Consider the following 239,982-nt stretch of genomic DNA (forward strand, 5'->3'; position numbering starts at 1 on the left):
CCTCTCGTTGTTAATTTAGTGGTGATGTGGTTAGGGGCGTCGTTGCTGCTGGTACGAATGCAACCCCTACTTTCCGCAGAATTTAAACGCTTTTCGGGGCATTAAACGCTTTGGCCAATAGGCCTTGCTCGGATTGTCGTTGTTGCCAATATGTCAAGTGGCCCCTCGCATACGAACTCCGCGTGCCAATCAGGACAAGAAAGTATTAAAAGCACATAAATCGTCCGCGTGCCAACCAGGACCAGAAAGAATTAAAAACACTCAAATCACTAAACGCCACTATAAATTGGTAATCCTCGTTCCGCGTGCCAACCAGCAAAAGGAAGCATTAAAAGCACACAAATCGCTAAGCCAACCAGTAAAAGGAAGCATTAAAAGCACACAAATTGCTAAGCCACTATAGATCTGTAATCCTCAGTTGATCCGCGTGCCAACCAGGAAGAAAAAAAACGATCAAAACACACCAATCGCTAAGCCACTATAAATTCGTTAATTCTTGTCTGACTTACTCCGTCCGCTGCCAACCAGGAAAAGGAAGAAGAAAAGATTTTTCGATCTGCGGAAACTCGTGGTTTTTTTCTTTTTGCTAGTGATCCCCGAATTTTTCTTTCATTTTTTCGATACTTTTGTATCGCAACTTTCGCCCCATCACCAGTCACTAGGTGTGTTCGCACGAAAACGCTCCCAAGTGGACCGTAACCGTAGACCATAACAGCAGACCGTAACAGGGAATATAGCCGGTACGTTTGCTCAGTACCTTTTGACAAAACATATACGTTTGTCAATTGCTTGCTCAAAGGAGGACCTTATAAACTGACACCGCAATTTCTTGATAAATTGGCTACATATAATTCAAGCTCTGCGTTTTAGGAGGGAATTGTTAAACCATTTTTAGGGATAATATTACCCTGTACCTCTGCAGGTTAGCCACTAGTTATGAGAGTGTTTTTGCCTGTTGGACCAGGGGTCACCTTGGGGCAGCGCCGCCTATACACATTCTGTGCCCTTTTAGCATTGACATAGTTGTGCAAACTTTGGAGGGGTCAAGCTACCATAAAGATATGAGTCATTAACCAATGTATGAGTTATTATCCACTATTTTTCAATAAAAGTACATGTTTTACTGTATTCTCAATCGATATGTATGCACATAAATCGTGCTAAAGAATATTATTATTGTCTCGAATGACCATTGCGTTTTCATCCTAAAGGAAATTTCCTTCCCGAAAAAACCACAATTGCGCCTTAAACAGTAATGGTCTGGCAACGCTTCTGGCAAAACCACAAACATTATGAAACTTCAAAAATCCCCAAATACGTCAAAAAATTTTGAGTGGAACTACCTTCTTTTTTGTATCATGGTTTCAAACAATCTTTTCTAGTTATTTGGTAACATTTTAATACATTTTTGATAAATATAATGATGATTATAAATTTTATTTATTCAATATAGAAGGTTTGGATATCAAAGAGTGGCCTTTCTTGCTTTTTTTGCTGCATAATAATACAAAATTTAACTGTCTTGCCAAAACGGATTCAACACAAGGCGTGACAAGTCCTGAAACTCGCTCTTGAGATGAACACGATCTATGAAAGTTTTTGATTCTTGAAAAGATGCTGAAGGAACGTTCTGCACTAGCTACAGTGACGGGTTTAGTGCAAAAGATACGTAAAGCAAACCAAATGTTGGGGAAAGTTGTATACAGATTTTGAACATGTGTAGATGACATTTAGCAATTCCAATGGTGACAGACCTTTATCAAAATTTGCTTCGTAAATGTGTTTCAAGTGAATTATTTCGCGTTCTAAGCTTTGAGAAATGTCCGAATTTTGCTGCGCTTGCCCGAACCATAGTTTCATCCATGCCTTCAAATTGCCACAAAAAAGAAAACGTCTCGCTCAAATTTCTAATAGCTGCAAATCGTTCATAATGCCGGTGATTACCGATTCAGCGATCACCAGGAATGTATTGTTTCTAAAATCATACTCTGAATCATCCGTAATCATCTTAATTAAATTATGTTTATAACGTCTTTTGGGTTTTCTCTTTCGAATGTCTCGAAACTTTGGCGAGATATTGAATAGCAACTGTTTTGCATTCGTTTAAAATTGTTTCCCATTGGTTCCTGATCAACTTCAAATCAGGTAATAAGGCATCTAGATGTCGGACCTCAACATCTATGGTCGCGTCTCTAGCTTGGAGGACCACTTTTTTTTCATTAATGGTAGTCAGTATTTTGAACCAAATTGAGGACAGCAAGATACATTCGAACTTGTTGATGTACTTGAGAATGCCGGTAACATCGCCGTATGCTTGCGCAGTCAAATTTAGCTTTTGGCTGAAAGACTATGAAGAGAGCTCGGTACATTTTTTTTTGAGGATGTACCATCGTTGTGGAGTGCTGCTGAAAATAGTAAAACATTTTTGTACAACTCCGAAGAAAGTAATTGCAGCCCAAGGCGAGTAATCAGCATTCGAGTTTTTGTCGAGAATGTGACGTAGTGCTCCGTTGTAAGCTCCTTTCATATTGGCGCCGTTATCGTACCCTTCGGCACGAAAATCTTCAATCAAGTATGGCAAATTAGATCAGCGATTTTCTGACCCGTTTTTTGGTTATAATTCACGAAAGCCAAAAACCGTTCTTGAATTGTAATAAAATTAAAGAAAAAAAAACTTTTTTAAAAATAAGCTTTTATTATTTTGGTTAATAAAATTAACTAAAAAGTAAACAATAAATTGACTCTAAAGAAATATAACACTTTATAAGTTCATTGTAAGCTTAAACGATAATTAGGCTTTTTCGTCTGCGACAAAAAAATTCTATATTGTACATAATTATATATTTTTAACATTAAAACTTTACACCTAAATTATTAAATCTTACAATTTATATCACAGTCCTAATTGTTCTAATAAAAAACGTGTTAAATTTTGATGGTATAATTAAGAACATTTAGGATCTCCTTTTCTTGCTATCGCAATGTAACACGCTTTTATTAGAACAATTAGGACTGTGATATAAACTGTAAGATTTAATAATTTAGGTGTAAAGTTTTAATGTTAAAAATATATAATTATGTACAATATAGAATTTTTTTGTCGCAGACGAAAAAGCCTAATTATCGTTTAAGCTTACAATGAACTTATAAAGTGTTATATTTCTTTAGAGTCAATTTATTGTTTACTTTTTAGTTAATTTTATTAACCAAAATAATAAAAGCTTATTTTTAAAAAAGTTTTTTTTTCTTTAATTTTATTTTTTACTTTTTAGTTCGTTTTATTAACAAGTAATAGAAGCTTGTTCTTATAAAAGCTTTAAATATAAGTATAGGGGGTGAAACAAAAACACATATATCAGTTACATCTGCGTATAATGCGTATTGGAATTTATTAGTACACATTTTATGCGCAGCAACTTCAGAGGTGTATTTAAAGTTTAAAGCATTGTAAATATAAGTATTGAAGTCATGAGCCTGGGCATTCGCGCAATTTTAGTGATGTAAATTGCATGGCGCCAGCGCCAATGCGGTGCCAGCTCAATGGCAGCTCATTGACGAAATTACTCCAAGCGAATTTTTGACGCTTCTTAGTAGTGAGTGCGTAGTACATTTTACTTGCGCTATTGAGTGAAACGACTTTTGTGTGTCAGGCACGAGTTTGGTGTTATTGGCGCTACTGGCAGTGATGACACTGAGCTGTTGACGGTAGCGCTGGTAGTTCAGATTTTGAATCAGACAAAGAATTGATGACCCTTGTGAATTATTATGGCTTTGGCCGTGTAAATTATTATGGTGTATTTGTATATTTTAGATTTAATGCACAATTAATATTTGTGTGTTTGAGCGGCCAAATAATAACAGTAGTATTGCTAAAGTGCTGCTTAGTTGATGGAATGTCGCTAATTTCTTAGCGATGATCAGCAGATTGTCAATATTTCGTTCAACGGACGCGCGAAATTGCCACATCTGCTCAAATTTTCCAAAGATTTTCCATTCTTGATTTAACTTTAGCTGTTATGCCAATATTTTTCAGCCAGCTTTTTTCAAATAGGTAATTTTTCCAAAAGCAAAATAAATTACAGAAAAGATTACAGGGTTAAACAGCCTTAAAAATTCAGCTATGTTGGTTATACACAGAAATACAACAGAGAGTTGTGTCTCCGCTTTTCGCAAGCGATGAGATTCACCACGCGTGACACGTGATTCACCACGTCCAAATATCACAATCCACGGATAGGTACCGGCGTGTTTGTATGGGACTTAGGCTGTTATGCCAAAGTAAATACAAATCTTTACCGATAACTGTGTTATCGATTAATTTATCGAATTCTAACAAAGTAATATTGCATTGTCATCGGAGTTATACATGTGTGCAAAATTTCAGCTCAATCGGACACCGGGAAGTGTATCAAATTTAACTTGCAAGATTCCATTACAGACAACAAAAGTGAAAGTAAATAAAAGCTTATAAAATAAAAGCTTATAAAAATTTGTTGCTTTCGAATTGAAATGGAGTTAGCGCAAAATGAACGTAGTCAACGTGACTAGCATCAGGCATAGTATCAGCGATAATAGCTAAATACTTGGCTTTCTTGTCTTGATCTAATATAGTTTCCCTCACGTGCTTTGCACAAATTTCTATAAACTCGTTCTGAATGTCTGGGGAAAGATAGTGAACTTGTAAACGTTTGTGCTGCTGTTGTGAAATCCTAACTTTCTCCAAATGATCTCTAAGTATCGGATCATAATGGCTTATGAGATCTTAGATGCCCAAAAAATTTCCATTGTTTCGTTCACAAAGATATATACTTTCGCCTTTGAAAGCTAGGCCTCTTTCACCCAAAAATAAAATAGTGTCCAAAATTCTATATAAAATTTCTTTCCACCTTTGAGTTTCAATGATTAGCTGGTCATTGATAACACTGGTCGACGGCCAAAATTTAGCAGAGACGCCGTTATGAACTTCGTATGTAAAACGACCCCCTGATTTCGAAAATCGAGTTCATTTTTGATTCTATGGTACGGTTTTTGAGATATTTGCAATTTACCGTTATTCGAAAAAACCAAAAAGATGGCTCCCTTTAATTACGTATATCTCACGAACGTTTACAGAATCGGAAAGACGATAAAATTTTCTATAAATGCATCATACATTGTTTTTTGCTCAACCAGATAGTTTTCGAGATATTAGCTTATCATTTCAGATTTTTGTTTTTTTTTATGAAAAAATATGAAAAAAATTACTTTTGCGAGGGCAGCATTCCAAAACCACAACTTTTTTTCCAGATATTTTTTTCTTTGCGTAAAGCTCTGTTTAACTAGAAAAAAGGTAAGCTATCATCGAAGAAAATCGATGCAAAACTACGTAAGTTATAAGCGATCAAATAAAAATACCCAGGTTGCGCAATTTCAACGTATACCTCAAAACGTATGTATGGTATAAAGAAGAGTGAAATATCTAGCTATGCTCTGTTTCTATTTAGTTAAAATTTCAATTTATGAATGAAATTACCCATATTTTTAACTTTTTTTTTAAATTTATTTATGTTATACTATATTCTAACAATCTTTATCTTAATTTGATTTTACTATGTAGTCGAAATAATTATGTGTTCTACTTTGACGCTTATTCAGTTTAGGATCGGTTTCTCTTATGAGAAACCAGCAGTAATCACCCATCATTGCGGTGTCCCAGAATCCTTGATATCGATTCTCAATTAATTTCATTTGCTCAAATGTGAGTGCAGAAAGTGAATTTTTAAGGACATATTTACGCCTCGAAAAAAATATTAGTTAGGTAAACAAGTTATAGAATTTTGGGAAATTAATTTTAATAAACCTTTAATATTTACCCATTTTCGCATAATTATTGATTAAGTCGTTCACTATCTGCTCGTAGTTAGGGCTTTTGTGTCTACCGAGAAAAGAAGCAACAACCTTTTCAAAGGATTCCCACGCTGCTGCCTCAACTGATTAGACTAGTCCTTTGAATTGATTATTGTTGATCAACTTTTTTATTTGTGGTCCAACAAAAATACCTTCCTTTATCTTGGCTTGAGCAATATCTGGAAAAATGGTTTTCAAATAGTCGAATGCTTCGCCTTCTTTGTCCAAAGCCTTAACAAAGTTTTTAATGAGACCGAGCTTGATGTGTAAGGGTGGAAATATGATTTTCTTTTTCTTGACAAGAGGAGTGTATTTGATGTTATCCACACTAACGGTAAACTCGAATCTTTCCGGCCAATCCTTTCTGAAGTAGTCTTACGAGCTCGGCTATCCCACTTGCAGAGGAAGCAGCAGTGCTTGGTGTAGCCACTTTGTAGACCGCATAGCATTGCAACGACTTTGAGATCAGAACATATTTTCCAATCATGCTCTCCATATTTCATAAATTTGAGTAGTTTTTGCATTTCCTCAAAGGTTTCCTTTGTATTATTTCCTCAAAGGTTTCCTTTGTATTTACTGCATGTGCGATCGGGATAGAAGGCTTTTTGTTACCAATGTGCAATAATACAGCCTTCAAACTCAGTTTATTGTTGTCTATGAACAATCGCCACTCTTTTGAATCATATGTTTGACCAAACTCTTTGAATAAACCAGGAATGTCGTTGCAGTAGCATATACTGTCTTTCTTGGTATAGTGTTTGGAAAATGGTTCGTGACGAGTTCTACAATATATCACCTTAACATCGGATGACACAAATTTAAATCGTTGCATACGAGAAGTGTGGATCTCGGCCTTTTCCTTGGATAGTTCCAAATCTCTTATCCAATCATTAAGTTGTGCTTGTGACAGAACGTTTCCCTCGTTTCCCATGCGAAATTCAGTACAACTTGATTCCCCGTATTCAGATATTGCTGTTGACAATGGAACTGGATCCGCAACTGCCGCTGAATGTAGTACTGGTAATGTCACTGTAGGTACGCTGGCATAGGTTACTCTTCTTGATCTTCCAACGCCAAGTACTTTTGTTTGACAAATATAACACTCTATTGAATGGCAAGTAGGTTCTCTCCATATCATTGGTGTATCAAATTTTATTTGTTGTCCTGATTCCGACTGAATCAATTCTACTCGACACGATGTACACAAAGTGTTCGGTGTCCATGGTTTTTCAGCATTTTTAGGCTCAATGCCAAAATACTTGGAGTATAAAGTTTTGATATGATCTGAGAACACTCGTCGTCGCCTTATGATAGTATATTGGCCACACATGAAACAGAACATATCTGGATCGTTATTACACTCAAATTCTCGCGTCCTTTTACTCATTTTATTTTTTTTAATAAATCACGGTTTTGAAATTTGACTTATGAACTGAACTATCTCCGGCGAGCCTTGCAGATGTTATGAAGTTTCAAGGCGCATTAACTCATATTTATACTCGGAACAAGAATAAAATTGAAAAAATCAAATCTTACCTAGACAGAAAGGTTCCTTTTTATACGAAGCCGGGAAAAGAAAATACTACCTTCTTTAAATGTAGGCTTTAAAAATTTTCTGTGTCTTATAATTTGGAAAATCTACCTATATACTTACCCATAAGTGACGGAAATACATGTTTATAGCTACATGCCTACAGCAGGTTTCAAACCCAACCACTCTACCTACTATAAAACAATTCGAGTATTAAAAGTACTATTTGATTTATTTAAAGAAAAAGTATTATCATTGTTATGGTGTTATTCGTTTATCCGGATAATATCCCATTTGCACTGTATACCTTTAATATATGTATGTATACATAGATTGAAGTTGCGCAACCTGGGTATTTTTATTTGATCGCTTATAACTTACGTAGTTTTGCATCGATTTTCTTCGATGATAGCTTATCTTTTTTCTAATTAAACAGAGCTTTACGTAAAGAAAAAATATCTGGAAAAAAGGTTGTGGTTTTGGAATGCTGCCCTCACAAAAATCTGAAATGATAAGCTAATATCTCGAAAACTATCTGGTTGAGCAAAAAATAATTCGTGAGATATACGTAATTAAAGGGAGCCATCTTTTTGGTTTTTTCGAATAACGGTAAATTGCAAATATTTCAAAAACCGTACCATAGAATCAAAAATGAACTCAATTTTCGAAATCAGGGGGTGGTTTTACATACGAATCTCATAACGGCGTTTCTGGTAAAGACAAAAAGTTGAAATTCGTGGTCCAGTGTAAGTGTATCAATTGTAACCTCCTTTTGAATTAGATTTTGTAAAGATCGCAATTGAATATAACATTTTATGTGATCTTGAGTATTTTCGTGTGATGGCAGTTTAGCGTAAGGCTTCTTCCATACCTGGAATTTCGAATATCCGCAGAACAAATTTTAGGTCGATTTAAAGTATTGGTGCTAAATAGACGACATGGTAGGCAATAAAAAGCATTGCTACTAGCACTCCACTCTAACCAGTCACGCTCTTCTTTCTCTCCACTTGGCAAGATTCTGTTTAACAACGAGGTAGGAAATGCCTCGTCATGACAATCACGTGGAAAAATAACAGGACAATTTTGATGACCCCGACGAATTATTTCGTTGACTTTGGCTTAAAATTTGCACATGGAACACCTAAAGGCTCTCCTGAATTAAAAAAAAATGTCTTAGTACTTCTAAATCGCGGGCTTCCTGAGAAACACATTTTTGTTTGATGTTTTTATTGTCTCGTCCGGCCCAAGCAAAAAATCATTATCAATATTTGTTGCTTTTGAAATTCGGCTTAAAATTTGCACATGGAACAACTAAAGACTCTCCTGAATTAAAAAAAAATGTCTTAGTACCTCTCAATCGCGGGCCCCCTGAGAAACCCCGGGCCTGGGGAATCCCCCTATCCCCTCCCCCCCTCTCGTCGGGCCTGGGCGTCTGTATCGGCATGAAATCGCTGCTCCCCTTCTCTTCAATCTTTACGGCGGAAGCAGAAGCAATACATGAAGCCGGACTCTACCCTCTTAACAAAAAAAGACAAAATACGTGATATGCTCCGGCAATCTGTTAGTGCTTCAAGCAGTCAAAAATCGAATCTGCAACAATTGGGAAACAGTTAATCAAATAAGAGACTTAATAATAAAAAAAGGACGTGTGGCACTCGGGGACTGCCGCGGTAAAGCTATTGCATATTATCAACTTATGCAATTATAATATTTATGCAACATTTTGTTTTCTTTGATATTAATTCAAGTTTTGTCTTTGATATTAATTCAAGTTAACCTTTTTAAGCGTGGTGACCGATAAGAAAATAAATTTTTTACTTTTATTGAATAAATGAGAAGTTAATATTTAACTTTCACTTTAACTTTAACTTTCACTTTAACTTTAACATTCACTTCATGAGAGCAGAGAATCGGGCCGAAAAAGCAAGAGGGCACGAACGAGTTCAGATTCCTACTCAGAGGACTTGGAAGCCAAAAAGAAACGAGATGAAAGAACAAATACGCTTTCACAAGGTGAGTCTTGGTCCAATGTAGCGCGCCGGAGGCTGAAACAGCGGGCCCAGCCAGCTAAGCAGGCCACCCCCGTCCAAGCTCCTAAAGCTGAAAAACGGGCGAGAAAGAGGAGACAAGCAGCAACTTTTGTGGTAAAACCTGTGGAAGACAAAAGCTATGCCCAGATACTAGGGGCCATACGCGGCCAGCTCCGCCCTAATGACACAGGTACGGTGGTACGGTCAGTACGAAAAACCAAATCTGGTAACGTACTGATTGAAACGGCGCGCTGCAGTGACCAGACGGCCTTCAGAGCAGCTATAGGTAGTGCAGTAGGAGAGGTCGGTGAAGCACAACAGCTTTCCAAGCGGATGAAGTTGGAAGTATTTGGCATGGACTGTCTCACAACTGAAACAGAAATCCAAGACGCAATAAGGAGGGAGGTCGGAAAAGAAGAAATCACTAGACCTCTCCGTGTCTCTGTGTTCGCAACAAACCAAAGAGAACAGAAAATGGCGGTCGTCGAAGTGGACGAGAATATTGGCAACGCCCTACTCAAAAAAGGTAAAATTCCTATCGGATGGATACAGTGCCGAATCAGACAGCGAGCAGAAGAACAACGCTGCTTTAGGTGTCTCAGCTACGGACACCGGAAGGCTGAATGCAAGGGTCCAGACAGGAGTAACGCCTGCTGGAAGTGTGGGCAAAGCGACCACAAAGCTTCGGCCTGTACCGCAGCTCCAAAATGTTACCTGTGTAATACACAGAAGCTCGATTGTGTCCCTGGATCTGGAGCATGCAGCAAAGGCCAAAGTCTCAATTCAATAGTGATTAGTTTTATCCAAGGCAACCTAAACTGGAGCAGACTTGCTGATGAGCTACTACAACAGTTGGTCTTAGACCATAAAGCTAACTGCGTTATCATCAGCGAACCCTATAGAGCCCGAAATGATTGGCATATAGACAACACCGGCACCGCCGCAATCTGAATGACAGATGCAAACGCCAATATTGTGAACCGTGTTGCCGGACAAGGCTACGTCCGCCTAACTACGAATAATACCACAATAGTAAGCTGCTACTTGTCCCCAAATGATCCCATTCAAACGTTCAGGGACAAGCTTGAACTTATTGAAGACGACCTGAGGGACTTAACTAGTAACCTGGTTGTGGCGGGAGACTTTAACGCAAGAGCCGTCGAATGGGGAATGCCGCAGACTAACACCCGTGGAAGGTTAGTCCTTGAGATAGCAGCCAGGCTCGGTTTGAACGTGCTTAACACTGGTACGACCCCTACATACCGACGGCCAGGCTTTCGATACTCGATCCCCGATGTAACACTAGTGTCAGAAAGCCTGCTGCTGACCGCTGCTGGATGGAGAGTCATAGAGGATCTAACTGGCAGCGATCACAACTACATCACTTTCCACCTAAACGATCCCGGTCAGAGGCAGATTCCGAACGGGCCACGTAGAACAAAAGCATGTGACGCATCCAAGGTCGACTCTGCCACGTTCTCCGCATCAGTACTGGGGGATGCCCGACGGGTAATCAACAACTCCAGTCCGACGGAAGAGACGGTTGAAAAGACAATGAGCTGTCTTCGCCACGCTTGCAACCTCTCTATGCCACGGAGGGGAGTGTGGAGGGGTAAAAAGCCGGTATACTGGTGGAATAGCGAATTCGTGGAGCTGCGGAAAATATACCACAGGATGCGAAGGCTAGCAACTCGCGCGCGCAGCAGGCCTGAGGCTCTAGAAAAGTCGGAAGCGTACAAAGGAGCGAAGAAAGCTCTTAGTGCTGCCATTAAGCAACGCAAGCTTAAGTGCTGGAAAGCGCTTTGCGAGGAAGTGGATCGAGACCCCTGGAGGCAGGGATATAAGATAGTAATGAAGAAGTTCCGTCCGCCAAACCAGCTGATGGACGAGAACCAAATAAGGAACATTGTGGATGGCCTGTTTCCTACCCAACTGACTAGGGAGGGCGGGTACGTTACCCATGAAGATCGCGACGTGGAACCATTCAAAGAAGAATAGCTTAAAACTGCCGTGCGAACTATGAAACCTAGGAAAGCATCTGGACGGAATACCCGCGGAGGCAATTAGACTAGCTGCAAATAACTGCCCAGAACTTATGTTGCACATGTACAACAAATGTCTCGAAGAAAGAACTTTCCCCACCATATGGAAGACAGCACGACTGGTTCTCATTCCAAAAGGGAAAGGAGATCCCAACTCTCCATCATCCTACCGTCCCCTATGTATGTTGGACACAGCAGGGAAATTGATGGAGAGTCTCCTGAAGCAACGCCTCACCAGAGCGTTACAGGACGCCGGAGGACTGTCGCCCAGACAGCATGGTTTTCGGAGGGGGCACTCCACAATCGATGCCATAGCAGAAGTTATAGACGCAGTCAAGAAAGCCGAGACAGCGTGCCACAGAGCAAGACCTATAGTGTTGCTGGTCACGCTGGACGTCAAAAACGCTTTTAACTCAGCTAGGTGGGAGGACATGCTTGAGGCACTAGAAAGCACTTTCAAAGTACCGCAATATTTGTTAGAAATTTTAAGGGACTACTTAAGAGAGAGGTTTCTAATATATGAAAGTACTCACGGTCAAAAAAAAGGTAAAAATAACAGGTGGAGCAGCCCAGGGTTCGGTATTAGGTCCCGATCTCTGGAATATAACTTACGACAGTCTTCTTCGATTAGACATGCCAGAAAGCACCTTCCTCGTTGCCTTTGCAGACGACGTGGCAGCTGTGATAACAGCACCAAGCTGCGAGCTGGCACAGCTAAAATTAAACCAGGTCATGCGTAATGTAAATAGGTGGATGGCTGAGCACGGTCTCCAGTTAGCAACAGCGAAAACGGAGATCGTCATCCTCACAAAGAGACGTATTCCCACTACCAGGAACATGATGGTTGGGGACCAGCCAATAGAAACACTCGCTTCAACGAAATATCTGGGAGTGAGGTTAGACAGCAAACTCAACTTCTCGGATCACATACGAGGGGCCTGCGAAAGAGCTGCGCGCATAATAGCGCAGTTGAGTAGATTAATGGCAAACACAGGTGGCCCAAAGCCATGCACAAGGAAGTTGCTTGCATTAGCCTCGGATTCTATACTCTTTCATGGTGCAGAAATCTGGGCGAACGCAATGAAATACCGGAAGAACCGAGTCGCCCTCACCTCGGTCCAACGCAGAGGGGCGCTGCGAATATCTTCGGCTTACCGCACGGTCTCAGCTGAAGCTGTCCTGGTCGTTGCGGGAACCATACCGATATATTTTCTCGTTGAGGAAAGAAAAACAATATATGACAACGGATCGCAAGCAAGTAGAGCTGCTGTTGCCATGCAGGCGCGAGAAGAATCGATCCGACGTTGGCAAGATCAGTGGAGCAACAGCATCGTAGGAAAGTGGACTAGGGAACTAATCCCTGAACTTGATCCATGGTTGAAGCGACCGCACGGAGAGGTAGACTTTTACCTGACCCAGTTTCTAACGGGACATGGTTACTTCCGCAAATACCTACACAGAATGGGTAAGGTTGATAGCCCGAGCTGTCTGTACTGTGGGGAAATAGACGATGTACGCCACACCTTCTTCGAATGCAGGCACTTCTCCCATCAGCGAAGGAGGATAGAAGAGGTACTTGGCGACCTATCCCCGGGCAGTGTCATTAATAACATGACCTGTCGAAGAGACAGATGGGATACGGTCAGCACATATGTGAGGCATATACTTACCAGTAAACGAGAAGACGGATGCCTAGCCCATTAGCGTGAGAGTAGCCATAGAGCTCACGTAGCGCGCACCCGTACCCGAAGTAATGCTAAACGCGGTCCCAGGTACGGGGATTTGCGCGGGCCGTGGGAGGTTAGGTTTTAGTGGGTAGGCCTTCATGGCAGAAGGGAGTCCTACACTCGGAGAGTCTCGCAGTGAGGCTTAAATATCCCGGTCAGTGCATAAAGCATTTCCTCCTTCCACGAAACACAAAAAAAAAAAAAAAAAAAAAAAAAAAAAAAAAACATTCACTTTAACTTTAACTTTAACTTTAACTTTGACTTTAACTTTAACCTTAACCTTAACTTTAACTTTTACTTCAACTTTATTTTTAATTTAACTTTCGCTTTAACTTTAACATTCACTTTAACTTTAACTTTATGATCCTGGGTGGGCGTGAGCTTAGCACCTGCTAAAAAGCCAACCTATAAACGCACGCAAGTCATTTTCTGTTAAAAATGTCTCATGCACATACAACTTGTACGAGAGCAATTCAAATTGAATTTGCTGCGTGAAAACCTAACTCGATTTCCAATTTTTGTTCTGCGTGACATTTAGATTTGACGTTTGCACACATGCTTTACATTGTCGCAACGCATGCTTATTTGGGTTAAGCGGCAATTACCCACCGACGTGTGCCGTACGTACGCACGTTTGTCGAACGAAACACGTTTGACCGAACCCTCAAGCCCGTAGGAATCAATGTGTGCGTCTGTGTACATGTACATAACTTATTTGGCTGTGTTTTGTTTACAGATAAGCACTGTTGCCATTGACCATTTTGCATGCATGCTTATGGAAACATCAGCTTTTTCCAATTTCATTTTTGATGTTGTAAAAGGCTGGAATTAATATTAAATAAATATAAATAGATTACATATTTATAATCTACACTTTTACGAAATTATTTCGAATTATTTTCTCAATTTTTCAAACTTTAATTAGGTGTTTTTGCATGAAACTGCAAACGGTCAAAAATTAGCGCACAAAAGATTACTAGGTAACTCTGTCTAGTGAGAGAGCGATCAGCTGACACGTTCTTACGGAAAAAATCAAAATTGTTTTGATTTCTACGTTCCGGGCTACGTACGTACGGGCGTTGCACGTCGGTGAGTTTTCGTTTACATTGCACACTCATAAGATAGGTCGCGTCAGCTGACACGTTTTTGGTACGTACGTTCGTGAGTAATGCGGCAGTTACCCACCGACGTGTGCCGTACGTAAGGACGTTTGTCGTACGAAGCACGTTTGACCGAACTTTCAAGCCCGTAGGAATCAATGTATGCGTCTGTGTACATGTACATAAGATATTTGTGTGTGTATTGTTTACAGATAAGCACTGTTGCCATTGACCATTTTGCATGTATGCTTATGGAAACATCAACTTTTTCCAATTTAATTTTTGATATTGTAAAAGGCCGGAATACTATTAAATAAGTATAAATAGATTAAATATTTATAATCAACACTTTTATATAATTATTTCGAATTATTTTCACAATTTTTCAAAATTTAATTAGGCGTTTTTGCATAAAATTGCAAACGGTCAAAAATTAGCGCACAAAAGTTTACTAGGCAACTCTGTCTAGTGAGAGAGCGATCAGCTGACACGTTCCTACGGAAAAAATCAAAATTGTTTGGATTTCTACGTTCCGGGCTACGTACGTACGGGCGTTGCACGTCGGTGAGTTTTCGTTTACATTGCACACTCATAAGATAGGTCGTGTCAGCTGACACGTTTTTGGTACGTACGTTCGTGAGTAACTGCCGCATAACTACCGTTTTAAGGCAAAAAACGCCGGTTGCTTGCGTGCGCTAAAAAAATGCAGTGCGGTTTTATTAGGTTGGCTTGTAAGCGACCATATATGTATACGATAAGCGATAGCACAATGGCTACTTCGTGAAAATCAACGACAGCTCTTTTAGTTTGCATAGTGTACCTATACCAAGTGTGTTGACTTCTTTCTGACAGACACTCGCTTAAGTGGGCATAACGGGAAAATCTTGGTTGCCATTGTTGTTTCGGTTGAAAAAGGTCAATTAGGGTTCTGTGCAGAGACGTAAAAGATTGAAACAGGGTTTATGTAGTCACAAAAGTGTTGCTCCTGTTCCACAGCATTTTAATTTTATATCATGGCGAAAAGTATTCAGTTCAGAGTTATTGATTTTCATTAAAAGTTTAATTGTAAAAAGCAGAGAAAACGTAGAGTTTTTCAAATTATTGTGAAGTTCACTATGAAAAACTGAAAAATGTACACTTATTGAAAACTCGTTTGCACACACAATTTACACTTTGAATTTAATTGTGTTTTTATGCACAAAATTTTGAAACTAAAAACAAAATTTTCATTTGTCAGAAAAAATAAAGAAAAAACTGCCTAATGTCAAAAAACCCTATCGAAATACAAACTGGCTTGTTTGTTTTTAATGAACTACGTTGAATTTTTCTTGTATTTCGTTAGTTTTTTCAAATATAGTTCACATACTTTCACCAGTATTGAAACCTTATTGGCTCCCTCGACAAAAAATATAAGAAAAAATACAAGAAAAATACATAGAAAATAAAGTAGCATCATATAGGAGTTTGATTTGTTTGCAATTACAGCACCATTATATTTGCAGGAGGCTTTCACAGCTACAAAAATTAAGGCGGATTTAAACAGACGCTTTGGTTGTGTTGCATTCATTAATTCATCTGTCGGGCGAAGTATCGAAAAATTTACATAAATGCTTTGGTTGCGTGCCTACGCTAAACTATATTTCAAAAAACTAACGAAATACAAGAAAAATACAACCTTTCATTAAAAACAAACGAGCCACTTTGTTTTAAAGTTATTTTGACATTCGGCCGTTTTTTCTTTATTTTTTTTCAGACAAATGAAAGTTTTTTTTTAGTTTGAAAATTTGGTGCATAAAAACACAATTAGAATCAAGTTTCTTGTGAAAAAAAAGAACCATTAGAGAAAGAAATAATTTGCGCGTGTTATTTGCATTGTTTTATTGTTAAAAATGTTAATGTAAAGATAAAATGTAAAACATAAACAAAAACATGACAAACTCGCTAATTATGGGGGAATAGTGGCCTCGCTTTTTCATGATAGAAATTTTTTTTGTGTTTTGAAGTTACGATAAAGTTTCGTTAGTTTTTTTAGCTTGAAATCCAAGCAAAAATAAAGTAGTGTCATATATGCTTTTGAAGTGACCAAAGCGTTTTATATAATTTTGCCCTTATGCATTTGTGTAAACAGCCTTAGAAGTGAAATTTTTCCATGTTACACGTGTGGCGCTTCATATTTTGATTCTAATTTAAATACATTTTGATTTCCGTATGTTTCCGCATTGTTGCAGGCTACAAATCTAGTATTCTTATTTCCGCGGAATTATATGCAACTATTACATCTGTAAATACTACAAAGTTTTATTTAACTATTAAATGCAACTCAGCTTGAAGTACTCTTACGTACCAAAAATGCAACTCTAGACCTTAGATTTGCATCAGGCATGGTTCAACTATATACAGCCTAGGTTGGCTCATCTGTAAAGCAACAAAATATATCTGTTCAACTTGTCAAAATCTGTGTATTGGTGTTGGTGCGAATGGTATGGAATGGAAACATAAAACTTGGCAGTTTTTGTATGTGTAAGTAAAATGTTGCCAATTTGTTGGTTTCATTTTGAGTTTGCTATCTCCTTTTGACAATCCCTTCGACCATGCAATGACATAAATAAAATCAGCTGATGAGATGAGCCAACCTGTACATAATTGAACCATGGCATCAGGTGAGCGAGGCTGTTTGTAGTTTTGACGTTTATCGCTTAGTTGACACACTTGGTATAGGTACACTATGTTAGTTTGATTTCGATGGTCGTAGTGTAAGGAAGTGTCGTACGCGCGCTTAAAACAGAGTACCAAAGAGTGAGCGTGACACGTGTTAACCGTTCAAGCATTGAAATCAAACCATGGCGGAACGATACAAGGTGGCAGCATGGTGACATAGCTACATACATAAATAAGAATTCCAAGTACTTTATTTTTGTAAATTCGATGGACAAATGTCAAAATCGTACTGCGCCGGAAGTTGATGTATCAAATCAAATAAAAAAAGGTTATAATCAGCTGTTCGATGCCGCACCTTGTATCGTTCCGCCATGAATCAAACTAAATAAATAATTGATTTTGCTTTCGTGCTCGCTACGCGTTCGTGTTTACTAACACATTCCCAATTTGGTAACCGTGTAAATGTAGTGGTGCCCACCGCTGTTTATGATAGAGATCCAATTTTATGTATTTGGCCTGTTGCTAACACCGAACCTTTAAGAGCCTTTTCGAACCTTTTTTGACAAATATCCGTCACGGTTTTTTTTGATTTAGTCGCCAAGCCCGCGATAAAATCTATGCAATAGCTTAAAAATAAGAAAAAACTAAAACTACTATGGATACCGGGACACGCAGAAATCAGTGGCAACAAATACGCCGACGAAGCAGCAAAATTTGCTTACAATCACCAATAATACGCACAGCAAAAACCGAAAAGGTAGATGTAAAACGACACATCAGATGCATCATAATGGACGAACTACGCCAATCACGAGCAAACCACAGACATGATCATTACTCCATAGTCAACAAAGATGGGGGGACGGCACCACAATACCCAACAAATATCCACGGCTTCAAAACTAGAATCTTCTCACGACTCCAACTGGGACACACTACAAACACTCACCAACATATCTTAAAAAGAGAAAACCAACCAATGTGTACAAGCTGCAATACCTACCAAACCTTGGATCACATCCTCAACCAATGTGCAAAACATCGCAACTTAAAAATAACGCTTTTCAACACAGACAACTTAAACAGCATCCTAAATACACCTAGCCAGGAAAATATTGAAAAAATTGCAAAATTCATCAAAATCATAGATATGATTATTTAAAGAACTAAAATCTTAAAAAAACAAATTAATCATCAAAATTGAGCTGATGGCCTGAGTAGCCAATGGTCTTTTAGTTAGTTCTGATATTTATACCAGTACCTAACCAATAATAATAGTCTGCTAGTACAATTATATTTCAATATCGCGTACTTCACAAAAGCGTGGTTAAATCAAACTGATTACTGATTCCTCAGCTTGCGTTGCTTTTATGCTCTCGGTTTTCTCGTTCATCCATCTCTCCTAAGGTCTAGTATTTTCGCGAACAGTTGTAAGTCATGGTTGGTTACCAGCTATATACATGTATTTTTGTAGTTTATGCGTGTGTATGTGTGAGTAACTACTTCGGCTGGTATGCGTGAGATATCTCTGCACTTCGAGCTGCTGGTTATATTTGTGGAATGTTCTTCGTTGACTTGTACATAAGTGTATATATAAATTGTAGGTTATACAGAAATCGTAAAACGTAATCGTAGAAAAAAACAACCTAATGACGGAAATGCCCAGAAGTAGACTTTTCGCCTCGCGATGATTTACGGACAAAAGGTTTCCTCGAAATTATCGCCAATCTTCACAGTAAAATCAAACAACATGCGAAAGTGTATATGGAAGTTTCAGAGAGATTTGCATTTCTCATTAATTTTTTTCTAAGTGATGGAGACCTCCACGAAGCTAAAAATAAAATGGTTCGTTTTTATTCTAGAGATTTGGAAGAATTTTTCATTGAAATGAAACAATTCCAAAGTTTGGTGAACTCCAGTATACGATTCTAATGGAAGATCATTTAGCCGATGTATTTCCTAACACAGAAATAGCTCTTCGGATTTTTTTAACATTAATGATCACAAATTGTTCTGCCGAACGATCCTTCTCGCAATTAAAAAGAATCAAAGCTGCTGAAAGAGCTACAACGCGGCAAGAGCGACTCGATATGTTGGTATACTTTGCATTGAGTCAGATTTATTGAAAAAAAAATCGATATTGATGATATAATTGACGAATTTACCGAAAACAAATATGAAGACGACATGTTAAAATGTAGATAGTAGTTTTATTGATATTATCACATTGTGACACAAAAATTTTTATGAATGATATAAGTTTGTATTTTTTAATCGAAAAAAGAAGGCAACGGACTTAAAAAAAGGGCCCCAAATTGATGGCTGCCTTGGGCCCAGTTGCGGATTAATCCGGCCTGCGTATCACGATGGATGGAGTAAAAAAATATTAAAGGGCGCAACCCAAATGTGACCGCTTGCCATATAAAAAGTTCGATACATATAAAAATAAAATTTCGGCAACCTGGTCTATGTTTATGGCCCCTATTATGAGCATTATTCGATCTTCGATCTTCGCTGGCTATCGAACATCGAAAATCGAATTTGAAATTGGTATTATGACAACTCATCTCTGTCGAAATTTTCGTTGTGTATCTAAAGCCCCCATTACTGATACTTAACATAGACTTGACTTGACTTGGCGTAAACTTGGCAACTTAGCCACGATTATACTCCACTTGGCGCATAAAATCTGGCATCATAATCAGTGTTGAAATTTATTTTTAAATAAATGTCAATTTGTATGACAAAATGTCAAAATGAAATGGAAACAAACAAATGGCATCTCAAAATGTAAACGTCACTTAGAACTTACATAGAAAATAAAAATTCAACAGACTTCTAAGTCAAGTTAAGTTTTGAGTAATCAGTAACATGCAATGTTCATTTAACAGAACTGTAAGTGACAGTTCGCAAGCCAAGTCAAGTCTATGCTGTGTCAGTAATGGAGCCTTAAGGCCCCTATTATGAGCATTATTCGATCTTCGCTGGCTATCGAACATCGAAAATCGAATTTGAAATTGGTATTATGACAACTCATCTCTGTCGAAATTTTCGTTGTGTATCTAATTTTCAAGCGAATAGAAATTTGTTGTCGATGCTGTATCGAATAGAAAACGAATTGTTTAAAATGTGAATTTTTTGTATTTATGTTCTACTTTTTTACTACCTACTAGTAATTTTAAACTATTTGAATTAATTTTATATAGGTCCAAGGTCGTGAGTACAAAACAACAGCTTGAAAGACTGGTTTCAATTATGGAACAAAATTCCGATATAGCAAAGGAACTTGCACATTATAGAAATGCAACTTTGCTTGATGCAGCTCAGCCTCCTCGTAATTCAATTTTATCCATCTTTCACAAATAAAATTTTCCAAGACATTCAACACCTCTGATAGTACCACAGACACAGTCGGCTGGGCAAGTCCGTAGGGCAGTTGGCAGAATCCCTGAGCACAAAATCGGAGAACTGTTGCCAAAACTAAAAAATATTAGGAATGGACTTGGCTCTTGTGCATTGCTGCAGCAGTTCATCTGTACTGGACAACAAGTCCATGAACGCTTCTTTGGACAGTCTGATATTTTGAATAAATCTATAAACAAAACTTATAATTTCAACAATTTAACAACTTATTTAGAAAGCTACACTTACGTGGTGGAATTCATTTCCAAAGGATTTGAATCATCTCACCTGTCTTCTACTTCTGGCTAGCTCCAGTAAGCTTTCCTCTTCATCTGACGAATCATCAAACCACAATTCCGTTGTAGTCATACTTTTATTTTTAATATTTGCATTTAATAACTAGTTCTGCTTTTGTTTATTTATTTTATTTTATTTGACAGAGTATTGGAAATGTGCTATTGTGAACTTTTGAATTTATCGAAATTCACAATAACGCTTGCCTTCAACGAACGTGCGTCGTAATACCGAATGATAATTCGTTCGATCAGCTCTTTCGACCACAGTCGAAGATCGAATTTGTCTCATAATAGGGGCCATAGTTTAAATGTTCGCCAAAATTAAAGTTATCGTCAATCAAAACCGCTAAATACGCATATTTACGCAGATAATGTAAGACTTCATGTCTATTTTTTTTTTAAAGACAGTCTATAATATTTTTGAGACTGTAGCAAAATAAGCGTGATAAGAAAAAAAGGTAAAAGTCCAGTTGAGGGGTCGACTGCTAATACGCTACCAAAAATATCGACAACAATAATCCGAAGGCGGAAAAGAAAAATTGTATCTCTGTCTAGAGATATTTGCAGTTGAAGTTGGTTATTTTCATGTGGTTGTTGTAATGCTGTTGTCCCCACAAAAAATTGTGGGTAAAAGAGTTTTGCGCGGATATTGTTTTGGTCTCCAAACCGGTGTTGGACCCACCCAGGGTAATTTTTTATAAGCGCGGCCGAAGGCCGCCAATGCAGAAAGGTATTCTGCGCAAAAATACTATGGATTCAGCCTCGGTTTCGGATGGACCCGCGGGTAATTTTTCGGTTTTTTGATAATATCTTTTGAACGATTTAAAATTTTTAATTTCCGCCTTCGGATTATTAATACTGATATCAAGATGCGTCGTTTCACGCCTCTCTCGATATTTTTGGTACCGTATTAGCAGTCGACCCCTCAACTAGACTTTTACCGAAAAAAATTAATTTAAGTACATTCCTATATCGAAAACAAAATAAAAATATTTTAACAGCAATACCTTGGCATTGTCATGTTTGCGAGTGTATCCTGCCCAAATTAGCGATAAAAAAGAATGGCGTATATGGTTAAAACTAATTTCGCGGTTTTTTCAGGGTGCTGAGAAAAAGTTTTTCAATTTTTGATATCTCCACCAAGTGTTTTTAAACTTTTTTTTATTGATATTACAGCGTATTAAACTTCGTTAACCCTAACGCCATAGTCGTAATCATACGCATATCCATAACCATCTCCGATGTGATCAATTAATGGTGCCTTAACCTAAAAATCGTGAAAATTTCATAAAAATGAAGAAAACGCAAAAAAATACATACATATTTCACAAAAAATAAGTCTCGTAGTCATTATGTATCCAAAACAATAAATGAAATATACAAAAAGTTAATAAATTCACCAACTCAAATATTTTTAGGTTATGGATATGGCGAGAAACCAAAAACCAATTGGTTGGCTATGATTTGGTTATGGCTTTAGCGTTATGGCATGGCTCCATTAATTAATTTATTTATTTATTATCTACCGGACATAGTCCTCACAGATCTGTAACAACTTAAATAAAAATTATCGAGATAGAAAAATATATGGTAACAATTTATAAATACAACGACATTATAACAAAAATGTTTCTAAAAAATTCGCTACGGCTTAAATAAAAATACATGTAAAAACATTTATATATTAATAGGAATACTGAAACATATTAATTGAAAAGAAAGTAATCAATAACATCAGTTTTAAAATGTTCTTTACATGAGTTAAAATCGGCATGATTGCAAACAGAGTTACATAAGGAGATCATTCTGTGAATAGGTTCATTAATTCCAAAATTCGTTCTACGCGTTTGAACGTAGAAAATGTATTTGTCCCTTAGACACCTTTCAGGTGCATAGAAGGGGAGAAGAAAAAGTAGTTCCGGAGAATCGATTTTGTTGTCGTAAATGTCTTTGATAAAGAAAATACCACAAATTTTCCTTCGAATATTAAGGCACTGAATATTTAAAATTCTACATCTTAGTGCATAAGATGGCATCGATTCAAAAGTGAACATACGTCGAAGGGCGAATTTAGTGAATCTCCTTTGAACTCTTTCTAACCGGCTGGAATGGGTTACAAAGTCTGAGTCCCAAATGATGCAGGCATATTCCAAAGTGGATCTTACAAGGCTAATGTAAAGACTTTTCAGCGTTAGCGGATCAAAAAAGTCTTTGGAATTACGTTTGAGAAAGCCGAGTTTTGAATTGGCAGCACTGATTATGTACTCCCAATGAAAGTCGAATCTAAGCTTCGAGTCTAAGTATACTCCTAAATCCTTAACAGTAGTTGTACGATTAAATGAGTCGCTATCGTTAAAGTAATAGCTGTTCATTATGCATGCGTTTCTCCGAGTGAATGTGATAATGTTACACTTGGAGAAGTTCAAGAAAAGACCGTTACTATTACACCATTTTATCAATTCCAAGATGTCTTGCTGTAGCTCTATGCAGTCGCTAATGTATATAACTCTGTAATAAAGTTTTAGATCATCAGCGTACATCAAGCAACTACAAAATTTAAAACATTGGCAGATATCATTTATAAATAAAGAAAAAAGTAAAGGGCCAGATGACTACCTTGTGGTATTCCTGATGTAACGATTATAGGTTTGGAGAGATTGCTGCCGATCTTTACTATTAATTTCCTGTTTTGGAGATACGACTCAAGCCAACTTAGAGCGTTGGAGTGGATTCCGAGTTTCTCGAGTTTATTAAGTAAAAGATTATGATTGAGACTGTCGAAAGCTTTTACGAAATCAGTGTACAGAGTGTCCACTTGTTCGCCGTCCTCAATCGCATTAACCACAAAATTAACAAATATTGTGGGATTTGTGCTGATGGATCTCCCTGAATAAAAACCATGCTGTTGAGGGACAATATAGTTTTTAAAAACTGCAAATAGCTGGTTATTTACAATTTTGTCCAGCAGCTTTGGGATGATGGATAGCTTAGCAATGGGTCGATAGTTGTCTACCTTGTTTCGAGGGCCAGACTTATAAATTGGCGATAAGAATGCCACTTTCCAATCGTCAAGGAAATTACCAAATTCAAGGGACTTGTTAAAGATTTTAGTAAGAGGCGGATAGAGTGAAACCGCACAATTCTTTAAGAACAAGGGTGGCAGAAGATCGTATCCAGCACCCTTAGATACATCAAGGTTCATAAGGGACTCCAGGACTACTTCCTCTGTAACCGTGAACTGACCAATATTAACAGACTCCACTATGGCAGATGTATCACATGACGTACTAACTGTCCGGAACCTGTTAAATACCGACCCGAAGAAGTCGGCAAAGAGCTCACATGCTTCCTGAGTTGAGGAAGCAACTTCGCCTCCAAACTCCATTGATTTCGGCATACCGTTATATTTTCGTTTTGAGTTAACAAAAACCCAAAAAGACTTAGGGTTGGCTTTTATGTTAGTCTCAAGCGAATTAATATATTTATCATGAAGGAACTTGGATAGGCATTCAAATTTCTTCCTGCACTCAGCAAATTTTGCTTCGTCGTCAGCAGAGCCAGTTTTCTTAAATTTTTTATGCGCTTTGTTTCGTTAGTTTTTTAACCTCAAAAGTTCTTTTGTGTACCATGGGAGATTGAAAGATCTCTTTTTTCTGTGGGCTGGGACGTATAAGTTAAGGCTTTCTTCTACTACGCTCTTGAACTTCATATACATATTTGATAAGTCTAATTGCTCAAAGATTAAATTCCAATCAATGGAGTCGAAAAACGCATTCAGAGCCGTAAAATTCGCCTTATAAAAATTGAAGTAGTACTCGGGTTCAATGGAGTTATTATCGTATTTATAGAATGAGAACTGGATAGAGATTGCTTTGTGATGAACCGATTCACAGGTGAGTGGCATATCACACTTATAAATATCACAGGATATATCATTGTTTATAAAAATTAGATCTAACACTCTGTTTAAATCATTTCCAATGTCGTTAATTTGAGATAGGTTAAAGGAGTACAATGTATCACAAAGTAAGTCCTCGACATCCTTTTTAGATGTAAAGGGGGTTAAAAAGCCGTCATCAGGATCTCTCACCCATTGAATAGAACCCAGATTAAAGTCACCCAAAATATAGGGCGTTTGGTGAGGTAATAGAGAATCAATAATAAAGCTGATATTATCAATATGTGACTCGTAAATTCCATAATTGTTATTTGGTGGGATGTAACTAGCAATAAAGAAAATTTCATTTATACTATCAAGGAACGTTTCTCCTATATTTACAGAAATACAAATTTGCACAATGTTGGCATCATTAACGTGTAGTTGCACTTCACGACTTGCCAGAGAAGATGCTACAGCCACCAAAATACCGCCCCTCTTGTTACCCCCGGTTGCAGTACCCTGTCCCTTCGATAGACATTATAAAAACGATCAAAAAGCTCTGATGATAAAAAATCTGCAGTTAGCCAAGTTTCCACGAGTATGATGACATCAAAGTCGTGGGTCGCTGCCGATTGAAATAGCTCATTTGTTTTTGTACGCAGACCACCGGCATTGTGATAATATATTAGGAGCTTTGGACTTGTGATAGGCGCATCACTCACTGTCCTCCCTCTGTCGAGACAAACTTTTGAAAAAACTCAAACGGTCGGATTTTGACATTTGACGGCCACAGCCCCGAGTCCATAATTTTTGCTCTATCTGAGGACGGAACTCCAATTTTGAAGTTTACTTTACTTACTGTCTCTACCGCTACATCTTTTTTTATTAATTTATAGCATGATATAGAGTTTTCTTTGATGCAAGTATGTTTTGCTATATACGTAGTGATGTCAGTAGTTTCTACGGACGGTTTGAACGATCCTACATGAAACCATCCCAAGCAGTGACATCAAGCTCACAACTTAGCCCTTAAATGGCGTATTTCAATCATAAAACTTCGCTATATGTTTTCTAGTCACCTTAATAGTCTATAAATTTCAATATGGCAGCCTTGCTAAAACATTCCAATTGGCATCGCTTTTTATTGACATTTAATAAATGCAAACATGGCGTCACGTAATTGCTAGTTTTTCTGTTTCGTGGTCTTTTAACAAATTTTTAAGCTTTTAAAGTGTTCTAAAATGATTTTGAATGTAACTCAAGTGCTTCCATACATTTAAATGTTTCATGTTTATTGAAAAATGCTGAAATTTCAGTTTATTTTTATATGAAAAACTGCAAAATAGGTTTGCACAATTCATTGCATATAGAAAGTTTGACAAAAGTAATTACTGCACGTGTGTGTGTGTAGAGGTGTGCAAGGTGAAAAAGCGCAAGAGCGTGGAGCTTCATTCTGACAGACAAAGCGACGACAACAAACACATCGATTGTGACGTCGACGTCGGGGCTTATATGCATGTGTCGCAGGGAGCATTTTAATTTTTTCCCATCGTAAACAAATTCAATAGTGCAGTGAATAAATGCAAAGCTGTTGATTTTAATTAACCTATTTTTTGCATAACTACAATTAAATTAATTGCAACGGGAATCGTATGAATTGATATAATTTGAGGGAAGGCGTAGAAATAAAAAATATAATTACTTCCAGCTTAAATCCATATGTCTACGGCAACGAGCTCAATTTTGGCAGCTGCAAACGCGTCAGCTGTGTCTTCATCCGCCACCACTTTGAGTGGTAGCAGCGGTGCCATTGGTGGTAATGCTCCTCTGATTAGTACAACTGTGGCACAATTTCGAGAAATCCATAAGAATACTTGGCTCAAAAGACTAACCGCTGAAGGGAAAAAGTTTACTGTAGGCCCCAAAGTAAGTATACTTGGCATAAAAACATATAGGTAGGAAGTAGATGATAATTATTTCGTTGGGCACAAAATATAATAATAATATAATTGGCATATTTCACGGAACTTTAGAAGTAAAGTTCAAGGAACCAGTAAGGTACTAGCCCGGTCATCTCGGGAACGGTTAATATGACCACATTAAACCTTTTTGGGGTCGCCAGAGCCTCGCCTAAATATGTGTATGATGAACTCATATTCGCATAGGTGATCCTGACAATTGGGTTGCGGAAGCTATAAAGCTTTGTATTGCGCTTATCACCCCTGTAATCCGTTGGACCTTATGTATCCGCTGTTAACGGGTGAGCGTTGACTAGGTTATGAAAAACTCTTCTGCGAAAGCTCTTCTGTCCAGGGCTACCACGTAGGTAAGACTCGTTTTCAATATCTTTGCAAAACCACATCTATGCTATACCACAGAGCTTTCGAATGCACAATGTTCCGAAGATGTATCGCCAAGGTCTGTGTATTCCGTCTTACAAACTGCAAGGGTAGTTCGAAAACTTGCGAAAACCCCGTTCACAATAGTTTAATGAAAAATAAAGAGGATGATCACTCCAAATTACAGAAACCTTTTTCTCTTTTTCTCTCTTTAGTTCCATCAAAACTAGAATACGCCTCTGTTGTCTGGATTCCTATCTATAGTGGCCACTCCGCCAGAATAGAAAGGGTTCAAAGAAAATACATTATATTTTGCTTATTTGCTATTAACTTTGACGACCCAACCCCATCCTATTACTCGCGCTCCAAGCTTATCAATCTCCAATCTCTTGAAACCCGGAGAGCTCTGCATCTACTAAGGTTTGTTTATGATCTCCTGGCTGGCTCTTTGGATTGTTCAGCTCTCCCAGCAAAAGTTACCTTTAATGTACCTAATAGGTGTCTTTGAACTTTCTTGCTCTTTTACTTGCGTGTCGGTAGAGCTAATTATTGCATTTTCGACCAATTTTTCGCGCACTTACCGAGTTTAATAGACGTTCAGGGAGTTTCCTTTGTGTTTTCGCTTTGTCGAGAAGTACGTTCAAGTCTTCTCTGGAATTGTGCCTTTAATTTATTTTTATATATTTATTTAACTCACTGTTTAATCTTTTTTTATTTCCATGTTACTTACGTTTATAACGTTATTATGTAGTTTTAATATCTCTTAATTCATTGGTATCTAGTCTGTAAGATTCTTTTTGATCATAGACTTAATAAACTAAACTTAAACCTAAAAAACCTAAACCTAAATTTGCACTCAAAGGACAAACCGAGGAGATAAACTCAAAGATATTGTGTGGCTGATGTTAGAACTTGTATTTGACCTTATGGTGCTGCACGCGCCGCTCACATTAAAATCCAAATTTGGTTCCAGGACCTGTGATGCTCTTCAACTAGATAGGATGAACAAATCCCTGACTCGATCGCATGTATGGTTCGCTGTATCGGATTTCAAACAACTGGATAGCTCTTGGCATTTCTAGGGTGACGCTTTCGAACGGGCTTATGCTGCCCTTTCAACCCAACATATCTCTCGTCGCAGCGAAAACAAATTTTTTATACTCAGCTGGGCAGAGCTCAGAGTATATTAATTTTGTTCGTATAACGGTAGCCCGTAACGGCATAAACTAATCGATATATATATAGACTTCTATATATCAAATTGGTCTCGGCGAATAAAGAAATTAATTTAGCCATGTCCGTCGGTCCGTCCGTCTGACCGTTAACACGATAACTTGAGTAAATTTTGAGGTATCTTGATGAAATTTGGTATGTAAGTTCCTGGGCACTCATCATCCCAGATCGATATTTAAAATGAATGAATCGGAATTTCGAAAAACCGAAAAAATGCGATAATTCATTACCAAAGACGGATAAAGCGATGAAACTTGGTAGGTGGGTTGACCATATGGCGCAAAATAGAAAATTGGTAAAATTTTACCCACATTTAAAAGAAGGTAATTTAAAAGTTTGGCAAGCAGTAATTTGAAGATATCATTATGAAATTTGGCAGGAACGTTACTCCTATTACTATATATGTTCTAGATAAATATTAGCAAAATCGGATGACGAACACTCCCACTTAAAAAAAAATTTTTTTAAGTAAAATTTTTACAAAAAATTTAATATCTTTACAGTATATAAGTAAATTATATCAACATTCATTCAACTCCAGTAATGATATGGTGCAACAAAATACAAAAATAAAATTTCAAAATGGGCGTGGCTCCGCCCAGTTTTTATACACAGTCGACCGTCTGTCCTTCCGCTCGGGCGTTAACGCGATAACTTGAGCAAACTCGATATATCTTTACTAAACTTAGTTCACGTGCTTATCTGAACCCACTTTATCTTTTTGTTAAAAATGGGCGAAATCCGACTATGACCACGCCGACAATTTCGATATCGAAAATTTCGAAAAATGAAAAAAAATTCCATAATTCTGTACCAAATACGAAAAAAGGGAAGAAACATGGTAACTGGATTGGTTTTTGACGCAAACTATACATACATTTAGAAAAACCTTTGTAAAATGGGTGTGACACCTACCATATTAAGTAGAAGAAAATGAAAAAGTTCTGCAGGGCGAAATCAAAAGCCCTTGGAATCATGGCAGTAATACTGTTCGTGGTATTACATATATAAATAAATTAGTGGTACCCGACAGATGATGTTCTGGGTCACCCTAGTCCACATTTTGGTCGATATCTCTAAAACGCCTTCACATATACGACTAGGGGCCACTCCCTTTTAAAACCCTCATTAATACCTTTAATTTGATACCCATATCGTACACACACATTCTAGAGTCACCCCTACACCTTGATGGCGATATCTCGAAAAGACCTCCCCCTATAGAACTAACGCCCACTCCCTTTTAAAATACTCTTTAACACCTTTCATTTGATACCCATATCGTACAAACGAACTTAGCCTTCCTTACTTGTTTTTGTGCCACCTTGTATCATTTACGCTTTAAAATGTAATGACATTTAAATATTGAAGCTTTTGTGTATGTATAATTTCAATTTTTAGAAATCCGATCGCAGCTGGGTTGTTTTCTGTGTACACGATGATACCGATGCTCTTTTGGAAGGTTATGCCGAACCTCGCCTAGCGCCTTCTCATATTCCAGAATGGACCGTTTCGATGCAGGACACTTTGCACATTTCACATGCACTTATACCGAATTCACATGAATTCGAATTTGTCGTCACGCTTGCTAATGAAGTGATACGCTTTCACGCAATGTCATGGTAGGTTGCACATCGAATTATTACTCAACAAGAAGCGCGCTTGCGCGTAATTTATGGAATAGATTTTGGCTTTAATTTTAAGTTGCATGTTTTCTTGCTGCTGTATTTCTTTGTATTATCATTACATTACCCAACGCGCGTAGTTAAAGCAGTTTTGTTTGGATTTTTTTGTAGGTATTTTAAAATAAATCACTTTATATGTTCTCTTTTTGCAGGGAAATTATGCAAGAATGGGTAGAGACATTGCGTTCCAAATTGCGTGAGATGAAAATTTTATCACCTCGTGAAAATCTCTACACAAAGTTACCTGAAATTCGTGCACCCCTCTTACCCACACGTGATCCAACATCACCGCTACCAGCACCACCACCCGTACCAGCTGCCATAGTACCAGGTGTGGAACGTGTGGTGCCATCTAGTTTGGTAGCGCAAGACAATGCGACACAAGACATGCGCCAAGAAAGAAGCAATTCAATCAACAGTGTAACTACCACAGCATTAACTACATTAACGCAATCAGCGCAAACAACAACAACAATTACAGCATCAAGCCTTTGTAATAATGGCATTGATAGACCAAATGTTTCCAATTTGGTGCCAAACGCTATCACGAACAATGGTAATACACCAATGCCTACTGTCACAGTATCGAATACTCAATTGGGGGCACTGCCAGCCCTCACTTCAATGTCAAATACCCTGACGCAAAATTTGCTAAATATGTTATCGGATCCTATTAGCGCTTATAGCGAGCAAATAAATGATGTATCTCATATGGACGATAGTGCTAGCTCGATTGGTGATGCAAATGATTTAGATTTTGATGATGCATTTTTATCTCCAATCTTGCGAAAATCTCAACGTAAGCAGGCAAATCTAACATCAGCAACAAACGCAGATAAGAGTGTACGTGTAGATATCGGCCAACGTGCATCAGCCGGTAAGAGGGTTCATTAATTGCTGCTTAAGATATTTATGCTTAAGGATAATCATTTTGTTTGTCGATTTTGCAGATCAAATAAAAAATTGGGAACATTTTGTGGAAGAGGATGGTGTCACACCAACCAGGTATGTTAATGAAAAGAAAAAATATAAGATTGAGTGAGATAACCCTACACCGCCGAACCATTCAGGAAGTGTAGTATTAAGAGGCAAAGCACGAACTAACGGAAGAATCTTGGGAGGGGAAAGAGCAAGATGGAGACACTAGGCTTCTAACCTACACAAAAAATATTAAAAGAAGATTTTAAGTACTTTCAATTATTTTTATATTAGACTGATATAAGATCTTGAAAGATCGGCTTTTAATGCAAGATGCTTTTCAGTTCATATCTAAAAGGATTCCGAAACTATTGATCTAAATCGTAAGGGTGAGGATAGGCAGATCAGAGGAAGAGATCAGTGTGTGATAACACTTGCCTGAAGAAGTTATATTGTAACGAGTTTAGTGAAACTCCGCTTCTTTTACACCTTCTACAAACGTTCGTATCGCTAAACTGTTGAATAAATAACTCTAATATTCAATAATGCGAAATGGCCTTTATTAAAGTACTTCAGAATAACACTGATACTTGACAACCAATAGCTTGCTTAAATCAAACTGATTACTGGTTGCTCAGCTTGCGCTCTTTTTTACTCTTCGATTTCCTCGTCCGCATACTTCTAGGCGCTTCTAGAATTTACTACTTAGTTACCAGCTATAAAATTACCAGCTATAACTATAGATGCACGTTTATAGCTTCTCATATGCGCGTGTATATGTGAGTGAGACTTGCACAAATGATTGCCTACTTTTCTGAGCATCTCAGACAAGATATATGCATGTGTTTGTGCGTTTCTCTCCGCTGCGTGTACGTACATATGTGTAGACATAATGATTGATTTGTTTATGTAGATACAAGTGACTGCTTAGTATCGGCTTAGAGATGATAGTATCCCTTAGTGTTGCTAATATTCGTCACAATATCTTGGAAAAAGAGGCGTACTTTACACCTCCAATTTTTAACAACCCCTCACCTTTGGCTTACAAATCGCATAATTGCAAATTTTAGTGTAGTGATATTATCCCAGCTTTTTAACGAGTAGATATGTCTGTCGTAAGAGGCGACTTAAATACAGACAAGAATGTTTCAGGCGTAAAAAATAGTTTCTGAAGCAGACGGGCTATTACTCTGCTCTCATCCCTAACACTGCCCTAAGCCTTCGGGGAGTGTTTTGCGCTTACAACAACATCGACATGAAAAGAGAGGTGAAATGTGAGGTATTCCGGATCATCAAGGACGGTCCTCCTACGGCTCTATTACGGTATAACTTCGAAATCCTTTCGGAATATATCGGCCCTAACTCAATAGTTGTGGAATTGTTTTCAAAATCATATTGGAACTACAATCTCGTTGATCATTCGGGATTATCACCGTATCAATTGGGAATTGATTTCGAAATAAAATAAAAATATATACTTTTCACGATATATCTCCTGAGAAGCACCATAGGTCTAAATAAAGGTCGCAGTGTATAGAGGCCTAATAATAATCTCTGGGATATTTAGGTTATCACGAGGTTGTTTTCGGGATTACGTCGACACTATTTCGGGATCAGTTTCGTTAATTAAAACCGTTTCGGGATTAATTTCGGAATAATTTCAGAGCATTTTAGGAACAGTTTTAAAATCATTTCGTGATTGTTTTCAGGATTACTCCAGAAATATTTTTGAACTGAACAAAATAATGGGTTCGCATCATTTCGAAATTGTTGGGATAATTCTCGACCATTTCAAGGTAAATCGGACTATTCAGGGATGGTTCCAAAGGTGCGTTAGACCACGTTTACACAGGAACTCATCTACAATTAATCGTCAACATATAATCTGCGTAGAAGAGTCTTAACCTAAAAGTCTTAGCAAAGGCGTTAATAAAGTCGTATTTCAGGATACCGGTTAAAAAGGTTGTAACTAACATAATGATTTTTTCTTGTCAAAAAGCTTCGAATTTAATTTGCAAAAACATAAATTGCTAAACCAGAATATAGCTTCATATTTCTTCTAATGTTATACTGCATTTGAAGACGTTAACGAATTGTGAAAAAATTAAGCTTAATAGTTTATATCTCTTGTCAATAAATTTTAATTACAACCATTTTAACCGGTCTTCTGAGATACGACTTTATTGACGACTTCGTTGAGATACGGCCTTATTAACAGATTGTCTGAGATACGTCCTCCTTTTTTCCGTTTTGGGAATTGAATCTTCCAATTCCATTTGTTGGCAAGAGGACTTTTAATTTGCCTCTTAAAGCGCCAGGTTAATAAACGTATAAGCATAATATGCTTGCAACATTTAATCGTGCCTAAGCAGCTAGCACATGTCGCAAAGTAAAAACCCGTAGCACAAAGATTTATTCCTTTTAATTATGTCCCACTCAGCATTTAGATGATTAAATTTTGAATTGCCCTACATATAAATACAATTTGATTACACTTTCTGACTAAATAATGAGTTATCATACAATTGAACAAATCAAATATGAATACTTTTGATGATCAAAAACTGAAAAGCATTTTTCGATCACTTTTTGGAATCATTTTTGAAGTCCTTTGATGATTAAATTTTAATATTTCATAAAAACCAACAAAAAGAATAATCAAATATGCTTACCTTTGATGATCAAAAACTGAATATAGTCTTAATCACATTTTGGAATCATATTTGAATCCATATATGTAATACTCCTATATTGCCATATATGTAATACTCCTATATTGCTACAAAAGGCTAAGTACATTCCCAAACATCAGAGTGCCGATATATTGCTGTTTAAACGTTTTTGTTTTTGTATTCAATAATACAAAAATTTAAATTTTTTCTTGTCACACTTGTGCTGCTACAATCACAAAAATTTTATAGGCTGTCTTGTTTTGATTTCGAATGCAAAACACATTGCGAGCATTTTCTATTAGCAATATAGGAGTATTACATGATTCAATCACAAGAGGTTTGCTCGACAGATACATTTTTTGACAATTGCAGCCATTTTGCTCCCAAATCGAATTGACATCCGTTAACTGTGTTGTTTCTTTGGGAATTTTTGAAAAATAATAGTAGTAGAAATAGGAAGCAATTAGTTTACAAATACCCGATAAGTACTTAACTGCATAATTCCTTACAACATTTATTTTAATTTTATGATGAATTTATTAACTATGCCATGATCTATTAGTGTGGCTGAACATAGGTTTTATGAAAAGTACGGACACCAAGGAATCGTGCACTTTCGTATACCTATGAACATACAAACCTAAACTAATTCAAAATTCATCGTTCAACGTCAAAACCTCGACTATTAAATCGATTCACGTAAAAATGTCATTAGTAAACAATGGAGATGCCATAACGAAATGTACTCATTGTGCATGTTAACTTATTGAGGTAAAAGTCTAGAACAGAAATCTACTGCTAATACGCGTCCAAAAATATCGAGAGAGGTGACCTCGACAACAATAATCCTAAGGCGAAAGAGAAAAATTGTATCTCTGTCCGGAGATATTTGCAGTTGAAGTTGGCAATTTTCATGTGGTTGTTGTAATGTTTTTGTGCACTGAAAGAGATTTTGTGTACAAAGGCATATTGCACGCATTTATTTTGATCCCACCTCATTAGTGGACCGGCCAGGGTAATTTTTTATAAGCTCGGCTGAAGGCCGCAACCCGGGGTCATTTTTCGGTTTTTCGTCAATATCTTTTGAGCTAAAATTTTAATTTCCGCCTTCGAATTATTGTTATTGAGGTCAATACGCGTCTTTTGACACTTCCCTCGATATTTTTTGGCGTTTATTAAATGTCGACCTTCTGTTCTATTAATTCCTTATGTTCGGAACATTCGTCTTCATTTTAGAATTTGGATAATCGGATTATATTTGGAATATTATGCATATTCGGACCTCGTGAGGTAGTATCAAATGAACGTATTCCGAATATTCTAAATTAACGGTTTATCCGGAACGCTTCCATGAATACTTAACGGAAAAGAGCTTTCCGAAATTTCAGAATAAAAAGGTGAATACTCCTTGTGTAGCAGGACCGAACAAAAGCTTAACTCTTCTGTCAAAGTCAAGGTAGGTATAAAGTTCTAAGACAATAAGCCATTTGCTTTTATTTTTGTTTTTGTCAGTTCATTGCGGCTACTGAGTAGCATATCACCCAATGTCGGCTGCCTGTTCAAAATCATGCTATCTCAAAATATTTTTCAAAATTTTCCCAATTCAGGATTTGACTCAAAATCGCCCTATATTAGAGTTGGATTGAAGAACGATTCATCTCAGAATACTTTTCATTAACTACCTGTTATGACAAAATGCATTGAACTTATGCTCATGTAGCGAGTTCTGGAAACAAATTTTGAGATAGTGCATTTTTGAATAAAATTCTAACGTACGGCATTCTTCAAACAATTTCTGAAAGAAGGACCAAACCAACATAACACGAAATATTTAGAGCAAAATGAATTATTTCCCCAAAATCTTTTGGCATTTATAAATTTATTATCACTACTAATATACTACCAAAGATACTTGTCTACTACAATTTCACTGAAGGGGATTGAATTATTCCCCGTTTTCCGAACTTCGTAAAAGCAACCCGTCCAGATTTTTCAATTTGGGAGTGTCAAAGATCTGTCATCATTGAAGAACAAACCTCTAGTAATTGAATCATGGGAGTATTACATATATATTTGAATCAAATGTGTTTACTTTAGGTGATCAAAAATTTATAATCATTTTTGATTCAGGTTTCTGAATCTTTTATGACTATATGTGTTGACCGAACAATGAATTTTATACTTGTTAAAATTTTACTTTTCATTGAAAATCTTATTTTTTTCACATATACACATTTTTTCAATCACCAAGTTCAGAAAAAAAATATGTACACACATACATATGTATGTATATAAATATTTTCATATTAAGATATTCTTCAAGACAATATAATGCAAATGATGCTCGTGACCGAAGATTTCCCCAACCATTTCTCCACCTTCGGCTTCCCAGAAAATACATAATTGTTGGACAATACAAAGGTTGTGAGCTATTGAACCCCAGGTATGTAAAACTCTTGACATTTGTACCTGGATATGTCTTCAACATCCCGTACCGTATCGTATTTTAAGATATTGACGCTCATAGCTGATATTGGATGTTGTAGTCGCAGGTGTATATCGGTCAAGTGTGTTTGCGAGTGACCTGTGGTTCAAATAGCTGACTTTCGCGAAATAAGATTATTATGTGGTATCTTATTTTGAATGAGATATGAAGAATAAATGCATCATAATGGGGCCGATCACACGCGCTCTAATTGCCATCAACTCATTAAACAATGATCATTGTATTGATTTTTCCGTATCACGCTTTTGTTTTAAAAATGTGTTATTCTCTATATTATGTTAATTTTTTAACACTTTCTACTTATATCTAAGACATTTTTGTTAACCTAGTCTGTAAGATTATTGTAAATCATAGACTGAATAAATAAATATGAAATATGAAATAATCGCATTCAAAAATCTCAACCATAACGATTGAAATATATTCACGAATATGATCAGAAAATGACTGTGAAAAGCAGTCAAATATTACTCTAAAACAATTAAAGCTCAATTTTACAATGATATCAAATATAAAATTAAAGAAAAAAAAACTTTTTTAAAAATAAGCTTTTATTATTTTGGTTAATAAAATTAACTAAAAAGTAAACAATAAATTGACTCTAAAGAAATATAACACTTTATAAGTTCATTGTAAGCTTAAACGATAATTAGGCTTTTTCGTCTGCGACAAAAAAATTCTATATTGTACATAATTATATATTTTTAACATTAAAACTTTACACCTAAATTATTAAATCTTACAATTTATATCACAGTCCTAATTGTTCTAATAAAAAACGTGTTAAATTTTGATGGTATAATTAAGAACATTTAGGATCTCCTTTTCTTGCTATCGCAATGTAACACGCTTTTATTAGAACAATTAGGACTGTGATATAAACTGTAAGATTTAATAATTTAGGTGTAAAGTTTTAATGTTAAAAATATATAATTATGTACAATATAGAATTTTTTTGTCGCAGACGAAAAAGCCTAATTATCGTTTAAGCTTACAATGAACTTATAAAGTGTTATATTTCTTTAGAGTCAATTTATTGTTTACTTTTTAGTTAATTTTATTAACCAAAATAATAAAAGCTTATTTTTAAAAAAGTTTTTTTTTCTTTAATTTTATTTTTTACTTTTTAGTTCGTTTTATTAACAAGTAATAGAAGCTTGTTCTTATAAAAGCTTTAAATATAAGTATAGGGGGTGAAACAAAAACACATATATCAGTTACATCTGCGTATAATGCGTATTGGAATTTATTAGTACACATTTTATGCGCAGCAACTTCAGAGGTGTATTTAAAGTTTAAAGCATTGTAAATATAAGTATTGAAGTCATGAGCCTGGGCATTCGCGCAATTTTAGTGATGTAAATTGCATGGCGCCAGCGCCAATGCGGTGCCAGCTCAATGGTAGCTCATTGACGAAATTACTCCAAGCGAATTTTTGACGCTTCTTAGTAGTGAGTGCGTAGTACATTTTACTTGCGCTATTGAGTGAAACGACTTTTGTGTGTCAGGCACGAGTTTGGTGTTATTGGCGCTACTGGCAGTGATGACACTGAGCTGTTGACGGTAGCGCTGGTAGTTCAGATTTTGAATCAGACAAAGAATTGATGACCCGTGTGAATTATTATGGCTTTGGCCGTGTAAATTATTATGGTGTATTTGTATATTTTAGATTTAATGCACAATTAATATTTGTGTGTTTGAGCGGCCGAATAATAACAGTAGTATTGCTAAGTGCTGCTTAGTTGATGGAATGTCGCTAATTTCTTAGCGATGATCAGCAGATTGTCAATATTTCGTTCAACGGACGCGCGAAATTGCCACATCTGCTCAAATTTTCCAAAGATTTTCCATTCTTGATTTAACTTAAGCTGTTATGCCAATATTTTTCAGCCAGCTTTTTTCAAATAGGTAATTTTTCCAAAAGCAAAATAAATTACAGAAAAGATTACAGGGTTAAACAGCCTTAAAAATTCAGCTATGTTGGTTATACACAGAAATACAACAGAGGGTTGTGTCTCCGCTTTTCGCAAGCGATGAGATTCACCACGCGTGACACGTGATTCACCACGTCCAAATATCACAATCCACGGATAGGTACCGGCGTGTTTGTATGGGACTTAGGCTGTTATGCCAAAGTAAATACAAATCTTTACCGATAACTGTGTTATCGATTAATTTATCGAATTCTAACAAAGTAATATTGCATTGTCATCGGAGTTATACATGTGTGCAAAATTTCAGCTCAATCGGACACCGAGAAGTGTATCAAATTTAACTTGCAAGATTCCATTACAGACAACAAAAGTGAAAGTAAAATAAAAGCTTATAATAAATAGAAAGCGTTTCGAAATAGGAATCATAAATGATTATTCAAGAATAATCACATTTAAGGTACATTTTTCTCCCGACGATACATCATTTTTCGAACAGAAAATGCTTTTAAATTTGAACGTGTTTAATCATCTTGGGGTATGATATTTAAATATTTTTAAATGAAAATTTTCAAAAAATGCTGGCTGGGAGTGTAGTAGCTAGCCCATCCATTTCACCAGATTATCGACGACTGGACGTAAATAACCTTGGAGACAACTCCAGCATAAATTGGTCTGCTTGTTGGAGTTTGAGTTCGGTGCATGAAAAGCTGAGATTTTTAAATGATTTTTTAGTTGGTTATAAATTTCTCAGCTACAACCACAGATGTATAATTTTTATAGCTTCTCTCATACCCCATGCGCTTGTATGTGTGAGCGACACTTCCACAATCACAATTGCATACCTTTAGGAGCATTTCGGATAAGATATCTGCATGTGCTTGTGCGTTGCTTCTCGCCGCGTGCACGCGTATGTGTAGACATAATGATTGAATTATTGATGTGAATTCACGTCACTGCTTAGCATCGGCCTAGAGATGGCAGTACCCCTTAGAGCCGCCAACATTCGTAACACTGTCCTCCACTTAAGTCTGATCATCCCGATCAGACAAATCTCTCGATCTAAACGTTGCCAGCCTTTCCAAATGGACCACTTTCATTTTGGTTCGTGGTTTACCGATGGTTTGTATACGGTACACTACATCGTTGATCCGTTTTACATCTTTGTACGGGCCTTCCCAAGTACACTACAATTTCGGGGACAAACCTTTTTTACGTTGTGGGTTGTATTACAACACCAAATCTCCGTCATGAAAACCTTCCGAATTAATTGCTTTATCGTATCTGGCTTTCATCTTGTCACTCATAATCTTTGTTCGTTGCCTTATCAGATCATGTATTTCTCTTAGCTCTTCTTCCAAATCACCAGTGGATTTCTTGACATTTCTCTCCGCATTGGCATCTATCCCAAACTTCAAATCAGCTGGCAGTCTAAGGTCATTGCCAAAAATTACTTTTGCAGGGGTTTGGCCCGTTGTCTCATGCACTGCTGATCGGTAAGCCATCAAGAATAATGGTATGCGGGTATCCCACTCTTTATGGTACTTGTCTACTACTTTCCTTAAGTGCTCCTCCAATGTTCTATTGAATCGTTCTACCATACCATCGGATTGAGGATGCAATGCAGTTGTCCGTGTTTTTCGAATGCCCAATGATTTACACATTACCTGGAACACAGCTGATTCGAAATTCCTGCCTTGGTCAGAATGTAACTCCATTGGTACACCATACCTTGCAACCCAATCTATATATATAAAAAGAAGTGTACATTTTGATTGTCACTCCATAACTCGAGAATGGATAGAAAGATTGCCATGAAATTTTTAGGAAAGATACAGGAAGGAGAGATGATGGTTAGTTGAGGCTAAAAATAATTTGGATATATAAAAGGGGTGTGGCACCTCCCATACAAATGAAATCTTTGGTACTGCATAACTCTGAAGGTATAAATCCCAGAACGTTGAAATTTAGTAAGGAATTATATGAGGTCAATGCCTAACACCACCAAGAAAATGTGGAATTGGGAAAATGGGGGCGTGGTACCTCCCAAACAAATCTATATATATAAAGAAAATCGTGTTAGTTACATAACATAGTTACGCATAACTCAAGAACGGGTGAAGCGATTTGGCTGAAAATTGGTGGAGAGGTAGCTTAGAACCAGGGAACGGACATAGGATACTTTTTATCCCATTCTGGCTGGGGTCTTGAGATCAAACCGTGGACCTGGGTACTCCTGGAATGTCTTTGTACAATATGGGTACCAAATGGAAGCTGTTTATGAGTACTTTGATACTGGGTATTTTTCATACATATTGGTGACTAGGGTCTCGAGATATAGGTCAAAACGTGGACCCGAGCACCCCTAGGATATGTTTATACAATATGGATATCAAATGAAAGCTGTTGATGAGTGCTTTAGTACAGGGTAGTTTTCATACCTATTGGTGACTAGGGTCTCGAGATATAGGCCAAAACGTGAACCCGGGCACCCCTAAAATGTGTTTATACAATATGGATATCAAATGAAAGCTGTTGATGAGTGCTTTAGTACAGGGTAGTTTTCGTACCTATTGGTGACTAGGGTCTCGAGATATAGGCCAAAACGTGAACCCGGGCACCCCTAGAATGTGTTTATACAATATGGTTATCAAATGAAAGCTGTTGATGAGTGCTTTAGTACAGGGTAGTTTTCGTACCTATTGGTGACTAGGGTCTCGAGATATAGGCCAAAACGTGAACCCGGGCACCCCTAGAATGTGTTTATACAATATGGATATCAAATGAAAGCTTTTGATGAGTGCTTTAGTACAGGGTAGTTTTCGTACCTATTGGTGACTAGGGTCTCGAGATATAGGCCAAAACGTGGACCCGGATACCCCTAGAAGGTATGTGTAATATGGATAGCAAATGAAAGCTGTTGATGTGTGCTTTAGTACAGAGTAATTTTTATATCGCTAAGTGACTAGGGTCTTGAGACCCGGATACCCCTACAATGTGTGTGTAATGTGGATATCAAATGAAAGCTGCTGATGTGTGCTTTAGTACAGAGTAATTTTTATATCGCTGGGTGACTAGGGTCTTGATATATAGGCCAAAACGTGGACCCGGATACCCCTACAATGTGTGTGTAATATGGATATCAAATGAAAGCTGTTGCTGAGAGCTGTAAAGTAATTTCCATTGTCATATTCGCTTTAGTCGCATCAACCGAGCAAAACTGATAAATAAGCATGCGAAGCCGAAATAAAGACATGAATTAATAATACCCACATACCTATATACATATGTACTTCCTATTCGATTTGCCTGAAATTTGGTGTATTAATTTGCCTGTATTAGTATTTACGATCCTTTTTTCCGGGAACTAGACCAGAGGCGGACTGGAACTGCGATTAGGACTAGGACTAGGGCTGAGACTCGGAGTGGCACTGGGACTCGGAATAGGACTGGAACAAAATACATACCACCCTCTGGGACTGGCAATAAGGGATGAAGAATCATGAGAAGAACTTGAGAGAAGAGAAAAGAGGGAAGGAGAAGGAGACTGAGAAAGAGATAGAGTGAGACGAAATAGAAATATGTGAATCGAAAAAAAGGAGGGAGGAGTGAATAAAAGGATTAAGAAAAATATAAGAGGGGGGAGGCAGAGTTAGACGGAAAACTCTTATTAAGATGTATGCAAATAGACCAAATTTACGGCAGAACAACGTCTGCCGGGTCTGCTAGTTGTTTATAAACACTTCTGCCACTGTTTCCGCTTCTTGATTTGGGATTGGGTATACCTCTGGTCATTTGCTGAAATAATCCATAACTACCAGTACGTTGCTAGTAGGAAAAGGGCCGGCGACATCCATAGCGATCCTTTCAAATGGCGCACCTGAGTTATATTGCTTCATCTGGCCATGACTTCGGGTTCTGGGCCCTTTCGCTCTGCTGCAAACCTCGTAGTTCGCAATCCACTCTGTGACCGACTGGCGGCAACCAACCCAATAGAATCTTTGTTTAATCTTCTCGAGCGTCTTCGTGATTCCAAGATGACCTCCGCTTGGACCATTATGCAGCTCGCTGAGCACGTCAGGAATCCTCTTTCTGGGAACAACTATCAGTTTCTTTTTTCTTTGACCATCCTCACTCTCCCATACTCGATGCAAGCAACCAGATATCAATTCTAAACTGTTCCACTGTGCCCAATATGACTTCGCAATGGGACTCTCTGCTGACATCTCCTTGCATAACATGTGACAGATCTGTATCTTCTAGCTGACACTTTCTTAGTTGTTCCTTGTCCTATTCATCCGTACACGTTATAGTCATTAGCCGGACATCTATAATGTCTTCTTTAGCCTCGGCCTTTGAACAGTGCTTGTATTCCAAACTACATGGTCTTCGTGACATTGCATCGGCATTTCCATGGGTACTACATTTTCGATGCTCAATAGAAAAGTCATAGCTTTGTAGTCGCTCGATCCACCGTGCCAATTGTCCTTCCGGATTACGGAACTGCAGAAGCCATTTTAACGCTGCGTGATCTGTCCTGACACGGAATCGCTGGCCGTAGAGGTATTTGTGAAAATGTTTAATGCACTCTACCAATGCCAACAGCTCTCTCCGCGTAACGCAGTAGTTCCTCTCTGGTTTTCCAATCGAACGGCTGTAATATGCAACTACCTTCTCCTGTCCATCGACCAGTTGTGATAAAACGCCTCCTATAGCATATCCCTCGCATCTGTGTCTAGAAAAATGTTGCTCCTGGAATCGGATATGCTAACATTGGGGCAGTGCACAACCGCTCCTTCAATGTTTGGAAAGCCACTTCTTGCTCCTTCTTCCATTCAAAAGCTTTATTTTTTCTTGTAAGCTCATGGAGGCTATGGGCTACGCTGGAAAAATTTGGTATAAATCTGGGGTAATATGTGCACAGCCCAAGGAAACTACTCAATTCATGTAGGTTCTGTGGTCTTGGCCAATCCTTTACAGCCTCTATCTTTTCGTTTGCAGTGCAGATGCCCTCTGTCTTTACCTTGTGACCCAAATAATTTACTTCCTTTTTAAACAGCGCACACTTTTTGGGACTTAACTTCAGACCAGCGCCAGCTATTCTCTGGAAAACTTCCTCCAAGTTCTTAAGATGTTCATCAAAGTTCTTGCCCAATACGCTGATGTCGTCCAGGTACACCAAACATGTTTTCCAATGTAGACCTTTCAGCACCTGGTCCATGAGTCTCTCAAAAGTAGCTGGTGCATTACAAAGTCCAAAAGGCATCACTGTAAATTTCCAAAGACCATCACCGACACTGAAGGCTGCTTTCTCTTTATCTTCCTCCTTCACCTCAACTTGCCAGTAGCCGCTTTTCAAGTCCAGTGTGGAAAACCATTTCGTACCAGATAGCGAGTCCAGAGTGTCGTCAATTCTTAGCAATGGGTAGCTATCCTTTTTCGTAACGTCATTCAACTTCCGGTAGTCCACGCAAAACCTCATTTTTCCATCCTTCTTCTTTACACGTACTACCGGTGAGCTCCATGGACTAGCTGATGGTTCGATGACACCGCTGTCGCTCATTTCTTGTACGATTTTACTCACAACTTCCCGTTTCGCCAGTGGAACACTACGAGGAGCTTGGCGTATCGGCCTCGCGTCTCCAGTGTCAATTTGATGTTTCACAACATTGGTGCGGCCTGGTTTGGAACCATCCTGGTCAAATATGTTCGCATACTTTAGGAGCAGTTGTTTTGCCTTACTCTGATAGTCTTCCTCTAGCCCCTGCGTCCATGCCGTGATGTCATTTGAAAGATCAGTATTACTAGATGAAACGTGTTCCTGGAGCTGTTCACAGTTAATAACTACTTCAGCCTCTTGACATCTTCCCAAAATAGCTCCTTTGGTCAAATTGAATGGTGACTTGAACTCATTGAGTACTCTTACCGGAATACGTCCATCTTGCTTTGTCATAGCCAGGGATTTTCCTACAAGTATGTTCAGTGCTGATTTGTTTGCTGCTTCGACAACCCACAATTTGTTTGTCCCACAATCTCCATCAACCTTTGCCCAGATTACTGCTTCGGATTTTGGTGGTATTTGCTGACTCTCTTCCACCAGCACTCGTTTACTGCTGTAGCCTCTCTCGTAGCCGAAATTAAGTGACACATCCATGTTCTTATATCGCATCGTCTTGCTTTGCATATCGATCTTGATGCCTTGGTTGATTAAGAAGTCCACTCCAATTATGATTTCATCAACAATATCTGCCTCTATAAAATTGTGTAGTACCGTGACGTTCCCAATTGCTAATTCACATTCTACTTCTCCAATTACCAGGGTGTCCTCTCCCGTGGCTGTACGTAATGTTGCTCCAAGCAATGGTCTTACCTTTTTGTTGACTAAATCCGCTCGAATGATGGAATGAGATGCACCCGTATCTACAGTCAGTAAACGTTCCTTTCCATCCACATGTCTTCCAACAGTAGGATTGCTCGATCATCTTCCAATCTGTGAGATAGAGATTATGGGGCATTCAATTGCGGGAGCCAGCTGTCGCCCTTTGCGGCTGACTCGATTTAGTTTAACGATTGAGTGGTCTTGGAGATTTGCTCATCTCCTTCTGCTCTGCGTTTACGACCACCCACATTGTTGGAACTGTTAGGGTTGGTGTTGCAATAACCCGCAATATACCCTGGCTTTCCACACTTAAATCATTTGACTGCATCATTATTCTTCTGCTGCGTACCCTTCAATGCTTCCAAAATTGCGTCTACCCAGTCTGGCCTTTCCACTTCCACCCGATGAGCTTTGTACGCTGCCTTACTCAAAAGTGAGGCTGTTTACTGAGTCAGTGCATGCGATACCGTTTCAGCAAATGTTAGTTTTGGATTCGCATATGTAGCCCGCTTCGTTTCCACATCTCGTATGTCATTTATGAAGCTCTGGATTTTTACCCTTTCACTGTATTCCACGGGTGCGTCCGCATTCGCAAGATGAGCCAATCTTTCAATATCTGAAGCAAACTCCTGCAATGTCTCATTTGCTTTTTGGTAGCGGTTTTGCAACTCTATTTGATGTATCTGCTTCCTGTGTTCGCTTCCGTATCACCTCTCTAGAGCGCTAATCAATGTTTCGTAGTTGTTCCGCTCTCCCTCAGGAATAGTCTGTAGGATTTCAGCAGCTGATCCTTTCAATGACACGAATAGTGCAGCAACTTTATCTTCAGCACTCCAGTTGTTCACTGCTGCGGTCTTCTCAAACTGAATCTTAAACACCTGGAAAGGAACAGAACCGTCAAAGGATGGTGTTTTTTACCTTTGGATTACTCGCTGAAACAACTGCTCCATACGACCCTTCAAATCATCGACTTCTGCCTGAAATTGAGCGGTTTTTGCATCCTGCGCTTCCAGCTTTGATGTTACCCTTGCTTCCTGTGCTTCTAACTGCGAAGACATTTGTGCCACCTGCAATGATAAGCGCTCCTCTTGTTCTTCCATCTTGGATGTTATGCGTGTCTCCTGCGATTCCAGTTGGGATGCCATATATGTCTTCTGTTCTTCCAGTTGAGTTTCCATCTTGGATGTAATCTGTGTCGACATTTCTGACATACGCGTTTATTGTGCTTCAATCTTCGATGTTATTTCTGACGACATTTCTGCCATTTGCGACGACATTGATGTTACTGTCGATGTTTGTGCATATATTGCAGCCAAAATCATGTTCAAGTCTGTGCTGGTAACTGTCCGCGATGTTTTGTTTTTCTCTTAAATTTTTGTTGTCTCCTCGCCATCAAGATGAAGGACATACTCTTCCACGTTAGTTCCCTCTAATTCCATTGCCTCTCGTAGTCGTGCCTGAAGTTCGAGTTTATTTCCGGTTATATTCAATCCACGGCTGTCCAACTCCTTCTTCAGTTGCTGGATCTTCAATTCACTGAACTTTGCCATGTCCTTGTTGTCCTCTGGAATTTATTCAACAATTCGCCTTTTGACACCAATTGTAACGAATTTACTCGCAATTCCCCTTATTTGGAATCTTCTGCCAACGTTCGTATCGCTAAACTGTTGAATAAATAACTCCAATACTGAATAATGGAAAAATGGCCTTTATTAAAGTACTTCACAATAACACTTATACTGTGCAACGAATAGCTTGCTTAATAACCAAACTGATTGATAGCTCAAATGAAACTGACTTCTCGCCTCCACTGTTGGCGCCCTTTTATACTGTCCGACCTCCTCGTTGCATATTTCTAGGCTTTTCTAATTCCAGAACTTACTAGTTGGTTATAAATTTCTCAGCAACAACTACAGATGTATAGTTTTTATAGCTTCTCTCATACCCCATGTGCTTGTATGTGTGAGCGACACTTCCACAATCACAATTGCATACCTTTAGGAGCATTTCAGATAAGATATCTGCATGTGCTTGTGCGTTGCTTCTCCGCCGCGTGCACGCGTATGTGTAGACATAATGATTGAATTATTGATGTGAATTCACGTCACTGCTTAGCATCGGCCTAGAGATGGCAGTACCCCTTATTGCCACCAACATTCGTAACAATATTATAGTGAAGTGTGAAAAATAAAAGCTATATATATAAAGAAAGGCTAAAATGTGTGTTAGTTGGTCGCCGGTGTTTGAAGAGATGCGTCGGTCAATTTTGTTCAAACTTTCACACAAGTTGCCAGTGAATGCCTAGACAGTGTTTATACAATATGGATATCAAATGAAAGCTGTTGATGAGTGCTTTAGTACAGAGTAATATATTATCGCGGCCACCGTGGTGTGATGGTAGCGTGCTCCGCCTGTCACATCGTATGCCCTGGGTTCGCACCACGGGCAAAGCAACATCAAAATTTTAAAAATAAGGTTTTTCAATTAGAAGGAAATTTTTCTAAGCGGGGTCGCCCCTCGGCAGTGTTTGGAAAGTGCTCCGAGTGTATTTCTGCCATGAAAAGCTCTCAGTGAAAACTCATCTGCCTTGCAGATGCCGTTCGGAGTCGGCATAAAACATGTAGGTCCCGTCCGGCCAATTTGTAGGGAAAATCAAGAGGAGCACGACGCAAATTGGAAGAGAAGCTCGGCCTTAGATCTCTTCGGAGGCTATCGCGCCTTACATTTATTTTAATTTTATTTAATATATTATCCAGAGACGGACTTGGACTGGGATTAGGACTAGGACTGGGACTGAGACTCGGAGTGGGACTGCGACTGGGACTGGAATAAAATATATACCACCCTCTGGGACAGGCAATAAGGGATGCAGAAGAATGAGAAGAAATTGAGAGAAGAGAAAAGAAAGAAGGAGATTGAGAAAGAGATAGAATGAGACGAAGATGGAGATAGATGAAGCGAAAAAGACGGAGAGAGAGAGGTAATAAAAGGATTAGGAAAAAGTGAAGAGGGGGGAGGGCAGAGTCAGACGGAAAAAGCTTATTAAAATGTATGCAGATAGGCCAAATTTAGGGCAGAACAACGTCTGCCGGGTCTTCTAGTACCTCTATACAACTCACGTTCCATCTCGGGTATATAGCAGCAGATCTTCCTCTTGCTCTTGGATTAATAGATCCGTCCGTGCTATGATTATCAAACGCAATAAGCTTTATTCCCTCTGGAAGAAAAACCGAAGCGACGCAAATTGGCGTGCATACAAACTTACACGAAATGAGACCACAGCCTATATTACGAGAGAAAAATGCAAATACTACAGTAAAATGTTGGATATATCGTTACCTAATCATGTTTTGTGGCGTAATTTGAAAAGCCTTCGTGTACATGTGAGTGAGAGTTCTGATTGTTCCCTTAATCCTGAAGATCTTAATGCAGCTTTTGTGAATCAAGTTAACCCGTCTTGTGTTAATGCCTGTTTCCCAAGTTTACAGCTGTTTCGGAACTTGATGTGGTGAGATGCATAAATAAAATAAGGTCGAACGCAATCAGTCAGGACAATATACCGCTGAAATTTGTTAAAATATTGCCCCGTACATTCTTCCTACATTGACGCATATTATCAACCACAGTATTACTACCTCCTGCTTCCCTGATATGTGGAATGTTGCCACGGTTATAGGCATTGCAAAAACTAAGTTTGCAGATTGTCCTAGTGACTTTCGGCCTATCAGCATTTTGCTAGCACTCTCGAAAGTCTTTGAGATATTGATTCCGGAACAAATTCAAGACCATGTTAGCAAACATAGTCTGCTATCACCATTCCAGTCAGGCTTCCGATCAAAGCACAGTTGCTCCACGGCTATCATAAAAATTTTAGACGACATCAGGGCACCCTTTGACAAAAACCAGTTGACTTAATTATGCCTACTTGACTTCTCAAAAGCCTTTGACTCTGTAAACCATGAACTGCTGTGCTTAAAATTAAAAAAATTATTTTGGTTTTGATGACTTCGCAGTACAGCTGTTGTTGTTGTTGTTGTAGCAATGCTCGCCCCACCTAATAGCCGCGACCGATCACAAATTGTCATCAATATCCTCTAACGGGAGTCCAAGGAAACTTGCCTTTTCAACAGGGGTGGACCATAAGGAAAGGGGTGTTAGAGGCGTTGGTTCCACATTACAATTAAAGAGATGGTTGGTGTCATGTGGGGACACATTGCAAGCAGGGCATACATTTTGTATGTCGGGGTTGATTCTGGATAGGTAAGAGTTTAACCTGTTACAGTATCCAGAACGAAGTTGAGCAAGAGTGACACGCGTTTCCCTGGGGAGTATGCGTTCCTCTTCTGCGAGTTCTGGATATTTTTCTTCAAGTACTGGATTCGCCGGGCAATTCCCGACATAAAGGTCCGACGCCTGTCTATGGAGTTCACCAAGGACCTGCTTGTGTTTTTCCGCTTCATACGGCTGGGTTCTCAGGTGCCGTATTTCCTCAAAATGCTTACGGAGATGACTCCTTAGGCCCCTAGGCGGTGCTGGTTCGTCAATCAGATGTCTGTTGGGATGCCCAGGTTTCTGGGTATTCAACAGAAACTGTTTGGTCAGCATCTCATTTCTCTCCCTGATGGGGAGTATTCTCGCCTCATTATGCAGATGGTGTTCTGGGGACATAAGAAGACAGCCCGTGGCGATTCTGAGAGCAGTATTTTGGCAGGCCTGTAGTTTCTTCCAGTGGGTGGTTTTTAGGCTTGGCGACCATATGGGTGACGCGTAGCACGTAATCGGCTGGCTAATTGCTTTGTATGTGGTCAAGAGCGTTTCTTTATCTTTTCCCCAGGTACTGCCAGCAAGGGATTTGAGGATTTTATTACGGCTCTGAAATCTTGGAACAATTGCGGTTGCGTGCGCACCAAAATGTAGATCCTGATCAAACGTCACACCCAAGATTTTGGGGTGTAGGACAGTCGGTAGCGTAGTGCCATCGACGTGGATGTTCAATATGGTCGACATTTGGGGCGTCCATGTTGTAAATAAGGTCGCGGAAGATTTAGTCGGTGACAATGCCAGGTTTCGCGAGGCGAAAAAACTGGAGAGATCAGGGAGATAGCCGTTTATTTTATTGCATAGATCATCGATCTTTGGGCCTGGGCCTGTGGCCATTATTGTGCAGTCATCGGCGTAGGAAACGATTGTGACTCCTTCCGGTGGTGAAGGTAGCTTAGATATGTAGAAATTAAACAAAAGCGGGGATAGGACACCACCCTGTGGCACCCCTTGTTTAATTCTCCTTTGTTTTGATGTTTCGTTTCTGAATTGCACCGATGCCTGCCGACCACCCAGATAATTTGCGGTCCACCTTTTAAGACATGGGGGAAGGGTAGACCCTTCCAGGTCTTGCAGTAACGAGCCATGGTTGACCGTATCAAAAGCTTTTGATAGGTCTAACGCTACGAGTACTGTTCTATGGTGGGGATATTGATTCAAACCGCAATTTTTCTTTTTAATGACATTTAGCGCGGAGGTAGTGCTATGAAGTTTTCTGAAGCCATGCTGATGAGGGGCTAGCTGCAAATGTGCTTGGAAATAAGGGAGCAAAATGGCTTCAAGCGTCTTTGCCACTGGCGATAGGAGAGATATCGGACGATATGACTCACCTACGTTAGCTGGTTTCCCAGGCTTTAGTAGCGGGACCACTTTGGCCATTTTCCATTTCTCGGGTATGACAAAGGTGGAAAGAGACAGGTTGAAGACATGCGCTAAATATTTGAAACCCTCTTTCCCTAGGTTTTTAAGCATCGGCATGGCTATGCCGTCTGGGCCCACTGCTTTGGATGGTTTAGCGCGACCAATGGCGTCCTCAACCTCTCTAGCGGTGATGGTAATTGGTGACGCGCTGAGTTTGTGTTTATGTGCGTGTCTATTGGCTCTCCGTCTATCTTTGTCGACCGTAGGATGCATTATATATTGTCGGCAGAAAGCGCTCGCGCATTTTTTCGCATCCGACAGCACCTTATCGCCAAAGGCGATGGAAACTTTGTCTTTGTGCTTAGTCGGATTCGATAGGGACTTTACGGTGGACCAAAGTTTACCTACACCGGTAGAGAGGTTACAACCTCTTAGGTGCTCTTCCCATTTCGCCCGCTTGTGTTCGTCCACAAGCAATCTGATGCGTTGGTTTATATCCCTTATTTGGGGGTCGCCTGGATCAAGCTGTCTTATAAGGTCGCGTTCCCTCGCTAAGCTCGCGGCCTCCGCCGGGAAGTGGGGCCGGATTTCGGGAATTCTCCCGGCGGGAATGAAATGTGCCGAGGCGGATTCAATGACCTTACGGAAGGCACGCTCCCCTTGGCGGGCATCAGTCGGGATAGGAAGGGCAGCAAAGCTGCTGTCTGTTGCAGATTTATATTCTTCCCACTTTCCTTTTTTGAAGTTTATGAAAGTGCGTTTTTCGGTGACGATGAAGTCGGCGGTACGCTCGAACGAAATAAGTATGGGCAGGTGGTCGGATGCCAATGTTACCATCGGCTGCCAGTTGGCGCAGTTTACGAGTTCTGCGCTCACGATTGAGATATCTGGCGAGCTATGACAGCTTCCTACCATACGAGTGGGGGCGTCTCCGTTTATTGTGCAGAACGTCGTTTCGTCTATTTGATCCGCCAACATCTCACCCCTACTGTCCGCCCGCAAGTTTGAATGCCATAGGTCGTGATGGGCATTGAAATCGCCTAAGATAATGCAATTGTTGCCAGTGAGTAAGGCCTCGATATTAGGGCGGTATCCACTGGGGCAACAGGTGACAGGAGGGATGTAGATGTTGATGATTTCTAGATTTGCATCGCCTGACCGGACAGATAGGCCTTGACGTTCTAAGACATTGTCACTGCGGTCGATGCCAGGATCAAATATATGATATTGCACAGAGTGGTGTATAATAAACGCGAGGCCGCCTCCATTTCCGCTCTCGCGGTCTTTCCTGTGGACATTATAACCAGAGCAGGTCTGCAATGCAGATCTTGCTGTGAGTTTAGTCTCTTGAATCGCAGCAATGCGGATGTTGTGCCGCTTCATGAAATCGACTATCTCCGTAATCTTCCCAGTTAGTCCATTACAGTTGAACTGCAGAATTCTGAAGTGCATGAGGGGTGACGCCGCCACTCTAGGGGTAAGTGAGGGGTGACTACGCCTAGGTTGTGGAAGGCCAGGACGCAATTGCTGTTGTGGCCTTGGGACTGGGCGCCCTTGGGCAAGCATTGGGGTACCCGGATGATTTGGGTTTGCGACCTGGCAACATGGCGCGATGAAGCCCGTCGAGGGGTTGCCGTCGCGGAGACCAGAACATCTAGGAAAGTGGCACCGCCCAAGGCAGGAGCTGCATTGAGCGGATGTCGCAAACCTATATATTCTGTGCTGGCAGACGGTGCAAACGGAGGCAGGGACTAAGAGTCTGTTTCCCTGACCTGCACGATTGCTGCCAGAAAAGAGGGGGGGAAAAGAAGACGAGGCAGGGGCTGATGCTCAGCATTGCTACCAGCTCTACTACGAAGGTTGTAGTTATGAGTGGTATCAGCTGTTTGAGTTGTTGGCGCCGTGGGGCGCGAGCAGCCGCGGGTACTTGTTGTGGCTTGCTGAGCAGCGAAGCTGCTGGAAGGTAGTGGGGATACGCTTAGGCGTAGACTACGGGACGCCCTTGGGCGTGAGCAGCAAGGAGCCACAAAAGATTTATAAAAGTTACGTGGACGTCGGGTTTTGGGATCAAGCCCAGAACAACCTGTCCGATGCAACCATCCCTTGCACGAGACACACTGAACAGAGTATGACCGTCCTAAAAAGATTCTTTTCTGGCAAATGCAGCAAAACCATTTCTCAGGACCGGGGCCAGGAGACGGACCCGGATTGGGTTCGATACCTTCCCGGAGTAAGAGAATATGTAGCAGTCCTGCTGCAAGGAGCTGCTGGGAGGATGACAATTTGTGGGAGGGACGAAACAAATTAAATAGGGTCACACTGAAATGACAGTCCTTGGTCGGGAAAAATCCCGAGTCGCTCCGGTACATAGAACCGACTGCCTTGGGAAGCGTCGCAGTACAGCTCATGCGAAGTTATCTGACGGGCAGATCCCAGCTTGTCAAAGTTGGCTCCGAAACTTCAGGTCTAAAACCACTATTGGCAGGGGTACCCCAAGATATTGGGTCCACTACTATTTAGTATTTTTATTAATGACATATTTAATGCATGTCAGCCTGCTGATATGCATGCATATGCTGATGATGTCCAACTATATTTGTCGGGAAATCATGAGGGGACAAATGATTTATGCTCAAGATTGAATAATGACTTAACATCCATATTTGAATGGACTAGGAAAAATTACTTATGCCTGAACAGTGAGAAATCGTACGTGTTGCCTATATCTAAAAAACGAATAAGTTTCCCAAGTATTCCATCCTCACGCGTTGCCAGTAAATGTCTCAAACTCGTTTCAAAAGTGACTAATCTTGGTTTTGTTATTAACACGACGCTGACTTGTGATGATAATGTAAATTCGGTGGTTAAGAAAGTATACAATATCTTAAGAAACTTACGAATGTCTGCTATTTATACTCCTGTCAATGTTAGAAGAAAACTTGCAATTCAATTAATTATGCCGATCATTTGCTACTCTGAGCTAGTGTACAGTAAACTGAGCTCCCAGTCTGCTCATAAAATTGACGTAGCATTTAATCATGTTACACGTTATGTATTCGGCTTAGCTAGATTTGATCATATATCCATCTGGAGAGCGCGTCTACTGGGCTGTGAAATCTCCGAATATCTGAAAGCTAGAAACAGCATTTTCCTTTGTCAACTTATCATGTATAAGGAGCCTAGTTACCTATATGATAAGCTAATTTTCCCCAGGTCTGCTCGAATCAACGAGCTAATAGTACCAACTTATAACTATCTAACATCTGGACGGCTATTCTTTGTCAATGCTATTCGCCTATGGAACTCTATTCCATTATCCATTCGTAGTAGTCTAAATAAAAGCAACTTTAAAAATGATCTTTATGCTCATTTTAGTTGAAACTATACTTCTTGAGTTTTCGCCATCAATATATATGAGTGTAAACAATGTTCTGTTATTGAATTTAATTATTTGTTTATTTTAGATACTTTCTTAATTTACTTCTCCATGTTTAATATGATAATTTAACCTACATAACCCTCTGTTATTACCAGTGGCGTAGCCAGAAAATTGCCTTGGGGGGTTCAAAAAAATTTTTTTTTTGTTTCAGTTAAATAAATAAAAAAAAATGTTGTCTTTAGCTTTAACATTAAAGTACGTGTATTTATAATATGATATGAAAAAGGTTACATTAAAAACTCAAGCGCATGCGTCGGCTTTTCTTTACTATTTCATCTAAAACTTCATCAACGGTAACAATTTGATCACGGTCGATGCTTAGTGATGCACAGCCATTCACGCATCGTGTTTCTCAAATAGTTTTTAATCAGCCTAAGAGCTGAAAAAGATCTCTCGTTCGTTGCCGTTGTTACTGGGAGCGTACAGAAGTTTTTCAACAACATGTGAACATTAGGAAAAGCCACAGAATCACATTCCTGTAATATTAATCATAGATAATTTGATAAAAAAAAAACCGAAGTACCTCCTTCAGGAATAAGTAGGATTCATGCTTTTTGAGCCTATGCATGAGATCTAACGTATAAGTATATAAAATTCAAAAGAAAGAAACTGATCGAATAGAAAAAAATTTTATTTAAAAAAGTCATATCTACACGGAAAAAACACTATTGTGTTTTTTACATTTTAAATTGTGAAAAACATATTCAGCCCAATTCTAAACGAAAATTACGTGCGAGTTTTTTCCCTTCTCCCATTCCTCGTATTCTAAATAAAAATTCCTTGTGAGTTTTTTCACTTCTCCCTTTCCTCCTATTCTGAACAATGTTCGAAAAAGAGGAAACCGGTTATGGGAGAAAAGTAGGTATTATGAATGTGAGGGAGAGGGAGATTTCTTTGCCATTTCATAGGAGTTTTTCACTAGTTAAATTAAAGGGAATGCATTAAAATAGTTAAAGGAAATTCGTTCTTTTAAGAAAGAACACTTATTTGTATAAATTTGTGCTAAAATATGTATTTACATTCTACCACAATATTCTCACTGTTAATACAACAACAACAACAATCACACTATTCTTTATTTTAAGTCGAAAAGTATATCATAAGCAACGGAAGAGCTCTTTGTATATTTGATGCAGCCATCCAGAAATTGCGCAAGGATTTTTTAAGAAGGCTTAAGGCCAGATATTGGCATATGGCGAAAGGCGAACTCAACTCGACGTGGCCGCCAGAAAATTGCTTTGCAGAATGAAAGCAGGCAACTCCGGCGGATTTGTGTTATCCCGCCGTCTTCTTCTTATGCTCCTCTGTTGATGTTGCTGTGGCACCAATTCATTACTCATTTCAGTGAATACCACATGAAATGCAATAATGTGCATTGTTTATACCTTATTTCTTAATTTCAAACAAATTCGCAACAATAATTAAAATTTTAAATTTTTTAAACAAAATAAGAAATGCTCAAGGAAATTTCAATTGACAAAACAGCTGACTTCGAAAATTCGAAATTCCTATTCCCCAATTTTTCTTCTCCCTAGGAGAAAAGAATTGGAGGAATTTTTCCGCGGGAATAGAAAAATCTGCGAGAACAAAATTCCGCGAGAATATTTAGAATTGGTCTGATTATTTTTTCATTTATCAAATAATTTGAATTTTACATTTTTGAAATGTGTTTTTGAAATGAAAAAAATGTAGATAAAAAATAAATAAATAAATGTAAGGCGCGATAACCTCCGAAGAGATCTAAGGCCGAGCTTCTCTTCCAATTTGCGTCGTGCTCCTCTTGATTTTTCCCTACAAATTGGCCGGACGGGACCTACATGTTTTATGCCGACTCCGAACGGCATCTGCAAGGCAGATGAGTTTTCACTGAGAGCTTTTCATGGCAGAAATACAATCGGAGCGCTTGCCAGACACTGCCGAGGGGCGACCCCGCTTAGAAAAATTTTCTTCTAATTGAAAAATCTTATTTCTAAAATTTTGATGTTGCTTTGCCCGGGAGTTGAACCCAGGGCATACGGTGTGATAGGCGGAGCACGCTACCATCACACCACGGTGGCCGCCAAATGTAGATATTACATTATAATAATGTATTTTCCACATGGAAAATAATGTCCAATTTGCATTATATTTCAAAATAGGAAATGTGTGCTTCGAAAAAATGCTGTAAATTTAACATTATTTAAATTTGGAGAATAAAATCAAAGCACGAGAATTAGTATCGTTTAGTTCGGCAAACAAAAAGAATCGTAAGCAATGTTTATATGTATGTTTATATGTAGCTTGTCGCCGGGACGTAAGGGCAGAAGAATCATGCAAATATTCAGACGCATGGAGTTTTCATATTTGCCTTTTCATTCCGATGAATGTAATCGCGGTTGAGGCAAACGAGCAAACGCCTGAATTGATTATATTCACGCATGCAATAAGTTGATTGATTTTAAATCAATGTCGATTATGTTCGTTTAAGCAAGTTGGATCATTGAACACGATCATGTTGCGGAATGTAATCGAACGTTGTTGTGTTCGATTTTTGCTGTTCTCTGATATGTATGTAGATGGTCGTTAGGCAAATTTACAAGGAAACTTCTTTATGAAATTATAGTAAAAGTTAACATGTACATTTGTATATTTAATAAATTGCAGACTTATTATGAAACTGAATATGATTAAAATATAAGTGTTCACTTCGTACATACATATACTTGCATATTAAAAATATAATATCACCAACAAAGTAAATACGTAGCAGAATTATAAAGAAATTTACTAACATAGACATAAAAACATCAAATATTTGAATTGTGACGACCTAACAAATCAAAGGATCCTGAGATAAGGTGGGGTTTAAACCCCAAAACCCCCCGTCGCTACACCCCTGGTTATTACTTTTGTTTTTTATCATTGCCATTTATCTTTTTGTTGTACTATAAAATATCCTAAATCTTATTGTACTAATACTCTTTTTGCAATAAATGAAAATGAAATGAAAGAGCTATTATTAAAGTTTTTTAGTCAAAATTCAACAAGACTATGTCTGTATTAAAGGAAAAATTGCCTTCTATTTCTTGGTACATTTATATAAAGGTAGCCCTTAAAATTTTTTATCATCTTTTTTTATGGTAACTATGTTATTCAGAAATACCAAAAGAAGGTAAAAATTCTTTGTCGTTTACGTAACCGGTGATAGAAATTTCCCTCAAATTTGACAAAAAAGCGATGCAATTTTATAGGTTTCGAAACGCGTTTAATTTCGAATTGCTACGCAGGAGTGAGACCCCAAGCTGGAATAGAAGCGTTCATTGAAATCCCTTAAGGCCCATTAAATAAATAAATGTAAGGCGCCATAACCTCCGAAGAGATTTTAGGCCGAGCCTCTTCCAATTTGCGTCGTGCCCCTTTTTAATTTTTCCTACAAATTGGCGGGCGGGGATCTACTTGTTTTATGCCGACTCCGAACGGCATCTGCAAGGCAGATGAGTTTTCACTGAGAGCTTTTCATAGCAGAAATACACTCGGAGTACTTGCCAAACACTACCGAGGGGAGACTCCGCTTAGAAAAATTTCTTTTAACTGAAAAACCTTATTTCTAAAATTTTGATGTTGCTTTGCCCGGGGCGTGAACCCAGGATCCTCGGTGTGGTAGGTGGAGCACGCTACCATCACACCATGGTGGCCGCCAAGGCCCATTAGCGCGTACCAAAACAGGGCACTTCATTTTATATAATAAATAAAGATTTATTGTTCCCTTTATTAAATTAGTATTAAATCAGTACTAAAAGTTATATAGATTAAACTACTTCATTTACAATCGTCTGATATTTCTCTTCCAGCACACGCAACATTTCCCACATTTTCTCATTAACATCCGTCTTACCATCGGACGTTAGTTGTGCATTTATGAATGATTGTCTCAAAGCTGAAAAACATTTCAATTTTACCAACTTCAATTGCAAACGTTGAGCCCAATTTTGAATACGTAAACGTTGTTCGTATTTCTCATGTACACGCTTTTTACCTTTCACAAATTTACGACTTATATGATGTACCATTTTCATTTTACGCTTATTCAGTTCATCTTGGAAGCGTTTTGCAATTATTTGCTCAAGTTGAATATCGTAGGCTTTTATGGTTTTTGAAAATTCCAAACTTCCTTCAAAACCTTTAAATACCATTTCGAATAGTTTTTTTGTGGTGTTAGATGGTGGCTTTTGTTGCTGGGGCTGACTCTGCTGCTGCTCTTTGCCTCCCACTTCTACAACAACATTCCATTGTTGCAAGGCCTTTTCAATAGCTTCTAATAATTGTTTGCGTATTCCTTCTAATACATTTTCATATTTTGCATTCTCTATTTGATATTTCTCAGCAATCTCCTTTAAATGTATATTCTCAATTTCCTTTGCTGTCAACTGCAGACGCAATCCTTCCAATTCACGTCGCAACAATACATTCTCTGTTAGCTTTTCATTTTCTTCACATTCGGTGGATAGTTCATCGAGTCGGCTATCATCGCCACCTGCACGATTATCGTTGATGATTTGCTCATCATAAGCAATAGCATCATCATCGTTGTTAGCAGTATTTGGATTAATTGTTATCAAATCATGTTCACACTGACAATTAGCATGCGCATCAATAAATATATTATCATCAACATCCACACCACCACCACCACCGCCGCCTTCATTATCATTTTCTTCATTATCATATTCCTCCTCGTCGTAAATACACTTTCCACTGTGCTGGCCTCGTTGTTCTCGTCCTTGTAATTGTTGTCCATGCAATTGTTGATTTATCTGTCGCCGTTTTTGGTTATATATTTTTTGTTGTGGTGTTTGGTAATGCTGTCGTGCACTTTGTCCGCCATGTAAAGTGCAATATGTGCGCATACTTTGTGTTTGTTGTAAATAATTTGCGCTTATTGAATAACTCTCAGCATCGAGCTCTTGTAAAACACGCTCCAAATCACGATTGCAATTTTGCAAATTTGTGAATGGTTCGCTCAGTGTTCCATCTTCCTGCAATTGTTGTTGCATCAATGAGCACAAACAATTTCTGGCCATTTTTTCTCCTTTACTTGTTTTACTGAAAATTTTCAACCATTTGCGACATAGCTCAATATCATGTGTACGACTTTGTTTAAAGACAAGTTCACGTAACATTTGTAACTGTTCTTTATATAATTGATCCAATGTGTCAGAGTTGAGCTCATACTCGCTGCTCTCGTTGCTACGAAAAGAAGAAGCTTCATACATCCTTGTCTCTTGGTCGGTTCCGTGGAACATTGCGGCTTTTCATTAAATATATTTTTGTTTTTATTGGCTTTTATTTTCTATTAATAAAAATATATGAATGTCAATAATCTTGGGGAAAATATTAAATTGGTTTTCTTTTTAAGTTATCAATAGAATGAAAATCGAAAATCTGTTCGAAATCTCGATGCAGTGTTGCTAACAGAAATTAGAAATAAACAAGTAAGGATGGGATAGTCTTTGGGTTTGCCGAGGACCTCATACCTTTCACGAATAGAAATTTAAACAAGTAAGGAATGCTAAGTTCGGGTGTAACCGAACATTACATACTCAGCTGAGAGCTTTGGAGACAAAATAAGGGAAAATCACCATTTAGGAAAATGAACCTAGGGTAACCCTAGAATGTGTGTGTGTGACATGGGTATCAAATGGAAGGTATTAAAGAGTATTTTAAAAAGGAGTGGGCCATAGTTCTATAGGTAGACGCCATATCGGGATATCGCCATAAAGGTGGACAAGGGGTGAATTTAGAATGTGCTTGTACGATATGGGTATCAAATTAAGATAGAAGATGACAAGCCTCCTTTAAGTATCGCAATTATTTTTAGCCTATGACCTGACCATTCATGAAAAGTTTATAGTACTGTGTTTCAAATTTGGTTGTGATCGGTCGATCCGTTTGAACGCAACCCTATCTGTACCTTCATGCATATATAATTTGAATTTTAGAAGCTCGGCCTTAAATCTCTTCGAAGGTTATCGCGCTAAGGCGATATTTATTTTTATAGATTTACGACCTATTTCAACAATTCTTTAAGCAATGTACATATGTGGTATACATATGTAAGCCTAATCTGAACAATCGGAAATATCAAAGCAGCTAAAAAAGGCCGATTAAATAGTTTCTTCTTCCACCACCTTTAGGTTTTGCCATGATAAAAGTGTTTAGCTAGTTGGAGCGTTTTCTTCAAGCTCGCTAGCAAAAAATACTATTAGCTGTCAAATTTTCACTTTTCTCTTTAATTTCGTGCTTCCATCTAGATGTCACAACCTAGAATTGGTTCTAGGTCTTGGGAAATAAAAAATCGGCACATTCTGTTAACTGGTTACGAAAACGTCCAACAACTTTTCGTATTCCGATTGCGAATAACGTTACCAGTAAAATATATCGTAACGTTTTATGCCACGCAATATTGCAAGTGTTTGCTAAATATTTGTTTCAACAAAAAAAAAAAAAAAAAAAAAAATCCATGTTATTAGCCATCATCCGGTGGCCAAGATCCTGAGCCAGATAAATAAGTTTGCATGTAAATGCAACAACAACGATTTGAGCCAACTAAATCCAGATAGAAGTCTGGTTCAATCTGTGAGCAGCTTTGTTTAGTAGGTTTTTCGATGTTCATTTGGCAGCACTAGCTGTTTTGACAGGTAGAACTGTCAGTTTGATGTATACATAAACAATTTGTTAGCCATATTGAAGCACAAACCTAGGTGTATAAGTAAGTATAACTTACGACGGTGTGCTAATAACATTTGTATCGATTAGGTTTTGTAGAACAATATTACGCCTACTTCCACAAGCGGCTTCGTTCCCTTGCAGATGCATATTGCTTACAGGTTCTTCATCTTCTATCAAATTCTCGTGTTCTATGCTGTCGTGTTCCAAACAGCAAATGTTATGAAGAATGCATCCACATATAATAATCCGAACGATCGATTGCAGGTCTGTATTTTCAGTTAAATGAAGCAGTCGTCTGAATCTCATTTTCAATAATCCAAAAGCATTTTCAACGACAATTCTTTAAATAATTGAATTGCCTCTGGGCTGATGTCAAAAATCCATTATCTCGAAATGGACTTATCAACCATTCAGTATTTGGGTAAGCTGAGTCTCCAAGCAAACATAGGTTGAAAGGAAAAGTGTATGTCATATCATCTAACGCTCATTGGTATAAACTTGATCGTCTCAAAACTCGACTGTCATGTAACGAGCCCGGTTCACCAGCGAACACGTCTATAAACATTTTATCTGGGTCTACAACAGCTTGCAATTACAGGCTATAAAAATGCTTCCGATTGAAATACGCTTCCTTGTTTGATACTGGGGCTTTAATTTTTATATGCGAGCAGTCGATGCAACCAATCACATTTGGAATGCTCTTCATTGCATGAAACTTGCGTATATTGTCCCTTGCTTCGGACAGAGAAGGCCACTGAACATATTCATGGTCAATTGACAATAGCCATTCCATCACTCGCCTTATTACTCTCCATGCAGTTGACTTAGCCATGTTAAAACGATTCGCTATTTCGCCAAACGTACTGGTATTTGCCATGTACCACAAAAGCATATATATATCTCTTTTGCAGCTCCAACTTTGCAAAATCCTCCATGGTCCTTGTTAGAATAAAATGGCGCTTGTATTATACCGTTCTACAAAATGGTAAAATAAATATTTTTATAAGTGACTAAGAAGGGTTAATTGATGTGAAATTATTACCAATTAAAATGTGCGCAGTGGACCGATTCATTCGGAAATGTTTTCTAAAGTCGTGATCTGTATAACCATCAATAATGTCCAAAAAATTTTCATTTGGAACATGTTCCTCTTAATTTCCCGAAGTACTTCCAGATGAATTCATGAAGTCTTCAGTTAAGCCGCTTGGATTTGTCGATTCCGATGACGATTCATATATAAACTGCAATATATTTAAATGTTAGACATGAAGGAAAAAACTTACTAAAAAACAGCGAGTTTAAAAAATGTGTAAACTTACTTCAAACAAATGTTCATCCACGTTTTTCGTTTAATTTTTCACAACGCTTTAATTATATCGGTGTGTTTACTTTTCTTCTTCTTACAAGGAAAATGACGTTTTTGGTAGGGCTGCCAACTCTCACAACAATGATCCGGACCATTCCCTTGAGAATTGAGCGTGATCCGGAGCAGTAAAACTCACTGAATGACGGCTATTGTGAAAGAATTTCTTAACAATATTATTACTTTTTAACACAAAATTTAGTTCACATTTTCATTTTATTCTCAATTGCGCATCTTATGTTCCGAACTTTTAATCCTGGATCCTATTTTAATCTAAACTTTATGTGATCCTGGCAAATGTTTGGACTACTTTTGTTTTTGCTGCCTGTGTAAATGAATTAAATAGGCATCGGATTTCCACGATGATTCTTTTGTGCTAATTTATAAGCGGAATGCAATATTTTTAAATTTGAACATTTTTCTAGACTCAAAATTTGGCGAGAATTGTCAGAGAAACAGTTACAAAAAACAGGAGGCTTTACACAGAATTCACGTATATGTACATATGACAAAGGCAATAAATTTTGGTTGCCACAGTTTTCGGACAAATTTCTGAAAGAAATTATAAATTATTAGGAATTAAGAATTATTAAGGAAATACAGTCACCTTAATCTTGTAATCTAAAAAATCGTAGTAGGCTGTTATGTGTGAGAGACACCGGAAAATTCATTTCATCATAGTAATCGATACATATCCCACGGAAGTACTTGTACGAAATAATCGACTACAAAAAATACTCGGTGATTTGGCAAAGTTCTCGATTATGTACTTGTAGCTACTTTCATCGGAACAAAACTAGGCATACCTGCCTTAAAAGGCAACTAAAATTCATAAGTTCCGAGGCGCCAAAAAATTGCTTCTGCACCAGTCCAACTTTTGTTGCAAGCAAAGCATAAGAAAAAGAATTCGACATTTGCTTTGGCTAAGGGTGCTTTCAAACTTTGCAAGTGAAATTATTTTTGCCACTCGTTGTACTTTTCTAATGTTTTTCACCATGGGCTGAACCTGTTATTCCTTTTATAATATGATTCCTTGCAAACTATTAATTTTGGACTTAATATTTTTGGATCAAGATACAAATTATTATGAGATTTTTATTACCTGAGTCCGATAGAACTAGTTAAACTCGGACTTTTAAAAATAAAAGTCCGGAAATAAAAGTTAAATCCGGACTTTTATTTTTTAAGGCCAAAATAAAAGTCCGGCTTGATAAGAAAGAAACGGCTTATCCGAATTAAAAAAAAATCGATTCTCCAGGATTCCTAAAATTCAAAACCTAATGGACTTTTGAAAATTTATGTTAATAATACTTGAAATTTATCATAAACAAACTAGATCGAAAATCTCGTAGTATAAATGGTGAACTTGCTGTGGGTTTTTGCAGTAAATTTCGTTCGAATACAACTATTAGAGTGAAAATTGGTAAACCGCATTCGGCTATGATGGGAAAGCTTTCCAAAAAGATGGGCGTAATCGGTCAGTAGCCACGTCTCTTCTGTATATGGAAATTTCCACAGAGAACATGCGATATTTGAGTATCTAAAGAAGCCACGTTATTTAAATTTGGCATATAAATTACTGACATTGCATGTAGTTGATCCACATATTTGTTTTGGACAATAGGCGTGGAACCCCCTACTTTCCAAATAAGATTTTGTGGACTTTCAATTGCGATAACACGTACATCCTTTGAGTTATGTTTTTGCAAATTGGTAAGCGAACTTCATATTTGTATTTGTGCATGCCGACAGAAAAATTTTAAAATCGAATTAAAGTCACACCCACTTGTATATAAAAATATCGAAAATACACATTTTTGATACATACATAGCATAAACAAATCAGCAAAGATCCCGCATTCCGGAATTGTTGTATTTGTAATTGAATTTGAAAAAAAAGTTTGATGACGTAGCGCTTTTCAAGTTTTTCGATTTATTACATTTCTCTCATATTTCGCTACCAGTGTTCGGAGTATTAAAACTGTTACCTGAGTAAACGACTACAGCAGAGTAAAAATAAAATTTTCGGAGTATATTTTTTTCCTTTTTGAAAGCGGGCGAACAAATAATATCAAATTGATTTGGTGGCTTGCCAATCCCTTCGATTGTGTTTTCGTCATCAAAAGTTTCTCAGCAAAAAAGTTATCTGCCTTATCAGATGCACATGGAGTCGGCCTAAAACGTGTAGGATTACCAAATAATGCTCCCATTAACACACAACATTCTGGGCTCCATCTTCCCGTATATATATCGCGAAAAATATTATTATTATTTTTGGTTTATCATACATTTTTCATACTCTTTTGATGACAGAAGGTTTCAAGATCGGGCAGATTTCTGTAAGAATGATAATGGCGACCTGGTAACTGATGTACAGAGTATGGGGGAAGACGGACCCGATACCCCGATTGCCGATGATGAAAAACACACTCCGGCATCCAACTTTGGCGTAGTGAGAATGGCAATATAACGGCTAAAAAATCACAAGGTGCCAAGTAATGATGGAATACCCGTCGGGCTGTTCAAACATGGAGGCGGAGAGCTGGTATAAGATAAAGGCAAAAAAGTGGGTCTTGCAGTAAATGTGGACAAGACGAAGTACTTGCTGTCCCCGTGGCCACGTCACTGTTGACGGATTCAAAATTGGAGACTGTGAAGGATTTCGTCTATTTGGGCAGCAGCATTAAAAGCAAAAACAATGTCGGCCTGGAAATCAAACGGAGAATAACTCCTGCCAACAAGTGCTTTTTAAGCAATTGAAAAGTAAAGTCCTGTCTCGACGAACAAAATTCTCGCTCTACAAGTCACTCATCATAACTGTCCTGATGTATGGCTCGGAATGATGGAAGGTGTCGAGAGAAGATGAGATGGCTCTTGGAGTATTCGAGAGAAAAGTGCTCCGGAGGATTTATAGTCCTATCCGTGATGTCGAAGGCGAATATCGAAGGAGGTGTAATGAAGAGCTTTTCGGAGATATGACTATAGTGCAGCCAATAAAAACAGAAAGCTTCGATAGCTAGGTCATGCTATGCGGATGAACGAATACGCTCCGGCAGTTTGTAAACATAGGAAAGAGAAGACCTTCACTGAGTTTGGAAAGACAGTTGGAGGAAGCTTTGACCTCGCTTGGTGCTCCCAATAGCTGACCTCACTGACTCAACGTACTTCATTTTGTATATAAAACTTCAAGAAGAGCAGTAAGTTGAATTTAGGCAGGATTTACAGATCGCGTCCGGACACATTTTTTCCTTGCATTTTACTCCTATTCTGATTCCATACGATAAATGTGAACAAACATATCTTAAGACACGAACAATCATTTCGTCCAATCGTCACTTGTAAACAATCAGCTTTTCATACGCACATATGCATTGAAAACTTCAACCAAAAGATATTAGGTAGTAATACTATTTAGTTTTCAACTCGACCCAAATAAACCTTTAAGATAAAAAATGTAGTAGGAGGTAAGAGCGGAGCAAAATACTCCCATTGGAATAAAGTCTGAACACTTCGTCAGCAATAAAACATGTTGTCAAAAGCGTGACGTCACGCCGAGAAATTTATTTGCAAGCCAACTATGGTTTTTTTGCTCTCATTTTTTAATGCGGGATCTGTTTATTGGTTCATGCATACATAGCTTGTAATATCACTGCAGCTATTGAGAATAGGAATCGCAAATTGAGCAATAAATATTAACTCTCGATGCCCCCAAATAAAACATAAAAAAATTTGGATAACGGTGTGTCATTACTGCAATTTAATTCTAATTCTTGTTTTATTAAAATTGTTAACGACATATTGGCACGAATGTGTTACTTACTCTTTACATGTCTGGTAGATACACAATTCAATGAATGTGCATTATATAAATTTGTAATACGAATCATATTCGTATTCATACATAATATTATTATTTTACTTATATATATATACCAATAGATCAAATAGTTAGTTTGCGAACAAATATAACTTAATAAGTACGGTATGTGTGCTTTTCCGTATTTAATCTGGTTGTATGGCAGTATACAACAGATCACATAATTAGATTGCGAACAAATATAACTTAACTAGCGTACCCTCCGCCCGCTTCGCTAGGCGATAAATTCAATGATTTGCTGAAAGAGAATAAAATTAATACGAAACAAAGCGAATTCTTTGATACAATTTCATTCGAACTTTATAGTAACACTTTTTGGTAAAAAACGTTTTTGGGTTTTCCGTCTTTCGCGTAAATGAATAATGACGATGGTTTGCCTACAATTGTCCATGAGAAAAATTGGTTATTCTAAATTAATACCGCACATTTGTAGAGACTGTCCTTGCGCCTTATTAATTGTCATAGTGAAGGCAAAGCGAATAGGGACCTGCAAACGTTTGAAATCGAATGGTAAATCCGTCGGAATCAGTGGAATTCTGGGTATCAAAACGTCTTCTGCTTTGTACTTCCCTTTCAAAATTGTTGCTTCGATAACATTACCCATTACCTTCTTCACAGCGAGTCTGGTACCGTTGCAAAGTCGTGGCACATTAATGTTGCGCAGCATAATAATCGGCGCTCCAATTTTTAATCGTAAATTATGAGGTGGTAGGGCTGGCAAATCGAGTGAGTTTAAGAATTTAGTTGGATAATTTACGACATCATTGTGATCAGTAATATTGTCCATTGACTTATATTCAACTATGTCACCAGGTATTTGATCCAGAATAGTTGCATTTATCTTATTGACGTCCTTATTTTTTCCAGCTAAAATTGCTCTTTCGCTGAGCCAATCATAGTTTTTGTAATATTGAACTATGTTTGGAAATACACTCTTATCAATGCCTCTTTAGACTGTGCAAAAGTGCAGAAATTGTTAGGCAATGTAATCATTCCTGTTGGATCGACAAACATTTGGCCATTTCCGATTTTCAGTAATGGCTGTGAAAATTCAGCTGCTGACGGATCGTTTTGTAGTTGAACACGTACGTTTGTAGTAAGTGTAAGCGTGTTTACATGTCTCCATAAATACGATGATTTTAAACATGTATTAATTTCATCTGCAGCCGTGGATTTTGAGATCACAGCATGGCTCAATTATATGGTTGGCTCATCTCATCAGCTGATTTTATTTATTTAATTGCATGGTCGATGGGTTTGTCAAAAGGTGATGTCAATCTCAAAATGACATTGGCAACATTTTCTTTCACATACAAAAACTGCCAAGTTTTATGTTTCCATTTCATACCATTCGCACCAACATCAATATACAGGGCCCGAATCGTAACATACGATCACGGATCGGCAACCATACGAAAGAAAATTACGTGATACGTCAAACGTATAAACAAAATGGGATTATAACATACGATAGCAAACGGAACGTAATTTCAATTCACAATAAATTCCACGATCCACATTAGGTTGGATTGTATTTTTAGCTCACAATAGATTTTGAACTGTCAAATTGGTTGCCAAAATATAAAAAATAAAGTAAATAACTACGATGGATCAAATTTTATTGTTTTGTTTGAGCTCCAGTAATAGCGAAGGCGATGAAAAGATAGTCCAAAGGCGGTTAAGAGAGTACAGTAACCCTTTGGACTTATCGAACAAAGAGTAAGCATATCATTTATGTATTATTTCTGTGTAAAAAAAGTTATTGCAGTTTCTTGAAGAGATTTCGCTTAACTTAAGAAGCTTTTAGTTACTTTCTGGAGAAGTTAAATTTGATACCAAACCGGGTGTCTTGCCATGAATTCCGCCAATATTTCCTTTTGGCTTGGATTAAGCTTATGTAATTTCGACCTTTGTTAATAATAAGAGTTTGAAATTTGTTATTATATTTTTCTTGGTCATCTATTTTAACAATTTTCTAACATTTTCATTGAAATTTGTGTGTATACGATCGCCAGTTTGTGTTCGAATGAAAGTGGAAAGGAACGTGAACGTTCAGCCATTCGTCACGTATGTTGCGATCCAAAATTACGATCGAAGTAGTACGTTCACGTATGTCATAATCCGAAAATCATATTTTTACGTGACGAGTTATACGATCACGTATGTTACGATTTGGCCCCAGATTTTGACTATTTGAACGGACATGTTGTTGTTGTTGTTGTAGCGATTAGGTTACTCCCCGAAGGCTTTGGGGAGTGTTATCGATGTGATGGTCCTTTGTCGGATACAGATCCGATACGCTCCGGTAACAGCACCATTAAGGTGCTGGCCCGACCATCTCGGGAACGATTTATATGGCCACATTAAACCTTCAGGCCATCCCTCCCTCCCCACCCCCAAGTTCCCTGAGGAGCTTGGGGTCGCCAGAGCCTCGTCTGTTAGTGAAACGGGATTCGCCGCTCGAAGGTGAGGTTGACAATTGGGTTGGAGAAGCTATATATTGCGCTACACAACCCCTTGAATCCCTTGAACGGACATATTTTGTTATTGTACAGATGAGCCAACCATATAGTTGAACCATGGATCACAGGTAATGTTTGCCTGAAATCTCCAGCCAATAAAATCATGGCACCTCCAAAGACTGGCTTCAAAGTTCTATCAAAAGCTTGCAATGATTTCTTGTGTGCCATAGTACACTCATCCCATACGATGAGCTTACATACTTTAAGAACTTTTGCCATTCCAGATGTTTTCGAAATCGGTATCGTTATCAGTGTTCGGACTTGAAAATTTTGATTAGTGGTAGATTTTCCAAAAAATAGTGGTTGATTTGAGAAAAAAGTTCTAGATTTCGGTTATATTATAAATATCTTGATTTAATGAATAATAACCACTTTTTTTCATATACACATATAGATAGGTGTACGTTGCAGTTTTGTACTAAAAAACTAAAAGAAAAGAGGTAATATGGTGATCGGAGCTAAGCAAGAGGTTATTTTGAGTTTTATAAAACCGTTCAACTGAAAAAGAAAGAAAGTGTTTCTATCGGAACCCGCCTATGGAAGCAGAGGTAGAGGGCGGCCCCCACTCCGTTGGAAAGACCTGGTGGAAAACGATTTAAACTCCCTTGGTGTGACCAATTGGCGCCGGTTGGCAGAAAGAAGGAGCGACTGACGCGCTTTGTTGGACGGCCATAACCGTTTAGACGGTTAAGCGCCAATTAAGTAAGTAAGTAAGTAAGTAAAACCGTTCAACTGCATTGATTTTCTTCCCGAATAATTGTGGAAAAAATAAGGTTTTTTCAGAAAACTTCTGTAAAAATCTACCACCTATGTTTAAGCTTGCGTGGTAGAAGTGGTAGAACTTATATTTCAGTAAAAAAGGTGTAATATCTACCATTTTAGTGATAGAAGTCCGAACACTGCTCACAGTTGAACTGCATTAACGGAACATAAGCGTCGTTTGGATAACAAATCCAAAGCAGTATGAATGTTCAGCCAGCAATGAAATGTGACATACGTTTGTGTATGTGTGCTGAAGCATCTCTCATAAACAGTGTACAAACCTCGTTGTTTATGTTTAAGGCCGCGGCACATGACATTTTTCATATAGATGCGTCTAACACAAGCGTATGCATTCAAATAACATCGCCACAATCAACCAAGATATTGCGTTTGTAAATATTAAGGAACTTCAGACTTGGCAATTGAAGTTTATTACGCCTTCCCCATTCACATACAAAATTTCGCGAAGCACTGTTGTAAACATTCTCCCTATACAACAAAAGTACTTGCTAACATATTTGGTGTCGTATTCGATTGTTATATTGCAGTTTTTAATTGCGAAAAATGTTAGAAAATTTACCAACCAGAGGGAAAAATAATTTCACTTGCAAAGTGTGCCAACACCCTTAGCCAAAGCAAATGTCAAATTCTTCTTATGATTTACTTGAAACAAAATTGGGTAGTTGGCTACTTTTCAATATCAGATGGCGCCAGTGTCGCTCATTCTACCGTTCTCCATAAAAATACATGCAATCTACTCATAATGCATAAGCTTGTGTTAAACTCATCTATATGAAAAACTGCTTATGTGTCGGACCTATTACTCTCCTTCGAAAAAAATGTGCAACTTAGCAGCATGACACAAATCGAAGAATTCGTATATTTATTAAAAAAATGTTGTACACATGAAATGATTTCAAGACGCTCGTCACCCATGGAAAAATTACCACTCATCAGCAGAGCTTCCTTTTGATACCCATATTGAAGTACTCATTAATAGCTTCCATTTGATACCCATAATGTAAAAACATATCCTAAGGTTATTCTGATCCACGTTTTGGGCAATATCTCGAGACCCTAGTCACCCAGATGTATGAAAATTACCCTCTGCTAAAGAACTCATCAACAGCTTTCATTTGATATCCATATTGTATAAACACATTCTAGGGGTATCTCGGTCCACGTTTTGGCCTATATCTCGAGACCCTAGTCACCCAGGGGTACGAAAAATTATCATGTACTAAAGCACTCATCAACACCTTTCATTTGATATCCATATTGTATAACACACTCTTGGGGTACCCGGGTCCACACTTTGGCCTATATCTCGAGACCCTAGTCACCTAGGAGTACGAAAAGTACCCATTTTAAAGTACTCATCCAAAGCTTCCATTTGATACCCATATTAAACAAACACATCGTAGGGTTATCCGGGTCCACGTCTTGACCTATATCTCAAGACCCTAGACAGTTTAAACACATTTTTTTTGCTAAAAACCTTCTCCTATTTGATCCCTATAATATGAGAAAAGAACGAATAAAATTGGCCTCGTATCGGCCCCAATACAATAGATCGCATAATTAGTTTGCGAACAAATATAACTTAATAAGTGCGGCATGTGTGCTTTTCCGTATTTAATCTGGTTTTATGGCAGTATATAATAGATCACATAATTAGTATGCGAACAAGTATAACTTAATAAGTGGCGTATGTGTGCTTTTCCGTATTTAATCTGGTTTTATGGCAGTATACAATAGATCACTTAATTAGTTTGCGAACAAATATAACTTAATGAATTCGGTATGTGTGCTTTTCCGTATTTAATCTGGTTTTATGGCAGTATATAATAGATCACATAATTAGATTGCGAACAAATATAACTTAACTAGCAGACCAGGCAGACGTTGTTCTGCCCTAAATTTGGTCTACCTGCATACATTTTAATAAGCTTTTTCTCTCTAACTCTGCCCTCCCCTCTTCACTTCTTAATCATTTCATTCACTCCTCCCTCGTCTTTTTCGCTTCATCTCCATCTTCGCCTCATTCTATCTCTTTCTCAGTCTCCTTCTCTCTTTCTCTTTTCTCAAGTTGTTCTCCTTCTTCTTTATCTCTTATTGCCAGTCCCAGAGGGTGGTATGTATTTTGTTCCAGTCCCATTCCGAGTCTCAGTCCCAGTCCCACTCCGAGTCTCAATCTCAGTCCCAGTCCTAGTCCTAATTCCAGTCCCAGTCCGTCTCTGGTATACTTCCCGGAAAAAAGCATCGTAAATAATAATATAGGCAAATTTATATACGAAATTTCAGGCAAATTGAATAGGACGTATGTAAATAGGTATGTGGGTATTATTAATTCTTGTCTTTATTTCGGCTTCGCATGCATATTTATCAGTTTTGCCAGGTTGATGCGACTAAATCGACTATCACAATGAACTTTAGAGCTCTCAGCAAAAGCTTTCATTTGATATCCATAATACGCACATATTCTAGGGGTATCCGGGTCCATGTTTTGGCTTATATCCCGAGACCCTAGTCACTCAGCGGTGTAAAACTTACTCTGTATTATAACACACATCAACATCTTCAGTATGATACCCATAATATAAAAACACATTCGAGGGGTATCCGGGTCCATGTTTTGGCCTATATCTCGAGAGCCTAGTCTCTCAGCGGTGTAAAACTTGCTCTGTATTATAGCACACATCAACAGCTTCAATTTGATACCCATAATGTAAAAACACATTCTAGGTGTATCCGGGTCCACGTTTTGGGCTATATCTCGAGACCCTAGCCTCCCAGTTGTATGAAAATTATCCTCTACTATAGCACTAATCAACAGCTTCCATTTGATATCCATATTGTATAAACACATTCTAGGGGTACCCGGGTCCACGTTTTGGGCTATATCTCGAGACCCTAGCCTCCCAGTTGTATGAAAAGTATCCTGTACTATAGCACTCATCAGCAGCTTTCATTTGGTATCCATATTGTATAAACACATTCTAGGGGTACCCTTTTCCACGTTTTGGGCTATATCTCGCGACCCTAGCCTCCCAGTTGTATGAAAATTATCCTATACTATAGCACTCATCAACAGCTTTCATTTGATATCCATATTGTATAAACACATTCTAGGGGTACCCGGGTCCACGTTTTGGGCTATATCTCGAGACCCTAGCCTCCCAGTTGTATGAAAATTGTCCTGTACTATAGCACTCATCAACAGTTTTCATTTGATATCCATATTGTATAAACAGATTCTAGGGGTACCCGGGTCCTCGTTTTGGGCTATATCTCGAGACCCTAGCCTCCCAGTTGTATGAAAATTATCCTGTACTATAGCACTCATCAACAGCTTTCATTTGATATCCATATTGTATAAACACATTCTAGGGGTACCCGGGTCCACGTTTTGGGCTATATCTCGAGACCCTAGCCTCCCAGTTGTATGCAAATTATGCTGTACTATAGCGCTTATCAACAGCTGTCATTTGATATCCATATTGTATAAACACATTCTAGGGGTACCCGGGTCCACGTTTTGGGCTATATCTCGAGACCCTAGCCTCCCAGTTGTATGAAAATTATCCTGTACTATAGCACTCATCAACAGCTTTGATTTGATATCCATATTGTATAAACACATTCTAGGGGTACCAGGGTCCACGTTTTGGCCTACATCTCGAGACCCTAGTCACGCAGGGGTATGAAGGTTATCCTGTACTATAGCACTCATCAACAGCTTTCATTTGAAATCCATATTGTATAAACACATTCCAGGGGTACCCGGGTACACGTTTTGATCTCAAGACCCTAAGCACGTAGTGAAAAAAAAGGTAGACGTTGGCCGATTCTCAGACCTACCAAATATGCTTACAAAATTTCGTGAGAATCGGTTCAGCCGTTTCCTAGGAGTTAAGCCTCTAAAACCGTGACAGAAGAATTTTATATATTAGAATAAGTGAGGTATGTGTGCTTTTCCGTATTTAATCTGGTTTTATGGCAGTATACAATAGATCACTTAATTAGTTTGCGAACAAATATAACTTAAAAAGTGCGGTATGTGTGCTTTTCCGTATTTAATCTGGTTTTATGGCAGTATACAATAGATCACTTAATTAGTTTGCGAACAAACATAACTTAATGAGTGCGGTATGTGTGCTTTTCCGTATTTAATCTGGTTTTATGGCAGTATACAATAGATCACTTAATTAGTTTGCGAACAAATATAACTTAATAAGTGCGGTATGTGTCCTTTTCCGTATTTAATCTGGTTTTATGGCAGTATACAATAGATCACTTAATTAGTTTGCGAACAAATATAACTTAATGAGTGCGGTATGTGTGCTTTTCCGTATTTAATCTCGTTTTATGGCAGTATACAATAGATCACTTAATTAGTTTGCGAACAAATATAACTTAATGAGTTCGGTATGTGTGCTTTTCCGTATTTAATCTGGTTTTATGGCAGTATACAATAGATCACTTAATTAGTTTGCGAACAAATATAACTTAATGAGTGCGGTATGTGTGCTTTTCCGTATTTAATCTGGTTTTATGGCAGTATACAATAGATCACTTAATTAGTTTCCGAACAAATATAACTTAATGAGTGCGGTATGTGTGCTTTTCCGTATTTAATCTGGTTTTATAGCAGTATACAATAGATCACTTAATTAGTTTGCGAACAAATGTAACTTAAAAACAAAATATATTTTTTTAATTCGAAAAAACGGTATTTTACTATTCACGTAGGCGTGCCTTTCAGGTTTTCAACTCATTTAGTTAATTTTTTAACTTGATAAGCAGGATAACGTAAATTGCCCATGTATTTATTCCCTCCTTGCGGACGGGCCGCGTGCAAAGGCTAGTATACTCGTATAAATAAATCACAAGGAAATTTTATTTTGAAAACAGCCAAATATTTTCTTTGTGCCCGTTTCCTGATATCTAGAAGTTTCTACTTATTTTTCATTCACATAATCCAGCAATGTATAAACAACGCCCATAAAACCGTCTAGATTTTTGACTCAATTAGGCACTCAATAATGCAATAATGAGATAATTAAAAATTTGTATTTTATATGGAACATTGGGTTTATTAAGGGCTTTAATGTAGAAAACTTGGTTGATTATTTGATTAACCTTCTGAGTGAAATTACTATAGAAATCGCCAAATTTTACGAATATGGGAAGGATGAACAGACGCTTAAGTCCACAACCAATTAACGTCTCTTTAACACCTAACACACAATCTTGATTATGTCAGCCCTTTTAACTTTGAGCAATGGTGCTGCTCAAAACTTGGTGTACTGCTCCCAACTCTGGTTTTGTGGCGGTATAAAATAAACAAATTAGCAGTTTGGAAACAGATAAAACTAATTAGTCTACCTTTTGTACTTTTCTGTGTTTATTCATTAAAAATACAAACACATAAAACTAACACTGATTTACAGCCAAAATGCACCAGGGACGCCATTATAAAATTCCTATGCAAAATCACCCCCTGATTCCGAAAATCAAGGTTATTTTTAATTCTATGGTAACGTTTTTGAGATATTTACGAATAACCGTTAAAAAAAAAAAAAAAAATGGGTCCACTTCATCATATTTATCTCAAGAACGAATTGAGCAATTCCAAAACGATTTGAAGCTTTTAAAACGTAATAAAATTTGCTTTAAACTGTGCATACAACTGTGCTGCAGGCCCTGCAGATTCAAAGATAACGAACAATCATTGCGGATTTTTTTAAATTTTTTTGTAAACATATAAAAAAATTTGTACTTTGCGAGGAAGGATCTCGAAAACTTTTTATTTTTTTGCAGATTTTTTTTCTCTCTAAGCTCTGTTTTATTACAAAATAATAAGCTTTCATTCAACCAAATCGATGAACTAATACAAAAGTTATAAACATTCAAATAAATATATCCATATAGTAAAACTTAAGTACCCTGCAAATAATAGCATATGTACATATGATACTGTCTTAACTCTATGATGTTATTTTATAATTCAAAAAGTTATGTGTCTTGTTTTGACGCTTATTTAGATTAGGATCGGTTTCTCTTATGAGAATCCTTGATACCGACTTTAAATCATTTTCATTTGCTGGTGAAACCTTTCGCCTTTAAATGGGAGTGTAGAAAATGAATTTTGAAAGACATAGTTACTCCTGAAAGAAAATAAAAAAGTATATTAGATAAATACATAAGTCACATTAGTATATAATTTTCTTAGGCTGGATTTATCTTTCAATTGAGAACAAATTTTTTGTTTATATTTTTCTCGTTCTTGTTTGTTCGGAACTGGACGATGAATTCAGATTTAGGGCTATATATTCTCATGTAAATTTAAACATTTTCATACAAATTTTTTGTTTATCGGGCAAATAGGTTTTAAAGTTTACTGAGAAAACGGTCTGAAATATGTTTTTTATTTATTTTTATTTGATTAAGTCGTTCACTTCATCTCGTAGTTAGGACTTTTGTGCTTGCTAAAAAAGAAGTAACAACCTTTTCAAAAGAATCCCACGCTGCTGACTCCACTGGTGACAATAGTTCTTTGAAATGGTTATTGGTCATCGTTTTCTTATTTGCGGTCCCACAAAAATCCCTTCCTTTATTTTTGCTTCTGAAATCTCTGGAAAGATTGTCTTCAAATGATGAAAAGCTTCGCCTTCTTTGTCCAAAGCCTTGACAAAGTTTTTGATAAGGCCGAGCTTGATGCGGGGCGGAGGTAGAATTATTTTTTCCTTCTTTATAGTATAGTAGAGTATTTTATGTTATCCACCCCAACTTGAAACTCGATTCGTTCTGGCCAATCCTTTATGATGTTGTGGGCTTGACGAGCTCGGCTATCCCATTTGCATAGAAAGCAACAGTATTTTGTGTATCCACTTTGTAGACTACATAGCATTCCAACGGCTTTAAGATCGGTACATATCATGTTCTTCTTAATGCAATTTTTGCATTATCTCATACGTTTCCTTCGTATTTACTTCATGCGCGATCGGGATAGATGGCTTTTGGTTGCCAATATGCAATAATACGACCTTTAAACTTAATTTATTGCCGTCTATGAACAATCGCCACTCTTTTGAATCATATGGTTCACCAAACTGTTTGAATAGACCAGCAATGTCTTTGCAGTAACAAACACTGCCCTCCTTCGTATAGTTCAGGGATGGGCCTATTTTCGGCTCCTAAATCAGTTTCAGTGCCAGCGAGTGCTAGGTGAGACGTTTGTGTGTTTTGGGGTGTTAGGGGAGTAAAAAATACATTGGAAATATCGTACGCTTCGTCTCAAACGATATTCTTCGCAAGAAGCATAGATGAATGGATTTCCAACTCTTTGTTTCGAGAGAGCGCTGTCAAAATGCACATTTTTTATAACATTTGTCAATGATGCTACTCCAAACAAAAATGAATAGATCCGAATATGGGGATTTTTGACATACATTTCGGCGGTAATAGTTTCAATCATTTAATAAAATGATAGTCGTAAAATAGTAATTTCTTTGAACTTATTTTACAATAATACGACTAGTTAGAGTCAAATATAAACAAATCTAAGTAAAATTTACATTTTTATTAAATTAATTAGTCAAATAATGTAACGCATTTAACTCACAGTGAAAACCACATATTCTTTTGAAATTTCATTAAATCGGACCTATGATATAATAGTTTACATCATTTAATGGATAGGGCTTATCCTACATGTCTGACGTTCCAGGTTCTGTGATCAAAATGGACTGGTTGCATCGGGACTTCATATTTACAAAACCAGTTTTTAGTGATAACTTTTGAATGGGCAATAATATTCACCCTCCGCCTTCGAACTAATAATATTTACACTAAAACAAGTATTTTTATCCTTTTCCCCATAATTTTTGAAGCTATCTGCAGTTGTAGGTCAAACTAAAGTTTACCGAAATTTTTGGCCCGTTTTTTCATTTTAGCTGGCACATTTTTTGTTCTGGCAGCCGCTTCAGCTGGCGCGAGGGATATATCTGTGATTGTTGCCAGCTCAAATTTGAGATAAATCCCTCGTGAGAGCGCACAAAATGGGAGAGTTGCGTATCAAGTCATCTTTGGCAAGAAGGTTGCGGAAACAGTAAAAAACTAAAACTGTGTTGCAATAGTACGAAAACAAGATATACGAAAAACGGAATAACCATAGACTGAAGAGGTCTTTATGTTAAGCAGCGCATTATTGACATTCACTTCGCCTTCACATTTTGCAATATATACACAAAAGTATTTAAAAAAGTATTCTTAAAGTAGTAGCATTAGAGGAAGTAGTAGTAGAAAAACGTCCTAATGCACGTTTCGTGTACAATCGTGGGAAAACGACACCCTTTTCAGACTTGTTGGCAGTGTTGCCGTGAGCCTAGAAATAAATGTATCAGTTTACAAATAAAAAAAAGGTACCAATCGCATAAACAACGACTAATTTTACCAGTTTTATTATAAACATAACTGCTTTCATTTATAAATTTCAAATTATGGAGGATTTTTCAAATTTCTTCAGCTCACATACATATATCGTTAAAACCACACTGCAAAAATTGTTGGAGCATGTGTTGCATGTGTGTTTAATTTACGGCGACCATTTTTCTAATTTTAAAACTTGCTTTGTTTATGATTTCAATCATAAAGGAACTTTTAAAATTACAACTGAAAATTCACTTCGAGTTGTGAATCACAAAGGCGACATTACATATTTGTGGCCCTTAGTGCGAGTGAAGCCGCCGGTAAAGGCTAGTTTATCATAAAACGCTTAATAATTTCAATATAATAAGAGCGGTGCCAGCTCTATTTTCCCCATATGTATAAGGCTAAATACTCTCTCTTTATCAATCTTATGTGTGTTTGTATATTATTCTCTTCCTGTGTTCTTCGCCCCACATACCTGCACTTGACCGTCCCTCACCTAGCACTTAAATGTGCAAAGCGTGCCGTATGAGCAAAAGGCTCATAAGAGCCGTTTTGCCCATCGCTGTTATAGTACTTGGAAGATTGTTCGTGACGAGTTCTATAATATGTTACCTTAACATCGGATGAAACAAATTTAAATTGTTGCATACGAGAGGCGTGTAGTTCGGCCTTTTCCTTTGACAATTCCAAATCCCTTATCCAATCATTGAGGTGTGCTTGTGACAAAGAGTTTCTTTCGTTTTCCGTTTGAAATCCAGTACAACATGCGGCCGCGTAATCAGATACTGCTGTTGACAATGATACTGGAGCCGGAACTAAAGTTAAATTTGGCAATGTAGCTTCCGTTGAATTTAGTTCTGGTAATGACACTGTAGATACGCTCGCATAGGTTACTTTTCTTGAATTTCCAATCTCAAGTACTTTTGTAGTACAAATATAGCAGTCCGTTGAATGGCAAGTTGGTTCCCTCCACTTCATTGGTGTAATAAATTACATATGTCGCCTATATAGATAGTTTCAGAAATTAGTCAGCTATGCATTAAAAGGGAGCAAATTCCTAATTTTTACAACGCCCCTTTTTGTTCCGGTTTCCGGAAAAATCAATTTGACTCGACATGTGGTGCACACAGTATTCGGTGTCCATGGTTTTTCATTATACTCAGCGTGCTTTGCACACAGAGTATATTAACTTTGATTGGATAACGGTTGGTTGTACAGGTATAAAGGAATCGAGATAGATATAGAGTTCCATATATCGAAATCATCAGTGTCGAAAAAAAATTTGATTGAGTCATGTGCGTCCTTCCGTCCGTCTGTCCGTTAACACGATAACTTGAGTAAATATTGAGATATCTTCACCACGAGCTTATCTGGACCCAGGATAGAATGGTATTGAAAATGCGCGAAATCGGATGATAACCACGCTAGAGGTTTACGCCGATCACTTTATCGGCGGCGGCGGCGTGGGCGGCGCGCCGGCGTACGCCGACGTTCTTACTTTAAAAAGCTTGATTTTTGTATTTAAAAAAATAATATTTAGGAAAGGTTTTGTTTGTATGTATTTAAGGAAATTAACGTTTTGGCCATTTCGGAAAGATCCGAAATCCACGCCTCCTGACCCTAACGCCATATGCCAGCACAAAAACTATAGGCCTGCGACTTCGAGATCAAATGTAACTTCGTCGACGTCACTTTTCTAGAAGCTCTAGGTGTAGCTCCGAAGACTTTCTAACGGATGTTTTTGTCGCGATATGCTGCCGAGCTACACCATAGAAACACCTTGAAACGTTAGGGAGTGACTATTGGGCCAAGGATGCCGCCCTCGAAATCATAAGTAGTAGTAGTAGTAGTAGTGATTTATTTATTTTCTTTCAACTAGTAATTACAAAAGTAAAGCCAAATAAATCAAAACTATAAATATATAAATATAAATAAAGATTCCAGACAATAACAATAAATGTTGTATGCCTTAATATCACTTATAGCTAAACATCTCATTTAGGAAAATTCGTTGACAATAAGTTCTCTATACTTAACGCAATTTCTTATATAAACAAAGAGTGAATTATAGTTATTACCCTTAAGGATATTTACCACCTTCTGCAGATCTAAAACTTTCTCATTAAAACAATTAAACCGTATATCTTTATATATAGGACAAATCCCAATGATGTGATATGTGTCTTCAGCTACACATAAAGTGCACATAAAACAGTTTTTGGAAAAAAACATTTTTAAAACATCGAGCATTAAGATTTAGCAAGCCGCTCCTTGCTCGGAAAATCTGACCTATGGCGTACGTAGAATACTCATCGTTAAAATAGGTAGAGTACATAGGGAGCAAGTCGGAGTAAAGATCATGTGACGACTGAAAAGAACTACGGGCATAGTCTGCAAACACTTTTTGAATCAATTTCTCCAGTAAAATTGGTATGCTCATATTAAGCGATGCGAAAGAAAAGTCAGACAGAGGCACCATGTCGACACTTTCATAAACGTTTCTCCACTTTTTGACCCAGTACGACCCTTGTCTCACTGTCTCCTCTGCTACAACTCGCAATATAAAGCATGTGAATGCGTAAGGTGTGACTGAATAGCGACGATAAACCTGATTCAAGGCGTAACATATAGTTTGGTGTATTAGCTGGTAAAAAAAAATTAACTTTTTTAAAAAGAAGCGAAGAAGTTTCTGTACGCATTCAAACTTATCAACACCCCAGACTTGCGCACCATAAAACATAATGGACCTACATGCTGCCTCGAAAAATCATAAGCAGTCTAAGTGGATGTCATTGCGAAACTAATGGGTGAAAATCATATAATCCTCGGCGCATCTACATAATTAAAATTTTACAAGGACCTTGGATAAAATTTTTTAAATGTAGACCAAATTTTGCAGACGTTTGTGTTCCCAACATTGATTTCAATATCTAGTCTTCGTTAAATCAAAACGATATTTTAGAATGAAAGTCGACCGATTTTAAGTTGAAAGATGTTAACTGCTGTTTTCCGGCCTTATGATATAAAAGCTCATTATGGATAACCGCGTAGCTTCAGTTTTCATACTAGTTGGAATGTCCACTACGTTAGGGTAGTAGCAAACACGGTCATTCTTGGGAAAGCTTTTGTTTCACCATTTTGAGTGTGCGAAGGACAAAGCACACCTGGTAAATATATGTGCCTACGTGTAGGTGATATTTAGACTTGGTTGATAGGCTATAATTAATTTGATTCACTCCAAGGGACTAGTTTTGGATAGGGCCGCCAACTTTAGGAAATGTCAAACCGGGAGACTCGGGTGTTGAAGGGTGAAGTGTGAAAATCAAAATTAACATTTCAGACGCTATTTTATAGTTTCGCAAGTAAACAACAGATGTTTGGATGTAAGACTTGGTGATTTTTCAAACCCTTCTCATACGTACATATATCCTCAACTTAAGTATGAGGTGAGAATCATTTGAAAGGAGTGTTTAAACTACTGGAACCTAGCAAAGGATTTGCATCACTGATTTCGCTTCTTTCATCCAATCGCAATATAAATTTTTTTTAAAAATCGCCACCTTTTTTGGGTAATTTGCTTTTTTTCTATACAACTTGAGGACAATTTTACAGCATGTTCGCCTTGGGTCATTTTATTTGAATTCATTGTTCATTATTAGTTTTTTGAAAAAATATGCAAAATGAGCATATAAATTTATTATATAACTTTTCTTTTAGTGTTTTGTTTTAATAACTTGGTGAATTGGGTGATGCAAAGTCCGTGTTAAGCTGACATCGAAAGCGCCTGTTTTTATACTCAGTTGAGCAGAGCTCACAGAGTATATTAAGTTTGATTGGATAACGGTTGGTTGTACATATATAAAGGAATCGAGATAGATATAGACTTCCATATATCAAAATAATCAGGATCGAAAAAAAATTTGATTGAGCCATGTCCGTCCGTCCGTCCGTCCGTTAACACGATAACTTGAGTAAATTTTGAGGTATCTTGATGAAATTTGGTATGTAGGTTCCTAAGCACTCATCTCAGATCGCTATTTAAAATGAACGATATCGGACTATAACCACGCCCACTTTTTCGATATCGAAAATTTCGAAAAACCGAAAAAGTGCGATAATTCATTACAAAAGACCGATAAAGCGACGAAGCTTGGTAGATGAGTTGAACTTATGACGCAAAATAGAAAATTAGTAAAATTTTGGACAATGGGCGTGGCACCGCCCCCTTTTAAAAGAAGGTAATTTAAAACTTTTACAAGCTGTAATTTGGCAGTCGTTGAAGATATCATGATGAAATTTGGCAGGAACGTTACTCTTATTACTATATGTACGCTTAATAAAAATTAGCAAAATCGGAGAAGGACCACGCCCACTTTTAAAAAAAAAATTTTTTTTTAAAGTAAAATTTTAACAAAAAATTTAATATCTTTACAGTATATAAGTAAATTATGTCAAGATTCAACTCCAGTAATGATATGGTGCAACAAAATACAAAAATAAAAGAAAATTTAAAAATGGGCGTGGCTCCGCCCTTTTTCATTTAATTTGTCTAGGATACTTTTAACGCCATAAGTCGAACAAAAATTAACCAATCCTTTTGAAATTTGGTAGGGGCATAGATTTTATGTCGTTAACTGTTTTCTGTGAAAATGGGCGAAATCGGTTGATGCCACGCCCAGTTTTTATACACAGTCGTCCGTCTGTCCTTCCGCATGGCCGTTAACACGATAACTTGAGCAAAAATCGATATATCTTTACTAAACTCAGTTCACGTACTTATCTGAACTCACTTTATCTTGGTATGAAAAATGAACGAAATCTGACTATGACCACGCCCACTTTTTCCATATCGAAAATTACGAAAAATGAAAAAAATGCCATAATTCTATACCAAATACGAAAAAAGGGATGAAATATGGTAAGGTAATTGGATTGTTTTATTGACGCGAAATATAACTTTAGAAAAAACTTTATAAAATGGTTGTGACACCTACCATATTAAGTAGAAGAAAATGAAAAAGTTCTGCAGGGCGAAATAAAATACCCTTAAAATCTTGGCAGGTATTACATATATAAATAAATTAGCGGTATCCAACAGGCGATGTTCTGGGTCACCCTGGTCCACATTTTGGTCGATATCTGGAAAACGCCTTCACATATACAACTACCACCACTCCCTTTTAAAACTCTCATTAATACCTTTAATTTGATACCCATATCGTACAAACTCATTCTAGAGTCACCCCTGGTCCACCTTTATGGCGATATTTCGAAAAGGCGAACACCTATAGAACGAAGGCCCACTCCCTTTTAAAAATACTCATTAACACCTTTCATTTGATACCCATATCGTACAAACAAAGTCTAGAGTCACCCCTGGTCCAGAAAGGCCCACTCCCTTTTAAAATACTCATTAACTCCTTTCGTTTGATACCCATATTGCACAAACGAATTCTAGGGTCACCCCTGGTCCACCTTTATGGCGATATCTCGAAACGGCGTCCACCTATGGAACTAAGGATTACTCCCTTTTAAAATACTCATTAACACCTTTCATTTGATACCCATATCGTACAAACGCATTCTAGAGTCACACCTGGTCCATCTTTATGGCGATATCTCGAAAAGGCGTCCACCTATAGAACTAAGGCCCACTCCCTCTTAAAATACTCATTAACTCCTTTCGTTTGATACCCATATTGCACAAACGAATTCTAGAGTCACCCCTGGCCCACCTTTATGGCGATATCTCGAAACGGCGTCCACCTATAGAACTAAGGCCCACTCCCTTTTAAAATACTCATTAACACCTTTCGTTTGATGCCCATATTGTGCAAACAAATTCTAGGGTCACCCCTGGTCGACCTTTATGGCGATATCTCGAAACGGCGTCCACCTATGGAACTAAGCATTACTCCCTTTTAAAATGCTCATTAACACCTTTCATTTGATACCCATATCGTACAAACGCATTCTAGAGTCACCCCTGGTCCATCTTTACGGCGATATCTCGAAAAGGCGTCCATCTATAGAACTTAGGTCCACGCCCTTTTAAAATACTCATTAATACCTTTCATTTGATACCCATATCGTACAAACGCATTCTAGAGTCAACCCTGATCCACCTTTATGGCTATATCCCTAAATGGCGTCCACCTATAGAACTATGGCCCACTCCCTCATAAAATACTCTTTAATGCCCTTCATTTGATACACATGTCATACAAACACATTCCAGGGTTTCCCTCGGTTCATTTTCCTACATGGTTATTTTCCCTTATGTTGTCACCATAGCTCTCAACTGAGTATGTAATGTTCGATTACACCCGAACTTAACCTTCCTTACTTGTTTTAAATAACTTTTGAACAGTTAGAAAGAGTTAAATTTCGCATTTAGTTTCTTATAACTGGCAGTGATGCGCATCCGTTGATAGCACTTCCGACCAATCTGCGACATGAACAATAAATGGCCTAATCAGTCTTAAATATAGTAACGCGGGGCGGCGTCCGCGTCGATAATTTTGACCTTCGGCGACGGCGTACGAAAAAGGACCAAAATCGGCGGCGGCGTCTATCGGCGGCGTATATCTCTAAACCACGCCTACTTTTTATATATATGTATAACATTTTGGAAAACACAAAAACTGATTATTTAGTAAATAATACACCTAGAATGTTGAAATTTGACGTGTAGACTGATATTTAGACACTTGATAAAAATTAGAAAAATTTTTTTAAAATGGGCTGGCACCGCCTATTTGTGATAAAATCAATTTTACAAATATTATTAATCATAAATCAAAAATCGTTAAACCCATCGTAACAAAATTCGGCAGATGTTGCCTTTACTATAAGGAATGCTTTGAAGAAAAATTAACGAAATCGGTTAAGGACCACGCCCACTTTTATATAAAAGATTTTTAAAAGGGTCGTGGACGAATAAAATAAGCTATATCTTTGCCAAAAAGAGCTTTATATCAATGGTATTTCATTTCCCAATTGGATTTATAGCAATAAATAGGAAAAACTTCAAATTTAAAAAATGAGCGTGGCACCGCCCCTTTTATGACCTAGCAATTTTCTATGTTTCGGGCAGGGATGCACCTAAACGTTAAGCTAATCTTTTATCAAAAAATTTCCACCGTTTCCGTTGAAACACTTCGAAATATTATCGATAAAGAAATTATCAAGATAAATTGTATCTCGTTTTTAACCGAAACGAAAAGTTAAGGTTAAATACGTTAACAAAAACGTGATACTTTATGTTTCAATTGTGCTGGCAATGCTATAGCCATGGTGAAGCCGTAAGGTGGTAACAGCGAGCGGACATACACACAAACTCCATGTAATTTGTTTGTGTAATTCGTTAGTGGTAATGCCAAAAATACTCTGAGAAATGTTCGTACTGTCAAAATTCATGAGAAAAGTTTCAATCAGCTTGGCTAATGCTTTCACCTTTAATGACTCCGCCATCAATCAGCTTTGCCAGCATAGTTTGAAATTAATAATCAACATAAACGATTTGATTTCGTTTTGATATGGCAGAAAACGAAACAAAATCATTTCGTTAATTTGACTTTGTTTCGTTTATTAACGTTAATTATCATGTGCGTAAAGCTGGCAGACCCAAGTGCTCAAAAATAAGTTTAAGTTGTGTGTGAATTAAGTGCATTTTAGGTGCTATTTAGGGCCACAAAAGATAATTTAGGTGCTCATTTGGTTTTCGAGATATTCGCATAAAAGTGTGGGTCTGCTAGGTTAACGTCAAGCTAGCAGACCCACAACTTAAATTTCATTTTATTTTAAATAAAAAATATGTCAAAATTAGGAGCTATTTAGGTGCTTTTTAGGGCCACAAAAGATAATTTAGGTTTTCATTTCGTTTTCGAGATATTCGCAAAAAGGTGTGGGTCTGCTAGGTTAACGTCAAGCTAGCAGACCCAAAATTTAAATTTCATTTTTTTTTAAATAAAAAGTATATCAAAATTAGGAGCTATTTAGGTGCTTTTTAGGGCCACAAAAGATAATTTAGGTTTTCATTTTGTTTTCGAGATATTCGCAAAAAGGTGTGGGTCTGCTAGGTTAACGTCAAGCTAGCAGACCCAAAATTTAAATTTCATTTTTTTTAAATAAAAAGTATATCAAAATTAGGAGCTATTTAGGTGCTTTTTAGGGCACAAAAGATAATTTAGGTTTTCATTTCGTTTTCGAGATATTCGCAAAAAGGTGTGGGTCTGCTAGGTTAACGTCAAGCTAGCAGACCCAAAATTTAAATTTCATTTTTTTTAAATAAAAAGTATATCCAAATTAGGAGCTATTTAGGTGCTTTTTAGGGCCACAAAAGATAATTAAGGTTTTCATTTCGTTTTCGAGATGTTCGCAAAAAGGTGTGGGTCTGCTAGGTTAACGTCAAGCTAGCAGACCCACAACTTAAATTTCATTTTATTTTAAATAAAAAATATCTCAAAATTAGGAGCAATTTAGGTGCTTTTTAGGGCCACAAAAGATAATTTGGGTTTTCATTTCGTTTTCGAGATATTCGCAAAAAGGTGTGGGTCTGCTAGGTTAACGTCAAGCTAGCAGACCCAAAATTTAAATTTAATTTTTTTTAAATAAAAAGTATATCAAAATTAGGAGCTATTTAGGTGCTTTTTAGGGCCACAAAAGATAATTTAGGTTTTCATTTCGTTTTCGAGATATTCGCAAAAAGGTGTGGGTCTGCTAGGTTAACGTCAAGCTAGCAGACCCAAAATTTAAATTTCATTTTTTTTAAATAAAAAGTATATCAAAATTAGGAGCTATTTAGATGCTTTTTAGGGCCACAAAAGATAATTTAGGTTTTCATTTCGTTTTCGAGATATTCGCAAAAAGGTGTGGGTCTGCTAGGTTAACGTCAAGCTAGCAGACCCACAACTTAAATTTCATTTTATTTTAAATAAAAAATATATCAAAATTAGGAGCTATTTAGGCACAAAAGATAATTTAGGTTTTCATTTCGTTTTCGAGATATTCGCAAAAAGGTGTGGGTCTGCTAGGTTAACGTCAAGCTAGCAGACCCAAAATTTAAATTTCATTTTTTTTAAATAAAAAGTATATCAAAATTAGGAGCTATTTAGGTGCTTTTTAGGGCCACAAAAGATAATTTAGGTTTTCATTTCGTTTTCGGGATATTCGCAAAAAGGTGTGGGTCTGCTAGGTTAACGTCAAGCTAGCAGACCCAAAATTTAAATTTCATTTTTTTTAAATAAAAAGTATATCAAAGTTAGGAGCTATTTAGGTGCTTTTTAGGGCCACAAAAGATAATTTAGGTTTTCATTTCGTTTTCGAGATATTCGCAAAAAGGTGTGGGTCTGCTAGCTTGACGTTAACCTAACGAAAACGAAATGAAAACCTAAATTATCTTTTGTGGCCCTAAAAAGCACCTAAATAGCTCCTAATTTTGATATATTTTTTATTTAAAATAAAATGAAATTTAAGTTGTGGGTCTGCTAGCTTGACGTTAACCTAGCAGACCCACACCTTTTTGCGAATATCTCGAAAACGAAATGAAAACCTAAATTATCTTTTGTGGCCCTAAAAAGCACCTAAATATCTCCTAATTTTGATATACTTTTTATTTAAAAAAATGAAATTTAAATTTTGGGTCTGCTAGCTTGACGTTAACCTAGCAGACCCACACCTTTTTGCGAATATCTCGAAAACGAAATGGAAACCTAAATTATCTTTTGTGGCCCTAAAAAGCACCTAAATAGCTCCTAATTTTGATATACTTTTTATTTAAAAAAAATGAAATTTAAATTTTGGGTCTGCTAGCTTGACGTTAACCTAGCAGACCCACACCTTTTTGCGAATATCTCGAAAACGAAATGAAAACCTAAATTATCTTTTGCGGCCCTAAAAAGCACCTAAATAGCTCCTAGTTTTGATATACTTTTTATTTAAAAAAAATGAAATTTAAATTTTGGGTCTGCTAGCTTGACGTTAACCTAGCAGACCCACACCTTTTTGCGAATATCTCGAAAACGAAATGAAAACCTAAATTATCCTTTGTGGCCCTAGAAAGCACCTAAATGGCTCCTAATTTTGGTATATTTTTTATTTAAAATAAAATGAAAATTAAGTTGTGGGTCTGCTAGCTTGACGTTAACCTAGCAGACCCACACCTTTTTGCGAATATCTCGAAAATGAAATGAAAACCTAAATTATCTTTTGTGGCCCTAAAAACCACCTAAATAGCTCCTAATTTTGATATACTTTTTATTTAAAAAAAATGAAATTTAAATTTTGGGTCAGCTAGCTTGACGTTAACCTAGCAGACCCACACCTTTCTGCGAATATCTCGAAAACGAAATGAAAACCTAAATTATCTTTTGTGGCCCTAAAAAGCACCTAAATAGCTCCTAATTTTGATATACTTTTTATTTAAAAAAAATGAAATTTAAATTTTGGGTCTGCTAGCTTGACGTTAACCTAGCAGACCCACACCTTTTTGCGAATATCTCGAAAACGAAATGAAAACCTAAATTATCTTTTGTGGCCCTAAAAAGCACCTAAATAGCTCCTAATTTTGATATACTTTTCATTTAAAAAAAATGAAATTTAAATTTTGGGTCTGCTAGCTTGACGTTAACCTAGCAGACCCACACCTTTTTGCGAATATCTCGAAAACGAAATGAAAACCTAAATTATCTTTTGTGGCCCTAAAAAACACCTAAATAGCTCCTAATTTTGATATATTTTTTATTTAAAATAAAATGAAATTTAAGTTGTGGGTCTGCTAGCTTGACGTTAACCTAGCAGACCCACACCTTTTTGCGAATATCTCGAAAACGAAATGAAAACCTAAATTATCTTTTGTGGCCCTAAAAAGCACCTAAATAGCTCCTAATTTTGATATACTTTTTATTTAAAAAAAATGAAATTTAAATTTTGGGTCTGCTAGCTTGACGTTAACCTAGCAGACCCACACCTTTCTGCGAATATCTCGAAAACGAAATGAAAACCTAAATTATCTTTTGTGGCCCTAAAAAGCACCTAAATAGCTCCTAATTTTGATATACTTTTTATGTAAAAAAATGTAATTTAAATTTTGGGTCTGCTAGCTTGACGTTAACCTAGCAGACCCACACCTTTTTGCGAATATCTCGAAAACGAAATGAAAACCTAAATTATCTTTTGTGGCCCTAAAAAGCACCTAAATAGCTCCTAATTTTGATATACTTTTTATTTAAAAAAAATGAAATTTTAATTGTGGGTCTGCTAGCTTGACGTTAACCTAGCAGACCCACACCTTTTTGCGAATATCTCGAAAACCAAATGAGCACCTAAATTATCTTTTGTGGCCCTAAATAGCACCTAAAATGCACTTAATTCTCAAACAACTTAAACTTATTTTTGAGCACTTGGGTCTGCCAGCTTTAAGCACGTTTAATTATCGTAACGAAATGATATCGGTCCGTTGGTTAAGCATGCCTGGTTTCGGGAGCCATGACTCGAAGAAAAATTAACGGATCGTAATAAAATTGGGTACACAAATTTTCCCTATAGTAGAAAATATTTCTAGTAAAAATGGACGGGATCGGTTAAAGACCACGGCAACTTATATATAAAACAAGTTTAAAAGGGTCGTAGACTAGAATAATAAGCTATAACTTAGAAAAAAATAGTTTTGATTCAATGATATTTCACTTATCAAGTTTTGTTGTAAGAGGAAATGGGGAAACAATTTTTTTAAACGGGGGGTGCCACGTCTTATGTAGAAAAGTAATTTTTTCTGAAATGAAATGTGCAATTGAAGCTCATGCTGAGTATATAATGTTCCGTACTTAGACACCTTTATTTGTTGTTTTTAGGCTCAATTCCAAAATACTTATAGTATGTAACTTTCAAAGGATTTGACACACGTCGCATCCTTTTAACGATAAATTGACCGCAGATGAAACAGAACATATCTGGATCATCTGTACACTCAAACTCTTGCGCCCTATTATTCATATTATATTTTTAAGTAAATGACGGGTTATAAACTGCAATTATAAACTGAACAGTATCCGGCGGGCCTTGCAGATATTATGAAGGAACAAGGCGCATGTACTATTATTTATACTTAGATCAAGTAAAAATTCAAGCCTACCTAGACAAAACGGTTGCCTAGTTCATAGTGTACAAGTACAAGTGTGTTGACTTCTTTCTGACAGGCACTCGCTTAAGTGAGCATAACGGGAAAATCTGGGTTGCCATTGTTGTTTCGGTTGAAAACGGTCAATTATGGTTCTGTGCAGAGACGTAAAAGATTGAAACAGGGTTTATGTAGTCACAAAAGTGTTGCTCCTGTTCCACAGCATTTTAATTTTATATCATGGCGAAAAGTATTCAGTTCAGAGTTATTGATTTTCATTAAATGTTTAATTTATTACGGAGGATTACTCCTTTAAGTGTAAAAAGCAGAGAAAACGTAGAGGTTTTCAAATTATTGTGAAAAACTTTTTAATTTGAATTTCTGTACCCAAGTTCAATACATTTGTGTAACACAAGAATCTGGAGGTCAATTCCTTAACTATGAAAAACTGAAAAATGTACACTTATTGAAAACTCATTTGCACACACAATTTACACTTTCAATTTAGTTGTGTTTTTATGCACAAACATTTGAAACTAAAAACAAAATTTTCATTTGTCAGAAAAAATAAAGAAAAAACGGCCTAATGTCAAAAAACCCTATCGAAATACAAACTGGCGTGTTTGTTTTTAATGAACTACGTTGTATTTTTCTTGTTTTTCGTTAGTTTTTCAAATATAGTTCACACACTTGCACCAGTACTGAAACCTTATTTGCTCCCTCGACAAAAAATATAACAGAAAATACAAGAAAAATACATAGAAAATAAAGTAGTGTCATATAGGAGTTTGATTTGTTTACACTTGCAGCACCATTTTGTGTAAACAGCCTTAGAGGTGAAATTTTTCCATGTTACACGTGTGGCGCTTTATACATATTTTGACTCTAATTTAAATAAATTTTGCTTTCCGTATGTTTCCGCATTGTTGCAGGCTACAAATCTTCTAGTATTCTTATTTCCGCGGAAATATATGCAACTATTTCATCTGTAAATACAACAAAGTTTTATTAAACTATCAAATGCAACTCAGCGTGAAGTACTCTTACGTACCAAAAATTCAACTCTAGACCTGAGATTTACATCAGGTGAGCGAAGCTGTTTGTAGTTTTGACATTTATAGCTTAGTTGACACACTTGTATTGGTACACTATAGCCTAGTTCTACAAAGAAAACACTACTTGCCTTAAAAATATGCTCTTGCTTCGGTTTGAGAAAACGACACTAACAGTTTTTTGTATCTAATAACCCTTCGAAAATCTACCTGCTAACTAACTGATATACGAATACTAACACATATGTATGTACCAGTGGGTACTTAATTATTAAATGGATATATTTACTTGAATGCTTATAACTTTTGTATTACTTACTTACTTAATTGGCGCTTAACCGTCTAAACGGTTATGGCCGTCCAACAAGGCGCGCCAGTCGCTCCTTCGCTCCGCTAACCGGCGCCAATTGGTCACACCAAGGGAGTTTAAATCGTTTTCCACCTGGTCCTTCCAACGGAGTGGGGGCAGGCCTCTACCTCTGCCTCCATAGGCGGGTTCCGATAGAAACACTTTCTTGGCCGGAACATCATCTTTCATTCGCATAACATGGCCTAGCCAGCGCAGCCGCTGCGTTTTAATTCGCTGGACTATGTTGATGTCTGCGTATAGCTCGTACAGCTCATCATTAAATCTTCTTCGGTACTCGCCATCCCCAACGCGTAGAGGTCCATAAATCTTTCGAAGAACTTTTCTCTCGAACACTCCCAAAGCCGCTTCATCTGCTGATGCCATGGTCCATGCTTCTGCCCCATATAGCAGGACGGGTACGATAAGTGACTTGTAGAGTATGATTTTCGTTCGCCGAGAGAGGACTTTACTTTTCAATTGCCTTCTTAGTCCAAAGTAGCATTTATTGGCAAGATTGATTCTTCGCTGGATTTCAGTGCTGATGTTGTTGCTAGTGTTGATGCTGGTTCCCAAATAAGCGAAGTCTTTTACTATTTCTAAATTATGGCTGCCAACAGTAGCGTGGTTGCCAAGGCGCATATGCGCTGACTCTTTGCTCGATGACAGCAGATACTTCGCTTTGTCCTCATTCACCATCAAACCCATCTTTACCGCTTCTTTTTCCAGATTGGAGTAAACAGAACTAACAGCGCGGGTGTTGAGGCCGATGATATCAATGTCATCAGCATATGCCAGTAATTGCACGCTTTTATAGAATATTCTTCCAGTGCGGTTAAGTTCTGCAGCTAGTATAATTTTCTCCAGCATCAAATTAAAGAAATCGCACGATAGGGGGTCACCCTGTCTGAAACCTCGTTTAGTTTCGAACGGCTCGGAGAGGTCCTTCCCAATTCTGACTGAGCTGATGGTGTTGCTCAACGTCATTTTGCACAGCCGTATAAGTTTTGCGGGGAAACCAAATTCAGACATAGCGGCATATAGGCAGCTCCTTTTTGTGCTACCGAAGGCGGCTTTAAAGTCGACGAAAAGGTGATGTATGTCGATTCTCTTTTCACGGGGTTTTTCTAAGATTTGGCGCATTGTGAAAATCTGGTCGATGGTAGATTTACCAGGTCTGAAGCCGCACTGATAAGGTCCAATCAGCCGGTTAACGATGGGCTTCAATCTTTCGCACAATACACTTGAAAGGACCTTATATGCGATATTAAGAAGGCTGATTCCACGATAGTTGGTGCATTTTGCAGTATCCCCCTTCTTGTGGACTGGGCAAAGAACACTTAGATTCCAACCGTCGGGCATGCACTCGTCCGCCCATATTTTGCTAAGAAGCTGCTGCATGCGCCTTACCAACTCCTCGCCGCCGTACTTGAATAGCTCCGCAGGCAATCCATCAGCGCCCACGGCCTTATTGTTTTTCATTCTGGTTATTGCTATTCTAACTTCGTCATAATCGGGCGAGGAGACATATATTCCATCATCATCGATTGCGGGATCGGGTTCTTCATCTCTGCACGGTGGATTGCTGCCTCCATTTAAGAGAGCAGAGAAGTTTTCCCTCCATAATCTAAGCACTCTCTGGACATCAGTTACAAGGTCGCCGTTTTCGTTCCTACAGGAGCTTGCCCCGGTCTTAAAACCTTCCGTCTGTGGTCGTATTTTTTGGTAAAATTTTCGGGCGTTATTCCTGGTGGCTAGCAGCTCAAGCTCCTCGCACTCACGCCTTTCTGCTTCTGCTTTTTTCTTCCTGAAAAGGCGTCTCGCTTCCCTTTTCAACTCACGATAGCGTTCACACACTCCTCTTGTTGCCCTCGCTTTTAACGTAGCCCTGTAGGCAGCGTCTTTTCTTTCGGTTGCAACGCGGCATTCTTCATCGTACCAGTTGTTTTTCCGTGGCCGCCGGTAACCAATTTCTTCCTCGGCGGCAGTACGAAGTGCTGTGGAGATATGCTCCCACTGCTCCTCTATTCCTTCAGGATGAGTTGTGCTCTCAGAGAGCAGGTGTGAGAGTCGAGTTGCGAAATCATTGGGAGTCTGTTGTGATTGAAGCTTTTCGACGTCTAGCTTTCCTTATGTTTTTTGTTCCTTGGTTTTAGCCGCGCTGAGGCGGGTCCGTATTTTGGCTGCAACGAGATAATGGTCCGAGTCAATGTTAGGTCCTCGGATCGTGCGCACATCTAAAACACTGGATGCATGCCGTCCGTCTATCACAACGTGATCGATCTGATTGCGAGTATTTCGATCAGGAGACAGCCATGTAGCTTGATGTATCTTTTTATGCATGAACCTCGTGCTGGATATGACCATGTTTCGAGCAGCGGCAAAGTCAATCAGCCTCAGTCCGTTAGGAGAAGTTTCATTGTGTAGGCTGAACTTTCCGACTGTAGGGCCAAAAACTCCTTCTTTGCCCACCCTGGCGTTAAAGTCGCCAAGCACGACTTTTACATCATGACGGGGGCAGCGCTCGTATGTGCGTTCTGATTGTTCATAAAAAGTGTCTTTCACCTCATCGTCTTTTTCCTCTGTCGGCGCATGGGCGCAGATGAATGATATATTACAAAATTTTGCTTTTATTCGGATAGCGGCGAGACGCTCGTCCACAGGCGCGAACGCCAGAACTTGGCGACAAACTCTCTCTCCCACCACGAATCCGACGCCGAAACTGCGCTTATTCGTATGGCCACTCCAATAGATGTCACAATTTTTGATCTTCTTTCTTCCTTGCTTCGTCCAACGCATTTCTTGGATGGCGGTGATGTCAGATTTTGCTTTGACGAGGACATCAACCAGCCGGGCATCTGCACCAATCCCATTCAGGGAGCGGACGTTCCAGGTGCATGCCCTGAATTCATTGTCCTTCAAACGTTTGCCATGGTCGTCAACAATAGAGAGTGTATTTATCCGAGGCTTGTTGTTATATTTCATTGGAGTATAGTTTTACGTGGCGGGTCCCAAGCCCAGCGCACAACCCGCTCAGCGGGGGTGAAAATATTACTTGCACGAGGTCTCCCCCGGCTAGCCCTTAAACCGATTATGTCAGAGTGGCCTATCCAGGTTGTCGCCTTCTACCCAGAGGATACTTGGCCGCAAGCGACCGGCAGTAGTGAGCTGCTTGAACGACATGCAAAAGAATCGCTCTGGCCATTCCCAGGTGAATGGCGGTCAGAAGCTTTCCCCACTTTCGTGGACTTCTACACACGGCTCCATCCTCCCAAATTTTGTATTAGTCCATCGATTTTGTTGAATGAAAGCTTATTTTTGTAATAAAACAGAGCTTAGAGAGAAAAAAATCGGCAAAAAAATAAAAAGTTTTCGAGATCCTTCCTCGCAAAGCAAAAATTATTTTATATTTTTACAAAAAAAATTGAAAAAATCCGTAATGATTGTTCGTTATCCTTGATTCTGCAGGGCCTAGCAAAAAGTGTTGTATGCACAGTTTATAGCAAATTTTATTACCTTTTAAAAGCTTTAAATCGTTTTGGAATTGCTCAATTCGTTCTTGAGATAAATATCATGAAGTGGACCCAACTTTTTTCTTTTTTTTTGAAAAAACGGTAATTCGTAAATATCTCAAAAACTTTACCATAGAATTAAAAATAACCTTGATTTTCGCAATCAGGGGGTGATTTTACATAGGAATTTAATAATGGCGTCTCTGGTGCAGAAAAAAATTGGAATTTGTGATCCAGTGTAATTAGTGTACCTCTTGTACTTTTCTGTGTTTATTCATTAAAAATGCAAACATTATATCACATAACAATTAAGCTGTGCAAATATATAAACAAATCACAAATAAATACTATTTTGAAAACAGCCAAATATTTTCTTTGTGCCTATTTCCTGATATCTAGAAGTTTCTACTTGTTTTTATTCACACACTCCACTAATGTATAAATAACGCCCACAAAACTTATCTTGATTTATTTAATATTTAACAAACGTCTGAAATAGTAATAATTTAAAATGAATTTGGGAAATAATTTCGGGCTCCTGTTGGCCGCGCTTAGCTTCACCTACACGAATGCGGAATTTCGCGGTGGAGGTAGCACTTCCAGCAGTTCTGTGAATACAGAGGATAAATCAGAGGATACATCATATGTTGTGGCTATATATAAAGACAAGAGATATGTTTGCGCTGGATCATTGATCACTTCTGAACTCGTGGTTACAGCTTTAGAATGCCTGGAGAAGGAAGGGAAAATTACCACTGTTAAAGCTGGTGTGAACAGTATATCTCAAAAGGAGCAAGAGCGCAGGGGTGCTTTGTATTTTCTTGGAACAGGCACGGAAAACAAGGATGTATTTATAGGTATAATTAAAGTGTTCACCCCCTTTGATTCTACAGTAGGAACCATACAACTTTGCAGAAATAAATTAAAACCGGGCGAGGAATTGCGATGGTATTCACGACGTAGTAATGTAATCCAGTATACTGTCCAGACTATACCAGAAAGGCGCTTGCTTCTTGGTTATTTCCATAAAGACAGAAGAACACGAATTTGTGGATTTGTTTTAACAAGTAAAGTAGATTCTGGAGCACCGGGCGTTTTCAAAGGAGATCTTTGTGCTGTGGCAGGATTTTATATCGATTCTTCGTCTCCGTTTTATATAGATTTATCTTTAGGAAGTCCTGCTTTTATTTATATAAAAGGAGTTCTGGAATTTTTTAAAGTGTTGGTATAAATAAAATCAAATCTATATGTAAACATGCTTGATATCCGAAAGTATTCAGCTCTTCAAACTATTGTGGTCACATATAAGACAAAAAACAACTTAATAAAACACAATATACAATTAACAGTTGTAGAAAGCACCGATTATAACCTAAGAAATTCTCAGAACATCAGGACTCACTTTTTTCGAACTGAAAGATGCGCTAGATCTATTAGAAGCTACGGTATAGGATTATTCAATAAATTACCGTTAGAGATAAAAAATATAAATAATATCCTACTATTTAAAAGATATGTAACAAACTTACTACTATCTAACTACAATTTTAGAATATAAACATATATATCACCATATACTTAAAATATTCATGGAACAATCCAAATTATTTGGAAATGAGAAAAATGTATTCGTTATCTTCTCGCACAAAGTTTTATATTTTTGGAGAAAATTTATGTATGTATGTACATAAATATATATATATATATATCACAGTTGTTAATAAAGGAAAAAAAATGTTAAAAAGTGTAATTTGTTTACCTTTTCTTGTTGTTGTTGTAGCAGTGCTTCGCCTCATCCAATAGGTGCCACCGATCACAAATTGTCATCAATATCCTCCAACGGTAGTCCAAGGAAACTTGCAGTTTCAACAGGGGTGGACCATAATGAGAGGGGTGTTAGAGGCGTTGGTTCCACATTACAATTAAAGAGATGGTTGGTGTCATGTGGGGACACATTGCAAGCGGGGCATACACTTTGTATGTCGGGGTTGATTCTGGATAGGTAAGAGTTTAAACCTGTACAGTATCCAGATCGAAGTTGAGCTACAGTGACTCGCGTTTCCCTGGGGAGTATGCGTTCCTATTCCGCAAGTTTTGGGTACTGTTCTTTGAGTACCGGATTCACCGGGCAATTCCTGACATAAAGGTCCGACGCCTGTTTGTGGAGTTCGTTGAGCACCTGCTTGTGTTTTTTGGCTTCATAAGCCTGAGTTCCCAGGTGCCGTATTTCCTCATAATGCTTACGGAGATGACTCCTTAAGCCCCTGGGCGGTGTTTGCTCATCAATCAGATGTCTGTTGGGATACCCAGGTTTCTGAGTATTCAACAGGAACTGTTTGGTTAGCATCTCATTTCTCTCCCTGATGGGGAGTATTCTCGCTCATTATGCAGGTGGTGTTCTGGGAACATAAGAAGGCAGCACATGGCGGTTCTGAGAGCAGTATTTTGGCAGGCCTGTAACTTCTTCCAGTGAGTAGTTTTTAGGCTAGGCGACCATATAGGGGACGCGTAGCATGCAAACGGCTGGTCGATTGCTTTGTAAGTGGTAATGAGCGTTTCTTTGTCTTTTCCCCAAGTACTGCCAGCAAGAGATTTGAGAATTTTATTACGGCTCTGGATTTTCGGTACAATTACGACTGCATGCTCACCAAAATGTAGATCCTGATCAAACGTCAAATCCAAGATTTTGGGGTTTAGGATAGTCGGTAGCGTAGTGCCATCAAGTGGATGTTCAAAATGGTCGAAAATCTGGACATCCAGGTTGTAAATAAGGTCGCGGAGGATTTAGTCGGTGATAATGCCAGGTTTCGCGAGGCTTTTCTTCTGTTTTGTCTTTGTTCATCTGTTCGAACATCTGATCATTCGATCAAGTACATTCCTTTGTGTAAGCTGTATTTGTTTATGAAATATGCCAATATGTAAAATATCCACCTGCTATTCTTATGTTTGCCTAATGTTTGAGATTCGTAATTTTGTGTTTTTCTAGTCCTTAGGATGGTTTAGGATTGAAATCGAAAGGTCGACCAAATATATAAATTATAGTACCACAAATTATTTGGTGTTTTATTTATCTTTACGGTCTTGGGCTCAAAGCTAAAATACACTTATAAGGCTATTAACAAAAGTCAAACATTTTATATTTATGCAGAGGTGGGGCGTTTTGGAAATGGTGACTGAGAGACGGTGAAATTCCATTCAGCAGTCGAAATGACGATATTTTTATGGTATTATCTACAAAGAAATGTTGATGATTGCGATTTAATAAGAATATTTGGTTATATTCATTGAATGTGTGATAAATTAAGTTGTTTCTTTCTTTACTGACTTCAATCAAACTCTATTTCACCAATTATGAATTGACAAAAAATGAGAACTATTCTCCTAAAACTCATTGAAATACATATTTATCGATTTTTATAAGATTAAATAAAGTAAAATTGACATCTCTCCAACTTACTAATCGAGTGATGGCCTTATCACAGCAAGGGGCGCTGTTGTAGCGGACGGGTTTTATGCCCACCTTTAACATTAGACCGCTGAGTCCGCCTTGTTGGACAGGTGGTCGTACGACGAAGATGAACTCAACAACTTTTAAAGTAAGTAAGGATGAGAAGAAGAAAACGATGGCATCGCAAGCCCGGGAGAAAGAAATCTCTATCAGTGATAATTCGGGCGCGGATAGCGATGATAGTATGCAGTCAGTGCGCTCGGTAGAGGAGGAGTCTACCGGCCCGAACAAAGTACTATCGTTAACCCAACCAACGACGAGAGCGACCGCTTGGCATGGGCCAGAGCGGCAGTGCCCCGAGAGGCAAGAGGCAGGGATCGGCTGAACCTGACAAGCCTTAGAAACCCAAGACACAACAACTCTTAAAAGATTCAAAGGGAAAGTCAAGCGACCATAGTGTAGTAAGGAGCTGGTTCTTCTTAGAGGGAAGGTAAAAGAGATTCTTTAGTTGGCAGAAGTTGCGGAAAACGAGGAGTGCTGGGACAAATATATTGTGGATCTTTAAACGTGAAATCAACAGGTCGAAGAGAGTTTCCTGGAAAAATGTCTGTGCGGACATAGAATGCTCCAGCGAAACGGAGAGACTGAGGAGAGTCGTATCAAAGATCGGCGGGGAATGGTCACACAGTAGTGAAGAGTCCCTTGAGGCACTACTTAACACACACTTTCCATCAGGAGATGATGTAACAACATATACACTTATAATACGGAGCGAGAGGTGCCAGGATTGATGACAAATATCAAAATTGAATAGACAATGAAATCTTTCCAAGTTCAAATATCTGGGTCCAGATGGGATATTCTTCGAGCAGTCCTCATACTGAAAGCGAGAAAAATCAGTCATCTGCATATGAAAGAATGGCAGGCCCATTAGTTGGACATCTGTTTTGTTCAAAACCCTGGAAAGGTTAAAAGATGTATGTATAAAATCAAATATGAATGGGGAGTTAATCTTTTCAGCACAACATACTTACACCAAAGGTAAGTCAATCGATATTGCATTGCATGCGGTGGTCATAAATATAGATAAAGCCCTGGAACACCAGGAATATGCTCTAGGTGTTTTTATGGAGCTTTCAACAATATCTCTAAACGAGTAAACATGGACAGTCTCAACTTAATTAAAGTTCATCCGGCCTTTATAAAATGGTTCGGCTCGAAGTTAAACTGCAAACAGAGGAGCGCCGCAAGGTGGGGTTTTAGGGGCGTCCACAGCATTGGTGACGCTGGTTATCAACCAATTACTTAGGCGGTTCGAAGGAAGACCAGTCAAACTGCATATCAGATGACGTTTCAGTCATAATAAGGGGCAGATGCCCAACAACAATAAGCTCTCTGATGGATCAGGCACTTCGGGAAGCACAGGCCTAGACATCTGGAGTCGAGTTAAGCAACAACGCAGAAAATGCTGGGTTCCACGTGGGGTCCATCCCCCAAACTCTCTTACGGCAATTTTCAAATCCATACTTTACTATGGGATATTTGTTTGGTGGACAGCCACACAAAAAAAAGGTTGAATACCAAAACACTTGGGGGGGCATGCAGATTATCGATGATTAGCATAACGGGAGCCCTAAAGGCTACTCCGACAGTAGTATTGCTTGCCATTCTACACATCACGCCTGCAATGGCCAAAAATATCGCGTTAGCCACTGCAACAAGACTCCAGGCCTCGGGGCAGCTTGAGTGCAGGCCGTATGTCCATAGCAGTATAGCCTCGTCTAATATCGGGAAAACGGAATATATGGTCCCGTGCCTGAGCTTTTGAAGTTGCGTATCAGATTTACATACAGCGACTCTGTCTAAGCAACAATTTGACATTTCTAAACCTTTTTTTTATTCATTGAAAGTATGAAAAATTATTGTGAAATATAAGACTTGGTAAGTAAACTTATAAAAATGTCTATTCAAAAACAACCAAATGTTCCTCAATCAAACAAAAAACAAAAAATTCACAAAAACCAGAATTTGAAAACAGAAGAAATACAGCTCAAAGAAAGTCGCTATTCAACTGTGTAAATAAAAAATCTGAAAAAAATCAAATTTTACAATTTTTGGCTTTACCAGCAATGATTTTTTTGACAGAAACTTATTTTAGTAGGAGAGCTGGTAAGCATTTTTGAGCAGGTATTTGAGGCACAATGAAAATTATGTACAATGCTTTTTTAATGGTATCTAAGTATAGAAATGCAGAACTGGCTAAGGGGTGGCGGGGCTGAGACTGCCCTTGAATTTAACAAAAAAATGTATTTTTGTATGCTAAAAATGTTTTTGAGGCACTTTGAAAATTATACTATGTTCAAACAGAAAAATAAATTGAGGCAATTTCGATTTAAATTAAGTGGTGTTCATACAACGAAATTTAGCTTAGACAATAGTAATTTGATAGCTGATTGGCTAATCTCTACAGCAACAACACACCTTTGTTCAGACTGTCAAAATGTGCGTGTTGGTATTAGGCGAATGGAATGGAATGAAAACATAAAACTTTGAAGTTTTTGTGTGTTGTAAGAAAATGTGTTCAATGTTTTGGTTTCATTTTGAGTTTGCCTTCTTCTTTTGACAAACCCTAATCCAGTGAAATGAAAAATATAAAATCAGCTGATGAGATGAGCCAACCATATAGTTGAGCCATGCGTAAGCGACGTTTAATGTACTCAATAAACACACTTTACAAGGTTGCATTTGCATTTTGAAACAATTTATTACGCAATTTGTTTTAAATCGGCAATTTATTATTACAATTTATTATATGATAAATTGCGTAATAAATTGCCCAAATGGTGTAAATTACCAATTTGTTGTGTGTTTGTAAATAGCATTAGATATGCTAAAATTTAATATTTGAAAAATATAAAAAGAAATAAGCCAGATTATTAGGCTGGGTCTAAAACTTTGCCAGGTCATTGCAAAATATTTTTTTTTTTTTAATTGGAAAAAATATTCTTGAGGCACTTTGGAAATTAAAAATGTTAAAATTTAATATTTGAAAAATAAAAAAGAAATAAGCCACATTATTAGGCTGGGTCTAAAACTTTGACAGGTCATTGCAAAATAATTTTTTTTTAATTGAAAAAATGTTTTTGCGGTACTTTGGAAATTAGATATGTTAAAATTTAATATTTGAAAAATATAAAAAGAAATAAACCAGATTATTAGGTTGGGTCTAAAACTTTGCCAGGTAATTGCAAAATATTTTTTTATTTTTAAATTGGAAAAAATATTCTTGAGGCACTTTGAAAGTCAAATATGTTAAAATTTAATATTTGAAAAATATAAAAAGAAATAAGCCAGATTATTAAGTTGGGTCTAAAACTTTGCCAGGTCATTGCAAAATATTTTTTTTTTAATTGGAAAAATGTTTTTGAGGTACTTTGAAAATTAGATATGTTAAAATTTAATATTTGAAAATATAAAAAGAAATAAGCCAGATTATTAGGCTGGGTCTAAAACTTTGCCAGGTCATTGCAAAATAATTTTTTTTTTAATTGCAAAATAGAAAACTAGTGAAATTTTGGACAATGAGCGTGGCACCGCTCACTTTTAAAAGAAGGTAATTTAAAAGTTTTGCAAGCTGTAATTTGGCAGTCTTTGAAGATATCATGATGAAATTTGGCAGACACGTTACTCCTATTACTATATGTGTGCTAAATAAAAATTAGCAAAGTCGGATGACGAACACGCCCTCTTTAAACAAAAATTTTTTTAAGTCAAATTTTAACAGAAAATTGAATGTCTTTACAGTATATAAGTAAATTATGTCAACATTCAACTCCAGTAATGATATGGTGCAACAAAATACAAAAATAAAAGAAAATTTCAAAATGGGCGTGGCTCCGCCCTTTTTATTTAATTCGTCTGGAATACTTATAATGCCATAAGTCGAACAAAAATTTACCGATCGTTGTGAAATTTAGTAGGGGCATAGATTCTATGGCGATAACTGTTTTGTGTGAAAATGGGCGAAATCGGTTAAATCCACGCCCAGTTTTTATACACAATCGACCGTCTGTCCTTCCGCTCGGCCGTTAACACGATTACTTGAGCAAAAATCGATATATCTTTACTAAACTGAGTTCACGTACTTATCTGAACTCACTTTATTTTGGTAAAAAAAATTGCCGAAATCCCACTATGACCACGCCTACTTTTTCGACATCGAAAATTACGAAAAATAAAAAAAATGCCATAATTCTATACCAAATATGAAAAAAGAGATGAAACATGGTAATTGGATTAGTTTATTGACGCAAAATATAACTTTAGAAAAAACTTTGTAAAATGGGTGTGACACCTAAATTAGCGGTACCCGACAGGTGATGTTCTGGGTCACCCTGGTCCACATTTTGGTCGATATCTCGAAAACGCCTTCACATATATAACTAAGGGTCGCTTTCTTTTAAAACCCTTATTAATACCTTTAATATGATACCCATATCGTACAAACGCATTCTAGTCACCCCTGGTCCGCCTTTATGGCGATATCTCGAAAAGGCATCCACCTATAGAACTAAGGCCCATTGCGTTCTAAATAATCATTAACACCTTTCATTTGATACCCATATCATACAAACGCATTCTAGTCACCCCTGGTCCACCTTTATGGCGATATCTCGAAAAGGCGTCCACCTATAGAACTAAGGCCCACTCCCTTTTAAAATACTCATTAACACCTTTCATTTGATACCCATATCGTACAAACACATTCTAGAGTCACCCCTGGTCCACCTTTATGGCGATATATCGTAAAGGCGTCCACCTATAGAACTAAGGCCCACTCCCTTTTAAAATACTCAACACCTTTCATTTGATACCTATATCGTACAAACACATTCTAGAGTCACCCCTGGCCCACCTTTATTGCGATATCTCGAAAAGGCGTCCACCTATAGAACTAGGGATCACTCCCTTTTAAAATACTCATTACCACCTTTCTTTTGACACCCATATCGTACAAACACATTCTAGAGTCACTCCTGTCCACCTTTATGGCGATATCTCGAAGAGGCGTCCATCTATAGAACTATGGCCCACTCCCTTTTAAAATACTCTTTAATACCTTCCATTTGATACCCATGTCATACAAACACACTCCAGGGTTACCCTAGGTTCATTTTCCTACATGGTAATTTTCCCTTATTTTGTCTCCAAAGCTCTCAGCTGACTATGTAATGTTGGGTTACACCCGAACTTAGCCTTCCTTACTTGTTTTTGCAAACTTCTTTTCCATCTCTATACACTATTTTTATACTCAGCTGAGCAGAGCTCACAGAGTACATTAATTTTGTTCGCATAACGGCAATCCGTAACGGCATAAACTAATTGAGATAGATATAGACTTCTATATATCAAAATGATCTGGGCGAAAAAAGAAATTTATTTAGCCATGTTCGTGCGTCCGTAAACACGATGACTTGAGTAAATTTTAAGGTATCTTGATGAAATTTGGTATGTAGGTTCCTGAGCACTCATCTCAGATCGCTATTTAAAATGAACGAAATCTGACTATAACCACGCCCACTTTTTCGATATCGAAAATTTCGAAAAACCCAAAAGGTGCGATAATTCATTACCAAAGACGGATAAAGCGATGAAACATGGTAATTGGATTGGTTTATTGACGCAAAATATAACTTTAGAAAAAATTTTGTAAAATGGGTGTGACACCTAAATTAGCGGTACCCGACAAGTAATGTTCTGGGTCACCCTGGTTCACATTTTGGTCGATATCTCAAAAACGCCTTCACATATATAACTAAGGGCCACTCCCTTTTAAAACCCTTATTAATACCTTTAATATGATACTCATATCGTATAAACGCATTCTAGTCACCCCTGGTCCACCTTAATGCGATATCTCGAAAAGGCATACACCTATAGAACTAAGGTCCACCACGTTTTAAATAATCATTAACACCTTTCATTCGATACCCATATCGTACAAACACATTCTAGTGTCACCCTGGTCCACCTTTATGACGATATCCCGAAATGGCGCCCACCTATAGAACTATGGCCCGCTCTCTTTTAAAATACTCTTTAATACCTTCCATTTGATACCCATGTCATACAAACACATTCCAGGGTTACCCTAGGTTCATTTTCCTACATGGTGATTTTCCCTTATTTGTCTCCAAAGCTCTCAGCTGAGTATATAATGTTCGGTTACACCCGAACGTAGCCTTCCTTACTTGTTGCAATAAATTTCGTTCGAATACAACTATTAAGCCTCGTTTTCATTATGGCATATATGTCGTCAAATGTTGCCAAAATAATGAAAACGGGCTGCCAAATAGTGTCAGTTGCGTTTGCAGTCAGGTTTGACAGCTCACTGTCAGACAAAATGGCATCCAAGTGAAAACGACTAAATTTCAGTTTGCCAGCGCTGTTGGAAACGTTTGACACACAAAAAAGATTTGCCAACATGCTGGCAAATCTCTCATTAAACGAGCAATTCTTGTTTGTTTGTATAGCCGAACGATCTCGGGAACGGCTCAACCGATTTAAATGAAATTGGCACAGAGATAATGTATCACCTTCTAAGACTTTCTACTTAGGTGTTGCCACTCAGAATGTCTCACAAGGTTGCCACCTATTCGAAATTAAAAAAAAAATTGCATGACATATACCGATATGGGTATCAAATGAAAGGTATTTCACCCCGCATTACAATAGGGACATTTTTGAGTAGGGTTGCCTTTTAGAGTTGCCACCTATTCGAAATTTAAAAAAATTGCATGAGATATGCCGACATGGGTATCAAACGAAAGGTATTTCACTCCGCATTACAATAGGGACATTTTTGAGTAGGGTTGCCGTTTGGGGTTGGAGTAGTTGGAGGACGTAATGGATAAGTCAGCTTCAAATTCTGAAATGTTCGTTCATCCGGTCGGTAGTACCACTGAAAAAAGGAAGCGGGTGAGAAAACTGACTGAAAAATGGACAGCCGAGCAAACGTAGAGGCTATTGCAGGAAGTAGAGGTCAGGGAGGGGACCTTGAATTTTCTTTCGCCTCAATACAGGGACCGGAATTTGAGGGAGGCTCAATGGCAAGATGTGGCGGATATTTTAAAGATGTCGCGATTTGAGGTATCTGCCAAGTGGAACAGCCTGCGCTGCTCTTTCCGCGTGAGTTCCTTTTCTCTTTATAAATATACTAGCATTTACCCGCGGCCCCGTCCGCAAGGAGAAAATGAAATGTATGGGCTATTCACGTTAGCCTGCTTATCAAATTATCTGTTTAAACCTTTTTTTCTGTCTAATGCACTTTATTTTTGTAATTGAGTAAAAAAAGATCTATATGAGCTGATAACCTGATAGGACCCAACAAATGATCCCGAATTTATCCACAAAAAGCCACGAATTGACCCCGACGATATCGCGGACAGATCCCGAAAACCATCCAGAAATGCCCCGGAAGGGTCTCTAAACGTTCCCGAAATAGTCCCAAAAAACCCGAAATGACAACGACACGATTCTAGACTTATCCAGAGAACCACACAGAAATGATCCCTGAAGGGTACCAAAATGATCCCGAAATAGTCCCGGAAAAGTTCCGAAATGACCCTGACGGGCTCAGGGACGGATCTCAAAAAACATCTAGAAAATATCCCTAAAACCCTCCAGAAATGATGCCGAAAGGTTCCCCAAATGATCCCGTATGAGTCCCTAAAAAGTCCCGAAATTACCCCCACGGGATCCCGGACGGATACCCAAAACCAACTAGAAATGATGCCGGAAGGTACCCCAAATGATCCCGAAATTACCCTGATGAGATTCCGGACGGATCCCTAAAACCCTCCAGAAATGATGCCGAAAGGGTCACGAAATGATCCCGAAAAAGTTCCGAAATGACCCTGATGGGATCCCGGACGGATCCCTGAAACCCTCCAGAAATGATGCCGAAAGGGTCCCCAAATGATCCCGTATTAATCGCGAAAAAGTCCCGAAATGACCCCGACGGGATCCCGGACGGATACCCAAAACCATCTAGAAATGATGCCGGAAGGTACCCCAAATGATCCCGTATTAGTCGAGAAAAGGTCCCAAAATGACCCCGTCGGGATCCCGGACGGATACCCAAAACCCTCCAGAAATGATGCCGAAAGGGTCCCCAAATGATCTCGAAAAATTCCCGAAAAGACCCCGACGGGATCCCGGACGGATACCCAAAACCATCTAGAAATGATGCCGGAAGGTACCCCAAATGATCCCGAAAAAGTTCCGAAATTACCCTGATGGGATCCCGGACGGATCCCTAAAACCCTCCAGAAATGATGCCGAAAGGGTCCCCAAATGATCCCGTATTAGTCGAGAAAAAGTCCCGAAATGACCCCCGCGGGATCCCGGATGGATACCCAAAACCAACTAGTCTTTGGCACACACTGCTATATCGACTTCATGCCAGTTTTTAATATGTAATGAAAACACATTTGACACCAAATCGCCATGACGACAGTTATGTCAGTATTTGATGTCAGTGATATTGACATAGTGAAAACAAAGCATAAGGGTGCTTTCAAACTTTGCCAGTGAAATTATTGTTGCCACTCGTTGGTACTTTTCTAATGTTTTTCACCACGGGCCGAACCTCTTATTCCTTTTATAATATAATTCCTTGCAAAACTATTAATTTTGGACTTTTAATATATTTGGATCAAGATAAAAATTATTATCGGATTTTTATTACCTGAGTCCGATAGCACTAGTTAAACTCGGACTTTTAAAAATAAAAGTCCGGAAATAAAAGTTAAATCCGGACTTTTATTTTTTAAGGCCAAAATAACAAAGAAGAAACGGCTTACCCGAATTGAAAAAATTGGGTACCAATCGATTCTCCTGGATTCCTAAAATTCAAAACCTTATGGACTTTTGAAAATTTATGTTAATAATACTAGAAATTTATCATAAACAAACTAGATCGAAAATCTCGTAGTATAAATGGTGAACTCGCTGTGGATTTTTGCAATAAATTTCCTTCGAATACAACTATTAGAGTGAAAATTGGTAAACCGCATTATGCTATGATGGGAAAGCTTTCTAAAAAAAAATGGGCGTAATCGGTCAGTAGCCACGCCTCTCTGTATATAGAAATTTCCGCACACAACATGCGGTATTTGAGTATCTAAAGAAGCCACGTTATTTAAATTTGGCATATAAATTACTGACACATAATTTTTTTGGACAATGGGCAGGAACCGCCTACTTTCCAAATAAGATTTTTTGGACTTTCAAGGGCGATATCTCGTACATCCTTTGAGCTATGTTTTTGCAAATTGGTAAGCGAACTTCATATTTGTATTTGTGCATGCACATGCAAATACACATTTTTGATACATACATAGCTTGTAATATCACTGCACTGTTGTCACTAGTATTTACTAATTTCTTCGTTCAGTTTAGGCTAATTTCTCATAATTTAAGCCTGATATCTATACTAAAATTCAAAAAGACTACAGATATTAATACAGATTCTGAAATGTACGTAAAATACCTTTAAAGTAAGCCCAATATGATATTTTCCCTATAATTCTATCAGAAGCTATGAAGATTTTTTGGCCAAATCCTACATACATATGGCAAAATATCTATTTTGCAAAAGTGGGGGACTCGAAATCGGACTTAGAGCTATGGTGTCTTCAGCAATTTTTTTTTAGAATCATCTATAGATTACGTTTTTGCTATACTCCTGATGGAAAAAAATTTGACCCGCTCTAATATGTATGTATATTTATACCTTTCATGAAAATGAAATGGTATATTAACCATCAAATGCACACTCCGAAACCGTTGCGGCCTACATGGCCATAATTTTTTTCTGGGGTAACTTTGGCTCGAGAAAGACGAATCTGTTGTCAGATTTGCGATATATATATAATAGTTTAGCCACCAGATGAGGTCCAATGCAGGAGGCCTGAGGGCATCCCTGAGCGTATAGGTATACAAAAATTCAATACATTACACAAGTCTTTAAGAAAACTATTTTTATTTATTGTTAAATACAATACAAACAAGTAAGGAAGGCTAAGTTCGGGTGTAACCGAACATTACATACTCAGTTGAGAGCTATGGAGACAAAATAAGGGAAAATCATCTCGTAGTAAAATGAACCTAGGGTAACCCTGGAATGTGTTTGTATGACATGTGTATCAAATGGAAGGTATTAAAGAGTATTTTAAGAGGGAGTGGGCCATAGTTCTATAGGTGGACGCCATTTAGGGACATCGCCATAAAGGTGGATCAGGGTTGACTCTAGAATTTGTTTGTACGATATGGGCATCAAATGAAAGTGGGCCTAAGTTCTATAGGTGGACGCCTTTTCGAGATATCGCCATAAAGGTGGACAAGGGGTTACTTTAGAATTTGTTTGTACGATATGGGTATCAAATGAAAGGTGTTAATGAGTATTTGAAAAGGGAGTGGGCCTTAGTTCTATGGGTGGACGCCTTTTCGAGATGTCGCCATAAAGGTGGACCAGGGGTGACTCTAGAATTTGTTTGTACGATATGGGTATCATATGAAAGGTGTTAATGAGTATTTTAAAAGGGAGTGGGTCTTAGTTCTATAGGTGGAAGCCTTTTCGAGATATCGCCATAAAGGTGGATCAGGGTTGACTCTAGAATTTGTTTGTACGATATGGGTATCAAATGAAAAGTGTTAATGAGTATTATAAAAGGGAGTGGGCCTTAGTTCTATAGGTGGACGCCTTTTCGGAATATCGTTATAAAGGTGGACCAGGGGTGACTCTAGAATTTTTTTGTACGATATGGGTATCAAACGAATGGTGTTAATGAGTATTTTAAAAGGGAGTGGGTCATAAACCTGGACCAGGGATGACTCTAGAATGCGTTTGTACAATATGGGTATCAAACGAAAGGTGTTGATGACTATTTTAAAACGGAGTGGGCCTTAGTTCTATGGGTGGACGCCTTTTCGAGATATCGCCATAAAGGTGGACCAGGGCTGACTCTAGAATTTGTTTGTACGATATGGGTATCAAACGAAAGGTGATAATGAGTACTTTAAAAGGGAGTGGGCCTTAGTTCTATAGGTGGACGCCTTGTCGAGATATCGCCATAAAGGTGGACCAGGGTGACTCTCTAATGTGGTTGTACGATATGGGTATCAAATTAAAAGTATTAATGATGGTTTTAAAAAGGAGTGGTGGTAGTTGTATATGTGAAGGCGTTTTCGAGATATCGACCAAAATGTGGACCAGGGTGACCCAGAACATCATATGTCGGGTACCGCTAATTTATTTATATATGTAATACCACGAACAGTTATCCTTCCAAGATTCCAAGGGCTTTTGATTTCGCCCTGCAAAACTTTTTCATTTTCTTCTACTTAATATGGTAGGTGTCACACCCATTTTACAAAGTTTTTTTCTAAAGTTATATTTTGCGTCAACAGACCAATCTAATTACCATGTTTCATACCTTTTTTCGTATTTGGTATATTATTATGGCATTTTTTTCATTTTTATTAGTTTTCGATATCGAAAAAGTGGGCGTGGTCATAGTCGGATTTCGGCCATTTTTTAAACCAATATAAAGTGAGGTCAGATAAGTACGTGAACTGAGTTTAGTAATGATATATCGATTTTTGATGAAGTTATCGTGTTAAGGGCCGAGCGGAAGGACAGACGGTCGACTGTGTATAAAAACTGGGCGTGGCTTCAACCGATTTCGCCCTTTTTCACAGAAAACAGTTATCGTCCTAGAATGTAAGCCTCTACCAAATTTCACAAAGATTGGTAATGTTTTGTTCGACATATGGCATTAAAAGTATCCTAGACAAATTAAATGAAAAAGGGCGGAGCCACGCCCATTTTGAAAATTTCTTTATTTTTGTATTTTGTTGCACCATTATGTCAACATTCATCATTACTGGAGTTGAATGTTGACATAATTTACTTATATACTGTAAAGATATTAACTTTTCTTTTAAAATTTGATTTAAAAAAATTTTTTTTCAAAAAGTGGGCGTGGTCGTTCTTCGATTTTGCTAATTTTTATTAAGCGTACATATAGTAATAAGAGTAACGTTCCTGCCAAATTTCATCATGATATCTTCAACGACTGCCAAATTACAGCTTGCAAAACTTCTAAATTACCTTCTTTTAAAAGTGGGCGGGGCCACGCCCATTGTCCAAAATTTTACTAGTTTTCTATTCTGCGTCATAAGTTCAACTCACCTACCAAGTTTCATCGCTTTATCCGTATTTGGTAATGAACTAACGCACTTTTTCGATTTTTCGAAATTTTCGATATCGAAAAATTGGGCGTGGTTATAGTCCGATATCGTTCATTTTAAATAGCGATTTGAGATGAGTGCCCAGGAACCTACATACCAAATTTCATCAAGATACCTCAAAATTTACTCAAGTTATCGTGTTAACGGACGGACGGACGGACATGGCCCAATCGAATTTTTTTTCGATACTGATGATTTTGATATATGGAAGTCTATATCTATCTCGATTCCTTCATACCTGTACAACCAACCGTTATCCAATCAAAGTTAATATACTCTGTGAGCTCTGCTCAACTGAGTATAAAAATGTATGTAATAATAGTAGATAAATTAAAGCTATTGTTTAGTGTGATATATGTAAGTCGAAGCAATTCTTAGTTACACTGCAGCATAAATGTACTTGGCATTTACTACAAACGCATTCGGTTTGTGATGTTTTGCAACACTTGCATTTTCTTTTACCCTCTGGTTTAGACAACCATTTAGGCATTTGGTATAACCCATCAAAACGTACATCTGCTACTGGATGCTGAGCTCGTTTCCCAAGGTGCTTGACTGCTCTGGGTCCTCTTGTATAGTAGATGGCCTACCAAAAGGTCTTTTTTTTATATATGCACAAAGTGCTGCAGCCAATTTTATACGAAACTCAGGCAGCGATTGTAAGTGCTCTTCTGCTTTTGGACGTGATGGATCTTTTTGACATATCAACAAGATGGAAAAAAATACGAGTCATAACATCACGAGATATCAATATTATCTTATATCTACCCATTAATCCATCCATTAAGCAGCACCGCACATGTGCTCATTATACTCACTGATTATCTGTGGACAATCAACTTCGACATATTTTTTCTCCTGTCTATTGTATCTTAAAGTTTTCACTATCTCTGGCACGCAAGGGCTTCTTGAAAGTGGAGTGATTCCTACGTATCTAGATACTAACCGAACGCATCTTGTATCTTTCCAAAGCACTATTGATAAATCTATGCCATATGCTGTGCCAACGTACTCAGTGGAATAACCTCTAGTTGCTTTTGTAACTTCCAGATCTCTATCCAACGGTAACTTGCAATTAGGCACTCTATTTGCACGAACTTTACCTAGCGCATAAATACCACGTGCACGAAGGTACGCGAGTGTGCTGTAAAACTCCCTGGGCCTAAAGTAACATATGGACCTTCTTTTTGGTCAAGTAAAGGGGATCGCGGCCTTTTTCGACTGACTATTACTATTTCGGGTACTGTATTGTTTTGATTGAATCGATGTTGTTGGTATTTTGGCATTTGTTGCTATTTGTGGGGTATCTAAAAATTTCGATGACACTCCAAGCAAACTGCTATCCAGAGAAATGTTAGCATCTTGAATAAATTTACTACTTGTTTCTACTAAATTCATAGTATTCAAACATTCATCTATATTTTCTGGTGTTATGTGTAATCCGGATCATTAACTGAGTCGTCGTCTTCGAAGTCACTGTCATCTGATCCAATTACTGAATCCATCAAATCCCTTATCTGATCATCACTTATTAAGTTCAAGTCAAATTTTTTTTCTCTCATCCAAGGATCAGTCTCCTATTTTGCGTCTTTTCCCCTCTTGTACGCGCCGTTTATATCAATTAGATATAGTTTCAACATTATCTGCCATGACTATATCACAGTTAAAAAAAATAATAAGGAAATATTCACTTATTCAATCCAAAAAGAAAAAAAAAAATGTATTCTTGGTTTCACAAAGCTGCCCACACGCACAATTACAAAACTTTCCAAAATTTACACAGTATGTTTCTTATTCCATTTCTGATACTGCACCTACAAAACTTTATACTTACGAAAATCGTTAAGAAAAATTAAACCCAGGATAAAAGTTATAAATAGGTTTTATTGATTTTTTTAAAACAACGCACTTCACTTGAACATTTTCCTTGTGTATTTTACGACTTATAACACTCGACTGACAATAACTGCGCAAGATCTCACAATAACTCGCCCCATTTGATTTCTTTTTGTTGGTGGACATGTGCACGAAGGCTACATATAATAAATGGTACGAAATACATCTGTATTTTCAAATTAACGGACTCTGAAAACGAGTGCCCTGAGGCACTCTTATGCATTAGAGCGTTAACTTTGGCACGAATCTCAAAATTGTAAGTCCTTAAAGGAAAATAGATAGACCCACCATTAAGTATACCGAAATAATCAAGATGAAGAGCTGAGTTGATTTAGCGATGTCCGTCTGTCCGTCTGTCTGTCTGTCTGTTTGTATGCAAACTAGTCCCTCAATTTTTGAGATATCTTGATAAAATTTGGTGAGCAGGTGTATTTAGTTGTACGATTAGACGTTTGTCGGCCCACTATAGCATATATCCTCCATACAACCGATTTTTCAGAAAAAGAGGATTTTTGTCATATCTTCCTCAATTTATCAGATTGAAGCTTCAAACATCATCATATGCTTTCGTATTTTGCACATATTGTTGTCTAAAAAAAATGGATTAGATCGGTCTATATATAGTATATATCCCCCACAACCGATTGTTCAGATAAGAAACTTTTCGTAATTACTGTCCCATTTCAAGAGCTAGGCTTCAAATTTCAACGAATGCTTACGTATATAGCATATATTGTTGTCTGAAAAAATCATAGAAATCGGTGGTATATATAGTATATACATATCTCATTCAACCGATTGTTCATATAAGAAAGTTTTCGCAATATCTGCCCCATTTTAACAGCTATAAGCGTCAAATTTCACCAGTTGCTTACGTATATAGCATATATTATTGTATGAAAAAATCCTAGAGATCGGGGTTATATATAGTATATATATGATGGTATATATAGTATATATTGTGACGAATATTAGTGACACTAAGTGATACTCACATCGCTAATCTGATACTAAGTAAATAAAGCCACAACAACAATAAAGCAAGCAGTCACTTATATTTACATAAACGAATCAATCATTATGTCTACACATATGTACGTACACGCAGCGAAGAGAAACGCACAAACACATTCATATATCTTATCTGAGATGCTCACAAAATTGTGCAATAATTTGTGCAAGTATCACTCACATATACACGCGCATCTGTAGTTATAGCTGGAAATTTATAGCTGGTGAACGAGTAAATTCTCGAAATAGAAGCGCCTAGAAGAATGCGAACGGGACATTACAGAGTATAAAAGGAGGTAAAGCTGATAATCAGCAATGAGTTTGATTTAAGCACGCTATCTGTCGAGAAGTAGTAGTATTGTGAAGTACTTGAATAAAGGCCATCTTGCATTATTGAATAGTGGAGTTATTTATTCAACAGTTTAGTGATTCGAACGTTAGTAGAAGGTTGCAAATAAGAGGAATTTCAGTAAATTCGTTACAATATATATAGTATATATATATTTTTTCGCAATTTCAGCACCATTTTAAGAGCTAGAAACTTCAAACTTCACCAAATACTTACGTTTACGTCATATATTGTTGAAATGCGTGATTCGTAGTCATAGTTTTTACATGCAGACCACAAAAAACGTGAAACTTTGCATCCTCACACAAAGTACCTACCTATTTTTCTACTCAGTTGAGCAGAGCTCACAGAGTATATTAACTTTGATTGGATAACGGTTGGTTGTACAGGTATAAAGGAATCGAGATAGATATAGACTTCCATATATCAAAATCATCAGTATCGAAAAAAAATTTCATTGAGCCATGTCCGTCCGTCTGTCCGTTAACATGATAACTTGAGTAAATTTTGAGGTATCTTGATGAAATTTGGTATGTAGATTCCTGGGCACTCATCTCAGATCGCTATTTAAAATGAACGATATCGGACTATAACCACGCCCACTTTTTCGATATCGAAAATTTCGAAAAACCGAAAAATTGCGATAATTCATTGCCAAAGGCGGTTAAAGCGATGAAACTTGGTAGATGGGTTGACGTTATGACGCAGAATAGAAAATTAGTAAGATTTTGGACAATGGGCGTGGCACCGCCCACTTTTACAAGAAGGTAATTTAAAAGTTTTGCAAGCTGTAATTTGGCAGTCGTTAAAGATATGATGATGAAATTTGGCAGGAACGTTACTACTATTACTATATATGTGCTAAATAAAAATTAGCAAAATTGGATGAAGAACACGCCCACTTTTTAAAAAAAAAAATTTTTTAATTCAAATTTTAACAAAAAATTTAATATCTTTACTGTATATAAGTAAATTAAGTCAAAATTCAACTCCAGTAATGATATGATGCAACAAAATACAAAAATAAAAGAAAATTTCAAAATGGGCGTGGCTCCGCCCATTTTCATTTAGTTTGTCTAGAATACTTTTAATGCCATAAGTCGAACAAAAATTTACCAATCCTTCTCAAATTTGGTAGGTAGACTCTATGACGGTAACTGTTCTCTGTGAAAATGGGCGAAATCGGTGGAAGCCACGCCCAGTTTTTATACACAGTCCACCGTCTGTCCTTCCGCTCGGCCGTTATCACAATAATTTGAGCAAAAACCGATATATCTTTACTAAACTTAGCCCACGTACTTATCTGAACTCACTTCATCTTGGTATAAAAAATGGCCGAAATCCGACCATAACCACGCCCACTTTATCGATATAGAAAATTACGAAAAATTAAAAAAATGCCATAATTCTATACCAAATACGAAAAAAGGGATGAAACATAGTAACTGGATTGGTTTATTGACGCAAAATATAACTTTGGAAAAAATTTTGTAAAATGGGTGTGACACCTACCATATTAAGCAGAAGAAAATGAAAAAGTTCTACAAGCCGAAATCAACAGCCCTTGGAATCTTGGCAGGAATACTGTTAGTGGTATTGCATATATAAATAAATTAGCAGTACCCGACAGATGATTTTCTGGATCACCTGGTCCACATTTTGGTCGATATCGCGAGAACGCCTTCACATATACATCTAAGGGCCACTCGCTTTTAAAACCCTCATTAATACCTTTAATTTGATATCCATATCGTACAAACATTCTAGAGTCACCCCTGGCCCACCCTAATGGCGATATCTCGAAAAGGCGTCCACCTATAGACCTCATGTTCACTCCCTCTTAAAATGCTCAGTAACACCTTTCGTTTGATACCCATATCGTACAAACATTCTAGAGTCACCCCTGGCCCACCCTAATGGCGATATCTCGAAAAGGCGTCCACCTATAGACCTAATGTTCACTCCCTCTTAAAATGCTCAGTAACACCTTTCGTTTGATACCCATATCGTACAAACATTCTAGAGTCACCCCTGGCCCACCCTAATGGCGATATCTCGAAAAGGCGTCCACCTATAGACCTAATGCCCACTCCCTCTTAAAATGCTCAGTAACACCTTTCGTTTGATACCCATATCGTACAAACATTCTAGAGTCACCCTTGGTCCACCTTTATGGCGATATCTCGAAAAGGCGTCCACCTATAGACCTAATGCCCACTCCCTCTTAAAATGCTCAGTAACACCTTTCGTTTGATACCCATATCGTACAAACATTCTAGAGTCACCCTTGGTCCACCTTTATGGCGATATCTCGAAAAGGCGTCCACCTATAGAACTAAGGATTACTCCCTTTTAATATACTCATTACCACCTTTCATTTGATTGATACCCATATCGTACAAACACATTCTAGAGTCACCCGTGGCCCACCCTAATGGCGATATCTCGAAAAGGCGTCCACCTATAGACCTAATGCCCACTCCCTTTTAAAATGCTCAGTAACACCTTTCGTTTGATACCCATATCGTACAAACATTCTAGAGTCACCCCTGGCCCACCCTAATGGCGATATCTCGAAAAGACGTCCACCTATAGACCTAATGCCCACTCCCTCTTAAAATGCTCAGTAACACCTTTCGTTTGATACCCATATCATCGTACAAACACATTCTAGAGTCACCCCTGGCCCACCCTAATGACGATATCTCGAAAAGGCGTCCACCTATAGACCTCATGCCCACTCCCTCTTAAAATGCTCAGTAACACCTTTCGTTTGATACCCATATCGTACAAACATTCTAGAGTCACCCCTGGCCCACCCTAATGACGATATCTCGAAAAGGCGTCCACCTATAGACCTCATGCCCACTCCCTCTTAAAATGCTCAGTAACACCTTTCATTTGATTCCCATATCGTACAAACACATTCTAGCGACACCCCTGGTCCACCTTTATGGCGATATCTCGAAAGGGCGTCCACCTATGGAACTAAGGATCACTCCTTTTCAAAATACTCATTAACAGCTTTCATTTGATACCCATATCGTACAAACATATTCTAGAGTCACCCCTGGTCCACCTTTATGGCGATTTCTCGAAAAGGCGTTCACCTATAGAACTAAAGCCCATTCCCTTTTAAAATACTCATTACCACCTTTCATTTGATACCCATATCGTACAAACACATTCTAGAGTTACCCCTGGTCCACCTTAATGGCGATATCTCGAAAAGGCGTCCACCGATAGACCTAAGGCCCACTCCCTCTTAAAATGCTCAGTAACACCTTTCATTTGATACCCATCTCGTACAAACAAATTCTAGAGTCAGCCCTAGTCCACCTTTATGGCGATATCCCTAAATGGCGTCCATCCATAGAACTATGGCCTACTCTCTCTTAAAATACTCTTTAATACCTTCTATTTGATACACATGTCATACAACCACATTCCAGGGTTACCCTAGGTTCATTTTCCTACATGGTGATTTTCCTTATTTTGTCTCCATAGCTCTCAACTGAGTATGTAATGTTCGGTTACACCCGAACTTAGCCTTCCTTACTTGTTTATTTTATATTTATCTTAAAAATCGTTTAGGTATGTACATCTGTTCACTATATATTTCTTATCCTATACATCCGATTATTTGGAGATTACGAACGGGATAAGATTATTGTTCAGCCCCATTCATGAAAGGTATGAAGTCTTCGGCATAGCCGAAGACAGTCCCGTCCTTACTTGTTTTTCTTTGACATCAACCTATAATTTCGCAATAGTAAACTATTGCTGTTGTTGTATTATTTTTTAAACTATAAAAAGTGTTTGGTCATAATGAAAGTATTGCTATGACATAGATACTCGTATGCTCTGCTCGCTGACATGCAATTTTAGCTGGTTCATTGAATTCTCAATGTTGTCGCTCTGTAAATATACTATACTATATGTTATATAAATTTGATTTTTTGTATGTTTCACAGCTATAGTTTTTCATGTTTACTTTTTCAATATAGAGCAGCATAACAGGAAAACGCTTCTCGGTTATTCTTTACACACATTTCTTTATCTCACAATTGTTATTTTTTATCGCATTTTATGAGTCTACACACTTTTAGGCCCGGTTTTTCAGTAAATATTCAACTCAGTTTGACGTTAATGTACGCTTAAACTTACCCTGCAGTTTTTCAGTGTACTTTGACTGAAGTTTAAGCTGAGTTTAAGCAGTCGATCTGGCAGGGTTAAACTCTAGTTAACCTATCGCTGATTTGCGTTCGTTCGAAATGGCGTCGAATATACCCAACAAGCATTTGGGCTTGAGTACTATTAGAGCTCATTGTGATAACTAGCATAGCTCTAAAAAATCAAAAGTTATTACGAAACACTGGCTCAACTTGAGAGTCATAGTGTACTCAGCAAAAGAGGGAATTTTTTATAAAGCGAAAAATGCTATTACTTAAGTTGAAAAAAATTATAGTTCCCAACTTGTGGTTCCTTGACTGTACTCAAGTGTAAGATTCCAATACTACAGTCGTTTGACGAAAATAAAATAAAATAAAACATATATAGAATTTATTTTTGATAAATTACGCCTCAATATTGCTAACAATCAGGTGTTTATTTCTCACAATAAATATCTGTTGGCTTTGGTGGTTCCACCTTGGAAATTTTTTTTCAAATTCACCTCAACTCGATATCCAATGTAAGATATACACTGGAGAAACGTGTTGATTATTCATCTGAGAATTATACATTTCTCAAATCTCTCAACGGTTGGATAATAGTTTCAAAATGCTTATGACGTTGGAGATCAGCTCTAGAACTATCTGGTTTAAGAATAACTTAATAATGATGGTGGATATTACTTCCGAAACTAGATATATATTTCGCTGGAGAAATATCTTTTAAATGTTTGTTGGGTAAGCAAAATCCAGCTGTTTTCGTATCTACAAATTATCTAGATAATAACAAACCAATGTTGCCGTACAAAAAAGCCTTGCCCAAAGGCAGCCTTACACCGTGACTGAAAAACTGCTCAGTAGTTAAACTGGAATTTAAATTTGACTTTGAGTTTAGGCAAACTTAGTTTAAGCTTAGCTTAACCAACTAATGAAAACCCGGGCCGTAGTCAAACAAACTAAGCACCTTTGTATTAGTAATACTATGCAGCAAACTAAAATATGTATGTATTTTGGTAGCTTTGGGATAGTTACCATTTTTTATATGCCTGGGAGGTTTCCCCGTACTTTTTATACACAGCTGAGCAGAGCTCACAGAGTATATTAACTTTGTTCGCATAACTGTAATCCGTAACGCCATAAACTAATTGAGATAGGTATAGACTTCTATATATCAAAATGATCTGGGCGAAAAAAGAAATTCATTTAGCCATGTGCGTCCGTCCGTCCGTAAACACGATAACTTGAGTAAATATTTAGGTATCTTGATGAAATTTGGAATGTATGTTCCTGGGCACTCATCTCAGATCGCTATTTAAAATGAACGAAATCGGACTACAACCACGCCCACTTTTTCGATATCGAAATTTTCGAAAAACCGAAAAAGTGCGATAATTCATTACCAAAGACGGATAAAGCCATGAAACTTGGTAGGTGCATTGACCTTATGACGCAAAATAGAAATTTGGACAATGAGCTTGGAACCGCCCACTTTTAAAAGAAGGTAATTTAAAAGTTTTGCAAGCTGTAATTTGGCAGTCGTTGAAGATATCATGATGAAAGTTGGCAGGCACGTTACTCCTATTACTATAGGTGTGCTAAATAAAAATTAGCGAAATCGGACGACGAACACGCCCACTTAAAAAAAAAAATTTTTTTAAGTCAAATTTTAACAGAAAATTTAATGTCTTTACAGTATATAAGTAATATATGTCAACATTCAACTGCAGTAATGATATGGTGAAACAAAATACAAAAATTAAAGAAAATTTCAAAATGGGCGTGGCTCCGCCCTTTTTAATTTAATTCGTCTAGAATACTTTTAATGCCATAAGTCGAACAAAAATTTACCAATCCATGTGAAATTTGGTAGGGGCCTAGATTCTATGACGATAACTGTTTTCTGTGAAAATGGGCGAAATCGGTTAAAGCCACGCCCAGTTTTTATACACAATCGACCGTCTGTCCTTCCGCTCGGCCGTTAACACGATAACTTGAACAAAAATGGATATATCTTTACTAAACTTAGTTCACGTACTTATCTGAACTCACTTTATCTTGGTATAAAAAATAGCCGAAATCCCACTATGACCACGCCCACTTTTTCGACATCGAAAATTACGAAAAATGAAAAAAATGCCATAATTCTATACCAAATATGAAAAAAGAGATGAAACATGGTAATTGGATTGGTTTATTGACGCAAAATATAACTGTAGAAAAAACTTTGTAAAATGGGTGTGACACCTAAATTAGCGGTACCCGACAAGTGATGTTCTGGGTCACCCTGGTTCACATTTTGGTCGATATCTCGAAAACGCCTTCACATATATAACTAAGGGCCACTCCCTTTTAAAACCCTTATTAATACCTTTAATATGATACTCATATCGTAGAAACGCATTCTAGTCACCCCTGGTCCACCTTAATGCGATATCTCGAAAAGGCATCCACCTATAGAACTAAGGTCCACCACGTTTTAAATAATCATTAACACCTTTCATTTGATACCCATATCGTACAAACACATTCTAGAGTCACCCTGGACCACCTTTATGGCGATATCCCGAAATGGCGCCCACCTATAGAACTATGGCCCACTCTCTTTTAAAATACTCTTTAATACCTTCCATTTGATAACCATTTCATACAAACACATTCCAGAGTTACCCTAGGTTCATTTTCCTACATGGTGATTTTCCCTTATTTGTCTCCAAAGCTCTCAGCTGAGTATGTAATGTTAAGTTACACCCGAACGTAGCCTTCCATACTTGTTGCAATAAATTTCTTTCGAATACAACTATTAGAGTGAAAATTGGTAAACCGCATTCTGCTATGATGGGAAAGCTTTCTAAAAAAAAAATGGGCGTAATCGGTCAGTAGCCACGCCTCTTTCTGTATATAGAAATTTCCGCACACAACATACGGTATTTGAGTATCTAAAGAAGCCACGTTATTTAAATTTGGCATATAAATTACTGACATTGCATATAGTTGATCCACATAATTTTTTTGGACAATGGGCGTGCCACCGCCTACTTTCCAAATATGGTTTTTTGGACTTTCAAGTCCGATAACTCGTACATCCTTTGAACTATGTTTTTGCAAATTGGTAAGCGAACTTCATATTTGTATTTGTGTATGCCGACAGAAAAATTTTAAAATCGAATTAAAGTCCCACCCACTTGTATATAAAAATATCGAAAATACACATTTTTGATACATACATAGCTCGTAATATCACTGCAGCTATTGAGAATAGGAATCTCAAGTTAAGCAATAAATATTAACTCTCGATGCCCCCAAATAATATATAAAAAAATCTGGATAACGGTGTGTCATTACTGCAATTTAATTCTAATTCTTGAAGAAAATTTTTCTAAGCGGGGTCGCCCCTCGGCAGTGTCTGGCAAGCGCTCCGATTGTATTTCTGCCATGAAAAGCTCTCAGTGAAAACTCATCTGCCTTGCAGATGCCGTTCGGAGTCGGCATAAAACATGTAGGTCCCGTCCGGCCAATTTGTAGGGAAGAATCAAGAGGAGCACGACGCAAATTGGAAGAGAAGCTCGGCCTTAGATCTCTTCGGAGGTTATCGCGCCTTACATTTATTTTTTTTTTTTAATTCTAATTCTTGTTTTATTAAAATTGTTATCAACATATTGGTACGAATGTATTCCTTACTCTTTACATGTCTGGTAGATACACAATTCAACGAATGTGCATTATATAAATTTGTAATACGAATCATATTCGTATTCATGAATATTATTATTTTACTTATATATATGTACCAATAGATCACATAGTTAGTTCGCGAACAAATATAACTTAACAAGTGCGGTATGTGTGCTTTTCCGTATTTAATCTGGTTTTATGGCAGTATACAATAGATCACATAATTAGTTTGCGAACAAATATAACTTAATAAGTGCGGTATGTGTGCTTTTCCGTATTTAATCTGGTTTTATGGCAGTATACAATAGATCACTTAATTAGTTTGCGAACAAATATAACTTAATAAGTGCGGTATGTGTGCTTTTCCGTATTTAATCTGGTTTTATGGCAGTATACAATAGATCACATAATTAGTTTGCGAACAAATATAACTTAACAAGTGGCTTTTCCGTATTTAATCTGGTTTTATGGCAGTATACAATAGATCACATAATTAGTTTGCGAACAAATATAACTTAATAAGTGCGGTATGTGTGCTTTTCCGTATTTAATCTAGTTTTATGGCAGTATACAATAGATCACATAATTAGTTTGCGAACAAATATAACTTAATTAGTGCGGTATGTGTGCTTTTCCGTATTTAATCTGGTTTTATGACAGTAAACAATAGATCACTTAATTAGTTTGCGAACAAATATAACTTAATAAGTGCGGTATGTGTGCTTTTCCGTATTTAATCTGGTTTTATGGCAGTATACAATAGATCACATAGTTAGTTTGTGAACAAATATAACTTAATAAGTGGGGTATGTGTGCTTTTCCGTATTTAATCTGGTTTTGTGGCAGTATACAATAGATCAAATAATTAGTTTGCGAACAAATATAACTTAACAAGTGCGGTATGTGTGCTTTTCCGTATTTAATCTGGTTTTATGGCAGTATACAATAGATCACATAATTAGTTTGCGAATAAATATAACTTAATAAGTGCGGTATGTGTGCTTTTCCGTATTTAATCTAGTTTTATGGCAGTATACAATATATCACATAATTAGTTTGCGAACAAATATAACTTAATAAGTGCGGTATGTGTGCTTTTCCGTATTTAATCTGGTTTTGTGGCAGTATACAATAGATCAAATAATTAGTTTGCGAACAAATATAACTTAACAAGTGCGGTATGTGTGCTTTTCCGTATTTAATCTGGTTTTATGGCAGTATACAATAGATCACTTAATTAGTTTGCGAACAAATATAACTTAATAAGTGCGGTATGTGTGCTTTTCCGTATTTAATCTAGTTTTATGGCAGTATACAATAGATCACATAATTAGTTTGCGAACAAATATAACTTAATAAGTGCGGTATGTGTGCTTTTCCGTATTTAATCTGGTTTTATGGCAGTATACAATAGATCTCATAATTAGTTTGCGAACAAATATAACTTAATAAGTGCGGTATGTGTGCTTTTCCGTATTTAATCTGGTTTTATGGCAGTATACAATAGATCACATAATTAGTTTGCGAACAAATATAACTTAATAAGTGCGGTATGTGTGCTTTTCCGTATTTAATCTGGTTTTATGGCAGTATACAATAGATCACTTAGTTAGTTTGCAAACAAATATAACTTAATAAGTGCGGTATGTGTGCGTTTCCGTATTTAATCTGGTTTTATGGCAGTATACAATAGATCACATAATTAGTTTGCGAACAAATATAACTTAATAAGTGCGGTATGTGTGCTTTTCCGTATTTAATCTGGTTTTATGGCAGTATACAATAGATCACATAATTAGTTTGCGAACAAATATAACTTAATAAGTGCGGTATGTGTGCTTTTCCGTATTTAATCTAGTTTTATGGCAGTATACAATATATCACATAATTAGTTTGCGAACAAATATAACTTAATAAGTGCGGTATGTGTGCTTTTCCGTATTTAATCTGGTTTTGTGGCAGTATACAATAGATCAAATAATTAGTTTGCGAACAAATATAACTTAACAAGTGCGGTATGTGTGCTTTTCCGTATTTAATCTGGTTTTATGGCAGTATACAATAGATCACTTAATTAGTTTGCGAACAAATATAACTTAATAAGTGCGGTATGTGTGCTTTTCCGTATTTAATCTAGTTTTATGGCAGTATACAATAGATCACATAATTAGTTTGCGAACAAATATAACTTAATAAGTGCGGTATGTGTGCTTTTCCGTATTTAATCTGGTTTTATGGCAGTATACAATAGATCTCATAATTAGTTTGCGAACAAATATAACTTAATAAGTGCGGTATGTGTGCTTTTCCGTATTTAATCTGGTTTTATGGCAGTATACAATAGATCACATAATTAGTTTGCGAACAAATATAACTTAACAAGTGCGGTATATGTGCTTTTCCGTATTTAATCTGGTTTTATGGCAGTATACAATAGATCACATAATTAGTTTGCGAACAAATATAACTTAATAAGTGCGGTATGTGTGCTTTTCCGTATTTAATCTGGTTTTATGGCAGTATACAATAGATCACATAATTAGTTTGCGAACAAATATAACTTAATAAGTGCGGTATGTGTGCTTTTACGTATTTAATCTGGTTTTATGGCAGTATACAATAGGTCACTTAATTAGTTTGCGAACAAATATAACTTAATAAGTGCGGTATGTGTGCTTTTCCGTATTTAATCTGGTTTTATGGCAGTATACAATAGATCACTTAATTAGTTTGCGAACAAATATAACTTAATAAGTGCGGTATGTGTGCTTTTCCGTATTTAATCTGGTTTTATGGCAGTATACAATAGATCACATAATTAGTTTGCGAACAAATATAACTTAATAAGTGCGGTATGTGTGCTTTTACGTATTTAATCTGGTTTTATGGCAGTATACAATAGGTCACTTAATTAGTTTGCGAACAAATATAACTTAATAAGTGCGGTATGTGTGCTTTTCCGTATTTAATCTGGTTTTATGGCAGTATACAATAGATCACTTAATTAGTTTGCGAACAAATATAACTTAATAAGTGCGGTATGTGTGCTTTTCCGTATTTAATCTGGTTTTATGGCAGTATACAATAGATCACTTAATTAGTTTGCGAACAAATATAACTTAATAAGTGCGGTATGTGTGCTTTTCCATATTTTATCTGGTTTTATGGCAGTATACAATAGATCACATAGTTAGTTTGTGAACAAATATAACTTAATAAGTGGGGTATGTGTGCTTTTCCGTATTTAATCTGGTTTTATGGCAGTATACAATAGATCACATAATTAGTTTGCGAACAAATATAACTTAACGAGAGCAGTATGTGTGCTTTTCCGTATTTAATATGGTTTTATGGCAGTATACAATATATCACATAATTAGTTTGCGAACAAATATAACTTAATAAGTACGATATGTGTGCTTTTCCGTATTTAATCTGGTTTTATGGCAGTATACAATAGATCACATAATTAGTTTGCGAACAAATATAACTTAACGAGAGCAGTATGTGTGCTTTTCCGTATTTAATATGGTTTTATGGCAGTATACAATAGATCACATAATTAGTTTGCCAACAAATATAACTTAATAAGTACGGTATGTGTGCTTTTCCATATTTTATCTGGTTTTATGGCAGTATACAATAGATCACATAATTAGTTTGCGAACAAATATAACTTAACGAGAGCAGTATGTGTGCTTTTCCGTATTTAATATGGTTTTTTTACTTGGTCATCTATTTTAACAATTTTCTAACATTTTCATTGAAATTTGTGTGTATACGATCGCCAGTTTGTGTTCCAATGAAAGTGGAACGGAACGTGTACGTTCAGCCACTCGTCACGTATGTTCCGATCCAAAATTACGATCGAAGTAGTACGTTCACGTATGTCATAATCCGAAAATCATATTTTTACGTGACGAGTTATACGATCACGTATGTTACGATTTGGCCCCAGATTTTGACTATTTGAACGGACATATTTTGTTATTGTACAGATGAGCCAACCATATAGTTGAACCATGGATCACAGGTAATGTTTGCCTGAAATCTCCAGCCAATAAAATCATGGCACCTCCAAAGACTGTTTGGCTTCAAAGTTCTATCAAGTGCTTGCAATGATTTCTTGTGTGCCATAGTACACTCATCCCATACGATGAGCTTACATACTTTAAGAACTTTTGCCATTCCAGAAGTTTTCGAAATTGGTATCGTTATCAGTGTTCGGACTTGAAAATTTTGATTAGTGGTAGATTTTCCAAAAAATAGTGGTAGATTTGAGAAAAAAGTGCTGGATTTCAGTTATATTTTAAATATCTTGATTTAATGAATAACCACTTTTTTTCATATACACATATAGATAGGTGTACGTTGTAGTTTTGTACTAAAAAACTAAAGAAAAAGAGGTAATATGGTGATCGGAGCTAAGCTAGAGGTTATTTTGAGTTTTATAAAACCGTTCAACTGAAAAAGAAAGAAAGTGTTTCTATCGGAACCCGCCTATGGAAGCAGAGGTAGAGGGCGGCCCCACTCCGTTGGAAGGACCAGGTGGAAAACGATTTAAACTCCCTTGGTGTGACCAGTTGGCGCCGGTTGGCAGAAAGAAGGAGCGACTGGTGCGCTTTGTTGTAACCGTTTAGACGGTTAAGCGCCAATTAAGTAAGTAAGTAAGTAAAACCGTTCAACTGCATTGATTTTCTTCCCGAATAATTGTGGAAAAAATAAGGTTTTTTCAGAAAACTTCTATAAAAATCTACCACCTATGTTTAAGCTTGCGTGGTAGAACTTATATTTCAGTAAAAAAAGGTGTAATATCTGCCATTTTAGTGATAGAATTCCGAACACTGCTCACAGTTGAACTGCATACAAATTAACGGAACATAAGCGTCGTTTGGATAACAAATCCAAAGCAGTATGAATGTTCAGCCAGCAACGAAATGTGACATACGTTTGTGTATTTGTGCTGAAGCATCTCTCATAAACAGTGTACAAACCTCGTTGTTTATGTTTAAGGCCGCGGCACATGACATTTTTCATATAGATGCGTCTAACACAAGCGTATGCATTCAAATAACATCGCCAGAATCAACCAAGATGTAGCGTTTGTAAATATTAAGGAACTTCAGACTTGGCAATTGAAGTTTATTACGCCTTCCCCATTCACATACAAAATTTCGCGAACCACTGTTGTAAACATTCTCCCTATACAACAAAAATACTTGCTAACATATTTGGTGTCGTGTTCGATTGTTATATTGCAGTTTTTAATTGCGAAAAATGTTAGAAAATTTACCAACCAGAGGGAAAAATAATTTCACTTGCAAAGTGTGCTAACACCCTTAGCCAAAGCAAATGTCAAATTCTTCTTCTTATGATTTACTTGGAACAAAATTGGGTAGTTGGCTACTTTTCAATATCAGATGGCGCCAGTGTCGCTCATTCTACCGTTCTCCATAAAAATACGTGCAATCTACTCATAATGCATAAGCTTGTGTTAAACTCATCTATATGAAAAACTGCTTATGTGTCGGACCTATTACTCTCCTTCGAAAAAAATGTGCAACTTAGCAGCATGACACAAATCGAAGAATTCGTATATTTATTAAAAAAATGTTGTACACATGAAATGATTTCAAGACGCTCGTCACCCATGGAAAAATTACCACTCATCAGCAGAGCTTCCTTTTGATACCCATATTGAAGTACTCATTAATAGCTTCCATTTGATACCCATAATGTAAAAACACATCCTAAGGTTATTCTGATCCACGTTTTGGGCAATATCTCGAGACCCTAGTCACCCAGATGTATGAAAATTACCCTCTGCTAAAGAACTCACCAACAGCTTTCATTTGATATCCATATTGTATAAACACATTCTAGGGGTATCTCGGTCCACGTTTTGGCCTATATATCGAGACCCTAGTCACCCAGGTGTACGAAAAATTATCATGTACTACAGCATTCATCAACACCTTTCATTTGATATCCATATTGTATAAACACACTCTTGGGGTACCCGGGTCCACACTTTGGCCTATATCGCGAGACCCTAGTCACCTAGGAGTAGGAAAAGTACCCATTTTAAAGTACTCATCCAAAGCTTCCATTTGATACCCATATTATACAAACACATCGTAGGGTTATCCGGGTCCACGGCTTGACCTATATCTCAAGACCCTAGACAGTTTAAACAAATTTTTTTTTGCTAAAAACCTTCTCCTTTTTGATCGCTATAATATGAGAAAAGAACGAATAAAATCGGCCTCGTATCGGCCCCAATACAATAGATCACATAGTTAGATTGCGAACAAATATAACTTAATAAGTGCGGTATGTTTGCTTTTCCGTATTTAATCTGGTTTTATGGCAGTATACAATAGATCACATAATTAGTATGCGAACAAGTATAACTTAATAAGTGGGGTATGTGTGCTTTTCCGTATTTAATCTGGTTTTATGGCAGTATACAATAGATCACTTAATTAGTTTGCGAACAAATATAACTTAATGAATGCGGTATGTGTGCTTTTCCGTATTTAATCTGGTTTTATGGCAGTATATAATAGATCACATAATTAGATTGCGAACAAATATAACTTAACTAGCAGACCCGGCAGACGTTGTTCTGCCCTAAATTTGGCCTATCTGCATACATTTTAATAAGCTTTTTCCGTCTAACTGTGCCCTACCCTTCTACACTTTTTCCTAATCTTTTCATTCACTCCTCCCTCGTCTTTTTCGCTTCATCTTCATCTTCGCCTCATTCTATCTCTTTCTCAGTCTCCTTCTCTCTTTCTCTTCTCTCAAGTTGTTCTCCTTCTTCTTCATCTCTTATTGCCAGTCCCAGAGGGTGGTATGTATTTTGTTCCAGTCCCATTCCGAGTCTCAGTCCCAGTCCCACTCCGAGTCTCAATCTCAGTCCCAGTCCTAATCCCAGTCCCAGTCCGTCTCTGGTATACTTCCCGGAAAAAAGCATCGTAAATACTAATATAGGCAAATTTATATACGAAATTTCAGGCAAATCGAATAGGACGTATGTAAATAGGTATGTGGGTATTATTAATTCTTGTCTTTATTTCGGCTTCGCATGCATATTTATCAGTTTTGCCAGGTTGATGCGACTAAATCGACTATCACAATGAACTTTAGAGCTTTCAGCAAAAGCTTTCATTTGATATCCATAATACGCACACATTCTAGGGGTATCCGGATCCATGTTTTGGCCTATATCCCGAGACCCTAGTCACTCAGCGGTGTAAAACTTACTCTGTATTATAACACACCTCAACATCTTCAGTATGATACCCATAATATAAAAACACATTCTAGGGGTACCCGGGTCCATGTTTTGGCCTATATCTTGAGAGCCTAGTCTCTCAGCGGTGTATTATAGCACACATCAACAGCTTCAATTTGATACCCATAATGTAAAAACACGTTCTAGGTGTATCCGGGTCCACGTTTTGGGCTATATCTCGAGACCCTAGCCTCCCAGTTGTATGAAAATTATCCTCTACTATAGCACTCATCAACAGCTTCCATTTGATATCCATATTGTATAAACACATTCTAGGGGTACCCGGGTCCACGTTTTGGGCTATATCCCGAGACCCTAGCCTCCCAGTTGTATGAAAAGTATCCTGTACTATAGCACTCATCAGCAGCTTTCATTTGGTATCCATATTGTATAAACACATTCTAGGGGTACCCTTTTCCACGTTTTGGGCTATATCTCGCGACCCTAGCCTCCCAGTTGTATGAAAATTATCCTGTACTATAGCACTCATCAACAGCTTTCATTTGATATCCATATTGTATAAACACATTCTAGGGGTACCCGGGTCTACGTTTTGGGCTATATCTCGAGACCCTAGCCTCCCAGTTGTATGAAAATTATCCTGTACTATAGCGCTTATCAACAGCTTTCATTTGATATCCATATTGTATAAACACATTCTAGGGGTACCCGGGTTACGTTTTGGGCTATATCTCGAGACCCTAGCCTCCCAGTTGTATGAAAATTATCCTGTACTATAGCACTCATCAACAGCTTTCATTTGATATCCATATTGTATAAACACATTCTAGGGGTACCCGGGTCCACGTTTGGCCTATATCTCGAGACCCTAGTCACCCAGGGGTATGAAGGTTATCCTGTACTATAGCACTCATCAACAGCTTTCATTTGAAATCCATATTGTATAAACACATTACAGGGGTACCCGGGTCCACGTTTTGATCTCAAGACCCTAAGCACGTAGTGAAAAAAAGGTAGACGTTGGCTGATTCTCAGACCTACCCAATATGCTCACAAAATTTCGTGAGAATCGGTTCAGCCGTTTCGGAGGAGTAAAGCCTCTAAAACCGTGACAGAATAATTTTATATATTAGAATAAGTGCGGTATGTGTGCTTTTCCGTATTTAATCTGGTTTTATGGCAGTATACAATAGATCACTTAATTGGTTTGCGAACAAATATAACTTAATTAATGCGCTATGTGTGCTTTTCCGTATTTAATCTAGTTTTATGGCAGTATACAATAGATCACTTAATTAGTTGGCGAACAAATATAACTTAATGAGTTCGGTATGTGTGCTTTTCCGTATTTAATCTGGTTTTATGGCAGTATACAATAGATCACTTAATTACTTACTTACTTACTTAATTGGCGCTTAACCGTCTAAACGGTTATGGCCGTCCAACAAGGCGCGCCAGTCGCTCCTTCGCTCCGCCAACCGGCGCCAATTGGTCACACCAAGGGAGTTTAAATCGTTTTCCACCTGGTCCTTCCAACGGAGTGGGGGCCGCCCTCTACCGCTGCTTCCATAGGCGGGTTCCGATAGAAACACTTTCTTGGCCGGAGCATCATCTGTCATTCGCATAACATGGCCTAGCCAGCGCAGCCGCTGCGTTTTAATTCGCTGGACTATGTTGATGTCTGCGTATAGCTCGTACAGCTCATCATTAAATCTTCTTCGGTACTCGCCATCGCCAACGCGTAGAGGTCCATAAATCTTTCGAAGAACTTTTCTCTCGAACACTCCCAAAGCCGCTTCATCTGCTGATGCCATGGTCCATGCTTCTGCCCCATATAGCAGGACGGGTACGATAAGTGACTTGTAGATTATGATTTTCGTTCACCGAGAGAGGACTTTACTTTTCAATTGCCTACCTAGTCCAAAGTAGCATTTATTGGCAAGAATGATTCTTCGCTGGATTTCAGTGCTGATGTTGTTGCTAGTGTTGATGCTGGTTCCCAAATAAACGAAGTCTTTTACTATTTCGAAATTATGGCTGCCAACAGTAGCGTGGTTGCCAAGGCGCATATGCGCTGACTCTTTGCTCGATGACAGCAGGTACTTCGTTTTGTCCTCATTCACCATCAAACCCATCTTTACCGCGTCTTTTTCCAGCTTGGAATAAGCAGAACTAACAGCGCGGGTGTTTAGGCCGATGATATCAATGTCATCAGCATATGCCACATCACTTAATTAGTTTGCGAACAAATATAAATTAATGAGTGCGGTATGTGTGCTTTTCCGTATTTAATCTGGTTTTATGGCAGTATACAATAGATCACTTAATTAGTTTGCGAACAAATATAACTTAATGAGTGCGGTATGTGTGCTTTTCCGTATTTAATCTGGTTTTATGGCAGTATACAATAGATCACTTAATTAGTTTGCGAACAAATGTAACTTAAAAACAAAATATATTTTTTTAATTCGAAAAAACGGTATTTTACTATTCACGTAGGCGTGCCTTTCAGGTTTTCAGCTCATTTAGTTAATTTTTTAACTTGATAAGCAGGATAACGTAAATTGCCCATGTATTTATTCCCTCCTTGCGGACGGGCCGCGTGTAAAGGGTAGTATACTCGTATAAATAAATCACAAGGAAATTTTATTTTGAAAACAGCCAAATATTGCCCGTTTCCTGATATCTAGAAGTTTCTACTTATTTTTCTGTTCACATAATCCAGCAATGTATAAATAACGCCCATAAAACCGTCTAGATTTTTGACTCAATTAGGCACTCAATAATGCAATAATTAGATAATTAAAAATTTGTATTTTATATGAAACATTGGGTTTATTAAGGGCTTTATTGTAGAAAACTTGGTTGATTATTTGATTAACCTTCTGAGTGAAATTACTATAGAAATCGCCAAATTTTACGAATATGGGAAGGATGAACAGACGCTTAGGTCCACAGCCAATTAACGTCTCATTAACACCTAACACACAATCTTGATTATGTCAGCCCACTTAACTTTGAGCAATGGTGCTGCTCAAAACTTGGTGCACTGCTCCCAACTTAGGTTTTGTGGCGGTATAAAATAAACAAATTAGCAGTTTGGAAACAGATAAAACTAATTAGTCTACCTTTTGTACTTTTGTACATAAAACTAACACTGATTTACAGCCAAAATGCACCAGGGACGCCATTATAAAATTCCTATGCAAAATCACCCCCTGATTCCGAAAATCAAGGTTATTTTTAATTCTATGGTAACGTTTGTGAGATATTTACGAATAACCGTTTAAAAAAAAAAAAATATGGGTCCACTTCATCATATTTATCTCAAGAACGAATTGAGCAATTCCAAAACGGTTTGAAGCTTTTAAAAGCTAATAAAATTTGCTATAAACTGTGCATACAACTGTGCTGCAGGCCCTGCAGATTCAAAGATAACGAGAAATAATTACGGATTTTTTTAAATTTTTTTGTAAACATATAAAAAAATTTGTACTTTGCGAGGAAGGATCTCGAAAACTTTTTTATTTTTTTGCAGATTTTTAAATGGGAGTGTAGAAAATGAATTTTGAAAGACATAGTTACTCCTGAAAGAAAATAAAAAAGTATATTAGATAAATACATAAGTCACATTAGTATATAATTTTCTTAGGCTGGATTTATCTTTCAATTGAGAACAAATTTTTTGTTTATATTTTTCTCGTTCTTGTTTGTTCGGAACTGGACGATGAATTCAGATTTAGGGCTATATATTCATACAAATTTTTTGTTTATCGTGCAGATAGGTTTTAAAGTTTACTGAGAAAACGGTCTTAAATATGTTTTTTATTTATTTTTATTTGATTAAGTCGTACACTTCATCTCGTAGTTAGGACTTTTGTGGTTGCTAAAAAAGAAGTAACAACCTTTTCAAAAGAATCCCACGCTGCTGACTCCACTGGTGACAATAGTTCTTTGAAATGGTTATTGGTCATCATTTTTCTTATTTGCGGTCCCACAAAATTCCCTTCCTTTTTTATGCTTCTGAAATCTCTGGAAAGATTGTCTTCAAATGATGAAAAGCTTCGCCTTCTTTGTCCAAAGCCTTGACAAAGTTTTTGATAAGGCCGAGCTTGATGTGGGGCGGAGGTAGAATTATTTTTTCCTTCTTTATAGTATAGTAGAGTATTTTATGTTATCCACCCCAACTTGAAACTCGATTCGTTCTGGCCAATCCTTTATGATGTAGTGGTCTTGACGAGCTCGGCTATCCCATTTGCATAGAAAGCAACAGTATTTTGTGTATCCACTTTGTAGACTACATAGCATTCCAACGACTTTAAGATCGGTACATATCATGTTCTTCTTAATGCAATATTTGCATTATCTCATACGTTTCCTTCGTATTTACTGCATGCGCGATCGGGATAGATGGCTTTTGGTTGCCAATATGCAATAATACGGCCTTTAAACTTAATTTATTTCCGTCTATGAACAATCGCCACTCTTTTGAATCATATGGTTCACCAAACTGTTTGCATAGACCAGCAATGTCTTGGCAGTAACAAACACTGCCCTCCTTCGTATAGTTCAGGGATGGGCCTATTTTCGGCTCCTAAAACAGTTTCAGTGCCAGTGAGTGCTAGATGAGACGTTTGTGTGTTTTGGGGTGTTAGGGGAGTAAAAAATACATTGGAAATATCGTACGCTTCGTCTCAAACGATATTCATCGCAAGAAGCATAGATGAATGGATTTGCAACTCTTTGTTTCGAGAGAGCGCTGTCAAAATGCACATTTTTTATAACATTTGTCAATGATGCTACTCCAAACAAAATTGAATAGATCCGAATATGGGGATTTTTGACATACATTTCGGCGGTTATAGTTTCAATCATTTAATAAAATGATAGTCGTAAAATAGTAATTTCTTTGAACTTATTTTACAATAATACGACTAGTTAGAGTCAAATATAAACAAATCTTAAGTAAAATTTACATTTTTATTAAATTAATTAGTCAAATAATGTAACGCATTTAACTCACAGTAAAAACCACATATTCTTTTGTAATTTCATTAAATCGGACCTATGATATAATAGTTAACATCATTTAATGGATAGGGCTTATCCTACATGTCTCACGTTCCAGGTTCTGTGATCAAAATGGACTGGTTGCATCGGGACTTCATATCTACAAAACCAGTTTTTAGTGATAACTTTTGAATGGGCAATAATATTCACCCTCCGCCTTCGAACTAATAATATTTACACTAAAACAAGTACTTTTATCCTTTTCCCCATATTTTTTTTAGCTATCTACAGTTGTAGGTCAAACTAAAGTTTACCGAAATTTTTGGCCCGTTTTTCATTTTAGCTGGCACATTTTTTGTTCTGGCAGCCGCTTCAGCTGGCGCGAGGGATATATCTGTGATTGTTGCCAGCTCAAATTTGAGATAAATCCCTCGTGAGAGCGCAAAAAATGGGAGATTTGCGTATCAAGTCATCTTTGGAAAGAAGGTTGCGGAAACAATAAAAAACTGAAATGAAAATATTCTCTCTCAACCTCGAAAACCAATTCCCAAACTGTGTTGCAATAGTACGAAAACAAAAACATACATTTTTTGGCAAGATATACGAAAAACGGAATAACCATAGACTGAAGAGGTCTTTATGTTAAGCAGCGCATTATTGACATTCATTTCGCCTTCACATTTTGCAATATATACACAAAAGTATTTAAAAAAGTATTCTTAAAGTAGTAGCATTAGAGGAAGTAGTAGTAGAAAAACGTCCTAATGCACGTTTCGGGTACAATCGTGGGAAAACGACTCCCTTTTCAGACTTGTTGGCAGTGTTGCCGTGAGCCTAGAAATAAATGTATCAGTTTACAAATAAAAAAAGGTACCAATCGCATAAACAACGACTAATTTTACCAGTTTTATTATAAACATAACTGCTTTCATTTATATATATTTTCAAATTTCTTCAGCTCACATACATATATCGTTAAATCCACACTGCAAAAATTGTTGGAGCATGTGTTGCATGTGTGTTTAATTTACGGCGACCATTTTTCTAATTTTAAAACTTGCTTTGTTTATGATTTGAATCATAAAGGAACTTTTAAAATTACAACTGAAAATTCACTTCGAGTTGTGAATCACAAAGGCGACATTACATATTTGTGGCCCTTAGTGCGAGTGAAGCCGCCGGTAAAGGCTAGTTTATCCTAAAACGCTTAATAATTTGAATATAATAAGAGCGGTGCCAGCTCTATTTTCCACATATCTATAAGGCCAAATACTCTCTCTTTATCAATCTTATGTGTGTTTGTATATTATTCTCTTCCTGTGTTCTTCGCTCCACATACCTACACTTGACCGTCCCTCACCTAGCACTTAAATGTGCAAAGCGTGCCGTATGAGCAAAAGGCTCATAAGAGCCGTTTTGCCCATCGCTGGTATAGTACTTGGAAAATTGTTCGTGACGAGTTCTATAATATGTTACCTTAACATCGGATGAAACAAATTTAAATTGTTGCATACGAGAGGCGTGTAGTTCGGCCTTTTCCTTTGACAATTCCAAATCCCTTATCCAATCATTGAGGTGTGCTTGTGACAAAGAGTTTCTTTCGTTTTCTGTTTGAAATCCAGTACAACATGCGGCCGCGTAATCAGATACTGCTGTTGACAATGAAACTGGAGCCGGAACTAAAGTTAAATTTGGCAATGTAGCTTCCGTTCTGGTAATGACACTGTAGATACGCTCGCATAGGTTACTTTTCTTGAATTTCCAATCCCAAGTACTTTTGTAGTACAAATATAGCAGTCCGTTGAATGGCAAGTTGGGTCCCTCCACTTCATTGGTGTAATAAATTACATATGTCGCCTAAATAGATAGTTTCATAAATTAGTCAGCTATGCATTAAAAGGGAGCAAATTCCTAATTTTTACAACGCCCCTTTTTGTTCCGGTTTCCGGAAAAATCAATTTGACTCGACATGTGGTGCACACAGTATTCGGTGTCCATGGTTTTTCATTATACTCAGCGTGCTTTGCACACAGAGTATATTAACTTGGATTGGATAACGGTTGGTTGTACAGGTATAAAGGAATCGAGATAGATATAGAGTTCCATATATCAAAATCATCAGTGTCGAAAAAAAATTTGATTGAGTCATGTGCGTCCGTCCGTCCGTCTGTCCGTTAACACGATAACTTGAGTAAATATTGAGATATCTTCACCACGAGCTTATCTGGACCCAGGATAGAATGGTATTGAAAATGAGCGAAATCGGATGATAACCACGCTAGAGGTTTACGCCGATTACTTTATCGGCGGCGGCGGCGTGGTCGGCGCGCCGGCGTACGCCGACGTTCTTACCTTAAAAAGCTTGATTTTTGTATTTAAAAAAATAATATTTAGGAAAGGTTTTGTTTGTATGTATTTAAGGAAATCAACGTTTTGGCCATTTCGGAAAGATCCGAAATCCACGCCTCCTGACCCTCACGCCATATGCCAGCACAAAAACTATAGGCCTGCGACTTCGAGCTCAAATGTAACTTCGTCGACGTCACTTTTCTAGAAGCTCTAGGTGTAGCTCCGAAGACTTTCTAACGGATGTTTTTGTCGCGATATGCTGCCGAGCTACACCATAGAAACACCTTGAAACGTTAGGGAGTGACTATTGGGCCAAGGATGCCGCCCTCGAAATCATAAGTAGTAGTAGTAGTGATTTATTTATTTTCTTTCAACTAGTAATTACAAAAGTAAAGCCAAATAAATTAAAACTATAAATATATAAAAATAAATAAAGATTCCAGACAATAACAATAAATGTTGTTTGCCTTAATATCACTTATAGCTAAACATCTCATTTAGGAAAATTCGTTGACAATAAGTTCTCTATACTTAACGCAATTTCTTATATAAACAAAGAGTGAATTATAGTTATTATCCTTAAGGATATTTACCACCTTCTGCAGATCTAAAACTTTCTCACCAAAACAATTAAACCGTATATCTTTATATACAAGGCAAATCCCAATGATGTGATAGGTGTCTTCAGCTACACATAAAGTGCACATAAAACAGTTTTTGGAAAAAAACATTTTTAAAACATCGAGCATTAAGATTTAGCAAGCCGCTCCTTGCTCGGAAAATCTGACTTATGGCGTACGCAGAATACTCATCGTTAAAATAGGTAGAGTACATAGGGAGCAAGTCGGAGTAAAGATCATGTGACGACTGAAAAGAACTACGGGCATAGTCTGCAAACACTTTTTGAATCAATTTCTCCAGTAAAATTGGTATGCTCATATTAAGCGATGCGATAGAAAAGTCAGACAGAGGCACCATGTCGACACTTTCATAAACGTTTCTCCACTTTTTGACCCAGTACGACCCTTGTCTCACTGTCTCCTCTGCTACAACTCGCAATATAAAGCATGTGAATGCGTAAGGTGTGACTGAATAGCGACGATAAACCTGATTCAAGGCGTAACATATAGTTTGGTGTATTAGCTGGTAAAAAAAAATTAACTTTTTTAAAAAGAAGCGAAGAAGTTTCTGTACGCATTCAAACTTATCAACACCCCAGACTTGCGCACCATAAAACATAATGGACCTACATGCTGCCTCGAAAAATCATAAGCAGTCTAAGTGGATGTCATTGCGAAACTAATGGGTGAAAATCATATAATCCTCGGCGCATCTACATAATTAAAATTTTACAAGGACCTTGGATAAAATTTTTTAAATGTAGACCAAATTTTGCAGACGTTTGTGTTCCCAACATTGATTTCAATATCTAGTCTTCGTTAAATCAAAACGATATTTTAGAATGAAAGTCGACCGATTTTAAGTTGAAAGATGTTAACTGCTGTTTTCCGGCCTTATGATATAAAACCTCATTATGGATAACCGCGTAGCTTCAGTTTTCATACTAGTTGGAATGTCCACTACGTTAGGGTAGTAGCAAACACGGTCATTCTTGGGAAAGCTTTTGTTTCACCATTTTGAGTGTGCGAAGGACAAAGAACACCTGGTAAATATATGTGCCTACGTGTAGGTGATACTTAGACTTGGTTGATAGGCTATAATTAATTTGATTCACTCCAAGGGACTAGTTTTGGATAGGGCCGCCAACTTTGGGAAATGTCAAACCGGGAGACTCGGGTGTTGAAGGGTGAAGTGTGAAAATCAAAATTAACATTTCAGACGCTATTTTATAGTTTCGCAAGTAAACAACAGATGGTTGAATGTAAGACTTGGTGATTTTTCAAACTCTTCTCATACGTACATATATCCTCAACTTAAGTATGAGGTGAGAATCATTTGAAAGGAGTGTTTAAACTACTGGAACCTAGCAAAGGATTTGCATCACTGATTTCGCTTCTTTCATCCAATCGCAATATACATTTTTTTTAAAAATCGCCACCTTTTTTGGGTAATTTGCTTTTTTTCTATACAACTTGAGGACAATTTTACAGCATGTTCGCCTTGGGTCATTTTATTTGAATTCATTGTTCATTATTAGATTTTGAAAAAATATGCAAAATGAGCATATAAATTTATTATATAACTTTTCTTTTAGTGTTTTGTTTTAATAACTTGGTGAATTGGGTGATGCAAAGTCCGTGTTAAGCTGACATCGAAAGCGCCTGTTTTTTTAAATAACTTTTGAACAGTTAGAAAGAGTTAAATTTCGCATTTAGTTTCTTATAACTGGCAGTGATGCGCATCCGTTGATACCACTTCCGACCAATCTGCGACATGAACAATAAATGGCCTAAACAGTCTTAAATGAGTAGAAAATATAGTAACGCGGGGCGGCGTCCGCGTCGATAATTTTGACCTTCGGCGACGGCGTACGAAAAAGGACCAAAATCGGCGGCGGCGTCTATCGGCGGCGTATATCTCTAAACCACACATACTTTTTATATATATAACATTTTGGAAAACACAAAAACTGATTATTTAGTAAATAATACACCTAGAATGTTGAAATTTGACGTGTAGACTGATATTTAGACACTTGATAAAAATTAGAAAAATTTTTTTAAAATGGGCTGACACCGCCTATTTGTGATAAAATCAATTTTACAAATATTATTAATCATAAATCAAAAATCGTTAAACCCATCGTAACAAAATTCGGCAGAGAGGTTGCCTTTACTATAAGGAATGCTTTGAAGAAAAATTAACGAAATCGGTTAAGGACCACGCCCACTTTTATATAAAAGATTTTTAAAAGGGTCGTGGACGAATAAAATAAGCTATATCTTTGCCAAAAAGAGCTTTATATCAATGGTATTTCATTTCCCAATTGGATTTATAGCAATAAATAGGAAAAACTTCAAATTTAAAAAATGAACGTGGCACCGCCCCTTTTATGACCTAGTAATTTTCTATGTTTCGGGCAGGGATGCACCTAAACGTTTAGCTAATCTTTTATCAAAAATTTCCACCGTTTCCGTTGAAACACTTCGAAATATTATCGATAAAGAAATTATCAAGATAAATTGTATCTCGTTTTTAACCGAAACGAAAAGCTTTCGTTAACGTTAAAAACGTTAACAAAAACGTGATACTTTATGTTTCAATTGTGCTGGCAATGCTATAGCCATGGTGAAGCCGTAAGGTGGTAACAGCGAGCGGACATACACACAAACTCCATGTAATTTGTTTGTGTAATTCGTTGGTGGTAATGTCAAAAATACTCTGAGAAATGTTCGTACTGTCAAAATTCATGAGAAAAGTTTCAATCAGCTTGGCTAATGCTTTCACCTTTAATGACTCCGCCATCAATCAGCTTTGCCAGCATAGTTTGAAATTAATAATCAACATAAACGATTTGATTTCGTTTTGATATGGCAGAAAACGAAACAAAATCATTTCGTTAATTTGACTTTGTTTCGTTTATTAACGTAACGCCTGGTTTCGGGAGCCATAACTCGAAGAAAAATTAACGGCAACTTATATATAAAACAAGTTTAAAAGGGTAGTAGACTAGAATAATAAGCTATAACTTAGAAAAAAATAGTTTTGATTCAATGATATTTCACTTATCAAGTTTTATTGTAAGAGGAAATGGGGAGACAATTTTTTTTAAACGGGCGGTGCCACGTCTTATGTAGAAAAGTAATTTTTTCTGAAATGAAATGTGCAATTGAAGCTCACGCTGAGTATATAATGTTCCGAACTTAGACACCTTTATTTGTTGTTTTTAGGCTCAATTCCAAAATACTTATAGTATGTAACTTTCAAAGGATTTGACACACGTCGCATCCTTTTAACGATAAATTGATCGCAAATGAAACAGAACATATCTGGATCGTTTGTACACTCAAACTCTTGCGCCCTATTATTCATATTATATTTTTAAGTAAATGACGGGTTATAAACTGCAATTATAAACTGAACAGTATCCGGCGAGCCTTGCAGATATTATGAAGGAACAAGGCGCATGTATTATTATTTATACTTAGATCAAGTAAAAATTCAAGCCTACCTAGACAAAACGGTTGCCTAGTTCATAGTGTACAAGTACAAGTGTGTTGACTTCTTTCTGACAGGCACTCGCTTAAGTGAGCATAACGGGAAAATCTGGGTTGCCATTGTTGTTTCGGTTGAAAACGGTCAATTAGGGTTCTGTGCAGAGACGGCGGGTTCCGATAGAAACACTTTCTTGGCCGGAACATCATCTTTCATTCGCATAACATGGCCTAGCCAGCGCAGCCGCTGCGTTTTAATTCGCTGGACTATGTTGATGTCTGCGTATAGCTCGTACAGCTCATCATTAAATCTTCGTCGGTACTCGCCATCGCCAACGGGTAGAGGTCCATAAATTTTTCGAAGAACTTTTCTCTCGAACACTCCCAAAGCCGCTTCATCTGCTGATGCCATGGTCCATGCTTCTGCCCCATATAGCAGGACGGGTACGATAAGTGACTTGTAGAGTATGATTTTCGTTCGCCGAGAGAGGACTTTACTTTTCAATTGCCTTCTTAGTCCAAAGTAGCATTTATTGGCAAGATTGATTCTTCGCTGGATTTCAGTGCTGATGTTGTTGCTAGTGTTGATGCTGGTTCCCAAATAAACGAAGTATTTTACTATTTCGAAATTATGGCTGCCAACAGTAGCGTGGTTACCAAGGCGCATATGCGCTGACTCTTTGCTCGATGACAGCAGGTACTTCGTTTTGTCCTCATTCACCATCAAACCCATCTTTACCGCTTCTTTTTCCAGTTTGGAGTAAGCAGAACTAACAGCGCGGGTGTTTAGGCCGATGATATCAATGTCATCAGCATATGCCAGTAATTGCACGCTTTTATAGTATATTGTTCCAGTGCGGTTAAGTTCTGCAGCTAGTATAATTTTCTCCAGCATCAAATTAAAGAAATCGCACGATAGGGGGTCACCCTGTCTGAAAACAAGTTTAGTTTCGAACGGCTTGGAGAGGTCCTTCCCAATTCTGACAGAGTTGATGGTGTTGCTCAACGTCATTTTGCACAGCCGTATAAGTTTTGCGGGGAAACGAAATTCAGACATAGCGGCATATAGGCAGCTCCTTTTTGTGCTATCGAAGGCGGCTTTAAAGTCGACGAAAAGGTGATGTGTGTCGATTCTCTTTTCACGGGGTTTTTCCAAGATTTGCCGCATTGTGAAAATCTGGTCTATGGTAGATTTACCAGGTCTGAAGCCGCACTGATAAGGTCCAATCAGCTGGTTCACGGTGGGCTTCAATCTTTCGCACAATACACTTGAAAGGACCTTATATCCGATATTAAGAAGGCTGATTCCACGATAGTTGGTGCATTTTGCAGTATCCCCCTTCTTGTGGACTGGGCAAAGAACACTTAGATTCCAACCGTCGGGCATGCACTCGTCCGCCCATATTTTGCTAAGAAGCTGCTGCATGCGCCTTACCAACTCCTCGCCGCCGTACTTGAATAGCTCCGCAGGCAATCCATCAGCGCCCACGGCCTTGTTGTTTTTCATTCTGGTTATTGCTATTCTAACTTCGTCATAATCGGGCGAGGAGACATATATTCCATCATCATCGATTGCGGGATCGGGTTCTTCATCTCTGCACGGTGGATTGCTGCCTCCATTTAAGAGAGCAGAGAAGTGTTCCCTCCATAATCTAAGCACTCTCTGGACATCAGTTACAAGGTCGCCGTTTTCGTTCCTACAGGAGCTTGCCCCGGTCTTAAAACCTTCCGTCTGTGGCCGTATTTTTTGGTAAAATTTTCGGGCGTTATTCCTGGTGGCTAGCAGCTCAAGCTCCTCGCACTCACGCCTTTCTGCTTCTGCTTTTTTCTTCCTGAAAAGGCGTCTCGCTTCCCTTTTCAACTCACGATAGCGTTCACACACTCCTCTTTTTGCCCTCGCTTTTAACGTAGCCCTGTAGGCAGCGTCTTTTCTTTCGGTTGCAACGCGGCATTCTTCATCGTACCAGTTGTTTTTCCGTGGCCGCCGGTAACCAATTTCTTCCTCGGCGGCAGTACGAAGTGCTTTGGAGATATGCTCCCACTGCTCCTCTATTCCTTCAGGATGAGTTGTGCTCTCAGAGAGCAGGTGTGAGAGTCGAGTTGCGAAATCATTAGGAGTCTGTTGTGATTGAAGCTTTTCGGCGTCTAGCTCTCCTTATGTTTTTTGTTCCTTGGTTTTAGCTGCGCTGAGGCGGGTCCGTGTTTTGGCTGCAACGAGATAATGGTCCGAGTCGATGTTAGGTCCTCGGATCGTGCGCACATCTAAAACACTGGATGCATGCCGTCCGTCTATCACAACGTGATCGATCTGATTGCGAGTATTTCGATCAGGAGACAGCCATGTAGCTTGATGTATCTTTTTATGCATGAACCTCGTGCTGGATATGACCATGTTTCGAGCACCGGCAAAGTCAATCAGCGTCAGTCCGTTAGGAGAAGTTTCATTGTGTAGGCTGAACTTTCCGACTGTAGGGCCAAAAACACCTTCTTTGCCCACCCTGGCGTTAAAGTCGCCAAGCACGACTTTTATATCATGACGGGGGCAGCGCTCGTATGTGCGTTCTGATTGTTCATAAAAAGTGTCTTTCACCTCATCGCCTTTTTCCTCTGTCGGCGCATGGGCGCAGATGAATGATATATTAAAAAATTTTGCTTTTATTCGGATAGCGGCGAGACGCTCGTCCACAGGCGTGAACGCCAGAACTTGGCGACAAAGTCTCTCTCCCACCACGAATCCGACGCCGAAACTGCGCTTATTCGTATGGCCACTCCAATAGATGTCACAATTTTTGATCTTCTTTCTTCCTTGCTTCGTCCAACGCATTTCTTGGATGGAGGTGATGTCAGATTTTGTTTTGACGAGGACATCAACCAGCCGGGCATCTGCACCAATCCCATTCAGGGAGCGGACGTTCCAGGTGCATGCCCTCAATTCATTGTCCTTCAAACGTTTGCCATGGTCGTCAACAATAGAGAGTGTATTTATCCGAGGCTTGTTGTTATATTTCATTGGAGTATAGTTTTACGTGGCGGGTCCCAAGCCCAGCGCACAACCCGCTTAGCGGGGGTGAAAATATTACTTGCACGAGGTCTCCCCCGGCTAGCCCTTAAACCGATTATGTCAGAGTGGCCTATCCAGGTTGTCGCCTTCTACCCAGAGGATACTTGGCCGCAAGCGACCGGCAGTAGTGAGCTGCTTGAACGACATGCAAAAGAATCGCTCTGGCCATTCCCAGGTGAATAGCGGTCAGAAGCTTTTCCCACTTTCGTGGACTTCTACACACGGCTCCATCCTCCCAACTTTTGTATTAGTCCATCGATTTTGTTGAATGAAAGGTTATTTTTGTAATAAAACAGAGCTTAGAGAGAAAAAAAATCGGCAAAAAAATAAAAAGTTTTCGAGATCCTTCCTCGCAAAGCAAAAATTATTTTATATTTTTACAAAAAAAATTGAAAAAATCCGTAATGATTGTTCGTTATCCTTGATTCTGCAGGGCCTAGCAAAAAGTGTTGTATGCACAGTTTATAGCAAATTTTATTACCTTTTAAAAGCTTTAAATCGTTTTGGAATTGCTCAATTCGTTCTTGAGATAAATATCATGAAGTGGACCCAACTTTTTTCTTTTTTTTGAAAAAACGGTAATTCGTAAATATCTCAAAAACTTTACCATAGAATTAAAAATAACCTTGATTTTCGCAATCAGGGGGTGATTTTACATAGGAATTTCATAATGGCGTCTCTGGTGCAGAAAAAAATTGGAATTTGTGATCCAGTGTAATTAGTGTACCTCTTGTACTTTTCTGTGTTTATTCATTAAAAATGCAAACATTATATCACATAACAATTAAGCTGTGCAAATATATAACCAAATCACAAATAAATACTATTTTGAAAACAGCCAAATATTTTCTTTGTGCCTATTTCCTGATATCTAGAAGTTTCTACTTGTTTTTATTCACACACTCCACTAATGTATAAATAACGCCCACAAAACTTATCTTGATTTATTTAATATTTAACAAACGTCTGAAATAGTAATAATTTAAAATGAATTTGGGAAATAATTTCGGGCTCCTGTTGGCCGCGCTTAGCTTCACCTACACGAATGCGGAATTTCGCGGTGGAAGTAGCACTTCCAGCAGTTCTGTGAATACAGAGGATAAATCAGAGGATACATCATATGTTGTGGCTATATATAAAGACAAGAGATATGTTTGCGCTGGATCATTGATCACTTCTGAACTCGTGGTTACAGCTTTAGAATGCCTGGAGAAGGAAGGGAAAATTACCACTGTTAAAGCTGGTGTGAACAGTATATCTCAAAAGGAGCAAGAGCGCAGGGGTGCTTTGTATTTTCATGGAACAGGCACGGAAAACAAGGATGTGTTTATAGGTATAATTAAAGTGTCCACCCCCTTTGATTCTACAGTAGGAACCATACAACTTTGCAGAAATGAATTAAAACCGGGCGAGGAATTGCGATTGTATTCACGACGTAGAAATGTAATCCAGTATACTGTCCAGACTATACCAAAAAGGCGCTTGTTTTCTGGTTATTTCCATGAAGACAGAAGAAAACGAATTTGTGGATTTGTTTTAACAAGTAAAGTAGATTCTGGAGCACCGGGCGTTTTCAAAGGAGATCTTTGTGCTGTGGCAGGATTTTATATCGGCTCTTCGCCACGGTTTTATATAGATTTATCTTTAGGAAGTCCTGCTTTTATTTATATAAAAGGAGTTCTGGAATGTTTTAAAGTGTTGGTATAAATAAAATCAAATCTATATGTAAACATGCTTGATATCCGAAAGTATTCAGCTCTTCAAACTATTGTGGTCACATATAAGACAAAAAACAACTTAATAAAACACAATATACAATTAACAGTTGTAGAAAGCACCGATTATAACCTAAGAAATTCTCAGAACATCAGGACTCACTTTTTTCGAACTGAAAGATGCGCTAGATCTATTAGAAGCTACGGTATAGGATTATTCAATAAATTACCGTTAGAGATAAAAAATATAAATAATATCCTACTATTTAAAAGATATGTAACAAACTTACTACTATCTAACTACAATTTTAGAATATAAACATATATATCACCATATACTTAAAATATTCATGGAACAATCCAAATTATTTGGAAATGAGAAAAATGTATTCGTTATCTTCTCGCACAAAGTTTTATATTTTTGGAGAAAATTTATGTATGTATGTACATAAATATATATATATATATCACAGTTGTTAATAAAGGAAAAAAAATGTTAAAAAGTGTAATTTGTTTACCTTTTCTTGTTGTTGTTGTAGCAGTGCTTCGCCTCATCCAATAGGTGCCACCGATCACAAATTGTCATCAATATCCTCCAACGGTAGTCCAAGGAAACTTGCAGTTTCAACAGGGGTGGACCATAATGAGAGGGGTGTTAGAGGCGTTGGTTCCACATTACAATTAAAGAGATGGTTGGTGTCATGTGGGGACACATTGCAAGCGGGGCATACACTTTGTATGTCGGGGTTGATTCTGGATAGGTAAGAGTTTAACCTGTACAGTATCCAGATCGAAGTTGAGCTACAGTGACTCGCGTTTCCCTGGGGAGTATGCGTTCCTATTCCGCAAGTTTTGGGTACTGTTCTTTGAGTACCGGATTCACCGGGCAATTCCTGACATAAAGGTCCGACGCCTGTTTGTGGAGTTCGTTGAGCACCTGCTTGTGTTTTTTGGCTTCATAAGCCTGAGTTCCCAGGTGCCGTATTTCCTCATAATGCTTACGGAGATGACTCCTTAAGCCCCTGGGCGGTGTTTGCTCATCAATCAGATGTCTGTTGGGATACCCAGGTTTCTGAGTATTCAACAGGAACTGTTTGGTTAGTATCTCATTTCTCTCCCTGATGGGGAGTATTCTCGCCTCATTATGTAGGTGGTGTTATGGGAACATAAGAAGGCAGCCCATGGCGGTTCTGAGAGCAGTATTTTGGCAGGCCTGTAACTTCTTCCAGTGAGTAGTTTTTAGGCTAGGCGACCATATAGGGGACGCGTAGCATGCAAACGGCTGGCCGATTGCTTTGTAAGTGGTAATGAGCGTTTCTTTGTCTTTTCCCCAAGTACTGCCAGCAAGAGATTTGAGAATTTTATTACGGCTCTGGATTTTCGGTACAATTACGACTGCATGCTCACCAAAATGTAGGTCCTGATCAAACGTCAAATCCAAGATTTTGGGGTTTAGGACAGTCGGTAGCGTAGTGCCATCAAGTGGATGTTCAAAATGGTCGAAAATCTGGACATCCAGGTTGTAAATAAGGTCGCTGAGGATTTAGTCGGTGATAATGACAGGTTTCGCGAGGCTTTTCTCCTGTTTTGTCTTTGTTCATCTGTTCGAACATCTGATCATTCGATCAAGTACATTCCTTTGTGTAAGCTGTATTTGTTTATGAAATATGCCAATATGTAAAATATCCACCTGCTATTCTTATGTTTGCCTAATGTTTGAGATTCGTAATTTTGTGTTTTTCTAGTCCTTAGGATGGTTTAGGATTGAAATCGAAAGGTCGACCAATTATATATGGCATACATTTTGTATGTCGGGGTTCATTCTGGATAGGTAAGAGTTTAACCTGTTACAGTATCCAGATCGAAGTCGAGCTAGAGTGACTCGCGTTTCCCTGGGGAGTATGCGTTCCTCTCCGGCAAGTTTTGGGTATTGTTCTTTGAGTACCGGATTCACCGGGCAATTCCTGACATAAAGGTCCGACGCCTGTTTGTGAAGTTCGCTGACGACCTGCTTGTGTTTTTTGGCTTCATAAGCCTGAGTTCTCAGGTGTCGTATTTCCTCATAATGCTTACGGAGATGACTCCTTAAGCCCCTGGGCGGTGTTTGCTCATCAATCAGATGTCTGTTGGGATACCCAGGTTTCTGAGTATTCAACAGGAACTGTTTGGTTAGCATCTCATTTCTCTCCCTGATGGGGAGTATTCTCGCCTCATTATGTAGGTGGTGTTCTGGGAACATAAGAAGGCAGCCCGTGGCGGTTCTGAGAGCAGTATTTTGGCAGGCCTGCAGCTTCTTCCAGTGAGTAGTGTTTAGGCTTGGACCATGTAGAGGACGCGTAGTATGCAATCGGCTGGCCAATTGCTTTGTAAGTGTTAATGAGCGTTTCTTTGTCTTTTCCCAAGTAATGCCAGCAAGAGGTTTGAGGATTTTATTACGGCTCTGGATTTTCGGTACAATTACGACTGCATGTTCACCAAAATTTAGATCCTGATCAAACGTCACACGCAAGATTTCGGGGTTTATGACAGTCGGCAGCGTAGTGCCATCAAGTGGATGTTCAAAATGGTCGATAATCTGGATGGCCATGTTGTAAATAAGGTCGCGGAGGATTTAGTCGGTGATAATGCCAGGTTTCGCGAGGCTTTTCTCCTGTTTTGTCTTTGTTCATTCATCTGTTCGAACATCTGATCAGTCGATCAAGTACATGAGCTACTTTGAGCTTAATTTTCACCGGTTTCTAGAAATCTGATTAATTTGAAACTTTGCATACGTATCAAGGACCGATGACAATGTATTAGTGTGATGGTGTGGTGACATAAGGTCAACGGCCATAAGGTCAATTGGCTTTATTACCACTTTGAATGGCCATAACTTTGATTGAAACTTTGCACACAAATCAAGGCTCGATGACAATGCATTAATATGATGGTGTGTTGACATAAGGTCAACGGCCATAAGTTAATTGGCCTTATTACCACTTTGAATGGCCATAAGTTTGATTGACACCTTGCGCACGTATCAAGGGTCGATGACAATGCATTAATGTGATGGTGTGGTGACATAAGGTCAATTGGCCTTATTACCACTTTGAATGGCCATAAGTTTGATTGAAACTTTGCACACGTATCAATGGTCGATGACAATGCATTAATGTGATGGTGTGGTGACATAAGGTCTACGGCCATAAGGTCAATTGGCCTTATTGCCACTTTGAATGGCCATAAGTTTGATTGAAACTTTGCACACGTATCAAGGGTCCATGACAATGCATTAATGTGATGGTCTGGTGACATAAGGTCAACGGCCATAAGGTCAATTGGCCTTATTACCACTTTGAATGGCCATAAGTTTGATTGAAACTTTGCACACGTATCAAGGCTCGATGACAATGCAATAATGTGATGGTAGGGTGACATAAGGTTAGCGGACATAAGGTCAATTGAACTTATGACCACCCCAAATGGCCATAGATTTGAAACCTTGCACATAATGCGAAAAACGCATTCCTTTATTAATGATAGAAGTGGATGCATGGCACATCTACGAAAGAGCATACTGGAGCCCTTTTTAACACGCTTTTATTAGCTTGGCCTGTATCTATGTAACGGAATCTTTGAGCTTAATTTTCACCGGTTTCTAGAAGCCTGATTAATTTGAAACTTTGCATACGTATCAAGGACCGATGACATTGCATTAATGTGATGGTGTGGTGACATAAGGTCAATTGGCCTTATTACCACTTTGAATGGCCATAAGTTTGATTAAAACTTTGCACACGTATCAATGGTCGATGACAATGCATTAATGTGATGGTGTGGTGACATAAGGTCAACGGCCATAAGGTCAATTGGCCTTATTACCACTTTGAATGGCCATAAGTTTGATTGAAACTTTGCACACGTATCAAGGCTCGATGACAATGCAATAATGTGATGGTGGGATGACATAAGGTTAACGGACATAAGGTCAATTGAACTTATGACCACCCCAAATGGCCATAGATTTGAAACCTTGCACATAATGCGAAAAACGCATTCCTTTATTAATGATAGAAGTGGATGCATGGCACATCTACGAAAGAGCATACTGGAGCCCCTTTTAAGACGCTTTTATTAGCTTCTGTATGTAACGGAATCTTTGAGCTTATTTTCACCGGTTTCTAGAAGCCTGATTAATTTGAAACTTTGCATACATATTAGGGACCGCTGACAATGCATTAGTGTAGTGGTGTGGTGACATAAGGTCGACGGACATAAGTTCAATTGGCCTTATTACCACATTGAATGGCCATACGTTTGGTTGAAATTTTGCACACGTATCAAGGCTCAATGACAATGCATTAATGTGATGGTGCGGTGACATAATGTCAACGGCCATAAGGTCAATTGGCCTTATTACCCCTTTGAATGGCCATAAGTTTGATTGAAACTTTGCACACGTGTCAAAGCTCGATGACAATGCATTAATGTCATGGTGTGGTGACATAAGGTCAATTGGCGTTATTAGCACTTTGAAAGGCCATAAGTTTGATTGAAACTTTGCACACGTATCAAGGCTCGATGACAATGCAATAATGTGATGGTGGGGTGACATAAGGTTAACGGACATAAGGTCAATTGAACTTATGACCACCCCAAATGACCATAGATTTGAAACCTTGCACATAATGCGAAAAACCAATTGTATGCCTTTATTGCCACAACTCCTAAATTGATTTAACATATCTGATGGCAATGAAAGTATACAAAAAATTACCTTGGGGAAAAAGTATTTAGTACTGAATGGAAAAAAAGTGTGCATTCATTTCAAGTTTACATTCATTAAAGATTGGGAATGGTTCCTACATTCACACTCTATATTGAATTATATTTTACCATTCAATAACACACACACTTTAGCTTTGAGTTAAAGTATTTTTATAATATGCAACCAAAAAATCACAAATTTTTAAAATAATGCTGAGAGAATGCACACTCAATTGATTCAATTGTATGATTGTCCACCAAACAAGGATACCATAGTTAAGTATGGGCTCGACAACTGCCCATTCCCCATCGCCATCTCTTAACAGTCCCTGCACTGCATCTCCCTTAGATAGGACTTTCCCCAGTATGGCCGTTTCGCTGGAGCATTCTATGCCCGGCCAAAAAATTTTTCCATGAAATCCTGAGGAGATTTCTATATTCTTCCCAGCACTCCTCGAGGTCCTTTCTACCTTCTCTGCTTTTAGTGTATAAGGGCCCTTGTCCTTAGGACTGTCAGCGCCCTCCGTGGGACGAGATACGTGAAGTACCTTCCAATCCTGTTGGTAATTTCGGGTTTTGACGCTGCACCTGCGTGGTATACAAACCCTAGCCTTTGGTATGTTGTTGTTGGAGCGATAAGGACACTCCCCGAAGGCCTTGGGGAGTGTTATCGATGTCGATGGTCCTTTGCCGGATGCAGATCCGGTACGTCCCGGTAACAAGCACGATAAAGGTACTAGGACGTTCTGCACAATAAACGGAGACGCCCCCACACGTATGGTAGGAAGCTGTCACAGTTCGCCGGATATCTCAATCGTGAGCGCAGAACTCGTAAACTGCGTCAACTGGCAGCCGATGGTAACATTGGCATCCGACCACCTGCCTATACTTCTTTCGTTCGAGCGTACCGCCGACTTCATCGTTACAGAAAAACGCACTTTCATAAACTTTAAAAAAGGAAAGTGGGAGGAATACAAATCTTTTACAGACAACCTCTTTGCTGTCCTCCCTATCCCGACTGATGCCCGCCATTTATGCAGAGGTAGGGCGTTTTGGAAACGGTGACTGAGATACGGTGAAATTCATTCAGCAGTCGAAATGGCGATGTTTTTATAGTATTATCTACAAAGAAATGTTGATGATTGCGATTTAATAAGAATATTTGGTTATGTTCATTGAATGTGTGATAAATTAAGTTGTTACTTTCTTTACTAACTTCAACCAAACTCTATTTCACCAATTATGAGTTGACAAAAAATGAGAACTCTTCTCCTAAAACTCATTGAAATATATACTTATCGCTTTTTATAAGATTAAACGAAATAAAATTGACATCTCTCCAACCTACTAATCCAGGGCGCTAGGCACGATCCCTATTGGATGAATTGCAGCCAGGGGACCGCTTCGGGAAATAATGATGGCCTTATCACAGCAAGGGGCGCTGTTGCAGCAGACGGTTTTTTATCCCCACTTTTAACATTAGACCGCTGAGCCCGCCTTGTTGGACAGGTGGTCGTACGACGAAGATGAACTCAAAAACTTCTAAAGTAAGTAAGGATGAGAAGTAGAAAACGATGGTGTCGCAACCCCGTGAGGAAGAAATCGCTCTCAGTGATGATTCGGACGCGAATAGCGATGATAGTATGCAGTCAGTGCGCTCGGTAGAGGAGCAGTCTACCAGCCTGGACAAATTACTAACGTTAACCCAACCAACGACGAGAGCGATCGCTTGGCATGGGCAGAGCGACAGTGCCCCGAGAGGCAAGAGGCAGGGATCGGCTGAACCTCACAAGCTTTAGAAACCCCAAGGCAACGTACTGGTACAAATTTCAAAAATGTGTATCAGAAAGACTTGGGCAGCCAAAAGAGGTTACCACCGTTGAAGAGTTGGAGGAGTGCAACAACTCTTAAAAGATTCAAAGGGAAAGTCAAGCGACCATAGTGTAGTAAGGAGTTGGTTCTTCTTAGAGGGAAGGTAAAAGAGATTCTTTAGTTGGCAGAAGTTGGGGAAAACGAGGAGCGTTGGACAAATATAGAGATCTGTTGTGGATCTTTAAACGTGAAATCATCAGGGCGAAGAAAGTTTCCTGGAAAAATGTCTTTGCGGACATAGAATGCTCCAGCGAAACGGAGATACTGAGGAAAGTCGTATCAAAGATCGGCGGGGAATGGTCACACAGTAGTGAAGAGTCCTTTGAGGCACTACTTAACACACACTATCCATCAGGAGATGATGTAACAACATCTACACTCATAATACGGAGCGAGAGGTGCCAGGATTGATGACAAATATCAAAATTGAATAGGCAATGAAATCTTTTTCCAAGTTCAAATAGCTGGGTCCAGATGGGATATTCTTCGAGTAGTCCTCATACTGAAAGCGGGAAAAATCAGTCATCTGAACGGCAGGCCCATTAGTTGTATGTGTGTATAAAATCAAATATGAATGAGGAGTTAATCTTTTCAGCAAAATATACTTACACCAAAGGTAAGTCAATCGATATTGCATTGCATGCGGTGGTCATAAATATAGAGAAAGCCTTGGAACACCAGGAATATGCTCTAGGTGTTGTTATGGAGCTTTCAACAATATCTCGAAACGAGTAAACATGGGCAGTCTCAATTAAAGTTCGTCCGGCCTTTATAAAATGGATCGGATCGAAGTTAAGCTGCAAACAGAGGAGCGCCGCAAGGTGGGGTGCTAGGGGCGTCCACAGCATTGGTGACGCTGGTTATCAACCAATTACTTAGGCGGTTCGAAGGAGGACCAGTCAAACTGCATATCAGATGACGTTTCAGTCATAATAAGCGGCAGATGCCTAACAACAATAAGCTCTCTGATTAATCAGGCACTTCGGGATGCACAGGCCTGGACATCTGGCGTCGAGTTAACCAACAACGCCGAAAATGCTGGGTTGCACGTGTGGTCCATCCCCCAAACTCTTACGGCAATTGTCAAATCCATACTTTACTGTGGGATCTTTGTTTGGTGGACAGCCACACAAAAAGGTATGAATACCGAAAAACTTGAGGGGCATGCAGATTATCAATGATTAGCATATCGGGAGCCCCAAATGCTACTCCGACAGTAGTATTGCTTGCCATTCTACACATCACGCCTGCAATGGCCAAAAATATGGCCTTAGCCACTGCAACAAGACTCAAAGCCTCGGGGCAGCTTGAGTGCAGGCCGTATGTACATAGCAGTATAGCCTCATCTAATATCGGGAAAACGGAATATATGGTCCTGTGCCAGAGCTTCCTTTGAAGTTGCGTATCAGATTTACACACGGCGCCTCTTTCTAAGCAACAATTTGACATTTCTAAACCTTTTTTTTATGAATTGTCATGATGAAATGAATATTCAGGTGTTCTCATCCCGTTGACGTTTTCCCTTATCCTGACAAGTTCGGCATGCATAATTTAGAGGGTTGTCTATCATACAGAACTGCCTTTGAGTTCTACTTCGTTCGTAGTAGATTTTACTATACGTTTAGAAATATTATAACTATATAAGCCGTTAATAGAATTGTATAGCCAAAAAGATTAACGTAACTGTGTATTCCCTAAAAGAATATAGACAAAATTTTGAAGAAAACTAATTTATTTGAAGAATTTGTACGAAAAATTAAGCAATCCAAATTTATTACTTTTGAAATACACGTAAATACTGGCATTAAGAGCAGCCGAAAAAGTGAGGTTATGTTGTTGACATCACCTTTATTATTACATCATGTGAATTGTATGAAAAATTATTGTGAAATATAAGACTTGGTATGTAAACTTATAAAAATGTCTATTCAAAAACAACCAAATGTTCCTCAATAAAAAAAATCACAAAAACCAGAATTCGAAAACAGAAGAAAGACAGCTCAAAGAAAGTCGCAATTCAACTGTGTAAATCAAAAATCTGCAAAAAATGAAATTTCACAATTTTTGGCTTTACCAGCAATGATTTTTTTGTCAGTTAGAAACTTATTTGTAGCTAAGTACGAAATTAAGAAAATGTAGTTATGTTTTGCTCTTTCATTGGCAGAGGATTTTAATTTGAATAAGTAAAGGTGTCTAAGTTCGGGTGTAACCTAACATTATATACTCAGCGTGAGCTTCAATTGTTCATATCATTTCAGATAAATTACTTTTCTACATAACACGTGGCACTGCCCGTTTAAAAGAAAAATGTCTCCCCATTTCCTCTTACAGTTATAGCTTATTATTCTAGTCTACGACCCTTTTAAACTTGTTTTATATCTAAGTTGCCGTGGTCTTTAACCGATCCCGTCCTTTTTTACTAGAAATATTTTCTGCAATAAGGAAAATATGTGTACACAATTTCATTACTATACGTACATAAATTTTTCTTCGAGTTATGGCTCCCGAAACATATAAAATTGCTTAGTCATTAAAGAGGCGGTGTCACACCCATTTTCAAATATTTTAGTGTTTTCCAATTTAATGTTATAATTCAATTTAGATAGTAAAATTCTATTGATACAAAGCTCTTTCTTGCTAAGATATATCTTATATTACTCTGTCATAATCTGGTGAAGAAAGATATTTCCCTTGACAAAGTTAGTAAAGTTAACTTCAAACTGGGTGTTTCTGAATGTTCCGTTGACAAGGTGCTTGATCCAGCTATATGGCCTGAATTTGTGAAAATTCGTCCATTCCGTTTTTTTTCAACAAGAAGGCGCATCGCTCCAGCTGCGATAACTAATCCCGTTAATGTAACTAATCCCGCTAGTGTAACTGGTCCCAAGAAGTTGACTGCTCCCAAGAGGTTGAAAATATATTTTCAAAACCTTTCGGGGTTGAGAACTAAATCTAAGCTGCTATTCGCATTGAGCTCAAACTTAGATTATGATATTTTCGTACTCGTTGAAACTTGGCTAAACGAGAGTTTTTACGACAGTGAATACTTTGATAATAATCTCTACAATGTGTTTCGGAAGGATCGTGATTATGCTAAAACTGGTCATAGTTGAGGTGGTAGTGTTTTAATCGCAGTCAAAAGGAAATACCGCTCCTCACTGGTTATCTTAGACAATAATGATACACTCTTGGATCAGCTATGTGTGTCAGTCAAAGGCGTTTCAAATATCACTATTTGTGCTTCATACATACCTCCTTCTAGTGATAATATGCTTGATAGAGCACATGTAGATAATATTCGGGAGCTTCCATTTAATCTTCATGATCATGACAGTATCTGTGTTCTTGGTGACTTCTATCTGGGAAATATTGATTGGTCCTATATTGATGGTTTTAATCAGCGTTTTACTAATAATTTCAACAGCATATCCGAAATTTATTTGATATATAATCTAATGAGTTGCGATCTTACTCAGATAAATAGCTTTTCTAAACAGATATCTCGTATCTTAGACTTAATTTTTGTTAATCATAACGTAAATTATACAATATCTGAGTGCCTTGATCCTCTTTCCACTCCTGGTATTCACCATGAACCGTTAATTCTAAAGATAGGATTCTATGAGTTTAGTTCTATTTGTGCCGTTGATGAATCTATCAGTTATCGCTTCAGAAATATGGATGCTTATATGGTAAATTTTGCCATTGACTGGATTACATTATTTTCCGATGTTGAAGTCTCCAACTGTTATGAAATTTTTAAGCATAAGATTAAGGAAATTTGCAAAGCACAAGAATCGTAGTTCCTAATCTAGGCAAAAGGCTAAAGCAAATTTCAAGCAAATTGAACTATGAACAGAACTTGTTCGAATATATCGGTCCCTTGCCCGAAGTGTCGTGAATACGAATCTAGGCAAAGGTCTACCTATATACTAAATTGCAGGCAAATCGAACAGTGAATAGAAATCGTTCGAATGGATCGGTCTCTGGTCCACTTCTTTGAAAGAATTATTCTCTCCGCAAGAATCAACCTCGTGCTTCAAGGAATATTCTAAAAAAAGAAATAGTTGAATCGGTCCACCGTTCTCGAGTTTTGCGCTTTGCAGCGACTCGTTTTTGTATAATGGACTAACAGACCCCCGGCAGACTTTGTTCTACCCTTTTTGATCTATCTGCATAACTTTTAGGAAGTTTCTCTTTCTCAGTTTCTTTTCTTTCTTTCCTTTCCTCTTCTTTACTTCCCGTTCTTTTCTTTCCTGTCAGAAAATCTCACTGACCACCAGTGTTGCCAGGTGATGCAAAAAAAAAGGCTAAATCTAGCCTCGAAAAGGCTAACCTGGCAACACTGCTGACCACCGATGCAACTATTTTGATAAATGTACGCGATGTACACTCGGAGTGCTTGCCGAACAATGCTGAGGGGCGACATACATATAGTATACAGCATACATAAGTACAAAGTAGAGAGCGCAGTGAGCGTAAAATTCTCTTTGAAATTTGCTCATGTATTGACTATTGATCGCTGTTGGAATGACCAGTGAGATCAGTTGTGTTAACAAAAAAATCAGTTAGATTGATTAGGAATCTATCAATTTTACAGAATTTTGTTAACTTAAGAGCGACAATTTCTGTTCTGTTGAAATGACTAAACTAATTTGTTCGCTTGACAAAGAAGTCGTTCGAATTAACCATATTATTATTATTATTATTATTCCATACTCTATTAGGAGCTTAAGGATTCAACAAAAGTTTTCGTGCTATTTGCCTTAATTCGTTAAACGATTTGACAGTTTCCAGAAGAACCGTTCTCCTCAAAGTCATCTTTGGTCGGCCCCTGCATCGTGTCCCTTGAGGATTCCAGGTCCAGGCAGCATGTGCAACGTCATCGTATGGCTTTCGTAATGTGTGGCCTATCCAGCCATATTTACGCTTCCGTATTTCAATATGTACACTGGTTTGGTTGGTCAGCCTCCATAACTCTTCGTTCGATATCGTTCTAGGCCACGATATCTGCATTATATTTCTCAAGCAGCGGTTAATGAACGATTGTAGCTTGGCTTTGTTTCAGTTCGAAGGTTGTTAGCGCGCCATACACCACGAAGTCTGGCAAAAGCTCCCCGGGCTTTTTGGATTCGAGCGTGTATATCTCTTTTTGCACCACCATATACGGCAAGAATACTTCCGAAGTATGTAAAGCTTTCGGTATCTGCAACATTTCGGCCATCAATTGTGAAATTTGCTGAGTTGTTACCTTTAATACGCATAGATTCGGTTTTTCTTATATTTATTTTCAACCCAAACTTTGACGACTGGTGATGCAGGTGGTCGAGTTTTGTCTGCATGTGCTGGTGTGTGTGTGATAGCAGGACAATGTCATCTGCGTAATCCAAATCCTCAAGACTGGAGTTAAGTCTCCAGTTTATGCCCCTATTTTGCGAGTCGAATATTTCAAGCACCCAGTTCAAGACCACAATAAACAACAGTGGTGATTATATACACCCCTGCTTGACACCTGTAGTCCATTCAAATGCATTGCTTAGTTTCCCATTATGCAACACTCTGCATTTTGAATTTTCATAGCTTTTCCTTATAATGCTAATGATTTTTTAGGAACTCCAATTCTCTGCAAGGAAAGCCAGATGCAGTCCCTTTTAATAGAATCAAAAGCCTTCTCATAGTCTACGAAAATTGCATACAACCTGCTGTTGTACTCAATGCATTGTTCTATGATAGCTCGCATAGTGTTAATGTTGTCAATATAGGAGTGATTAGGACGAAAACCAGACTGTTGCTTTCGTAGACGTTCGTTTAGAGGTTGAACAATGCGCTCCAAAATAATCTTGTTGAAGACTTTGCTCACCACAGGGGCAAGCACAATGCCTCTCCAATTGTTGCAGTCAGTTAAATCGCCTTTCTTTGGTATTTTTACTATGATGGACTCTTTCCATTCTGGCGGTATCTGTTCTGAGTTCCAGATGGCTGCAAATAGGGGATAAATCATATCGGTTGTACTGTCAACATCAGCTTTCAGGAATTCCGCTGGGATATCGTCAATTCCAGCTGATTTGCTATTTTTCAACGAACGAATGGCCGCGGCGATTTCTTCCTTACTTGGTGGTTGTGTGCATATATTACGCAGTGGTCTCGTTTGCTTTGACTAATGCTGGGCATATCGGGATTGTGAGATATTACATTAAATGTTTTATCGAAGTGGTCTTGCCATATTTTGAGTTCCTCTTCATCCATAGTAAACATGTTCCCGTCGCGATCCCTCACGGGCCTGCTTTAGATTTATCGTTGCAAAGCTTCCGAGTGATATCAAAAACTTCTTTCAAGTTTCCTTTAGATGCAGCAACCTCAGCCTCACGAGCTAATCTTTCATAATATGCTCTCTTATCTGCTCAGCATTAGGCCACTTCTCACGTTTGGTTGGCTTAATAATTTTTCCTTTTTTGACCTTCGTGCTTCAACTAATTACCAAAACGCCACACTTAGCCACTCCCTATTATTTCTTGTTGATACACCGAGTATTTCGTTGGCTGATTCAAGCATAGATGATTTTATAATGTCCCATAGATCGCTTACTTGTGTTTCACTAACTGTTCTGTAGCCGTTCTCATATTTTGTGCGCATTGAACGAACAAAGTTTGATTTCGTGTTGTCTTCTTGCAGCCTGTTAATTTGAAATTTTTTCCTTCCAGTAGTGTTGTTGCGTACAACTTTTGAGAGCTGCAGCCGCATTTCGGCTATTACAAGATAGTGGTCGGAGCCTATTTCTGCGCTTCATTTGCTCCTAACATCCAGTAAAGATTGGATCCATCTTTTACTGACACATATATGGTCGATTTGAAAATGTGGGTTTGCAACGCTGGGTTGGGTGCTGTCCATGTCATTTTAAGTGACTCTTTGAGAATAAAAATTTATCCACCAATCATGAGACCATGGCTGGAACACGTTTCTATTAAAAGTTCTCCATTTTCGTTCCTCTGTCCCATTCCATGTTTTCCAATGACGTTCTCCAATCCTGCGTTGTCGCTACCTACTCGGGCATTAAAGTTGCCCATCAACATCACCAAATCATTCCGGTTTATACGTGGTGGCGTTCTATCAAGCATGCTAGAAAACTGCTCCTTGAATTCAAGTTCACTCTCCTCCGTTGGAGCATAGCATTGGACGATTGTTATCTTCCGATGTTTAGCATTTAAACGAGCGGTAATAATTCTATCGGAGATTGCATGCCATTCTAGCAAGGAGGTTTTGATTTTCCGGCTGAAGTATATGCCAACGCCATTGATATGCGGGTCGTTTGAGTTGGGCATACCTGAGTACATTATTAAATCGCCGTCTGCGGTTCGTTTTTCGCCTAAAGTATTCCATCTCATTTCGCTTATTACCAAAACCTCAATGCGTAGCCTTTTGCATTCCGATGTCAGTTGTGTCAGTTTTCCTGATTGGTTGAGTGTTCGTACGTTCCACTGAGCAAATCGAGTCCTTTTACGTAAGCCAATGTTGGTCATCAAATAGTCCGTCCGATTTGTTTCTCTTGTTGAATTATTGATGTTTGAGTGTTTAGGAAATCATAGGGTACCAACCTAAAACTTCCATAGTTTGGTGGCAGGGCTGCTGCCTTAGAGCTGATTTTGTGCAGATATGGCCTCCAAACATGCCAGATCACGCCAGATAGCTATAGTTATTTCCTACTATGAGCTAGTTGTTGACATGGCTATCCCGCCATGGACTCGGTCGTCAGAGCCTCTTTTGTGGAAACAGGGTGTACCACGAGAAGGACGAGGTTGACATTTGAGTCGGAGAGCCTGTTTGAGACGCGTCACGACCCCTTACAACCCCATAATTCGATCAATTTCACCGAATCTTCATTAAGTCAAGAACAACAGAACCGATTTGTTGACTTTACTAACACCAATTCTTTCAGTGTACGAAAGAGCTAAAGCATTTAAAGAATATTTGTAGTAGAACGCATTTGTTCATTTTACTATCACCAATTCTTTCAGTGTACGAAAGAGCTAAAGCATTTAAAGAATATTTATAGTAAGTTTTGTAGAAAATTCAAAATATCGAAAAATATCTTGCAATTTGAAAAATATAAATGTTGCCTTGCTGATTTTAAAACTCTTATATAAAAACTCTTATAAAAATATATCAAACATTCCTACCTCGATGTATTATAATGAGAAGCACTCTTATTCGGCTATACACTCTGCTAATCTTGTTGCTGACTTTTTTAGTGCAAACTTTGTTAGTAATGAAATGGATGAGGAGCTTTCCCCAGTTATTTCTAATTCGTGTTTATCTTTTGGCTCTCTATCATTATCGGAGGAAGATATCAGTAATGGTATTTTAAGTCTCAAATCATCCTCTCAGTCTGATATGCATCGCCTTTGCCCCATTCTCTTTAAGAACTGCTCTGCTCTAATCAAGCCTTTACTGTGGATTTTTAACTTATCTCTCTCATCTGGAATATTTATAACTGATTGTAAAAGTGCTAACATAAGCCTATTTACAAAAATGGTAATAAAAATGATATTTCGAACAACAGACCAATTGCCAAACTCTCAACAATCGCTAAATTGTTTGAAAGTATTGTAGGAGATAAAATTAGTTTTAGTATAGAAAAACTTATTTTTTCCGAACCAGCATGGTTTCGTAAAAAGGTAGATCAACTCTATCTAAACTTGCTATTTTTACAGAAGGTTGCATCGAGAGTTTTGTTGGTGGGTTTCAAATTGATGCAGTGTATACTGATTTTTCCAAGGCATTTTATAGGGTCTCGCATAAAATTTTACTAAAAAAGTTAGCATTAATGGGTTTTCATTCCATATTTCTCGAATGGATCAGATCGTATCTAAGTGGAAGGTACTGTAGAGTTCAGCTAGATAATGTAATATCACGGGAATTTCATGCAAGCTCAGGAGTTCCTCAAGGTAGCATCCTAGGGCCGCTTTTATTTATAATTTTTATAAATGATATAAGTTCGTGTTTTTATCAGCAAATTTTTTGCTTTATGCTGATGATCTCAAAATTTATTAGGTTGTTTCGAGAACTGAGGACTCTATGATAAATGTTTTCAGATGGTCTATTCAAGGAAGTTGATTACAGTGAATTCAACCTACTCGATTGCTGGTAATCAACTGAAATCGGTCGATCATGTTAAAGACCTAGGAGTGTATTTTGACTCTAAACTCACATTCAGTGTTCATATTTATTTCATTGTTGCTAACTCATACTCTATGCTGGGCTTTGTACGCCGCAATAGCTCCGATTTTTCCGATCCGTACACTCTTAAGTCTAGCCTTTGTTAGGTCCCGTCTTGAATATGCTGCGATTATTTGGCGACCTTTTCGTAGTACCCACATAAATAGAATTGAGCGTCTGCAAAAGAAATTTATTAAGTCTGCGCTAAGATTTCTCAACTTCAGCGAACATATGCCATCCTATAAGTCACGTTGTTTGCTTTTAAACTTAGATCTATTAGTGGATAGGAGATTACTTTTATCTTGCTCTTTCATTCTGAACGTCCTTACTGGCGTGATAGATTGTCCTGATATTCTTCGGAAAATACCGTTCAATATTCCTTTTAGAAATTTGAGGCGTTCTGATTTATTTTACTTGACCGCTGCAAGATCGAATTATGCTATGAAGGAACCAATTGGGCGAGCCCTTATGGAAATTAATCATATTAACCAAATGATTGATTTGGATCTTTCACTTCCGGGTTCAGTATTAAGAAATGTTGTATTAAACTACATTAAACAATTTTCTGCTATTTAATTGTATAAGTATTTATTGTTACTAGTATATGCGTAGTCAGTAAGAAACTTTTGTTCATTGACGAAATTAAACAAATAAATAAATAAACATTAACAGGATTAAAACGGTCGTTAGTGTTGTCTAACTCAGGCTTTAACTAAACTTAATAAAATAATATAATTTGAGATTTTCTTAAATTCATTTTTCTTCCAAAGGCTTCACACACCCCGTTCATTATCCGCTGGTGCTGCTGATTCCGCACGCAGAAAAATTACTAAACCCACGAACACCAATCATGTTTTAGCCAATATGACGAATGATAACATAACGGCGTTTGAAATCGGCACAGATACTCAATGTCAACCATGGCAAAATGTTTCCCAGACTTCAACAATCAGTGATACAATAGAAGAGCAGCTAGATATTGATAAAATGAACATCACCATAATTCAAGTATCCACCAGTGATCCAAATGAGCAGGAAAGCGAAACGAACCCGAATAAAAAATCCTCCACGTCTTCGTCGTCATCCAGTAAACTTGTTATGGGTGATATTTTCAAATTCCCCGATAATATATCCCAAAGCGAGTATAAAAGTAATGTACAAATAATTCCGTCCACAAAAACAAATAGTAATACAATACAAGTACTTGATACAAAAGCGAATAAAGCAACAACAATAGCAAAAACACAATATACAACACCAGTGAAAAGTTTAGTTGCAACAACAACAACAACTACGTCAGCTACAACCGCGCATTCAACGGCCGATGAACTTAAAATAACAACAGTGCATGTAACGGGAAATACAACAACAACAGCGGTTACGCCGGCAGCAATTGCGCCAACAACAACAGGCGTCAACACACTCCCCAGCGCCAGTGCATCGTCGCTTTATGGCACTTGCTACACACCAACGCCATCATCCAGCTCGACTGTGCGGCCGATAGCAACAAATATGAGCATCGTCAATGGTGGTGGAACTCCAAAAATGATGAAGAAAATTATTTTATCAGCTAATAGCACAGGCATAACAAATATAACGGTAAATAATGCTAGTCATACTTGCACGAGTGATACAACCGTTAAGCATAATATTGGATCGGTACACTATGAAAAGGTTTTTCTGTCGACCAGTGCACCACCTTCGAACTTTGACATAAGTGTAAGCACAGGAATGAATGCAGTGCCTCCAATTTCACCAAATTTGATTAACAATTCACCAATTTCAAAACGTAAAACTGAGGTAATTTACTTGTATTTCAATCAGGAATCGTAGTAGTTATACGTTTTATTATAAAAATCGTTTTTTAATGATATATTTTTTAGTTTGGTTTTTGGGTAATTTTCAGAAATCTTATCAATTTTTTTCTAAGTTGATTAAAATTCATAATTACAATTTCTTAACCTGTTTTTCAAACCATAATGCAATAGTTCAGATAGGCAGGTGTACAACAACAAAAGTTCGAGGCCTTCATAATCGGGTAATGAATTTTTACATAGTAGGGAGGGAAAATTGTTGGTACTTTTTTGCTACTTTTTTACTACTTTAGTAATGAAATATACGCCCCCTTTGCAGGAAAAGCTAAATTCGATATGTCTGTGGATAGGAAAAGGGAAATTTATAGAAAAGAAAGAAGGAAACACGAAGTAAGAATAAAAAAAGGAAAATATAAAAAGAAGTAAATTAAATTAAATTTATTTATTATTACGGCTGTTTAGACCTAAAACTTAAATCACTAAATACAATTAATTATTAAAATTACTTAGTTCTATTGAATATGCTGTCGGAATGCCATGTGATTCCGATCAGCATATTTATTAGCATGACAAACGGGCGAGCATGGGAGTCACTCTTTTAGGCGAGGTTGGAAAGGACGCGTTTCCAATCCTCCAGTGCTCCCAGCATAAGGCAACACAATTTTGAACATATATTTTCATTTACGACGCTGTGTGAATGCAAGAAGATTCCGATCAGCACAGCTCAACATGTAATTGGAGGTTGAAAAGGACGTGTTTCCAATCCCCCCTGTTCCAACTTTTGTTTGGCCTTATTTTATTTTATTATTATTGGAATCTCAAAGTGATGAGTAATGTTTATTGGAAGGTTGGAAAGGACGTGTTTCCAATCCTGTCCCGAATTACACTGAAAGCACGTTGTACCCCATAAATTGAAGGGGAGGGTGAAGGGAAACGGGGAGCTAAAGGGAACAGTCAGAATAAAAGTATGAATGCAGTGGAAGATTTACAGAAGAATTAAAGGGAAGGAAAGATTGGGGAGGATCGATTAAGGTCAACTGGAAAGACGGAGAGTGATGAGAAAACAAGAGTAAGAGGGAACAGTAAGAAAACTTCATAGCACCACCACTGCGCTAAATGCCACTAGCACCCAGATAAATTACGGTTTAAATAAAAACCCCCACCATCGAACAGTACTCGTTGCGCTAGACCTATCAAAAGCTTTTGATACGGTCAACCATGGCACGTTACTGCAAGACCTGGAAGGGTCTACCCTTCCCCCATGTCTTAAAAGGTGGACCGCAAATTATCTGGGTGGTCGGCAGGCATCGGTGCAATTTAGAAGCGAAACATCTAGACCAAAAAGTATTAAACAAGGGGTGCCACAGGGTGGTGTCCTATCCCCACTTTTGTTTAACTTCTACATATCAATTCTACCTTCGCCACCAGAAGGAGTTACTATCGTTTCCTACGCCGATGACTGCAAAATAATGACTACAGGCCCACAGATCGATGAGCTTTGCAACAGAATAAACGGCTACCTCCTCCCTGATCTCTCCAGTTTTTTCGCCTCGCGAAACCTGGCATTATCACCGACTAAATCCTCCGTGACCTTATTTACAACATGGACGTCCCAAATGTCGACCATTTTTAACATCCACGTCGATGGCACTACGCTACCGACTGTCCTACACCCCAAAATCTTGGGTGTAACGTTTGATCAGAATCTACATTTTGGTGAGCATGCAGCCGCAATTGTACCGAAAATCCAGAGCCGTAATAAAATCCTCAAATCACTTGCTGGCAGTACTTGGGGAAAAGACAAAGAAACGCTCATTGCCACTTACAAAGCAATTGGCCAGCCGATTGCATGCTACGCGTCCCCTATATTGTCGCCAAGGCTAAAAACTACTCACTGGAAGAAGCTACAGGCCTGCCAAAATACTGCCCTCAGAACCGCGAGGGCTGTGTGCCACTGTGTTTTAATTCGCTGGACTATGTTGATGCATGCGTAAAGCTCGTACAGCTCAGTATTAAATCTTCTTTGGTACTCGCTGTCTCCAACGCGTAGAGGTCCGTAAATCTTTCGAAGAACTTTTCTCTTGAATACTCCCAGACCCGCTTCATCTGATGTTGTTGTTGTAGCAGTGCTCCGCCCCATCCAATAGGTGTGACCGATCACAAATTTTTATCAATATCATCTAACGGGAGTCCAAGGAAATTTGCTGTTTCAACAGGGGTGGACCGTAATGAGAGGGGTGATAGAGGCGTTGGTTCCACATTGCAATAGAAGTGATCGTTGGTGTGATGTGAGGACACATTGCAAGCAGGGCATACATATTGTATGTCGGGGTTGATTCTGTATAGGTAAGAGTTTAACCTGTTACAGTATCCAGATCGAAGTTGAGCTAGAGTGACTCGCGTTTCCCTAGGGAGTTGTATGCGTTCCTCTTCTGCAAGTTTAGGGTATTGTTCTTTTAGTACAGGATTCACCGGGCAGGTCCGACGCCTGTTTGTGGAGTTCACTGAGGACTTGTGTTTTTTGGCTTCATACGGCTGTGTCCTCAGGTGCCGTATTTCCTCATAATGCTTACGGAGATGACTCCTTAAGCCCCTGGGCGGTGTTGGCTCATCAAACAGTTAGTTGTCTGTTGGGATGCCCAGGTTTCTGGGTATTCAACAGGAACTCTTTGGTTAGCATTTCATTTCTCTCCCTAATGGGGAGTATTCTCGCCTCATTATGTAGATGGTGTTCTGAGGACATAAGAAAAACCCGTGTAGCTTCTTCCAGTGAGTAGTCTTTAGGCTTGGCGACCATATCGGGGACGCGTAGCATGCAATCGGCTGGCCAATTGCTTTGTAAGTGGTAATGAGCGTTTCTTTATCTTTTCCCCAAGTACTGCCAGCAAGAGATTTGAGGATTTTATTACGGCTCTGGATTTTCGGTATAATTACGGCTGCATGTAGATCCTGATCGAACCAAAATGTAGATCCTGATCGAACGTCACACCCACGATTTTGGCGTATAAGACAGTCGGTAGCGTAGTGCCATTGACGTGGATGTTCAAAATGGTCGACATTTGGGACGTCCATGTTGTAAATAAGGTCGCCGATGATTTAGTCGGTGATAGTGCCAGGTTTCGCGAGGCGAAAAAACGGGAGAGATCAGGGAGGTAGCCCTTTATTCTGGTACAAAGCTCATCGATCTGCGGGCCTGGGCCTGTGGCCCTTATTGGGCAGTCATCGGCGTAAGAAACGATAGTAACTCCTTCTGGTGGCGAAGGTAGCTTTGATATGTCGAAGTTAAACAAAAGTGGGGATAGGATAGTTTTGATGTTTCGTTTCTAAATTGCACCGATGTCTTCCGGCCACCCAGATAATTTGCGGTTCACCTTTTAAGACATGGGGGAAGGGTAGGCCCTTCCAGGTCTTGTAGTAACGTGCCATGGTTGACCGTATCAAAAGCTTTCGATAGGTCTAGCGCAGGGATGGGCCTATTTTCGACTCCTAAATCAGTTTCAGTGCCAGCGAGTGCTCGATGAGACGTTTGAGTGTTTTGGGGTGTTAGGGGAGTCAAAGAATACATTGGAAATATCGTACGCTTCGTCTCAAACGATATTCATCGCAAGAAGGTTACGGAAACACTAAAAAAACTCAAATGAAAATATTATCTCTAAATCTCGAAAACCAATGCCCAAACTGTGTTGCAATAGTACGAAAACAAAAACATAAATTTTTTGGCAAGCAAAACGAAAAACGGAATAACCATAGACTGAAGTCGACTTTATGTTAAGCAGCGCATTATTGGCATTCATTTCGCCTTCACATACATTTAATTATATGCAAGCCGATTCATTTTGCAATATATACATAAAAGTATTTAAAAAAGTATTTTTAAAGTAGTAGCATTAGAGGATTAGTAGTAGAAAAACGTACTAATGCACGTTTCGTATACAATCGTGCGAAAACGTAACCTTTACAGACTTGTTGGCAGAGTTGCCGTGAGCCTACAAAGAAATTTATCAGTTTACAAATAAAAAAAAGGTACCAATCGCATAAACAACGACTAATTTTACCAGTTTTATTACAAACATAACTCCTTTCATTTATAAATTTCAAATTATGGAGCAATTTTCAAATTTCTTCAGCTCACATACATATGTATATCGTTAAGCTGCCGGGCAACGCACAAATTTGCTTGATGGTTACCAACGGGTAGTTGTGTGCGTATCGGGTGATTGTCGCTTGCCCGGCCACCACACAAGCATCAATCGCCATTTGTATTGAAAATTCGTAGCGTGCAGACGTAAACATGTCATCGGATGACGATTTTTTATTGCTTGTAAATTTTGCGAATTTTCATAAAAATTTTTCAACTTTCTTCTAATAATTTTTAGAAATATTTCGAGTATGCAGTTTTGTAGCTTATTCTATTTTAATATAATAAGATGCTAATCTTAAGCCACTAAGAAAATTACCTGAGTTTTGGCAATTTTTTTTTTTTTCCATCCGACCTTTGCATTCGTAGGTTTCAATAAACCGCAACGTAAAATCTTTTTCTTCCGCGAAGTTGCTCATTGGACGTTCTCACGAAACTAACACATTAAAGCCCCCATTACTGATACTTAGCATAGACTTGACTTGACTTGGCGTAAACTTGGCAACTTAGCCACGATTATACTCCACTTGGCGCATAAAATCTGGCATCATAATCAGCGTTGAAATTTATTTTTAAATAAATGTCAATTTGTATGACAAAATGTCAAAATGAAATGGAAGCAAACAAATGGCATCTCAAAATGTAAACGTCACTTAGAACTTACATAGAAAATCAAAATTCAACAGACTTCTAAGTCAAGTTAAGTTTTGAGTAATCAGTAACATGCAATGTTCATTTAACAGAACTGTAAGTGACAGTTCGCAAGCCAAGTCAAGTCTATGCTAAGTATCAGTAATGGAGCCTTAATGCTTGTCAACCACGTCGGCCACTATCAAATAGACCAGCTGTCAAGCGAAAAAATCTAAAAATGTTGATTTTCATCAACGCGAAGCCGACAACAAATACGTGTGAACACGACATCGCCCGATACGCACACAACTACCCGTTGCTATGGTAACCATCAAGCAAATTTGCGCGTTGCCCGGCAGCTTTAAATCCACACTGCAAAAATTGTTGGAGCATGCGTTGCATGCGTGTTTAATTTACGGCGACCATTTTTCTAATTTTAAAATTTGCTTTGTTTATTTTTTGAATCATAAAGGAAATTTTAAAATTAAAACTGAAAATTCAGTTCGAGTTGTGAATTACAAAAGCGGCATTATGTATTTGTGGCCTTTAGAGCGAACGAAGCCGCCGGTAAAGGCTAGTTTATCCGAACACGCTTAATAATGTGAACATAATAAGAGCGATGGCAGCTCTATTTTCCACATATGTATAAGGCAAAATACTCTCTCTTTATCAATCTTATGTGTGTTTGTATATTATTCTCTTCCTGTGGTCTTCGCCCCACATACCTGCACTTGATCGTCCCTCACCAAGCACTTAAATGTGCAAAGCGTGCCCGTATGAGCAAAAGGCTCATACGAGCCGTTTTGCCCATCGCTGGTCTAGTGCAACGAGTACTGTCCTATGGTGGGGGTTTTTATTTAAACCGCAATTTATGTGGGTGCTAATGGTGCACTTTACTTTTCAATTGCCTACCTAGTCCAAAGTAGCATTTATTCTTCTCTGGGTTTCAAAGCTGATGTTATTTTTTGTGTTGATGATGGTTCCCAAATAAACTAAAATCTTTTCAATTTCGAAATTAAGGCTGCCAATAGTGGCGTGGTTGCCAAGGCCCAAATGCACTCTTTGCTCAGCACGTACGTCGTTTTGTCCTCATTTACCATTAAACCCATCTTTTCCGCTTCTTTTTCCTGTTTCCAGGCCGATGATACCAATGTTGTCAGCATGCGCCAGTAATTGCACGCTTTTATAGAAGATTGGTCCAGGGTAGTTACGTTCTGCAACTTGAAATATATTGTAACGAATTTTGGGAAATCCTTGTTATTATACACCTTCTGCAAACGTTCGAATCGCTAAATTGTCGAATAAATAACTCCAATATTCAGTAATGCAAAATGGTCTTTATTAGCCTAATTTAAGAACACTTATACTTCACAACTAATTGCGTGTTTAAATCAAACGGATTCATGATTACTCAGCTTGCGCTGCTTTTATACTCTCCATTGCTTCTTTCGCATATTTCTACTAAGGTCTAGACGTTTCGCCTTCTAGAACTTTTTTATCGCCTGCTTGGTTACCATCTATAAACATGTATATTTGTAGTTTATGTTTATCTTGTAGCCATATGCGGGTGTATGTGTGAGTAACTACTTCGGCTAATGATTACATGTGTTTGTGAGTATCTCTTCGTTGCCTTGTATGAATGTGTGTTAGGCCGGGTCGATTTGTGGGGAGGAAAAAAATCGCCCATTGCTCTGTGAAAATCATATTCTAGGGATCAAAATAAGAAACTTTGCCGAAGGAACCATACCTCTAAAACGAATTCTGATGTCCCCCCCCCCCCCCCCCCCACTTTGGGTCGTAGGGGTAAATTTTGAAAAATCCCACTTTGAAATGCCTATGTTTTTTCTTTTTGGAGTTTATTTTTCTCTTTAGAAATTTATTTAGTCAGAACATATGTAAATGAAAAAATGAATTTAACTTAGTAATAGAAAAGAAATTAAAAAAAAATATTAGAAATTAGCGTTTTTACAACCCCCTTTTAAAACCAAGGCATCACTGTGATGCATTTGCATGTCGTTTTAAAAAATGAAGGTATCACTGTGACACAATTGCAGATCGTAAAATTGCTTGTGTTTTTTTTTAAGCCACCACAAGACACAGCAGGTAGAATTGAAATTGCCCCTACCCAAAAGTTCGCCCAAAGGGGGGGGGGGGGGGGGCATCAGAATTCGTTTTAGAGGTATGGTTTCTTCGGCAAAGTTTCTTATTTTGATCCCTAGAATATGATTTTCACAGAAATTAGCGATTTTTAAATCGACCCGCCCTAATGTGTGTAAATGATGATTGATTTGTTCATGTACACAAGAGCGGCAGCTTGCTTTATTGTTGTTGTGCCTTTATTTACTAACAACATAGTGATGCTAACATTCGCTACAATATTAAAAAAATAAATAATTCTGTGATATATTTTTGATTTTTACAATATTCAAGGCTTCTACCAAATCTGCTAATAAATCAAGAAATACTTGCAAACCTCCATCGCCAATACCACCAGCAGATGGCACGCAGCAAGATAAACCCGTAGCAGTTGCACGTACCGTCAGTCCTTCCACCACCATCAATATCAATAGTGTCGATATGCCATCGATACCAACTAAAGGCACTCAGCCATTAAAGCAATCGCCTCTAATGTCACGTAGTCATACGCCGGCCCATGCTAGTCCTGTGCCGGATCGCCGACGTATACCGACAGCTACAAATCTGCACATACTGGCTACTGCTACTACATCGTCGACGCCGCAGTTAGCAAAAAGTACTAGCTCTACAACTGCTCCAACAACTGCGTCAACTGCTTTAGCCATACCAAGCCGTGCTCACTTGCTTAAACGTGGTCTTACCGAAGCTGTGATAACGACTCGTCCGAGTCGCAGGGACTTTCATTTATTGAAAGCAGGAAATACTGGAAAAGGCAAAACAGCGTTAAGTGCGAGTAACAAAAATTCAACAACAACAACAACAGTAACCTTGAATAACAACACTACTGACAACCCGACGATAACGCAGCAAACAGCAAATACACCAAACGCCAGTACCAGCTCGAATGTTCCGCCAAATATCAGTCGTAATCGTAATTGTGAATTATTAGAACAGCGTCGACGCAGCTCCTCTACATCGGATGCACGCACTGGTAGCGCTGCACGTGGCGCCAATAACAATGAGCTACCCACTGGACGTAATGTAGCAGCGTTACGCTTTCAACAGCCGCCGCAACCTTTACGTAATTCTGAAAATGTCTCCTTAAATGGTGGCGGTAGTGGTAGTGGCAATGGCAGTTCGGCTGCGGCGCCACCTGCTTCTAGTGGTGCTAATAATTCACCGGCAAGTATGCGCCTGACACTACGTGAACATCAAGTCATGCAGCTAAGAAGAGAAATCATGCATCCAGGTGGCGTACGGCTGCAGTTGCGACGTAAAGATTGTGTGGGCTCCATTGCATGGGTGGATGCTTTTGGTGCTGTGTGGTAGGTACACGATGTGAAAGAACATGTCACCTGCTGAGTGGCGCATTACTCGATCTTGATTGCTTATTTAAAAATGTTATATCAGAGGCAAATTTTAACAGCATGCTTTATTTCAGTATTTACTTATATGTGACCCGGTCTACGAAAAGGTGGCTTATGACTCAAAAAAGAAATTGCGAGAAACAGCTGTTAACAGCTGTTTTTTTTTTAGTAATAAGCCACCTTTTCATAGACCGGGTCACATATTTTCAAATATTCTTAACCAAGTTCTGAATTAGAGAAGTTTTGAAATAAATTATAACATTGCTTATTCTTTCACTCAGCGGTTGATATGCAGTTTCCATGTGCAATTATCAAATTATGATACAATGTTTTTTTAGGGTTGCTGGTTGGAAGCAAAAGGAACATCCAATGCTATATAATGCATTGCACATTGGTGATCAATTGTTGTCTATTGCCGGTACGAATATAACTTGTGCAAATGAGGCAAACAAAATTATTCGCAACAGTAATACGCTTTTTGTAAGACTTATTTTTATTACACTTGAGATTTGCGAAAATATTCTAAAGTTCCTTTTGCTTATATTTAAAAGGTTGAGATGCTTGTTCGTCGCATACCTTTTGGCCGCGGTTATGCTATACGACGTGAACGTGAGGGTCAGTGTTTGGGTCTCATACGTGACGGAAATACGGCTACCATTGTTGATGTTGTGCCGAATAGCTTGGCAGCACGACACGGACTACCGCCTAAGGTAAGGTCTAAATTTAAATCATTAATAAAGTGAATATTTTCCATAGTATAACTTAAAATAACTAGCATATATGCGCAGTGATTGAAAGTTCTATGAGATTCCTACAGTTTTTCAATCGACCTAGAAACAAAATTATTGGGGCCTAAAGATCAGTGATCATATACGTGTCAGCTCCATGATTTCATGTGCCGACTAAACTAGTTTTGTTACAAAGTATTAATACAACTCAAAAACGGATCGAAAATCATGTTCACTGAAACGAAAAATGGCGACTTCCTTATGAAGACGCAGTAAATGCATTAGAAATTTTTTCCGCTTTTCAGTATAATCATATTCCCAATTTTAATAAGCACATGATAGTTCTTGACGACTAACTTATTACAAATTTAGATTTGTTTTCAGCCATATTTTTAAATAAATTTTTTTTATGAAACTTCCCAAATATGCAACAGTAACGTATTTAAAAAGACTAGTATCACCCGGGGTCGAAAATTCGACTAATCCAATTAGATAAGGGTTATCAAAATTAAAGCATGTATAGAGTTTTCTAGACATGAAACATACAAATTTATCTTTATTTGAGATGAGCCACAACCAGGACCGGATTAACCCTCAACGGGGCGCTAGGCAACTATCAATTTGGGGGCCCTTTTTTCACGTCCGTTCCCTTCTTTTTTCGATTAAAAAATACAAACTTATATCTTTCATAAAAATTTGATTGTCACAATGTAATAATATCAATAAAATTACTGTCTACATTTAAAAAATGTCGTTTTCTACATTTGTTTTCGGCAAATTCATCAATTATCTCATCAATATCGATTATGTTCAATAAATCTGTTGTAGCTCTTTCAGCAGCTTTGGTTCTTTTTAATTGCGAGAAGGATCGTTCGGCAGAACAATTTGCGATCATTAATGTTAAAAAAATCTGTAGAGCTATTTCTGTGTTAGGAAATACATCGGCTAATTGATCTTCCATTAGAATCTTATACAAATTACTATGAGTTTTTTGTGCATCAGTGTATCTGTAGTTCACGTAACTTTGGATTTGTTTCATTTCAATGAAAAATTCTTCCAAATCTCTAGAATAAAAAATAACTTAGTTATTTACAGCTCCGTGGAGGTCTCCATCGCTTAGAGAAAAGTTGATGAGAAATGCAAATGTCTCTGAAACTTTCACTGTGAAGATTGTCGATGATTTCGAGGAAACCGTTTGTCCTAAAATCATCGCGAGGCAAAAATTCTACTTTTGGAGCATTTCCGTCATTCGGTTGTTTTTTCTACGACGAGTACGTTTTACGATTTCTGTTTAAGCTACACCAGGTACTTGTTCTGTTTTTTCCTCGAAAACATTGAACTTTTCACGGAATGAAACTAAACACCTCTTCTAACGATCCGTACAAAAAAGCACACGGTTGCAAATTTGCTTTTTCACTTTGTAATGACTTACTCACTGAACGCATAGCAGTCAAAATAGAGTTGAAGGCTTCTACACCCTCTTGTTCCAAAAATAACCGAAATTTTTCAAAATAAAAACAATCAGTGTACATTTTGAGATAATTCTTTTTTATTATTCAATATACTCTCCTTTTACTTCGATACACTTCTTTGCACGCTAATACAATTTCTCAAATGAGTCGGAAATGTCCTTTTTAGGAACCTTGTCTAGTTCGTCGGTCGTCGAGCGGTCAATAGAGTTTTATTTATTTGAGTAAAAATTATTTTCAGTTCTGACTATATTTTTCTTTCACTCTCTAGAATTTTATGTTTGTAAGAAAATTTTAGAAGTCTTTTAAATTTTTCGGGGGCTCCCTAAAATCGGGAGCCCCAGGTAACTGCCTATTCTGCCTACTTGTTAATCCGTCTCTGGCCACAACCCCTTTCCCGTAGATTACACTCTTCTGTACAACACGGGGCTTATGTTGTATAACTAACATTCACTTCCCAGGCGTAGCTGTTTTTACCTGTTTGTTGATATTTGTTGAAATCGCCGAAAAGTAACTACATGTTATTATATTATAAAAGAGTTCTATGAGTGCACATTTCCGCATTTCGCTATAGGAGATACCCAATTCAATTCCTCCAGTGGTACAATATCGATGTTGTCCATCTGCCTGCTAATCATCATTTCCCGGTATTGCTACTCTCAGAGATATTTTAGTTTTCAAATGATGGTATTTACACTGCACTGAAGAACTCTACTTCCTACAAATTAGTATATATTTCATCCAAATTGGCCAAACGGTGCGTTCAAAAAAGGAGTTCAAAAGTTTATGTGTGGCGTTTTTATATATTGATAGATAACACTGTTAAACACTAGGCTGGGTATTGGACTAAGCAAACTTTTTTGAAAAAGCAATTTCCTGGCTTTTCGAAGTTAGCCTCCAAAATATTAATATTGGTTTTCAAAATTCAAATCTGGATCTTGTATTGTATTTAAAAATGTAAAAATGTACAATTTTTGTTTGAGTTGTATACATTTTCTTTAGATCTCCAAAACAACTAAACACGTTATATTGCAACCAAAATTTGGTTCTGGTTATACTTACTTACTTAATTGGCGCTTAACCGTTTAAACGTTTATGGCCGTCGTTTCTTCTCTCTGCCAACTGGCGCCAATTGGTCACACCAAGGGAGTTTAAATCGTTTTCCACCTGGTCCTTCCAGCGCAGTGGGGGGCCGCCCTCTTCCTCTGCTTCCATAGGCGGGTTCCGATAGACCCACTTTCTTAGCCAGAGCGTCATCTTTCATTCGCATAACATGTCCTAGCCAGCGCAGCCGCTGCGCTTTTGTTCGCTGGATTAGGTTGATGTATGCGTAAAGCTCGTACAGCTCATCCCCCAGCGGGTTAGGAGGTTAGAATATATCCGCGGTAGGTATGCCTGTCGTGAGAGGTGACTAAAATAAATAAAATAGATTCATGGGATTGTGTAGCGCAATCCTTTTAAGAGGTTGCCAGCGCAATGTATAGCTTCTCCAAGCCAATTATCAACCTCACCTATCCGTGGCGAATCCTGTTTCATTAACAGCCGAGGCTCTGGCGACCCCGAACTCCTCATGGATCTAGGGGGTAGCAGGGCGGTATGGCCTAGAAGGTCGCATGTGGTCATAACGAATCGCTTCCGAGATGGTCGGGTTTGGTAATGGAACGTAAGGGATCTGTATCCGGTGAAGAACCATCAACATCGATAACACTCTCCAAGGCCTTCGGGGAGTGTCCTTATGAAAAGTTACGATTCAATGTAAAGAGTGAAACGACTTTTGTAGTCTGATAATAATTCAAGATTCATTTTATTAAAGAAATTCTGTTTCTTTTATAGGTAATTTCTTAACCTACACATTCATAATTATCTTAATACTAACTAAAAATATGTACATGGTACGCATACATGTAGATTTATATGCATGGTATGCCTACATGTAGATTTGTATGCAAGCAATGCATATATGTAGATTTGTATGCAAGCTATGCATATATGTAGATTTGTGTGCATAGTCTGCATACCTGTAGGTTTGTATGCATGTAATGCATACATGTAAATATGTATGCATTCGTCAGCAAATCGATGTCTGGTTAATTCTCATTATTGGTTGTATGCAAATATTTTGGTGAGAAACTAAAATTGATAATAAAGCAGAATTTATTATTTGTGAACAGACAATAGTGTCATATTCGGCATTCCATTGATGTTAGGTAACCGCTGTATTAGGTCAATAATTTGTATAATATTGTAATATGATTGAGCTGTTAAAAATGTATTGCATAGGAGTTCATGATGCGTAATGCCGCAAAATGTATTGCATAGGTGGGCATAGACGCTTAATGCTACACCATCCGCCTTGGAAAAAGAGGATTATACAATTGTTTTGTGAACAATTGTATAAGATTCTTTGTTTGTATTTAGATGATTTTGGTATTTTACTGTAACTTGATATTGTATTGAAAGAGTTTTTGAATTTAGTTTCTAATTTGCTGACTTTCATACTTTTATTATTGGCATCTTACGTATATTTTTCTTTTTGTTTTTGTACAATTCCCTTTTTTTTATTTAAAAATTTTAAATTTTTATATATAGAAATTCTTAAATTTTACTTATTTTATTTATTTTATTGATTTAATTTATTTTATTTGCCGGATTTTAGATGTGTGCACTCACTTAAGATCCGCTTGTCTTTAGTAATTTTTATTAACTAACCGAGTAAATTGGAATGCTTATTTTACGATTATGTTTTAAGTTGTCAAAAGATGTTTTAAATGGGTTTAAGCCTATTTTTATGGACTATTATTTTCTTATTTTTATTGTTCCTACCATTATTTAGTAACTTATGCAAACTATTTCCCTATCGAAATTTTTCTATGTATATAAGTTACTGTAATAATTTTTATTGTTTATCTACCAAGGGTTAGAGTAAAAATATTTTCCTATTAATATTTTCTAATCTATAGGGGTTAAAGTGGAGTACTTTCCTAATATGTAAAAATATGACCTTATGAGACCTAGTTAATAAATGATTGTATTTATTTTGTTTTATTAAACTAATTCCGCATATTATTCAAGGAGAAAAAAGTTTTGGTTTTTTCACTTGCATTTTTTTTCATTCATAATTAGGCAAATCTGTAATAATTGTAAAGAAAAGTTGCTGGTGGAAGAGCGGGTAGTTATGTATTGGTAGTGGTTTTATTAATGGATAAGTGGAAGGTACAGTGGGTGCAAAAAAATGTTCGTATCTTTAAATGTTCTTTTTATATTTTCGATAATTTCATATTTTCCAGCAATTTCTTTGATCTTATTTGTCATGCGATTTCTGCGGCGGCCACCAGGACAGAATCGTCATGACTTTTATGAAGAATTATTTTTATTTTTATTCCGGGATTTGTCACATGCACAACCTCTTTGGTTAATGCGTCTATTTGATCTTAGAGAACTATCAATTATTATTTTACATTTGCCTACTCGAGTAAATAATCAATCATTTTCCACCAATTTGTCCCTCAGGACAACTGTGTTTTTCTTATGAATACCAAGTCCTGTATTGGCGGCATTTATACAACGTGTGTACAGCCTGATAAGTAATTGTCCTAAGTCAATTTTATCATCTACAATCAGGTTTCTTGTATTTCCTACGCTACCATTTTTCTATCCTAAGATGAAAACGAGCGCGACATGTCTTATTGCTGCAAATTTATTTAGCGCTTCACTTATATTTTTATAGGTTCTCTTTGTGACTTTTCTTCATTTTTTCTTGTGTTGTTATGGGCTGGTTGAAAAATATATGTATTTTTTTTTCGTTAGGTTTTGCTTACTTCCACTGTCCTAGAATTTCCTATTGCTTCCTGACCATCTTTGTCAGGGACATTCAACGGAATTATGCAAGTTTTTTATTTGCTATTGATTTTAGGCAGAACTCTCGGTGCTGGGTTTGCTGTCGATTTCTACATTTTGAAATTCATGTGAAGTATTTATTGCTCTTTTTCAGCTTTGGGTTTGGTTTAGGTAATGGGTTGCAAAAACTGGTGTTTCTTAGATACGATTTATGGCGGGTTTTACCTGCCTAAATTTGTGCTTGATATAGTTTTTGAGCATCATAGCTATTGTGATGATCAATAGAATGAATACATAACGTATAACTGCTAACAAAAAATCTGGAATATTTGGAGCAGCTTTTGTTTCTGGTTCAGCTGGTGATTCATATTTTATTATCCTGTTCTCTGATGTTTCAGAATTTCCTTTTCCTACCTCGTAGCCAGCTATGGCTACCATAATGCCTTGGGCTATTTTTGTCCACCAAGACATCTTGAAAGTTCTTTAATTTTAATAAGATGTTAGATATTTTGTTTTATGACTTTTTATTTTGTGGAAATTGTTGATTAAAAATATTTTTATTTAGGGTAAAAAAAAAAATTTTAATATTCCAAAAAAAAAATTTTCTTAGTGTAGTATATAGTATATTTGGAAATATTTTTATCTATTCGTATTAAACAAACTTTTAATATTTTTTTTTTTTTGATGCTACTTAACATTTGGCATTTTCTGGGGAACACTCTCCTAATCATTCTCATTATTTCTTCTTCCTTGGTTGTGGGATGTATTATATCTTCTATTGTGGGTTCCCTTTCCATTCCTATTATCTTCCACAATTTCTTTAAGCCTTCTAATTCTTTTTGTAGGTCCCTAGTGTGTCGGGTATTTTCGTCCCACGAATAGAGAGGCAAGTCTGAGGAATCTCTTTGCATTTTAATAATTATGAACAGAGTAATTTTAATTTTTAAACCTTATAAAAATGTTCTATGGGCTTTCTCCAAAGGATAGGTGAACTGTCTGAAGTTAATTGACCATTTTACAGAAGTGTCCTAAACATTTCAATTTACTTTAATATTTTTCCTTATTTATTTGGTATAAAGGTTTAAACAAAATTTTGTTGGAAAAATTTGTTTAATTTAAGATTTTTAGCATTTTAGTATTTTAGCATTTTTTTTTTTTTTCAAATAAGAAATTTTAATTTTCCTGCTAATGCTTTTTTTTTCATAAAACTTTTACTTTAAATTTTAACAAAGTAGATTTTTATGTTAAATTTTTTTCTCAAGCTAAAAAATTCTTTAAAATTTAATACATTTGAATTTTCTTGCTAATTCCATGAAATTTTCTTTGAAAAGGGGCGTTTTACATTTTATTTATTTTTCAGTTCCTATTTTAAAAAAAAATTCCTAAGCAAAAACTTTCGTTTTTGCTAATGGTTTAGCGTCCGTAAAGGCCGCTCAATTGATTCTAAAAATTTAAATAATTTAAATATACTTAATATACATAACATTCGCTGCCAGTCGTATTGTCCATTATGTCCTGTTGGTTTGCCATATAATATTAGTTGCCAGTCTTATGCCAATCATGTCCTGCTGGTTTGCTACTCTGCATTTATTTAGTGTCCGGCCACATATTATGATTATTCCACTCCATTTATGCGTTTAATTTATTATTGAGCTTCCATTATTTTGCTTCAAACAAACGTTCATAACTAATTGATCCAAATAACCACCATGAGTTTATTCGAATTTGCCAAAAGTCCGTTAAAATATTATTGGTAGTTGTCATACCAAGTTACGTTGGGTTGATCTAGTCTGCGATGTAATTATTGCTCCTTTTCTTCTGTGCAGGATTTTTATCCAACATGATCTCAATAAAAATTTTCTCTATGTTTTAAACTTGGCACGACCTTTCAGATTTTTAGCCAAATCTGTCAGGATCTTTTCCTCCAGCAAGATCTTTAACAGTTTTGCCAATTTCTGATCAAGCTGGCAGGATCGCCATGAAAAGTTACGATTCAATGTAAAGAGTGAAACGACTTTTGTAGTCTGATAATAATTCAAGATTCATTTTATTAAAGAAATTCTTTTTCTTTTATAGGTAATTTCTTAACCTACACATTCATAATTATCTTAATACTAACTAAAAATATGTACATGGTATGCATACTTGTAGATTTATATGTATGGTATGCCTACATGTAGATTTGTATGCAAGCAATGCATATATGTAGATTTGTATGCAAGCTATGCATATATGTAGATTTGTATGCATGCTATGCATATATGTAGATTTGTATGCATAGTCTGCATACATGTAGATTTGTATACAAGCTATGCATATATGTAGATTTGTGTGCATAGTCTGCATACCTGTAGATTTGTATGCATGTTATGCATACATGTAAATATGTATGCATTCGTCAGCAAATCGATGTCTGGTTAATTCTCATTATTGGTTGTATGCAAATATTTTGGTGAGAAACTAAAATTGATAATAAAGCAGAATTTATTATTTGTGAACAGACAAGAGTGTCATATTCGGCATTCCATTGATGTTAGATAACCGCTGTATTAGGTCTATAATTTGTATAATATTGTAATATGATTGAGCTGTTAAAAATGTATTGCATAGGAGTTCATGATGCGTAATGCCGCAAAATGTATTGCATAGGTGGGCATAGACGCTTAATGCTACACTTATCTCTACAACAACAACAACTGCTCATCGTTAAACCTTCGGAACTCGCCATCTCCAACGCGTAGAGGTCCATAAATAAATTTCAGTTTCAAAGCATCAACATGCATGGTAATACAAGATACGTAAAGAGCTCGAACAACTACACAAAAAAGTTGGCGGAACTGGTAATGCGAAAAATCTATTTCTATGCATTGTGATGCGCTTATTCTGAATCTGCCAAACGGGTCGTGGTTGGGTCGAAACCTCTAAAAACGAATACAAATAATTGGCAATTCAGCGCATCAAAATATATGAGGAATTGATCCTTTTTATTTCTTTCGAAGATCTGTCTTTCGAGCCTACATCTAATTGGGTCCCAGGGTATATGGGAATAGATGGGAATGAAATAGCGGATGAACTATCTAAAAAGGGCGCATCCTTTGAAGCTTGCTCCGTAGACGTCCCAATTAGACTGAGCGAGATTAAGCGAAGGCGAGAGGTGCACACGATCGACCAAGCGGGAAAGGCGTGGGTGCAAGCGCGGGGCTGTAAAGTGTCGAAGATTATGTGTAGGTCTTACAACCTTAGGCTAACACAGTTGCTTCTATCAATAAAAAGAGAGGACTGTAGACTCATGACGGGTATTCTGACTGGGCACTGTCTTCTGGCGTCACATGCCTTTAAAGTAGGCTTGGTCAATGATAGCAGATGTTGGAAATGCGGGTTGGATGAGGAAATGATCGAGCACGTTCTGTACTCGTGCCCTGCGCTTGCCAAGCTAAGACTCCAGCTATTAGGAGTGATACAGCTGACAGATCTAGAAGCAGCAAGTGGCTTAAGTCCTAAGAAGCTTCTAGTATTTGCCAAGAGGACGGAGTTATTTTATAACATAGGTCCTGGTTTTTGAAAGGGTTTTTCAGTTTGGTCGTTAAAACAAACTTCTGGCAACACTACGGACTCATTCAGTTTATGTGAGGTACTCATGGACCGGCCAGTTCAACCTAACCTAACCTAAACTGTCTTTCGAGCCTTTATAAAACCTGTTATATAAGCTTAAAAAGAATAAAATTGATTCAATTTGAATTGCCTACGTTTTTATACTCAGCTGAGAAAAGCTCCCAGAGTATATTAGTTTGGTTCGCATAACAGTAGGTTGTGAAGACATAAACTATTCGACATTGATATAGACTTCCAAACATATCAAACTGATCAGGGTGAAAAAAGAAATTCATTAAGCCAAGTCCGTCCGCCTATAAACACGATAGCTTGAGTGAATTTCAAGATATATTGTTGAAATTTGGTATAATGGGTCCTTGGCACTCATCTTAAAATGCTAGATAAAATGAAATCGGATTAAAACCACACCCATTTTTTATATATACATATATAATATTTTGGAAAACACGAAAAACCTGACTATTCCGTAATTGATGCAGCCATACTAACCATATTTCATAAGAGGGTTGAAATAGCTAGACCTAATTTAATTTCAAAAAGGGTTGTTGTTGTAGCGATAGGGTTACTCCCCGAAGGCTTTGGGGAGTGTTATCGATGACAAAGGACCAGATACAGATCCGGTACGCTCCGGTAACACAGCACCAGAACGATTAATCGGTTGAGGGCCAGGCCCACTTTTATGTAAACGATTTGTAAAGGGACCTTAGGCGAATATAGAAGATCTTTGCGAATAATATCTTTATATCATGGCTTTTTTACTTCCTATGCATATTTATAGCAGAAATATATAGATAAAAGAAAATGGAAATGGGCGTGGCACCGCCCCTTTTTATACCCAGCTTTACTTGTACACAGGGTATTATAACTTTGATTGGATAGCAGTTGGTTGTACAGGTATAAAGGAATCGAGATAAATATAGACTTCCATATATCAAAATCATCAGTATCGAGAAAAAATTTGATTGAGCCATGTCCATCCGTCCGTCCGCCTGTCCGTTAACACGATAACTTGAGTAAATATTGAGATATCTTCACCAAATTTGGTATACGGGCTTCTACGGGCCCGGAATAGATTGGTATTGAAAATCGGACGATAACCACGCCCACTTCTTGGATATCGAAAATTTAGAAAAATGGAAAGAATGATATAATTCAAAAACGAATACCACTAGGTTAGGTTAGGTTGAACTGGCCGGTCCATGAGGACCTCACATAGACTGAATGAGTCCGCAGTGTTACCAGAAGTTTGTTTTAACGACCAAACTGAAAAACCCTATCAAAAACCAGGACTTATGTTATAAAATAAATCCGTCCTCTTGGCAAATACTAGAATCTTTCTAGGACTTAAGCAACTTGCTGCTTCGAGATCTGACAGCTGTATCACCCCTAATATGTAGCTGAAGTCTTAGCTTGGCAAGCGCAGGGCACGAGCAGAAAACGTGCCCCCCCAGCGGGTAAGGGGGTCAGAATATACCCGCGGTAGGTATGCCTGTCGTAAGAGGCGACTAAAATACCAGATTCAAGGGGTGTGTAGCGCAACCCTTCAGGTTGCGAGCGCAATATATAGCTTCTCCAAACCCAATTGTCAACCTCACCTATCCGCGGCGAATCCTGTTTCACTAACAGACGAGGCTCTGGCGACCCCAAGCTCCTCATGGAACTTGGGGTGGGGAGGGAGGGGATGGCCTGAAGGTTTAATGTGGCCACATAAATCGTTCCCGAGATGGTCGGGCTAGTACCTTAATGGTGCTGTGGTACCGGAGCGTACCGGAGCGTACCGGATCTGTATCCGGCAAAGGACCATCACATCGATAACACTCCCCAAAGCCTTCGGGGAGCAACCTTATCGCTACAACAACAACAACAGCAGAAAACGTGCTCGATCGTTTCCTCCTCCAACCCGCACTTCCTACATCTGCTTTCACTGACCAAGCCTAATTTAAAGGCATGTGACGCCAGAAGACAGTGTCCAGTCAGAATACCCGTCATGAGTCTACAGCGCTTGAACCCACGCCTTCCCCGCTTGGTTGATCACGTGCACCTCTCGGCGTCTCTTAATCTCGCCCAGTCTAATTGGGACGTCTACGGAGTAAGCTTCAAGGGATGCGCCCTTTTTACTTCGTTCATCTGCTTTTTCATTCCCATCTATTCCCATATGCCCTGGGACTCAATATACCGATTCTCTTCAGAGACTGCTTACACTCTAACACGCATTTAGATGCTATGTTATGCGAGATTATGGCCTCAATTGCTGCTTGACTACAGTAATCTGGCAGCTTGTAGGATCTGTTTATTTCCGGATCAGCACAGTATACCGCAGGCCCTACTCCTTCCACTACTTTGGAACCATCTGTGTACACATGTATCTTCTCGTCCGCCATTTGAGCAGCCTTGCGCTAACCATTAACCTCTAGAAATTTAAGTGTAGAACTGAAACTTTTTTTTTTTTGCTTGGAAAGCAAACTATTCACAATACCACGGTATTTGCATTCGCGTTGTTTATGTAAGTCTCCTTCTTGGACTCAAAACTGACAATATCCCAATTAGGAATATGACACCTCATAAGCAGTGACATAGTTCGAAGTGAAAAACCTGGGGCTATGTACCTGTACCTGGGTTCTTGGCCACAGGGGAGTTGAGGGTAATGAGCAGGCAGACAGCCTGGCCAGAAAGGCAGCAACGAAACGACCTATTGGTCCTGAGCCGTTCCTGCCAGTAGCCCGGAGGAAATTAGGGGGCATCTATTAGTAGAAGAAAGGAAAAAGAGTGAAGAACACTGGCGCAATATGCCAGGCCTGAGACAATCTCTGTTACTGTTAAGGGGTTACTCGATATAGGGCATTAATAGGCCTCTCAAAAGATATCCTAAGAATCGTAACAGCTATTCTTACAGGACACTGTAGACTGAACAGTAACATGCAAAAGCTGGGTATAATATCGAACAACACATGCCGATTTTGTGATCGATCAGCGAAGACGGCGGACCATATCCTCCTGGAGTGTGACGCAATCTCAAGACGTAAAGCTAAGTTTAGGGCAGAGCATTCTCACATCAAATCCCTCAAGCCAGGTGAACTGTTAGGGTTCATCAGAGATGTCGGCTTGGATGAGGTGCTGTGAAGTAGCTGAGGGCACAATTAACCAATGGTCGCAGTGCGATCCTAACTAATTATCTATCTATGTTAATATCTGTAGTCGGGGTCACATAATCCTGAGTAAAAAACTTTGGGCTATGCCACTTTGGATTATGTCATGGCACCGTGAAAAAGCTCGGTACAGTTATTGTCTTTGTGCTGAGCACCTACCTAGGCTGTCATTTCAGATACGCCCTATCTCAGAAGAATTGGTTTGGTCCAGTCCCCAGCTGAGTGCTAGAGGGTGTTATTACATTTATAGAACGCTACTTAAAAGGATACTACTATTATAATAATATACATACATACGTACATACTACATACTTTATAAATACTCCACATTTCAGTGTTACTACTCCATTTCCCTTTTTATATTAGGCACAATCATGTGATGGTACAACTCTAACATTTTGGGTACTTACGGAAATCAATGGACGTCCATTAAATTTATATTTTAAGGATAATGAGATACGTGATCGCCTTAATTCTGTAGGCCGTGATATTTCGATTTTGGTGCAACCATCAGATTTAATAACAAAACTAAAAAAGCAATTAAAATCTTTACGTGGCTATAAGGATTACTTAGTGCAATAGAGTTAAGAAAAAAACCCAGTTGTTTATCATACACTCGCGGACTAGCTCATTTATAGCTATAACTTAAAAAAAAATTTTTTTTAAAGTTATGAAAAAAAAACCACAGTCTTTCAAGTGCATGTATATTAAACACAAATTTTAGAAAGTTAGTACCGAAAAAATTAGAAAATTTTTGAAATTAAAAACAAAAACATATTTTACTAAACATAATCAGCCCGGGAAAGTCTCCTCCCGTAAGGAAAAACGCCCCTCGAAAATATATTTAGAATTGGGCTATATAATAATGTATACTACACAAAGTGAGCTTCCGTCGTTTTTAGGTTTGGCTAAAATGATATTAATTGTAGTTAAGTACATATTTAAATTTATATATTTCATCATGGTGTAATAACCAGTTTTAGTTTATTACTTTTTAGCGTATATAATTATAGGAATTTATTTTGTCCCAATATACACATATACAATTAGGGTGGGTCAAATTTGTTGTTGAAAAGGCGCATACAGTTTCTGAATCTATGGGTCAAACTGAGTAATATTACCCATGAGACCATAGGTCTGAAATGAATTTCGAGCCTCCCTAATTTTGTTAGAAAATATTTTTTTTAGAAATTTTTATTATTATTTTTGTTAGAATAAATTTGGGCTGTTTAAAAATTGAATTTGCAATATGGAAAAGTAAAATATTCGTCGCTATAGGACGCTTTCGTACAATTTTTCGCATTTTATCGCTTCCTTTTGGGGAAAATCGACGAATTTGTTGCAAAAATCTACGAATATTTTACTTTTCCATAATGCAAATTCAATTTTTAAATAGCCCAAAATACTTTCTAACAAAAATAATAATAAAAATTTCTAAAAAAAAAAATTTTTTCTAACAAAAATAGGGAGGCTCGAAATTCATTTCAGACCTTTGGTCCCATGGACAATATTACTCAGTATGACCCATAGATTCAGAAACTGGATGTGCACCTGAACTTTTTTCCCCATACAATTTGACCCGCCCTAATATACATACATATATACAGCAGCGAACAGAAAAATTGCAGTGGCTTTCTTCGAGACGAGTTTACAAATATTAAGAAAAACTACAGTAAATTTTCTAAGTAAAACTATGCAAACCGATTTCAAGAACGTTTACGAAAGTTTTGAATTTTGATTGATTTTGAAATTTTAAAAACTTTGAGAAGTACAAGATATTATTTTGCCAAAAAACTGCGTACTCAAAACAACTCGCAATTTTCGTGGAATTTTCCCAAATATTCGCATTTTTCTCAATATTTTTGGGTTTGATTTCAGTTACTTCAGTTACAAAATTCAAAGAAGTGCATTCTTAAATTATTTCAAGTAAAAAAAAATAAAAGTTATGACGAAATTTGTAAAAAGGTCCACTGCTGTTTTTCTGTTCGCTGCTATCTGTACATTAGGGTGGACTTTGCGCATGCATATCACCTAATATCGAGCTAAGTGCCGCCTTTGCCCATGCGTAAATGATTTACGGACTTCAATAAAATTGTGAAGGGCATGGAACTGTAGCACATATTCTTGAACCATTTTGGGACTGCTTCGACACCGTTTCGAGAACATTTCGGCATTACTTCAGAATCATTTCGAGACTGTGTCGGAACAATTTCAGTATCGCTTCTGGATTATTTTCGGCATTGATTCGGGACAGCTTCAGAATCATTTCGAGGTCAAAGGTGTCAGAAGTCAAAAAAGGTGTCATAAAAGGCATGAATGAACCTAAAATAATATTGTGACGAATATTAGCATCACTAAGTTGCTACTAAATAAATGGACAACAACAATAAAGCAGCCACTCTTATGTAGAAGGTGACGAAGAGATACATATCTCACACACACAAATATGTAGTGATCAGCCGAAGTAGTTACTCACACATAACACAAGCATATGACTATGAGAAACGCACAAACTACAAATATACACGTATATGCCTGTAGCCAAGCATGAGCTACAAGAGTTGTAGAAGGTGAAACGTCTAGACCTTTGGAGAAATATGCGGAAGAGGCAACAGTGAGTATAAAAGCAGCGCATGCTGAGTAAGAACAATCAGTTTTGATTTAAACACGCTATTGGTTGTGAAGTACAATTGTGAAGTATTACTCCCAAAGTAATCTAAATAAAAACCAGTTTACAACACTCGGCGCTCAGCCTAAAATCTCTTCGGAGGTTATCGCGCCTTTTATTTTACAACACTAAATATTGTGGGTGATTTATTCAACAGTTTAGCGATTCGAACGTTAGCAGAAGGTTTCAAATTAGCGGAATTTCCCTAAATTCGTTACATATATTGTATAATAATGTAGTCTTGAAAGGATTCTGAAGTCATCCAAAATGGTCAAAGAATACACGATAAATTTTCATCCCATCTAAAATTTTGTCCAAGTCTGGCAATCCTTTATGCATTAGTTCATTTTCAACCCCCTCTCCTTAACCGAATAGCATGATGTGCCCTGTTTTATTGTATTGCACTTTTACAAAAACACACAAAAAATAAAGTGCAGTTATAACAACTTTCGGAATAATATCAAAACTAAAGAGTGACATTAAAACTAGTTTTAGAGTAAACGTTGTTGCTCGTTGGATTGAGTAATGTCAGATGTGAACAGCAATCCGCAGAGGTGTGGTGGTGGCGTGATCCGCCTTTCACTCTGAACGTCCTGGGTTCAAGTCCATCGAGAACTCGACTTCCCGAGATTATTCCTTGTGGTTTTGCGGACATTTTGGCTTGTGCTCCATAAGAAATCGTAATCTCTATATAAAACAGCCAATGAATCGATTAAGTTGAATGTCGAGAAGCTCGCGAGCCTTACGAGTAATTCGAGATTCGATAATCTCGCGAGAAGGCGAGACTTGCGAAAAATCTCTTCTCGAACATTTTCGAGAAATCGCAAACTCTAGTTTTGACACATTTCTTTGTATGATTATAAGTTTCGTTTTTATTCACTCTTAGAATAAATACCGCCGCCGGCCATTCAGTTTGCATTTCATCATGCTCCAAAGGCAAAGACGATTATGCGGCCGAAAACTTAAACAAGTTCCGTTCAAAATAGTGACGATATATGATTGATGTTTACACAATTAACCAAGCCATTAGTTTTGTGGACCTTGGCGTTGCGATGGACCCTAAACTTGACTTTAAATGGCACATAGAAGGTTGCGTGAAAAGAGCCAAAGGGACTTTGGCGTTCGTCTAACGTTGGTGTAAAGAATTCGATGATCCATATATTTCTAAAATTCTCTTTATATCTTTGGTGCGGCAAATATTAGAATAAGCTTCGATAATCTGGAGCTCTCCTTACCAGACGCACTGCGACAAATTAGAGTCGGTTCAAAAGCAATTCTTGAGTTTTGCGCTAAGGGACTTACCGTGGGACCCCTCAAGGATTCTTCCTCCCTACTCCTGCCATTTAAAAGTTATTCAGTTCCCTACGTTACGGAGTCGTGGGGGGATGGTAGGTGTGTTATTTGTAGTAAAACTTATTAGAGGGATGGTAAATAGCCCTTTTCTGCTTTGTGAAATTTTATTTAATGTTCCCTTTAGACCATCTAAACATTTTCAACCGCTTCATATAACCACATTCAGATCGAATTTTGGAATGCATGAACCTCTTCGTTGTTTGTGTACTGACTTCAATAAGCACTGCAAAAACATTAATACGTGTGACTCACTCCACGTAATAAAAAAATATCTGCTGACTACCTTAAATACACAATGATTTGGGTTGGTGGTTTGGAATCACGTCCTTTCCAACCTTCCACACATCGCAGCCCTACTTGTTGTGTCAAATGTACATCAATTGCTCGAAATCACATCCATTCCGACAGCACTAATAATCAATTCCCGATGCTCGGCATCACAGTCCATCCCGACATCTGATTTAATAATAGCCGTGTTTTTTTTTACACGCGTATACGTTTCGTTTGCGCGTGAAAAAAACGCCTATCCTCGCTTAGATAATGCTTAGGAGACCCATCTAGCGGCTGTGGTTAAACAACTAGCTAGAGCAACAGGGTGTACCGAAAAGCGGAGACACAACGCTCTGAAGGCCATAGGGTATAACTTATAGCTGAATCAGTTGCGATGAATTGTGGACACACATAGAATACATAGAATTAGTGTAGAGGGTGAAACAAAGACACATAGAATTAGTGTAGAGGGTGAAACAAAGACACATATTTCAGTTACATCTGAGTATAATGCGTATTGAAATTTAGTAGGACAAAATTTATGCGCAGGAATTTCAGAGGTGTATTTAAAGCTTGTCGCTTAGCAGTCCATATAAAGTTTAAGCGTAAACGGATATACGCGTGTTAAAAAACACGGCTAATATATATTATAATTTAATTTTGTTCAATTTGTATGCTTCTGTAATTTATCTGTAATCCGTAACTATATTTAGTCTGATTAATTGTTAAATTTGTAGACAAATAAATAAATAATTATTATAATATTATTCGTCCAGCTGACAGTAATGGTACTGCTCATAGATGACTATACAAAAAGGGCATCATTGGGGTAAATAACTTGAATGTGTTTCCAATTAAATTTTCTTAAGCGATGACTTGGTGTTAGAAGTTTCACTTCAAAAACTTATTCAAGTCAAACCTAAACATGATTGAAGCTCATTTTGTGCTTTTGAAAAAAAATCAACATATTCGATGCCGACGATGCATTCTCATTAAACTTCAAAAGTAATTAGAATATAATAAATTAATTAGTCGGTTTGGTCAGGTACATAATCAAGCAATCATATACTAGAATTGTATGCCGTTCATTAATACTTAAGCAAAATTTGTAAAAATAATAAGAAATCAAAAAACAAATATATATAATAACAAACATTCCATTTATAAGAGACATATTTAGGCAAATTAGCCGCTACAGTCAGTTTAGCCATTAATTAAAATACATACATACAAACAAAGTGATAGAGGGCAGCATTCATACTTACATACATATATAACTATAGTTATTCCTGCATACATAATGAATATATACATCCATATATAGATTATACATTTATACTACATTCCTATATACACACATTCATACATATAAAAAAGTGTATTTTTGCAAATTTATATAAGGGGGACTCATGATAGCATATAAACTTATAAGGTGTAAAATTATATCCATTTACACACGCGGTTATATGAACGCACCTAGTAATACTCTTGATAAACTTGATTGTTTTTCAGCTGTATTATTTCCAAAAAAAATTTTTTGATTGTTATACAAATTAAAAAATACCAAGATTAAGTGAAAAATCAAAACTAAAACGCCTTTACTTGCTGATGTTGGAGATTTTTGATGAAAATGCCGTCTGTAATGTCTGCAAGGTTGCATTCCTTTGAGTTTACCGCGTTTACACAATGAAATGTGCGCGTAAATTTATACAAATTGTGTAAATGATTTTTCATACAAAATTTGACAGCTCGTTTACGCACTAGATAAATTTATACGTTTACACACTTTATAAGGCATTTATACGGTTACATGAGTCCCCCTATAATCTCTTAATCTCTTAATAGGTAATGGCTGCGTCAGAATAAACTTTCATATAGGTGAGTTCAACGCAATCTTTTGCATGACAGTAACATCGTCACAATCACGCAAGATGTTGCGTTTGTGAATATAAAGGAACTTCAGATTTAGCAATTGAAACTTATTTCATCTTGTCCATTCACATGCAAAATTTCGCGAAGCACTGTTAAAAACATTCTAAGAAAAATACCTGCTAACATATTTCGTCTCCTACTCTTTTGTTAAAATGCAGTTTTTAATTGTGAAAAACGAAAACTACCAAAGTGTGTGAAAAATAATTGCACTTGCAAAGTGTGAAAGCACGCATAGCCAAAGCAAATGTCGAATTCTTCTTCTTATGCTTTACATGAAGCAAAAGTTCAAGATTGTCAACTTTTGTGTGTCAGATGGCGCTAATGTTAAGATTGCACTGAACTCATATGTAAGAGAAAGTTAATTGTGGCGCGACCATAAGTGCATACTATACATACTCCTACATACATAAATACATATGTAGATTTGAATTTGTTATAGGCGTAAGAAAAGCTCCAAATTATTCAATACATATACACGTACAGGGTGGAGAGAAAGGTGTCAAAATACAAGATTTTAAGTTTGAGAGTGGATGGACGTTTAGCAGCTTAAATTTTATAAAAAGTTTGAAAAGTTTAGAATATTTTTTTTTTATTAATTTTCTTTCCGAACATCACATATTATAAGGGCATGGTCGCGTGATTTTTACTTGAATGAATCACGAAATAAAAATAAAATATATATTTAATTTTAAAATTTTCTCAAATCAAATATATTTTTATTTGTATTATTTTTATTTTTTTCGGTATCCAAACCAAAGATACTTTTTTTATTTGATTCGGCTTCCAAACAAGATCTTCATATAAATCGAAGATACTTTTTATTTGAAATTTCACACCGGTGTCATCCCAAAAATTTCGACTGTTGTGGTCGTTGTAGGAGAGTGCACCCTCCTCCCTTTTCAGCATTTTGCACACATGGTCGCAGGACCCCTGTGACCAATTTAACCACTATTACCATCACCGCCAAAGAGGTTGAAGAAGCCCTCGAAAATGCTGAACCACCCAAAGTAGTATGCCCAGACAGAATTGCCATGCCGATGCTTAAAAACCTCGGCCAAAAAGGATTAAATTACATTGCGCTCGTCTTCAACCTGTCCCTACCCACTTTCGTCATCCCTGAAATATTAAAAATTGCGAGGGTGGTACTGCTACTAAAGCTGGAAAACCAGCTAACGTGGGAGACTCTTATCGGCCAATATCTCTCCTATCACCTATAGCCTAGACACTTGAAGCCGTCCTGCTTCCTTATTTCACCGCATACCTGCGGCTTGCCAATCATCAGCATGACTTACGAAAAATACATATGCCATCTACATACAGATACATTTTGGACTGAATCAAAACCCCCACCATCAAATAGTACCACGTCGTTGGCATTACGCTACCGAATGTGTTACAACCAAAAACACTGGGTTTGACGTTCGATCAGGACCTATACTTTGGCAAACATGCAGCCGCAACTATACCTAATGTCCTCAAGTCTCTTACCAGCAGCTCTTGAGGCAAAGATAAAGAAACCCTCTTAACCACATATAAAGCAATTGGCCGGTTGGTTGCTTGTATGCTACTCGTCCCCAAACTGGCGTAACTTTAGGCCTGCCAAAAGACCGCGCTCAGAACTGCCACGGGAACCACAACATCACCTACACAGTTAGGCGAGAATACTGTGTTAAATACCTAGAAACCGGAGCATCAAAAGAGACATCTGATTGAAGATCAGAATGAATTGAATAAATACGGCACTAAAGAACACAGCCGTTTGAAAAAGAGGAGCATAACAAGGCCCTCATTAACATCCATAAAAAGGCGTCGGAGTAGTATGCGAGGGATTGCGCGGTTAACCACGTTATTAAGTCAAATACCCTAAACTCGCAATTGAGGAAATCCCAGGTAGACGCGCGTCACTCTAGCTTATCTTCAATCTGAATACTGTAATAGGTTAAACTCTTACTTATCCCGAATCAACCCTGGCATACCCAATGTACATATGCCCCCTTTCTATCGCTAAGTTTATTAATTATTGGATGTAAAATTGAAATTCAGGGTAATTTTGAAAATTGTAGATTTAAATTCTCTCAGTGCAAAACTATTATATTGTAACGAATTTAGTGCAATTCCTCTTATTTGCAACTTCCCGCTAACATTCGAATCGCTAAACTGTTGAATAAAATACTCCAATATTCTATATTGCAAAATGGTCTTTAGTAGACAACTTTGGGAGTAGTACAATTAAACTTCACTTCGCAACTGATAGCGTGTTTAAATCAAACTGATTGCTTACTGAGCTTTCGCTCCTTTTATACTCTCTGCTGTCTCGTTCGCATACTTCTAGGCGTTTCTTCTAGAATTTACTACTTAGTTACCAGATACATATATGCATGTGAATTTATAGTTTATAGTCTCTCGCATAGCCATTAGCGTGTGTATATGTAAGTACTGATGATAGCATACTTTTGTGAGTATCTCAGATATATGCATGTGTTTGTGCGTATCTCTCCGCTGCTTGTAGGTACATATGTGTAGGCATAATGATTGATTTGTTTATGTAGATACTGCTTAGTATCGGCTTAGAGATGATAGTATCTCTTAGTGTTGCTAATATTCGTCACAATATCTAAAAATGTTGAAATCTAAATTCTATAAAAACGGCTCAAGTTAAAAAAAAAATTTTTACGATTATACTTTTTTTTATTTTGCTATTTTGTTGCTCACCACTGTACGTATATATGTTTATCACACAAAATACATACATATGTAAATACATTAGGCACCAAGAACAAAATTTATATTCAGGAGACTTTTTGATAAATAATAATTAATTATTAATTTTTTTTATAATTAAGATACTTTACATATAACTGAACAAAAACTATCTAAAATTGTAATGCAATATTATAGTGCCTATAATTTTAGTTAATCGCATATGAACAACGTGATAAACATGATTTGTATTGTAAATGTATATTTACATACATATAATCTCTTACAATCTCTTACTTTTTTATTTACACGTTTTTGTAGGATTTTTTGTTTGAATTTTAAATAAAAAAAAATATACGCAAACATGTTTAAATTGTGATTGAAATGTGTATATTGGTTAGATTAATTCACAAAGAATCTAACCAAGCAAAAAATTTAAATTTTTCTGGCGAACCATAAAACATTTCATTTTGCCATTTACTGCATGCAAATATGGTTTTTGAAATGTGGCATAACTCTATTGCTATTGTTTCTAAGTGCAACTTCGCCGGTGCTCGAAACATGGTCATATCCAGCGGAAGGTACATGCATTAAAATATACATCAAGCAACTAATACTAGGTTCAAACACACACCAAATTGGCAATTTATACTATTTGGGCAATTTATTACGCAATTTGTCATATAATAAATTGTAATAATAAATTGCCAATTTAAAAAAAATTGCGTAATAAATTGTTTCAAACTGCAAATGCAACATTGTAAAGTGTGTTTATTGAGTATATTTAAACGTAAGTTACGCATGGCTGAACTATATGGTTGGCTCATCCCATCAGCTGATTTTATGTCTTTCATTTCAATGGAGTAGGGATTGTCAAAAGAAGATGGCAAACTCAAAATGAAACCAAAACATTGAACACATTTTCTTACAACACACAAAAATTTCAAAGTTTTATGTTTTCATTCCATATAATTCGCCTAATACCAACACGCACATTTTGACAGTCTGAACAAAGGTATGTTCTTGCTGTAGAGATGAGCCAACCAGCTTTCAAATTACTATTGTGTAAGCTAAATCGAGTTGTATGAACAGCACTCAATTTAAATCGAAATTTCCTAAAGGCAATTTCGATTTAAATTAAGTGGTGTTCATACAACTCAATTTAACTTACACAATAGTAATTTGATAGCTGGTTGGCAACAACATACCTTTGTTCAGACTGCTAAATAACATAAGAATATTCGTAGTATAAAATATAAAAGTTGTATTGCCCCTCTTCATTCACTTTCATTTTAAATTAAATTCACTTCGATAATTCTTTCCGACACAATTCCTCTTTAGTACTTTGGCATATGATCCTCTGTGGGTGCTCCATGGAGTACTACAGTGAAAGTACTTTAGAAAGTACTCTCACGTATGTACTCTATGGAATACTCACAAATAAAGCGAGAGTGGGATCACCTACTCCTCTCCTAGGACATCGCAATGTTAATTGGAGCACATTTTTTGTATGAATACAGATTAGATTTGGAGCAGTCCTATACTCCCAAAGGAGTATTCCTTACATTATTTATAGAGTACTCGCGTTTTTTGAAGGGACGTAATTCAGCAATTTTTGCAGGGTAACTTATAAATATACACACTTTACAAGGTTGCATTTGCAGTTTGAAGCAATTTATTACACAATTTTTTTTAAATTGGAAATTTATTATTACAATTTATTATATGATAAATTGCGTAATAAATTTCCCAAATGGTATAAATTGCCAATTTGGTGTGTGTTTGTATATAGTATAACTGTCCCCCGATCGAAAGACACGCAATCAAAAATGTCGAAAACAGTATCAAGTGCGTAGAAAAGTATGCCACGTTAAGTACCATATGGTTATAAGGCATAACCCCGTATGTAAAAGTATAGGAGTTAAGGGCCAATTAATGGTGACTTATAACCATAAAACCATAAACAGATAAAACAGCTGATCAAACCTACCTTATGAAAATCAATGTAATCGATTAATGGTGCCATACCATAACCCTTACGCCATAACCATACCATAGCCAACCAATTGGTTTTTGGTTTCCTGCCATATCCATAATCAAAAAATATTTGATTGTTTTGGATGCGTTATGACTAAGAGACTTATTTTTTGTGGAATATGTTTGTAATTTTTTGCGTTTTCTTCATTTTTATGAAATTTTCACCATTTTTAGGTTAAGGCAGCATTAATCGATCACATTGGAGATGGTTATGGATATGGGTATGGTTACGACTATGGCGTTAGGGTTAAGGAAGTCTAATTAGACCTTTAGGCCCGGTTTTTCAGTACAAGTTCAACTCAGTTTGTCAGTTAAACTACGCTTAACTTATAAACTGAGCTTAAGCGGTAGATCTGGCTGGGTTAAACTCTAGTTAACCTGTCGGTGATTTCCGTTCGTTCGAAATGGCGTCGAATATACCCAACAAGCATTTCGGCTTGAGTACCATTAGAGCTCATGTTGATAACTAGGCATACTTCTTCAAGAGTTGTTTCGAAACAGTGGCTCAACTCGCGAATCATAGCGTACTCAGTAAAAGAGGTATTTTTTTATAAAGCAAAAAATGCTATTGCTTAAATTGGACAAATTAAATTAACAACTTCTGGTTCTTTAACTGGACTCAAATGTAAGATTCCATACTACAGTTTGTTCACGAAAATAAAATGAAATATATATAGAGCTTCTCTTCCAATTTGCGTCGTGCTCCTTTTAATTTTTCCTACAAATTGGCCGGACGGGACCTACTTGTTTTATGCCGACTCCGAACGGCATCTGCAAGGCAGATGAGTTTTTACTGAGAGCTTTTCATGGCAGAAATACAAACGGAGTGCTTGCGAAACACTGCCGATGGGCAATCCCGCTTAGAAAAAGTGGGTTCTAATTGAAAAACCTTATTTCTAAACTTTTGATGTTGCTTTGCCCGGCATGAACCCAGGATCTTCGGTGTTGTGGACGGAGCACGCTACCATCACACCACGCCTATATATTTTTTTTTTTGATTATTTACGCCTCATTACTGCTATCAATTAGGTGTTTATTTCTCACAATAAATAGCTATTTGCTTTGGTTGTACCACCTTGGAGATTTTTTTTCAACTTCACCTCAACTCGATATCCAATGTAGGATATCAACTGGAGAAACATATTCAGACCCATTCTAAATATTCTCGCGGAATTTTGTTCTCGCGGATTTTTTTATTCCCGCGGAAAAATTCCTCCAATTCTGTTCTCCTAGGGAGAACATTAATTGGGGAATTGGAATTACGAATTTTCGAAGTCAGCTGTTTTGTCAATTGAAATTTCGTTGCACATTTCTTATTTTGTTTAAAAAATTTTAAAGTTTAATTATTGTTGCAAATTTGTTTGAAATTAAGAAATAAAATATAAACAATGCACAGTATTTATTGCATTTCATGTGGTATTCAGTGAAATGAGTAATGAATTGGTACCACAGCAACATCAACAGCGGAACATAAGAAGAAGACGGCCGCATAACACAAATCTGCCGGAGTTGCATGCTTTCATTCAGCAAAGCAATTTTCTGGCGGCCAAGTTGAGTTGAATTCGTCATATGCTAAAATCTATTTAAGCCTTATTAAAAAATCTTTGTGCAATTTTTGGATGGCTGCATCAAATATATATACCAAGAGCTCTACCGTTGCTTATGATTTTACTTTTCGACTTAAAATAAAGAATATTGTGGTTGTAGTTGTTGTTGTTGTTGTATTAACAGTGAGAATATTGTGGTAGAATGTACATACATATTTTAGCACAAATTTGTACAAATAAGTGTTCTTTCTTAAAAGAACCAATTTCCTTTAACTATTTTGATGCATTCCCTTTAATTTAACAAGTGAAAAAACTCCTATGAAATTGCAGAGAAATCTCCCTCTCCCTCACATTCATAATACCTACTTCTCTCCCATAACCGGTTTCTGCTTTTTCGAACATTGTTCATAATAGGAAGAAAGGGAGAAGTGAAAAAAATCACAAGGAATTTTTGTTTAGAATTGGGCTGATTGAATATTCATTTGAGAACTATACATTTCTCAAGATCTCTCGAAATTAGGTTATTCACCCTTATCGCGAGTTTTATTTTCACCCGAAAATATTCACAGTTTTTGTTCACACTATCGCAGAGGGTGGGGAAACAAGTTTTCGTGTTCGAAAAAGATTTCACCTTATCGGCAACTCTTTGTTCGAGCGAAATGAACAGCGCGGAAACCCAAATTTGTTCACTTACATTTTACAGGCGAACGAAGAAAAATGTAAGTAATTTTTTGTTTTGAAATTTGGTACTCTTATTATTAGAAATAAATCAATAAATAATGCACAATCGGAAGCTGAGGGGAAAAAAGTGAAACAAGATTGGCTAAGACCCACTCCTTGGTCCTTTCCAACGCCTTTCCCTATGCGAAAAAACGAAGTCATGTACTCAACAATTGGTGGAATTCCAAATTTGTGCTTCAATGGGGGCATGGAGTTGGTAAGATATCTAACAAATATTAGAATGCCGGCTTGTTTACCCTGTAATATTGGCGAAAGCTAATTGAAAAAATTATAACTTGTTATTCAAAACTGCTGAAAATTGTAATTTTTAGCTTACAGTGAATCACTTAGCTCCAAAGGTTTAGAACTGCTCCTTAATTGCCTCCGAATCGCTTTCACATTTATATTCTCCTCGCGTTCAATCAATACCAACCTAAGTGCAATACTAAACATTCTTTTATACATTTTTTATTTCTATTTTTGTTGTATTTTAAGGAAATATATGCAAGTAAATTATTTGTTCACTGCAAGTTCACAATAGAGCATCAGCTGTTTCGAAGTGAACTTTTGTTCGCCCGAAATTGCCGATAGGCGGAAAAATTTCACCCGAACAAAAAAGTGGAGGCGAACACTTTTCCGCGTGAACTTCGTGATAAGGGTGATTAATTGGAAAATATTAATGACGTTGGAGATCAACTCCAAAACTTTTAATTTTACAAAATTTCCCAAAGGATGGATAGTGATTGGAGAATGAAGTTGGATATCACTTCCGGAACTATATATATAATTTCGCTGGAGAATTTTTTCCATGTTTGTTGGGTAAACAAAATACAGCTGTTGCCGTAACTACAAATTATCTGGATAATAAAAAACCAATGTTGACGGTACGAAAAAGCATACCCCAAAGGCGGCCTTAAACTGTGACTGAAAAGCTGCTCAGTAGTTTAACTGGAGTTTAAATTTGACTAGAGTTTAAGTAAACTTAATTTAAGCTTAGCTTAAGCAGCTACAGAAAGCCCGGGCCTTAAGCTGTTATGCTTTGTGATCATATCTTTGCATACTTTTCTGCGCACTTGACGCTGTTTTAGGTATTTTTGGCGATGGAGTTTTAGCGAAGATTGAAATTTGAGGGGAGGTCAACCACGTTGTGATAGACGGACGGCATCCCTTCAGTATTTTAGATGTGCGCAAGATTCGAAGACTTAACATTGACTCGGATCACTATCTCGTCGCAGCCGAAATACGCGTCGCTTCTGAACGGTCAAAAGCAAAAACCACAGCGAGTGCTAGACGTCGAAGGGCTACAAACGCAATCGTCGAGAAAAGAAATTTTTTTTCCGCACCACGGAAAAACAACAGGTTCGATGAAGAATGCCGCGTTGCCACCGAAAGAAAATACGCTGCCAGCAGCGAGCCCAACAAAGAAAGTGTGAACGCTACTGCGAGTTTAAAAGGTAAGCGAGACGCCTTTACAGAAAGAAAAAAGCAGAGGTAGAAAGGAGTGAGTGCGAGGTCCCCAGCGGGTCAGGGGGCTTAGAATATACCCGCATTAGGTATGCCTGTCGTAAGAGGCGACAAAAATACGAAATTGATTCAAGGGGTTGTATAGCGCAACGCTCTCAAGGGCTTGCCAGCGCAATATATAGCTTCTCCAACCCAATTGTCAACCTCACCTACCCGTGGCGGATCCTATTTCATTAACAGCCGAGGCTCTGGCGACCCAGAACTCCTCATTGATCTAGGGGGTCGAAGGGCAGGATGGGCTAGAAGGTTTCATGTGGTCATGCCAAATCGTTCCCGAGATGGTCGGGCTAGTACCTTTAGAGTGCTTGTTACCGGAACGTACCGGATTTGCATCCGGCAAAGGACCATCAACATCGATAACACTCCCCAAAGCCCTCGGGGAGTGTCCTTATCGCTACAACAACAACAACAGTGAGTGCGAGGTGACTGAGCTGCTAACCACCAGGAATAACGCCCGCAAATTTTACAAAAAAAAATCGACGACATACAGAAGGTTTTAAGTCCAGGGCAAACGTTAGTAAGAACGAAAACGGCAAAGAGTTGGTAAGGTTGAAGCTTATCAGTGCGGCATCAGACCTGGTAAATCTACTATCGACCAGATTTTCGTGCATAGTGAAATCTTGGAAAAAAACCGTGAAAAAAGCCGCCTTCGACAGCATGAAAAGGAGCTGCCTATATGCCGGTATGTCTGGATTTGGTTTCCCGGAAAATCAGATACCAAGTTTCAGACAGGGTGACCCCCTATCGTGCGATTTTTTTTAATTGATGCTGAGAAAATAATACAAAATGCAGACCTTAACCGCTCTGGGCATTAACCGTTCTTTAAACACGCGCAATTACTGGCGTATGCTGACGACATTGTTGTCATCAACCTGAACACCCGCATGGTGAATGATAGTAAATGAGGACAACATGAAGTACCGCCTGCCACCAAGCAAAGAGTCAACGCATTTGCGTCTTGGCAGCCATAATTTCGAAATAGTAAAGAACTTCGTTTATTTGGGAACCAGCATTAACACAAACAACTATATCAGCTTTGACTAGGTAGGCAATTGAAAACTTAAGTAGTCTCTAGGCAAACAAAAATCATGCTCTACAAGTCACTTATCGTACCCGTCTTGCTTTATGGTGCAGAAGCATGGACCATGGCATCATTAAATTGGGTGGCTCTGGGATCGTAAGAGAGAAAATCACCCTTATCGCGAAGTTCACGCGGAAAAGTGTTCGCCTTCACTTCTTTTGTTCGGGTGAACTTTTTCCGCCTATCGGCAATTTCATGCGAACAAAAGTTCACTTCGAAACAGCTGATGCTCTATTGCGAATTGGCAGTGAACAAATAATTTACTTACAATTGTATAAATTTTGTAACCAAACATATATTTCCTTAAAATACAACAAAAATATAAATAAAAAATTAATAAAATAATGTTTAGTATTGCACTTAGGTTGGTATTGATTGAGCGCGAGGCGAATTTATATGTGAAAGCGATTCGGAGGCAATTAAGGTACAGTTCTAACCCTTTGGAGCTAAATGATTCACTGTAAGCTAAAAATTACTATTTTCAGCACTTTTGAATAACAAGTTAATTTTTTTCAATTAGCTTTCGCCAATATTACAGGCTAAACAAGCTGGCATTATAATATTTGCTAGTTATTCCTACCAACTCCATGCCCCCATTGAAGCAAAAATTTGGAGTTCCACCAATTGTAAAGTTGAGTAAATGTCTTCGTTTTTTCGCATAGGGAAAAAGCGTTGGAAAGGACCATGAAGTGGGTCTTAGGTAATCTTGTTTCAGTGAGGTGATCAACATTTTGGAACCGTTGCTTTGTCCACAATGGATAACTTGGCCGACTGATACGTTGTGAAAAAATAGAATTTACATACTTAGCAATACAGGAATTTCACATTTTCTGCTCAGCTTACGATTATGCATTATTTATTGATTTATTTCTAATAATAGAAGTACATATAATTATAAGAGTATCAAATTTCAAAACAAAAAATTAATTACATTTGTTTTCCTCTCGTTCGCCTGCAAAATATAAGTGAACAAATTTTGGTTTCCCCGCTGTTCATTTCGCCCGAACAAAGAGTTGCCGATAAGGTGAAATCTTTTTCGAACATGAAAAATTGTTTCGCCACCCTCTGCGATAGGGTGAACAAAAACTGTGAATATTTTCGGGTGAAAATAAAACTCGCGATAAGGGTGAATATCTTCGAAAGATTTGCGTAACTCTACACTTTGGCGGCGGTGAGTGCCGAAGAAGATTTAATGATGAGCTGTACGAGCTTTACGCAGACATCCACGTATTCCAGCGGCTACGCTGGCTAGGCCATGTTATGCGAATGAATGTATTTTTATTGGAATCAGCCTATGAAAGCAGAGGAAGAGGGCGGTGCCCACTCCGCTGGAAGCAGCCGGTGGAATACGTTTTAAATTCCCTTAGTGTGACCAATTTGCGCCAGTTAACCCAACGAACAAGCAACTAGCGCATTGTTGGACGACCATAACCGATTAGTGTTGTTTCTAACATTTTCAAATATTTACTGAGTGTGCATTTTAATGTATCCTAGCAGAATCTGTGAAAAACGCTGTTTCGGAAAATCTATTTGTTAGGGCCTTTGCAAATTAAGCTAACGATGTATGAAGATAATTTGAGGCGGATATAATTGTGATCTGTCCGAACTTTCTTAAACAAAATAAATCAAAAAATTAGGATATGTCCAATTTCGAACGGGTGATCTTTATAATCCCGACTTTCAGAATCCCGAAAATACACAATCCAGACATAACGAAATCCCGACAACACACTACCCAGACAAATTATTTAATAAACTTCGTAATCACAAATTACGCCTATGCAGAAAGGTGTTCTACGCAGAAATACTGTGGATCACGTAGACACCCTTTCGAACTTCGAAAGCCAATCAGCCCAATTCTAAATATTCCCTCGGGATTTTGTTCTCGCAGATTTTTTTATTCCCGCGGAAAAATTTCTCCAATTATTTTCTCCTAGGGAGAACAAGCAGCCCGATTCTAAACGAAAATTCCATGCGAGTTTTTCCCTTCTCCCATTCCTCGTATTCTAAATAAAAATTCCTTGTGAGTTTTTCACTTCTCCCTTTCCTCCTATTCTGAACAATGTTCGAAAAAGCGGAAACCGGTTATGGGAGAAAAGTAGGTATTATGAATGTGAGGGAGAGGGAGATTTCTTTGCCATTTCATAGGAGTTTTTTCACTTGTTAAATTAAAGGGAATGCATCAAAATAGTTAAAGGAAATTGGTTCTTTTAAGAAAGAACACTTATTTGTACAAATTTGTGCTAAAATATGTATTTACATTCTACCACAATATTTCCACTGTTAATACAACAACAACCACTGTATTCATTATTTGAAGTCGAAAAGTATATCATAAGCAACGGAAGAGCTCTTCGTATATTTGATGCAGCCATCCAGAAATTGCGCAAGAATATTTTAAGAAGGCTTAAATAGATTTTGGCATATGGCGAAAGGCGAAATCAACTCGACTTGGCCGCCAGAAAATTGCTTTACAGAATGAATGCATGCAACTCCGGCGGATTTGTGTTATTCCGCCGTCTTCTTCTTCTTATGCTCCTCTGTTGATGTTGCTGTGGCACCAATTCATTACTTATTCCAGTGAATACCACATGAAATGCAATAATGTGCATTGTTTATACCTTGTTTCTTAATTTCAAACAAATTCGCAACAATAATTAACCTTTTCAATTTTTTAAACAAAATAAGAAATGCGCAACGAAATTCCAAGTGACAAAACAGCTGACTTCGAAAATTCGAAATTCCTATTCCCCAATTATTCTTCTCCCTAGGAGAAAAGAATTGGAGGAATTTTTCCGCGCGAACAAAATTCCGCGAGAAAATTTAGAATTGGTCTGAATAATTGGGGAATAGGAATTTCGAATTTTCGAAGTCAGCTGTTTTGTCAATCGAAATTTCGTTGCGCATTTCTTATTTTGTTCCAAAAATTTAAAAGTTTAATTATTGTTGCAAATTTGTTTGATATTAAGAAATAAAATATAAACAATGCACAGTATTGCATTTCATATGGTATTCACTGAAATGAGTAATAAATTGGTGCCACAGCAACATCAACAGAGTAGCATAAGAAGAAGAAGACGGCGGGATAACACAAATCCGGCGGAGTTGTCTGCTTCCATTCATCAATGAAATTTTCTGGCGGCCAAGTGGAGTTGAATTCGTCTTTCGTCATATGCCAAAATCTATTTAAAAATCCTTGCGCAATTTCTGGATGACCGCATCAAATATACCAAAAGCTCTTCCGTTGCTTATGATATACCTTTCGATTTAAAATAAAGAATATTGTGGTAGAATGTACATTTTTAGCACAAATTTTAACAAATAAGTGTTCTTACTTAAAAGAACCAATTTACTTTAAATATTTTGATGCATTCCCTTTAATTTAACAAGTGAAAAAACCCCTAAGAAATGGCAGAGAAATCTCCCTCTCACTCACATTCATAATCACCCTTATCACGAAGTTCACGCGGAAAAGTGTTCGCCTTCACTTTTTTGTTCGGGTGAACTTTTTTCGCCTATCGGCAATTTCGGGCAGAAAAAAGTTCACTTCGAAACAGCTTATGCTCTATTGTGAATTAGCAGTGAACAAATAATTTATTTGCAATTGTGTAAATTTTGTAAACAAGCATATATTTCCTTAAAATACAGAAAAAATAGAGATACAAAATTTATAAAAAAAATGTTTATTGATTGAACGCGAGAGAATATAAATGTGAAAGCGATTCGGAGGCAATTAAGGGACAGTTCTAACTCTTTGACGCTAAGTCATTCACTGTAATTTAAAAATTACTATTTTCAGCACTTTTGAATAACAAATTAACTTTTTCCAATTAGGTTTCGGCAATAGTACAGGTTAAATAATCCGGCATTCAAATATTTGCTAGATATTCTTACCAACTCCTTGCCACCATTGAAGCAAAAATTTTAAGTTACACCAATTGTAAAGTTGAGCGCATGTCTTCGTTTTTCCGCCAATCTTGTTTCAGTGAGGTGCTTTCAGAGGTACTGAACATTTTTGAACCGTTGATTTGTCCACAATGGATAACTTGGCCGACTTCAGAAGAACAACGTCAAACTGCACAGGAACTAGTTTTGGCATTTTAAGAAGGAACTCCGTAGCTATTCGAGTCTTCAATACTTTCAACTGAATATTTCAAATCCAGCAGTTGGTATATTGCCTCTTCTGCAGTCAAAAGTTTTTGTGTTTTGTTGGGCCCGCCTTCTGTCCCCTTCGCCGCATTAAAAACCATTTTTGGACGCCTTCCGTACATATCTTTTTTGGCCATTCCATACCTAGAAAAAGATATGCTGTCATAAAAAATAGAAGCTTCACTCTTAACAGGTGGACCAAGGCTATTTAACATAAACTTAGCTGCTTCCAGAAGTCCGCCACTTTTTCCCGATTCTCTTTCGTAAACCCTCTTGCAATGTCGGGATTTTGCATTTCTGATTGCGCATTATTTATTGATTTACTCCTAATAATAAAGTACATATAATTATAAGAATATCAATATTAAAAAAAAAAATGGTACTTACACTTCGTTTTTCTTCCGTTCGCTTGTAAAAGATAAGTGAATACATTTGGGTTTCCCCGCTGTTCATTTCGCCCGAACAAATAGTTGCCCATAATGCGAAATCTTGTTCAAACCCGAAAAATTGTTACATCACCCTCTGCGATAGGGTGAACAAAAACTGTGAATATTTTCGGGTGAGAAGAAAACTCGCGATAAGGATGAGTAATACCTACTTTCCTCCCATAACATTGTTCAGAATAAGAGGAAAGGGAGAAGTGAAAAAACTCACAAGGAATTTTTATTTAGAATACGAGGAATGGGAGAAGAGAAAAAACTCGCACGGAATTTTTGTTTAGAATTGGGCTGAATATCTATCCAATAACATCGAAAAGCCTCCCAAAACTGTGTGCTTGAATAGTGTCGCTAAGCTTCTTCGAATTGAACTTTTGCAAATACTCCACAATTTATTTCAAAAGCATTTCAGATTTTCTAACTGCATTCAAATAATTTTTTATTTGAAATATAAATTATGACCGTCTAGCCCAGTGTGGTGCACAAATCGTATTCTTTGCAGCTTCAAAAACATTTTGCTTCCACACACGGAAGTTTACCACATTTGTATCCAAAGATGAATAAATAAAAATTGGCATAGAATTCGACATTACCCACATATTGCCATCTTCATCAATCTATAAAACAAAAAAGTTGAATGCCATATTATTTAAAATTTCACACATATATCACAAGAAATGTCACTATATACTCACCGTCAAATCACTGGGGTATATCATACGTTGAGCATCTTGTACCACACTACCATGATTTTGAGATGAAAATGGTTTATTTGTATTCCAACAGCCTACCCCGTTTCGTTGTATTTCAGCATAAAAAATAACGCCCGTACGTGGATCGTATTGATGCATTGTCGATTGACGATTTGCACCACGGCTACCCAATGGTCGAAAATCGTTACCATGATCGTCTCGCGCCGCATTTGATTCATTTTGCAGTACACTACTATCGACAACAAATTCAGTATTACTAGCCATAGGATGGAAATAAACCGAACGATAACCATCATCGGCGTATGGACCGAGTGTTACAGAGAATATGCCATCATCCCAACGGAATGTTTGTCCGCCGATTTGTAAATCGCCAGCAAGTGGATCAAAATTGAAATAATTATGACTAAAACTCCAGATGCGATTATTTTTTAGGCTGAAAATGAGAAAGAATGATAGGTTTGGATTAATGTCTCACAGATTCGTCCACACTGAAATGAACGTGCACCTTTAGTGCAGAGACTACGTCAATAAGTCTGGCGTTCTCAGAATCGCTTCAATAAATCGCTAGCGACGTAGTGTGGAACGCATTAAAAATATTCTTTTATTCGCTTTTAGTAATGCCCCGCCACGACATCAAAATCGTTGTTGTAGCAATAAAGACACTGCCGAAGGCAGGCATGCTTAACCAACGAACCGATATCATTTCGTTACGATAATTAACGTTAATAAACGAAACAAAGTCATTTCGTTTCGTTTATTAACGTTAAAAACGCCAAATTAACGAAATGATTTTGTTTCGTTTTCTGCCATATCCCAACGAAATCAAATCGTTTATGTTGATTATTAATTTCAAACTATGCTGGCAAAGCTGATTGATGGCGGAGTCATTAAAGGTGAAAGCATTAGCCGAGCTGATTGCAACTTTTCTCATGAATTTTGACAGTACGAACATTTCTCAGAGTATTTTTGACATTACCACCAACGAATTACACAAACAAATTACATGGAGTTTGTGTGTGTATGTCCGCTCGTTGTTACCACCTTACGGCTTCACCATGGCTATAGCATTGCCAGCACAATTCAAACATAAAGTATCACGGTTTTGTTAACGTTTTTAACGTTAACGAAAGCTTTTCGTTTCGGTTAAAAACGAGATACAATTTATCTTGATAATTACTTTATCGATAATATTTCGAAGTGTTTCAACGGAAACGGTGGAAATCTTTTGATAAACGATTAGCTTAACGTTAAGGTGCATCCCTGGCCGAAGGTCATAAGCCGGAGTCATTGGTGCCGTATGTCGTATCGCTGTATCCGTATCCCTAACGTAATCAGCTGTTTATCGTTACGACGGTAAACCAAAACCCAATTGGTTGGCTACGATACGGTTACGACCTTAGCGGCACCAATAATCGATTGCATTGATTCTCATAAGGTTGGTCGAATCAGCTGTTAAAAGGTTACCGATACGGTTGCCGATAAAGCACCAATGTCTCCAGCTATAGGTAGGGTACGTTCCGGTAACAATCACCATAAAGGAACTACCCCGACCATCTCGAGAACGATTTCATGTGACCACATTGATCCTTCTAAGCCATCCTACCTCACGCCCATAGTTCCATGAACTTGCGGCGCCAGAGCGTCGCCTGCTAAGCATGTGCATTAGGGTGGGTCGATTTGTATGGACGAAAGTTAACCGATATCGCGCCATCGATTTTTCGATAGGATTTGGGCTCAGGAAAAAAATTTCCACTACGCATATCAAAAGAAAAGAATTTTCGAGCCTGCGAAATTTCATTTTTTTGCTTTTTTTCGACTTTGATTTTTATGATTTTTTTCATGACCTACTAAAAAAATTTCATTTGATTGTAAAATTTTCATGTATACCCTGACCGACCAAAAAATGTCCGCTAAAAACATAGGCGATAACAGTTTTTTGAAAAAAAAAATATATATATAATATACTAGAAGACCCGGCAGACGTTGTCCTGCCCTAAATTTGGCCAATCTGCATACATTTTAATAAGCTTTTTCCGTCTGACCACATTTTGGCCTATATCCCGAGACCATAGTCACCCAGGGGTATGAAAATTACCCTCTAATAAAGCACTCATCAACAGCTTACATTTGATATCCACATTTTATAAACACATTTTAGGGGTACCCGGGTCCTCGTTTTCGCCTATATCTCGAGACCCTAGTCACCCAGGGGTATGAAAATTACCCTCTACTAAAGCTCTCATCAACAGCTTTCATTCGATATCAATATTCTATAAACACATTCTAGGTGTACCCGGGTCCACTTTTTGGTATATAGCTCGAGACCCTAGTCACCCAAGGGTATGAAAATTACCCTCTACTAAAGCACTCATCAACAGCTTTAATCTGACATCAATATTCTATAAACAGATTCTAGGGGTACCCGGGTCCACTTTTTGGCCTATATCTCGAGACCCTAGTCACCCAGGGATATGAAAATTACCCTCTAATAAATCACTCATCAACAGCTTTCATTTGATATCCACATTCTAGGGGTACCGGGGTCCACGTTTTGGCCTATATCTCGAGACCCTAGTTACCCAGGGGTATGAGAATTACCCTCTACTAAAGCACTCATCAACAGCTTTAATCTGATATCAATATTCTATAAACAGATTCTAGGGGTACCCGGGTCCACTTTTTGGCCTATAGCTCGAGACCCAGGGGTATGAAAATTACCCCCTACTAAAGCACTCGTCAACAGCTTTCATCTAATAGCCATATTCTATACACACATTCTAGGGGTACCCAGGTCCACGTTTTGGCCTATATCTCGAGACCCGAGTCACCCAGGGGTATGAAAATTACCCTCTACTAAAGCACTCATCAAGAGCTTTCATTTGATATGCATATTCTAGGGGTACCCGGGTCCACGTTTTGGCCTATATCTCGGGACCCTAGTCACCCAGGGGTATGAAAATTACCCTCTACTAAAGCACTCACCAACAGCTTTTATTTGATATCCATATTCTATAAACACACCCTATTGGTACCCGGGTCCACGTTTTGGCCTATATCTCGAGACCCTAGTCACCCAGGGGTATGAAAATTACCCTCTACTAAAGCACTCATCAACAGCTTTCATATGATATCCATATTCTATAAACACACTCTAGGGGTACCCGGGTCCACGTTTTGGCCTATATCTCGAGGAAATATGCTGTTTTGAGTATTTTCCCGGCAAGTATTAGAATTTTTCTCACCTTTTAAACCTTCCCTAGACCTCCACGAATAATTCAAGACCAAGATAAGATAAATCCGTTCAGCCGTTCTCGAGTTTTAGCGAGACTAATGAACAGCAATTCATTTTTATATATATAGATATATATAATATAATATATATTTGAAAATTTTTTTTAGTAGGTCATGAAAAAAACCTTGAAAATCGAAGTCGAAAAAAGTCAAAAACATGAAATTTCGCAGATTCGAAATTTATTTTTTTGGGTATGCGTCAAGGCGAATTCAGTACCAGGTGTTGTTATCCCAACAGCTGATTGCTTCTTGATTATTTTCCATACAACGCCTGTACAACAATATGTCAGTTAATAGAAATCAATGAAAATTTTCTTTTCATTCTAAGTGTATATTAGGAAATCATTTAGGAGGAGTCCCATTCGTTTCCTGTATATACCATTTAGATAGTGTACCATTATAAGTCAAACCATCAGACAGATAGACAGCCGTTACACAGATGACAGTTATGTTCTGGGTTCCTGTTCCCATCTGTCAATATCTATTAATTGAAAGTCAGTCCTAGCTTATGCTTATGGGTACACAAATAAGGGTACGCGTCTTTCCTCAATTTCAAATAGATTCGTTGCCCTTCTGGCTAGTTCGTTCGTGGTAAAGTCGCCAGTTATGCCTCTGTACCTTCGGACAAATACCTCGCTAGGTAATTGCTGAAAGCTACGACATCTAACGATATATCCGAGCAGTTTGAGAAATAACTAGTAAGATGAGGAACAGAAAATTTAATCTACAGAAAGGACCCTGCATGTAGGATCACGATGCGTATGGTCGCAACAACGCGCTGTAAGTGGGAGCGCTACTACGATGAGAACAGACGCCTGTTCAGAAAAAATAAATGTAACGGACGGTGTGAATAGGAGGAGCTTCAGATGGCTGATAGAAATAATGCTCGAAAAATCTACCAAAAAATACAGCCGATGACAGAAGGTTTCCAAGAAGGTTCAGCTTCCAACGTACAGAGAATACTTAGTTGAAGGACGCAGTTTCCTCGTTTCCTCATTGCTAGATTGCAAGGGAGATGAGCAAACTGATAACCAATTCTTGAAAGGCGATCCCGCAAACCATGCTAATTGCCGAGGAATCAGCCTACTTAATATCGCATATAGTGCTCTAACTGATGTATTTTACAAAAAACCAAAGCCCGAATGCCATGAACTGATTGGACCTATTTAGTGCAGCATCAGACCTAATAAGTAAATAATTAAGAAAAATATATTTTTACCGACTTCAACAACAGGAAACTGAGATTCCTAGCTTGTGAGGCTTTCCAAGAGACGTTGAGCAACACCATCAGCTACATAAGGAAGTACTCTCTCGACCCATTCAAAAGCAAACAAAATTTCAGTCAGGGCCAATACCTATCGTGCAATTTCTTCAACCTGGTGCTGGAGAAGATAATTTTAACACCAGATCTAAACCGCGAAGGTAAAATCGATTATAAAAGCGTGCATTAGCTGGCATATGCCCATAATATTGCGCCTTCAGTAGTGGAATTCACTAACTTTTTTAACGACATTTGCCATCGCTTTATTTGCGAATCGATAACTATAACGATTTCGTTATTCAGTAACTATTTTGTATCGATATTCGTTTATCGACGATCAGCTGCGTTGTTAAATATACGGCAAGTAAATGGGCCGCGTTAAAAATCACGAAATTAACATTTCTAGAAATTTTAGTTAAAAAAGGAAATCAAAAGCCATTTGTGTACTTGGCGTACGTTTTATCACAGTATGAAGAATTACTAAGTCCATCGCCCGTGGACAGACACCTTCTTAGAGAAGTAGATAACCCATACCACTTGAATCCAACGGAGTTTCGAAAGCTGTACCGACTAACCCCAGACTTGGCTCATGATATTATTGCTCAACTTTATGAAGGGGTGTACAAGAATAATTGCGATATCCACAGAGAAAAAAAGAAATTAATACCGCATTTACTTATCTTTTGTTAAAATATGTAAAAATTTGCACAATAATGGCTTTTGAAAGCAGTTAGTATACGGAATTTATTTATTTTTGGTACCCCTTTTGTTCTTTTCACATTTTTTAGGTTTCGTTAAGCTGTGCTGCCACCTTTCTACTATTAAAACGAAATTTAAATGCCATTTATTTCGAGTCGTTAAAACTAAGTTAGTGAATAGTACAATCGATAAGGCAAGCAACAAAATCGTTAATTAAAATCTCGACAAATCGCATCGTTATAAGTTAGTGAATTCCACTACAGCTCTCTCTCTATGGTTTGGATAAACGAGGACTGGACGAAGTACTTGCTGTCATCAAAGAAAGACTCGGGGAATTAGCTACTGAAAACTAACAAACCAGCGCAAACAAAAACATCTCTATATAAATATCTTATCATCCCTGTCCTGAGTATGCCTCGGAACCATAGTCGAGAGTTGGGAATGCCCTTGGAGTATATGAGACAAACTCTACTCGAAAAATTTATGGACCTCTATACATTGGCGACGGCGAGTATCGAAGAAAATTTAATGATAACCATCGGCTAAGTGCAAACGAACTAAAACCCAGTGTTTATGATGTTATGGGAATGGTTAAAACCATCAAAACCCTTAATTGAAAAATAGAAGCTGAAGTTCCTGTTGTTGTTGTTGTGATACGGACACTCCCCGAAGGCTGTTGTTGTGGTTGTAGCGATAAGGTTTCTCCCCAAAGGCTTTGGGGAGTTATATCGATGTGATGGTCCTTTGCCGGCTACAGATCCGGTACGCTCCGGTAACACAGCGCCATTAAGGTACTAGCCCGACCATCTCGGGTACGGTTTGTATGGTCACATTAAACTTTAAGGCCATCCCTCCCTCCTCACCCCCAAGTTCCATGAGGAGATTGGGGTCGCCAGGGCCTCGGCTGTTAATGAACAGGATCCGCCACGGAAAGGTGAGGTTGACAATTGGGTTTGGAGAAGCTATATATTGCGCTGGCGACACCTTGAAAGGGTTGCGCTACACAACCCTTTGAATCTGTTTGGTATTTTAGTCGCCTCTTACGACAGGCATACCTACCGCGGGTATATTCTAACCCCCTGACCCCCGAAGGCCTTGGGGAGTGTTATCGATGTTGATGGTCCTTTGCCGAATGCAGATCCGGTATGTTCCGGGAACGATTTGGTATGACCACATGCGACCTTCTAGGCCATTCCGCCCTCCCACCCCCTAGATTCATGAGGAGTTCGGGTTCGCCAGAGCCTCGGCTGTAAATGAAATAGGATTCGCCACGGTATAGGGTTGTGACAATTGGGTTGGAGAAGCTATATTTTGCGCTACACAACCCTTTCAATCTTGTTGGTATTTTAGTCGCCTCTTATGACAGGCATACCTACCGCGGGTATATTCTAACCTCCTAACCCGCTGGGGGTAGCAGAAGTTCCTGACTTCCTTTTGTGGCCGCTAATATCCTGGAGTGAATTAGTGTGTGAGATTATAATTTAGAAGGCTAAGAGCCAATCAAATAAGGCGAAGTAAGAGCACACAAATGGTCTATTAAATGCCTGAACTGTTACTCCTTTCCTTCTTGTTGTTGTTTTTTTTTTTTACCTGAAAACATATAATTGTCGATTCACCAAATCGGGTATATAGGCAAAAGCCTCATTGCATTGCCGCTCATATACATCTACAGTAATGCTGGCCAGACCGCGTCCCGTATCAACAATGCTCTCGGAAATTTCGTACCGAAGCAAAACACGATCATTCGACAAATCGACCACCCATATAGCTGGACGCTGGACTTGCATGCGATTATCTATTGGGGGAATAAGAAAAATGCATAACTGTTGGACATAGAAATTATTTTATTTTTATTTTAGATACTCACTGGGATATTCTAGCATGCCCGTATCAATGAACCACAGACGTTTGCATGCATCCACAGAAGTGCGATAAACTGATATGATGCGTTTCGGATTCGGTTGAAAATTGGGCTATGATAGTTGGATAATTTTATATATGAATAAAATAAAATTCAATACTAGATTTAACTCACATTCAAATAATTTGTTTCGAAATCTGGATAAGCATGTAATTTAGGGCTATATTGCTTGCCATCTTTTTGCAAGTCGATATAATTTAATGTGGACGGTATTCCGATACGTCGTCGCGGCATTGTTATAAATAAGCGTCCCTTGTAATGGGTTGCTCCCATTGGTATATTGTTGTATGGAATGTACGTGACATTATCGGCTTCATTATTTAAACGCTGCTCAACCATTATTTTAGGGTCATCTCGTGATGTCAAACCACCATCAACAGCACGTTTGATCTTCTGATTTTGATTGGCTAAGGTATGTAGTTGATCAGGAAAGAAAATTTGTCCAGCTTAAGAAGGATATAAAGGTAAGATAAAACATATAAAATGCCAGAAATTGGTACGCTTAAAGAAAAACTATTTTAGCTATAACTGTGGCTACTCTAGCTCTTCCTCTCCCCATCCTTTTCATTTCCCTATCTCTATCCAATTGTACACTTCCCTGAAAGTGTATTAATATTATTATATTAGAGCTTTGATTTGTATGGGAGGTGCCACGCCCCTTATTATACCCAGCTGTACTTGTACACAGGGTATTATAACTTTGATTGGAGAACGGTTGGTTGTACAGGTATAAAGGAATCGAAATAGATTTAGACTTCCATATATCACAATCATCAGTATCGAAAAAAATTTGATTGAGCCATGTCCGTCCGTCCGGACCCAGAATAGATTGGTATTGAAAATGAGCGAAATCGGATGATAACGAAGGCCCACTTTTTATATATATAACATTTTGGAAAACACAAAAACCTGATTATTTAGTAAATAATACACCTAGAATGTTGAAATTTGACGTGAATTTTTTTTTTTAAATAGGCGTGGCACCGCCCATTTGTGATAAAATCAATTTTACAAATATTATTAATCATAAATCCAAAATCGTTACACCTATCGTAACAAAATTCGGCAGAGAGGTTGCCTTTACTATAAGGAATGCTTTGAAGAAAAATTAACGAAATCGGTTAAGGACGATGCCCACTTTTATATAAAAGACTAGAAGACCCGGCAGACGTTGTCCTGCCCTAAATTTGGCCAATCTGCATACATTTTAATAAGCTTTTTCCGTCTGACCACATTTTGGCCTATATCCCGAGACCATAGTCACCCAGGGGTATGAAAATTACCCTCTAATAAAGCACTCATCAACAGCTTACATTTGATATCCACATTTTATAAACACATTTTAGGGGTACCCGGGTCCTCGTTTTCGCCTATATCTCGAGACCCTAGTCACCTAGGGGTATGAAAATTACCCTCTACTAAAGCTCTCATCAACAGCTTTCATTCGATATCAATATTCTATAAACACATTCTAGGTGTACCCGGGTCCACTTTTTGGCATATAGCTCGAGACCCTAGTCACCCAAGGGTATGAAAATTACCCTCCACTAAAGCACTCATCAACAGCTTTAATCTGATATCAATATTCTATAAACAGATTCTAGGGGTACCCGGGTCCACTTTTTGGCCTATATCTCGAGACCCTAGTCACCCAGGGATATGAAAATTACTCTCTAATAAAGCACTCATCAACAGCTTTCATTTGATATCCACATTCTATAAACACATTCTAGGGGTACCGGGGTCCACGTTTTGGCCTATATCTCGAGACCCTAGTTACCCAGGGGTATGAGAATTACCCTCTACTAAAGCACTCATCAACAGCTTTAATCTGATATCAATATTCTATAAACAGATTCTAGGGGTACCCGGGTCCACTTTTTGGCCTATAGCTCGAGACCCTAGTCACCCAGGGGTATGAAAATTACCCCCTACTAAAGCACTCGTCAACAGCTTTCATCTGATGGCCATATTCTATACACACATTCTAGGGGTACCCAGGTCCACGTTTTGGCCTATATCTCGAGACCCGAGTCACCCAGGGGTATGAAAATTACCCTCTACTAAAGCACTCATCAAGAGCTTTCATTTGATATGCATATTCTAGGGGTACCCGGGTCCACGTTTTGGCCTATATCTCGGGACCCTATTCACCCAGGGGTATGAAAATTACCCTCTACTAAAGCACTCACCAACAGCTTTTATTTGATATCCATATTCTATAAACACACCCTATTGGTACCCGGGTCCACGTTTTGGCCTATATCTCGAGACCCTAGTCACCCAGGGGTATGAAGATTACCCTCTACTAAAGCACTCATCAACAGCTTTCATATGATATCCATATTCTATAAACACACTCTAGGGGTACCCGGGTCCACGTTTTGGCCTATATCTCGAGGAAATATGCTGTTTTGAGTATTTTCCCGGCAAGTATTAGAATTTTTCTCACCTTTTAAACCTTCCCTAGACCTCCACGAATAATTCAAGACCAAGATAAGATAAATCCGTTCAGCCGTTCTCGAGTTTTAGCGAGACTAACGAACAGCAATTCATTTTTATATATATAGATTTTTAAAAGGGTGGTGGACCAATAAAATAAGCTATATCTTAGCAAAAAAGAGCTTTATATCAATGGTATTTCATTTCCCAAGTGGATTTATAACAATAAATAGGAAAAACTTAAAATTAAAAAAAATGGGCATGGCACCGCCCCTTTTTTGTCTAAGTAATTTTCAATGTTTCGGGAGCCATAACTCGAAGAAAAATTAGTTCAGAATAGAACCATATGTATATGTATTATTGCGCAGCCTTTGTAACACTATTAAGCACACAAATCAAACAACAACAGCATTTCAAGTGTACAGCTGGGTATGTAATGTTCGGTTTCACCCGAACTTAGACTGCTTTACTTGTTTTTCAATAATTTTACCATGCCCATGACCATCGCGCAAGTGCAAGCAATAAGCTGATGAAGCTCTATTACTGAACCTGAATACCCAGAAACCTGGGCATCGCAACATACATCTAATTGAAGAGGCCGCGACTCCCAGGAATTTAAAAAGTCATCTCCGTAAGAAAAATGAAGAAACCCGGCAATTAAGAATTCAGCAATATGAATAAAAGGATGTAGGATATCTAGTCTTTGGGATCAGAAGTAACACTATCCCAGTAGTCTCAAGCTTTAAACCTCCTCTCGAACAACCATCTCATGCTTCACGTCAGAAACGACGTGACGTTATCCAGCGGGTTAGGGGGATTAGAATATACCCGCGGTATGTATGCCGGTCGTAAGAGGCGACTAAAATACCAAATTGATTCAAGGGGTTGTGTAGCGCAACCCTCTTAACGGGTTGCCAGCGCAATATATAGCTTCTCCAACCCAATTGTCAACCTCACCTACCCGTGGCGAATCCTGTTTCATTAACAGCCGAGGCTCTGGCGATCCCAAGTTCCTCATGGAACTAGGGGGTGGGGAGGGCAGTATGGCCTATAAGGTTTAATATGGTCATATAAATCGTTTCCGAGATGGTCGGGCTAGTACTTTAATGGTGCTTTGTTAACGAAAAGTACCGGATCTGTATCTGGCGAAGGACCACTAACATCGATAACACTCCACAAAGCCTTCGGGGAGTGTCTTTATCGGTAATACAACAACCCCAATACTGCTTCACGTCTCTAAAATTTTAACTTTTCTTCGTAGGCTCACCTACCAATAATCGTAAGAGAGCTACTACTTATTTTTGCTTAGGTTGCCGTCCCAGCCAAAAAGGCGTTATCAAGTATGTTTATTTATATATATTTTAAATTCAGATTTATTCGAATTAGTAACCACAATGTAAATAATGAGATTGATAGAACAACATAAGTAGACCGAATAGGAGGACCATCTAGAGGTCTGTAATTTATGTGCTGTCGCGGGTATGTTCTGATCCACCGTAGATCCCGGGTACAATTTTGACGACTGTGGCCTTCAGCTCCAAGTGAAGGGTAAACTTCTTGGACTACTCAGTCTGCACAATCTTGCAAGGCGTTGGAAATCACGTACCCCTAGGCCTAACTGGATGGTAATTTTCTAAAAAAAAAAAAGATCCTCAGCCCCTTCAGAAACCGGTGATTTAAAGATAGCCACACCGACTGATTTGCCTACTTTTTCCTAGCAATAAAGGTATCTCGCTGCCCCTGCAGTGCAACCCCCACACTAACGATCGTCATAGAACTTGGCCTACAGCAACATTTGTACGCTTACGGCACATCACGCCCTTTTATAGACTCGAGGTATAAGAGCTTCCATCGGAATGCAGGATGTTGATTTTTAACTCCTATCAAGTTAGTTTTAGTAAGTATTGTAAAAAAATCTTCATTTCGAGCCGAATTTTTGCTATTGGCATGTAATCACAGCCAGATTATCGAAAAGTTATGGACATATTACAAGAATGATATCAATTTCATTGTGAATGATAACAAAGTGTGATATCTTCTGCGTAGACGTCAAAATTCCAAAGTGATTGGATCACCTGATTTGTAATTGATTATCGCTGTCTCATTCTGTATCTCTTTCTATCACCCGCTGAAGATAGGCGCCGCCATATTGAACACCCTGTCAAAACGCTAAAAAGAAGCCATATTGAACATTCTGTCAGGCAGTTGACAGATAAGATATCACACTTAGTCATCATTCACAATGATCAATTTTTTTATGGAGACTTATATATTTGGTATCGGCATGTTACGGAAAAGTTATCGCTTTTGTTATCAAAAATTTATCGATTCGCTATCGAAAAGTCATCGATTTCTTAGCTTTGATATCGGCATGTTATCGATTTGTTAAGGATGACTCATTGGTTCGTTATGATACATATACCTTTAATATTGTAACGAATTTAGTGCAATTCCTCTTATTTACAACCTTCTACTAACGTTCGTATCGCTAAACTGTTTAATAAATAACTCTAATATTCAATAATGCAAAACGGCCTTTATTAAAGTACTTCACAATAACACTGATACTTCACAAGCAATAGCTTGCTTAAATCAAACTGATTACTGATTACTCAGCTTTAACTCCTTTTATACTCTGTGATGTCTCGTTCGCATACTTCTAGGCGTTTCTATCTTTTAGAATTTACTACTTGTTTATCAGCTATAAACTCATCAGCTATAACTACAGATGCACGATTATAGCTTCTCGCATAGCCATATGCGCGTGTATATGCGAGTGATACTTCCACCGATGATTGCCTACTTTTGGGAGTATTTCAGATATATGCATGTGTTTGTGCGTTGCTCTCCGTTGCTTGTATGGACATATGCATAGACATAATGGTTAATTTGTTTACGTACATACAAGCTTGCTTTATTGTTGTTGTGGCTTTATTTACTGAGTATCAGATTAGTGATGTGAGTATCATCACTAATATTCGTCACAATATTAAGAAATCGATCACAAATTTTGAATTGACATCCATTAACTGTGTTGTTTTCGAAAAATAATAGTAGTAGAAATAGGAAGAAATCAGTTTACAAATACCCGATAAGTACTGAACTGCATAATTGCTTAAAACATTTATTTTAATTTTATGATGAATTTATAACTATGCCATGATCTGGCCGAACATAGGTAAATTTATGTAAAGTACGGTCACCAAGGAATCGTACACTTTCGTAAACCTATGTACATACGAAACCTAAACCGATTCGAAATTCATCGTTCACGCCAAAAACTGGACTAGTAAATCGATTCACGTAAAAATTTCATAATTAAATGATGGAGATGCCATAACGAAATGTACTCATTGAGCGTGTTAACTTTTTCATTCCGTATGTTCGGAACATTCATCTCCATTTAAAAATTTGAGGAATCGGTTTATATTTGAAATATTATATTATATATACTTACGTGGAATTTTCGGACCTCGTGAGGTAGTATCAAACGAACGTGTTCCGAGTATTCTAATTTAACGGTTTATCCGGAACGCTTCCACGAATACTTAACGGAAAAGAGGTTTCCGAAATTCAAGAATAAAAAGATGAACACTCATGTGTAGCAGGACCGCACAAAAGCTTAACTCTTAGTTCAAAGTCAAGGCCGGAATATAAAGTTCTAAGACAATGTGCCATTTTCTTTTATTTTTATTTGACACTAGCAGACCCGGCAGACATTGTTCTGCCCTAAATTTGGTCTACCTGCATACATTTTAATAAGCTTTTTCTCTCTAACTCTGCCCTCCCCTCTTCACTTCTTCTTAATCATTTTATTCACTCCTCCCTCCGTCTTTTTCGCACATTTTAATAAGCTTTTTCTCTCTAACTCTGCCCTCCCCTCTTCACTTCTTCTTAATCATTTTATTCACTCCTCCCTCCGTCTTTTTCGCTTCATCTATCTCTATTTTCGTCTCTCTATATCTCTTTCTCAGTCTCCTTATCCTTCCCTCTTTTCTCTTCTCTCAAGTTTTTCCCATTCTTCTTCATCCCTTATTGCCAGTCCCAGAGGGTGGTATGTATTTTGTTCCAGTCCCATTCCGAGTTCCAGTCCCACTCCGATTCTCAGTCCCAATTCTAGTCCTAATCGCATTCCCAGCCCGTCTCTGGTCTACTTCCCCGAAAAAAGGATCGTAAATACTAATATAGGCAAATTTATATACCAAATTTCAGACAAATCGAATAGGACGTATGTAAATAGGTATGTGGGTATTATCAATTCATGCTTTTTTTCGGCTTCGCATGCATATTTATCAGTTTTGCCAGGTTGATGCGACTAAATCGAATATCACAATGAAAATTACTTTAAAGCTCTGAGCAACAGCTTTCATTTGATATCCATATTACACACACATTCTAGGGGTATCCGGTTCCACGTTTAGGCCTATATCTCGAGACCCTAGTCACCCTATATCTCGAGACCCTAGTCATCCGCGAACATTCCCGTTATGCCATGTTTCTGCGACCTTTTCTGTCGTGTATGGTGGTGTTTGCCAGTTCGCGCAAATGTTCGTGCGTGTATGGCGAAATAGCTCATAATCGTAGTAATTTCTGAACGGAACAGACGTGCGCGGAAAAGTAAAATGGACAATAAAAAATTTCTGAATGAGAACTAATGTTCGGCCAAAAGTTCGTATGGTGTATGGCCAAAGCTGCGAACAAGATTGCGGAATGTTCGCGAAAATGTTCGTGTCGTGTATTTGGCGCTTAACTCAAAAGTAATTAGCGCGAACAGTTGACACCGAACAATCACACGCACGAATTTTTTGGTAAAACTGTTACTTTTGTTTAAACAATTTGGCTGATATAAGAAAGGAATCAAGTATTTTTTTTGATGCAGATCGAAGGTAAAGATTTCAAAGTTTTACTGAAAAGTATAAGTTTTTAAATCCATCCATCCGTTTATGAGTTATAGCTGTGTAAACAAAAATTTTATGATTTTTTACTACATTTTGGCAATTTGCCACGCCCTTATAATATATATCTTCAAATTATATTAACTGTACCATCTTACGTAGATAAGCTTTCAAAAGCAAAAAACCGTTTTAAAATCGGAGCATTCTCTGTCAAGTTATGTGCATACATGGCATTTAGCGACTTTAATTTATAAGATTTATAGATTTCATTACGGCTGCTGAGAAGACTATCACCTCATGTTGGCTGCCAGTTCGAAATAGTCTTATCTCAAAATATTTAAAAAAAAAAAAAAAAAAACTTATCTCAAGATTTGTCACAAAAACGACCTATATTAGAGTTAGGTCGAAGAACCCCTTATCTCAGAATGCTTTTCATTAGCTCCCTCTTATGTCAAAATGCATTTAACTTATGCTCAGATAGGGAGTTTTTGAAGCAAATTTTGAGATAGTGTATTTTTGAATGGCGGCCACCATGGTGTGATGGGAGCGTGCTCCGCCTATCACGCCGTATGCCCTGGGTTCAACTCCCGGGCAAAGCAACATCAAAATTTTAGAAATAAGATTTTTCAATTAGAAGAAAATTTTTCTAAGCGGGGTCGCCCCTCGGCAGTGTCTGGCAAGCGCTCCGATTGTATTTCTGCCATGAAAAGCTCTCAGTGAAAACTCATCTGCCTTGCAGATGCCGTTCGGAGTCGGCATAAAACATGTAGGTCCCGTCCGGCCAATTTGTAGGGAAAAATCAAGAGGAGCACGACGCAAATTGGAAGAGAAGCTCGGCCTTAGATCTCTTCGGAGGTTATCGCGCCTTACATTTATTTTAGCGCCAATTAAGTAAGTAAGTAAGTATTTTTGAATAAAATTCTGACGTACGGCATTCTTCAAACAAATTCTGAAAGAAAATTAATTATTTCCCCCGAAACCTGTGGTCATTTACAAATTTATTATCACTACTAATATACTATTAAAGGTACCTTTCTACTACAATTTTCGCTGAAATGGATAGAACTATTCCCCGTTTTCCTTACTTCGTAAAAGCAACCCGTACAGATTTTTAAATTTGGGACATGGTTCAACTATATGGTTGGCTCATCTGTACAAAAACAAAATATTGTAACGAATTTACTGCAATTCCTCTTATTTACAACCTTCTGCTAACGTTCGAATCACTAAACTGTTGAATAAATAACTCCACTATTCAATAATGCAAAACGGCCTTTATTCAAGTACTTCACAATACTACTACTTCTCGACAGATAGCGTGCTTAAATCAAACTCATCCCTGATTGCTCAGATTGCGCTCTTTTATACTCTTCGATTTCCTCGTTCCATACTTCTAGGCGGTTCTAGAATTTACTTAGTTACTGCTATAAAATTATAACTACAGATGCACGTGTATAGCTTCTCATATGCGCGTGTATATGTGAGTGATACTTCCACAGATAATTGCCTAGTTTTGGGAGCATCTCAGATAAGATATATGCATGTGTTTGTCCGTCTCTTCTCCGCTGCGTGTACGTACATATGTGTAGACATAATGATTGATTCGTTTATGTAGATACAAGTGACTGCCTGCTTTATTGTTGTTGTGGCTTCATTTACTTAGCATCAGACTAGTGATGTGAGTATCACTTAGTGTCACTAATATTCGTCACACTGCCCTCCACCTAAGTCTGATCGTCCCGATCAGACAAATCTCTCGATCTAACCGCTGCTAGCCTCTCTAAATGAACGACCCTTCTATTTCGTGGTTTCCCAATTGTTTGTATGCGGCAGATGACATCACTGATCCTCTTTCCGCCGGTGGGGGTTGCATAGCAATACTAAATCTCCTTCCGAATTATTTTCCTTGTCGTACCTGCGCTTCATTTTACTACCCATTACCCTGGGCCGTTCCCTCACACTCTGTTGTTTGAACAATGAACTACTTCGTAGAGCTTGCGCTTGACGGATTGGCTTTGCATCATCAGTATCGTCTTAACGTTTCACAACAGTAGTGCGCGCTGGCTTGAAACCACCCTTGCATTTTTTCTGGAAAATTCTTTCAGTCGTTTTAGTGCGTGCATTAGGGTTTATCAATGCCAGTGTTTTTCTCGCAGGTACCTTCGGTTTTGATTTGTTTCGCCCATTCGTTCCATCAACCCTTGCCCGATCTGCTGCCTTTGACTTTTGTGGTTTTTGTCGAATCTCTTTCATCAGCACTCGATTACTGCGGAACCCTTTTTCCAAACTGAAGTTAAGTGGCACATCCTGGTTCTCATAACGCATCACCCTTCTCTGGATATCGATCTTGATGTCATGGTCAACCAAGAAATCCACTCCCAATATGACTTCATCAACAATCTCCGCCACAACGAATTTGTGTAGAACCATGACGTTCCCAATTAAGACTTCACAGATCACTTCTCTCCGGACTTGGTTATACTCGCCAGTGACCGTACGCAACCTTGCTCCAGGTAATGGCTTTACTCTCCAGTGACCGTACGCAACCTTGCTCCAGGTAATGGCTTTACTCTCCTGTTGGCCAAATCAGATCGGATTAAGAGGAATGAGATGCGCCCGCATCTACAGTCAGTATACGCTCCTTGCCATCCACATTTCCTTTCACGGTAAGACTGCTCGAGTTTCTTCCAATTTGCGAGATAGATATCACAGAACATTCAATAGCTGGGGCAATTTTTCGTTCTTTACATCTGACTCGCTCTTGCTTATCTCCTCCAGCTTTACGTTTACGACCAGCCAAGTTGGAACTACGAGGACCAAGATCGCAATGATAACTCTTTCACTCCGCTTTTGCGATCCTTTCAGCGCCCCCAATATTGCGTCTACCCACTCTGGCTATTCTACTTCCACACGGCGTGCTTTGAAAACTCACTTACACAGAAGCGAAGCTGTTTCCTGAATCAGAGCATGTGATACCGTTTCTGTGAATGTAGGTTTTGGGTTTGCGTATGTCGCTCGCTTCGTTTCCACGTCCCGTGTGCCATTTATAAAGCTCTGGAGTTTTACCCTTTCGGTGTATTCCACGGTGCGTCCGCATTCGCTAAATGTGCCAACCTTTCAACATCAGACGCAAACTCTTGCAATGTTTCCTCTGGAAGCGGTTCAGTAACTCCATTTGCTATATCTGTCTCCTATGCTCAGTTCCGTATCGTCTCTCTAGCGCGCCCATCAATGCTTTATAACAGTTCCGTTCGTCCTCTGGAATGGTTTGTAAGATCTCAGCTGCAGGCCCTTTCAATGCCATGAACAGTGCAGCAACTTCATCATCCGCATTCCAGTTGTTCACTGCTGACATCTTCTCAAATTGCAGCTTAAATACCTGGAAAGGAACAGAGCCGTCAAAGGATGGAGTTTTTACCTTTGAATTACTTGGTGAAACTGCTGGGCGATTTAGTTGCAACTCCTGTATACGACTTCTCAATGTTTCAATCTCGGCATCGATGTTATCCTCGAGTTGTAAAATTTTTGTATCCTGCTCCTCCAACTTCGAGGAAATACGTCCTTCTTGCTCTTCCAGTTGCGCAGAGATCTGCGATGATATCTGTGCTGAAATTTGCGTCGACATTTCGTGCCTCTTGTGTTTCAATCTTTGATGTTTGTATATAATTAATGGTGACTTATAACCATAAAACAATAACCAGATAAAACAGCTGATCGAACCTATCTTATGGAAATCTATGTCTTAACCAAAAATCGTGAAAATTTCATAAAAATGAAGAAAAAGTAAAAAATTACAAACATATTCCACAAAAAGTAAGTCTCTTAGTCATAACGTATCCAAAATAATGAATAAAATCTACAAAAAGCTATTAATTTCACCAACTCAAATATTTTTAGGTTATGGATATGGCAAGAAACCAAAAACCAATTGGTTGGCTATGATATGGTTATGGCGTTAGCGTTACGGTATGGCACCATTAATCGATTACATTGATTTCCATAAGGTAGGTTAGATCAGCTGTTTTATCTCGTTATGGTTTAATGGTTATAAGTCACCATTAATTGGCCCTTTAATCAGCATATTGCATACATAAACTCGTTTAATCTGTAATAATTACATTCTCTTTAAAATGGTTCTCCTCCCCCACTAAGGCCGACAAAAGTGCATCACTTCATATTAATAATTTAAATAAATATTAATTTTCAAAATAATTTCGGTCTAATTCCCATAACTAATCTATAATAATCTTTGAAGTTTTTGTAATTGTGTGCATATTTTTCCATTAGGGTGTACTTTTTTATAAAGCTTTTAGTTTCCTCATCCTCATGTCATCCCTACCATACTTTGTGATTTTTCTTAATATACTTTTACTTATTTAATATATATGCTTTAAAGTCCACATGGTGAAATTTCAGATACTTAGAAAAACACGCCTTCAGCCTATATTTACTTTCAACCAGTTTACTGAGAAAGCGCTTGCACAGAGACGCTTTCGGTACAATTCGAAAAAATTTGAGAATTCTAATACCAGGTTTTTCAGTGCGAGTTTAAACTCCAGTTAAAGCTCACTAGAGTTTAACCCTGCTACATCGGCCGCTTAAGCTGAAATGAGCAGCAAAATTTTATGTTATCGGCAAGGGTCTAGTCAAATTTAACACTGAAAAACGCGGCATTAAATGCTAAATTATTTGCGATTTATGGACTATAATTTTTCGATCTTGTTGAAGGCCCTGACATACTTGCCTATCCATATCCGTATTAAATAGACAGACCATAACGCCCTACCCATAATCATGTCATAGCCAACCAAGAGGTGTTTGGCTTTTCGCCTTAAATTTTTTTGTAAAGCACCCTAATGTATATCAGTACGCACGTGTATGTCAAACTTACAACAATCAAAAAATGGGATAATAATTTATTTATGATAGTTTTTTACTCCTTGACCGGATAGGACCTTGATTGAATACAACCGTTGAAGTGAACTGTAAACGCGATGTTTATCGTCCGAAAACGTGTTTGAAAGATTTTTATAAATCATATAATATATATCATATATTATTTCTAATTGCTGTTTTTTTGTACGGGTCCCTTTTTCGCTCTTATTTGGAATCCAAATCTATAAATAAAGTTTTGGTTGTAAAGATGGAGATTCGGGCTATTAGCGAGCTTTGGGCTAATTTGGTCGTAGTGATTTTGTTTAGCACACAAAAAAATCTATTTGTACTATGGCACTATTGTGAATATTTGCACTGCATTACCGGCAGTTGCACCCATACGCCAGATGGCAGCGCAAGCTGCTGTAAGTTTTAATTGATTGATTGAACTTCTGATTTCTGTCGGTATGTGATAAGAGACTTTTATATTGGTTGCGCAAAATGCGCACGGGTCCGGCTCGTCTTATACATATATAAGCATTCATACCTATTTATGACTGCTGCATTGAAGTCGTGTGCGTGCCACCCGAGGGTTCTAAGTTCAAGTGCCGGGGAAAGAAATATCATAATAATTAGAACAACGTCTTCCTAAATCGGCGGTAATGGTTTGGCACCCACTGCAGTGTATTTCTACGCTGCAAAGATTTTAATCGAAAATTTATCTGCCTTCCTTGCATATGCCCTTCGGAGTCGTCTTAAAGATTTAGGAAACCACTGAAAGTAGCACGCTTCAAATTGGAAGAGAAGCTCGACTTGAATCCTCTCTCTTCTTATTATATTATATGTTTATGTTAATATCAGGGACGGAAAATAATAATTAATTTTTTTCGGAGTCGGAAAAGTGTGGATCAAAAAATTGTCCTAGGTGAAAATGTTTGTGTTCTCAGGTCGAATCATGCATCCTTTTTATTTTTCTTACTTTTTCCATAAAAGTCCACATCTAAAAGTAAAATCTATATTTTTATTTTTTGAGCCCGATAGATCTAGTTAAACTCGGACTTTTAAAAATGAAAGTCCGGAAATAAAAGTAAAGTCCGGACTTTTATTTTTTAAGGCCAAAATTAAAGGCCGGCTTGATAACAAAGAAACGGCTTATCCGAAATAAATTTTTTTTTTGTCCGAGTTTAGCTAGTTCTATCGGAAGGAATAACAGTTTCCTCCCTGGTTAATATACATATATAAATACATAACTGCCTTGTTATTAATTTTAATTTTCTCTCACTTACGAATTGGTCGATTATTTTTTCCACCACCAACTAGACTACCGCTGGCACTATCTCGATTGCGATCCGGTGATAATTCTCCATGATTATAAAAATCCATTTGCTTCCAACCAAAAACTTCAATCATGCCATCAGCAGCAACAAATTGTACAATATTTATTGTAAATATCATAAATATGAAAATAAACTCATATTTCATTATCATTTTACGTATTTAAGTATGTATGTAATTTAAAAACTATGAATTTATTTTATTAGCCTCTAATTCGCGGAATTAACGATCTAAACTGATCAACACATCAAATCATACTGAAGTGTTGTTAAAACAAATTAAATCAAAGCTAATACCGCGCTTAGTCGAGAAGATGCATGCATCTTTTTTATTTATTTGTGTGTGTACATTAGACAGTTACAAAAAAAAAGGCGTGAGTAGGTACCAAGAACTCGTGAAATTCGATATGTAAACGAACAGGTGAGGCTTTCCGTAATTCGACAGTCCACACTCGTTGATTCGATACTTCAAGTCGCTATCGAACGCTCGATGATGCCATTTTAGTTCCCGTATCTTGGTATGATCTCTTTCGTTTGCAGATTTCAAAGAGTGTTTAGAAAGCTTTTTAGAGCTACCAAAATATTTTCTTTTATAAATAACCTTTGTTTCTTAATCTCTGATGACAAAATCATTCCCTAAATAATCACCAAAGCATAAAATTATAACTTTCAAAAAGGCAATTCGGCACCTAATTTGGTATCGAACGTTCGATACGGCGCGTCAACAATTTGTGTTACGGAAAGCGAAAACGATTATTTTATACTCGTTTTTGATGGATATCGAATTACGGAAAGCCACCCCAGGTGAACCTATAAACATGTCTGTATCATAACAAGCCGATGAGTCGACGTTAACAAATCAATAATATGCCGATAATAAACTGATAACACTCAGCTAAGAAATCGATAATTTTTAACCATAACACGCCGATAACAAATTGGTACCAGCCCGATAACCATTCCAAAATCCTAAAACAAATTGATATCCTTTTAAATACATTTTTTGATAACCAATCGATTTCTTTTCGATAACATTCCGATAAGGAATTGGTGACAGTCCTATAAAAAATCGATAACATATTGTTAACATATTGAAAATCTTTCGATGATAAATTCAGAACTTTTCCCTCATAAACGTATAACTCATCGAATAAAAATCGATTCTATATAATTGAATTTAATTTTATTTAATTTTATCTTTTTTAACTTTGCTTTGTTTTATTTTATTTGATTTTTTTTAATTTATTTAATTTAATTTAATGTTATTTTGTTTCAATTATTTAATTTTTTTTGTTTGTAGTTTATTACTTCATATAAATCTAACAAAACAATGTTCAAAGATTTTACAACCAACAAAGCCTGTTACGTAACAACGTGCCTTGTTATACTCAGCTGAGCAGAGCTCACAGAGTATATTAACTTTGTTCGCATAGCGGTAATCCGTAACGGCATAAACTAATCGAGATAGGTATAGACTTCTATATATCAAAATGATCTGGGCGAAAAAAAAAATTCATAAAGCCATGTCCGTCCGTCCGTAAACACGATAACTTGAGTAAATTTTGGGGTATATTGATGAAATTTGGTATGTAGGTTCTTGGGAGCTCGTCTCAGATCGCTATTTAAAATGAACGAAATCGGACTACAATCACGGCCACTTTTTCTATATCGAAAATTTCGAAAAACAGAAAAAGTACGGTTTAAAAAATAGAAAATTAGTAAAATTTTGGACAATGGATGTGGCACCGCCCACTTTTAAAAGAAGGTAATTTAGAAGTTTTGCAAGCTGTAATTTGGCAGTCGTTGAAGATATTATGATGAAATTCGGCAGGAATGTTACTCCTATTACTATATGTGAGCTAAATAAAAATTTGCAAAATCAGATGACGAACACGCCCACTTTAAAAAAATTTTTTTTAAAGTCAAATTTTAACAGAAAATTGAATGTTTTTACAGTATATAAGTAAATTATGTCAACATTCAACTGCAGTAATGATATGGTGCAACAAAATACAAATATAAAAGAAAATTTCAAAATGGGCGTGCCTCCGCCCTTTTTCATTTAATTCGTCTAGAATATTTTTAATGCCATAAGTCGAACAAAAGTTTACCGATCGTTGTGAAATTTATTAGGAGGGGCATAGATTCTATGACGATAACTATTTTCTGTGAAAATCGGCGAAATCGGTTGAAACCACGCCCAGTTTTTATATATAGTCGACCGTCTGTCCTTCTGCTCGGCCGTTAACACGATAACTTGAGAAATCGATATATCTTTACTAAACTTAGTTCACGCACTTATCTGAACTCACTTTATCTTGGTATACAAAATGGGCGAAATCCGACTATGACCACGCCCACTTTTTCGATATCGAAAATTACGAAAAATGAAAAATATGCCATAATTCTATACCAAATATGAAAAAAGGGATGAAACATGGTAATTGGATCGGGTTATTGACGCAAAATATAACTTTAGAAAAAACTTTGTAAAATGGGTGTGACACCTACCATATTAAGTAGAAGAAAATGAAAAAGTTCTGCAGGGCGAAAACAAAAGCCCTTGGAATCTTGGCAGGAATACTGTTCGTGGTATTACATATGTACATAAATAAATTAGCGGTACCTTACAGATGATGTTCGGGGTCACCCTGGTCCACATTTTGGCCGATATCTCGAAAACGCCTTCACATATACAACTAAGGGCCACTCCCTTTTAAAACCCTCATGAATACCTTTAATTTGATACGCATATCGTACAAACATATTCCAGAGTCACCCCTGGTCCACCTTTATGGCGATATCTCGAAAAGTCGTCCACCTATAGAACTAAGGCCCACTATGTTTTAAATAATCATTAACACCTTTAATTTGATACCCATATTGTGCAAACGCATTCTAGTTACCCCTGGTCCGCCTTTATGGCGATATATCGAAAAGGCGTCCACCTATAGAACTAAGGCCCACTCCCAATTAAAATACTCATTAACACCTTTCATTTTATACCAATATCGTACAAACACATTCTAGAGTCACCCCTGGTCCACCTTTATGGTGATATCTCGAAAAGGCGTCCACATATAGAACTAAGGCCCACTCCCTTTTAAAATACTCATTAACATCTTTCATTTGATAAACACATTCTAGAGTCACCCCTGGTCCACCTTTATGGCCATATCCCGAAATGGCGTCCACCTATAGAACTATGGCCCACTCCCTTTTAAAATACTCTTTAATACCTTCCATTTGAAACCCATGTCATACAAATACATTCCAGGGTTACCCTAGGTTCATTTTGCTAAATGGTGATTTCCCCTTATTTTGTCTCCAAAGTTCTCAGCTGAGTATGTAATGTTCGGTTACACCCGAACTTAGCCTTCCTTGTTTTTGTAAACACTTTCGGTATCATGCTCGCTCTGGCTCTTTATTTCCAACAAAACCTGTATCAAATATTGTGTAGTTATATGCTCAGAAATTTTGAGTTGCTGTGTGATATCAATCATATCAGCTACCTTGCTTCCACATAACGCTACAGTGTAGTGACTATACTTAAGCCTCGTTTTCATTATGGCATATATGTCGTCAAATTTTGCCAAAATAATGAAAACGGGCTGCCAAATAGTGTCAGTTGCGTTTGCAGTCAGGTTTGACAGCTCACTGTCAGACAAAATGGCATCCAAGTGAAAACGACCAATTACGCTCTCATTCTTTTTTACTCCATAATTACAGCATACCAGTACCACACGCTACTCCTGCACGTATACATTCTCTATACTGCATACAGTACATATCGATCCATAACCGCACAAAGAGCTTAACCGACATTATTTTTAATTTTTTGTTTTTTGTGGAAACCGAAAGGCCATTACCATATGCACCGACCGGATCGGACCACTATAGCATATATATCCCATACAACCGATTTTTCAGAAAACGGGTTTTTTTTGCAATGTCTCCCCAATTGATCAGTTGAAAGCTATAAAATTCACCATATGTTTTCATATTGTTGTTTGAGAAAGTCGTAGATATCGGTCTATATATAGCATATATCCCATAAAACGGACTGTTCAGATAAAAAAAAATTCGTAAGTTCTACGTCATTTTAACTGCTATAATCTTCAAATTTCATCAAACGATTACGTATATGGCACATATTGTTGTCTGAAAAAAAAAACGTAGAAATCGGTTGTATATATAATTACTATGTACCCCATTCACACCGGGCTTTTTGTCATTTCTGCCCGATTTCAACAGCTGAAAGCACCAAAATTCATCAAATACTTTCGTATATGGCATATATTGTTCGGAAAAGTGATTCATGGTCAAAGCCATCTACAGAAGACCACAGCAAACGTGAAACTTTGGATCCTCATCACACAAAGTAACGATCTATTTTTTGTTTGTCGAAAATGTCGCTTAAGTAAATACATCTGTTTTAAATATATAACATATCTTATGCAGTCGATTATTCGGATATTATAAATGGGATACGATTAGCTCCATTCATGAAAGGTATGAAGTCTTAGGCATAGTCGAAGACAGCCCCGTCCTTACTTGTTTCATTTGGTCTCATTATGCACATGAGATTCAAAGACAGCTAAAGCAGCCTTGTTTGCCTCCTTGAATATTCTATATTTGGGAGCACATTATCACAATTAAACGTGAGATATTTCTACTTCCAAAATAAAATAGTAAAAATTTGGCAGTGGCCTGCCTGTGGGGATACCCCTACCAGCAGATGTCCAAGCGAGCCATTACATTGTAACGAATTTAGGGAAAGTCCGCTTACTTTGCACCTTCTGCAAACGTTCGAATCGCTAAATTGTCGAATAAATAACTCTAATATTCAGTAATGCAAAATGATTTTTATTAGATTACTGTGGGATTAGTACAATTATACTTCACAATTATACTCCACTTCGCAACTGATAGCGTGTTTAGATCAAACTGCTTACTGACTACTCAGCTTTCGCTGCTTTTATACTCTCTGTTGCCTGGTTCACCCATTTCTCATAAGGTCTAGTAACTTCGAGAACTTCATGCTTGGTTCCCAGCCATATATGTACATGTATATTTGTAGTTTATAGTCTCTCGCATAGCCATATGCGTGTGTATATGTGAGTACTACTTCGGCCGATGATGACATGCGTTTGTGAGTATCTCTCCGATGGCTTGTATGTATGTGTGTATGATGATTGCTTCGTTTACGTACATACTGCTTAGTATCAGATTAGGGATGCTAGTATCACTTAGTGATGGTAATATTCGTAACAAAATATCTTTCATAATTTTCAGATGCCCAAACACTAACATCTCGAAAGCAGGGCCCGTATTACGATCCGTGATCGAAACTCATTTTTTATATCACAAAGCTTTGAAATGGCGGATCGGATTAGTGACAAATAGTTTGACAATTGCATAGTTATCGGTTGAGTGAAAATGGCTTTCAGTCACTGATCGTAAAACGTAATACGGGCCCAGGAAAGAAAGGGGAGACGTCCGTAAGTTGATCAAAACAGGTGGCTTAGGTGGTTAAGCGTCAAATAATGATGATGATGCCCTTATAAAACAGCACACAGAAAGGCTTAAATGTAGTTGGCTCATGTTATAATAACCTTTATATCGTTTACGACCAAACAAATAAAACGATTTTTTTCCGAATCGATCCAATATGCTACATATGTACATATTAAGTACATATATTATTTAAACTGCTTATAGATGACTTATTGCCATTTTATTATGAAGAAGATGACTCGAAAAATCAATTTACGTATGCATATTTACAAACATACATACATATACATATCCATTCTAGTAGTTATTGTATTTGTGGATTAGAATCAGCTTATACAACAACACAAAATAGTCGCGATAAATAATGATCATTAATTTTTGTCAAACAATCAAGAAACAGACGCTCATTCGGCTGATCGGCTGAGTACCAAAACAAAAATCTACAACTTAGTGGCGTAAGAACGGGTGGTGCTGGATATTGGCCAAAACCGGTTTATTTTTTATTTCCTTCTAGAAAGAGGTGGATTTCGATTCGATTCATAATCGATCTTTTTTTATAAATGTAGAATCGATTTTTTTTAAATCGTTCGGATTCTTTAGGTAGGTATCGAAGTTTTCATTAGTAACTACTTTACGGATGTTTGAGAAAATTCATAGTCTGTAACTTTTGTTTTTATAAATTTAGCTTTATTGTGCTGGTGGCTTCGAGAGAAAGGAGAAAGAAGAAGAAATTTCTTCGCACTTCTATTAAGCGATATATTGAACATGTGTTTATCTATTTTGTGGTATGATATTGTGTTCAGTACGAAATTAATGCCACAGTTTTAGATTCTAGTAAGCCAATTGAAAGTGACTGAAGGGGAATTCAATCTTATAAGTAATCCAAAGATTCACAGATCGGCTGTGTACCAAACCAAAAATCTACAACTTAGTGGCGGAAGAACGGGTGGTGCTGGATATTGGCCAAAACCGGTTTATTTTTTATTTCCTTCTAGAATAGAGGTGGATTTCGATTCGATTCGTAATCGATCTTTTTTTTAGAAATGTAGAATAGATTTTTTTTTAAATCGTTCGGATTTTTAGGTAGGCATCGAAGTTTTCATTAGTAACTACTTTACGGATGTTTGAGAAAATTCATATTCTGTAACTTTTGTTGTTATAAATTTAGCTTTATTGTGGTGGTGGCTTCGAGAGAAAGGAGAAAGATGAAGAAATTTCTTCGCACTTCTATTAAGCGATATATTGAACACGTGTTTATCTATTTTGTGGTATGATATTGTGTTCAGTACGAAATTAATACCACAGTTTTAGATTCTAGTAAGCCAATTGAAAGTGACTGAAGGGGAATTCAATCTTATAAGTAATCCAAAGATTCGCAGATCGGCTGTGTACCAAACCAAAAATCTACAACTTAGTGGCGGAAGAACGGGTGGTGCTGGATATTGGCCAAAACCGGTTTATTTTTTATTTCCTTCTGGATTAGAGGTGGATTTCGATTCGATTCATAATCGATCTTTTTTTTATAAATGTAGAATCGATTTTTTTTAAATCGTTCGGATTCTTTAGGTAGGCATCGAAGTTTTCATTAGTAACTACTTTACGGATGTTTGAGAAAATTCATATTCTGTAACTTTTGGTTTTATAAATTTAGCTTTATTGTGTTGGTGGCTTCGAGAGAAAGGAGAAAGAAGAAGAAATTTCTTCGCACTTCTATTCAGCGATATATTGGACATGTGTTTATCTATTTTGTGGTATGATATTGTGTTCAGTACGAAATTAATGCCACAGTTTTAGATTCTAGTAAGCCAATTGAAAGTGACTGAAGGGGAATTCAATCTTATAAGTAATCCAAAGATTCGCAGATCGGCTGTGTACCAAACCAAAAATCTACAACTTAGTGGCGGAAGAACGGGTGGTGCTGGATATTGGCCAAAACTGGTTTATTTTTTATTTTCTTCTAGAATAGAGGTGGATTTCGATTCGATTCATAATCGATCTTTTTTTATAAATGTAGAATCGATTTTTTTTTAAATCGTTCGGATTCTTTAGGTAGGCATCGAACTTTTCATTAGTAACTACTTTACGGCTGTTTGAGAAAATTCATATTCTGTAACTTTTGTTTTTATAAATTTAGCTTTATTGTGTTGGTGGCTTCGAGAGAAAGGAGAAAGATGAAGAAATTTCTTCGCACTTCTATTAAGCGATATATTGAACATGTGTTTATCTATTTTGTGGTATGATATTGTGTTCAGTACGAAATTAATACCACAGTTTTAGATTCTAGTAAGCCAATTGAAAGTGACTGAAGGGGAATTCAATCTTATAAGTAATCCAAAGATTCGCAGATCGGCTGTGTACCAAACCAAAAATCTACAACTTAGCGGCGGAAGAACGGGTGGTGCTGGATATTGGCCAAAACCGGTTTATTTTTTATTTCCTTCTAGAATAGAGGTGGATTTCGATTCGATTAGCAATCAATTTTTTTTTAGAAATGTAGAATCGATTTTTTTTAAATCGTTCGGATTCTTTAGATAGGCATCGAAGTTTTCATTAGTAACTACTTTACGGATGTTTGAGAAAATTATATTCTGTAACTTTTGTTGTTATAAATTTAGCTTTATTGTGTTGGTGGCTTCGAGAGAAAGGAGAAAGATGAAGAAATTTCTTCGCACTTCTATTAAGCGATATATTGAACACGTGTTTATCTATTTTGTGGTATGATATTGCGTTCAGTACGAAATTAATACCACAGTTTTAGATTCTAGTAAGCCAATTGAAATTAACTGAAGGGGAATTCAATCTTATAAGTAATCCAAAGATTCGCAGATCGGCTGTGTACCAAACCAAAAATCTACAACTTAGTGGCGGAAGAACGGGTGGTGCTGGATATTGGCCAAAACCGGTTTATTTTTTATTTCCTTCTAGAATAGAGGTGGATTTCGATTCGATTCATAATCGATCTTTTTTTTTATAATTGTAGAATCGATTTTTTTTAAATCGCTCGGATTCTTTAGGTAGGCATCGAAGTTTTCATTAGTAACTACTTTACGGATGTTTGAGAAAATTCATATTCTGTAACTTTTGTTTTTATAAATTTAGCTTTATTGTGTTGGTGGCTTCGAGAAAAAGGAGAAAGAAGAAGAAATTTCTTCGCACTTCTATTAAGCGATATATTGGACATGTGTTTATCTATTTTGTGGTATGATATTGTGTTCAGTACGAAATTAATACCACAGTTTTAGATTCTAGTAAGCCAATTGAAAGTGACTGAAGGGGAATTCAATCTTATAAGTAATCCAAAGATTCGCAGATCGGCTGTGTACCAAACCAAAAATCTACAACTTAGTGGCGGAAGAACGGGTGGTGCTGGATATTGGCCAAAAATGGTTTATTTTTTATTTTCTTCTAGAATAGAGGTGGATTTCGATTCGATTCATAATCGATCTTTTTTTATAAATGTAGAATCGATTTTTTTTTTAAATCGTTCGGATTCTTTAGGTAGGCATCGAACTTTTCATTAGTAACTACTTTACGGATGTTTGAGAAAATTCATATTCTGCAACTTTTGTTTTTATAAATTTAGCTTTATTGTGTTGGTGGCTTCGAGAGAAAGGAGAAAGATGAAGAAATTTCTTCGCACTTCTATTAAGCGATATATTGAACATGTGTTTATCTATTTTGTGGTATGATATTGTGTTCAGTACGAAATTAATACCACAGTTTTAGATTCTAGTAAGCCAATTGAAAGTGACTGAAGGGGAATTCAATCTTATAAGTAATCCAAAGATTCGTAGATCGGCTGTGTACCAAACCAAAAATCTACAACTTAGTGGCGGAAGAACGGGTGGTGCTGGATATTGGCCAAAACCGGTTTATTTTTTATTTCCTTCTAGAATAGAGGTGGATTTCGATTCGATTCATAATCGATCTTTTTTTTTAGAAATGTAGAATCGATTTTTTTTAAATCGTTCGGATTCTTTAGGTAGGCATCGAAGTTTTCAATAGTAAGTACTTTACGCATGTTTGAGAAAATTCATATTCTGTAACTTTTGTTGTTATAAATTTAGCTTTATTGTGTTGGTGGCTTCGAGAGAAAGGAGAAGATGAAGAAATTTCTTCGCACTTCTATTAAGCGATATATTGAACATGTGTTTATCTATTTTGTGGTATGATATTGTATTCAGTACGAAATTAATACCACAGTTTTAGATCCTAGTAAGCCAATTGAAAGTGACTGAAAGGGAATTCAATCTTATAAGTAATCCAAAGATTCACAGATCGGCTGTGTACCATGACAAAAATCTACAACTTAGTGGCGGAAGAACGGGTGGTGCTGGATATTGGCCAAAACCGGTTTAGTTTTTATTTCCTTCTAGAATAGAGGTGGATTTCGATTCGATTCATAATCGACCTTTTTTTTATAAATGTAGAATCGATTTTTTTTTTAAATCGTTCGGATTCTTTAGGTAGGCACCGAAGTTTTCATTAGTAACTACTTTACGGATGTTTGAGAAAATTCATATTCTGTAACTTTTGTTGTTATAAATTTAGCTTTATTGTGTTGGTGGCTTCGAGAGAAAGGAGAAAGATGAAGAAATTTCTTCGCACTTCTATTAAGCGATATATTGAACATGTGTTTATCTATTTTGTTCAGTAGTGGATCCACGGGGGGTTTTCGGGTCCGGACCCTCCCCCCCCCCCCCCCCCCCCCCCCATTAGGAAAATAGGAAATTTTTTTTTAATTTTTATCGGCTCCTAAATTCCAAATTTTGTTAGGGAACGAAAAAAATGTCACATGAGCAAGACAAAAAAATAAAATAGAATAAATATTTTTGCTTTAAAATTGAAGAACTTTATTAATTATTATTACATTCCATTTAAAAGTAAAGAGGCTACATTCAAACATTAGTAAATTTTCGAGGTTTTTTGAAAAATTCTGCTAGAATTTCGTCCTCGGTGAGTTTAATATGGGTATGGATATTAAAGAAGCAAGACCATTCAGTCGTTCCTGTCCCATCGTATTTCTCAAGCGCATTTTGGATGTTTTGGCCATGGATTCGGTGTCTCCACATCTTGACTTCAGATAGAAAATTTCCTTTTGAACAATCCAAGACATCTTCATAAAATGTGTAGAGGTCAGCGCATTTCTTTTCGTTGAATTCTTGTTTGAGAAACAATTGCCCGAAACTTTGGAAAATTGATTTGTGATCCGAGAACCGACTTTTGAGCTGGGAAATGAAAATATCAAGAAACGGAATGAAAAAAGAAATTCTGTAGTAGTCTTCAATACTTTGTGCTTGAACGTTGCAACGATTTTTTTGTTGATTGCAACGGCATGGCAATTTCATTGTGATTTCGTATTCAGAACAAATTCTAGCAACATTTTCATAAATAAAGTGGAAAGTAGAATCTGCGTCTTCTCGTTTGTACGTGAAATCATTCAAAGCGTCATCTGCTAGCTTAGTTGCCTCACCCAGATCTTGGTTTTTAGATTGTAATTCTCGACTCGAAGGCAAAACAATCGAATTAACTGAATCCATAATGTGACAGGCGATTTGGAATTCAACCGTGGAAATCGCAGTCAAAAGTTGCAATGCTTTTTGCGAAGTATCTTGATCTTTCCACGTTTTGATTTCTTCCAAAGATTCAATAACAGCAGGTTGCAATTCTATGTACGTTCCAGCTGCTTCGTGAGACTGAGCCCATCTGGTAGGGCAAACTGACTTCAACTTTTGTTTCTTTTTCTCACTTTTGTTTGTAATTTTTGAAATTTCTTGGTGTAGAACGTCTTGTCTTTTAGGCCAGTGAAAAAATGCTTCAACCGCTCCGATAGTTCCTAACGCGTTTTTAATTCCTGATACTTCGCATGCTGCATTCACTGCCAAACTGAAGCTATGTGCAGCGCAATGTACATAAATTGTCAGGGAGAAATAAGATCTCAGATGAGCCTGCGTACCATTGAATTGGCCACTCATTGCCGGAGCTCCATCGTATCCTTGACCATACATATATGAGCAATCGACGCCAACATCATGCAAATAATTCCTGATTGAATCTGCTAAGCCTCATCCAGACACGTTGGTAACTGGCACAAATCCAAGAAAATCTTCACAGATATTCGATTTTGAGTCCAAGTATCGGATGCAAATGGAAAATTGTTCTATGCTTGATATATCAGTCGATTCATCTACTAAAACCGAGAATCCTTTAGATCTATTAACTTTATCAACAATTTTTCCTCTTATCAATTTGTGACAGATTTCAATTATTTCGTTTTGAATAGTTTTGCTCAAATATGTTGCATTTTTTGGCATCGACAAAAGATTTTCCTTAAAAATTTCATCACTCTCAGCTCGATATTTCAGAACAGCCCGAAAATTTCCTTCGTGAAAGTTTTCTCTTTCATCAGCTTCATTATTAGCGTTTGGCAATTCTTGAAACAAAGGTCCGTCGTCTCTATGACCTCGAAGAGCAATTCCTTGTCGCCCACACAAAACAGTAGTTTTAACTATAGGTTTCAATCTCTCATAATTTTCTTTTCTCGCTTTTTCTTTCTGCTGGTCAAGTTGCAGATCAATAGCTTTGCGTTTTCCAAGCTCAACATCGCGTAAATTTTCAATTCCCAAAATTGATTTTCTATGGTACTCATTTTTCTCGTGATTTCGGAAGGTTTCTTTTGCGTGCTTCCAAACATTGAAAGGCTTGTTAACTAGCTTCCCCAGCTTCGCATCAACTACTCCAGCACTTTTCACACCAAAAGCTATGCAGTATTTACAATATCCACCATCATTCTTGGCAGAATATGATAGCCAGCTGAACTCTTCTAACCATTTTGTTTGGAAAGACAAATTTTTCACCCCTGATTTTGGAAATTTGAATGTGGCCGTTGGTATCCATGTTTCATCGATCATTTTAAGTATTTCAATTGCGTTTTTTGGGCTTCGATGTGTATCAGCAATGACTCCAATATCAATCTTAGGAAAAAGCAGAATATCGTATTGAAGAATAGTCGATGAGTTTTTCAAGATCTGTTGATTATCGGGAACCATTGCACCATTGGAAGTAGAAACGGAATCTGAGACCAACTTTTCCGGTGTCAAATCCTCCATCTGAATCCAAGAAATATTTAAGAATTAAACTATGTTTAAACATAAGATAAGAAATCCATGCTGGCTCTTGATAATTGTACAGCTTTCAAATCAGCTTGAAATTTTTGGACTCACCGATTGTTCTTTCCTTTTTTTCTCTGGTTCAGTCGGTTCAGACGCTGGATCAAGGCGAGTAAAATATGAAAAAATAGTCCTCTTCATGTTATAGGTTCAAAATAAAATGCTTTTTTTAGGCTGGGTGCGAGTTGATCTAATTTTTAGGTACCTAAAGTAATATTCCACTGGTAATATTCCACTTCCAGCACTGCAACAATTTAGGAAAAAACTGTCAAAACTATGCGAGTTCATTTGGCAACTAATTGTTGTTTGTCAAACAATACAATTATGCCTTTTGTAACTAATTGTTGTTTGTCAAACAATACAGTCATGTCTTTTGTTTGTTGTTGTTTATACAAACAATACCACAATGCCTCAAATAACTAATTTGACATTTCAATTTAGGTTGAAAAATATGCTCAAAAAAATTCTAAATTTGCTTAATTGCACTGCCTTGCCGACAGTTTCCCGTGATTTAGGTGTTTTGTGTATTTAGGTAGCAATTTGGGTCAACTCGCACACGACCTTAATTTTCAAATTGCAATTTTTCTCAATGACACTTTAAAGAAAATTGACACTTGTCAGGCTTATCGAAGAAAAGTTCGAGAAATTTCTGACAGTGCTGCCATTGGATCCTTTTTGGCGCAGTATTTGAAAAAATTAGACTTGTTACATTTGTGATGAGTATTGTGTATGCCGGCAACGATTTGAATATACTATGTATGAGTAGAATATGCTGTTGATTAGGTTAAATCAACTCGATTTGATTTAAAAGAAGTAAAGTTTCGAACCTAGTATACCTCCTGGCTACACCTTCAAATTTTGTTCATGTCAATCTCTTTAACCTTTTTTTTGGATCTTGGCTAGTTGTTCCTATACCGTTGCTCATAATTTTCTGTTATATATATATATATTTTGAGTTATAGACCTCCCCCCCTTGGCCTGATCCTGGATCCGCCACTGATTTTGTGGTATGATATTGTGTTCAGTACGAAATTAATACCACAGTTTTAGATTCTAGTAAGCCAATTGAAAGTGACTGAAGGGGAATTCAATCTTATAAGTAATCCTAAGATTCGCAGATCGGCTGTGTTCCAAACCAAAAATCTACAACTTAATGGCGGAAGAACGGGTGGTGCTGGATATTGGCCAAAACCGGTTTTTTTTTTATTTCCTTCTAGAATAGAGGTGGATTTCGATTCGATTCGTTATCGATCTTTTTTTTTAGAAATGTAGAATCGCTTTTTTTTAAATCGTTCGGATTCTTTAGGTAGGCATCGAAGTTTTCATTAGTAACTACTTTACGGATGTTTGAGAAAATTCATATTCTGTAACTTTTGTTGTTATAAATTTAGCTTTATTGTGTTGGTGGCTTCGAGAGAAAGGAGAAAGATGAAGAAATTTCTTCGCACTTCTATTAAGCGATATATTGAACACGTGTTTATCTATTTTATGGTATGATATTGTGTTCAGTGCGAAATTAATACCACAGTTTTAGATTCTAGTAAGCCAATTGGAAGTGACTGAAGGGGAATTCAATCTTATAAGTAATCCAAAGATTCGCAGATCGGCTGTGTACCAAACCAAAAATCTACAACTTAGTGGCGGAAGAACGGGTGGTGCTGGATATTGGCCAAAACCGGTTTATTTTTTATTTCCTTCTAGAATAGTGGTGGATTTCGATTCGATTCGTAATCGATCTTTTTTTTTAGAAATGTAGAATCGATTTTTTTTTAAATCGTTCGGATTTTTAGGTAGGAATCGAAGTTTTCATTAGTAACTACTTTACGGATGTTTGAGAAAATTCATATTCTGTAACTTTTGTTTTTATATATTTAGCTTTATTGTGTTGGTGGCTTCGAGAGAAAGGAGAAAGATGAAGAAATTTCTTCCCACTTCTATTAAGCGATATATTGAACATGTGTTTATCTATTTTGTGGTATGATATTGTGTTCAGTACGAAATTAATACCACAGTTTTAGATTCTAGTAAGCCAATTGAAAGTGACTGAAGGGGAATTCAATCTTATAAGTAATCCAAAGATTCGCAGATCGGCTGTGTACCATACCAAAAATCTACAACTTAGCGGCGGCAGAACGGGTGGTGCTGGATATTGGCCAAAACCGGTTTATTTTTTATTTCCTTCTAGAATAGAGGTGGATTTCGATTCGATTCATAATCGATCTTTTTTTTTATAAATGTAGAATCGATTTTTTTTAAATCGTTCGGATTCTTTAGGTAGGCATCGAAGTTTTCATTAGTAACTACTTTACGGATGTTTGAGAAAATTCATATTC

General features: G+C 37.6%; 2 protein-coding genes across 6 annotated transcripts; one reads left to right on the forward strand and one right to left on the reverse strand.

Annotated features, from left to right (window-relative positions):
- Nucleotides 1-25,729: 25,729 nt before the first annotated feature.
- LOC137237861 (mucin-2) lies at nt 25,730-222,769 on the forward strand. Of its 4 annotated transcripts, XM_067762164.1 has the most exons (10): nt 25,730-26,202; nt 26,261-26,478; nt 29,526-29,746; nt 29,962-30,686; nt 30,760-30,814; nt 161,008-162,037; nt 169,250-170,280; nt 170,661-170,802; nt 170,874-171,032; nt 183,481-192,410. In XM_067762164.1, exons 2-10 carry the CDS (start codon nt 26,272-26,274, stop codon nt 183,694-183,696), a joined length of 3,786 nt encoding a protein of 1,261 aa, XP_067618265.1. In that variant the 5' UTR covers nt 25,730-26,202; nt 26,261-26,271; the 3' UTR covers nt 183,697-192,410. The 4 variants fall into 4 exon arrangements, with proteins under 4 accessions (XP_067618265.1, XP_067618267.1, XP_067618264.1 ...); XM_067762166.1 differs by lacking the exon at nt 183,481-192,410 and adding an exon at nt 222,652-222,769 and having other exon boundaries at nt 25,730-26,478; XM_067762163.1 differs by having other exon boundaries at nt 25,730-26,478.
- On the reverse strand, nt 203,890-225,226 carry LOC137237862 (L-dopachrome tautomerase yellow-f2-like). Of its 2 annotated transcripts, none has more exons than XM_067762168.1 (6): nt 224,916-225,226; nt 211,532-211,824; nt 211,364-211,469; nt 211,087-211,291; nt 204,228-204,678; nt 203,890-204,149 (listed from the first exon to the last, which is right to left on the reverse strand). In XM_067762168.1, exons 1-6 carry the CDS (start codon nt 225,115-225,117, stop codon nt 203,988-203,990), a joined length of 1,419 nt encoding a protein of 472 aa, XP_067618269.1. In that variant the 5' UTR covers nt 225,118-225,226; the 3' UTR covers nt 203,890-203,987. The 2 variants fall into 2 exon arrangements, with proteins under 2 accessions (XP_067618269.1, XP_067618268.1); XM_067762167.1 differs by having other exon boundaries at nt 211,532-211,863.
- Nucleotides 225,227-239,982: the final 14,756 nt, after the last annotated feature.

Source organism: Eurosta solidaginis, chromosome 1 (genome assembly GCF_040869045.1).
Source record: "Eurosta solidaginis isolate ZX-2024a chromosome 1, ASM4086904v1, whole genome shotgun sequence".
NCBI lineage: Eukaryota > Metazoa > Arthropoda > Insecta > Diptera > Tephritidae > Eurosta > Eurosta solidaginis.

What these genes read in the sequence shown, in the direction of transcription:
- LOC137237862 (XM_067762167.1), bottom strand. Translation starts at nt 225,117, where the DNA reads ATGATAATGAAATATGAGTTTATTTTCATATTTATGATATTTACAATA. An exon ending in AAAAAATAATCGACCAATTC is followed by an intron (nt 211,864 to 224,915) that starts GTAAGTGAGAGA and finishes ATCCTTCTTAAG; the next exon opens with CTGGACAAATTTTCTTTCCT. An exon ending in TCGAAACAAATTATTTGAAT is followed by an intron (nt 211,470 to 211,531) that starts GTGAGTTAAATC and finishes CAACTATCATAG; the next exon opens with CCCAATTTTCAACCGAATCC.
- LOC137237861 (XM_067762163.1), top strand. Translation starts at nt 26,272, where the DNA reads ATGTCTACGGCAACGAGCTCAATTTTGGCAGCTGCAAACGCGTCAGCT. An exon ending in GATGGTGTCACACCAACCAG is followed by an intron (nt 30,815 to 161,007) that starts GTATGTTAATGA and finishes TTTCTTCCAAAG; the next exon opens with GCTTCACACACCCCGTTCAT. An exon ending in TTTCAAAACGTAAAACTGAG is followed by an intron (nt 162,038 to 169,249) that starts GTAATTTACTTG and finishes ACAATATTCAAG; the next exon opens with GCTTCTACCAAATCTGCTAA.